This window comes from Bactrocera oleae, chromosome 5, assembly GCF_042242935.1.
Source record: "Bactrocera oleae isolate idBacOlea1 chromosome 5, idBacOlea1, whole genome shotgun sequence".
Classification (NCBI taxonomy): domain Eukaryota; kingdom Metazoa; phylum Arthropoda; class Insecta; order Diptera; family Tephritidae; genus Bactrocera; species Bactrocera oleae.
The window spans coordinates 10,296,531-10,584,888 of record NC_091539.1 but is presented as its reverse complement, the minus strand read 5'-3'; the positions used below and the strand labels follow the sequence as shown (position 1 = coordinate 10,584,888).

Here is a 288,358-nt window from a genome sequence, read left to right as displayed (position 1 = left end):
TAATGCAAATTGTAACTGTCGCAAGGTGTGTGGGTTAGGGGTGGATTCTGTTTCACTTATATACATATGTACATAAGTACAGGGCGGCTTACGAAACGTGCTACATATACAAACCGTAATAACTTTTTTCTGTGTTAGTAATCGACTTACTTTCTTTTATTTGGCAAGTTATTATTTATGGTATAATTTTTAAAAATGAATACGGGGATACCGAAAAGAGGGTTTGAATAGTGTACATTTGTATGCAACTTGTTAGGCTTCAAGTCAAGCCTTCAAGTGTGAAAAATAAGCCGCTTCACTTGCTCTCAATATCGCTTGTACATGCATACGTATGTACATATGTACGCATTAGCCCATCTCCTATTAACCTATTAAAAAGCAATTAGCACTTTACTAAAATTAGTTTATGGCAGTCAAGATTATCTTTGCATCAATTAGCTAAGTATGTACATACAAAGGAGCTGAAGTGTATTTTCTAGAAGTTGAACATGGATATCAGTCGCTCGGAAAAATTAAGTTGAACTGAATATCAGTCGCTCGGTAAAAGTTTTGATTAAAATAAGAAAAAATGCCAATTTCGGCTGCACCGAAGCTATAATATTCTCACAAATAGAAAAGATTCCATACAAGAATTTAATCCATCAGTTTTTAAGGCAGCTATAAGCTATAATTGTCCGATCTGAACAATTACTTTGGAAATTCTACCGTTGCTTTGGACAATAATGCGTGCCGAATTCCGTAAAGGTATATACATATGTATATAGTTAGGACGTGCCCACGTATAAAAATCGACAACGAACTATATTACAAATTTACATTACATACGATGTGTGTGTACTTAAATTAACGGGAAAGCTTTAGCTCAGAAGGCTTCTACAATTCTACCGCAAACAAACCACAGCAAATGTCCTGGTTGAGGTTAGTGTCCGACTTGATTAATATAGTGCCTACAAGCACTGCAAGATCCTGCTAATAAGTACGGGTAATGAATTTTAAGAAGAGTTCTGCTATATGTATGTAACAGGAATGCCTACATCTAGTGGTGTGCCTGGTGGCTATGATGGCATATGGTGACATCGCGTTCGCTGAAACTTTGTGTAATACTAGTTTACTAATTACTTTTTGTTTCAATTGTATGTACATACTATAAAAATGCAACGTTCACCAGCAACACCAAATCAGCTGTTATATCTGTTGCATACGTAAGTATGTATTTACATATAAGCATTTGTGGATATTCCAATTGGAACTATAAATGTGGCTCTTGGAATAATTCGCTACTCATTCTAATTGTAAAAACAAAATTTACAAAAAATATATTTGCTTTCTTAGTGGCGGTCTACTCGAATGGACGCAAAGCACAAAAATACCAGCCACCATCGCTGTGCGCCCATTGCGCTAGTGACTCATATGACGCGATTTCGTTTCAACCGCTAACCATCGCAGCAAATGACACCACAGCTGACAAAAAATTTAAACAGCCAGAGTTGGAAGACCTCTTCCAACGAACAGCTGTCAAAAGGAACACTGGGACAGTTCTAAACGGCTGCTGCCCTAATCACTCACATGACGACTTTCAGTTAGCGCTAACCGTTACTATACCGATAATCACAATGACGCGAACGCGTAGCAGAAGAGTGAAAGAAGAAGCAGTGGAAGCACGAGTGGCAATAATTGTTATGTAATTAGGAAATTTTTTTTATGAATAAAGGAGATGCATAAATTTTTCAAGAAAATTTTTCAAAGTAAATTTCAGTGAAAGCGGTCCATAAAGTCTTCATACTATGTACTTAATATTTCCAGTTTTCCGCATTTTCATTTTTAAGTCCATATATTAACGAAGTTTTATGGTGAATTACTACTACTCTGAACTAGTTTAATCAATCGGTAATTGCATCGGTTAGTACTAACCGAAACTTGCCATGTGAGTGATCAGCGTATCAGCCGCATAGTAAGCGTATACTGGCTTTTGTGCTGTTAACAACTGTTTATTGGAAGGAATCGCTACATACTCTCCCATATACATTTCATACGCGCCATGTACAGAAACTTTCACGTATACGTACATACTTACATATGCACAGATCTAAAGCCTGTGATAAATTTGCAAGAAATCAAGTTGCCACCAAGATATAATCTGGTATTAATTAATTGCAAACTAATATTTTTAGGGTATACATAATTGAAGATTTGTAAAATGTTACAACTAATGTAACTCGAAGAAATGACTAGTCTGTAAATGCTTGAAAATGTTCAGTCTCTTTTCACGTTCTAACAAAAATATAAAACATAAATATGTATGTATATGTATATAGTAAGTCTCTATCAAGAATGTTAGAAATTATTCTAGGTCTTTTCATAGAACATGCTTGAACAAAAGCAAACAATTCTTTCCATATCACATGAAAATCCCTTTAGTCACATATTCTTTCGTGCCTATTCACGGCCTTACCACATACTTGCCGCTTTTTTGCAATTTACATACTTACATATAAATCTATGTTTATAGCTGAGATCCGTCAGAGCATCCACAAATCATGGTTATTCACTATCAGTGAACGCACGCTAGCTGCGTATTGTTGCGGCCCTGTGACGCTAGTGACTCACATGACGCGATTTCTAGTCAACACTGACCGTTGAAGAAGAAGCATTGACGACGACGATACTGGAAAGAAATAACGCAACGCCAACGTGTACGACCGCCGTCAACGGCAGCAACGCGTGTTTACTTGGCTGGCAGCCGGAGCAACAAGCCTTAATCGCTTGCTTAGTTGATATTCACAAATAAAAATCCACATTTGCTTGCATCGGAGACTCTATGTTATGCTATAAACACAACGCTGCTATGTTGTGCACAACAGTTGACTCGTTGCTTGCACGCGCTATGGCGCAACGTAACGACGCTGGTGGCGGCCGCTCACGTTGTCGACGCCATCATGTACGAATGGGCACATTTAATAGTCAACCACTATTGTGCTCGCTCGCACTCAGGCGTCGACCGTTTAGAGTCGGTTTTTGTAAACGCCTCGTCGGCTAACTGTGCCAGTTTGTGCGCCTATTCATTTAGTGACTCACATGACGCGATGTTTTCGCGTTCGCCAGTCACGACGCGCCGCTCTTGTGATTAGCCAGCTCGCAGGCAGGCGTTTGGGCACGTCGGTCGACTGGCAGACCAACCAGGTGGTCTGCTGAAGTGCTGATATATAGCGTCACTGTCGCTAACATGCCGGCGGCGGATAAGCACGCTGTGTAGCGTGATACACACACGTAAACGTGTGTAAGGGCAACGTGCACTCACCAGATGCGCCCACCACGCGCGCTCATCGTAAAGGGGTGTGTTCGTTGAGCGCGACATACAAACGACAGCAACAGAACAACCACTATTGCTATGCTATGCTATTACGGTAGTTAACCAGCAGAAACTGTGTTGGGCCAATCATATGATTTGGCGCGCTTTTCACTACTACCATTTTGCTTGCTAGGCGCGCTGGTCGCCTGTCAGCTTCGGGTGGATTTTACGCGCGAAATTATGAAAAAGTAGCGGCCGGTGACGCTGCTTGTTGAGTCTGCTGGCGTCGCATACTACGGCTGCTATGCAACACTGCCGATTTCCCGTAGTCGGCAACAGCGACAAGCCGTTAGAGATTTTGAAGGAGGTGGTCGGTACAAGCGTGAACTATTGAATTGAAACGGGGTCGCAGATCAGAATCGGCGATTTTCTTATTGCTTTGGACTGATAAAATTGAACCTGTTGTCTAGACTCTAGAGAATTGAGAAAAGAGAGAGTTCGATATATTTTTGGTCCAGTTGGTCAGAAAAATTAATTATTTTAGGTCGTGGCCATTTACCATTACTATGGATGTTGGTGAAAAGTCAAATCGACCTTCTGATAGCTCCCAGCATCTACTGCTTCACCCAATGACCAAATGTCTAGTCTAGTCTAGTTCGTCACAGACACCTTATATTTCTTCATGACACAAAGTTCTGGCACCATGTACCAGCGTTGGTCGTCTCAAAAAAACTTGTATCTGCGGAAGAGGAGTGCTTTGCGAAAATATGTAAGTATATTATAAATTTTTCAGATTCTTTGTCTGTAGTCTCTTGTAGATTTTGATTAATACGATCGCCGAAAGCGGAGAAAAATTCAGTAATAAGAACGCTGAGAGCCAAACTAACCACTTCTGAATTATTCTTATAATACTCGGTCGACTCTATGCAGTATAATCAGATAATCGCAGTTGAAGCTTACAGCTTGCTATATAGCGATCTCTAACACTCTAATCTGGGAGAGGCTTCAGAGGTTTGTCATAAACTCATATTTCTAATATTTTACATATTAATTTTGCTAGATATTGTATCACTGACTATTTGGTTTTAGGACTTAGAATTGGGATTAGTTTCAACATTTTTCTATTTGACAAAGCTTCCAGGGGCATATACTCTAAATCTGAAACTAAATTCACTGCCTTGATATGGCCCTCGGATAAGCTAAAATACTTGATCAGGATCTTTAGAACCATATGCAATGACTTACAGCTTATTACCATCATCGTCCAATTGTTAGGAATTAGTATTATTTTTCCCTGATTGCATTTCTTTAAGAAGGTAGCTTTTTAACTATATTTGCCGATGTCATTGCTTAGTATAATATTATGTCTTTCCCAAAAAATATTTTTAATAAACAATATGTATAGTTGGATTTGTGTCTTCTTATTGAGAATTTAACCCAGCTTAACCGCGTCTTGAGCCCCAAAAAGTATAGTTTTGACAATTTATTCTGGGAGTAACTATAAATGAATTTTTTCTAAAAATGGTGGTCTTGTCAAAAATTGTTAAGTTTTTTTACCGAAGAAATGAATAGTAAATTGTTTCTAAAAGAAAGTTCAATAATGAGAAATACCGTACGTTATTTACTAAAAATTGTTAATCTGAAGTTACAGTTAAAATACCGGGTAACATCGTGGGCCGATTTGCAAAATGCAGATCCAAGAAAAAGGCGTTTAAAGTTGTACATGTTGAAGTTGACAGACCCAAACTCTTCCATTGAACAAAAAAACTTTTATTTTTACTATTCTACCAATTGAATAATGTTTTTGGTGTCAGAAATCAGAAAGTGTACTTTAGGACGATAAAATGTACTATATTTTTGGAAAATTATAAACTGACCTTTAATTGCTTAAATTTTTAATAATTTTAGTTTTTTAGATATTAATGCAGCTCTTGCAAAAACAATAGACTTCTCAAATTTCGTTTCCTATGTCATAAGCGAAAGAAGGGCATATATACATTAGTGTCAATTCTTCATTGTAATTGTAAGCAACTACTTTTACTTTATGACGTCACGAACTACTGTATTTTGCTGTCAAACTGACAGTAGAAGAAATGATAAGACTAAACTTTCTCTCGTTCTACGTATATAAATAAACGAACTAAAAACTCTAAAAAAAACTCATAAACTCCACTCGAGTTCAGTGGCAGCTGTGATAAGCCGAGGAATACACACACCCAGGAGTAACATATGAGGAAATAAACGAGCGAAACACGATTGAAACAAATACGCAACGAACAAACGAACCATTCTAGGAACTTGCCCTAGACGCCAAAGCAGGCTTTCAGAGTGGCAAAGCAAGCGTTTGACCTAAATTCGCCGCCAATCCAAAGTTGCATTGCACATTTTGCAGCCAAAGATAAAAGTAAGCAGCAGTAAAGCAGGCAAATGTGCAACGCAGCAATAACAATGACAAATAATACAGCTGATTTACTTACATATGGATATCTATGTACATATGTAGTATATGTGGACGCTTGTGGCTAAAAAACAGGTAATTTGTGGCAAAGTGATTTGAAGTCATGCTGCAGGTGGAAACGAGACAAATATAGTGTTCGCTACTTGCTGTGCGCCAGCAGAAACGGTAAATCGACTGCTTTTGCAAGAGTTTGGAATTGAGTTGTACAGTGGTGAGTTAAACTTTTTTATTTTTTGCGTTTAAAGGGGTTATATCCATTTGCAATCAGAATGCGTTTTTTGTACATTATTTTGAAGAGAAATTCTATTAATTTAACTAATCAATAAAAAAAATTTTATATTAACATATATTTTAAATGGCTATTCAATTTAAACAATTTTGGATTACTCTTATCCTGTAGCCAATCGCCAGAAAGACATCCTAAAGAAGGTGTCTGGCGATAAGGAAGTTTTTTCTGCTTAAAATTATCTCAAATCAAAACCAATATATATATATATATCCAAGTATATATATTATTACTATTGTACATATGCATACAGGTACTGATAGGCCCAAAAAAAAATTGCTTTTAATTCACAATAACCCCTTGTATGCGAAACTTTTTTATTTGACGTAATATCTTCCTGAAATTTGGTATGAGTTATTTTCTAAGTCAACAATGGAATCTCCAAAGAATTTGTTTAGATCGGATCACTATAGTATATAACTGCCATACAAACTAAATGATCGGAATCAAATATTTGTATGGAAAACTTTTCATTTAAGGAGATATCTGCACGAAATTTGGCATGAATTCTTATTTCAGGAAATAAAGCAATCTTCGAAGAAACTGTATAGATCGGATGATTATAGCATATAGCTGCCATATAACTGAACGATCGGAGTAAAGTGCTTGAATGGAAAACTTTTTCATTTGACGAGATATCTTCGCACGAACCTTTGTATTTGTGAAGGGTATTATAGTTTCATGTAAATTAAGATCACGGGTATATTATTTTTTCAGACAGCCCGATTCTCTGGAATTACCATTGACCTTAGAGACCCTCTTGAAAACGATCATTTTGAAGGTTAACTTAGTTATGATAATATAATATGACCTCAGGTTCTGGGTCAACTTCATTGGCGTTTATAGAGTAAGCCTCATAAAGAGGCATATGATATACATATTTATGGGCGTGTTTTTGTAAAACGGAGTCCAGACTGCTAAATTTAGGAAGAACTGGAGATGAAGAGGCACAATTTCCGGTTATACAAGCCGTTAATTTCACCCGTTGAAGGATCTGACACATTATTATGCCCACAAAGTTCATCATAATTCTCGAATCAAACTCACTATCGTAACTGTATTTCACGAAAGTATAACTAGCAGCAGTGTTTACAAAACAAATTAATTTGCATACGCATTTCCTAGGAAAAGTCTATATTATTCTTGTCAAACCAGAAAAGATGGAGTTGGTTTAGAGTATGTAACAAATTAAGATTAAAAAAGTTTTTATACAGTAAGGTTGTTATTTTTATATGATTTCCTAAAATTTTAATAAAATTATAGGTTAAAAGAACTTCTATCAAAGAAACCAAAATGCGTTCGATGGTCATGCACAGAGAGAAGAGTTAGAACGTAAAGAGGATAGAGAGGAAAAAGGTTATTAGATATGATCAGTTAGTAGTAGATCAATTATATAATCCCACGCAGAGAGAGTAAGCAACAGATCAAAACCTGTGATCATACAAAGAAAGAGCAGAAAGTTTCTATGTCCACATAAAGAAGAGCAGATCAAATCATATCAGTGCCGTTTCACACAGGGATTCAAAAGAGTCTGATGTTTTCAAATTTTCTTTTGGTGTCGCTCTGGGCATTCACACGGTCAAAAAGAGTCCAGCAACTCGAGTCTAGTTTTTCTGCATTCTTTTTCACAAAATTTTCGTAAATATTTGTGCGGTTCGACTGCGCAACACCGCGCAACACTGCGTGCTGCGTATTTCACTTGTATGTTGAGATGATGGTCACACATTTTGCTTGCAATGAATTACCATGAATATGGTAGAACAATATGCATAATACAAGTACCTACCCGCTAAATAGTTTCAAAGAAATACTAAAGACGGGAATTCCCTAATCCACAAGAATGTATTGAATATCCGCTACTAATCTTTTCAAGGCCAAATTTATAATAGGAATTTCCTAATCTTTAAGTATTAAAAACTCATAATTTCTTTACTCCGTATTAAAAATTCATAATTTCTTTACTCCATAATCTATATCTAAATTTTCTCCTTATTTACAATTTGTCATAATATTTCTATTATTCTATGCATACGTATTTGCATATTACATACAAAAATAGATAACAGAACTCAAATTTGCGATCGAATTCATTTGAAACCGAGCGCTCTTGCAACCATTCAAAGAATTTGAAAGTGGAAAGGAATGCTGAAAAGGGTAGCAGCGAGCTGTTACGAACAAGAACACAAAGCGTGCCACCCGAACACGAGTAGCACGGTCCCTTCGTCTTTCCTCGTCGTCCCCTCGCCCACAATAAACTGGTATGAGACTCTTTTGAGTCCCTGTGTGAAACGGCACTGATCACACACAAAGAGAGTTCGGGAGGCGAGTTAGAACGGAAAAAGAATAATCGAACAAAGATCATGAGATAACATCAGCTAATAGCAGATATGATCATATGATCCACGCAGAGAGTTAAGACCAGATTAATTTCTATAATTTAAAAAAGGTTAGAAGGTGTTATTTATTATAACTATTGTATATTAATAAAACAAAGTACATTAAATTTATAATATATTATATTTACATAAAAAATACAGCATTAGTGTAGTATCTACATATTCATAGAAATTTAAACTTGCCTTGCGACGCGCGCACGCCCACTCAACTCCTTCAATTCCATTGCGCTGTAAACAAAACGTGGCGCGTCCGCCTCATCATGCGCATAAGGACGCCTAAACGGCATAGCGTAACGCAATTTGCGCCAGAACCAGGGATCATTCCACTTCAAATAGGTATTCATTTTCAAATAAGCTTGCAGCTCTTTATCCAGCGTGTCCATATGCGTTACCTCACCATACATAATAATAATTATTCGTGTGCGACGTTCGTTCAAAGCGCTTTGATGTGCTGTGCGAAATTCCATGCGCGCCCATGGCGATTCAATAAAATGTTGTGATAATACAATTATGGTGCGACGCGATTGCTCAACCGATTCGATTATTTGCTCCGGTATGTAAGCGCCAGCAAGCCAATTGCGCTCATGTGTGCACACACGAAACGGTATGTCGCCCTGTTCTAAGCCTGGTAATAGCTCATGCACAACGAAATGCTCATCTTTGTGCGAATATGAGATGAATGCGTCAAATGGTTTGTCCTTATCCAATTCATGCTCTGTTACGCACCAAAGGCAAGCGTTATGCGCGTACAGCCACACTTTGAACTCAAGTTGATATCTGAAATAAAGCGCGCTGACAACAGCTAGCGTGAGAGCAGCCGCTAATAAACTTATGCTCACAAATAGCATACTCATATCTGTTGGGCAGATATCGTTGAAAGCAAGCTCGAGTATTTTGCCATAACGCGCATCCGCGCACCTGAGCTCATCCAGATCGCGTATGCGTTTATGATGTACCTTAGCCGTGATGAGCAGCTGCTCGGCGGCGCAATCGCATGACCAATTATTATGCGACAAATAAATCTCATTTAATATTGTGCTTGAATTGAGTAGCGTATAAAAACTGTTCCGAAGTTGTGTTAAGTTATTGTGGCGCACATCGAGGCTTATCAGCTGCGCGGGCAGTTGCGACGCTTCAATAACGCGCAGTCGATTGCCTGCAAGATATAAGCGCGTCACAAGTGCATAACCAACAGTTGAATTTATTGGCAGCGTGTTAATAATATTGTCTGTTAAATGCAGCTCGATCGCCGTAAGCGTTGTATTCAACACCGTGGACAGCGTGGGCACTGCTTGCAGGCGTGCTTGTGTACAGTTGACAATAAACGTTGCGTCATAAGTGCGTGCCCAGCAACTACAATTACTGGGACAATACTGCGCAGCTACTGGACACAAAAGTTCATCTGCCCGCAATGTATCAATTGGGCGCGTACGCAGTTGTGTTGGCGTTCCACAGTACAGGTTTGACGTATTTAGTTGCGTTAACGCGCTTAGAAAGCCTGCATGTTTGCTTAGCACAAAGTTTAACAAATTGCAGTCGCAGTGCAGCGCGTTGTGATTTAACGCTAGTGTGCTTTGACACTTAAGCGCCGCTAACGACTTGTTGCTATGAAGGCGTGTTGGTAATAAAATACTTTGCAGCGCGTTGTATGACAGATCTACACGCGCCCAGCTGCAGGCAAGCGCGACCATACCAGGCGCGCGCAAAATCTCAATTTGATTGTGTGACATATCAATGTGCCCCTTGTTCTTGCTGCTTGGCTGCTCGCAAATATGTGTCAGCAGGTTATTGCTTAAAAACAATTCAGCTAAATTTTTTAATGCCGCAAAGGTTGTACACATCGCCGGCTCGGATATTTCAAGTTGATTGTATTGCAAATGTAGTTTCTGTAGCTCTCCATTATGAGAGAAAGTATCTGGTTGTAAGTTTATTAGTTGATTATTATTCAAATACAGTGACTTTAGGTAGTTCAGCGGCGCGAACAATGCATTGGGTATGTGCTGCAGTTGATTATGCGACAGGCGTAGCTCTTGTAAGCGTTGCGTGCGCGCAAACAAATCCATTGGCAGCGTCTGCAATTGATTGTCACTCAAATCGATGGCAACAAGCTTCAGTTGTTGCGAAAATATTGTAGCGTTCAGCGTGCGGAAACGATTCTCACTCAAATTAATGCGCAGCAATTCGGTGAGCAGCGCGAATGCCTGCACGGGCACATAGCTGAGATTATTGCGTGGCAAATGTAGCGACTGCAATTGTGTTAAGTGGCTAAAATTTGCTGTCGCCAGACTCTGTATCGCGCCATCACTTAACACGGTATTTAATAAACGGTTTTGCGCGCGCAACAACTGCAGTGGCGCTGGCTGTGTGATGCGCGCTTTCAGCGTCAGCCCAATCAAATTTGGTAGCGATTGCAAAACAGTCAGCGGCAAATCCAGCAGTTGTGTTGTTTGTATTTCAAGAAATCGCAATTGCTTATAATCAGCGAATAGATCAGCTGCTAGTTGTGTGTAAGCAGTGAGCGTTAAACTATCCACCTGCAGCGCTTTGGGTATTTGCTGATCTGCTGCATCAAATCTGGTCCGATGGGCAGTGAGGGTAGCATCGCAAATAAGCGCTCACTTTCGGCGCTCCCATTCTCGTAGCCGCGACAGTATACGCGCACCTGTTCGCTTCTGTAGATATGTATTGTTAATGTAGTAGCGCTCTGGTTGTTGTTGTTGTTGTTTTTGTTTTTGTTATCAATGGTTGTATTTAGTGTGCATACAATTCGCATTGTCGCATCTAAGTCATGCTTACAAACACACAATGTCTTCGTATGCATATCAGCGCATTGTTGATATGTGACAACGGCATGTGCCAAATGACAGTGAAGTGCAAATAAAAGCAATGCTGTATATAATTGGACTCGCGTCATCTTTAAATTGTTTTCTGATTAATTTTTTATGTATGTTTTTTATTTATTTTTATTTTTTAATTTTTTTATATATGCATGTTTTTATTTATTTAATTTTTTATCTGAATTGAAATATATATATACATTTTTATATTTTTTTAATATATATAATATAATATTTTTAAATTAATTATATTTTTTATTACTGTAAATTTTGTTTTTTGAATTTTTTATATTATGTTAGTTTTACTTTTAATTAACTAAAATTAAACATATTTTTTATTTAATTTTGAATTTTAATTAAATATTGTATTTCTTCAACCACTCGCTTAACATTCGTACACAAAAACGTTTAATAAAACACTAATTTCATTTGAGCTCTAGTGGCGCACAATTCTCTGCGCTTTATTGCAACAAACAAGTGTATTTATTGTTATTTTACAAGCGCAAAATATTGTTTATCAATCGCTTTCATAGAATTGCTGTGAACTTTTCATTTAAATAAAAACTGCTTTTATTCAAAGAATTTGCTATTTTGTGTAGTGTGAAATAATTATTTCATGCCTAAATGCAATAATTCATATATTAAACAATTTATGTATATAATAATATATATAAAGGGTGTTTTTTAGAGGACTACAGCATTTTTTTTCCAAACAATGCAGAGTAAAATAAAAAGCTCAATATTTTGGCTTTAATAATGTGGCTTCCACCAAACCATGAAATATTTTTATTTTGGATGCCTGCATCCAAAGAGGTTCAAGTTTTTACTCATTAAAAGTACATAAATTTTGCTTTTCAACCTTTGCATGATAATTTCTCAAAGTATACATAATATAAACTTACTTTGACAGTCGGTATGACAGTTAGCCCTCTAGGGCTATTTCTATACTAAAACAAATTGGAAACTCTAATCTTCCCATTGATCTTCCGTTCCTGTGCTTGAAAGGTATTTTGAAGCCCGAAATTTCATATGTTTACTGAAGTACTTACCATAATTACCAACGGTTATAGCAGCTATCCCTCCAGAAGATTTTATACTTGACAGTTAACCCTCTAGTAATTTCTGTACTAAAATAAATTTAAAACTCTAATCTTCTCTCCTAAACTTATTATCTTGCCTTTAGAAGCTATTTTTAAGCGCGACAGAATCTATCGGATAATATCAATCAAATAAAAAGAAAAGCGGATTGGAGGCGCAATTGATATTTAACATCTGCTTTGTTTGTGCTGGGCCTTAATTATTGTTTGGTAAGAGTTTTGGAAGCTTAGATTGAACCGCAATTGAGATTAAGTTAGGCAAGTTATTAAGACACCACCACAAAAGATTTAAAACCTCTTTCGTTAGCATTAATTAAATTATTATATATATATATACCTATATATATATTTGTTAATTTTTGTAAAGCATTAAATAAAAAAAAATCGATACAGGTGGCAACACTGCTTACAAATATTTCCTAGTTATAAACAATTATGTATGTATACATTTAGATTATTATATTTTCAACGAAAACAAATAGCAAAATATGGTAACCCTGCTTACAAATATCACCTAATTACATAACTTATATTATTATATACATGTATAAATATGTATTTACTAGTTAAATGCACAACAATCGAAAGCCATTAAACACTTGAAACCCACTGTACATTTTGTAAGCAGCAATCGAGTGTTTTCCAGCAACAATGTCAGCGGTGCAATGCAGAAAGCGAGTCAGCACCATTAACTGTTGTGGTCGACAATGCTGTAGTCGGCACAAGCGCCACTTGTCCTTGTAAAATACCTAACAAAGGTATAGCTGCAACGGGTAAGTGAAAATGTAGGGAATTGAAATTCTTCTTCTTAATTTTTATGTTTAATGGTTGTTCCTTATAAAACTTTCAGACAACCCCTTAACGATGTTTGTTATGCACATTTTTCAACATTATAGGTTATGTTGCTGATCAACGAATCAGAGCCTCAAAGCGGGATGGCAACGACGTCGTATCTACTGAAATCGTTACTGGCTCGGAAAACTATTTTTGCTACGAATGCAATATTTAATAAGTGTCCAGGTCTAATTTGTAATTTTTGAAGTTCAAATAGCCAAATTATCACTCAGAGCGCGACATATTTAAAGACCCAGTTTTTATAACTTTTATATGTCAGCTTCCTCTCCAAAATCATTTTTTGAGCCTCAAATAACAAATTTTATAAATAAATACAAACCTTGTATATATGTATAGCCTCAAGTGCTCAATATTTCAGGTTACATACATGAAGTGTGTGAAAAGAGGCCAGTAGACCTTACTAGAATAGCACTCATATGCTTTTATATTTTTCTTTTATTATATTATTTGCAGTACTTAATTAATTTTTTGCCAATATTACGCTTGCTTTCTATATACTTATACTTGAGCACTTACATAACCTGAATATTGCAACCAAAATGTAATAATCCATATTTGAGTTTAACATACGTAACTGCTTCTGAAATTTAATAAGTTGAGGCAGCAAACTTTAGCTTTTACGACACATTTCTCGCATCTAATGTAGTAAAATAAATTTTTCACTTTTTATAGCTGCTTGTTAGACGTCACACCATTAGAAAGTCTAAAATTGTGTGTCACAGATTCACATATCACACTTTTATGCTAATATTTGCATATGGACATGTATGATTATATATAGCTGTTAGATATTTGCGAAGAGTGTAGAAACTACATACCATGTGTATTATATAAAACTGCTAGATTAATACATATGTATTTAATATATAATATGTTAGAGATCTCCTTTATTCAGCATCAACTTTATGGTATAATGCAATCCAGAGAACGAAAAGTAGTGACCAAGTTGTTTGATTGAAGAAATTGTACCAGCAAAATTTGTTTTTAAATAACAAACATCATAATTCTTATATAATCAACATTATAGAATTTATATTTGAAATAATTTTTTTTTGGCAGATGGTAACTCTGTCTCAAATATGTTTAAATAAAATATTTACCGGGAGATCGACTTATGTTTAACATATATTTCGCAATATTTGCGTTTTTTTTTGGATAGCCGGCAACTCTATGTCAAAATATGTCTAAATTTACGACTATACAGATGATCTCCAAAAGACTTTTTGAACGCCTTTTGTTTGACAGACATGTCGCAATAATTTTTAAATTTTTTATCAATAGTAGGCAACTCTATGTCAAAGTATGTATATCTTAAAGAATACTCGAGTAGTTTTCGAAATATTTTTCAAGCGCCTTACGTTTAAGACATATTTCGTAATATTCTACTTTTTTTAGGTATTTGACAACTCCATGTATAAATATGTTTAATTCAAAAAATACTTAAACGGTTTCCAGAAGGATCTTTTGAACAACTAATATTTAACGGACGTTTCGCAATATTTTTTCGTTTTATTTTTATCGAAACTTCCAACTTTCGATGGCAAAGTATGTTTAAATAAAGAGTAATCGACTGCTTTTCGAAAGACTTGGGAAACGCTTTATAATTAACAAATATTTTATAAATTTTTCATTTCATTTGTTCTAGACTGCCGGCAACTCTACGTCCATTTTTTTAAATTTTTTGGATCATTGATAACAGTATGCCATTTTTAAATTAGAGCGTAACCGGATGATTTCCGAAAGGTTTTCCTCTCCGCTTGATGTTTAACATACATATATTTCGTTAGATTTTCGGTTTTAAATTTTAGTTAGCTGGTAACTCCAAAAGAAAAAAAAAGTCTAAAAACCCTGACAATTTTACGCTAAGTAATCAAATATGTGTTCGAAAAACTTTCTTGTCCGAGGTTTAAACCAAGTTTTTTTAGAAGTTTCTGAGGCTTATTTTTATACTCGTATGCTACCTCTCCTTTGTCATTTGTCAACTGTCATCAATAATTTTTAATTTTTCACTTGTGACACCTTATAATATAATATATGATAATCATTTATATGTTACCTTTGATCCTTCAGATTCCGATTTGTGATAAGCATACATGGGAAAACTTGTCAGCTGTCAATTGTTAAGTGAATTGTTACGTGATATCTGTCAAAATTTCACTTGAATTTAATTTTTTGTAACGTGAGATAGTCGTTTGACATTCTCTGGCCTAACTTTAATATTTTCTAGTATCAGTATATACTTGTACACTGATATGACAGCTTTTCATTACTGTCAAGTGACATGTGTCATGTAATAAAACTAATTCGCTTGAGATTAGCTAACCCAAAATAATTTTACGATAGTTAGTGGTTTAATATGCATCTTTTTTCACGTATGAACTAGAACATGTAGTCTTTATTAGCTGTCAGCTGTCATCTGTCATGTCATAAAAACCATTTTGCTATTATATAATTCCGTAAAACTAGTGGTTTCATTTTCGGTAAATTTATATTAAATTAAGTTTTAACATTTAAAGCTGGAATATGTCATAATTCGTCTTTATTTTTTAACGCTTTAATTTGCTGTGTCTTTGAAAATGACAGATTGTTAAAAAAAATTGCAAAAATTGTATATATTTTTATGTAATTTTTTTTCGTTAAAAATTTTAAAACTACTTATAATTTTCTTCACTCTTCCGCTCATTTTCGCTGACAGCCAATTGAACTATTATGTATACATACATATGTATATATTTTCAATATGGGTTTGACAATTTTCCCTCATGTCGGATTTTTCTTTATTTTTTGGATTGTTTTTTGTTAATTTTTTATTTATTTTTTGTTTCTCGCTGCATCTAACGGTATGTTGTGCATGACAGTAAAGCTTGCATGACTGCCTCCGAATTTATATGGGTGTGTAAGACTACATTTTTACCAGTTATATATGAGGGTAATTGCAGCGCTGGGCAACACGCACACATTCATACACGCACATACTTATGTGCGAACGTGTGTGCTTGTACGCTGAGTTAAGACCGCAAACAAATAGAACATAGCAGGCAGCTCTGTACCTTCGCTTGTATGCCTTGGTTGTTGAGTTTACGTGACGACTAAATGCCGGCAACACATAGCAGTCAAGACAGTAGCAAATAGAGCCGCATCACATATAACAACAGCAACAATAATAGTAAAAAAAGGGGGAAATTGCAAAAAATTCACACACACTCAAGGAGGGTGAGAGCGAGTGGGAAAGCCAAACAAGGCAAGGCAAAAGGTAACTGAACGTACATGAACTGAATGTGGTCGTACTTACGAAGAGTCAGGATGTTCGCGTCGCTAAGTATATTCTAGTAAAATAATAATTTTGCCAATTTTAACAGAGCGGAATTGAATTGAATTGCAAGTGTGTGTGTGTGTGTGTGTGCGTCTGAGCGCTCATTAGAGGCTTGTGAATATTTATGCTCAAAGCATTTCAAGTTGTCAAGTTGAAATTGTCGACATCAATTTGTTAACGTAAATGAGCTGAAAATTTAAAGAGTTGGAATTTATGTTGTCTAAGCACCGACAGAATTCTACAGAAAGGGATGTCGGCAACTTAATTAGCTGGCGAATTTTTTTCATTATTTTTTAATTTTATGCGTTACTATAAAGCTTAAAACAGAAAACAAAAGCAAAAATATTACAAAAAAAAATTATAAAAACCTGGCAACTTTAAAATTTTTTGTTTAAAACACATGCAAAAAACGTAAATAAAAAATATGGTAGCAGCGCTAAAATGTAAGTGATTTCATAAATTATTTCAAAAGAAAGGTTGAAGTGGATAAAAAACCGGTGGCAGCGCTTGGATATAATCGGTTTCAAAACTCATATCAAAATTAAAGTTTAAAGTATTTATAAAAAAATGACCACATCCAAAATGAAAAGACTATGAAAAATATAGTGGCAACGCTCCATTCGCATCCATTAATTTTTCCACTGTTTTCTTTTTTTTAAATTTTTGACCATAAACGCACTTTATATTATATTATTGTAGCTTCAAAATTTTTGCACTGAAATAAAAAATTATTTATACTTTTTTACTTTTTGGCAACACAGCAATTTTTTTTTCATAAACATTTAATAAGATATATTTATCTTAAATTTTTCTTATTAATATTTTTTTCTATAATATTTTCCAAACAGTTGACGATCCTTATAAAAAACAACTGAAATATTATAATATTTTCATTTTTAAGAAAATAATAGTATACATACTTGTATGTATGTATGCTTGCTTTTAATTTACTTGATCAATTTCTTTTATTTTCTGTGCGAAGCAGTTGGCAGTTCTTCTGAAAAATAATTTTTTTTGGGATTATTTTAGTACAATGGCGCTATTGCAAAACTTTATTTAATTCAGCTGTTTATTATAACAAAAAAATTTAAAAAGATGGCAACACAAAACAGCTTTTTAAACAGTAATATTTCTAAACCTGTTTAGTTTTCTATTATATTGGCTTTTGTTTCTTAAATCATTTTGCTTAGTTCAAAACATTTTCTTAGACCCAAACATGTGGCAACCATATTTATAATTACTTATTTATTTATTTATGTTATATGTGTGTTCAAGAGAAATATATTTTTCGCAAATTTAATTTGGCCCAATATTTTATTTTATGAATTTTATTCAATAACAATTTTTTAATAAGTGGCAATCCTCTTAATAAATTTTAACCTTTTTAGTTTGGCTACCCCTATTATAATATTTAGAGTAACTTATTAATTTTACTCAATTACAATATTAAACAGGTTGCAACCCTATTGAAATTTTTAATTCTCTTAAAGCTCTGTAGTTTGACAGTAAGGTTATTACAGTTTGTGATCTTAACAATTTCATTGAATTTGAATTTTTTAACAGGTGGCAACCTTACTCTAAAACACTTTAAAAATTTCTGCATTTTTTTAAATTTCTGTATAAGTTTGTTAATTTCATTAATTTTTTGAAATACAAATTTTCAACACTGGCAACAAAATGTGCAAAAAGTCGCACATACGCCAAGGTGTTCAAGAGACAAAACAACCGCTACTCCATATTGCTAGCAAACCTCAGCCGCAAAATGCAGCTGCTACTCGTACAGCAACACAGAAATTGGAAATTAGCAAAAACAAAAAACAGTGCCTGCCAAACTTTCGACTGACTTCCAAAATGTGGCAGTTATAGGCAAGTAAATGCTCATGCATTGGAATATTGTTTGCCGAAAATGACTTCATCATGCTAGAAAATATTTCCACTCAGTGGAATGTAACGCTGGCACTTGTCCAAATTGTCAGTTGGCGTTATATTTGTGGAGTGGTTTTTTATATTTATTTATTAATTTTTGTTATTATTTCGGCAGACAAAATTGTAGACTTACAATTTATGTATGTATGTATGTAAAAGGGTTTGATTTCATAAGACGTATGGGGTAATGGACGAGGTAATATTGAGATCATAAAAATATAATAGCATGAAAAAATTAAAAAAAAATATCAAAATTAATTGAAAAACTAAAAAGTTACTATAAATTTCAAAGTAAATCGATACGCGGGTGTCTAAGGCCCTTTTTCAGCCAGCAGTTTTAAAACTATTTCTTTACCTTTTGCAGTTTACCAATTTATTTTTTGTTTATATTTTTGATACCTTTATGTTCAAAATTGAGCAGACTTTTCCTCCGCAAGCTTTAAAGCTATGTCTTTAACTTTTTCTATTTACTAAATTAACCAAAAATTAATCTCTTATTTTTAAGTACTTTGGTATACATAATCGCCCATAACCACGAAATATTATCTATTATGAAATTTTTGTTGTTTTTAGAGATGAACTTTCACTCGACAGTTTCAAAGTTATTTCTGCACTTTTTTATTACCAAATTAATTTTTGGTTTCTACTTTTTACTACCTTGGTTACAAAAGCGTCTGAAACCTCAAATTCATATTTATTATTTTTATACTTGTAGTATTTAATCACTTTTGATTCGAAAGCTATATATTTTACATTTACAATTTATCAAATTTTGTTTGTTTTTTCTTTTAAAGTTTTTGGATAAAAACTGATCACAAATTCAAAATCTAATTTAAGTTACTTCAGATAGAATCTTTCATCCGAAAAAAAAGCTTTTTTTTACTTTTTCACGTCTTCTATTTAAATAGTTTTTGGGTTCTCTTTATATTACCTACTTCGTATAGTCATCCATAACTTTAAAATTATATCTTTCTAATATGATACTAAGTGTTTTCGGTGGGAACTTTTCATTCAAAAGCTTTAAAGCTCTTTTTTCACTTATTAAGTTAGTGTGTGTTTCACTATTAAATTGCAAATAAAATACTATTACTACTACCCTAAAACCATAACTGTGGAACGAGAGCACGTGGTTTAATGCATAGACCATCTTTGCATGTAGCTCTCACTAATATGGCGTATTCGCAGCTTTCAAGAGTCATCAATTTAAATTTTGTTCGCTGACAATTTTATGCTAATGTCTTGAAACAACGTATGTCAGCAAAGAGTACACACTTCCATACTTAAGAGTTGCTCAGTGAGTGACAGTGATATTAACAATGGCTGATTTAGAGATGCCGACAGTTTCTCGGCGTAAAAATTGCTTGATAAACGCTGTCAGCACAGCTGTTGTTTCAAACTTAAAGTGGTATTTATATATATATGCCTTGAGAAAGCCTTTATTAAATTTGCAGTTAAATTCTTATTATTCTTGATTATTAGTAGTCTAGTAGTCCATTTAAGCTATCATTGGGCTGACTATACTTCCCAATTGAGCCCAACTGTTTATGTGGCGTCATAAAGAGTCTCCAAAAAATGTTGAGGAATTTGATAATTCTTGTGAGGTAATAATAATAATTCTATCCGGTTACGTAAAACCGATTGTCGCTGGAAAGGATCCTGTCTCATTACTTACTTGGAAAATTCAAAGTTCTTGGGTAGACTAAAACTCAGATCTGTTCCAATTACATAGACCCGACTGTCGCTGGAAAGGTTTCTGTCATCTTACGTTTTTCTGTAAATCATTTGTCAGGAAAATATATTGTATTAGTTCGTAATAATATGAACGAAACAAGGAGAAGAGTTTCTATTTTACCTATTTTCTTGAACAGCGATTTAAGGGGTGAATGCTCTGCTATTTAATAGTTTTCTCAATAACCAATAAATTTTTCAAAAAAAAAAACAAATAATATTCGTTTTTTAATAAAAGTCCTGAAACTTTTGAATTGCACCTTGTAGAGTTGTACCAAGATTTAAGTAGCGATCTTGAGTCTACGATGATCGGGTTTCTGGCTGTACCTTAGTGATTCAACTCCTTTAATGTTTCGTTATTTTCCATATCTTTATGATAAGGGATTCTAATGTTGCTCACTGAGTCTCTGACTAAAAGTACAATATATTGTTTGCTTTTTTGCATAATCTTACGAAAGGAGACTTCGTGTTGACACGACGGATTGCTTTAATTGCCGCTTGGCTCTCCACAATAACGTTAATGCACTGGTCATCTAAAGCAGACATCTACTTGGTGCCATCTGTTATATGCTAAGTTTTAAACTAAAAGCCAAAATTGTATCCGCTTTGAGAATTTGTATTTTTCATGTATGTAGAAGTTAATATTATCAATTTAGTGCGAGTTTTGGGACTATATTCAGTAAAATATCACGTTTCGTTCAGCGAAATCTGGAACAAGATTTGCAGATGCTTGGCCGATTAGTAAATATGAAAATCCGTAAAGTCTAACTCCACGAAGTCCTTTCTCAAACTCAGCAATCAATGAGAAAGAATTACGGAGCTAGGATGTTTTAAAGTTTCCGCATGAGATTACACTTGAAGCTCAATCAGTTGCTTCTTTCGTCATAAAAAGCTTTCGCACATGATCACATGTAATACCAACCTCTACAGAGTACCAAAGAACACAAGGTTTTTTAAAGAGGTTTTAACTTCTACTCAAGTTAAGTTAAGCTTGCGACAAAAAGATATTCGAAAATAAAATTTTCATTCTCTAGCTGAGTATTTAACCCCAACGCAGCCGAAAATAATGCGCCAAACCCATTAAAATTAAATACGTTTTGAAAAAAATAAAAAATTTAAATACAAGCATAACGGCAAAGCACAATACCTACACCCTGCTTCTATTCCTGTTTTCCATATATTCACGTCTATTTATACACACTAAGCTATGGCTATGAATAATATTTCGAGTGATTTCCCCGTTGCGCTAACAGTAAGTAGAAATTATGACATCGCCTGCAGTTATAAATTCAAATAGAAACCACAAAAAGGACAACGGCGAATTCATGGGGGCAATAGTAGTGGCAATAAAACAAGTGGTTCCGAAAAAAATTAAATAAATCTGCGCGTAGTTGGAGACGAAGTGCAAAGTAAACCATAATACTGCTGAGAATTGGACAAGTAGTGGTGGTGCGATAATTTCAGTGATATTTTGAGAATTAGCAACTAATACACATATAGTTAAAGTAGGTACCTAGAGTTAAAGGTAGGAGTAAGCAGAAAGTAAGCAGTTTGAAAAGAAAATCGTGATATAAAATCACCCATAACCACGAAATTCTAGCAGCCGAAAATTTGTTAAGCTTTTTTCACAGACATATGTAATTCATCAAATTTATTTTTGGTTTCTCTTTTTACCAGCTTGGTATACAAAACCGTCCACAACCTCAAAATTAAATCTATCTATTATGAAATTTAAGACCTTTCACACACTTTTTTTTGGTTTCTATTTGTAATACCTTTCTATAAAAAATCGTCAATAACCTCAATTCTATATCTATCTACCCACCCACTTTCCTGTTTCCTACTTTTAATAACTTTTTATACAAAATCGTCCATAACTACAAAATTATATCTATCTGTTATGAAATTTAAAACCTTCGACCCACTTTTCTATATTTTATTATTAAACTTTCTATATAAAATCGCGCATAACCTCGAAATTTTATCTAACTAATGCCATATTTAAATTCTTTCAGAATGAACCTTTCATTCGTAAGCTCGAAAGCCATTTTCCTTGAGTTATTGATTAAAAACTCTTTTTATAACCTTGATTTAAGTTTCTTCAGAAGGAATATTTCAGCCCAAAACCTTTTTTTCCTTTTGCCCTCGTTATTGTATTACCCACTAAACTTTGAAGTCTCCCCAGGAGCAGATACGCGGAGGGAATATCAACGCAAGTTCTTAGGATTTGAAGATTTCTATATTTACTATATTAAAGATAATGTTAAAGTCTCTCCGAAAATAAAAAATGTAAGTTTTGGGATTTATATTTCGAGATAATTTTTTAAAGAGATTTTCGAAGTGACTTCACGAGTAGATAGTTTTCCTATCCTAGTCTTTTATTGAGAGAATATTTGTTAAAGAGTATATATATATAATATAGTGGAGCGAATAAATATATTTTTTTTTTGCTTAGCCTGAGGGTAAAATTTGTAGATTATAAAAAAAGGAAGTTTTTGGCAAAAAAAAATAAGGTATTTTTTACCTTCTTTAATGCTTTAATTTCACACACACGCAGATTACCGTCACCGTAGCCGGGAAAATCTGTGTAAATGACATTTTCAAGGTTTCTTTGTATATGGATCATTCATGCCAATATTTTTTATACGTTTTTTGTTATACTACACAGAGTTTCTTTCAATCAATTGCGTTGCTTAGCCTAAGTGCCGCCTTGCTGCTTACTTGCCACATAATAGCAACATTTTTTTCCCTACTCATATTCATCTCTTATCAGCGATTATGCAAGATTGTGTGGTTTCTTTCATTTCATTCCCTTTCGCACATTTTTCTTTCACTTGAATCTAGAAATTCATTTTTTTCTGCTGACTCAGGTATATTCGTCACTGCGAACGCACCCAATCACATCATTCGCTCAAATTTCTTTTACACGGCATATCAACTTTATGCAAGGCTCTCAGTGGTGTGTGCGCTTATATGTCGTTATCGACCTTACTTATAGTCTTGCTTTTCATAAATACTTGTTATATTTTCTTATTTTCAGATAGCTGTGATATTGACGCTTATGCCGCCTGAAAGTATGCTTTAATATGAGTTTATTATTTGCAAAGTCAATCGTGCGTTTACACATTATTTTTGAAATATTTATTTCTTGCTACACTTGGTGAGTTTGTATACATAACTTTATTTACACACATTTTATAGGTTATGTGCGCATATATTGGTTATAATGTGTTAGGGTTATGTTTTATGGTGTTTGTATATCTTAATGCTTATCAGTTATATTCAAAGACGGTCTCAGCTTGGTAACAGGTATATTTTATGGCTAAATATGGTATTGACATATGAAGATATTCAGCTGTGTAACAAGACCAAAAAAATTATATTTATAAATAAGTTTCGAACTCCTATTGGAACTTCAAACGGTTAGTAACTCTCTCATAAATATACTTTTACTGACTTCTTATGAATATACAGTTTTTATATAACAAATTTACTTTATAAATCAGCACTCTGAGAGGCTTCAGAGTCTACGTAGTGTTTATTTTTTAGTATTTACCGGATCTACTTTTTGACATCGGTATGTCGAGAAGGTATTTTAAGAATTTGAACTAAGTACTTAATTCTTGCGAATAAGCTGTTATTATTCGACAACTGTTCTTCAAAAGTGAAAGAATTTATAGGTTTTGGTTATTCAAAATGGTTTAAAGCTCACAGATGCTACTATATTTACTTCTAATGAATATATAGTTATTATATGAAAAGCAAGCTTCAAAAGAGTGGGCTTACTCAAATTTCAAGAATCCCGTATTCCTAGTTTTTGGTTATTCAAATTGGTTTGGAACTCACAGAGATCATTCTCTCGCAGATATAATACTTTCGCAGATATAACATATGTGAATATAAATATATCTACAGATGAGCTACAAAAGAGGGAAAGTCCCGTAATTTTGACGTTATTCTGTTATTCAAAATGATTTGGAACTCTCTTAGGTGACTTTTTTTACGATTACCATCAAATTACGGCCTGTCATTTAAAGTGATATGCAGGATACGTGATTTTTCAACATCTTCGGTGTGAGTGTGAGAGGAGCAAGTTAAAGTGGGTGCGGCTTGCAAAAAGTGAGTAGAGTCATCAGAAGCCATTGCACTCAAAATATGTAGGTCGAGTCTGAATAACTAGGAGTTGAGTTGCTACTTAAGTGCTTTATCTACTATAGGTGGTGCTTCGACTTTCACGATGTCAATTATGAGAACGGAGTTTGAAAAGCTATCGTTGTTTATGCGCTGTGTGAGTTGTCTGAACGTCCTTTTAATCTTCTCAATAGGTGGCTCCCTGTACATTGTTTACTTTTTACATGGAGTACATTCAAAAATTGAAATGCTGAGATTGGGATGATAATCCTTCACACAAATGGGTTAAGTTAAATGGTCTCTGTCATATATTTTGAGGACCTGTGATCGTGCTGCAGTGGCAGTCAATGAAGAGTCTAGTTATTGGTGTTTTCATAGAAGGTGTGGGATGCTGAAATCGAGACTATACTCCATCTTAAAATTATTGGGGTTTCGTGGGGCTGGAGAACAGGTACAGGAAAGAATCCCATCCCATCTTTTTACAAGTCATGATTGATACATATGTAATCTAATCTTATTTACAATTATTTGGTTGCGACTCAAGTTTTTTTTTCCCCTGAACGACTCAGTATTTAAAAAAAAAAATTAATGAAAAAAAACCAACAGCAGCGGATTTTTCAATGCAATAAATAGCTATATAAGGTGAAATTAGCTTCACGTTGACGTTGACGTTGTGATGTAATAACGGTGTGACATGTAATCAAACGATCATGCCTCGGCTATGTCACGCTATGCCGGCAATGCTTTCAATGAAATAGCAAATAAAAAGCATACTAAAATGCACCAAAGTGTTGGTGATTTATGAAAAGGAGCGGTATAGCATAATATAGGGTATTTATTTGGAGTTGAGAAAATTTCATTTAAAAAAAATTACATGGAAGAGGAAAGTAGTTTTTGTTTGCAATTTCATGGCACATTCATTCACATAAAAGTCCAATGCATGTGTTTTGCTTTGAAAGATGGGTTGATAGTCAACCCTCTACTAAATTCTATACTTCTAAAGAGACACCCAATATTAAAAGCGCAAATGCAACGGCTCAAATGTTTAACTGAGCAGTAGCGCATTGCCAAAATTTTGTCAATTTATCTATAGTATGCTTAATACTAGTCATTTGCACCTGAGCCTATTCGGTTATCAATGCTTACTTTACTTGCTAGGAACTGTAGGAAATTAAAATGTATCCCAAAAATTATATTTGAATACCGACTAGTTTATTATAAACTAGCTAGTAACTATACTCAAACTTCGGGTATATGCTCGACAATACCTAAAATTGACTAAAAGAGCCTTTGGGCAACGTAAAGTACTTCGTGTGAGTGGCAGAGTTACATTGAAATCTAGAAAAAGTGGTGAAGAAGACTGCAAATGAAGAATTCTACAAGCTTTTAAGAAAATAATTCTAAAATATAATTCTTAAATAGGTCCAAAGCTCAGTCAGTATCTGAAGAAATCACTTCTCTTTTGAGAAAAAAGGTCTAGGAGCAGAATTATTTCACCCTCTCTCTCGGTTTCTGTAGATTAATTAAAAAATTTGTTAGAATGGGTCTTAAAGTGAACAAAGACAGGATGGAATTTTAGCTCTCTTGTATTTTTGCAGTAACAAAATGCGGCATCCATTACAGCACCATTGGTAGAGTTGAAGGTAAAGGCAATATAGACACCTACGTGGAACGAAGCTTACTTTTTGGCGGTTGAAATTTTTTTCTCTTAATAGCCAATAACCGATCGCTCGCTCGGGACTAGAAGCCAATTTTTGCTCACTTTTAAATATATATGTTTTTGTTTTACTTTCGTGCTCAAAGTTCAAACGCACGATTTGTTATATGTTCGTGCATATTTACATGTGTTTGAATTATTTTCCCCTCTTGTTGTATTGTTGTTGTTGCATTTCGATAGCGACTTTCAATGCAATGCATTGCAGTTGGCAACAAGCTGTTAGTAATAAAAACTCTTTCACGTACGTTATGGGTTAAATTTTCGAAAGTACTCGTGTTTAATGCAGTGCATATGTTTGTTGTTGTCATTATTATTATTTTTATCGTCGTTTACTCGCCATAAAGAGCTTGACGTTTGTTGGTCGTTTTATTCTTATTGCAATTGATTGCTGCCGCAGTACAAAATGTTGTTGAGTTTTTAATGTTTTGCTTTTTTGTCTTTTCGTTGTGTTTCGACTCCCAAAAGTAGGCTATAATGTGATGTAGAGGTTTTGGAATCGATAAAAGAATATTTCAAGTAGTTGTGTTAAATAATGGCGTCACTGGCGAACTAGCGGCTGTTTTGCTATTGCTATTGGTTTAAGTATTTGTATTAGTATTTTGCTGATACTGGTTTTAATACTGATATTGGTATTAATATTGTTATTTATATTTCTAGTGATATTTATTAGTATTTTGATATCGGTGTTTATATTAGTATTATTATAGGTATTGGTATTGCTATTGATATTGTTATTTTTTATTAGTATTGGAATTAGTATTGGTATTGGTATTTGTATTTTGGTACTGGCATGGGTATTACACTATTGGTAATGGTATTTGGTACAGGTTTTGGCATTGGTATTTGGTATTGGTTTTGGTTTTAATATTGATATTTGTCCTGATATTTGTATTGGTGTTGGTATTGGTATTGGTATTGGTATTAATATTGATATTGGTATAAGTATTTGTATTGGTATTGGTACTGGTATGGGTATGGGTATGAATATTTGTTTTGGTATTAATATTGGTATTGGTACTGGTATCCGCTATAAACCAAGTTTTTAGCATATTATGTTTTTATTTAGCTTTATTAAGATTCAATTCAAATAATATTACTTCTTTTCTTTATAATATACTTGGCTTTCTCGTCATATGTAATGCCGATAAAATCTACAAGAAAAGTATGCACATTAAGCAGCTATAAAACCACTATGGCATAATTTTAGGCGCAGCTTGTATTACTTTACATTTAATGAGTTTTTAATAACCAAATGCAAACCTCCAAACCACAAAATTAATTTATACAATAGCTTTTTGAAGTGAAAGCTTGAAACAGGCACACAAACACAGATATATCTTATTACCTTTCAAATAAACAGCGCATTAAATGCTGCTATTTAATAAAAATGTAATGAAAGAAAAACTAAGTAAGTGCTTCCAGTTGAACATTTACAGCAGTATTCTCTTTAAAATATTTTTAAATAACTTTTTTTTGCTCTGCGCTCCCGTTGCCGCCAATTTCAGTCAATGTATATATGTACATGTGCTACAACCACAATAGCACCTTTCTTGCGTGCAACAAAGCCTGTTTAAAGCCATTGAATCAACACTACTGCATACTTGCAGCCATTTGTGGCACAAACAAATGCTGCAATTTTGTTGAGCTTTTCAACGAAATCACTTGGCGAATTGATGTCGTTTTTTCTGCTGCCATACTGCTCGCCACTCCTAAGCATTTCATTTGTTTGCTCGCAATTGGCTATGGAAAAGCAAAGGAGCGCAGTCTGGGAATGGTGTGAAGTGCTATAGTGGGGTGTGGGTAGGGGTACTTAGCGAAAAATGTTGGCTCGCCGTACTAAACGATAGTTCATGGCGGCTTATGTAAGCGACAAAAGTTTTTACTGCAACACAATTCGTTATTTGTGTGGCAAGTTGTTGAATTCTTCTAAAGTTTTTGAGCGTCTACACACAGAAGCACACATACATGCGTCAATTTATACGTACACCAGTATACAGTCATTTATAGATTTAGAAAACGTTTCATACAACGTTTATGGCAACGAAATTGCTTTAGCAATTACATAAGTGTTATCAAAGTGTACTTAAGAATCCATGCCATACATGGCGTATGAGTAATGCGTGTGTGAAACTAGCGAAATTTCTGGGTGATTATTGGAAAGTTTTTATTTTTGTTTTGACGTAAAGTAAAATTTCAAATTTAAGCATAAAAAAAATATTAATGTCTTAATAATACTTCGGTGTTGGATGGGTGCTTAAAATGATAGAAATAATTTGTTTGAGGAAACTGAATCTCAACGCAAACTTCGAAGAAACCAAAAAGACAAAAGGAGAAGAAAGCTTTACACTGCATATTTTTGAGATTTGGGAAAAAGCTTCATAAAACTACTTCCAATAGAATGAAAAAGTAAAAAAAAAACTGAGCTTTGAGCTTTCTCAGAGAGCTCTTGATTTATATATAAATATTCAATTAGAAAAAAAGCTTTTCTACCAATAGAACGAGCAAGTAAATATAAACCAAGCTTTCGAAATCCCTACTCTAGATATAACAATTCAAACTGGTTTTAAATTAGGTTTCCAAAAGCTTGAAAGCCTACGTTTAGTTAGTGTTAGAAGAAGCTCACGGAATTTCCACAGGATTTCCACACAAATACATTTTTACTGTCTCCAATACTTTTTTAATTAAAGTTTTACCGAAATAACAAAACCTTGCCGTTAATAAGATATACAATAATATAAAGTACAAGGACCACGGAAATTAGAAATTTGTCGCTAGCTTCCATATATCGGTTATTGTAAAATAATAAATCTAGCCTTGGTATATCGTTTTTACATCCTGCTAAAATTGTTATCCTAAATAATATAATTGCTGTAAAGCTTACATAATCTAATACCAAGCTTTGAGCTTTCGAGTACTGACACTTTGGTATTAAGTGGCATTCGTAATGTTAACAATGAACTTGGTATTTGGGTGGTAGTTACAATTGCCACATGCTTTATTTTGGTTTAAAAAAATCTTTCTTTGAAAGCGCTTTCAAAGAGCTTTCACCTTCAAACTTTCAAAACTCCCAAATTTTAGATAAACTGTCAACTGAATACTTTATTACAATTTTAAAATGCTTCACTGAGTATAGCTCAACTGAATATCTTATTTTCGTTTTTAAAAGCTTTAATTGCGGTTTGAAAAAATAATTATGCATATAAGAATAATTAAAATTTAGACAGTACAAAATAATTATGACATCCTGATTCAGTTCGGGATTAAAAAGTTGTTTGTATTGTATGTATTTTAGTAGTAATTTAGACAGTGTAAACATAAAATAATAATAAAATCCCGATTCATATTGGGACACCGTTTTCATATAATTACATTTCGGGATTAAAATAAATAAAAGTTAATAATATATAATGTACAATATCGCCTGATAATAAAATTGATAATAAAATTAAAGTTACTAAAAAACCTTAATACTGCTGAAAGCTTACTAAAAGCTTTTAGAACGCTTGTTTTATTCATTTACTAGCTTTGTGTGCAATTAAATTGCTTCAAACCATTTAATATCATTTTAATTTAAATCCTGATTTAGTTCGGAATCTTCTTGTTTTTGTATACCGACATACCGATAACGACGGAATTAAAAAGTTATTGTTTGTGTTCTAAGAGCAATTAAGATAGTGTAAACATTAAATAAAAAATAATTCCCGATTAATTTCGAGATCCCGAAATTTCACATAATATAATTAAATGATATTTTATTAAATATGATTAAATATAATAAAAATATTATAACTTTTATTTAATTTCGAATTTTCGGTATATGAAAACAAACATAACGAATTAAAAAGGTATTTTAATATTATTTTATGAAAACGAGATTCCGAAATGAATTAATATTTAATGTTGAAAAAATATTTAATATACGTAGACGAAAGCTTACTAAAAGCTTTTTCAATATAATGTTTTTTTTCAATTAAACGATTAGTGTGCATTTAAATTGCATTAAATTTACGTAATTTTAAATGTCTCCACCCAATTAAATACTTAAATTTTAATTTTTTTGTATGAGCTTTCGCCTATTAGCTAGCTTTGCGATTACCTAATGCCAACAAATATTGTCATTTCCGTTTAGCATTACCATTGCCAATGCTGTTTTGGGACCTCATACCGCCTAGTTCACCTCTAGCAATGCCATTTCATCTATATAATTTTACTGTTCTATGAAATCCCTTGCCGCTACTTCATTTTAATAAACGAGCCACACTGAAATTGTCATACGCCTGACTACTTGGACGACCCACTTGGCACACAAAGCGACGCGGTTGATTTGCTTTAATGCACAGTGCATTTAAATGTGCGGGCATGTGTGTATATGTATGATACTATGTATGGGGATGTGTGTTCACCATATTCGCCTTTTTGCGCCCATTAGTTATTAGTTATTGCTGTCATATCAACACAGCGCATCTGCAGCCATTCAAATTGATCACTGCACACACGTATACACACACAAAAGGCATGCATATGTATATAATATAATATGTATGCTGCCAAGTTGTCTGCTGGGCGAACATTGCCCGGCTTCATCATCAGCTCGCTGCGCTTATCATTCCTATTGGCATGAACGCTAGTTAAATTCAAATTCGTATTCAATGAAGTCAACTGAGTTACGTGCTGCAATACACAGCGGTATACATAATTACAGCTTTATTGGTTGCATATGCAGTATAGCCTCCACCATCCATTACTTATACGCAGCAACGTCTTACGTGGCTCACCTTCGGAGGTGCAAAGGACTAGGCTGTAGTGTGTGCTCAGCTGCAGTGAAATTGCACTTTATATGATTGAGTAACTAATAATGTGCATGTGAGGATTACATTTTGACAGAAGCACAGTTATAAGTTCACATATGTTGTATATCTGAGCAGAATTGTAAGCCGAAAGCATTGATATGAAGGCTGAATACTACTTGAAAACAAAAATATTTATTTTATTTTTGGAGGCCTAGAACTATTATATTAAATTTTTATTTATTCTAATATTCCAATAAGCTAATTTTTAACTTATTTTGTCAAATTTATTGTTAACATTTTTTTAATTAGGTGGCAACTTTCTTGAAAAAATAAAGTAAATTGCAAACTTTCTAAAACTACGATTTCACATTGTAGTATTTATTTATATTTTTAACTTTTTGTACTTAAAATTTTCCGATGGGTGGTAGCTTTCTGACTTTTTTGTCTTAAAATGTTAGAGAATTAACAAGAATAATTTGAAATAACTTTAATACTCTAATCTTTTATTTATTTGGTCTATTTTATTGATAAAATTTTTTTAATTAAGTGGCAACCCTCTTGAAAAAATATTACCAAACCCAAACTTTCGCAACTACATCAGCTTGTAGCGTTTTTTTCATTATCAAATTTTCGGAATGGAATTTTTCAGACAGATGGCAACTTTTCTGGCTTTGGTTTTGAATTATTAGAGTATTACACCAAATCAACAAGAAAATTGTGATTTTTATATATTTTAATGTTCTAATTTTTTTTTATTTAATCAAATTTAATGATATTAGGTGGCAACAAAAAAAAACTTCCTAGAAAAAATATTGTCAATTAGAAACTTTCTCAACTACTTGAGTGTTTCTTTATTTTATTATCTTTTTTGACTTAAATTTCTAGATCGATGACAACCTACTGAATTTTGTATCTTGAATTATTAGTGCAATATACTAAACTATAAGAAAGTACTGAAAAACTCTAGTTTTTATTTATTTTAATATTATAATAATCTAAAATTTCACTTATTTTGATGCAAAATTTCTAACTAGGTGGCTGCCCTTTTGAAAAAATATTTTAAATTGCAAATAGTGGTGTAGGTGGCAACCCAATGATATTTTTGTATTGAAATTTTGAGCATTACACCAAATAACACATACTTGTAGAAAAAATTGTAATTGTTATTTTTTTAATCAAGTTGATTGATTTAAAATTTTAAACCAGGTGGCAACCCTTTCCTATCTAACTAATTTAAATTAATTAACTAATTTCCTAAACCCACTTCAGTGTTTTTTATATTATCAACTGATTTGATTTTAAATATATAGACAGGTGGCAACTTTCTGACTTAATAAATTCACTTTAAAAATGAAAAGCTTCATAGCATTTTATTAGAAACCCACTATCCCTTTGTCTTATGAATATCCCCCTTGAGGCCCAGTTTTGCGCCACTTTTGTAGCTATCTATATAACGGTTTCGAAAGTGTCGAATCTACAATAGTTCGCAGTTATACTATATTAGTAGCATTATGAGGCCAAGGTATCTTTTTTTCCGACAGCAGACCTCCTCGTAGGCAAAACTAAAGCTTTAATATAGTTTCTTATAGTACTGAAGTGACAGCTAAAACTTGGAAAAGACTTAGTTAACAAAATAGCAACAAGTTAATGATAACATTAAAAGAGGAAGCTTAGAAATAAATTAATCAATTATTTGCAATAGTTCTGTCACCTTATTAAATATTTAGATCTATAATTTAATTTGCTTCACCATGTTTAAGAATCTTCTATCGTTTGAATTTTTTCCCTTTCACCTCTCCTTCCGTCACTTATCCACACTCTCTTTAAATATGCTCATCCGCTGCTAATCTCTATAAACCACATTTAATCTTTGACCCAACGTCAAACACATCCAACTATTTGACTCATAATCTCGCCCATTCAAGCACTGCATCATGTCATCCTCTCAGCCATGCAACCATTGCATCACCGAGGTGTCCTTCGATTTCAATTCACGTAGCTTTGTTGCCTGTAATGTTGTTGTAAGTCGTCTTATTGGCGTTTAGATTGACTGTAGCCGCCAGGAAAATATTAGTTGCAACGCTGGAAAATCATAGCATAACAACAGGCGTTGAGGCTTTACAACTGCTGATTTGCAATGGCTTCTCGAGGCTTGTAGTCGGCTTGTGATCTCACTTTTGTATTTGTACCACAGCGTGTTTGCTGTTGTTGCGATTGACTTCGACATCCTTGTAACTGTAATGATAGGTATCGACATGTAGTTAAGCCACAAACACGGACACAGTTGTCTTCACACATACATAGCATTAGAAATTGGCTTTTAGGCTGTTGTTAATGCGCTGCGGTTGTGGTTGAAAAGCAATAAGTCACAGTTAATTTACACACTGATTAAGATTAGTAATGGCAGAGGAGGGAAACTTTTAAAAAATTTAAAAATGGTTTTCGCAAAAAATTGGATGACGGGCGAGAGTCCATATCTCATAAACTACTCTACCAATTCCAACCAAATTTGGTGCGTGACATTATTCTCACATAAAGATTTGCGCACGACAGGTTGACGTTATAATGTATTTATCGATCAATACGTAAGATATCTTCGCAAAATGAAGTGAATGTATGGTATTGGATATGGTTACTATAGACTTATGTGGAAAGTGTGTGAACACGGTCTTATACGGAAATAGGTGAAATTTTGAGTAATCTCAATAAAATCACATGGAAATATATACTCTTTTATACCTACCAAAGTTTAAGACAAACCTTTTTCTATCCTAAACATACCCGATATAGAGATTTTCGACTTTCCGTTTATGTTGGTCAATATGTGGGATATTTAAATTAAATTAAGTGGCTGCAGCTGAACCAAATTATCGAGCTGAATGTAAATCGTATGAAAGAAGTCTGAAACTTTACGGCAAACATTAGTTATCCTTAGCGAAGTCAACAACTGTAAGGCTTAATTATCCCGCTAAGGTCCAATTTCTTCAGGAATGGTTGTTGGCTTTGCTAAATGTTAATAAAGGGATATGCTATAGATTCTAAAAGTAAACAAAAGCCGCATTGATCTCAGAAAGGGTTGATGACTTCGCTTAAGGTAAGCAAATATGTCCTTGAATGTAAGAGAGTTGTCCTTGTTAGGGGTCAAAGAGACGGGTTAATGATGTGTCCACAGAAAGGATTTATGTTATCACTAAAGGCGAACGATTCTTAGTTGGTTTTAAAGTAAAACTAAGACCAACGAAGCCGTTAAGTATTCAGCAGCAAGCTTTTGGATATTTAACTTCCGCTTTGACCTATGAAAACCCGAAATCGTGTGAAGGAGTGTTTATCATGTTATATTTCAAACTTTACAAAAGCTTTACAATAAGTATAAGCTGATTGTACTTAATGGAGGAAAATGAAGTCCTTTCAGTTGACTAGTGAAGAAGGTTTCTGATTCACTAAATCTGACCAAAAGGGTGAGATAAGAGACTTATTAGGGGAAATAGACTTGTACTTACGAAAAAATCGAGATTCTCTTTGAATCTTTAATTTTAAAATTTTTAATACTACATCTGCGATACTAATACAAGTGTCTTAAATTATAATATGTATTTTTGTCTACGATAGTATGCATCAAAACTGCTGTGACCTACGAGAAACCTTCAGGCACAGAACAGTTGTCTGCCCTGCGTAAAGACATTACATAACTATGTTGTATACCCAACTTAACTGCTGACGCCTACACTGCGTATGAGCATTATTTGGTGTGGCTAGATATATACTACATACAGCCTGTGTGTTGCCATTTAAATAACAAAAAACGACAGCTGCTACAGTGCCTTTACCATAACTTTTTATTGTACACATTCAAATGTTTAATTTTAAAAGGAACTCTTTTCTGGAGTCACACAGATGTATATTTTTAGGCGCTGAACCTTAAATGCTATTTAATTTAAAATTTTATGTTTGTAATGAATAAATAGAACAATATAACTTCTAAAAAGAACGGCAGAAGCTTGCTTAAAGCTTGTACCTTGCGGGGTGGTGCTGTTGTGGTCGCAGTTATTGTGAGTGGTATAAGTAAATATAACTTGCTTGCCACAGCATTCGTTAATTCATTAAGAAATTTTGCCATCAACGCTATACTATACATTTGTTAACAAAAAGGCGCGTCATTTGTTATATTTGGCTATAAGTTTACATACATAATTTTAGGCGCAGCAGCTTTTGTAGTTATTACTGTTACATTACAAGCAAAATTTAAGGTTAACGATGATTGAGTGCCTTTCAGGCGTTTCGTCTTACGTAGCATGTTTGTGGCTGACAGATTTATTTCGGTTAGTTTGAGCGATTTATAGGTACAGCATTTCTGGGTGGACTGAATAAAGAATGAAAAAATGGGATGTGAGAGGCATAAAGGGCAGGTAAGGGCCCTAAAAGTCAACACAATCACTTTTCCAGTTTTATATTTTTATTAAAAATAAACTACTTCATATTGTCTTCTTCAAAGGCATTTGCATACTTTGAGGCACTCGAATCTGAAAGGAATAAAGGGAAGATAAAGACAACTAAATGTTAAAGCATTTTCTGAATTATCAAACTTAAAATTTAATATATTCCCTGTCCAATGGGCACTCATGCGGTTCGGCTTGGTGTACTACCCGATGCCAGTTGCCAAAGTTGTATGGAGGAGGGCGAGGTGGAATCATCCCAGCACTTTTTCCTCCAATGTCCGGCATTCGCTAGGCTGCGATTGAAATATCTCGGCAATCACACGTTTGGCGGTCCTGAATACTTATCCGTAATGGATATTGGCCGTCTTAACAAGTTTGTAGTCAGCACAAGACGTCTTGTCGACTTGTAAGGGTCTTTTGATCCGGACTATAGGAGTCGTAGGTATCACAACGGACTGGCGTCTTAAGCTGTCCAAGTGGGATCCCCTCTGGGATCGACCTCCTAACCTAACCTAACCTAACCCTTTAAAATATATGACGAGATTTCTACCAAATTAACTGCTTATTAAAAGCTTATTTCTACAGAAGACAGATGAAAAAAAGCTCTTCAAAAGGGAAGACGTTCATGTTGAGGATTGATAGCGTTTGGTGTAAGTATTAAAGAAATGTACTAGAGAAGTCTTTCTCATTAATAATGTGTCAACTAAAGTGTCAATAGACATAGGCCTAGGACTAAATCTTTTGCTTTTTAAAGATTTGGCAGTAGAAGAGAGTCGAAATTTGTTCGACAAAACAGGGTACGTACCCATCATAATTTTAAGATTTCAGATAATGTTGAGATTAGATGCTAAGCTAGTGGACCGTGTGTACCATATTGATTATATTTCTATAATATTTCTCTGTATTCACCGTTAATTATATAACGGACATATACGCTAACTATTGTATTCTGGAGGACGTCTCGCTTTATTAGGCGTGAATTGAGTTGCGCCAATATAAAAAGTTTGGAAGTGGGAGGCTTTTAAGCCGCATATGGTTAATGATAATTTCTTACATATAGTAGTTTCTAAGCTTATATATAAACATATACCCATTTCTCAAACGAGCCTTTGGTTTCGATTGTCAACTAACGAAAGAATTTTATATCGGTACTTTTTTCAATCTTCGTACTTTATTCTTTCTTGAGCTGAGCCGATTCAGCTATGTCCTGCCTGTTAATACGTGAACTAATCCCTATTTATTATTTTTTAAGACAACGTAAAAATTTCCAAATATATTGTTCACATCTGAACACTATAGCATATAGCTGCTATACAAACTGGCCAATAAAAAGTCCAGTTCTTGTTTAGAAAACTTTTCTATTTGAGAAGATAGCTTCTCGAAATTCGGTATAGTTTATTTTCCAAGGTAAGGCTACAATTTCACAACAAATTCTGCAGTTTGACCACTATAGCATATAACTACCATACAAACTGATCGATCAAAATCAAGTCTTTGTATGGAACAGTTTTTGATTTGATATTTTCACAATATTTGGCATGAATCAATCTTCGAATTAATTGTTTAGATCGGACCACTAAAGCATGCAGCTTCCCTAAAAACTGACTGACCAAAATCAAGATATAGATCTTTTAATATACTTTTAGTAAGGCATCTGGGAAGTGTATTATAGCTTCGGTGCAGAAAAAGTTAACTTTTTTTCTTGAGTTTTTATTTGTATTTTATACTTTTTTCTACTATTTCTTCCATTTGCCGGCTGTTTCCTTTAACCGTTTCTTAATCCATTCTTAAGAGATGAACTGATTCGTCAATATTTGTTTTTGCTCTTTTGTACTTTATAATAAGTATAACGGCTTTAATTGTCACTCATACAAGTATATCTTTCTTTGAATTTTTAAGATTTATTTTTAAATACAAATACAACACTGAAGCACTTTCCTCACCTTAATTACCATAATAAAGACTATAATTACTATTTTAATTAAAATGCTGTCATGGAATAGCAAAAGCTACAAAAAAAAAGTCATTTTAATTTCCACTTCAATGTACATAAGTGTGGCCACCTGATTGATTTTTTTACTCTAAGCATTAATTACATGCGAGCGGTTTTTTTTTCAAACTTCAATCCATTACCTTTTTTCCGGTTTTACAAGGAAATTAACTACCTTTTTGTAACGGCAATTTGGCAATGGGAGCGCAATTCAGCGGCGGCAGTAGCGTCAGCGCACAGCGTAAACAACCGGTCAATCGGTCGCGAGACCAAACGGCCAAAAAGCCGCCAGCAAGCCGGCCGGCTGTCATGGGAAATGCAACAAATCACTTTGAAACTCTGATTTGACTTTTTATACCCTTCTTTGTTTGCATTACTCTTCCTGCCATGCATGAGTGTGTGTGCGTGTTGGTGCTCTGCCTAGGGCACTCTCGCAAACTTCCACAAGCGTAATGGGTTCATCGTATATGTTTGTGTGTGTGCGTCTACTTTTCATCTAAATTGCTGCAAAATAATTCTGCTTTTATGGATTCTGCTTCCATTCTCGTTTTTGCTTCCATCTCGTGTGCATTTAATGCTGTTTGTATGTGTGCATACTAATTTTGGAACATTTCACTCGTTGCTTTGCGATTTCTTTGGCGAAAGCTTTGAGCCGAAAACACAAGCAAATCGAGGTACACTGATGACGTCAGCAATGACAAAGGGTAAACGCGTAAGAAAGATCAAAGCACAAAGAAAGGCTAGAGAAGTAGTTGAGTTTAAAATGAAAGTGCAAAAAAACATTAAGAAAAAATAAAAACAAATATAAAAATTTAAGCAAAAAAAACAAACTCCTAACTTCAAAGGCATAACAAAAACCTCAGCAAAGTGACGAATTGCGCCTAAGTAAAAGGAAACTACAGCCAAATAGGATATAAGGATATCTCTCCGCCACAAACACTTAACTCACCGTTCCTTTTTTTTTTTACTGTCGTTTCAATATTGTGGGTAAAATTGTCATTGTTCTTGTGACCGTTGTCGTCATTTTCGCTTGAAGCTTAATTCCCTTTGCTGAATATTTGTTGATTTTTTGATTATCTCGTAGATTTTCGCAAATTTGCACTTGATCGCTTAACTTGTGTGCCCTTAAGTTTTGCTTTGGTCGCTTAGTTGAGAATTTTATTTCATTAAAACTTTTAATTGAGCGTGTTTGTGTGCAGGTTTACAGTACAAGAAAAAAATCGCAGGTGCACTTTTTGACAAAAAAACAGCATGAAAATCTTCATAAAAGCAATTGGAAAATTTCCAAAAATTTCTCGAAAAATTGTTCGTTAAAAAAATTCTTAGACAGCAAACAAGTCTGCAATTGATTATTAATTCACGATTTGAAACTGAATAAAAATTCATAAAAAATTTGAATTAAAAAAGATTTCAAAACAAAATTTGAATTCACAAAATTTTTTTGAAATGGTTTTTTTATAGAGAAAATTTGCTACAAACATTTTAAATTGCAAAAAAGATTTGAAATTAAAAAAAAAATTATTATACATTTTAAAAAGAGTTTCGAGAACGATATGAAATTCATATTGAAAAAATGTGAAAAAGAAGTTAAATTAAAAAAAGGATTTCAAGACGAATTTTGAGTTGCAAATTAAATTGAAATTTGACATAAAAAGAGCTTTAAAAAAGTTCATTATAAAAGTTTCATAAAATGTTTACATTAAAAAATTTTAAGCAAGAGATTTTGCATGCAAAAATAATTATTTTTCCCGTTACCGTTTAAAAATATATAAAATTTCAAAAATAACTATTTTTTTTGATAAAAAGTTTTCATTACAATAATTTTCAGAACATTCATATATATAAAAAATTTAATTTTCAAAGAAATTTTTAATATAAAAAAAATCCAAAAAAGTTTTTCAAGGAATAAAATAAAACTTTTTTTGTTTCGAAAAAAATTTAATTAGCAAAAATAATTCAACTGCTTGTGTGTTTTTTTTAATTTTTCAAGGAGTTTTCATTATTGTTGACTTTTTTTTAATAAAAATATATTTTTATGAATTTATATACATTTTATTCATAAAATTTTATAAAACTTATATTGTCTTCTCTTGTTACTGAATTATTGAACAATTTTATTTTTTGTATAATTTGTTTTTCCTTTTCACTTTCGATTTAAAAATTGCGGTCCTCATTAGTGTTGCCAACATTTCACGGAAAGCACTCAAAATGTGAGCTTATGGTTGCTGTTCACAACAGAGAGCCGAGCGACATTATACTTGTTCGACTTTGCTTTCCGTAACCAAACTTATAATAATATGCAAATAGTTATGAGGGAAAATTTTAATTAAAAGTTGCCATCATAGCTTAATTTCATTCTTTAATTAATTTTATTTTCATAAGGAGATAAATCATGTTGATGCAATTACGATTATAGCTGACTGACTAATAGACAACTGCTTCGGTGCATATCTACATGAAATTATATAGGTAGATATAATAAAATTATGTCCGTATAACGGTACCTGCATTTACATATAAAATTCTACATATCTACATATAGACAGATGACATTAATTTATGACTGCGTGGAATTTTGTACTACTTCAGTTGAAAGATGTTATTTTGCTGTGTAGTGGCCTAATTTGGTCACCGTTTTCGTTAAAAAAGAAAATAATATAATAAAATATAGTTTATTTTATTATTTAATACAAATTGTAATAGTGTCCGAAAAATACTCTAGTCTAGCATATATTTTAATTTAATTTTATAATTATCAACATTATATTTGGCATTATCATACTAAAAATATACCTGTAAGAAACTCAAACTTCTTCAAGATTATTTGCTGAGTAAGGCACTAGCTATTCTCTTCTTTTTACTTCAATTACAAGCAATTTTATAGGAGTGAGCTTCTTGTTGTAGCTAAATCTGTTGCTACTTACGGCTTTACAAAGATTATAAATTCTTTCGGTTAAGTCTCTTACCTCAGCGCCGAGAAATGGCCTAATATTTTTTCTTATAGCACAGATATCCTAAAAATAGATCTAAGAAAAACACTAATGATCAAGTAGCAGCCACATTTTTACTAATCTTATCGACGTCAACATACATCTACCATAAGGAGGCTTAAGACTAAGTCTTAATCTCTGTAGATAGTTTCCGTAAACATTTTCGAGCAAACCCAAGAACTGGTACAATATGGGTACCAATTTGGAAAATATTTTTCAAATCTTCAATTTGGAATGCATTTTGATACGAAGTCGCCACCTATCGAAAAAAATAAGACGAAAATTGTTGAATGCCAAAGAATTTTCGATATATTTAATTTGGATGTATTTTTGCATGGAGTTGCCACCTATAAAAAAATAACACGAAAATTAAAAAAAATGTGTAAAAAGCATAAGTTATTTCGGTAAAAATTTCGAAAAGTATAAAATGTAGACCTAGTTTGTTATGGAGTTGCCATCTACCCAAAATAGCAAAAGTGAACATATTCCAAATTGTGCTACAACGTACCTACCGTAGTTGAGAAAGTCTTTCAAAAAGTGTTCGGCTACGCTATAATTTTGAAGTATTTTATAACAGAGTTGCCACTTGTTGAATGACATAAAAAACTATTACTATAAGGACGTATTGGATAGTTTCTTGAAGCATTCCGCATGCTTAAATGTTAGGCATATTTTGTAATAGAGTTGCCACGCATTAAAACATATTATATTTTCCAAAATATGTTCAAAACGTAAGACATTATTTTATATTTTAGTTCTTAAATTTAAGCATATTTTGGATATAATCTTAAATTTGCATGCATGCGTTTGAAATAGCGTTGCCATCTATGGAAAATAGTATAACTGAACATTTTCGAAATTTTGCTAAGTGCAAGGTGTTTATGGAAATTCCTGAGTAAAAAATGTTTGAGAACAGAGTTGCCACATGTCGGGAAAAGCGAATATTTTCAAAAATATTTATAAAATGTTAAGCATTTTAGGATACTTTCCAAATTAAAATATGTGTAAAATGTCAAGCATTTAAGGAGACTTTCCGAGTTCTGAATGTCTCAATTAGGTAATATTTTGGAACAGGATTGCTAAATTTAACAAAAATGACAAATGTTAAAAATTTCCGGAAAATTTGCGACAAGAGAAGTGAAATTTTAGTAAAACACTAATATTTGGTCATAGTTTGTAATAGAGTTGCTTAATTTAAAAGAAACTAATCATTATAAACAATTTTAGAAATGCTATAATTCCTGAAAAATTGATAAATAAATTCGTTTTAAACCGTCGAAACTCTTCAGCTTTATTTTCAACAAAGATATCATCGCCACGTTTGAAAGTCCTTCGAAATTAATTGCACAAAGAAAGTTTGAAGAATGAGCGAAAAGAGTACCATGAAATTCATAGCCAACGTCAGCGCGTTCGTGTAAATTATAAATGCGCCGATTTTTCGCCTAAATTGATGCGCTTGCTACTTTAACTTTAAACTGGTGGCGCTGCGTCAGTCAGCACTGCTTCTCTTGACACTTATAACTACGAGCGCCGTTCAATAAGCAACTTGACACCTCGTGTCTCCACTGCGGCAGCAGTCATTACCCAATACCCGGAAAGTTTCTTTTAAATAACTTTTCAGTTTTGGTTGCTACTTTTATTTCACTGCTTTTATTGTTGTTGTTGCTATTGGTTGTGTTCGCTAAATGAATTTTTTGTTGTTTACTGCTCGTTACACCGGAAGTTTGCTAAGGATATCGCGGAAATTATGATATAAAATACATTTTCCTGCTTGGCTTTGATGAATTTTCCGTAGTTGTTGTTACTTTTTGGTTTATACTAGCGTACTGTATTGTAGTTGTTGCAACATTTTCTGACGCAAAGTGAAAATCTTGCCAAAAAATAGATGGCAATAATGGCAAGCAATGTAAAAATACAGTGCAAAAAAAGGTTTTTGTTTAACAACAATGTAGATCTGCGCCTTCAAGTGGCCAAATAGACAAGGCGAGTGTGGGCCGAGTTAGTTGAGTTTAAGAAACTGTTCAAGGATATTGCAGATTTAATGTGGTTACTCTGCGTTAATGACATATTGATTAAGTAAAAGTCAGGGTTTTTATGTGGGCAGACCATAGGGAAGACTATTTGAGAGATAAGCAGTAGGTAATGGACTTCTACGTAAGTATCAATTTACCAAAATTTATGCAAAAGTCTAATTCTCCGAAGTATAGTACTGATACATTTTCTAAAGTTTGCTCAGTTTTGAGAATTTCAGAAACTTTTCATAGTGTGCAATAAATTCTTATACTTCACCTAGTTTGTAGTGGAGACCTTCTTATAGTCTAAGGCAGAGATTCCGTATATGTTAAAGCCGAGACTGCACACATGTACTAGTTGAAGCGTGTCCACTTTTACGACAGTGGAGTCTAGATAATTGGCATGGGCTGGAATTTACATTCCCGAAACTATTTACGGGATGTCTCTCTAAAACTTGTCTATCAGATACTTGAAACTCTCAGGTAGTGTTCCCAGTGTCTCGATATTTCTATTGTTATGAAAAAGAAACGTCCAAAGTCTAAAGCTTGAACCTTGTGTACAGTTTTCGAGAAGGAAACTGTTTCTTGGATGGAAACATTTGCCTATCTCACTCATTTTCTTTTGATATTTTAATGGGTATATCGAGCCAGGTATTTTAAGTTCCTTTGTCATCGAGACTAATTCTCGCGAAAGGTCATATAGATCGTCATCATAAAATAAAATCTTGAGGCGACCAGTTTTCTCCTGTTGGGGTAGTGATTTTTATTTACTGAAGTGGAGTTAGGTCGTGAATAGTGTTCAAGGTCTGTAATTGAAGTCTGAAATATAAAAATTCGGCTAGATATTTTATACCATATTTATACCCATATAATCTCCGCGAAACGAAAGCTACAAGTATACATAAGAAAATAATGACAATATTTTTCCCGGGGATGCATTTTTTGGCATAGAGTTGCCAACTATGTAAAATATTGTAAAAAAGTAAGTTTATACTAATATCTATTAAAATTATCGGTAAGCGTGTAGAACAAAATTAAAAATAAATTTAAAAAACTGATTTAATGGAAATATTCTAGAGTTGCCAACTATGAAAATATTACAAGATTTAAAATATTACATTACTACATATTTTTTATGTGAGCATTTTAGAATAAAATACATTTATTGAACATATTTTTGACTAGGTTTTATTTTTTGAAACGGACTTGCCAACTTTTAAAATTTATACAATACACTAATTTTTAAATTTATATTTTGCTGGCTAATACTTGTTTAAACAAATATTCTAAGTACAAATAGTTGCAAGTTTTTTTTTAAGAATATGTAAATGTATTTTTCTCTAGAGTTGCCAACTTCAGACATTATTACAATATACAAAGCTTTACATTTATAGCTACGAAATTTTTATGTGAGCAAAGTAGAATATAATAATTTTAAGTGATCATATTTTTGACAGGAATGCATTTTATGCCATAGAGTTGCCGACTTTAAAAAATATTACAATACACGAAATTTTACATTTACATGTATTAAATTTTTATGCAACACCCGCTGATAGAATAAACACATCTTTAATGACAATATTTTAGGCAGGGTTGTATGTTTTTGGAGAGATTTGCCAATTTTTAATAATATCACACATTCAAAAATTTTTAATTTTCTTTTTACACATTTTTGTATGAGCGTTCTAGAAACATATTTTAAATGATAATATTTAGGGCTGAGATGCCACCTTAAAAATAAACATATAACATATGTTACATATATATTAGTAAAAATTTGAAGAAAAACAATTAAAAGTTTTAGGCATCATATTATTGTTAATGTTATAAGCTATCTCAAGATAAGCGCCTAATCGACTAAATAATCGGCGGGTAGGTCTCTCTGAATATATCTCCTAGGGAAAAATAAATATTTCGAACTAAAAATCACTGCATACTTTTAGTTGCATTTAAAGCACCTATTAAAGTATCGTAAACGGTTATTTAACGCTCACAAAAATACTTAGCAAACAAAAAAAAACCAACAAAAATGTGAAAAGAAAAGCACATTACTTATAGCCCATAATTTCAAGACAAACTTAAACACGCACACCTGACACACTTAGGCGAACAAACATGCGGCCATCAATAGACACGCATACATACCCAATTGCCCATACATTGCATGCATTGAGGTATACCATAAGGCGCTGTGCCATTGTATAACTTTTTATGAGCTCACAATGGCCATTCGTTCCAGTTCACAACTCGTATACACACGAGAACAATCGCACGAATAACAATAACATTACTTGCGGTCGAACACGAGCTTCACACACAGGCACCCATACACTGATATGCAGTGGCATTGTGCCGGCCGGAAAATCGACTTTATGCGTGTACCAGTGCGCCAGTAAGTTGGAACACCTATAAGTATGCAATAAAAAACGCTAAAGTACACACAATAGTACGTGTGTGTGTATATTGATTGCTAGTCGTTTATTCTATATAATTTATTCATTATGCCATCATAATAATAATTAAGTTAGTAATGCTGGCCAAAGGTGCTGAAGGCAAACACACACACGCACTCATATACTCATTCGCTAATAATAAAATGCAATTTCTTAAGCAGCTTGTAAGTTGTATTCCTAAATATAAAGAGTTCTTTATACGCACACACACACACGCATGTACATATGTATATGCGCTAATATACTGCAGGCAGCTCGAACGAGCTCTAAAAGTGTAAATAAATTGTTGATTTTAGTATTTTCCCAAGCACTTGTCACGTTTTACTCCAAACACGTGTGCGTCTTGTTGTTGTAGATTAACTGCAATGCGAGTTATATAAGAACAACTATTTGAACGTTAAGTGTCATGGATATAGGTGGCCGTATACTGACATGCATTTCTATTATTAAATATATCGAGCGAATGGAATTTTCGTTCAAAAGTCGAAATGCAAATCACTTTGAATGTCTTTTCATTTGACCTTCAGGTGTAAACTAACTACAAGCTCATATACGTTTATTAGAGGGTATATAAATATTATATAATATATACAAGTATAGGGAGCTAAAGGATTTAAAAAAACTAATTTAATTTTTTGTTTTTGAATTAATTTGAAGTTTTTATTCTTTTTATAATTTTATAAATTTCATTTAATTTTACTTGGATATGCATTAATTATAAAAATTTATTTTATTGGTTTTTAATTTTATTTTTTTTAAATAATAGTTATATATTTAATTTTTTATTGTTTTTTTTTTAATTTAATTTAATTTTATTCGCACTAATTTAAAATTAAATTTCAATTTTAATTTTTGTTACAATTTTAATTCATTTTAATTAAATTTTTTTTTAATTATAATAAATTTAAGATTTAAACTTTTATTCTAATATAAATATTATTTTATTTTTATTTTCATTTTTATTTCACTAAGCAAAATTCAAGTTTTAATTTTAACTACGATTGATTTAATTTTAAATTTAGAAATAATTTTCATATTAGTTTATTATTGTATTCTATTTAATCAGTAGTTATATAATTTTTGTAATTTTTACTTAATTTAGTTAATTTATTATGCAATAATTTAATGTTATTTTATTTAAATTTTTTCTATTTTGTATTTTATTTTGGTTCTAATTTATAATTAAGTTGCAATTTTAAATTTTGTTTCAATTCGTTAACTTAAATTTTAATTTTTATGTTAGTTTTAATAAGAGTAAAGATATAAACTTTTTTTCTAATATAAATATTATTTTATTCTAATTTAAATTTTTATTTTAATTAGCAAAATTTAATGAAGATTGAGTTAATTCTAAATTTGGTACTAATTGTCATATTTTTACATTATTCCATTCTATTTTTTATTAGTTTTAATTTATTGACATCAATTCTGAAACTAATTTTAGTATTATTTAATTTTTTATATAATTTAAATTCTAATTTTAATTTTAGTTTTAATCTAAATTTGCTCTTAATTTTTTTTACCTATTAACTTGGATATTAGTTTTAATTTTAATTGATATTTAAATTTAAATTTAAATTTTAGTATTAATTTTTAATTTAATTTCAATTATAATTTTAATTTCTAATATTAATTTTATGTTAATTTTATTTTTAACGTTAATTTTAATTTTATTTATTTTTCAGTTCATATTTTCTTTACTGATATAAATATATATATATAGTCTAGTGATATACGCAGGATCGTAGAGAGGAATCCCTGGCCCGGCGAGGATTTAGCATGTGGGGTCCTAATTCATCAATTGTTGGAGAAAAAATTTATAAAAAATTGTTACAGAGATTGTTGCGCTCCTCTCTCAGTCACTGGATACACTTGAAAATCGCCATTCTTTATAACAATACCTAACATATAAAATAGTAAAAATGTCTGTCGTGGTTGCCACATATTTAAAAAACTTCATATAACTTAAGCACTCATATTCATTTAAAAATTCAAATAATTCGTGGTCACCACATCTCTAAAATAAATAATTTATTTATATAAGAATTAATTTGTAAAATATTAAAATAATATTTAGAAAAGAATGGCTACCGCTGAAGTATAAGAAGTTTCTTTCAAGAGGACTAATGAAACCCATGCCGATACATATGTAGCTCAAAAATTTTTAATTGGTTTTTTCTTGGCATGACAGAAGAATTCTAATACTCATGGAGGTCACTAATCATACGCATCTACCTTCAAAAAAACTGCACCAGTTACTTCTATCTCATTCAAGGATATTGAAATCAAGGCTCCGTTTTGAACAAGCCCTCACATATGCACACCAATGCGGAGAGCCGCAACGTGGTTGTCACGCCCACATTTGCCATAGCCTTGCAAATAAACAGCTGATCGTCGTATTTCGAATGTGTGTTACGAAATTCGAAATAAATTTTTGCAAAAAAGTGATTACAGTTACATATAACGGTGCATCGCACATGAAGTGAGAGTAACCAGGGACGTAACGAAAGGATGAGAGTGTAGTCAGATGAGCGGGTCACAAAATGCCTGCTTTCAAATTATGTTTAAAAGAGTATAGTGGATAGCGAGTAACTGTAAAATGACGTAAATACATACAAGTATATGGAGTAACGGTATGCCAACTAAAAGGAAGTGAGTGAGCGACAGCGTTAGAGCGCGCGCTTGCATTTGTATTGCTAACACTGTAACGTTATCGCATTGCGCGTTCTCTTGCTTTTATGCTCTGTGCTTCGACGCACGCTTTATCGTTTACTGTTATTGCCACATTGTTGAACAGCTGATTTGACAACTGTCAAAAGACATGACTGTCAACTTTCAAATGACAAATTGCCGTTTGCCATATAAACAGGCTGCGGGCGAAAAAAGTACGCAATAAAATGGCGCATGCGTCATAACAACACCAATACTAACCTATATTTACAAACAAGACTAGGTTGTTGTTATTATTTTTGTACAGCTGTATGCATGCATGTATGTGTGTGTATGCACACCAATTGAACTTAAAAGCATCACATGTTATTTGCTGCTTGGCCTACAAAAACAAATTTTCGCGAGTATGCTCTCGCCTTGATTTGACAGCACAACCGTTATGTATAGTTGTTGTTTTACCAGCCAGCTGTAAATATGGATATAAGAAGACTGCGGCCGATTTCCTGCCTAAATCAGTATTAAGCGAACTGTGAGCTCACATGGAAGTCAGTTAAGTGTCTTGACGATACGTTGACCGAAAGTCTTTTGAAGTCCAAAACCAAAACAAAAAAAAAAAAATTTAAAAACAACAAAAAAAGTTAAGGTAAAGGTAATTTTTTGTGTGTTGCAAAGTAAAACCACAACAACAACCGGTTAGCGACCAACAACTAAGCTGTCAGTCAGCAGCGGTGCGAACAAAAGCAACAGCAACAACAACAAAGAGCTTCAATGCAAACTAACGCCAGCTTAAGGATTGTACGCCTAAAAGTGTGTTGCGTTTGTGCAAAAATCTAAGCAAACAGCTATTAAATGCAACAAAGTTGTAAAACAGTTAAAACCGCAAAGTAAATAAGTACGTGCAGTTGCAGTTTTAAAGGTTTTTGTCAAGAAAAAACAAAATTTTCGTTGTGAAAAAAATTTTCATGCAGCGAAAGTGAAGTGTGTTGAAGTGGAGTAGCCGCCAGCAGCGACGAGCAAGAAAAATCAATATCCGTCTAAAGTTTATAACGGTTTCAACGTAAGAAAACCAACAACAACAACAGCAACTATTACTACGAAAAAAATTCACCAGGAAAAAAACCTCAAGTAAATACACACAAACGTACTCCACACATACCAGACATTAATCAAAGACTTTAAACACGCCAAATAGAAAAAAAATACAAATAAATATAAACTAATAAATAGTTTCACGCAAAACTTAAGCTAAATATACACTAATTTGCTTACATAAATACCCACTTAACCAGCAAAACCAATATAAAATACAAGTAAAATTAATTAAAAAGACTGTGTATCGTGTATATATATGTATGTATATGTGTTTCGTGTAAGGTTATGTGCAATCAATGCTTAGTCGCTTGAAAAGACAACAAACGAAAAGGCAGTAAAAGCAGCTAATTTGCATAAGACAAAAAAACAACAACAACTATAATCGCAAAAAAACAAATATTAAAATAATTCGAGAAAAATTCAAAACTAATTTTGAAAAAAAGTTTCAAAAAAATTTAAAAATAGAATTGGAAAAATTTTGAAACATATTTAAAAGAAAGAATAAAAAAAGTCCGAAAACAATTTTGAAAAAATATCGAAAAACCTTCGAAAATCATTTCGAAACAATTTTGCATTAATCCAGCGTCAAACGCTAAAGTCCATTTTTCGATATTAGCGCAGTAAATACAAATTTAAATACTTAACTAAAAACATAAAACAAAAATAGCCAAAAGTTGTTTAATTCGCAGCGTCGTAGGAAAATTTTGAAATATAAAATTTTGGTGCATTATTTGCGTAATTATATAAGCATAATTGTCAAAAAATAATACTTGAAAAGCATAATTAACTGCGTGCTTCTTCTTCTCCATCCATCTTATTTAAAAGCTTAAGTAAAGAGTTCAAGCTGAGGCGTAATATAAATAAAGGTAGATATCAAATTTTTAAAACTTTTATATTAAGTTGTATAAATTTGCCATAATTTATAATATATATGTAATTTATAAGGTACTTAAAAATTTTTTTTAAATAGGGCAGTGTGTTTACAAAAAGTTGTTTTTATTTTAATATATGGTAAGTATCTAAAACAATTCATAGTGTCAAAAAATTAATAAATATTAAAAACGTACTTAATTTTTTTTAATTTAGCATTAATAATTTACTTTTACAATAATAAAATTTGTTTTTTTGTCTCTTTATTATTAATTTTAATAATAATTGTATTAAAAACTGTTTTTATTTTACTGAAAAAAAGAAAATTAATTAATTTTTAATATTTTTTTAATAAAATTGAGATTTATTTTCATGAAAGTGTAAAAAATTAAGGTTTAAGGCTCACATATTCATATTATATACTCGTATATTCATTTGTTTTATGTAATAATGATTTTGTTTGATTATATTTGAGATATAATATAAAACTACTTTTGGTTCTGCTTCTGAGACAAGCCTAATTTAAGCATGGACTCTTTAATATTTTCCAATATATTTTCGATCGATAGTTAAAGTCTATTTAGGTATTTTTTTTCTAAGTTAGTTTTCAAAAAAAAAATTTTGGCGTTTGTGGACATCCCAATTCTTTATAAACATAGAACGTGATACATGTACTTTTCAGAGCATCTTTTTGTACTAAGAATTAGGAATAATAAATATCTCCGATAGACAAAATGGTAAAAAAATGGTGTTTATTTCAAGTGGTCTCTGGTACAAAAGATAAGAAAGAAAACAAGCGATTTGAAATTCAGAAACACCGTTGAAAAAATATTTGGCTACATATCTATAACTTCCATAGAAATCTTCTGTCATAAGGCTTTAATGCTCTACTTATGGAATAGTTTAGTACTAATATTTTTAATTCTCAGTATTTTCTCTCTGAATTTTTCTCTCACAGATTTATACGCTCTAAACTTTTCATCATACATTTTGCAAAACACACACCTATGTATAATCACATTTTTCCAAGTTTTATTTTTAGTACTTAGTCTACTAAAATGCTTTTCTGTACTAAAATATATGCAAAATTTTTAGTAAAAATGTTAAAGACTTGTTGCTCTATAAACTATAAGCGATATCTTGCCTTAGCATTTACTTCCAGATTTTTATTTTAGTAATTTTGTAACAAAATTCACTTTGTAAAGAGTAGCGGTACAAAAGAGTTAATTTCTTTTGGAGGAAATAATGTTAAATGAGTCATTGTATAAGTGGGCATATTTTTCTAGTATGTATTTTTATTAATTTTTACCACGTATAACGTTTTTAGTACACTTGACTTGTGTGCTAAAATTGTGAAAAATGATTTGCTTTAAGAAGTTTTTTGCTTGGTAACTTAAGCTAATCTATTCCGTAAGTTTTTAGTACACATTGGTTTTGGTTGTAAGTTTTAATTCTAAACTAAAAAGATGTATACTTGTATATAGCTTGGTGAAAATATTAGGAAATGAATCTTATCTAGCTATTTTTCAAAGATATCTTTTAATAAGTTTTACCACATAAAAAGTTTTTAGTACATATTATATTTGTACTAAAATTTCGAAAAAGGTTATATTGGGTGACTTAAGCTTATTTTAATCCATAACATTTGAGTACACATTATTTTTAGTACTAAAAAGTTTACTAAATGTAATCCGCCTTTTAGTACTCAATTTCTTTTACACTCATTTTTTTCTTGTATATTCATTGAAGTTTATGCATAAACAGTTTCATGCATATGACTTTAATAAATTAATATATTTTAGTGCCAGCAGATTTTAGTACTGTTAGTACAATTAAATGATTTCTGCTCCATATAATATGATTTGCGCTGTCTTTGTTGTGACATGCTGGATTTGTACCCAGAAAATTAATCTGGGGTCGAGTATTACGCCTAGATAGTTCATCGCTTTTTGTGTTCTTAGAATATCCGTAGTCGTTTGCATACTTATTTCAAGAGGTATGTGCTTATTTGTTAGCAGTAGTAGCTCTGTTTTTTCCGCAGCTAACTGGAAGTTGTGTAGATCATCATGAGTATCATAATTTGGTTTAGCTTTCTATGCGCTTCTTCTGTGTCTAAGGCTGTAATTACTGCTGCAATGTCGTTCACGTAGCCAATTCGATATCGGGACCTAAAAAGGATCCTTGTGCTGCTCCTGCCGTAACCGCTATTTGTCGTGATCCCTCTCTAGTTTGGTACAGCAGTTTTCTATTGCTAAGGTAGCTCCGCAAAACAGCTCTGAGGTAGTTGAGGATTCTGATTTTTTTTTTCGCATAGCGTCGATCACGTCCGCCCATCTAGCGCTGTTGAAGGCATAATGAACGTATAGAGCTTCTATATTGTCGAGATTTTCTTGAAATTTTTGTATGCTGTCGCTTGGCGTCAAGTAGTAGCTAATTACTGTGAAAGGGTCGCATTTGGCCTATACGAAACCGTTGCTGTTCTCTTTACCTATAGTGTCGACGTTAGTTCCTAATGGTAGCCATTTAGCGGTCGTGGTGCTACTAGCTTCTAGCCAGGTTCATGTGTATTTAACATTTTTGGTGAGTTATTTGAAACATATTTTTTGTCCTGTTAAATTTTGTGTGGATGCGTTTCTATACAAATAGTTTTTTATACAAAATATTTGACCGTTTCCTATCACCAACTTCGTCGGTGATTTCGTGTGCTCCAGCAAATACAGCCAAATTATCGAATTTTCCGAAATTTCACTGGCCTACTAACAACTTCTTCCAAGTCCGTTCATTTGCTGCTGCTTCGTTCGTCTACTACTAATCACCACTTCGTTAGCGCTCTTTGATGCGCTCGCTCTCCTTATGCCTGCATATGTATGTTTGTATGTGCCCATGTCGCTATGATTACCTACCGTTGGCATTTACTGGAAAAATCGAAGATTTGCCAACCCACTTTTTCGAGCCGTCCGCTATATATTTTTGCAGGAACCATATTTCATGTTGATTTGAGCACATTAAATTGTTGCTGTTATTGTAGCATAATGCTTTAGCTCTTGTCATCTGTGTCGCCGCTTAACCTAATGCGGCTTTTGCCATAACCTTCCTCATCATCAGTCGCCGCATTCAACGTACACACACACACATGCAAGGCCGCATAATGCCTACGGTCAAGTATGAGTTCGTGCTCTTCTGGTTATTACGCTATCTCTTTCGTGCACCTTCTTTCACTTCATATGCTTTTGCATATTATCTTATGTCCTATTATACTTTCACATTTGTTCGTTCGTTCATTCTACGGGTCAAAAGTGTATTTTTTTCCACTTACCGTTATCTCTTTTGCCAGTTCACATACACACCTACCACAATTTTCGGCGCATACATGCTCATACGCTCAGCTGTTGGTTAGTGTGCGTGCTCCATGCGCCCTCCATCGGCAATCAGCTGTTTAGTGACCGGTTGGAATGCCTCCCTTTTACAACATAGCTTACTTTTTTGTTGCTTTTAGATGAAAAATCGATAACGTGCAATCCCTTTCGTGTCTTCTCTGACATATGTTTTTGTGATGGCTCTCCGTCACGGCTCGCTCTCACAGTTATTTCAATCAGATGTTCACTCAGCTACAGCGCTGCTCAAACTGTTATGCAATCTCGCAAAGGGAAACAGCTGATTTGCAGCCAGCAGGTGTGTGCGAGAGCAAGTGAAGCTGAAATTAAGTGGAGAACATAATATGCTAAAACTGTGTGTGAGATAAATTTATTCGAGTATTCGAGTGTAATTGCGGTACTCTCAATGGCTTTAAATGGAGAGTATGAGGGCGCGTTTTGACTGGTTGGAGGTTATGCCAACTTTTTACTGGTAAATAAAAAGTAAATAATTCAAGTAATTGCGCAGCCGGCTTTTTGACACTTTCAAGGAAGAGTGAGCCTAAATATGGTAATTACAAAAAAAAAATTGAAACGAGAACGAAGTGTATCGGAATTCAAATTTTTTTCAATCTGTAAAAATTTTTGGACATTTTGTATGTGTTATACAGATACTTCGAACAAAGTTCTTGAAAAAGTGCTCCTTAATACCTTTTACTATCATTTAAAGCTGAGACTTTGTTGATTTAGGAAGTTACTTTGAGTTGTGGTTTTCGGCTCACGGAGAGCGTCATCGAATCCTTTGCTTTGTATGTTAATAAATTGAGTAACTTTAAAACGGTTCCATTTTCCTTCTCTTCGGCTTTCCTATCAGCTGGTATTAATTTTATGATAGTAATATAGTGATTTTATCGAAATGTATGACAGTCACCCGTTAATCATGACAGTTCAGTATAAGTCGAATCTGACCAAGTTTTCTAACTACAGAAGTATTTTCCAAAAATATTTTGGTAATGTACTCTTCCGTTACAACAGAAGATTCAGACGTTTCTTTCGTTTTCCGCAGTTTGATCATTACCTCGTCGTCTGGTTACGCTATGGAACATACTCTAATTGTCTACTATCTTAAACTGTTATCGGCGAGTTTTGTTTTAACCTCCAAAAAAAAAACTGCGAAACATGTGATACTTTATTTACTTATCCAGACTTCTAGTTATAAAACCCGTTTAATAAAGTAAAGTATCTGGATTTTAGAACCTGAACTGGAAGGACCTTCAAGAAGTAGGTAAAGTAATTGAAACCATCCAAATATGCCGGTAGAATCACCTAGGAAGAGAAAGGAACTGAAAACATGACTCAATAAGAGTAGGATGACTAAAAATGAGGTAAAGAAAATTAAACTAAGACTCTGCGCTTAAGGACTTTTACGACAAAAAAACTGAAACCAAGTTGGTAGGATCTCGAAGAAGAGGTAAAGAAGAAACTAAGACCCTATACTTATGAATTTGGGCAAGTGGATTTTCCAAGAAACATTATTCAGTGTGTTCCGTTCTTCGCTAGAGTATATTCATACTTCGTCGAGAGATACGAAGTTCCAACTTCACACTAATACTCTTTATAGTGTAAAGTTTACACTCTTCTCCGCCCGGCTTCTTATACATAAATATACATATATTCATTCACACTTATTCAAGCTTAGCTTGTGAACTTTTTAGGACTAAATTGAGCCACAAAAATTGAGTCATTCACCTAATCAATTGTAATTTGAGCCTGATATGCTTCGGGGTTGTTTGCATGTGCAACTATATACTAATACATAATCATGCTTGTGTGGACGAATGGACGTGTATCGCTTTGGAAATAGAAAACAGAAAATATATTCTACTCTTGTTTGCCTGCCTGCCCAAATTAAACAACCCTGTCAGAATATCAAGGATTATTAACAAATTTAGTAAAATGCTTGAAGGGGATGGGTCACTTGAGATTGACCCTTTTACATTCTGCCAAACTGCTTTATACTCATATGGGTGTGTATGGGTAAATAGTATGTAACACCATGGGTAAATAAGCGTCTATGTAAACATAGATAGTAAGTGAGTAAGCGATTAAATGAAAATTTACATTTACAGCTTTATTTATGTAAATAAAAAAAATATAGATAATATGATATTCCTCAAGTGAGAGCTTTTTTAAGTGATAGCTAAAATTTTCATCGTCGCACCTGAATTGCAGAGTCAAGTAGACAAAGCAATTATTTTCTTCAAATAAAATTCAATATTAACTCTTCATTTAGTTAATTTGGTTAAGGACAAGTCAACTAAAATAGTTTTTCTGATATATACGGTTTATAAACAATGTATACTTAGCAATAATATGCGTCATTCAGTACAACGCTCTCTAATCTCTAGCAATAAAAAATACTAGTTATAGTTTTTGTAATTTCATGCTTCTAACAATATATAAATAGTAAGTGTATTTTTAATTAATTATTACCACAGCGCAATTTGAAATCTTAAAATTCGTAGATGGAAGAAACGTTGCCTTATTTCACACACAAAAATGTAATTTTGGTTGCTTCGCACAACTTTTCAGTAATAAAAAGCTATAGTTCTTTTGTATTGAAAGCGATGTTGCCAAATTTCATGTATACAAAGTTTTATGAGTGATTTTTTGTAGTTTCACTTAGAAATGTGTCTTTGACAAAGTGAAAAAGCTCATATCTAATCATTATATGAGCTTTGTCATTATATATTTTTGCTGAATCTTTTACTAAACACCAAATAACAATTTATACCATAATATTTTCTTATAAAGTTTATTGTGTGAATTTTTAATAATACTATTAGTAGTTTTTTCTAAAGCGCAAGTAAATTGTTAAAAATAATTATAGTAGTTGTTTCTATTTAGACCTACGTTGCTTTCTGAAGTTTCATTCGCGGAAAGTTTATTAACTGTTATATCGAACTTATTCTCAGAAAACGATGTTGTTTTATTTGTTCTTATAAGCAAAATTCTCGAATGTTGTCGAATTTAGATATCGAAGCACTAAAATATTTAGCAATGGAGATCTTAAGCGTTGGAAATTTCCACAAATTTATGTTAGATTTCGATAACATTTATAAAAATGCTAGTATATATGAGCGTTTAAAATAGTTAACGGTTTAATGACAACCGTGTCACATTTCGTCGAAATGTTACTTATGGCATTCACAAAGATTGAGTAAAATTACAGAAAAAGAAACGCATAGGTTTAGCAATGTAAGCAATAAGTTCCAAATCGAGTTTCAATTGCAACATTTCAAATCTGAAACGAGTTTCTAGGCAGACAACGTTGCCAAATTTCATACCGGTACTATTTTCTAAGTTTGTGTTCAAAAGTAAACGTTTATACAAACCGAACGCATTTAAGCTTTATTCTTAATTGCGACAACTATGTATTTAAAACAACTACAGCATTGCCATGTTGCCAATTTGTCAACTATCAACATTTCAAATCATAAAGCACTCACTCAATTATTTACTTGCACATATTATGTAATGTATCACGCTGCCAACCCGAATTTATGCAGGCGACTTACTGTCGCCTACTGCCACTGCACTTCAATGAACTCCAGCAAAATACAATATTTACAGTTGTTTGAGCATTTTCTACCACCGCCTTACAACAACTGTTGTCTGCACCGTCATGCCAATCAGCTGAATTGCCCGCCAGTCTGGCTGCGCGGCTTCCAATCGAGCAGTTCCAACACACACATGCACATTCCTAGCAAATGCCAGCGCTGTTTGGAGCTACTTAAGTGTCGTTTGCACATGTTGTTGTCGGGAAGTTTGCCGGAAAACTTCCAAAAGCGTTCTGTCGCACTGGAAATTGCGTAATTTTTCGCCAATTTTCCAATAGCGGCAACGGCTATGCGCCACTGCCGCCGAACACACAGCTGTAGGTGCCGAATTTGAGCGAAAGCAAATATTTGCTAACACCAAACACACACGCTCGTGCAAATATTGTCACATTCAGGCGCTTCCAGTCGGCGACACGAGTAATATGCCGAGCGGCGTACCGGAGTGCTGCTCGGCCTGCGCACAGTTGTAGTCCTTTCGTGCGCCACTCCAATCAGTCAGTCGTTGTGCAGTACTCGTCATTGGTGAACGCGGAAAAAAATCTCAGCTTTAAGCTAAATCCACAATAAATATCAAGTGGGTCGTGTACTGCTAGTGAAAAACAAAAACTATAAGCTATTGAACTTTCATAGTTCTTGCTGCATACTTAAAGGCTTAGTAAAGCAAAGGACTTTAAAGGTGGCGCATTGTGAACGGGATTAAGTCGGATGTACTCATGTTTTTGAGGTGCGCTAACATACTGCAATGTCATTACACACATACAGCCGTACAACTTATAACTGTAAGCCGGTGTGTGTGTGTATAACTGAGTTTGATTGCTGATATTTCTGCAGTGTTTTCATTCATATTCGATTCTCAAGTGTGTACTCAAGTGTGGAAGTTGAAGCGATTTGTATTTGCACAATACATATACACACTTGCTTAGTCTGCAATCTGAAAAATTTTCGACACATACTCAGCACCTCTTAGGCGTTCGAATATTTAGCGGTGCACATACTTGAAGTTAAGGTGTTCAGAATGCAGTGAACTAGCAGTTTGTGGTTGAAAATTTTCAAATGTGAAATCGGTAGCAGTGTTGTGGTGTGCAATTTTCTAAAAAAGAGAAGAAAATTTGTATTTTCACAATAATAAGTAATATTTCGGATCGGAAAAAAACTGCATTATATAGAAAAAATTATAAACTACAATGAATAGTGTTTAAAATAAAAAGTAAAAATTGGAAAAATATATAAATCATATTTAAAGCATAGCCGTATAACACCTTTTGCTCCACTCAAGCCAGAAAAAAATTTATAAGTACTGAAATTTGGCAATATTGCATAACAAATAGTCTGTTTTATAAACGCAATAAGAATTAAGGTTAATAATTTCTTTAAGGTATTTTTTAAACATACATATATCACATAATTTAATGCTTAAAGGCAGAAGAATTAAAATAAAAAAAAAATATTTATTAGAAGTAAAATAGAAATTTGGCAACAAAGCATATCGCAAATTGAAGTTTTAATTCTATAAATACCAATTTTGATGAAAAATTTATTTAACTAATTAATTTTTGTACCTTAATAATAAATAGTATAAAATTGAACCTTTGGAAAGAAGTATTTAAATTGTTTTTTATAAAACAGAACAAATTTCTAAGAAAAATTTACCAAGAACTCAAGAATTTTCTTAATAGAAGAATATTTATCATTTAAATTTATTCTCTTAAAAGCAAATATTAGAAGATAGGAAAAATAAAGGAAGACGCAGTGTTTTTCAAGAATATTCAAATTTATAATCTAACGCACTAATTTCAAAACAACAAAACGTTAACCTCGGATGCACCGAAGCTATAATACCCTTCACAAATACAAAAGTTTCCTTAGAAGAACTTGATTCCGATCGTTCAGTTTGTATGACAGCTGTACAAGTATGCAATACTGATCTGTTCAAAACAATTTCATCAAGATATCTCGTGAAATAAAAAAAGTTGCAAGCATTTGATTCCTATATTTTAGTATGTATGGCAGTTATATGCTTTAGTGGTCCGATATCGGCCGTTCCGACAAATGTGCGGCATCTTGGTGAGAAACGGTCATGTGCTGAATTTAAAATCATTATCTGAAAAACTGAAAGACTAGATCGTATATATGCAGACAACCGGACATGACGAAATCGACTCAGCACATCATGCTGATCATTTATATATATTATAAGGTCTCTAATGTTTCCTTCTTTTTGGAGAAAAAAAATTCTGGCAACTCTCAAAATGCTTCAAATTTAATTTTGTAGATTTTAAAATTTATTTAATGTTTCGGGATTAAGTTTTTTTTGGTGAAAAAGATTTCTGGCAACCCTTAAAATACTTTTTCCATAGAACACATTTCAAATGTATAATAAAGAAGAAATGAGTAATATGTATATAATTTTTATCGATTTATCTAATTTTGTGTGACTTCAACCATTATAAAATCTTTAACGGTGCTTCGCCGTCGCTAAATTTGCCTTGGCAGCCCGGCGATGAATCTACGCTCGCTTAAAACTGCCGCATAGCCAAAGAAACTGAGTTATGACGAGCTGAAAGAAATGTATATGTTGTTGTTTGTTGTTTTGCCAACGATTTCATGCGGTTGGTTGTTATGTTATACGACTTTTTATTACCACGCTTGTTGTTGTTGGTGCTTAAGTAGTTACACCGTCATGCGACGATTCGCTGCCAAAGCAGCTGTTTTTCATGTTTAGTTTTGCGGCTAAATGTATTGTTGTTGCGTGCAACACAAGAGCATGTATGCATTTGTTTTGTTTTTGGCATGCGGCCAACAAATAGGAGCAACAACAAAAACATGGCAAAGTTGGCTAGCTGACTGGTGGCGCTGTTGGAAACTCGCTTTGGAAAACTTCCAACTAAAACAGAAACCAAATAGTAATAATAACAATAACAATGCTGTGCAATAACTTAGCACCGACGAGTGTGGCACGACGATTCCAATCCAATGTCCTGTCGTGCTTTCAGCTTTAGTTGTGCTCAAACGCCGCGTTTGTTGTTGGCGCAGCGCGCGCATCGGCCGAGCGACCAAACCAACCAAGCAGCTAAGCAACCAGCCAACCAACCAACCAAGCAAGCAAAGTGTCTTCGAGCCACACAGCTTGGATTTAGTCTTCGTCGAGCTTTCCAAACGGTTGCAACCGAAGAGTTAATTAAGCATTTAATGCGCTTACAAACGTGTCTCCTCCACTCAAGTAATGTGTTGAGCAAATTGTGAATACCCGGCAATGTGTAAAAAAAGTTTAATTTAATTTAAAAAAAATATGTTTTAAAGTTTATCTCAAGTGAAAAGAAAACGTTGCGAATCGAAATAATTTTTCTGTGCTTTTTGGCGAGTTTCCAAGAAGTGCAGGCAATCTTAAAAAACGGAAAAGGTTAATAAAAATTTGTTTAAAAATGTTTAAAAAGTAAAGAAAGTATTGAACATTGTTGAGTGAATTCAGAAATGAGTTTCTAACAAAAAAAATTAAAATCCAATATTTTTTTTTCAATATATACTTAAAAATATCGGCTTTTGCTTCTCATTTTTTAATAACAGTAACTTACGAAGTTTTTTTTTGTTGCAAGGAAATTTAATTTCCAATGAAAAAAAATTCAGATAAAAAAAATGCTTTAAGTTATAAATATTTATGCTTCATAAAAAAGTTATATTCATCTGAGAAACTAAAAATTTACTTTGAGAAAAAGAATTCCAGTCAATAATAGTGTTGATTTTTCAGTTCAGTATAAAGTTTTTTTTTTCTGAGTTTTTTGTAAAAACTTGCCTTGAATTGTTTAGGTTCTTATTATACATAATTCTTTTGAATTCTCGTGTAAAAGAAAAATTCAAACTTTAAGCTTTTCAAAAAAAAAAAAACGTTGACTTCGGTTGTAACGAAGCTACATACCTATATCACCCTTTCGCAAATATAAAAGGTTCTTTATAGAACTTGATTTTGACCGGCCAGTTTGTATGCCAGCTATATGCCATAGTGACTCGATCTGAACAATTTCTTGGAAGATTGCATTATTGCCATAGATAATGATCCGTTCCAAATTTCGTGAAGATATCTCGTCAAATGAAAAAGTACATGATTCCGATCATTCAGTTTGTATGGCAACTATATGCTATAGTAGTCCAATTTTGGCCGTTCCGACAAATGAGCAGCTTCTTGGAGAGGAAAGGACGTTTTCGAAATTTCAGATCGATATCACAAAAACTGAGAGACTAGTTCGCATATATACAGGCAGACAGACGAACATGGCTAAATCGACTTAGCTCGTCATATTCATCATTTATGTATATATTTTATAGGGTCTCCGACCTTTGTTTCTGAGTGTTACAAACATCTTGTGCACTCCCTGCACTCTTAAAGGTTGAATAAACTTGTTCAACTATAATTTGGGCGTTGTTAAAAAAGAAAATCGAAAATTCTTTCGAAAATAGCACACGAGAAATTACTGATTGGAAATCTTATATTATTAATTTTATTCCTTATTAATTTTTCTGCTTAATTGTAGACTTTTCGTTATATAAAATTAATTGAAATTTAAAATGCTTAATTTTATTTAAAATGAATTTTCCTTTGATTTTTAAAATTTATTATATATTAACTAAGAATTAAAATAAATTTTCCTTTGATTTTTGATTTTAATTTTTAATTAATTTAAAACTTTATTGAACTTTATTTTAATTTTAGAGAATTTGCTAAATGTAACGTCCTCTGTTAAATACAATAAAATTACTCAAAATTTTGTATTTGATTTCAAAAGGAATAAAATATGCTTGGAAAAATAGAAATCTACATAAAAGAACTATAAGATATATTTCTAAACCAATAAGATTAAAATTATTATAACTATCTTACCGCTGATAAAAAAATGTTTCGTAATATTTGCTTTATTCGAAAAGATACATTATTGCTAATTTGTATTTTTCTAATAATAATTAAAAACTAATAACTTTTATATTTTAGTATTCGTGCTATCCGTCATCGATTTTCCCAAAATTGTATTGCATATTTCCCGTTACCTGCCGCATTTTCTCTATATTGCATATATTTTCTACAAGTATGTTATTGTTATTTTCCGACTTGAAGTTTAATAATTTTATTGAAGAGACCAATTAATAACTGTATATACGAAATACAAAATATTTTTGCCTCATATCCACACAAAATTCCGTAGCTTAGAGTTACTAAATTTTTATAAAATATTTTAAAATTCTTAAAAAATGGTTGTTTTGTGCGAATTTTCGAAATTCATTACTCTTAAATGTATGCAACATTTTGCTAACAAAAATCTTTGTATTACTAAACTGTGGCCTATAATTAGGGAACTAAGGTAATTATTACTAATTATTGGTGGAAAATTAAATTTTTGGTTACTATATAACGAAAGCTTGTGACTATTTTAACTATGTTTTTAATAAAAATATAATTTTATTAGTAACCATCGTAAATTTAATGGAGTCATAAGAGACAAATTTTTTATACCCTGAACATATACCCTGTTTACCACGCAGTTTGTAAATAATGTATACTCGCATAAAACCGATCAGCAAAATGAGCTGAGTTCATTTAGCCATGTTCGTATATCTGTCCGTCGGTCTGTTTTTCTGCCTGTATATACGCAAATTAGTCCTTTAGTTTTTGAGATATTGCTCTGAAATTGCACACGTCTTTTTCTCTCCAAGAAGCTATATATTTGTCGGAATCACCAATGTCGGACCTTTTTAGCAATAGAAAACTGCCATTGATCAAAATCAAGTCCTTGTATGGCAAACTTTATTATTTGACGAGATATATTAACAAAATTTGGCATAGTTTATTGTCCACAACAAGTATCGGAGTATATTATTTGCATCAGACTACTATACCATATAGGTGCCATACAAACTGACCGCTCAAAAGTCAAGTGCTTTTTAAATCCTTTTATGCTATACGAAATAAAGGGTTTTATAGCTTCCTTGTTGCTAATTTTAATTTCCTTATTTTTTTTTATATTTTATTTCATTTTATTATGTTAGAAGTTTTTTTTATTTTATGAAATTTCAGTCTATTTAATTTATTATTTATTAATTCTGATTTCATTTAAATTAAATACATTTTTTATTTTACTTAATCTTGTTTATTTTTATTAACTTTTTTATGGAAATTTCATTAATTTTTTTTTTTTATTTCTTTTTATGCAATATATAATTTTTTAATTTTTGCTAAATTTTATTTTACTATATTTTTTATTTTATTTAGTTTTGTTACATTTGTTGTCTTTTTATCAATTGTTTTTTATGGAAATTGAATTATTTTGATTTTAGTTTGGTTTATTTAATTTAATTTAATTCAATTATTTGTTAGTTTTTCATTTATTTATTTATTTCAAGATTTAATATTATAACTACTTTGTTAGCGAAACTAAAAATCGCCTCCCTTGTCAAAAAAAAAAAACTCCAAATCAATACCACTCCAAAACGACCGTGCGCTTTACAACAATACCCACTAACGGCATTAACAAGCAGTAACTCCCTGTTAGCACATCGCCACTTCCACTTGAGCGCATATAGTACCGTTGCCCACCAACACACACACGCTCTCTCTCACTGTTAGCCACTTCGACTTCATTTGAGTTACCTTGCGGTTGCCACGTGCCCTTGCGCCGGAAGTGAAATGAAGTGCTTACGTTGCACTAAAAATGTAGTTCTTTTGTGTAGTTTTTGTTGCTGTAGTTGCTGTTATTGTGTGGTTGTAATTGCAGTTTTTGTAACGCTCACCAGCTGTTGTACATTATATATAGCGCACTACTTCATTTACACTTCACTTCCGCTCGCTCCTTTCAGCCCTTACACTCGCTTTGATTTTGGCTGACAATCAGCCGGTAAAGTTTATGAGTCAGCGCCAATTGACACAACACAAAGAAAGCGCAATAAAATTGAGTAATAGAGAGTGAGAACAGAGCAGAGTGCGCAAGTGAGGGAAGTAAAGTGGAAGTGGAGAGTCATACTCCCTTTATCACTGCCTTTTTGTCGTCACTTTTTACTCCCTTTAGTGTTACACTTGTCCGCTCACTCTCCCTCGCATGACGTAGTTTGCCGTCGGTATGTGCGGCTTCAGTCATTTTCACTTCATTCTTATATTTATATCGCTTTGGTTTATTGATTCCGGCCTCATTTCGCATTGTTTCATTTACACTTTTTATCCATTTCTCCATTCTGCCACAATTTTCCACTTTGTTGTTGCCGCTCATGTATCCTTTATAACGTCTTTGTGTGTCAGTCTGAAGTCAGAGTTCATTGTTGGCCAACCCATACAAATGTGGAGTTGCTAGTGCTATACAACTCTGTGTTGTCACGACAGCGCTGTAGTCGCGTTTTTCTATTCAACGGGTGCGGTCCTACTTAGTATATAATCTTATGTAGTGACGTGGTTATATTGCATATAGTTTGTATTGAATTTTCAAGAATCGATGCGGAAAGCCAATAGATTCGTTTAAAATTTAGTGAACTGTGCAAAGTTTACAATTTGTGGCTCTCCGCTGTTTAGCGAAGGTGTGTAATAAATAATAAGTGTTCCAAAAGTTCAGTTATAAATCATTATATTTTAATATGACTTACTTTTAATGAGAAATTAATTTTTTGTAGCACAATACTATACATATATTTAAAGGAATCTCTGAGCTATAGCTAAAAGGTTATTTTTACTTCAACTTTCGTCTTTTGCATGCTTTATATGAGGCTTTCTACAAACAAAGGTCATATTCCAGATGAAAGGTAATCTTACTACTTTGTTCTCTAAGGTACTCTATGTTTTAGTTCAGGAACCCATCCTGCTTTATTGTACTTTCTCAATGTGTTAAATAAAGAGTAGTAGAATGTTCGTGTCAAACTGACCGCTTTTACCAGATACAACAGAGAAATGTGTGCATCAAACAATAAGTGTTCCACAAGCTCAGTCTGAAATTTTAATAGTTCTATATAACTAGCAACGTAAAACTTAATAAAAATAGAGCTACTGTTTTGCTGCACAAGAGCTTATAGTTAAAGAAATATCTGAGCTCAATCTTATTATTATGCCATGATTTCCTGGTGAAAGCTTAGTTAACAATTGATTTACCTAATTACGGAATTACGCGAGTTTGTGAAAATTCGACGGAATATCTTGAAAACTTTTTGTGTTTTCAGTTTGGAAACTTATGGGGTTTCCTCTACGTTATCGATATAGTAAAGAAAATTAGTTGAATGATCATACTGACTTCTACTTACCAATTTTTTACTTCGAAATGTCAAGTTTAGATTGCTATTCGTCATGATTTCTTTAACCTGCATTCACATTTCTCTTCAAGACCTTTCTATGCGTTCAGCTTAATAGTCCGTTATAGTATACCTTATCGATTTGATAAAAATGATTGGTTGTGTACTGAGTTTCTGTCTCCATTTTAATCCAATTTTTTATCAAACAATTATTTGTTCAAAACTTTAAGAGCTTTGCTTAGCTTTTCTTTTAACAGGCTTTTTCGAAATCAAGTCAACGTGTGTTACACCTTATAAAGCTCCTACAAATATCATACAAATATCTACAAACCAAATTAATATTTTTCTAGCAAAGTGTTTTGGTAATTTGTACTCAAAAAGTTTAATTTATTATCTCGATCATAGCAGCGAAAAGGTTGATTACCAAGCGCTCAAAGCTGGAGAATTTTTTCTGTAGGAAAGACTCCATCTTCCTTGGAAAAAGATAATGAGGAATTTCTTTTTCTAAAAAGCAGAAGGTATAGTCTGAATACACTGTGAACAAAATTATAGATTAAACACATTGACAAAGGGCAGGTAGGTTTTTTAAGCACCCAGTTTATACTTGTATATTTGTAAGTGGCCAATTAAGATGGAACATGTGATAAATTCAAGTTGGGTCTATTCAACTGACATATTTCCACATTTCTAACTCAAATCGGAATACAGAAAAGAACAGTAGTGAAAAATGATTTATTCACAAAAACTTTGTTCGATTCGTATTTTAGAAGTCTTTTCACAGTTCTTCATAATTTTTACATTTACTATAATTATACAATACATTTATAGAAAAGCTGATACACTTTCTCACTCTTCTAAAACCTTGAAGCGTTGAAGGAAAATATTTTTTATTAGGGAGAGGGAGAGAAACAGAGTATTCGATAACTTATATTTCCTTCGAATTCCGGGGATTTACATAGAACAGTAAACGAAGTGGGAGGAATTGCGTAAATGCACTGATAAAGTAAAGATTTAGTAACAAATTAAGAACTCTTATCAGAGAGAGTGAAAGGGATTGACAGAGAGCATGTTTCCCGAAAATTAGAATCCGATATGGGCTGCTAGTGGTAATACAAAGATCGAAGCTGGTACAAAGCTATACTCTTTAGAAATTCGATTGAGAAAATGAAAAGAAATGAGGAATATTATTTTATTTTCACTTTTACACACATTCAACTCAAGGAGATTTATTTAAAGTCGGAAATTGGCGGTTTAGGATAATGCTGATATACTATGTCTTCTATAAAAGCACATTTATGTAAGTTAAGAGAGAAACACAGGAAAAAACATTTTGTTAAGTATAATAAGAGCTAAAAATAGCCAGAGAAGTGGTCCATTTTTTCGCTATGTTTTGGCTCTTTTTATTTTATAACATAAGTCTAAATTTTAAAGAATTCTTTGATTATACCGTTAGTGCTCATTTTGGCGAAATTGAAAGTAAATAAAAAGTAGTTTCAGAGCTGCTTTCAAAAATATAAGTACCAGTCTTAGCCATTACCGCTCTTGGGAAATTCAAATATACATAAGTATATATATACTTATATATTTGGCCGAGTGGCACTGAAAGACAGCGTGTCTGTGAACTGGCAGGACATTTTAAGTTACCAAAAGAGATTGAAGAAAGATACACTACATGAAATATATATATACTACTGAAATATATATATACATATATATATATAAATTATATATATCTATAATATACAGTTATGTATGTAATGTACACTAGCAACAACAACAAAGAACATAAATAATCACAACCATACTGACAACAACACCAACAAAGCGCAGCTAAAGAGTAAAAGTAACAGTAAATTGACAAAGTAGCCAAGTAATTGTTGTATGTGTATTGGTAATGCATGCATGTATTGCTTGTAATGTAACGCATTGCATGTCAACGTTTTCCAATAAAGAGTTTTTTATAGCATTTCCTGTCGCTGTCGCAGCGAGTGGACTGCGAAAGAGGCGTTGTAGGGGAGAGAAGGAGCATGTGTCTTGTTTGGTTGGCGTGTGGCCAAAGTGAAATTTGCGCCCCTCAAATAAGATTGCGTAGCGCTGGAAGACTCCAAATAATGGATAGCGTCTGCTTGCGTGTGAATATGTGTGTGTGTGGTGAACGCGGGTGCCGCTGCAGGGTGAGGTTATGTGCTGAAGCAAATAAACAATTTAAACTGTAATGTTAAAATAAATTTTTCACGTACTTCTAGCAATGCTGCACTTGTGTGCGTGACAAATTTGGTGCGTGTATGTGGGTTCGCGATGTATTGCTGACTTTTAGTTACTTAGCGCATGGCTTTCTGCCTCATTAAACTGGCGCTGTGGCAAAAAGCAAAACGGTATTCGAAAAAATTCAAAGAAAAAACCGTGCGCGATGAGTCATGCGGCATGCCACAAACACATACACACACGAAAATAGTTGCACATACAAATTGATGTGTGTATGTGCTAGAGTTGCAAAGCAGCGAATAGGCCATAAAAGTCGCCGAAAAACTCGAAAAATGGCAAATATCTGTCTAGTTGATGGTGTGAAGGCGTCCACCAGCGTGCGAGTTGCAACTAAGCGCAGCAGTGGTGCCACATAAAGCATGTGCGCTACTTATTTTTTCCGTTACAGCAAAAGTTTTACGACTACTTCTCGTGACTTCAACTATTGACAGACGGTTTTTTATTACTTTTTTCGCTGCACTCTCATATTGGCAAGTACACAGATAATGCAGGGCCCTGCCGACTTTAAATGCTACAATTCAAAGATGAAGACGGAAGTTGCTTAAGCAGAAGATTTTTGATAAGGATGGATTAATTAAGTCTTATTAACAAAAGGCTTGATTAGATAGCTTAAATCAATACTTCTACTGTCAAGAGGTGTTTCCAATGAACCTCAGCTGGTTATTAGAATAATTTAGGCCTAAGAAAGCTTATATAAAATAAAAACCGGCTACCAATAAGAGTCTCTAAACAAGCTTAGTGGGTTGTTCCGACCAATTTGGACTAAATATTTCTTTTCTATTTAGGTTAGAGTACTATCTTTGATACCAAGCGGTGTAAAAAGGTTACAGTACTACTTCGGGTACCAAGAGGTGTCTCCAATCAATCGAGTAAGATATTTTGAACAACTTGGACTAAAGAAATAACTAAAATAGAGAATTCCATCAATAAAAGGCCTGGTTAGACTAATACTTCTGGTACCAAAAAAATGTCTCCAAATAAGCTTAGCGATGAATACGGAGTAAATAAATACTTTTCTAGAAGTTGATGTAGCATTTCTATTACCAAGTAGTCCCGACAATCAAACTAGTAACATATTTTGAATAAATCAGACTACAGAAAAAAGAAATAAGCTATTAAGTTTAATCATAAAAGGTTTGGTTAGACTACTACTTACTAAGAGGTGTCTCCACTCAAGATTAGAGGGTTATTTTGAGCAATTTGGACGAAAGCTATATTTTTTAAGTATCTGCTAATTTTTTCTCTATTTTTTACATACACAGTTTAACTTCCGTTATAGTTACAGCCATTTTTTAGTCATAAAAACGAGTTAAAAAATCAAAAGAGAACAGAATTGTTTGTGAGAAAGTGAGCGGTTTCTCTCTATATCCCTCGGACAGAGCAAGGACATCAGATACTACACTTTTAAAGTTTACCTTGTAGAACTCGGATTGGGTTATCTACGACTTATCGTGGTGAATAATGATTCACACTTGCAACACTCAACACTTTGTCGGATTGGCTAGGGCTATTCTAAACTTTACCAAAAATGCTTTCAAACCATTTGAAAACTGGTTGTTTTGTCAGTATCAGTTGCATCCCTTGTCTTCATCTCAAAAGAAAGTTACTATTCTTCGATTTCGTTGAGTCTAGGTTAGGTTAAGTTACGGGACTGATTAGCGCGACAAAGGTCGGGAGGATACCGTGCTTGAACTCCCATTTCTAATGCCAAAATATCGTATATCAAATCAGATTAGATCAAAAAACCCTTATGTACGTCATGACGAAGCTCTTTGAGACCATCTGTTAATTGTTATGATGGCTAATATTGATTATAATCAATTCTCTTAATTTGCTGAAAGTAGAAATGCCGAGATGGTACATGTACAACTTCACTACCAAGCCATATTATGGTTTAGATCATACAGGTACTACGGCTCGTACTCGAACTTTTGATCGAACGAATACCGCATATATTTTCCACTTGAAACCACTCCTTGCCATAACCGAGCTTTATCGATGATATTAGATAATTTTTCAATCAATATGCAGGCTTCTGTTTCTTTCCGCGTGACTCTGTCGTAATTTGTTTTGTAGTATGAGTAATAGTGACTTTTCAGAATATTTTTTGTCTACTAGTCACTTAATCTGATTCCAAACCCCAGAACTTAATGGCCAATTCGTTAATTTCCAGCCCTCCGAATTAATTCTTTGCTTTTTTTCCTTGCATACCCAACCTTCCCCTATGTGTAATACAACGGTAGAAATCTCCAAAGATTCATTGCCCATTTGTCTGTATGAATTTCTCTTTCAACGTTGTCTTCCTTTCATTTTTCCACTTGCAAAATTGTCGTGGGCCATTTGTTAGCATGCTGCCACAGACATCGTCTTCCAGCAACGACGCCATCGTTGATCTTTGTCTGCTACGTTGAAAGGCATTTAATCGCATAGAGTCAGTCGATGAGTCGGTCAGTAAGTGGGTCTGGCAGTGAGTCGGTGAGTTAGTCTGTTGGCCTGTTAGCTAGTCAAGCAGCGCTGTCAGGCAAACAGCCCTGCTAGTCAGCGCAACAGTGCGTCGAACCAGTCGACAACAAGTCAAATCGTAAGTGAGACCATAACTCGTCTTCGTTTAGCACTTTGTCGTGCTCACTAGGTGTGTATGTATATAAAACCTAACCATATTGACTCAAGTTTTCCAGCCATACTTTGTTGTCAACGCGCGCCCCTGCACGTCAATCCGCACGGGATCTCGGACAGCTGCCGTACAACAGTTCGCTGCCACTGGGATTTTCATTAAGCTCTGCGGGCGCGCCTCTCTCCGTTGGTAGCCGCAGTAGCGCTTCCACGATGTCAGCTGCTGAAATGAGTAGCAACTCTAGTAATAAATAATTCTGCACACATAAAATATGCAAGCATTAATGTATCGGCTATATAGCTCTTAGAAATCTAAATTTAATGCAAAGCTTGTGTCTTATTCCTCTCAGTATCTAGCTGCGTGTGCGCCACTGCTGGTGTAGAAATCTATATTGGTTCATCCTCCAGTAGACTTATGTAATCCTCTGCTTATGCCTTTTGTGCTTTTTTCTGTCATTTTTGCCTGCCATTCAGTCTGTTGTTTGTTTTGCTTTTGATTGATGACTTCAGCTATTTTTATGCGCCCCCATAGCACCATTGGCCATGCCTCAACTCGCATGGTCGCAAAATTTCCACCAGAAAAATCAGCCAGAAAAGGCACATAGCAAAACCACTGCAATTGCCAGCAGATATAGGCGAGCTGTGGCATTGCAAAAATAAATTATGGAAAGCCCAATATGCAGTTGGCGTTGAGGGAGTTGTGTCGATACTAAAATTAGCTGGAATAGATAGTTTTTTAACTCGTTGTATACGAGGACGAGCATATTGGACGATACAGAATAACAAAATTAATGTAAAAGCTCCAAATGCACAATGGAATAACTGTGGACCTATATAGGGAGGGTATAAAATTTAACCACAAATGCTATATTTGAGGAGTTATTACCGAACTGCGCGAACATTGAAATTTATTTTTTGAAAAGAAAAAGTTTGACCGAAAGCTATATGATCAAATAAATCCACAACAAAAAGAAGAAATAAGCTTCGGACTGTCCTAAAATTGTAACTTATTTAAATCATTTTTGAAAAATATTTTTAAGCTATAAAAAAGGTGAAAGCTCTTAACTTAGGAAAGGCAGAAAGCAGTGAATGAACTTAAAGTTCTCAACGCTAAAACGATATTTTGATTGAAAACCGAATTTTAAATTTGAATTTAAGTTTTGTAAAGATAAAATGCTTTAGGATGTTTTTAAAAATGGTACCTAATACAGAAAGAATTTTCGTACATTTAAGGAATGTACGGACCTCATTTTAGATAATGTCTATAAATAGGTATATGCAAACAAATTTAGAACAGAATATCAGCTTGTGTTTTATAGAAAGCTCACAAAAAGCTTAAAGCTCTTAATGCTAATTGATTCTGATAGTACATTTTCGAAATAGTTGACGAGCTCAAGACTGCTTCAAAATTAGCCAAATTCATTCCAGAGTATTTCAAGTCTTTAGTGATTTGAAGCTAATGAATAGCGTTTAATCAGTTTAAAGCTCTTATTAAACACATATATATATACATAAAGTCTTGAAATATACCACCGGTTTGGTAACCCTATCAATATATATGTGCTGTGGTGTAGAAGTTGTGAAGAACACTGCGATTATGTAGGTTTGTTGTAAGTTTTTTTAAACAGTCGAAGCTTAGTGAGCAAAGGTCTTTCTTGATAAATTTTCTTGTGTCTTTCTGATATTAAAAAGTTTCTCATGATATCCGGCAGCTCATTGGAGGTTTCATAAAGCTCGTTAAAATGTATTTTAATGCAGAGTGTTCTGCATGGAATTTTTCTTAAATATTTTGTTGATAAAAATTTTAAACAGAAATCTACAACCAAAGCCCAATTAAGCTCAAACATTTATTTTAAAAAGGAAAATCAAAGCAATTAATTCTCTACTTTCGCTCCAATAATTCAATTCACCGCAAGACATTCATAATAAATCTTGCTCGTTATTCTTCCTTTGCCACACACAAAAGTTGAGTGCATGACAAAATACACGAGCAGAAGACGAAGCCATAGAATTAATTTAAAAAAAATACACGAAATAAATAGAAGCTGCCAGCCGTTACCAACTGCGCCTCATTAACAATATTCAACAGCGAACATTTTCTTTGGCACCAAAGTAAAGCAAAAGCCGAAAGAGAGACCACGAGGCCGAGGCAGCGCATAGAATTCGGCAAGTGCGGGCGGCGTTATGTTGGAGGATTCTTCCGCTATCTACCACTGCCACGGTCAAAAAAAAAAGTAGAAGAGGAAAAGTAAAAAAAGAAAGGACTTGAAGAACTCGGAACGCTTGGCACTCGCCGCAAATGTGAATTGTTCACATGTCATTTCGCAACACCAAGAACGGCGGCAGCCGTGACAGTGCCAACAAGCACACAAACTACAGTCAAAAACAAAAAAAGAAGCAAGCTACAACAAGAGCAATGTTGACAAAACTGCCAACAACCATGAGTCGGCAGCCGACGGCGTTGGGGGCAGATCAAAGCCAGCGTTAGCTCGTACATGTGCGAGCCGAGCATAGTCGGAGCCGCCACAGTGTCGTCATCATTGTCATTAACAGCAACAATAACATCATGACGACCATGAAAGTTCTTCGTACACATACTCATCAGCAACGTTCTCAGTGTTGCCCATCATCTACCTCATCATCACTAACCATGCCGCATATGCCGTGTGCGCCGTCATTCGTCTTAAGTGCTGTTGCCACTCCCTTTTTTGTCGGCGTGGCGTTCGCGTGTTTGTTGTGCGGCGGAAATGCTTTCGAGTATAAATATAAATTTGCCTAAATATGTACATATGTATGTATATTTGCGTGGAAATTTTAAAGGCTTCGTCTAGGTGCACGAAATTCGCCTTGACTTCTGGCTCACGTTTGCTAGTGCTGGCAGTCTCTCCCATATGCATTTACACCGTGAACTTTTATGAGCATTTGTAATTTTCGCAATTTCGCAAATGCAAGCAAATTGTGTAATTAGTTTGATTAAAAAAAACTTACTACCAAAAGCGCATCATTTATTCTAAATTGATTGGAGAGTGGAGTAAAGCGCTTTCTGATACTGTCAAAAATGTTGACAGCTTTCAAAGCTTTCTAAAAATTTTAATGGAAGAGCAAAAAGTTAGCGGGAGTTGCGTTTTGTGAATTTTTCTACATATTTTACCTAGCTTAGCTTTCGAACAGATATACCGTTAAAAAATGGACAGCTTTCAAAATTTGAAAAAAAGTTTGAAAGGGGAACAAATCTGTAAAGAGATCTTATTCACATATAAATAGCTAATGATGTTTATGAAAAGCGTTTTAAGTCGAAAATACACATTGAGTTTGGAATCCGAGCTTTCAGTTTTTGAAGCGAGTTTTCAGTAAAAACGTAGAAATCTTTCAGATTTTAAAAAAGCTTCAAGGATAAGTAAATCGCTACAAGGATATATATTTGCGCTTAAAAAAAAACCTTCCTAGAGCTTCTAAAAATTTACGATCGACTGATGAACATTATGAGAAACTTTCCATAAATAAATAAAGACATAATTTTAACTTCAAGACATAATTAAATAATTAAAGACATAATTTTAACTCCGAGCAGTTGCGCTATAGTCAAGAGGAGGGGGTAAAGTGATTTATGAAATCTTTAAAATGTATAAAGCTTTGAAAATGTGAAAAATCTTAAAATGACAGCGAGTTCTTAGCGAGATGGTTGTTTCTGAATTTCGCTGGATATTTTACCAAGCTTAGCTTCACTTTAATGGCTTAACTCAAAAGCACTCAAAGGTTCCAAAAAAGCTCGAAATAGTTTTGAGTGTCTCATTAAAATTGTCCTGTGAAAGGTAGCTTTAAAGAAACTTTAGAATAATTAAGTCAAAAAAGTCGCTGTCAATCCTTCTTCAAAAGTAAAGCTTCGTAAAGCTTATTTAAAAAAAAGTGCTGCGAAAATGCAAAAAATGATCTTGGATGTCACAGCAAAATAAAAATATATGAGTTCGTCATTTAAACTGAAATGATCCCAGAATAATTGAAAAATTAACTTCTCGAGCAACGGGTAGGTTAAACTATTAGTAGTGTTCAGATTTAGAATTATTAACATATTTTTGTCGATAACATCCTTCACGAGCTAATCAAGCTATGTTTGAATTACAACTTCGAAGTTGTGAGTATAATCTAACGTGAGATCATTAGAGAATAGTTTCATTCTTATATTCGTCTCATGCCAATGACAATAAAAATATTAATAAATGGTTTTAGCTCCTAAGCGGCTAGGCACTTATTGGAGGTATTTTGCGATACAAATAAGTCGGGACCGTTTGAGGAAAAAAATAAATATATTTAAGACTTCAAAATGTGCTGAAGATGAAAGTTATTCAGAAAGATTTGTTAGCAGATAAATCTATTCACGGGAGCTAACGACTCAACATGAAAAGAAAGCATACGAATACTTTTTTGAAGTACTGTACCCGATTTCATACACAACTACACGTTTTTTGGCATTGTTTTCTTAAAGCACATACATCTTTTGTTAGTCATGTAAGTCATATGTAACTTCTCAGCAGATTATTTATTCACTCGCCCGCTTTTGTCTGCATCCAGCAGCGTCTTTATTCCCACTTCTTGTTACATTTACATGTCGTTGTTTGCTGATAGTGCTATTTATAACTTTTACTTCAATTTAATTGCGAAATTTTATGGAAACATACATAATTCTAGTTTTTTCGTTTAGCACGAAGCCGCGCCATAAATACGACGACGTTCCAGCTATTTTTAGTAATGTCTACGCAGCATTAGCACTGAGGGAAGTAAAGTTTTTGACAGGTCATACAGAGAGGAGTGGTAGTTGGTGGAGGAGGGTAGCGGACAATTTTGTGTTATAAAATAAATTTGTTTACGGAAAAATTAAGTGTTTCAAAATCTTTAGTGGAAAAAGAGTTTATTGAGTGCATTTTAAAGAAACTTCTATTAAAAAGATACTTTTAGACTTAGTGTAAGTCGAAATATGTCTTCATTCTGAATATTATATGAGAACAAATTCTGAACTTCGGATGATGAGATTCGATAGCTTTAGCTCTTTTTCGTTAGATGCAATACTCATATTAATATACTTATTCCCTTTGACTTATAAGTATACTTGGAGCTAGATATAAAGTTTTATCTTCACTTGTTCCAACTAATTAGGATTCTTAACCTTAGAGTCGTCTCAATCAATACTGAAAGAGTATGCAGACTATGAAACTCTACAGTTAATGTATATAACAGGTAGAAATAAAGACAGTTCTTTTGTTTTAGACACTTGGGCTTTAGAATACAAAATTGAATTAATCACCTACCACAACATTTTTTTCTGCCAAGCACCCTGTCTGAAAATATTATTTCCATATTCATAAAAAGCGTTGATATCATTTCAATATTTGGGAATTTTCTACGCACTATTAATATTGTGCTTAACGACTACTTTTCCTGCAAATCATTTAATCTTATCGTCCTATTACACTACGTTGTGGCATTATGACTATGCATATAAAACGCATAAAATTTGCTGACAAATTTTATGATGCTGTATTTTCATTTAAATGACACTTTTTCCGTCATTTGCTAAATATTTCGTATGCATACAATGACAAAGGTTATTAAAAACGCAGTGAGCGTAAACGGGGTAAAACAATAAAAACAACGAGCTTGTTTACCCGGCGACCAAACCAAGGAAATTCTCAGCATAATATCACTGCGCTATGTTTCTACAAGTATGATTTTTTGTTGTTATTTTTTGTGTTTTTGGCACTACGGTTTCCGCTCATTATTGTTAACTGCTTTGCTGCTGGTCATAATGTTAACTTAGTTAACTTACACTTGCCGCTAAAAGTTTCCCTCCAAACGCTTTGTTGTCGACAGCTACACACCCTTTGTGTGTATTTTCCCATTTGGCTTCTATGCTTTCGGTTATTTGCTTAGTTGATGAGTGATCGTTTGTACTAAGTCGACAAATAGTGTAGATACGGAGGTAAATACGCGTATGTTGCCTTTTGTTAACTTTAAATAATGGTGGTTATTGTAAACATTGTTGTTATTGTAGTTTTTCCAAAAGTGGTGAAGGCGAGAGTCGAGCTTGAATAAACAAAACAAAAATTCATTTTAATAATTTCTCTGAATATTCTAGTTGGAGTAGTTAGAGCAGAGTTTTAGTCAGAACATAAAAATGGGTTCCTTCCAGAGATTTTCAGTAGGGGTTTTAAGACTTTAAATTCTATATTCTTCGATTCTTACTCACTAAATCAATTAATTTTTGTTCTGAAAAACGAACAGAAATCGCACTCAGAGGCTCCTCTCTTACGATATTTTCTTTACATAAGTATTTACAAATATTGAAAAACTATACCCAGATTTTCTATTCTATTTAACCTAAACGTTAACGCTAAGGAAATTGTCGCTCTAAATTGTCTTGAGGGCTGTTCAGAGGGTACCTTAATTGAGTCAATTAGTAAGTTTCCTAGACTACTGCCTATAGAAAAAATTAGTTAATTGAGTCAATTATAGGGATGAATTTCAACTTATTCAGAAGTCACACAATTGCTTACGCAAACATATTGAGTCAACACACTACACTGATACTAACGAGGATAATTAATTATCTACACTAATACTAAAAGTTGAAATTTTTTAAGTATTTCAATTAATCAGGTGTCAATATTGAAACAATTGAAACAAGTAGCTGTTAATTAACAATTAAAAATTAATTTACACTTAATGTAAATGTAGTAGTAAATTGCAAATTGTTTACATAAATATTAATAATTGAAACATTGTTAATTGAGTCAATTAGGCCAGTTAGATCTAGTCAGATATCACCTTATTTAAGACAATTAATAAATTATTTACAAAACATTAATATTTGAAAAACTGTTAATTGAAATATTTAAGAGAATGTCTCCAACGCCCATAACGCTAAAGTGCGAATGGGTTTTAACTCTTTGGTAATCTGAAACTAAAAATATAGTGTAAAAAAGGCATGTAGGGATAGTGAAGGAAAAGATGACACGTTATCTATATTTATTTTTGATCTATACAACTTAGGTATATTACATAATTTTTTATGTAATCTATTAAGAAATGGGAAAAATAAAACCTAAGCAATCTTCTATAAAATATTTAGAACTTAAAAGTTGTTAAATTTTTTGTTGGTATGGTTATGGTAACGGTATTAAATAATAGTTAGTACTAAAATATTGTTATATACTTGTTATTTCCATAATCTACTATTTTAACAAGAAAATCACATAACTCAAAATTTTACATTTTGGATTCGCGTACATTTTTTTCACGAAAAGTAGTTTTTAAAAAATAAAAACAATTTTAATCTCCAAAAAATGTAAAATCAAAATACAGAAGGTGTCCCATAAATTATTTTTTTTTTCAATGGACAGAAACTGAAAGTTTCTAAAAAATGACCTTAAAAACAGGGTGTGTCAATTTTTGTTTTTAATTTCTAGATCTTAATGAAATGATTAAAAGATAATATAAAATACTTTTTTTTAAATTCCAAACTTGGATGAAGTCATTAAAAGCTAATAAAATATATAGCTACACCCTGTATTATATTAAATTTATATTTCTGCAGTAACCCGAATATTTTTATTTACTTTAATTATTTTATTAATCATACATACTCTTATTAATATATTTTATTTTATTTTTTTCCAGATTTTACGACTCTTGGTGAACTACAGAAGCCAGCAGCTGGTTAATAAAACAAAAAAGGTTTAATTTAAAAATCATAAACCCTTCGGTCAAACTGCACGCTAAATATTAAAAAAAAGGAATTTAAATACAGTTATTAATGAAATATATCAACAAAAATCATTAAAGTATTTACAAGTCCGCAGCAAAGCAAAGCAAAACTAGAAAAAATAAAGAAATATAAAATAAATTAAAGAAAATAAAAAATACTATACAGCGCCAACTACAACAACGCTAGCCACAAAAAAAAATACGAAAAAAATTTATTGAAGGAAAAAAAAAAGAATTTTGAAAAGTTATTATTGCATTATTAAAGTTTTAAAGCTTGTGAAACACCTTGTATAACAGTCAAAATAAATATTAGTTACAAAAACAGCTAATATATAATATAATTTACTTGTAAAGTTGCATTTGCAACTGTGTGCAACGAAAACCAAACAACAACAAAAAACTTCACTTTCAAAAACTCTTTTCAATATAAAAAACACCAACACAAACGAACACATAAGCAACAAAAGTGCTAAATAGAATTTGCAACTCACGCGCTTTTCCAATTTCCATTTATAAACGTTAAGCAGTATTGCTGCACATAAATAATAACAACAAACAGCGCGAGCAACAACTGCATAGACAAAGTGGAGTCGCGCGCCTCAACTCGCAGGCGACTACATAACAAACTGTAAATAAAACAACAAGAATTAAAAAATTTAGTGCAGAAAATTTTGCGCGCACTGCTAGAATTTCTAGACGAAACGTTGCGGTTGTGCACGAACATCAGTTGGTCAACGACGGCGCTTGCCACAAGTGACTCGCAGTAGACGCCGCAAGGCCGCAAGAACTGTTTGTGAAGAGAAGCAGTGAAGAAGCGAGAAGTAAATAATTGAGAAAATATTTGAAAACTGTTTACGAATGGATTTTTTTTATAAAATTTTTAAGCATTTCTGTGAATGTGATATAGTGCGTTCATGAACCCGCAAACTAGCCAAGACACATACCAGTTAAAGTAAAACGCCCCCTATAAAACCAAAAGCTAAGAAAGAAAAGACTGATTTTGAATTGAAACTTCCAAGAAGTACTCAAATCAAAGAAAACTTGTATAAGTTGAGTGTTGAGCATAGTGTCGAGATAAAGCTGTAAAATCGTAGAATTGTGTGGTTTTCAAAACGACAACAATTCACGTTGTGTGTATTTCGAGCAGATTCCTGTTAAACAGTATCATAAAAAAGTGACGAAATTGAAAGGAAAAAAGAAGAAACTCTAAACTAAATTCTGAAAAGCTAAAACAGACTAAAGCAAAAACTACAGGGATACAAACCAAACCGGCAAAACCAAAATTTTGAAATTGAACTCAGTGATTTGCAAACACCTTTGAAATCACCGCTGCGCTGCTGCTGTAGTGTCACAACTGTAAAACCGTAACGCCAACGAATACCAAAAAAAATCCAACGAAAACCCGAAAACCGATTCTAGCGCGCCACCCACGAGACGCCACAAACCATGGCCAACGGCAACGGCAACAATGCCAGCGTCGCCGCAACTAATGGCGAAGGCAACGGCTTGGCAACTAATGGCGGCACAACTACAACTACGACTAATGGTACTGGCGCAACGGTGGCCGAGCACTTGAATGGCAGTGGCACTGAGAGCGTCGTAAATACCAACACCGCCGCAGCAGCGGATGCTTTGGCAGCTGTTGGCGCAGCAGCTGGAACTGGCGATGCAACAGATGATGGTGTGGCTGGTGATGGTGGCGGTGTTGGTGGTGGCGTTGTTGGTTTGGGCGGCGCCGCTTCCACCTCATCTATGGGCGGCGATGATGCTGGCACCGATGCGGGCGCCAGCTCATTGCCACCGTCCGAAGAGGCGGGCGGTCGTCCACCACTCGATACCGCTTGCTCTGATGGCGGTGGCGGTCCATCGAGTTTGGGCGGTGGTATGGTTGGGCCACCAAGTCCACTAACCGGTTGTTATTTGCTGATCGTGCTGGGTGAGCCACATTCGGAGGATCATAAGGATAATATATTGCAGCATTTGTTAAAGGGTAAGTACGTTGCTTATCTAAACCTATATATAATATTCGATATGATTTCTTCTATCGAAGTGGGCTCAAGTCAGCGAAGAAAGTGTCTCAAGCTGACAAAACTTTCTGTCTTGCTGATATAGTAATCGGTTATTCTGGTGAAAGAGATCCGAGCTAATTGTAGTTTAAACTCTTCTCTTTCCGAGATTCTTAGATATAAAGGTTTTAAGATGAATGAATAAATCTCCATAATGAAAATTTGTATTATTTTGAGATTAGCTGACTCGAAACCTTAAAACCTTTGTACTAGATCCCCGTATTTCCTAAATAGTTGCAAACGTAACTGGCCGAGTTATATACTGAAAGGGAATTAATTTACTGTACTTAAAGTCGTCAAATCAGTAGACCTTGGGAGGTAATGTTCTACTAGAAGACTATGCCGTAACTAATTATTAAGACACCTCCAGTTAATCTGTTTCTTTCGTGTTTGCCGAAACATTAAAATGGACCTCTGGAATTAACAAAATATACCGCTGTATATATTATATTCCTCTGACATTAAGAATTCTAAAAAATCACATTTTCAAACCACAACTCAATAAACTCACAGTGATGCTTCATCGCATTTCGATTAGCAAGTCACTTTTTTTTATATGATTGCAAAAAGTCTGTAAAGCATGCAATCATGTCAGTTTTTATGACTAAGCCAATATAATGGTAAGACGCGCATAATTTTCTTTACGCTATTTTCTAATTGCATTTTTATTGTTATTGCTTCTATTTTTTCTGCAATTAATGTATGTATGAAAAAAAATGAAAAGGAGTAAGATTAGAGACAGGAAATTGGAGCAATAGCAAAAGATTTTTTGTATAATTTAGTTCAAGTAGGCAGTAGCATAAGCTGGAGAAAATTAAGCGATTTTTGGAAAATACGTATAAGATATTTGAGTTGCTGTATACTCAGCTATACTAACAAAATGTTTAAAATTTAGTACTTATACTTGAATTCTCATAAACAGTTGTTTTAAAAAATTTGTTGAATGTTTAGTTAAGCAGTTGAATATGGAAAATATATTTTATTTGAGGATTTGACTGCAAATATTAAATAAAGATCTACTTTTTGGGTGAAAAATTATGTCAAATTCATGATATTTTTAAGTATACAGCAGCTGAATGCGTTGCTGAATTGTTGATTGCAGTTACTTTAGTTAATTTTTATAATATTTTTTAATCAGTGATTGAATTTTTGGTAAATCACTTCATAAGTGTGTAAAGGTAGTTCAGTAAAGACTAATTAGTAAATGTTTAATGCCAAGAGCCTTCCTGTATTGCTGACTTGCTATTTATATGCTTGTTTCTATTATGAATAATAAGATAATAACTGAAATAAACGAAACTAAATACGTTTTCTTCTTACAACGACATTTATTGACAATATAACTTAGCACAACTTAGCTGAACCGTTATTTCGATCGCGATGTCATTGAGATTACTTTTTTAAAAACCATTCGAAATTACAAGTTTTTGCTTGCTGAAAGCGTAATTATTTAAATTTATGTCTGACAGTATATAATTTTAGGCTTAATAACCTGCTGAATAATGTTTTTATTAGATGTTATGAGCAATTTTAAAATAATTCTTTAATAATAAAACATATTAATTTAAATAGGCAGCTCAATACGTCTCTAGTGTGATTAAGTGAAGTTAAATAGGAATTTTGAATTAGCTAACGAAAAAGTAGGCTTCAGAATTTGCTGAATAGCTGAATTCCAACATACCAAGTCTGTTATATTAAACTTTTCTGTGCTTAATAAATGTTTTACTCTTTGTATGAGCTCATTTTCTATCAGCGCAAATTTACAAAATTACCTTACATAGAGATGTATGTATTTATAAAGTTTGAAATAGGCAGCTGAATCTGTTCGTGTTATTAGCTGAATAGATGATAAATAACTGACATGGAGAGATTTTTAATTATAATATGATAAACTGTAGAAAAATAAGGTATTCAAATTTGCTGAATGGCTGAATTACTGTCTACAACATTTAAAAATCTTCCAGTTAGATTACTTGAATATGTAAATGTTCTATTATATGTGTGTTCTTAACAGGAAAACTAAAAAAAATTAAAAATTTAACTGGTAGCGCAATGAGCGTGTGCTTTGTCAGCTGAATAGCTATTATGAGAAAAATTTTAATTATAGCTAGCTACAAAGTCAAATCATTTTGTCTACTTTAATATTGACTTTTAGCAATACGATTTCGGCTTAACAAATATTTTACTTTTTTTATAAAATTTGTTTTCTGATATATCAAGAATTCAATCTAGCCGAATGTGCTAATTTTGTGAGCTGAATAGCTGGCCGAAGACAGTACTTAATTATAAATGTGGTTAGTTACTCAAAAATTAGTTATCATCCTTTTAATGAATAGCTGAATTATTACAAACTTTTTAACATCTCTTTATGGTGCATACTGCTGACTCACTGACTTATCCATATACAAGTACTACTAGTAGCTTCTACATGCATCTTCCTTATTATTATTAGTCTGGCAAGCCGTTATCTGTTTGCGCTACATTTTATCTTGTCGATACATATGTCAGTGGCACTTCTTCTTTTCAAAATAACACCTCATCTTCCGGCTTCACTAGCCTAATTCTGCAGCGCTAATCTACCTGTCCATACAATAACAGAGTTTTTTTAATCAATTCTTGCTACCTACACACAAACACACAAACTCATCTTCTCTTATGTTCTGCTCTTGCTCTTCACGTTGCGCGCACGCGATGCCAATTATTCAAGCGTTAAAAGTTTCTAGTAAAGTCAATGCATTGCAGTCAGCCAGTTGGTCAGCGCGGCCGTTAGCCAATTAGACACTTCAGTTAGTCAGCCAGCTGTTCAGCGCGCTTACAGACCGAGGTACATACATACCTACGGCTGAGTTGTGGATTCTTTTGATTGCTTTTTTATATAATTTTATGCTTTCAATTTATATTTATTTTTCTTCTTATTTACTTATTTTCTGCTCTTCTTCTTACTACATACTTAGACTCATGTCTGACTTGCAATTGGTTTAACAAGTTGTAATGGATTCTTTTGTTGGATAATTGTGCAGCTGCTTACGAGTTAATAACACTTTTGTTTATTTCTTTTGGCAAACTTTTATGTGTGTTTGTAATTTGTCGGTAAATTGATGTTGTAAATTTTTGGCTTGAAAGCATTAAGCATAAAATGTGTGGTTTCTAGTGTTAATTGCAAAATGAGACGTCGTAAAAGGAATTTGAACAATATTGCTCTTGACCAGTGGCAAAGTAAAGAAAAGTAGTGTTAAAAAGTTAGAGATGCGAAAACACATATATGTAGTTTTACACTGCTTTACAAAGATAGTTAAATATTTCTATATGTATATAATGTATATAATAAATAGTAGGATTTTAAATTGAAATTTTTGTATAACTAAAAAAATGTTAATAATTTAAAATTATATAATTTGTGTAAGTTTTTTGATTCACTTTATTAAATTTAATTTATTTTTTATTAAGTTTTTATTTCATTCTTTTTATTTGAATTGAATTTAATTTAACTTGATTTAGTTTAATTTAATTTTGTTTTACTTTCTTATATAAGATTTTAGTTAATTAAATTTAATTTTATTATTTATTATATTTTATTTTATTTTGTTTTACTTTATTTTATTTTATTTTAATTTATTTAATTTAATTGTATTTTTTATCACATTTTATTTAATTAAATTTTTTTTTCATTTTCTATTTGTTAAAATATTTTTGGTTCTTTTTGTAAAAGCTTAGCTAAACATGCAAACTCGCAATTAAATTTTACGATTTTATTTGTTTCACAAAACCGATTTTGTAAAATTTCAAAAACTTTTTTAACTACTAGATTTAAGTAAATTTTTGCGAAATGTGTGCATATTTTACTAGAATTGCAAAATAAATATTTCGTGATTTCAAAATTTTTGGAAAGTAAATGTTAGCATTAAATAAGTAAGGAAAGTCTAAGTTCGGGTGTAATCGAACGTTTTATACTCTCGCAATGTAAAGTGGTATACATGATTAAAAGTAGGAAGTATTGCATCCATAATTTAAAATCACAGACAAAAAGATACGCTATTATTAGAAAGAGATTCTTTCGAAATTTCATTTGTTTTTAGATTTTAATATCACTAGACTCAATTGAGAAAAATTGAGAAAAACTTAATATTGTAGTATATATTTGAATTACATGTTTTGTATGTAAGTCCCAAAAAGTCGTGATCCTGAAAAATATTCAAGTTTTAATTAAAAAATTGAACGGTTTAATATCTAATAAAATAATTAGGAAAACTATGTTAGTAAAAACTCGTTACTAAGTGTTATTTGATTTATTTTAAATTAATGTCACGAATATTAATATTTTAAATAAAAATTGTTTATTAAATTTAATGATGTGTAGTTTGATATATATTAGGATTTTCTAACTTTACTTAATCAATAATAAATCATTTATTTTGCTATTACATAATCGTTTGCACTAAAGAGTAAATTTTCTGGTTCCGAACCGATTCAAAATTTCAGGATTCCGAAACTAGTTTCAATTGAGAAAAAGATAAAAGTGTATGCTTTTTCTTAAAAGAAAAGCGCCGGGATCCTGAAAAAATTTAAGTTTTCTGTAAAAAATTGCACTTTTTATATTTACTAATAATAGTAAATAAATTGTTACTAGTCCCAAAATGTCGGGATCCCGACATAAGTTCGAGTTCTAAGCGAATAATTGCACGTTTTGATATTTAATAAAATAGGCGGAAATGAAAATTATTTATAAGAGGAAATTCGTTAATAAGCGATTTAATATATTTTTTAAATTATATAATTTTTTTTTTTTAATTACAATAATAACAATTTATTTATTTAGTTGCTCTTAGTTAATCGTTTATACTAAAAAGTAATAAATGTAATTTTTTATGTTGAATATTTCATCTGATATTTACCAAAACTAATTTTTCACCTACCACCCTTCCATCCCACCAGCTGCGAAATTGAATTCTTACTTTCAGCAGAAATTTGAATACAAATTGAGTTTTGTGAATTTAAATTTCACGCAAGTCAGCACTGCAGTTGCACCGGTGCCGCTGGTGATAAAGTTTTCAGTCACCCTATACAGAGATACATATGTAATTATGTATGTATGTATTTATGCATGTGTGAGTGCGAGAGTCCCACCAATGTACTCGATATTGCACATTCATAACCGCGAACCCGTTGAAAACCAAAACCGGCATCCATATTATTAACGATTGACCCACACGATTGCTTTTGGTTTTCCCTTTTCTCTTCTACCTACTTCTTTTTTGGGCCACTGCGTGCTTACTTACGCATCGAACTTAAACATTGGCGCAAAAGTTCAACAATGAAATTGAATTTTCCAACATAATTTTCATGCACACATGCACAAACATATATATATATAGTCTATTTGGCTAGTGTGTGAAGGCACTGTGTGGCACAAAGTGACATTAAAAATTCATGTGGCAACCGGAGGCACATTGGCATAAATTTCACTCGGTCGCTTATCAGTGGCAGCGCTGTTTGCTGTTGTTGTATGCCGCATGTTGCGTGCTTTGGCTCCTGTGTGCTGCCCTCCTGCGTTATTGGGCAATTTGTGTGTGTGTGCGTAAATTTATGCAGAGGCGGTTGTCTGCGAATTTGTGACTTCATTGTGCTTTTATTTGCCGCATATCTACGGAGCTTTTAAAAAATTCACGTAAAATTGTCAGTGCAGATTGGCAGCGTCGTGGGGAGATGTGTGCGGCCTATCAGTGCAGAGCCATGAAAATTATTAGCTTGAAGTCTCTATGGGAAAAAGTTTTCAACTTTTTTGGGGAGTTTACGTAACAAGTCTATAAGAAAAGATAAAATACGAGAATATAACCTTAAAAAGAAAATAATAAAAAATAATTTAAATAAGAAAAAAATAGACACAGAAGACGAACATAACCTCAAAAGAAAAAATGAGAAAGCCATAACCTCACACAAAACGAACCTAAAAACTTCATATCCTCAAAAGTACCTAAACCAAGAACCGACAAAAGCCAGCAGAAATTACCTAAAATTACCGATGTGTCCTGCCAGAAATAAGTACAACAACAAAAAGTTTGCAAGCGTAAAAAATTGCCAATTTTCAGGCACTTATCCGTACCAGTCGTTATAAGTTTTGCAAACGAAACAAAAGAGCTTCTGCCAACGATTTACATGCCATGCTTTTGGCAGGCACATTCTTCGTTTTCATTTAAATTTCTTTCATTTCGCTGCTGATTAGTTGGATTTTTACGCGCGAATTGCATGTTGCGGCGGCACAATGCGCACGGAGCATGCTCTTTTATGTTTCGGTTGCACGAGAGCTTTTCGGTCGGTAATCTGTAGGCATGGCACCAGCACATATATTCGGATAATCGACTAAATATTATATGAAGAAAGAACTTATTTGTTGGGTTGAATATTGAATTCCTTCAGGCTGAGAGGCCTTAAATTACACAAAAGAAGGCAACATATAACAAATTAGTGCCACTTAAGTAATGCTAGTATATAGTATATCTACCCAAATGATTTAATCGAATTTCAAGACTTCCTACATAATCCCGTTTAATCGAAGCACTATTATCCTTTTTCTTCTCTTGTCACTCTTTCAATTATTAGTATTAAAAAAAAATCATTTTTACGCAAATTAACTAATGTCTTCAATTCTTTATGGTGCCATCTTCCACCATAACCAACTAGAAGAATAGCCTCGAAGCTTTTAAGCGCAGCCTCAAGCTTTTTAGATCGTCCTCAAGGACTTGTACTACCTTATGCCACCTATTTATGCTTTCACCTCGACAATTCTGCAAACCTTCGTCAAAAGCTTTAAACTCTTTTACTGATTTTAACCTTTAGTTAGTTCTAGAATAAGCTTTATTTGAGAGCATTTATATGTGGGATTTCCGTATGTGTCATTAAATTGAAATAAATAACAGAAAATTTCTCTTTTTATACTCTCGTAACCTGTTGCTACAGAGTATAATAGTTTTGTTCACCTAACGGTTGTTTGTATCATCTAAAACTAATCGAGTTAGATATAGGGTTATATATATATAAATGATCAGGATGAAGAGACGAGTTGAAATCCGGGTGACTGTCTGTCCGTCCGTCCGTCCGTGCAAGCTCTAACTTGAGTAAAAATTGAGATATCTTTATGAAACTTGGTAGACATGTTTCTTGGTACCGTGAGACGGTTGGTATTGCAGATGAGCGTAATCGGACCACTGCCACGCCCACAAAACGCCATTAATCAAAAACAAATAACTTGCCATAACTAAGCTCCGCAATAAGATACAAGACTGTTATTTGGTACACAGGATCACATTAGGGAGGGGCATCTGCAGTTAAAACTTTTTTTTTAAAAGTGGGCGTGGTCCCGCCTCTTATAGGTTTAGTGTGCATATCTCCTAAGCCGCTAATGCTATAATAACAAACTTCACTAGAAGCAAATGTTTTTAGCACTTCTATTGACGGTGTGAAAATAGTTGAAATCGGGTGGCAACTCCACCCACTCCCCATATAACGGTACTGTTAAAAACTACTAAAAGCGCGATAAATCAAGCACTAAACACGCCAAAAACATTAAATTTTATCTCTGAGATGGTATAAGATGACTTTATAGGAACCGCGTTCAAAATTAGTCAGTGGGCGTGGCACAGCCCACTTTTAAGTGAAAACCCATATCTTGAGATCTGCTCAACCGATTTCAACCAAATTCGGTGCATAAAGTTCTTTTCATGTTTCTATGTCATAGTACGAAATGGGCGAAATCGGACTACAACCACGCTTACTTCCCATGTAACACCATTTTCAATTCCATCTGATTCTTTCACTTTCCACTATGCAAATCAGGTAACAATGATTATATCGGGGTAAAACTTTGCGTGAATAATGCAATTAAAGTATGCCACCTTGCGGCCAAAAATTGTCTAAGTCGAACCAAAACTGTTCAAACCCCTAAGTACTAAATATGTGGACCCCAGTGCCTATAGTTGACCTTCTACCGAAAATATCAGTCAATCCTCAAAGAAATCTCAAACGAGTATACCATTTGACTTTGCGAGAGTATAAAATGTTCGTTTACATCCGAACTTAGCCCTTCTTTACTTGTTATATATGCTTTTTAATATAGATATATAGCTTTATTAAACTCCCACATAGCTTTAACTTTTAGTGTTACTTAGACCTAGAAAACTCTACTATTGGACATAAATTTGCTAAAGTTCCTTAAAAGTTAAAGTTCTTTATTCTTGAGTTTGTAGAGCTCTAGTATTATATACAAGCTCTAAAAACCTTCCACAGAGCTTTTAATACTCTATTAATCCTGTTTTTATCGTCCCTGATGTAAAAAACTTTGTACATTTCCACACAGCTTTTATTATGCTATGCTTCGATTGTTCCTAATGTGCAAAGCTCTATAAATCTTCCATAAACCTATTGATATTTCTACTTCAAGTAGCGTCTAATGCGACAGCTCGAGATCCCAAATAATTTAATGCAGATTTCAGATTTGGCAGTTTTATATCTACGAACAGTTACCGAACTGTAGAGAACAGGACAACATAGAAGCTCATGAACAGAATGAAAAGCTTTAGTCAACAAATTTTAAAGGGCCAAGATTTGAATCCTGAAAAACAACTGCTTGTGACTTTTGAAGGGCTTGATTACTATACTAACAAATGATATTCAAATTAGTGAGTGCTTTTCAAGTAATATGCTCGGCTAAAGAAAGATATTTCTCTTGCTTTCAAAGCAATTGTACAGTTATTTTTCTTCAGTAACGTAGCCGTTATTTATATAACGTTTACTTTCATGATTAATATTATATAATCACTTACATATTTCCTCAATGTTCGGGAAAGCTTGTTAAGATTGGCCAATGAAGCTTTTTCAATTACTAAAATCACATGCAAGTGTTTATATCATAATTGCTCACAAAAGAGAAAGTAGTAGAATAATTAGAACTAAGGAGTTTAGTGAGTAGACTATAATTCAAATAAAAACTCTTAAAAGCTTTATAGGGCGAAATATGATACAAAGAAAGTAAACAAAGGAGCTTTGGTGAACCATATATTATATATATCAACGAGTTTATCTAAACTCTGGGCAGACAAAAGCTTTGTGTAATTCAAAAAGTTTCAATTTGAACTATAAGTGGTGCAGATATTGCGCTAACTCTACTTCAGATAAAAATTTCATTCAACAAAAATTTATTAACTGAAATTGAACCTAATAAAATTTGATTATTGGAATATGTAATCTATTTTTGAGTCTTAATTGTTACTTGAACAATATAATACAATTCAATTAGTTTAGATTGCCAACCTTAAATCAACTTCCATTTAATAAAATATTAAAATTGACTTAACTACCACAAATTTCCATTAATTCAATTGGATTTCGATGCAAGAGTTGTTGGCAATAATATTTTCAATGCAAATAACCACAACTCAACGCCGCTGCCTGCGTAAATCATTACTGAATTTTGTATAAAATAATAAAAGAAAAAAACTGTAATTATGCCTTACATGAACGCAAACATTTGAGCTTGTATGTCAACAAATTTAATTAAAAGCCAACTATGAAAATTGCAACATCAGCCAGTAAGTATGCTACAGTTTGATACTAGCCTAACCGCACGCTTGTTAAAGCAATCACTGCACTTAACCGAAAACGTTGTCGGTGCGGCGACCAGCAACAACCACAACAAACAATTCAGCGTAAGCAAAAACCAAAATAAGCAAAATGTGGCAGCAGCAGCCTAAATTGCTGCAACCAAAATGGCAAACTTTCCACGGACGTCTACCGCATGAGCACGTAAATTAATTTCATTGCTGCTCTCTGCTGCAGCTACAAATTCAAACATATTTATGCGCATCAAATGCATGCTGCCAGACGCGCCTTATATATGCGCCTAAAAGTAGGCTATTCGGCGCATAATTCATGCGGCTATACTTGCTGTTGCTGCTGTTTTTGCTGTGGTTGTTGTCATAGCTCAAAGTGGCTGTCGCTTAAATGACGAGTGCAATGTTCGGCTGCGTTGAGCATGTGATGAATGGCATGTGGCACCTAAAAGTATGCAAACTTTTTCAACATTTATGCGTTCTTTTTTTTCGTTGGTAATAGACTGGCAAATGATTGAGTTGCTGTTGAGTTTACAGGCCAGACCGCAAAAAGGGGAGCACAAAATTAAAACAGCAGCAAAAAATTAGCGCTCATGTGCACCTAAATGTATGCAATGTTTGCTTCTTGATTGATCAACTGACGTCTCGCTCCACTTTGTTGATTGACTGCTGACGTGCGTTTGCCGCTGCTGCTCACTTTTAAATTTTTTCACCTTTCTGTTTCCTACTTCAGTTTTTTGTTTGTTGCCAATTCGTTTTTGTTTGTGTTTGTCTAACACAATTCCGTGCTTGCTCGCACACATGCATTGAAAAATTCAACAGCCAATTTTACAAATATAAGGATACATTTGTATGTTTGTAGTTTCGTGCGCAATTGAAGTTTTTACTGTATTTGCCATTAAAATTGTTTAGAAAAAATGAAAAATTTTTTTCTGAGCTCAATTCGGTTTAATAAAGTTTGTGGTAAAGTGTTGGTTAAAGCTCGAAAATATATAACTGTGTGTGAGAGTTTCTAAATTTAAAATTTATAATCTATTAAAAATTACTATTTTACAGGCAAGCTATAGTTTCAAGGAAAACATTTTTTATTCTTGTAACATTTAGTTAAATATAGTAATTTAGTACAGATGTGGCAACTGTAGATCTTGTAAAATTTATTTGAGATCAATATATTTACACTAACTTGTTTTTAGTACAAGGTATAGAAAATAAAGCTTAATTTAATATAGTTATTTAGTAAAATATGGCAACTCGAATTCAAATTAAGTTTATTTTTTAACATTTTGGTAACAATAAGCATATACATGTTTGCTTCCTTCAACGTATATTAATAATTTATTAGGTTTTGTGAAAATATGGCATTTTTATTTTGCATTTTATGAAAAATTATTTATACATATATCAATGTTATAATAATAGTAATATGATTACTAATAAAAAATAAAAAAATATGTATGTATACTTTACATTAAATATTTATTACGAAATATGTGGCAACTCAAATTTTTTATACATAATTTTACATAAAATATATTGACATTTATTTATTTTCAACGTTTAATTTTAATTATATATTATTTTTGTGTGGGAAAAGGTGGCAACTCCGCTCTGAGTTTTCAGCGCCAAAAGGTATTTTGAAACAGTTTGTAAGAATATAATTAAAATAGATTACCTAATGAAATATTATCACCTTTAAAATGTTTTATAAGCATACTTGCAGGCGCTTTGCCATGTTTTTGTTATTACTAGCCCTTTAATAATTTATCACTATTGATAAATATGACAAAAAGGCACCACATTCCTTTTCAACTACATTTCTATTTATATTAATGAGACAACAGCTTTTGCGGTATCTAAAATTCCCAGACAATTGCGTGACAATTGACCGCGGCCCAAGCGTTTTTAGCAAACAAACCGACGAGACTAACAGGTAGACAAAACTGAAGAGCGAGGTTGAGGATGGATATAATTATAAGAAAGGTTTGTGAAGTGAAATCTAGCTGGTAAAGGGGGGGATGTAATAATAATGGACTAACAAAATATTTGATATATTATATACAAATGTAGGAATTCATATGTGTTTGCATATATATTTCAAAAATTTGTCTTTCCTTGAGCTTATAACACAATTAATAATTGCCAAGCGTCGGTTTTCGACTGACCATTTGAATTTCGAACGACGCAATTAGTGTTCGTATATTACACACACTCACACAACAATATATACACATCTATATCTGTATCACATGTTTGTATTGCATTTTGGGCATACGTGTGTTGCGGCTGATTCTTTGGGCTTTGGCGCAGCGAAGCATGAAAAATGTCTACTCAGCCTGGCTGGCGGCCAGCAATTGTTATGGATTTTTGCTGTTGTTATTTTCAAACGTGGCTTTGCTTGGGAAAGCATCAAACGTGACTAACATTGGCAATCGCATTGTGCGTTGCGTGCGTGAGTGGCGTTGCAAGTGGCTTATATGATTAATGATAGCATACTTTGGGGCGCGTGAATTATTGTTTGCTTATGGCGCACCTTTTTCGAAAGGGGTCAATACTTAAAGTGAAATTATATAGCAGTACTCCGTAAAAAATATATAGTTTAATTTATTTATATTTTGAAAGGGGTTTGTGCTAATATTGACAAAAGAAATGGTAGAAAAGCTTTTTTTAAATAGTAAAGCATAGTTTTAGGCGAAGTTTATTTACTACTGATTTTAATGGAGATGCTCTTTGCAGAAAAAAACACTGGACGTTGACAGAGCCATGCAATAGAGTTTTATACTTTTTAAGCTAATTATTTCAATGTCGCGGTATGGCGATTTTGAGAGAAAATCCAAAAGAATTAGCTCGATGCTCACAAGTGGATATGGAGAACAAATGCATTTTTCTAAGCTTCTGTTCGTCTTTAGATAATTAGGTATTAAGCTTTAATGCATTGTCAGGTGTATGGAGAGATTTCGGTATTTTGTCATCGAAATCACTATTATAGGTACCCGAATGGATATCACTGCTAACCATTAGGAAGTAGAGAGAGAGGGAGAAAATAAGGAAGAAAGAGAAAAATGAAAAAGGTAAAGGAAATGGGAAGAGTTAGAAAGATAGCGAAAGAATGTGAGTGAGAGAAAGAAAGAGGTCGAAAAAATGAGATAGAGATAGAGAGAGCGAGATAGAGATAGAGAAAAAGGAAGAAAGAAAAAAAGATAAGGACGAAAAAAACAGCGAAAGAGTGTGAGAAAGAGAAAAAAGAGGTAGAATAAAGGAGATAGAAAGATACCATATAAATGACTTGCATAGCTGATCTGGTATTATACCTAAGGTTTTTTATGGATCTTGCCTGAAACCCAAATTGAAGCAAAATCCAACTTCCATTATTTAGTGCAAAATAAATTGATTCGACGCAGAATATTTAGTTTGGCCATCGTTTGAGGTTCAGAATAACTATATTTTTGGTTAAACTCAAGCCTTAATATATATAAACTGCTAAACTTTTTGAATAGGAATAACAAGGCACAGGATAAAGTTAGTCATAGGTTAAACATCCATCTCAAAAAACAACTTTTTGAACTGGATCCATTTTACCCAAAGCTGCTGTTATTAGAGCTAACTAAAACTATAAGTAAATCGACAGAGAGTACTTTAAAGGAGATGGGAAAATTGGAAGCAATTAATGTAGATGTTGGTTAGTATAACTCATCGATTTATAAAAGTTCATAAGCTGTCGTTTCATGTAATAGAAAGGAGCGATATTTGTGGAAAGTTCCCTGTCGGTACTATACCACCGGGTCACAGAAAAAGGCTTTCCATTGATTGACCTCGCTTCATTTGCTCTCACCTTATATCAAATATTTCAAAAGTTGTGAAGAGGATATTCAGGATACCCTCAGACACAGCTCCTAATGGTATGCTTTTGTCATGCAAATGTCTCTCTTCTTGAGGTGAATTGTTTGGCAGTGTTCGGTACGATTATTCAATCTTAATATATATAATATAGAATAATTTCCTGCTTGATTCGTATTAATTCACAAGCGCTTTTCAACCTTGATGTGATTAATAATGCATAGCTGGCGTTACATGAATTCACTGCTGCTAAATGTATGCTTTCAAATTAAGTGCTAAACACAGCGCGTGCATGTAAAAGCAGCAAACAAAAAAAAGTAAAGAAAAGAACATAAAAAGCCAATCACCACTGGGAAATGAGTGAAAATGTGCAATGAAATCGAATTAAAAACTAATAATCCAATTGCGCTATACACAGGGGTACTTATAACCAATACATACTCACAAGCAAATATATTAGCATATACAGTTACAGCCACGCAGACTTGAAAGACCCACCATATACCAGCGACGACCAGTGATGCTGTTGTGTAATGCCAGCAAGTGGCGCTGCGACAAATCGAAAAGCGCTCAAGGTGTGCGAGTCAAAAACGGAATAGCGAAAAATAAAATGCTAAAAATTGTTTTTTATTACACACACACCGACTGCTGCTTAGAGAGCGTGTATTATAAAGGAAGAATGCTTTTATTGAAAATTAATTGCATTTGCTGCGATGATTGCCAGCCAAATGGGCAGGCAGGCGTACAACGAAATATACAGGCAAACATATATACAAATCTATATATGAACATCTAAAGTTAGTATGAAGCTATATTGGCATTACTCTCGGAGTTCGTCTAACAAACAATTCGCAGCACTGAGCTTTTTGTTCACCAAAGCATACAATTAGGAGCTACATATTTGAGAAAAGCTAAATATTCTATATGTCGAATGTCATCTCTCCAATTTTGGGTATACTAGATATGAGGTGACGGGAAGCAGCGAGTTTATATCGAAGGTAGCAGCTCTTTACTATATATACTCTTCAAAAAATCAGTTTTTGCTTACCGAGGTATACACTTATGCGCTATTTATGTAAGAAAATATTAGTATTACGTCCTCTTTTTTCAAAGAAGCTGCTCATTTGTCGAAACCGCCGATATCGGACCACTATAGCATATAGCTGCCATACAAACTGAACAATCGGAAGCAAGTCTTTGCATGGGAAACTTTTTGATTTAATGTAATTCTTCACGAAATTTGGCATGAGTTATTTTTTAAGGCAATAATCCAATCTCCCAAGAGGGTATTTAAATCAAACCACTGTAGCATACAGATGCCAATCCTGGTGGAACGAACGGAAATTTATTTTTTATATAAATAAATTTGCAATAAATGCAGTTATTTCGTAAAACTTTATGTGGGAGCACTGAATTTAGCATAAATCACCCATAGTGCAGATCCGAAAAACATTTTGATTGCTTATTTTAACACCTCGGAGGCAAGAGTCTGCGCAATTTCCAGGTCAGCGGCGGATAAGAGTCGCTTACAGTTAACTTAATTGCACAATATAGTGTAAATAATCAATATACAAAGCCATTTACGAGCATTTATTTCAATTTCGCAAACGAAAAGCAAAAAAAAAAAACACGATAAATAAGGGCAAACACCTAAAAGTATGCAATGCATAAATTTGCATGCTAAATATGGGCGTCATTGAGTGTTTTAATTTGAAGCAATGGACTGCGTAAATTAATGCGGAGCGCCAGCAAATATGGCAAGTAAAATGAAAATATGCTGTTACACACACAAATAAATGCATATATTTGTAAGTGTTTGTGTGTGCGATAGCAATCGTATAAATTAAAGGCGTAATCGTTTTAAAATGGGTTAAATGCATAACAACGACAACAGCAACAACGGCGATAAATGCTTCGCATATTTGCTCGCAAATGTACACGCCCACCGAAGTGCGCACATAAACTAACTAACACCAATACATACACAGACATTTGTGAGCACTTGTAGTTAATGCATTCATATGCAAATTATGGCCGTTCTATGTAGCCGAACGGCAGCAGTAAGTGTCCAAGCATATTTATGTGGCTCGATGAAGTTGGTGTATGTGTGTGTATGCACGAAAAATAACGTACTTGCAGGCGCAGGAAATAAAGTTTGCTGCCACACTGTTGCAATGCACAAAACAAGTGCTGTGGCTACCGACAACAACAATAAAACCAACAACAAACTACATGCATTACACCAGCGCCTTGTGTTTGTTGATTTTGCCGCAACACTTATTTTCTGTTGTAATTACATATTGTGGTTGTTGTTGTTGTTGCTATTGCCACTTGCTTCCATTGTGTTCGAAATGTGGCATTTCCGGCAACACGCCTATTAAGCAGCGCTACAAACTGACAGCGCTTGCATTTTAACAAAGTACATGCATACTTTTAGGCGCTCACACATAGTTAACGCCCCAAATGGTCAATGCGGCTATTGCTGCTTGGCATTTGGTGCAAAAGGTCAATGCTTGTAGCTAAACATGTTGGTTGGCACATGTGCATTCATGTAAAGTGCTGAAATACGTAGGTCGTTTAGTAACCAACACATATATACATTTTCGAAAATAGTTTTCATGCATACTAATTAATGTGTATTTATGTGTATGCAAGTTAAAAGCATTACTAAATGTTGTATGTTGTGTACTCCCTTGCGTAGATATTACATTTCATTCCCAGTTAGCATGTTATTGTCATCATAGCATACTTTCGGGAGCGTACACTTTACGTGATGAAACAAAAATTCATTAAAGAGCCCAAAATAATGTTTTATGAAACATATACTGTATGATTTTGTATTATGTTATGAAACATTTGCAAGTAATTTCATTTATAAAAATCGTCTACATTAAAAAATAGCTTACAATTAAGAGCGCTATATATTGCATATACTATTATATGTATATAACATTCTACTCACATATTGTGTAGAGTAGTCTTATTTACTTAGTTCTGCATTGAAATTGTAAGCTAGCTCGAAGAAATATTTTAGTGTTGAATACCTGTAAACAACATTATTTTTATTTTTCTCTAAGCTGGCCGCATTTGTCTGACAGAAGCAATCTGTGTTTGAGTTGTTTAATTAAAAATAAAAGATTTCTACCTACAATGTAGGTAGAGAGAGTTTCTCAGGCATAAAAATTAAAACACTGAGTATAATGCCTTTAGAGATGTAATTTGAGATCTCTTCTTATTTTTTCTTATGGATTAAGGTGATGCTTCACTTACCAAATGATATAAAAGCTTATATAGGTAGAGAGTTAGGATCGCATAATTATTTTAACCTTCCATATAGCAGATTTTAAAGAGAAATTTCTTTAAAAACAAATTATTGAATATTTATATGATTACATAAAATTGTATTGAATATTGCAAAGTTCACTGCTAAAAATCTCTTTCAAATATTGTTTACATGGCCTTGACTTTTAGGCGCTTGCCTCTTATTTTAATAGAAGTATGAATAATATGCATAATATAATTGCAACTTTTACAAGACATACTTTTGGGATGTAAATTTAATTTTCATAACATAGTTTCAGGGTAGCAGCTTTAACTTTAACCTGAGTATTTAAAAGAAAATACGACTTTTAGATGATTCAAGTGCTTGTTAGACATACTTTTGGAAAGCCCCTTTACTTTTAAATCAGAAATGGTATCTAATATATTTTTAGTCCTAAAATATACTAATAAAATTGTTGCATACTTTTAGGGTAGCTACTTAAAATCTCACTTAAATATTCGCCTACAAAAGAGAAGCCACCGACTTTTCACTTGTTTGTTAGCTCTTTACACACACTTTTCGAATTAAGCTGCCGCCATTTTGCCGCTACTCCAATTTTAGCAATTTATCCAGTTTATCCCACACACATCGTTACAAACATAAATGTGCTTTTAACACGTCAAGTCATTAGCTGCCGCAAAAACTTGCGAACGAATAAGCCAAACACACAAAACAATGAAACTCAATTTGTGACTGTCAAATCTGTTGCCAAATTAAGTTTTCGATTATTTTTGATGCAGTTTCGACTAGCAATAACGGCACTTTTTGCAGGGCGTATGCGTCGGTCAAACATTAGCGTGTGTATATGAGTGAGTGTGTACATAAGTGCCGTTGTGTTGATAAATCGAAAATTAATTGAACTATTTCGTTTGCGAATGAAAATGAGTAAACAAACAACAATAACAAATGAAATTTAAACATAAAAATTTAGAGCTATTTTTTAACAGAACTTTCTAAATGTATGTATGTGTGTATGTGTGAATTTATTGTACTTCTATTTTGTGCAAAAAAATATTTATGGTTTCAGCCAGCGATTTCAACGTTCTAATTAAAGAATAATTAAACCGTGTTAATTAATTGAAATGCCGAATTGATCGCTTGAATGCAATAAATGTAGAAATTGTTCAATAAAAATTGTTTTTGGTTGGTGTAAATGTGATTTTTTTAATGAATAATTTGGAATTTTAACTGCGTTTTTCCGAAAATTAATTTAATTAAATTAACTGGGGCACCAATAGAGTTCCTAAAAAAAAATTCAGTTTTACAAAAGGGTTCGCAAAAAAAGATATTCCAAAATTTCAAAAGTGGGCGCTTATATACTATACCATATGTATCATAAATTAAAGCTTACCGACTAAGCTTTTTGTGAACATTGTCATATGCTATTTTTGCTTTTGGCGTCAAAATCACTATTTGATCAATTTCAACCAAATTCCGTATATCACTTTACTATGCGAGAGTATAAAATGTTCGGTTACACCCGAACTTGTTGGCAATAAGTTGAGAATTTGAAATTTTTTTCGTTGATGTTTTACTGTTAGTTATTTATTTTGTGATTATGTTATGACTTTGAAGTTTTTGAATTACTTTATTAAATAGTTAATTTTTTAAATTTTTTATAATATTTTTGCGAATTGAAATAATATATTTTATCATTATTTTAAAATTTTTTCTTTTACTTAGTTCTAATTTCAAAATATTTTCAAATACTTTTTAATTCATCAATATTTTTGTGGTTTTAAATATTAAGGGTTTTGAGCTAAATTTTTATTTGTATATTTGTTAAACATTTTTTAATTTAAGTTCTTTAAAGTATTTTTTAGAATTTAAATATATATTTTATTTTATATAGTTGTTAAAATTTATATATTTTTCTAATTTTAAATAATTAATTACTTTATTTAATTTTTGTTATATTTTAGTCATAAGAGTTTGTAATTTTTAATTATAATTTATATATTATATATATTTTCTTAGTTTCAAAAGTTGTTTTTTTAAATTATTAGGGCTGTGAATTAAATTTTTAAATACATATTTTTTTGTTTAATTTTTTAATATTTTTGAAATTTAAATACATTTTCTCTATCTATTATATACTTATATAAGTAATTAAACAATTATTTATTAAAATTATTATATGTGGTAAATAAATAAATAATTAAATATTTGTTTATATTTTATATAATTTATTTGTAAAAATATATATTTTTTAATATTTTTTCAACAATATTTAGACATTTTAATTGTACTGAAGCAAAAAAGTCCCAGACTAACATTTGTTTTCTAGTATCTACTTTGTTAACATTTTATTTATTGTCAGGTATTTTTACCCCACAATTTGGTAATAAATTTAAAACAACAATTGTTAGCGGCACTATATGTAAGAATATACATGCACAAATCTTATATATATGTATTTAATATAGACAATTTTATTTTTAATTTTCTTTGGAACGCGCCGAAAGGCGCAGACATTGCACGGAATAGCGTGGAAATACCAACATTTTGTGTGTGTGCGTGTCCAAAATATTATTGCATGCCAGCGTGAGCGTAGTTAAAACGGCAAACACTTTTATTTCAACGATACAGATACATATATATGTGTACATTTGTTGTTTGAGCTGGGAACTATATACTTTTGTTACATCTTCACATGCCTGTAATTCACTGAATTTTTGTTCCTTTTTGGTTCACATTCCTTAAATGAGAAAGGGCCACTTAGTTTCAGCTTTCATGTGCGGCCTGTAGCCGCTTTACAAAATCTGACACATGAAAGTCGGCTGCATGGCAAATGATTGACGCAGTCACTTAATGGCGTAAATCGCATGCGATTAAAAATGTTAAAAATATTTATTAGTAATGATTTATATATTTACTTACATATCGCATAAAAGTGTTTAGAAATTCGTATATATATGTGTATGTGTACAAGCGCTTTCTGCACGTGATGATCGTGTTTGAAGTGTGGCGCTTTGAAAAATTTATTGCAGCCACAAAAGTGCAAATGCTTAGTCGAAAGAGTAGCACAAATGTACTTAAAAGCGCATTAATTCATTGGCTGTCGCATGATTTGTGAATTCCATGTGAAATTTTCAAAGCAACTTTCACTTTTGATGAAATTCATATAAAAATGCATACAAGTGAGAGTGTTGTGATTGCCTGCTTATGAACTTTCGGTAAAAATGCGGAAGAGTTGAGAACTATGATTTTAATTATTTTTTATTTTTAAATTTTGTAGCAAAACTTCATAGAAATAGAAAAATTATAAAAATTAAATTTGCTGTTTTGAAAATGTTAAACTTTAAATTAGAAAAAAGTATTAATAAAGAAAAATAATTAAAATTTGTTTTCAAATCATCCGTGAATCTCATCTAATGAAATTTTGCTAAAATTATAAATATTTGTGATAATATTATAATGTATTTCATATTTGGAGTCGACAGCAAATAAAAAAAAATATAATTCCAAAGGATACATAGGAGTTTAAAATTTGCACCGAAAATTACTTTTAAACTTAACTGGTGGAATTTATAATGAAATTGTGGTGAAAGTATGAAAATTGCGATGATATTATATGCATTACTGTTTGACGTCTACAAAGTACTAAATTTTAGAATGAATGAGAGAAACAAGGAAATTGTTTTACGAAATTTTTGTTTTCAGCGAAAATAAAAAATAAAAATTTTTTCGGAGGAAACTTTTCTAAAACAATAAAAAATGCCAACATTTTAGATAAAAAGAGAAATTAAGGCACTTTTCTTCATAAAAAGCCGAAAATTTTAAATCGACTTCTAAAAGGTGTTGCCACAGGTACACAGCAATATAGCGTTGCCAGCTATACAAAAATAAAATTTTTTTTTTAATTTTCGCTTTTAATGTGGAAAATAATATGTCTCAATTTTAAGCACAGTTTTCACTGAATTAATCACAGTTTTCTTCATTTAAATGTCAGCCTCTCAAACTGTCGTCAATGCACTTGTACGAAATATTAGTATAATCCGGTATTATTTGTTAATCGAAATTCATTAAGATTACTCTACTAGCCCTATTTTTACAGAATTTTTATAAATAAGAGTATGTATGTATATTGGCGTCAGCGACATCTATATTTTGTTTTTAATCTTCGAGAATATTGCTAACTTTATTCAAGTATGTCCAAGTTAAATATCTAGATACTAGCGACATCTTATGTTTTCTTGTTTTTGTGAAAGCAAGATTGGCTGCCAAATTACATGTGTAGACTCGAAGTAAAAAATTTTAACTGATAGAAAACAGTATCTTTAACATATTTAGTCAACCGCGTCAACTATAGAGCTACTCTTTAGTTAGAACGTTATAATTTAAAAGCCGGAAGGAAATGCTACCAATTCTAAAAATATAATAAAAATAATTATACATTTCATTGTTATTATCACACAAAAATCAAATTTTTTTGATGTTTTTATACACAAAATTATACAACGAAGGTGTGTCAAGCTCATGTAGATATTTATTATATCTCTGACTTGGCGTGTTTACTACGTGTTCTTATTACGCTTTACTATTATCTCCCACCACTTAAGAATACATTTGTGGACAGAAGTTAAAATTGAGACGCATTTTCATTCGAATTTTTGTATATATCGTGTATAAATATACATAAAGCTATAAATATTTATTAACCATTAGCTGGTGTGAATTAATATTTACTTATTATTTCATGAGTGGGAAGTCTGAAAACGCGCACGAAGTTGGTTATCATCAATGAAGGTAAAAAAAAAACATGTGTCTGTATGCATGTACAAATAAAGAATATGTAAACGTACACATATGTACATATATTGAGCACAGGCATTTAGTTATGTCTTCTTGCAATTCCCTTTATCCATTTATTTATGAGCATGTAAAGATATGTAGGTACGTTAGTACAGAACTTTTTCTGGAAAACTAGATTTTTTACTAACGAAAGTTTTCAAAATCCCGAAATGTATATTTTTACAGAGCCCGAACTTCCGGTATTTAAAATGATGTCTCGAATGCATTTTTATACTAAGTAGGGCCAAGTTCATGCAAACTAGATTATTTTCTGTCTAATACTGAAATTTGTCGAGTTGCCGAAATGTGTATTTCACAGTCCTGGAATTTCGGTTCCATGTTCATGAAAAATCCTGAAAGTTTTTCGGATATCGAAAAATATATTTTTAAAAATCCCGAAATTGCGGTATTTAAAATAATGTCTAGAATGTACTTTTATAGGTAGAACCAAGTGCATGCAACCTATATTATTTTCTGCCTAATCTTGAAATTTTCGAGATGCCGAAATGTATATTTTACAGTCCCGAAATTTTGGTATTCAAAATATGTAAAAATTTATTTATAATATAAATTTGTTTATTCCAAGTAGTAGCTTCTGCTCTCACTATGTATTCATAGCCACAAACCCGCCGGTCAAAATATTATAATAATCATAGTCAAGTTTAAGTAGTGATACCGGTACATACCTACATATTTTAGCTTTTTGATACACATTTCTCCGCATTAAAATTATTATTAATGCTAGCAAGCGGTGGTTTTAAAACGAGTTTTGTAATTAACTAATATGACTTTCAAAGCGTACATTTGGTCGCTTAAGATCTATAAATTTGTCGGTTTAAAACTGCATTGTACGTAGCTTTTTAAGACGCAATATCTCATGCAGAGGCATACATTTAGACGCCTTACGGTTATTCATATGTAAATAATAGTCGAATAGTTTGAAATTGTTAAATATGCTATTTTGCTGAGAAAGTTTGTTTATATTTTAGAAATGCATTTTCATAATATTTGCGCGTACTAGGAGCGTTTGTTTTATAAAGAAAGGTGTTTCGATTCGTTTAGTATGAACATATTTTTTGTTTGCATTGTTTCAGTATAAATTCTGAACGCTTTCAAAATCACGTAATTATGTTCCGCATACCAGAAATTTTAGAACTTAAATATATATATAATTTTAATAGCATATTAAATAAAGAAGCATGCACTTAGACGCACTTGAGTAATAAATTTGCCTTTTGCATTGTAAAATATCTTCATTAGCAACAATAAGGTTATTTTTTGAAAAATACCGAAAAATTCCGGCATTTCGAAATGGTAAATACTTACAAATAATACATATATTTTTATTTGGTGTATTCCAACATTTATATAAGCATATTAAGCGAATATTTTCAGAATATCGAAATCCCGATTTTTTAATCCCGAAAATTAAAATGCTACAAAAGATTTAAAATTATTTTATTTGGTTGATTATAACATATATACCATATACGTATGTATTTTATATGAAAAATATATGTATAAAGTGCTAAAATTGCATCATAAAATCATGATGAGTTTAGCTAGACTTAGTATAAATTGTTTTTTATAGCCAAATACTTCCGCTCTTTTCCAATTCAATTCCCACACACAAAGCCGCACTTAGTAAGTAGTGCCGAAAATTCTTCACGACTATTTAGCAGCAACAAAAACAACTTCATAGCTAAGCTCACTCCTTAAACTACGCTTTGTATGAGTTTTTCTATTTACTACCGGCAGTAATCCCAACAATTGTCAACGTTTACCGAAAAACTCGCTTATGCCAGCCAGAAATGTGCGAATACACAGCTAGCTGTTGTCATTGAAAGCTCGGGGATATGCGGCAACAAACGTGTAAGCTTACTTGTGTGCGGCAGTGTAATACATTGCAGCTACTTTTCGCAAAATTTACACAAGGTAGCTTATGAGCACGAAGAATGTAAGCCTGAAGTGAATTTATTTATTTATTTATTTTCTACTCTTGCAAACACATACACAGATAGATACTCGTATATATTTATGTGTACCATTAAAGACGCACAGCCATTATAAAGTTTTCTGTTTGCCCTTTGGCCTTTTTGGCATTTCTTTTCCACATTCTCTATGCGAGGGTGTGTATGTGTTGCTCGTGCTTTCTATTTTTTTCTGCTGAAAAACATTTCACACTACCATTTAATGACGTTGTCAGTGCGGCAGGTTGACGCCTCTGTTCTAACATACCACAAGCACACGCACATATACACACAAACACGTTCTAGCGAGCATTATAAAGCGTGACAGCTGATGCGTTGCGTTATTGAGGCTGTTGGATGCAGATGGCAGGTGTGAGTGATCTCCAAAAATAAAAAAAAATTAAAGAATTCAAAAAAGTAAGCGTGTAAATTGCCCAGAGGTTACACACTTGAAGTTTTAAAATTTTATATTCTTAGAAGATGGCACTGAGCAGAGAAAAGTTGAAAAAACGCAGCACATGTGTACAGTTTAAACAAAAATTCCGTATTTCTTTTATAACAAGAAAAAACGTTAACTTCGGTTGCACCGAAGATATAATACCTTTCACAAATTCATAATATTCCTTACAAGAACTTGATTTTGATCGTTAAGTTCGTATAACAGCTATAGGGAACTGAACTGTACAATTTCTACGGGAATTGTATCATTGCCTTGGGCAACAGCCCATGACAAATTTTGTGAAGATATCTCGTAAAATGGACAAGCTTTCGTTCAGTTTGTATGTCACCTATAAGCGAGCAGCTTCATTGAGAGAAAATGATGTGTGCAAAGTTTCAAATCGATATTTCAAAAACTGAGGGACTAGTTTGCGTATATACAGACGAAATGATATACGAACATGGTTAAATCGACTCAGTTCGTCATGCTGTTCATGTATATACATTTTTTATAGCGTCTCCGATATTTCTTTCTACATGTTACAAACTTCGTGACAAACTTAATATACCCTGTTCAAGGTCTGAAAATACAGTTTGAGTACAAGTACAATTATAAGGTATTAGCAACACTCAAGATGGTTTAGCTAGTGATTTTAGAAGCTTGTAATATACAGGATCTTCCGAAGTCCAACTAGATATTACTTATCGTGTGTTCATGGTCCATCAAAGATATACTTAGTTATCTTCTAACTTCTTCTCTGGTCAATAAAAAGTTTGTCTTCAGGTCAAAATTTTATATTCTAATGAGTTTATAAATTCTTTATATTACTTAAAGGAAAGGTCGCGTTAGCTCCTTGCTGTTTGCAGAAACCTAGTGACTCATACATAGATCAATTTTGGTACTCTAAAAAGTTGTTTTTCGAAAAATCAAGCATAATACACATTCTTTGTGCTAACTTGGAATCCCTCTAATTCAGTCAGTTGTTTGTAATATCTTATTTATTTGTAGATCAGTTTCCGTACTTTCCGTGGGATTCTATAAAAAGTCAGTTCTCTCTAACAACTTAAAATATCTATTTGAAATAAAGTTTTTTTTTAGAAATATGTTTTTTTTACTTCGATGATCCTTACAAACTATTACTTAAAATATTTGTTTGGTAAGCAAAATATGACTTGATAATATTACAAAATACGGTGTAATGTTTCAAGACAAGAGTATCACTTTCAGACTGATTTTTGACTATTCCCAAATCGAATTTGTCTAATATTTTGAGTTTCACTGCATTCGAAAACACCAAAGTATCCATTTTTATAGCAGATTGCGGAAACGACGCAGTCGAAGAAAACCATTTGTTAAATTTTAACTATTACTTTTCGTATCCAGCCTTATTCAAATGGTTCCAAACGGTGCAATGTTTAGGTCTTGGACAATCGTAATCAACTTGGACTTGTTTGGACTCGGCGATTTCCATTATTTGATCGATTTTTTCGATAATTGGTCTTCCATAGCGTGTCATCTTTGTCAACGAAATTACCGGAAAGGAATCGACGAAACCAAAATTTCGCATGATTGGCTGTTACAGTATCAGAAAAACCTTTTTAGTACGAAATGTCATCTTTTTAGTTTTTGAATAATAAACAGTGCATTTTCGGTTACATGATTAAAGTTAGATCCTTTAACTACTTAAAAGTGTACTTAAACAAATTTTCCATTTACGTATTTTAAGGGAAACATTAAGTTTTTTAAAAAGTTGCCCAAGATAATTTTTTTTTTATATGGAGAAGTCGCATATGCATTTTTACCGTTGTTTTTTCACGCATTACACTACTAAACGTCCATTATTTTCAAGTATATTGGTTTGACGTAGTGAGCATTCACAGCAATTAAATTTTTAAAGCATACCTTTTAGCGCGCACAAGTAAAATAAATATTTTCTAGTTCTTATTTTAGAGCTGTTATTGATAGAATGGTAGTCATAGTAGCGAGTGACGAATTATATAAAAATACTTACATAAATGTAGACAATCATTACATAAATAAGTTTACCTTTATATTAGTACATCTGCAGGTGTTAAAGAAATAATACAGTCTGTTCATAAAGCAATATTTTTAATAATAGAAAATTAATGTACGGTAATTTATCACACACAAGAATCGCTCATGCAAACTTGTCTCTAACTAGTTTCCATTTACACAAAGAAAAATAACGTATGGTCCAAAATAAATTCCGCTGTCAGTTGCCGGTTATTGATGTGTATATACTTGGCTTCTTCTCATATATACTTAAAAGCCACCTAAACAGGTAAAACATTTTATTGCATACTTTTGTTTGCTGGAACGAAAATAAATACCTTCCCATCGACTCGCTGACTTTGTGCTCATTTATTACCTTTTATTATTACTAGCTAAGCATATTTTTGGCAGCTCAAATAAATTTGAAATATTAGGTGGCTGCAGTGTTTGGCATGTAAATGTTTATATTGGCGCATAGCCAAAAGGTATGCAATGTGCATGTTGTTGTTCAAATATTGTAATTGAAAATTGTAATGTTACACAAATATTACCTTAGATATATTTCAATACTACAGTGTTTTTGAAAATTTTATATTATTTAAGTTTTTGAGTTAGTAGTTTGGGGGAAAGCTTTGGCATTTTAAGTGAATATGTTGGTGCCAAAAAGTTGGCTAAAACTATTATGTGTTACTTACGTAAGCTTCTTCACCTATCCGTTAAAGTCTTGAATGTTTTATGTATTTAAATATTAAACGTTTTTAGATTTTCTAGCGGTTTTTTGGCTATAGGCTGGAAATGTGTTCGAAAAGCTAGCTAGAAATATTATTTACTTGTAGTTTAATATAGCAGATGTGTTACGAAGCATTTCTGTTTACTTGAAAATATTTTTATGCTAAATATAACTAGATATGAAACACTTTTAGAATTTATAGAATTTGTTTTGCTATAGATTACTATTTTGTTTTCTAAACATGGTCGAAATTGGTCTATATGTTAAACATATATTTTACGAAAACCTTATTTGTAGCACCATCTATCGAGTACTTTAGTAGCTTGTAACATTACCAGTTTCCTCAGCAATATTTAGAAAGTTCTTTATCTTTGAGCTAAGTGCTTAAAGTTCTCTACGATAAAACCTTTTTAGATTTTATAGAGATTGCATTGTTATTGTTTACAATTTTGTCTTTTAAATATGGTTGAAATTTGACTATAAATCATATATACCAAGAACCTTATTTATAGCGCCATCTAACGAATGCTTTAGAGGTTTGTAATCATACTAGTTTCCCTTGTAATAATGTTCTTTCTTTTCATTTACTTATTTTCAAATCAAACTTATAGAGTTCTTTTATTATGTATATAATCATATGACCTAAAATAGGGAGTAAATTTTCAACTTTAATATATTAATATATAATGCATTTTAATGCCTCGAAATAACTTTCGATTACTCGCTCGTTTACTCACCTTTGCTCTACGAAGAACACAAAAATTGGCTTCCAACTTTTTTCTGCAATGTGAGCAGTTAACTTTTTCACACATCAACAACATCATTAAGTATTATCGAAGCCATTATTAACGTCAGCAAGTAATCGGCAAACTTATTTGGCTTTAGTGAGTGGTTTTATTAATGGAAAACTGGTGAAAGAGTAGTTGAAGAGTATGAAAATAAATATATATATATGATACATATATATGTATGTTTACTAAATATATAATCATATGCTGTTGACCAGGTGTTGACGATTGAGGTGGCAAACGACTTGATATATATGTATATATTTGTATACAGATGAATATCAAAAAGTACTGGGAGGAGTGTCTTATATGTCTATATTGTCGAATTGTTTGTACTTTGTGCAGTAAATTACTTAATTACAAAGTCACTAAGCACAAGTAATTACCAGAAATATTTTATGTGTTGTTTGCTGGAAAAACGATTTATAAGATATTGATGGACAAGAGAACGTAGTGATAATTGTAATGATAAAGATCAATTAATGGTGGCTAATAAAAAAGTAACCTGTGTTTTTTAGCACCATGCTAGAAAATATGGACAACCACTAAGACATTTTTTAGAACATTCTCAGACTAAATTTAAGAGTTTATGAGGATTCTAAGTAAATTGATTGATCATTTCTCCAGCCCAGCTGTTTCTACTTAAATTGCCAAAAATTTTAAAAACAGGAAAAGAACGTTTATTTCGGTTATACCCTTCACAAATACAAAAGATTCCTTACAAAAACTAGATTTTGATCGGTAAGTTTGTATAGTAGCTATGTGCTACAGTGACTCGATCTGAACAATTTCTTCGGAGATTGCACCGGACAATAACTCATGCCAAATTTGGTGAAGATATCTCGTCAAATGAAAAAGTTTTCCATGCAAGCACTTGATTTCGTTCATTCAGTTTGTATGGCAGCTATATGCTATAGTAGTCCAATATCGGCGACTCCCACAATAAGCCGCTTCTCGGGCTTGGAATTTATGTGTCAAAGTATGTCATAATTCTGTCAAATTTTAATATTTTAAGAACCATTTAAAATTATGCCCTGCCATTATTTGTTGCTTTATTATGTGTGCTTTCCATTATGTCAAAATTAATGACAGTCTCTGTTAAGCCCTGTAAGCAATTATTATTTTTTTTTCATATCTTTTTGAGATTATTAATGCTAAACTTTAAAAAAAATTAGTTTGTACTTGTCAGTTAAGATGTCATCAAAATCGTAGTATTGTCAAACTTAGCGGCATTGAATTTGACATTTACTCTGTAAACAAATCTATCACTCTCATATGATAAATGTTCCTAATATAAATGAATATATGTAAAATTTCATCAACCCGGCTCAAGTAGATTTTACGTAGTTTCGTTGCCATTTTTATAGCCTAACCTCAATTTCCATCTGAGCAGTTCATTATTTACCTTAAAATAAATTATTTTCCTTATTAAACCGAGCATCCACTACTAAGGTGACATTCGCATGAAAATAAATTTAATTTAGCGTTAAGTAAACGGAAAAAGACAAATGAATGAATGTTCAAGAGTAAAAAAAAATACAAAAAAGGCCAAAGAATTGCATTAACCACAATTACTTTAGCTATTGCAGCCACAAAGAGATTACGAAGATAAAGCCACAAGCAGAGTGATACATTCTGGTAGACCGAAATACCAAAAGAATACCGACGTTTCTACTTACTCACATATTTTTAAGTGTGTACGTTGTGGTTCAGATGTATATGTGTAGATAAAGTATTCCTGAAACCACACTGCTTCGGTGTTTAAGTACACAATAGGAAATTAATGCTGTGTTGCAATGTTAATACCATATACAAGTATGTATAAGTCTAAGAAAATTTTCGCCGATCTGGAAAAAAGGCCCCAACTTGAATGAATCTCCACGTAAATATTCGGTACAGTCCTCCCTGGAAGTGAACCACAGTTGAAAATTGAGGAAACTATTGACTATATTTTGAGGACATGTTATGTGGATTTCTAAATTGACATGTCTTTACTCATAGTATTATTGTTGCAATAGCTAATCTTACCATGTAGAAAGTTAAACTCTTCATAACATTTTAAAATTGTAACTATGAGCCGGAAGGTTAATGTTAAAATTTTAAAAATAATTTTCATCTTTGTATTAATTTTGTCCGAGAAATGATCGTAAAAAGTTTAAGTTCTTTAATATAAAAAAATAACCTATTAAATTTCATACTAGAACTATTAAGATCTTTTTTATGTGCTTCTAAACATAAGGTTCTGTGTTGGTTCTGGGCTGAGTGAGCTGGAGAGTGAGAGCAATAGCATATTCCTGAGTGCACATTGTGTAGAGAGAGTGACTCTCATTTCCAGTTTATCGCCAAGTCAGTACCCTAGTACCCATTTTGATAATAAAAACATAAAATTTGTAGAGAAAGAAGTTTAAATTCAAAATGAGAGTGCTCTTAATATTAACATTACTATATAAGAGGCATCCACAAGTTTGGATAGCTTACACGAAGGACGTTAGAAAAGTAGGGAAAAAATGATAAACTGGCTAAAAGAAAGCTTTTCTTTAAAGACCCTGCTTCACACATTATCAGCTCGCGTCGCAACTCCAGACTCTTAGTAAAAGTTTTTTGAAATGAAAAATGCATCGCATGCGAGTGGAGAAGAGAGTATACGTTTATTTAGGCATTTGAAACCTACACTTTTACGAAACTTCGCACTGTTTGTAGTAAACCCCCCCGTAAAAGTATATGGTTTCGGAAGGGTCTTAACTAAATTGAAGTGTTATATTTGTTATATATTGAACATATGCCTCTGAAATTAAACCGCCAAATAATTTACATTTTTTTTTCAATTTTGTTGTGTTAAAATTATTGCAGTTAAATTTTTCCAACAGGGCACTAACCACGTGCAACATTTTTCTTACTTTTTTCAAGTGTATAAAACATTTGGTAGCATTTTGAACACTTTTTCACTTTTAAAGGAGTTTCGCTTTGGCTTAGAGTAGACAATCGCAATGAAGTGTACAGTATATAGCTTAAGAAAGGTTGATTTTAATTTACATTTTTTGTTACATTGTATGCATAAGGGACTGAAATTAGGACGAGAGAAAAATTGTGTATTCTTTTTTCAACTGTTGTGTTTAAATCGTTATAGTTATATTTTTTTTACAGGGCACAAATCACATGCGACACTTTTCACTTTGTGGATATTTAAATAAAATTTTTAGAACTTTGATTATATTTTTCTATTTGTAAAGAACTTCGTGTAGATTTAGAGTGAATTCCCATATAGGAGTTTATAGTAGATGGCTTCACAAACGAGTTTAACGGGCTTTGTGTATAAATATTTTGATGAGATATTGTTCTCAAGTTATGGACATCAATACTATACCTGTCTTCGATTCGCAAAGAGTTACTTTCCAGCTAATCGAACAAACTGTAGCATGTGCTCAAGCAAACCCGCAAGCCTGCGCTATCATGTCTTTTGACGCATGGGCAATAGTGTTATAATTCTTTCTTAGTGGAGAACATTTTTTTTCGAAGTAAAAAACTTTGCTGTAATACTTTATTTTGGTTTTCTATAAATTACTATAATTGATTATATATGCTATGTTTTAAAAATATAAGAAAAAAAGGATATTTGTATTTTAATTTGCCATTTGTTCCATTCACAATAGTTAAACTGGTCTAAAATATGCAGAATAAAACTTGGTAGCATTGAATATAGCGGCTATACCACTTTAACGGGGTATCCGCATACTCTCTTGTACGAATTCAACTCGATAACTTTGTTGCTGATTTTACATGTAATTTTTTTGACAAGGAAGCAGAAGCGAGCATGTATATTGGGATTTTTTAAGATTTAACATTTCAAAATCAATTTTATTTTTTAAATAGCGATAAAATCGCAAATAACATTTTTCTCAGTGTTGTTCGAGTGCCGAGGATGACATACTCTTTATATTTTTCACCTTTGAATTTTTCTAATGCACACAAAAGCACATCTTACAGCTTCAAATAACACCAACCCTTTTTGGCAGCTTTCTTTCAGCTTCTTTGAATACTTTCTTCTTCAGCTTTTATTTTTCACACTGTCACTCTTATCTTTTTCGCTCACTCTGTTTCTGGCGTTTTTACGTTTTAGTAGTGTTTCGCTTTAGCCCTAATATGCTTTCAGCGTAATTTACTCTCAATCCCTCCTTTTTTAGAGATATATCATTATAATCTTGTATAATCTCGCAGCGTGGCCAAATAAATGCTTAAATTCACTGCTACAAATCTTCATTTTTACAAATTTTGCAAGCTCTACACATATTGGCAATTAGTGTAAAATATCATCTATGCAGGTGTGTGTGTAGATATATAACGAGACTCTTGCCTCTTCAGCCACAACAAATACTCTAAGCATGAAATTTAGCCATTCTTGCAAGCGCAGCCACGTAATATATTAATTTTTACACATTTGTCTCACGCATACACACACACGCATCTTACTCAAAGCAACATCTAGCTCCTCAAAGTATGTAACGTCGACATTGCATGCTATGGCACAGCAATTGCCACAAATTTGCTGAATTGTCGCCGCGTCGCTTACATTACCCGCATTCTAATCACCAACAACAGCTGTATAATCCTTCTGCCAATTCTCATTAGCCGCAACGCAGGCGCAAGGCTGTCTTCAACAGCAACTTGACGCGGCTGCCTTTGCCTGCAAGCGTGAAAATATAATCCAATTAATTACAAATAAGCGTTTATCTCACGTTTCCGTCAGCCGTTTCAATATGCAATGGTTTCTGCCTCAACGCTGAGGCAGCATTTTTGCAATTTTTCACATCTTCTTTATAAGCACCTCTTCGGCGTTTTTGTGGTGTGTTGATGTTGTTGCTTTGTTGTTGGTTTGCAATTTTTCCCAACGCTTATACAAATCCGCTTTTCATGCCATGATTTTTCCTCCTCACACCGTTTTAAGTACCTGCTTTCTGTTACCTTCCAACGCTCTCTCTCTCTCTTTTTCTCCCTCTTACATTTCTTTCGTCTTTAGACACATATTTTAGTCGATTTTATTTGCAATGTCACTGTGTGAACCTCTTTAATTAGAATTTATATTTATTACCACATTCGGCCTTCTAGCCCATGACTAAAATACAACAGCACCCACACCAACACGCTCACACACATATGCCTTTTGTATTGGTATTTAGTAGCACCTGTCCTTTTTCCCGTTCTGTTTAAGTAATTAAATACTCTTGTGTTCAACAAATTTCATTTACTCAAAGTACACGCGCACTTGATTGGGGTCACAAGAGATACGGTCTATGTGTGTGTGTAAGATTATGTGTATGTGTGCCTACAACTGTGCTGCGGCATGTTAAATTAGTATAATTTGTGAAATGCTCTTTTTCCGCTAAATTTAAGCTATTTAATAGCGTGTTTCCTTTGCAGAGCGCAGATAAGTATGCGATGCATTTACAATACGTAACGTAGACTTTATGGCTGTGAAAAATTATTTATTATGTTAAAGTTAATTAAGTGGGTATCGATTACGCTGGGCGGATAACAAAATGAGCTGAAAAGCTTTAGAAGTCATTATTTGCTGAAAGAAAACTAGACTTACAATAAAAATAAAGATTATACTTGTAGATCAGCTTTACAATGAAAACTCTAAAGCTCACGAGTAGCACAGTGAATCCCATTATGTATCTGATAAAATTTAAAGCCTTTTGGATTCAAGTTTCGCTTGATAAAGTTTGTTCTTTGCTGTAATATTCGCTATAAAGTTTAAAAAATTTAACTAGAATGCAGAATTTTGTACAGGTCATGTAATCACCGAATACAGTAGACCCAGTGAATGTCCAAAAGTTAGAGACTGTTCTCGAAGAAAACATTAAAAAGTTCACAAAACGACTTTTAAAGACCGCGAAATGATGTTGATCTCGATAGCTTGCACTGCAGACAAATCATACATGGAAATTTGCACATAGGTGTAAAGTGAAAGCTTGTTGTGATTTAAAAGCTTTATTAGGGATGAAAGCTCGGCGCTATGTGAAAGTTTTGTGCAGTATGCAAGCACTGTATAAAGCGAAAGCTCTATGCAATATAAAATCCGAAATTGTTTTTGAAGTGCGAGAGCTGTGCATTGCGAAAACTTTATTCAGTGCGATTGTACCACAACAATAATAACAACAAGTTAGAATATCGCTATATGTAATCGCTCGATGGCACCTATTTAATCATAAAAGAAAATTGGAGAGCCAGAGCTGATTTTCGTTATCGTTAGTCACAACTCGTTTCATGAGAAGGTAGACCAAATACTGACAGAGTTAGTAATAATAAGTGTAAAGTTTCAGAGTGTTAATAAGGCGTTAGAAGACATATTCGTTAAGTCCTTCTGTAAGACTAATTTTGGAACAGGATTGCACTTAAACTAAACAAATTGCAAAATATTATAAAATTGTAAATAAATTATAAAATTAGTAAAATAAAATAAAAACATAATTTTTTAAGAGCTGTTTTAATTGAACTATTTGTCAGTACAATTATATCAAAACATTTATTACTATCAAATTTTAATAAAAAAATTTTTTTTTTTGATTACTAACGACTGTTTATATTAGGATTATTAAAAACCTAAAATCATTGAATTTAAACTAAACATTTAAACGTATTAATATTGGTAAAATAAATAAAAATATTTTTTTATATATACCTATGTATAATTTAATATATTTAAATTTTTTTTTATTTTGTAAATTAATTTTTTTTTTTTTTATTAAGTATATTAATGAATTTTTTTTTTATATAATAAATGGGTTCCCAAAATTGTTATATACATATATGTATTACCGAAAATTTAATTTTCTAAAACAAAAACAACCAGGGCGCTAAAAATCTTTTTGCAAATACGAAAATATTTATAAGAAACCCAACATATGTTCACCAGGCAAGTGTTGCCAACATGACACAAAAAAAGCAGAAAGCGGATAAAACCACTGCAATTCTCCACAAGAAACGCGCACATGCCAGTCTACTATTGCATAACATATTTGTCTGTCGCTGCTTGCTTGCATGTTGGTTCGTCTTCTACGGCAGTTTTCAGACTTGAAAATCACTTCCAAAAATACACAATTCGTCAGCTTGTAAATGCATATTTTTCGGAATACTGACAGTCCAATCGCCTGCAGACGGTTTCGCCAGCTTGTGGGTGTGTTGAGATGAGGGGTGTAAATATGGAGGCGCTTTGGCGCAGAGTCTCATTTAGCTGCAGACCCTTGCTTTGGTATTGCCGTTGCTCGCTGCACTCATTTTTTTATATTTATTTATATTATTGCATTGCTGCTTGTTATTGTAGTTTTTTATTTTTTCAGTTGATGCACTGTACTGCAGATATGCATTGTAGTTTATGCGAATGGCGCTGGCGAAAGGCACTGCAGTTCCCTATTTTCGTACAACGCTGTGCTGGTGTGTTTTTGTGTGCATATGTATGTGTGTTGTATGCGTGAGTGGTGTGGTAAATCCGCAAATCGGTTGCTTTGCATTTTATTTGATGAGTTTTCTGCAGCACTACAACGCGAAACGTTATTTTATACAAGTTGGTGTATTTCCTGCCGCAACGCATACACACAAACATACAAACAAATATATATATATATATATATATATATATATGGTATATATATATAAATATAAATATGCGAGTGTTGCGCGGAAACAAGGTTGCAGCTCAAATATTGTTAAGCACTCTTGTTCTCGACGGCGCGAGTGTTTTTCAGCCAGGATTTATATAATCAAATATTTATGTAAATGCGCTTTCAGGTGTGTATGTGTGTGTGAGAATTTTTATACACATACATACATGCACACTTGACAACTTGCATTTTATGGCATAACTTTAAATACATTGCACTGCAACAATAACAACAACAGCGTCAACATTTACAGTTATAAGTCTGCACTTGCGCACATACATATTGACATGTGTGAAATAGTATATACACACGTGTGCAATCACTTTGCGAAATGATTTGCGCTGCCAGTTGTTTGCCGACTCTCTGACAGCTGGCTAAATCACTTTGGAAACTCGTTTTTTGATTTATTTTCAATTCTTTTTTACAATAATATCGCAAGACATATTTATTCCCGGTAGGAAATTTTACTCGAAGTGATACTAGCAATTTAGTACTAATTTTTTTGGAGTTTTGGTATGCATTTTTATTATATAGACATTATTGCTACAAATGTGTTTTGGAACAATTTTCAAGTGGTTTAAAATAGTACTAAATTACAAATGGTGAAAATTAGTACTAAATTTTTGTTTGTGTTTTAGAACGATAATCGAACGAAAACTATTTGTAAGTCCTTCGTTTCTAAAATAGTACTAAATTACTAAAAACTTAAATTTGTACAATTTTTTCATAATGTCAATATTCAAGCTTTCTAAAATATAATAAATCAGAAGATATTTAAATTAGTACTAGAATTTTAGTTTATGGGTTAGAACTTCTGCCAAACCATTTAAGCATTTGCAAAAGTTTTTTGCGTCCTTCGCTTGATTCCAAATGTTCTAAAATAGTACTAATTATTAAAAATTAATTATTACTAATTTGTTTTAGTACCTTTTCCACAGCACCAAAAATATCCAAAATATATTATTATATATAACCAGAGATAATCAGATATTCAGGTTTTGTAAAATAGTACTCAATGCTTAAGGGTTGAAATTAGTTTTAAATTTGGATTTAAAACCAACAATACTGATATCATGCGCTGATGACTTTGGGTGTTCTAAAATAGTGTTTTAAATAAGTTGAAGTTAGTACTAAATTAGATTTTATCATCAAGTACAACTTCCATAAACTTCCTCTAAGTGTGTTCTTCGCACAATATACGACTGTTTTAAAGCAGTATTAATTAGTACTAAATTACTAAAAACTAAAAATAGTATTAAATTTTTTTTCAGTACACCTTCAATAACACAAATAATATTGCAAAATATCGATAATACACAAATGTATAGTCAGTTTACGCTTTAATACTAAGTAATGATATTTGAAGAGTACTAAGTTCCGAATAAAAAACTTTGTATTAGAAAAATATCATCCTAATGCCTGTAGTTTTGATGAAATAATAAATATTCGTCAATTTTTCGATAGTTTTTTAGTAAAAAATTCTAATTATAGTTTATAATAAATGGTTATATTTATTACTATAAATGTTCGTAGTACTAAACTAGTACTAAAGTGAACAGTTACGCTCTCACATTATCCAAACTCACTTTTAAATACTTTGAATTAAGTACAGAAACCGTAAATATATATAAGGCTTCGAGAAACTGACTCTAAAGTACGAAAAATTTATATTAGTACACAATCAAGTAAACAGATTATTACACTGCCTTGAAATATTGTTAGAAGTGGCGTTATAAAGTTTATAGCATGCTTATTACAATACATTTTTATATTAGTGGTTTAAAACTTAAAAATGTTTAGTCGAAAAGTTTTTAGTACTAAATATTAAATGTAAATAATGTGTTCACTCAGGTTGTTTTTCTTGTGATTTAGTAACTAAATATTACATTACTATAATAATTTTTACCTACACTTAAAAATAAATTTTATTAATTCAGAAGGAAACTAAGGTTTAGTACTCATTATATAATTGAATTTTAGTACTAGATTGGAGCTAAGCGATATAATCAATCGTTTGTTTTTAATTCGGAAGTTCTATAGGAGCAAAAATTCCTCTAGTATTACACTTATATTGACTTTGGAGTACTACTAAATTACGTCAACATTTCAGCGAAATATATATAATTATTTTTAAAACAATTTAAAATTTGAACAAGTTTCATAAGATTTATCTTATTAGTTTTTGAAACATAAATTCCCCAAAATAGTGCTAAGTTTTCCGAAAACTATAGCCTTAATACTAAAAATTATACTTTAACTACTTCATAATTAACTTTATTTGAATTTTAGAGGATTTTGATCAGTTTTGAAATTTCATATTCATGAATTACGAGGGATTCCGAATCAGTACACTTATGTTCAGTGAAAATTTAGTACATTCTTCAATAAGTTTTAGAAAGCTTTAAAGAAGTGGAAACCTAGCTTAAGGAAAAAGTAAAATTTTAAATTTATAGCGACTTTAGAGGAGACTTTTGTGTAGAATTAAGACTAAATTTGGCTATTAGTACTAAATTAACGTTTTTTCACTGGAATATGGTTTTACAGCTTTATTTAAATAGTTTTGAGTGAGCATTATTTGATATAATTAAAAATATAATTATAATTTTCTATTTGTTCTTAAAAGTAATGTTTTAATAATTTTGTCTATATTTGATGCCTGCGGTGTTAATAACTTAATCTTTTTTATAATAATTTTTTTTTGAGTGTTTAAGAGACATTAATTTGATGTTTTATTTGTGTTTTTCTTGGATTTTTAAAATAATTTATTTTTTTATATTTCCTACAGTGTTTTTGGCATATTTGTAGTATGCATACCATATATGAGCAAAAAATATTTCTACATGTATTGCTGTTGCATCATGACATTTGATACTTTTGCATACTGCTTACTCGCTGCCTTACGTCAAACGTTGGCATAAGCCTGAATCTGCTGAATGTAATATGTGATTTAAATGCTTTTCAATGTCACTCAAGTGTCACAAATCTGGTTGTGCAATATTTGCACAATCTCGACATTATTACATCAAATATTATAATGTGTTTTTATATATTTATTTCATTCTTGATTTCATTATATAATATGTTGTTTTTATTAAATGATTATGCAAGCAGCAAAAAGCCTTTGGCAATAACCCTTTGCGAGTGATTAAATGTATGAAAATATTTTCAAGTAAAATGCGAGCCTTTGAGGCAAGCAAAATAACGAAGCATATAACAAAAGAAAGAAAACAGGAAAAAATATAAAAACAGAAATAGAAATCAAATTAATGTCTATACATGTAAAAGATGTACAGTTTGAGAGCTTTCATATAAAAAAAGTTTTAGAATATGTGGTAAAACTTTTTTGATAGCAGAAGAGTATGCAGAGTATGAAATTATTATTTAAATTGTGGGAAGATTTGGTTGAATAATTCCTTAAAATGAGTTATACATATCAGATTATTGTTGTCACACTTTTTTTATACTGAAAATAACACTATCAAGGTCCTCGAGTCTTTTAATGTGAAATCTGTGGCACCCAAAGTATTTCTTCATCTGTAATCAACAATACACTCTGGAACGAGACATTAATTAATTATTTAAAATTCATGACCTTATATTCTTCACTTAAAGCTTTTCTGGTTGAGTATTTCAGATTTAATGTCTCTTTTGATTATTTGATAGTCCTGTTTTGCCAAGAACAGATCTTTAACTTACGCTAGGAACCATTGTACTACAACTTTCAACTTTGAAAAGTAATATATTTCATCTGCTTTTTTTGGCCTAAGGAATACATTTTTTAAGGCTTCTTTGACAATATAAAGATTATCCAAACAAGTATTTGTTATATTTGTTATGAAAACTTTTACTTAAAGCTTACGTTAGGTGGCGCTATGGTACAGCATACTCTGTTTAATAATATTTTATTGAAAAGTCAGATATTTCATCTTATTTTTTCGGATTAAGGATTTATTTTTTGATGGCTTCTTTGACAATATAAATATTATCTTTTTCCGATCAATTATTACTTATGTTTATTATAACAACTTTTACTCAAAGCTTGCGTTAGGTGGCACTATAGTGCAGCTTTAACGTATTTTTAATTATTTGTAATTTTTTAATGGAAAAATAATAATTTTACTCTTTTGAGGAGAGAATAGAGAATTTGGGGACACTGAATATCGCATAATTTAAGCATTAATGAATTTCGGCTTAGAAACATCACGTTTTTATTGCTGCTTTTCCAATTGAAAGCATTTATTTCGTCAAAAAAATACGATTTAGTGTTTCTACTTTTGCCAAAAGTTTACGTTAGGAAGCGAAAAAATAGCAAAAATAATTCAACCAAAAAAAAATCTATGATCATAAAAATAAGACTACAAGCGGCACGTAAACAGACACCACTTAAGCGAAAAATTTATACGAAATTTCATAGCATTTCGGCCATAAAAAGCGGGCGAATACCGGTAAATATGCAAATTTTGTGCTATTCGGTGCTTTTCTGCTATCTGCGCGAAATTTATTTGCACATTTGCTGTTTTTTTGTTTTTGGAAAATGATTTAATGGTATTTTGTGTTGAAAACTAAATTTTTGGAAATTCATACAAATTTAGACAGTTTAATTGGTTGGACTCGTTAACTTCTAAGCGTATTTACTATATAATTTTGTTGTATCTACCAAAGATATCGTGCTTTTGTTAGTACTGATAATAATTTTTCTCTTAATTTATTAGCAGATCTGCTAACATAACTTTTTTTACTGGGCGTGTTTGGTTAGTTGGTTGGTTGGTTGCAATGGAGACGCATCTTTTTACATTTCAAATGCAAAATAAGTAAATTAGTAAGGACTTCGTCAAAAAATTAATTTGGAATGCTTCGATATATATATTATATCAGTCTTGGGCTTCTGTTATAGATTATTTTGTTTTAGGTTCTTACTACAAGTTTCAGTCCCTGTAACACCCAAATCAAATTTACATTTTCCTGTTCTTATACTCATTTACTAAATCTAAGCGAGCATTTATTTCGCATGCAATCTGCGCAAATCACTAGCGTGCTTGCTATATGTCGCCTAAAGTGCTGCCTGTGAATTTGCCGCAAAGTATGCATTACATTTCCGAGTTTACGAAAATTTCGTTAGTGAGACTTTCCACGAAATTGCATTCATTACAATTTCAATTTCATGGCTGACTAGTCGAGAAATATTGCGGCGGTTCAAGGGCGGGTCAACGTTGTGATTGCGTCGACAGGCGCCTGTAAGTATGTATGCATAAATTGTAGATATTTTATTTGGCTTGTCAGCGGCAGTGACAACAAAAAGTTGCGAAAAAAGTAGACATTGCCACAGTTTGACAATTTTATAGCTGCACAAAGTTAAATTTATTAAATTAGAAATTAAATTACCTCATTGCAACACTGGCGCTAAGGTGCCTACAGCCTGCCACTTGCAGGCGCTATTTTCATTTTTCACATCATATGCCAGGCATTCAGCGTTACCAGAGGTGTGAGCATTAGTTGGCAAACATCACAGCTGCTATAAATCGCTATGACACGGCCTGACATGACAGTCAGCTGTGACAGGTGTGAACTAAATTGAAGCGGTGGGGTAGAGGAAAAGAGAGAGCAGCGGTGTACTAGGCTGTGTAGGAAGCATTACAAGTAGCACGCAAGCTAAGCTAAAAGCGCTGCCAAATTGAAAATTTCGGCACAAATTTGCCAACAAAATGCTCGTCGCCTATATGCATGCTATATTTTACAAATATATGTGTGTGCGTGTGACGAAAATTGAATCACCGTCAACGCCAAACAAGCACTGAGAAATTTAGTGGCCACTCTAATACCCACTCCACCGATATAGATATTGCATACTTTTTGGCGATTGTTCTTAGTTGATTTGATTCTTTGAATTGCGCGCAGTTTCAGTTTTCATTTGTAAGGAAGTCATAGTAGAATCAATGATATGGTGACGGTAAAATACCTTAAGTTTCACTTTAATTTTATTGCCAAAGTTTTTGGCGTGTAATTTGAGTGATCGCCTAAAAACATGCAATATTTTTTATAGAAGGTATGGAGGGCAATGAAATTAATAGCAGAAAAGCCTGTGTCGGCCATTAACTGCTTTAATTGGCCTATTTCCAAATGCATATATACGTTACGTATGAACTTTGTTTGCATACATTTAGGCTTTTAATTAAACTGCAACTTGGAATTTAAACAAATATTGTCACATAATTTGGTGTTTTTTGGATCAAGGATATCTTTAAATATTTTTTATACATTGCCTTCATGCAATCTAGTGTTTTTTTTTTAAATTTGGCACTCCGAGTTTTAATAAATATATTGTAATATTTAATTATGAAATGTATAAAGATTGGTTTTCACTTATATAGCATACATTTAAGCGAAATATAATTTGCTGACGCAAAGTTGAAATTATCCGAATTTTAGTATTTATAGTATTATGGAGTGTATAAGTAAAATTTTTCATATATACAGCATACATTTTGGCGGATATGTGTAGAAATATAATTCGTGAGCTATTTCAAATTTTTGCTATTGTAAAGATAATTTTTTTTCATTTCTAAACAAAAAAATTTAGGCGCTTATGTACAAAATATGATGTTTTCATGCTCTACCTTACTGTTTATAAATATCTAAATGGTTTTATTGAAGACACCTGAATGCTAATTAATCTAATCTTGAAATGACTTTATGTTTTTTAGTTTCAGAACTCCCTTTAACACATGGTAAAATATATTTGTTAAATTTTTTATTCATTTAAGTTCTTATTAAATAAAGGTTATAGATTATCCATGTAAAGTGCCAATTTTTGATTACAGAATGTAGTTATTTTGTGCCATAATTTTTAAATATATTTGTTTTTAAAGTTTGCCCATCAGTTATCAAGCTTTTGCCAAAACTTCGAAATCTAGAACTTAAATTTCTTCCTTCAATTTACTTTATGCTCTCCTAAGCCCATCTTTCATCAAAAACCGTGAATTAACTGTCTGCCGTCAGGAATATGCAATGAAAAACGGCTAAACCTTGCTACTTAATAGCCAACAATTCATTTTACTCCCATAAGTAAGCTATACTGCTTCAGTTTTCTACTCACACGCACCAAATTACAGTAATTTCTGCTGCATTTCACCTGCCAACATGATTTATCTATGCTTGCTGCAGCTGAAAGTGCATATTAGACTGAACACTGAAGCGCGCTTAAAAGTTGGCAACAGTTAATTCGCTAAAGCTGCACTTACGCCGCTGCATTTCACTCAACACTTTTCACTCATCGCTTCTGTGCAGTATAGGCAAGCATACGCTCTAACATGTCTATATGTACGTGTTTGTGTGCTTTAAACTGACACAAACCATTCATCTTCATTTATGCCCGCAAAAAAAATCATAAAAGCTAAAGCACCAACAGCTTTTACTTAGAAAATAGGAAGTGGCAAGAAATCTCACAACACTTCAGTCATTATACGGTCTGCTGCCGCCGTTTGCCTGCAAGTGGCCACTCTGGTGTTCACACGCAGTTTTGCTGCTTTGCGAATTTCTTCTCGCTGGCGCAGGCACAGACAGTTGCTATTACAGTTTTCATTTTATGCGCTTTAAAATTTCATAAAAATCTATATTACCAGTTGTTAGTTGCTGTTGCTGACTCCAAAATGCCGTACAGCTGACTGGTTTAACGGCATGTATTGTACATTTCTCTTAACTCTGTGCTGTAGTGCATTGGCGGTGTCCATGGCGTATGAGTAACTTATTGATTTGTTCAGTAATATAATATTATATATATGATTTCTATATTGCTTTGAAATGATTGCGTGTTTATAAAATTAGAATTATTATTGATATAAATTTGTGGAAACTGAAGCATTGAACTGAAAAGCATATCGAGATACTGTTAGCGCATAGCGCATTGAGTTTTTATTGTTGAGTGGTGCTGCAATTTGCAGCTAAAATTTTGAAATACTCCATATAAATTATTTAGATGTTATTGAATTTGATTGGAAATGTTTTAATTTAGTTCATAAAAAATGTGAAGCATATATTACGTGACCTTTGGGTTAAAAAATGGCTGTTAAGCTCAAACTTTGCAGACTTTTGTATACACTTAGCTTATTTAAAAATACAAACGACAATCAGCAGTTGATAGGAAAAAATAATTTAAAAAAAAAAATGAATAAAATAAAAAAATATAATAAAATAATATAAAAAGACATAAATAAAATAAATTAAAATAAAATAAAACAAAAAATAAAATACAAAAAAATGATATAAAATATAATAAAATTAAATGAAATAAAATAAAGTAACGAACAAAAAATTTAAATAAAATAAAATAAAAAAACACAAAATTGAGTAAAAAAAAATGTATATGAAATGAAATGAAATTACTTGTTAATAGAGCTGGAAATATCCGCTTTATACCTCAGCAGCTCAAACAGTAATTATACGTCATATGCATGATATAATCGAGTCGCTTTCTCTTATAAGATTTTGCGATGCATTTCGTGAACTGTTACTGCTCTTTGTATTACATAATTGAGGCTGAGAAAATAAAGTATTTAAAAATATTAGGTATTCTGGTCATTAGTAGCATTCAAATAAATATATTCTCTTATAAAACAGCTCATAAAAATATATATTGCCTTACTATCATACAATATTTTAAAGACAATTTTAATAAAACCTTTGAGTATTTTATTATTAGTTAGAAGATCCTCTACTTTACTACTACCAGCTTCATAGGAATTCCATTATTATTTATTATTTTATTGTTAATAAATTAATGCTTCATAAAAATCTTCTTCTATAATATTTACTCATATTTATTGTTTGTTGATTTCTTGCATTTAAATAATAGTTCTGTACTGAGCAGAGCAGGTTTCGAGGTAAAAAAGTTTCAAAAACAAAAAAAAAAACCGTAAACTGCTTTTGGATACATTATATTAAGAGCCAAAATTCTGAACGAGAATATTTTTCAATTTATTTCTGTCACTTGCAAGTCAGAAAAATGTTTGTGAAATTTGACGAATCAACTTTAAAATTTCGGAAAATATTTTAAAATATATGCATATTAAAATAATTTTGTATATCTATATTAAAAAATAAGTTTTTTAAATTCACAAGTGGATAGGGGTATGTCAAACGATTATTATCTTAAGAACAAGCGGTTATATAATATTTATACGTTGCACTGTTGCTTTACCAATAGCAATATTTGCACATATATTAATCTCAATCTGTTTTTTTTCATTTTAGGTAAGTCGTTGCTTTTTCATGCGCTGAGTTTCTTGGGTTATCGAATACTTAATGAGTGAGTACTTATATATTTAAAGTATATGTATTATAAAAATATATTTAAAAAAATGTGTTTTAATAAATATTTTCATTTACGTTCATCATATACGTAATACGTTTTAAAGCAGTCGATTTTAAGTGTTTATAAATTAAAGTTGAAACTTAAATTCATTAGAAATCATAAAATATCATAAATTTACTTGTAAATAAAGAAATGAATCACACACCGAATAAAAATGAGTTACCAAAAGTTGTTATTTTACATGTATATAGTTTCCAAAGTAACTTAAGTAGCGTTGGGAATATATGCACAGTAAATTTTTGCCACTTATATAAGCAACACTGGAGCTACATATATTCAGCTTTTTACTGTCATTTGTTAACTATTTTCAGTTGTTACGCAACACTAACAGGCGAAAACTGTGATTTTTCACATGACTACACATAAATATGTAACTGACTAAATACACATAAAGTTAAAAAAGCACGTAAATTTGTATAAAAACCGATATTTCAGCTGATCTCCACTTTCAATATGCAGTTTTATTTTCATTTTCAACAATTTCCGTTTGCAATAAAATGAAAGCAATTCAATATGCATACATATATACATATGTGTACATGTGTATGTGTTACTTCATATATTCCACTTATAGTCAGTCTAACGGTATTCGTATGCATGAACTTCCGGCTCTTTAAATTGCACTTTATCGCCAAGCAACACTCGTTTGTGCAATGAAAACGTTACGTATACGCCCGGGTGGTACACTATAGAAATCTAATAAATCAGCTTATCGTTGTACGGAAAAGTTGAAATGCTCGTCGTTTTATTGCAATGCATGTTGCTAAGCATTTAAAAGTTAAAGGTAGTCGTTTGTAGGGATTTAGGGAATATTCATCAAATGCTAAAATCAAGTTGTTTTGGAGAGTTACACTGAGAAAATATTTGTTAATGCTCAATTTGATATTTTAATATACATATATGTACACATATATATATATATATGCAAAATAAATATTTTAACCATACATTCAAGTAAAATTATAGTTTAATAATTAATAGATATTTAGGGAAAATTTAAGGTGTTTATTGGGTGGACTTTGGGAAAAAGCAACACAGAATCTTTCAAATTGTTTGTAATTAATTCAAATTTAAAAATTATTTTATAAATTCAAAAGAAAACTATATCTTATTTTGTTTACATCTAAAATTATTGAAAGAGCAATAAAAAAGAGAAAATAACCAAAATCCATATTCACTCCTAATCCTTGCTTGAATATTCTAGTAAATTTTCAAAAAATATGAAAAATTAAAATATGTGGCAATACCACTGAAAATAATTCTATTTAACACTGAATATTTCTCTAGTACTTTAGTATTATTATTATTGTTATGCTATATTTACTTTCTCAATTCGTTTTTTTAAATTTTTAACAGATGGTAACTCTTAGGACTTTAGGAACAAGTATTACAAAAATATTCCTGAAACTTCTTCATATTATTGCCCGTATTGCAATAGTCGATTTTCCAATTTTAAAGAGTTAAAAGTTTTAAGCCTGTGGCAACCCTTCTAAAAAACTGTAATTTTAAACTTTAATCTTCTTTTAAATTTGGCAAACTAGTTAGTAAGTTAAACTAGTTCAAAATTTTTTTCAGTAGTATGCTCTTTTAAATCTGCGAAGTTAGTTAAGCCTATTGCATTTTTTAATTTGTTTGAGCAATATTATTGAAATAAACTTTGTAATTAGGTGGTAACATTTCTCAGAAAAATTTAATGTTTTAGCAAAAAATAATATTTAAAATATATTTTACCAAAAATTTTGCATATTTTAAATGACGAATATTGTCCACAATAGATTCAATAATATTGTGGACAATTTATGTCCTAATCCCATTTTAGTTTTCAGTGTAAATCGTTTTAAATAGTTTTTTATTTGATATTTATTACACTAATTATAATAGCAAATATTATATATTTATTTTATCTACAAATTGTTTCGAATTACAATTTTTAAACAGGTGGCAATATTGCTCAATATTTCTTTCCTACTGAGAAACCCTACAGTGTGGCACTGAAATTGTATCTTCTGTTTCCTATTTATGATTTCGAAGTAAAATTTACAAACAGGTAGCAACTCTTCTTTTTTTCTGTAGTTTTGCCACTATTATATTTATTTAATTTAATAAATATATGTAATAAATATGTAACAATTTTAAAACAGTTGGCAAACTATTCACAGTATTTGTAATTTTCGCGTGAATTTAAAATTTAATTAAATTTTTAACAATGCACCAGTTTCACATTTAGTGAAATTAAGCATCTAACTTCCAAACAACCATTGAATAGCCATATAATACCTGATACAAAGGCGCACAATTTCATTAGACATGCCTGGCGTTCCGCTTGCCACCTCCCTGCATTCGCGCATGCAAAATGTATTAAATCCAGCACTTTTACGTTTTCACCTTTCGCTTTAGGTGAAATTACTAATGTTACACAACAACAAGAACAATTGTTTGTTGTAGCAGATTTGGCTAAGGCGCCGCGAAGTATGCTATGATAAGTTGGAACATTACATGAGCAAATGATTTTACGAAAATCAGTAGAAAACGCAAGAAGAAATACATTAAAAATAGCGAGCGAGTAAGAAGTAAAAAAAGTAAATTAAGTAAGCTCAAGTTATTGGATAGGAAATAAGATTGCGCATTGCCGGCTAATGTTTTAATATTAAAGCTAACGCGTGGATGGTATGAATCGCTTTTGTAGTCAATTTAATAGATTAGAGCATAGATTAGTAAAATATACAGTTAATCAATTTTAAATAATTCTTAATTTGGTTTGTGGAGACAGTGTGTTGTAAATCTGTTCTTAAGGAGAAGAGAAAAGAAAAAAGTTTAAGTTTGAGAAAATTTTACAAAAAAATAATTTTAAGGGCATTATAAAACTAGAACTATAATTTCTAAAAAATAGTTTTCATTTACTTCGTAGAGTTAAAAGAAAAGACCTTTTTCTAAACAATAGTTACCAATTAAAAGATTCTAACGTAAAAATATATATATATAAAAATATATTAAAAAAATATATTAAAAAAAATATAATTATTATTTGCGAAAATTGGCAACATAGCGTTTTCCGTTTGCGTAGGTTAGGTTCAATAATACTTTAAATTTTATAATGGAGAGCTAAGAGTTTTTATTTTTACAACCTAGTAGTAAAAGTAGACAACAAATTATATCTCTATCTATAGTACTCTTGTGATACTAAAAAAATGCGCATCAGTGCTTCTGTTATAAGGTGTCTTGGATTCTGTGCGAGTATATAATCCCTGAAATAATGTACAGCTTAGTAAATATATGTATCTCTTTAATTAAACTACGACATATTAAATATAAGATACTCAATATTGCTGGAAATTGGTAAGAGCGCTTCTATAGTTATTTATTTATACTTCGTGGCGAGTCAGCAACGTTGAAAATTTTATACAGTTCTGAAAATAAACGTATCTTTTCAATACTTCTGCGGGCGTAAAAATAATTTTTATTTTTACAGAATTTAAAAAATAACACCCCTTAAATACATATACAAAACCCTAAATATAACAAAACATTTTAAATTTTTAATACTCCAGCATTAGCCACTTTGCTTCCACAGTATTTTATATATGTTTCTCTAGAAATTAAGATGCATATAATGATCTGGAGCTAACAACTTTGTATATAATACCTTTAATTACACGTAAAAAATTCATTATTTTGTTATAAGATATTAATTTTTGCATATTCAATATTTCTGAAAATTGGCAAGTTTACATATTCATTTCGCTTGCCTCTTCGAAAGCAAATACTATTAAAATATTGAAAAACATAAAAATTATATGTTTTTCTTATTAGAAACTCAATATCAAACCACAACATATAAAGTTTATGATATTCAATACTAATGAAAGTTGGCAACATAGCAGCCGTAGTAATTTATTTATGTTATGTTTAAACGACAGTTCAAGTAGGGTTTAAGCCTTTTTAAGTTTTGCTATATCTATTCTTTTGCTTATCACCTAACTATAGTCAATTTGCTTGCAATTGAATTGATTTGCTATCTCATTTTGCACCCTCATATTCAACCACCATACTCACGTTATGTCCTTTCAGTTGCAATGAGGCATGACTTATGGAATATTTCCGGTTTTTGATTGTGTTCGGTAATATCTAAATCACGAAATCAATGACAGAAATTCAATTGCCATTCAATCTTTTAGTGAAAGCTCATGCCACATACTCTTGCACATGTGCACATATAGACATGGGCACAAAGAGAAAGTCGGTTATTGTGCGGCGTATATCCAACCTTTTATGTATGTCCACTTTACCTGGTATGAGCTTTGGTGCACTCAAAGTTATCTAGACAACTGCTTTTGTAGAAATGCAATCAGGTGCGAAATTGCTATTATTGCCGAATTTCGAGCATAACTTTCGGTGCTTTGGCAATAATTCAGAATTTCATGCTAAACGGTATTATTCCCTTTTGTGGTTGCACGTTTCAATAGTTGCTCCAACATTTAAATAGCGATTTGTTGGAAATGGAGGTTTATGAAATTCGTAAGCAATGAGTGGAAATATTTTGCCATGCAATTATATGCATATTTTGAGGCGTTATAAATAGTTATTGAATACTATATTTTGAATAGTGTACATTTTATGTATATAGCTGTCAAATAGTAAGCAAATTTGCATATTATTATTTATTTACCTTGTCTGCATAGCAATCGTACACACTTTGATGTAACTAAATTAATATTTGATTGAAATTTAAAAGAACTGTAAATAAACCAAATCTTTTGAATGACATTTATTTCGTAATTTTAGATATTGATTCTAAGAAGTGTTCAATTATGTTGCTCAGTGATTTTAATTATGTGTTTTTTCTACTGCAAGTTAAAGACAAAATTTAATTGCATACTTTTGGGCACCTCAACTGCAATATATAATTTCATAACTTAAAGTACATTTTAAAATATTAATTGCCTGTTTGTGGTGCTTAAGTTGTAAAAGCAATTAGATAAAAGCGCAAGCTGGTGTATAAAATGAGTTTTACACATAATTTAATTGCATACTTTTGGGTACTTGATGTGTGAATTAAATAAGTAGTTTAACATGAAATACACTTCAGAAGATAATTAGCTTATCATGTGGTTGTAGAAAGCTGGTTTTGTTTGAATTCTAGCTAGCACGACTTAGCTAGTTTAATTATGTATTTCAGAGCATAGTATTGCAAACTTTTAGGCAAATTTTGATAAAAACTAAATGTTTTGAAGGCATATTTAAATAAGTTTAAACCAATACACATATTTGGCGCTTAAAAATCTGCAGAACGAAAAGGGCATATATTATTATACATATATATATATTTTAAGGTATTCTGAAACGTAAAATTGACAACACAGAAATTTCGTATAGAGTAGGTTAGATTTTGTACTGATGGTTACAACTACAATAGGTTAAGAAATGCTCCACGCAATTAATAATTTGCGTTGACTTTTTCAATAAACTAGTAAATTAAAGCAGTCTTAATATCAATGTTGCTGTCACATTTTATTCTATTTTTGCAAATATTAGGTAATAAATTGATTAAGGTGGCACCGCTATGCTAATTTATAATTAAACTGAATTTCGTTGAAAATATTTGAGGTTGTATAACTTCAAGCGGTTGCTAAAAATCTGTGTATATGTAATATATTAACAATATACAAAATTTATGTAGAAATATAAATTTAAATGGCAACTCTATAATTAGTAATAATAATAAAAATAATAATTTTCTCTATGATTTCAATCAGATGGTATCTTCTTAATACGTTGTTACATAAATTTAGGTATATTTTTAAAATAATTAGATAATTGCATATTAAATAATAAGCCTACATAATTTTTTAGGTGGCAACATTTTTAAGCCCTATTAGAGCTTTATTAGTTTTAGCTTACATTAATTTCATATCCATATCATTAGGTTTTAAGCACTTATTATTTTAATTATTTCCTTTAATATAGGTATATAAATTGAATAAAGATGGCAACTCTGATTAAACTTTTGCTTAAACAGTCGAATTGGAAAACATATACATTTGTATGGACATACAAGTTTGAATATTTCAACTTATGCTTTTTATTCTAGCTTATTATAATTTGAATTAAGTGGCAACACCATAAAATAAAATAAATAATAAGATGTGAAAAAGCCTATTGCAATATTTTTCTTTGAATTACTTTGTTAAAAAAGTTAAATTAATTTATATCAATTTGTTTTCAAATTAGCGTGAAGTGGCTACGCCATGAAATAATATCAGTGCAAGAATGCTTTAAATAGATTTCTCTAAAATGCATAAAAAATGTTATTAAACTTTAATTAATAGACTTTAATTTTATTTTTAACTTTTAAGACAAGTGGCAACGCCTTGAAATAATCACAGCGTAAGCTTGTTTAAGTTCTTTTCTGTATATATATGTTATATTGCCAAAGGTTATTCATTTGTACATTCTTTGTTTAACAAATTTCATATGTGTTAAAAATAGCAGTAATATGTGAAGTTGGCTGCAGACTCGAAGATTAAATAAAATTTCATTTATATATATTCAAATTCAAGGTTTTCTTATATTATATCTGCTAAAAATGTATCGTTATTTTACTTTCGTTTCCATCTTTGTTATATATTTTTTTTTAAATTCTTATAAGCTTATGTTTGATTTCCAAATTTTGTATGGCATGCTTTTAGGCGTACATACATAAAATTTGACTTTTGCGATGTTTTCCTGTAAAAGAAGGCATTTTTAAAAAAATTGAATTTTTTTGGCAAAAAAGTGATATATCATCTGGTTCAGCCTAATTTCGAAATGCTAAAATATTTACCCAAAAATATAAAAAAAATTTAAAAGGAAGATACGCTTTATGCCATTTTTACTCTTGTGCAGTTCATTGAATATGTTTAACTTAACCGAGTGTGTGCTAAGCGCTTGTCTGATTACTAAATGCAAATTTCGGTTGTGATGACTTAGCAGCAATCTCAAAATAAAGTGACTAAGCGCCTTCCCAACCAGCAGCTGCTCAGCAGCTTACCCACACTTCTCTTCTCTAAATACTTGAGGCTTATGATTTTTTTGCTACTGCGTGTTTTTACTCATTTTGTTGGCAGTTAAAGAACTAAGCAGAGATTAAGCGATATTTAAGCGCGCAGTTTCCTCGGCTGACCGCCAGTGCTGCCACCCTGTGTCGTATTTACATTGCCCAAAGTGTGCACACGCATCACTCGTCTTTCAGGCGTATTTTAATGAAATCTGTGTGACGAGGCGAAATAACAGTCGTCATTGTTGTTGCTGTTGTTCTGTTTTATTTGCTTTGCTTCAAACAAACAGCACGAAACGGCTCCGCTCTAGAGCGCACTGGTTGTAATGGTTGGCGGGATAAATGAAATCTCGCCTTTTAAAATACTTTTGTTTGCTCAAGTACGAGTAAGCAATGGAAATTGCTGTAAGCGCCAATGAAAACAAATCACACAAAAAAAAGGCGAAAAAGAAACGAGTAAAAATACTATTTAATTGGATTGTTGAAAGTTCCGAACTGGGAGCGTGTGCACGACGACGGCGCTAGCAGCAAAAAGTGTTGAAGTGCTGGAGGTGGGTGGGGTCTTGAGTTATTGTTGCATTTCAAGTGTTGCGAGAGTGAGCAATGCTTAAAAGCACGACTGCAATAAGTAAATATTATCGGATATAGTGCTTGGCAGTTGTTGGTGGTATCGCTGTGCTTTAGTTTTTTTAATTACTCGTTTTTGCCAGGCTTAAAACTAAAGCGTAACAGAAACAGATCGAATATTGCCACCTTCAAGTTCAAAGTTGTTGTCAGGTGGCTCAGATAGAAAGCGGCGCACAGTAAATTTCTGAAGGCGGCTCAATTCGTACTAGTGGGGAAAGAAAAAATGCTCTGAGAGTATCATCTGACCATATCACACTTTCTATACTAAATATAGTTAAAGATCCTTACTTTATTTAAGTAGGTATAGTAAGATTCTGAGAGATCGTACTACTGGTAACCTGTGATATTTATGGTTAAAGGAATTGGTCCAAGAGTCAGCATAAAGGTTGTAAATGCTGCACAGTGCTCTTTGTATTTGTATTCACATAACATAAAAATCCTCTTAAGATCAGTGGGTATAACCTACAAAACCATATATACCATATATGTAGACTATATATTGAGCTATTGTAGACAATCGCGTGAGGTATTTGAAGAAATCGTGATCTCTTGTAGACATTAGTACTCAAAATTTGCTCCCAGTGATATTTAGGTAATTAAATTTTCATATCATAGAAAGTTTTTGAATCTACTAATATAATATTTAGTAGCAAACTTCATGAGAGCTCCGTCTCCAAGCAAATTTGTATTAAGCTCTTACTTGGTCTAAATACCGATCACTGCACAGTTTCCATAATAATCTGAAGATCTACAATACAATTAAATATACTTTATACTAAAAATTTCAGGAAAACCGAGAATCTTCAAAGCCGGTTTACAATGAAATTATGGCTATAAAATTATGTTTTTATCAGCATAATTCTTCTGTTTAAACAAAATTTAGTACCAGAACAATATTCCATAACTCATCCGACATATTTAAAAGTACTGCGCCAGCGGGTAGAGTTCGAATGCCTAAAGTCTTTAGCTTCTTTGCAACTAGAAACCGTTTAGTTGAAACACAATACTGTCAGTGTCAAATGAACAAAACTCAGAGCTTAATTAGAGGTTTGTACTAGTAAATTATACCTTAGCATTCGGTAGAGCTCTTTTTTGCTGGCAGTTTAATATCCGTTTGAGTAGATTTAGATGTTTCCACTAGAAACGCAGTTCGCTGCTAGAAAAAAAACTAGCTAATAAAACACTTCCAGTGGTCCGTACAAGCTTCCAGAGTTCGATAACAGTTCACTCCCTGATTAAAAACTCACTTCAAGCCGAGACAGAAACCAATTTCTTAGAATAAGAGGTTTCCAGTGTTCAATGAATACTCTAATAGCTTAATAACAATACTTAGTGCCTTTAGTTAGATTTTGCATTATGAGAGGTCTAAATTTCAATGCATGATCCAAGCTCTACAGTTGACTCAGCTCCATGGAACCTTAATCAAGTAAGCCAGTATAGAATTTATGGAAGATCTTATCGATCCTTAAAAACCGAAACCGAGTAGTTTAGCTAAACAGCTTTCTCTGATGAATCAGAACGCGGAATCCAATCGTATAAGACCACGTCTGCGAAGTAAACTCACCGTTTTTAGTTCGTATTTACATTTCATCTGATTAAAATAACGATCCAGTTAATTAAACTCTCAGAATCACTCAAAGCTTCTACCAATATAGCGAGAAAACAGATCTATGCGTTTCATGCAGTTCAAAAACGTACGGGTTTGCCAAGTAGTTTTCTACGTTGGAGCAAACAATCACGAGCTCGAGAAAAACTCCGCCATTGTGGCTTGAATTCGTATGCCATCAGGTTGAAATAAGTTTTTCGTGTAAAAATATGAAGCCCGGTGTAAGTCCAGCATGAATGCCGATATTAAAATTAACGACTCTCAGGAAACCGAATTCATAAACGATTTACCAAGTTCTCAGCACTGAGTTGAAACCGCGAAATCAGGAACAGTAGATTATTCTACATTCTATTGTAATTAATTCCCAAGCGCACACCCTAATCCGTTGCTCCGTTGCAAGTTGGGCCAGACAAGTAAGACAATATTAATGTTCGCGCTGTCCACGTTACGTTGAGGGTGTTGAAAATTGTGTAGTGGCAGCGAGGTCAACGGTGTGTTTTCAGTCGCCTGCAGGAACTGCAATTTCGAGTGGCAATGTTGGCGCGGCAACAATGAAAAATCGCCAAAGCGGAAATTCGCATAAAAAGCGACGACTAGTTGGACTTGCTGGCAGACAGGTTAAAGCACCTAATGCAGCAACAAAAACTTTAACAATAACAAATGCGGCAAGTGGCGGAGATTTTGGGATAAAACTACTTGTACTGTGGCACAATGAATAGCGTGGAGTGGAAAACAGAGGATGGAGGCAGAAAATAATAGTTGCAGTGCAAACAGATAGGCAATTGGAAAAGCGGACGCGAACAAGCGAAATCAAATATTTGTGCGCCGTGCGGGTTAAGGGTAAGGCTAGTAGTAAATTGTCAGGGGATGTAAAAGAAGCAAAAGCAATTTAGTAGGTGTAAAAAGAATTGCTTACGAATGTACAATATATATGTAAGCCTATACATGGATAAAGACTTTTGGTGGAATATGGTATTTTTTTTGAAGAGCTATTCGAAATGTGCATATTAATAGACCTTATGAGAGAAGGAGAAGGAGAAGGAGTTAGAGGAGATGCTGATCCTGAATCTAAAGTGTATATTTTAAATGGGTGCAGACTTAGCACAGTTACAACTGTAGAAATGAGTACAGAATTATGAAAGGGAGAATATCTGAGATTTAACAGCGCTATCTACCAGAGATATACCGATTTAGTATAAGCAAGTTCTCTAATTGCTATGAGTGCTTCGTTAAATCTTTGATAATAACACCAGCTTCGCATTAGGTATGGTTGTTTATAGAACCTTAGGTCCTAAGGTTAGGCTCTAAACAAGTTAAAAGGCTTATATATTTTTATGTAATTTTTCGCTGAATCACCTTGACGATCAATTAATCAATTTTAGAGATCATCCGGCCTTCGGATTTAGAGAGATAAAAATTGGTAATGAGAAAATTTTTAAGTTCTGCCCTTGTTCGCAGTGGTAGGTTCTTAATAAAGAGTCGACCTCCCAGTTTAAGGCAACTCTTGTTAACCATGATAGTCTAATTAGCCTCTAAGACTAATATTGTCTACAACTTCAAATTATGTATAACTGTATCTAAAAGAATGATCTTAGTAACGGCAGAGTTATTGTAGAAGAAATCCACTCAGATATATGTAGTTTTAAATAGGATTCTGCTGATTAAATACATTAAAAGCCAATCGGATAAAATTTAAGTTTTATTTTGCTCAGACATTTCCTATTTTTATGTACTAGATTGAACAGATATAGCATATGTTATGCATTAAGGATCTCATGTATTTATAGAAACAAGCAAAAAAAACACCTGAAATACTCGAAAATTTTTATACTGAAATACAAAAGTAACTTAAAATTGTAGAAAAACATATTTCTATAGCATTTTTATTGCTAAGATTGCTTCGAAGATTACCACTAATTTTAGCCAACTGCGCCACAATGGTAATCCCGGCACGAAAACTAGCGTGTAACCTACTTCTATGCAAGAGTTTTAAATGTAAGTATGTATGTGTGTGTACGAAACCGCTATTTTGGAGGAAACTATACTCATTAGAGTGGTCCAAGGTGATGTTTGGGTATATATATATTAAGGTCACCGTTATTTCCAAAGTTGATTTCTGTTATTTTTTTTTTTTTTGCAAACGCGTACTGAAGCTTTACTTTTTATTCTAAAAAAGGAACAAATGTTAATAAGCACTTTATTTTCCATTTAAACTGTGTCTAAATTATCTTACTCTCCCATATATTTTACATGGGATTCTTTGACCTTGGCAATAAATTTTTTATCTCCAAAGTATATAAATCTACGCTTATAAAACAATGATATTCTAGCTCAAAACATTTCCCTCTGCCAAAAAGATCCAAATTATTTTTTTTCATAAAATCACTTCTTTAAATGACACGGTTAAAGTTATGCATAAAATATAGTGTATTCGTAAAGTACACCATATCGTATGAGCAACACAGAATGTAAAAATAACTTGCATGAATGATCAGTACATTTGGTATATGTATATTTAACTGCGTATGACTTTTAAAGGAATGTTTTTATAGAAAAAATAACCAAGAACTTTTTTGTATTTTTTTTATTAGAATATCACAATTTTAAATGTATATTAATTTGCTTAATACAAAGTTTTAATGCATCCAATCTTATATACATGCGAATAGAAATATAATTTATATTTAAATTGAATGAAAAGAGGTTTTTTATGTTGAATGCTTATTTTTAGAGCAAAGTCTTAAATTTTAGGAGGAGTTTAAAAAAAAAATCAACTTGGGAAATAGCGGACACCCTAATATAGATCTGTGTGTAGGTACAACTACCTAAAATTGATGTATATATTTATTATATATACATATGTGCTTGTATGTTACTGTGAATGTATACATTTTTTCAAACTACCTTTGGTGCATATTTTTATCTGCTTTGGCAACGGAAATGCTTTAATATATTAAAGTGTAAGCCATATGTGCGCATTGAGCAGTTAGTAAGCCGCTTTCGGTGGTCACTTTTATTTTTAATACTTACTCAATGGTTGAAAATGTACACCGACAAGTTTACACATATATACAAACTCCACGCAAGTGCTTAAACTTATATGGCCAACTCTCAACAATAAACTTATATACACGATTCCATATATCAAACATTTACTCTAATCCTATTCGCTGGCTATTATATCCTGCTAGCTACACTTTTAACTGTATATCTATATATATATATATATATATATATATATATGTCTGAACTTGCAGAATATATTTCACAATTTTTATTACCATTATGCCTGTGCGCGTTGTATGGCTTAGGCCTCCCTCAATTACCGACCGGCCATTTTGCTATCGAAAATATGCTCATAAAAAGGTTTGTGGTTGTAAAGTTGGCTTATTAGTTGATTGCTTACATAAAATGATTGGATGTGGATTTGTAATTTCATGGCTAGTGCATATGGAATATTAATTTCTCGAGATTTTAGAGTAATCATTGACTTATTGAAATATATAAGCCAATTTTGAAGCGCGAGTAGTGTACTCTGTATATTATATTTGAGTACCGCTCGCTTCAAACAAATCACTTGCGAAAGATATTGAGAGCTTATAGAAGTTTTAGAAGCACTTACTAATCCATCTCCTTTTCTTATACTAGTGTAAAATATTTCAGTTATGATCATTGCTTGCTCTATTCGCCATGCTTCACACTTTGGTAAAAATTAAATTTAAAAAAAAATGCCTTAAATTATGCCAAAAATCTATAAATTTTCGCATTTGAGTCTTAATATATACAAATATCATTGGAGTATTCAATACTATTGAGGGATGTATTGGCCAATAAAAATCTATTGCCTTTAGAATACAAAGACATAAACCTTTTATCCTCCAAATTTTTAATTGAAGGAAAAATATTGAAATTTTCGGCCTTAAATATTGTCAAGAAATAAAAATTATAAACATAATAGTATTGTCAAAAATAGAAATTACTTTTTGCAGACTTAGTATGTTAATTCAATAATATTGAAGTGTGTATTATATATTGCACTCAAATATTATGCTTTCGATTGAGTTTGAAGTGATAAATCTTGAATGCTTTAGCCTTAAGCCTCATTGTAAACTTATTATAAGTATTTAATATTATTGAACAGTATATTGGATTAACCTTTTACCTTACGACATTTAATTTTAAATCTTGAATATATTAGTATGCCCGAAACTTAAATGTCTCATTAGGGACACATTATGGTAATTCAATATTATTGAGATTGTTTTGGATATTTTGTCTGTCGAAATTTTATTTTAATTATATCAGGAGCATAAGTTATTCACCTAATATTTGAGTTAAATAATATTTAACTGTTCAATAATATTGAATAGTATGTGAATTCAATAATATTGATACATGCATTGGAGTTCCAACAAAAATCGATTTATTGCTACTGACCTTATGGTAAATGCCTTCAATATCATTGACGATTTAGAATGAAATCGTAAGATTTTTTAGAACCCTGGTGTTTTTCAGACAAGTCTAAATAGTTTTAACGCCTCATCTACAAGAGCAGTTTAATTATGGTCATTATAATTCAATATTTAACCTTAATCCTGTGGTTTTGCAACTTTAACATTGAATGACACAAAATATTGCATTAAACTGTTTAATGTACTCTATGTATTTATATACCATAAATCGCCATTTAATTTCCTATGGCCACCTGTATGAGATTCAGCAGCTTTGCGACATTTTTGCTCTGCTCTCTTTCCATCCTTCACTTTACTTCATCAAAAAATAAACTTCTGTTCAATTTTAAATTTCGCAATATTTCATGCCGTTCACAATATTTTGTCTCGCTCACAAATCTCAGCTGCATTACGTTGTCATTTTGTTAGTCCGTCTATTTGTCAGCCTGTCAACGCTATCATTACTGACATGTGTCCATGTACGCGGGCAAATACACACGTATACAACCGAGTTGCACGGTGAACGCTTCAGTTTTATACACGAGTTTATGTATATATGTGTATGTGCGCGGTTTTGATTGCAATCATCACCGTTTTCAGGATTTTTCAACAACTGGCATGTCTATTATACATGAGTTACACACACATACATAAACAAAAGTATGCGTGTGCATGTGAAAAGTTGGCAAGTATATAAATGCATGCATATATACCGCTATATAGCCCCTTAAAACCTAATCCATTCAATGCTGAAGCCAGCTTTTACCCTCTCGCTCTCCCACCCTTTCCACACACACACACACTCTCTGTCGCTCACTATAAGCGATTTTATTTGTAAATTTGTATGGATTTATGGGTTTACGTATGTGTGTGTGATATATTATTTATTTACATATTTCAAATGTGCTTTTCACTTAAACAAATACAAAAAAATAAAATAAAAGCAGCGAAACAGTAATTGTGAATCGCTCTATTGTGCTCTGTAAGCGTGCTTGCATATATATGATTTCTATATTCATAGGTCTGCACATACATATGTATGTACAAAATAATTGGTTTTGCGTGCCGACAATGTGTAAATATTTGCATTTTATAAAAATTGCTTTAAAGTGTTATAGCAAAAAAATAATTAAATGGAATAATGAAAATTGATTTACATAACATGTGTACATACGAGTACATGTGTATTCGACCTTTAGAGAGGCTTTGAATTAAATTATTATTAACATATCAATAAATTTTATAATTTTTAGAGTCTAGTTTCACATTTTTTCCAAAAATATCATTAATTATTCCTCAGGGTTTGTTTTACGACTAAATGTATACTATACCAGAGAAACAGATGGGAAAAAAACACAAAGGATTAATTTTAAAACAGAACTCAGTTCGATTATAGGGAGACAGAGAAAAAATTAAAAAAAGAGAGTAATTAGCTCGGAGAGAGACATAGGAGTAAGAGTCGGAGTTGAAAAAACGAGTAGTAAGCTCCAAAAAAACAAAAACGACAGGGAGGGAGATCGAAGCACTAAAGAACAGAAGAAGAAGATCTATAGCTATAAAGAGACACATATAATTATATAAGGATCAAATTCTCACTTCACTCATCAGATTAAAATCGTAATTAACATGAATGTGACGGAGTAATCATTTGAACTCTCTTGGATTAACTGTTTATGTAACTTAATAATAAAGAGGAGTAAATTGTATCTTAGATAGACTATAAAGCAAATTGTCTAAAAAAGAGAATAGAGCATTTATACAAAATATGAGAAAAGCTATCACTAACTTGTAGAGGGAAGTTAAGTTATGAGCATAGAGAAAGGAAGCGCTCTCAAAAATTATCCTATGATATACTTATCTAATTTAATTTTCCTCTTAGATTTTTTTTGTTCTGATATAAGTCCTCTTTTATATTACAGTGTGAATAAAGTATGCCTAGAGGATGACTAGATTGATACTTTAGGATCATATTCACTTTTAAATAATATATATATGTAACTATGTTTATCTCCATCTCCTTAAATGGATTCTCATTAGAGGAGAGAATCTGCTTCAATAATATGTTGAAATTATACGCCTCTAGCATGCATAAAGTATTTCTAGAGGTTGACTTGATTGATTTTTTGAAATATATAAAAATTTAGGTTTAAAACTTTGTACTTATTTTTAACTGTCTTTTTTTATATGTTTTCTCTTGTATCTAGCAACTCTTCTTATATCGCACTGCTCTCCGCTTTAAAATAACCATCATAAATTTAATTAGTCAGTGCTCCTTTCCGTTGAAAACAATTAGCTGTCACATACACTGTCATTGTCGCCATTTTAATTAAACACGCCTTTTAGATAGACAGCGCGCCGGGTCTAACACACACCAACACATATACATATAATAAAATGAATTTAGATATGTCTTAGCACTGAGTGCACACATAGCAGCGCGCTAAGCCCACTGACAAGTGATTAGCTGCATGTGTTTGACATTAATGTAGCACTCTCCCCACATGTTCTCAGCGCCACAAGCAGCTGTCCTGGGATGTTGGACATCTTTCGGGCAATAATTATTTTTCGCTCAGAATTAATTGAAAATGGAAAATAAAATCTAAAAAAAAATTAAAAGAGTATATACCTATATTTAAACGGCCAGGCTATAAGCGCCGTTTGACAACTTGGTTTGCAGCCAAAAAGCAATGCGCCAGCAATATTGCACTCAGCATCAGCTGGACACAGTCACATGGCAGTCAAGCTCACAAGCAGCGCAGAGGAAGGTCGTCGCTGCTAGTTGGAGGACAACAGTTGATACATACACATATATATATACATACGTATATACCATATACCATCTATATTATATGCATGTAGGTATGTTGGTTTAGTGCAGAGTTTCCATTGATTAGAAAGCACTCACCAGTTGGAGCTCCGTGCGCTTGAGGACGGTTGGTGTGAGTTGAAGTTGGTAGCAATCGCAGTGAATCGCAGTGACTACTGAATCTTCATACAAGTATATACTTACATATTTATAAGCACGAGCTGTGGTATGCGTAATGGAAAACTGTTTGCGACATAATATTGCTGAAGGACGAATGAGACATATGTAAATATGTGTATTTGTACATGTTTCACAATCAATTACGCGATAGTTAAATTATAAATATTTTTTCAAATTTATGGCATAATATATAAATTATTATGCTATAATATATTACGTTATTTTATATTACATATACCATACGAGTATATAATAGTTATCGTTATTCTAGTATACTCGAGAGTATCGACGAGTAGTACCTAAAGTTGACAGATTGGTCGGCGTACATAAATAACGTGAGATATTTAGGGGGGAGAGAAGGTCCAGTCAAATCTCATCTATTCTAACGTTGGAGAGAGCGGGGGTCTCGACAAATATAACGCAATTTTTTTTCTGATCGAAACAAAAAAAATTATACTATTTTGATCCATTTAATCCAGATTGTACATGCGAATATTTAATCGTAAGTGTAATCGTAATACGATTAAGAACATGCACTAATTCGTTCGAAAAAAAAAATTTCATTCATACTTCGACGTTATACATTTAATAACTGTCAAGCCACCATATTAGTTTTATATCAAATAGGTCAATTTTATCTGAATTAACGGTAGTGTAGCCCGTTCTTTGTTTTCTGGCCACTGTCAGCCGAACGCGCGACTCAATGAACGAGAGCGTAGGTTCCAACCTGCTTTGTTTATTCTTGTAATTGTTTTACTCGACTCAGTGCGTGTTCTTACTAATTTAAAATGAGTTATCAAGACTTTTAAAACGCATATCTCCAAACAGAAGTCTATAAAACGAAGAAGTTCTGCCAGGACCCTTTTTTTCGCAATAACAATTCAACGCGTTTACGTAAGAAACCCACATTATAAAAATTTCATGTAAGATTAGGGGATGGGAGAGGAATTGAAGAGGGGAAGGGAGGTACAGAAAATTTAAATTAAATATGAACTAGGAGTTCCCCTTGCTCTCCTCATATATTGATTAACTACTCTTTAGTTTCCATCAGGCGGTCCATGCCTTTCAGGTGTCCTCTTATAGCCAATTCAGTGCTTTAAGTAGCCTGGTACAACTATATACCGCTTAAGTCGGGCAATCAGCAAAGATATTTTAATGAAATTAAGTGGATATGACTATTTGAATACAATATGGTTTGGTGTCGAAAATCGTTGAAATTAGTTTGTACTTTATTCTCGGTTTCATATACGAGTACCCATGATGATTTCTTTCCTTCTGGCTTATAATAAGATTTTAGGGGAACTACGATGTAATTTAATTTTAAAATAATTAATATTTATTTTGACGAGCTGGGCACGACCTTGATTCATCACCAATTCTATTATATCAATATTTATTTCTGTAACTTTTTGTATTCGAATTTTTATCTTTTTTTCAATGTAGACTTTTTCGGACAAAGCTTATTGCTGCAACATAAATATTCGTGCCAGTCAAATAATTTCTTACTTTCGCAATTCACGCATTATATACTTAAATTAATTGCGTAGTTAAGACGCCAAAATGATGACATAATCAGCAAATATGAGGCGAATATAATACAGAAATACATAAAGCGCATAATAAGGCCACAAAAACAGACGAGATAAAAATTTGTAAATGCATACAAGTTGCTAAATAAATATGTGCACAGCAATCGATTAAAAGTTTGTGGTCGTAATTGAGTGATTTATGTAAGCCAGGCAAGCGAAAGCACACAAACTTCAAGGAAGGAAGAAGAAAATGAGAGAAGTAGCAGCAGAAGCAAAAGAAAAGGCGGCGAGAATTGTGCCAAAATTTTCTATGTATTGTATAATCTGCAATGCCACACACAGACACCGGCGAATAGTAAGGTATGCGATGCCGCTACTTACAACAAAAATGTTGCAGCGGCTGTGAAAGCCAAATGCTAAGAAAGTTTACGAAGTGAATTTTCACAATGCACATCTATACATATGTATGTAATTGGAAGCGTATTTTTACGCTGACACTACCACAAACAACAACAAGTCTCTTTTTTGTCATTTTTACTTTTCTTGCTTGTTGTTGTTGTGGCGCTGCTGCCTTAACTCGCACGCGTGTTACACATAAATTATAAGCAAATAGTGTCTGCAGTGGTCTGGCCAAACAAGCTAACGGCTGAACAGCTAAGAAAACATACTTGCGCCTTAGTTAGTCAGTTAGCCCTCTTTGCTGCTCTTCACAGAATTTTTTGTTTTTGTAGTTCTTGTGTTTTAAGTCAAGAATGCGATGCCAGCGCCAGCTGAGGCTTTGTTGTCTGCATTAATGCATAAATTAAGTTTGTGCAAACTAATTCTGGAAAGTTGCGTTGTAAGCTATATTTTGCGTACAACGAGCGTTGGCCGCATATATTGGTTGCACAAATGTTGCGTATACGCCGAGGTGTGTCGCGAAAATAAAACAAGTGTTTGTGTGAGATTTTGTTGTAAACTTTATAGAGACGGTGTGAGAATTTTGTTTAGAAATTTATTAGCAGATAATTTACATATACACATACAAATACATACACATACATACTTAGATATGTACATATAAACACATAAAGATAATAAAGCTGTTATGTGAAAGCAACCAAGTATGTAGTAAAAATAATTATATCATATATGTAAATATAAGGATAAATAAAAAAAATTTATAAAATAGAGTTCTGTTTACAAAACGAAAAAATATGTTATAGATTTGCCAGCTGACTCTAAGTGTAAACGTAAAATACTATTCATCTGCTGTTAGCGATTGAAAAATATATTGCAATATTTACCTCCCAAAATTGAGCAGAGTTGCCGGCTTTCTTTTTTCATAATTTGTCATAAATGCGTTTTGGTATTGTGCATTTAAGTGCATTAAATGGTAAAAAGAACCATAAATATACAAGTAGTATTACAATAATCACTATTTTTCTCTAAATAAATTATTTTTTAAGAGTTGCCATCTGACTTTAAATATCAACATAAAATAATTTGTTTGAAAATTGTGTGAAATTATACTAAACAAGTAAGGAAGGCTAACTTCGGATGTAACCGAACATTTTATACACTCGCAAAGTCAAATGGTATACTCGTTTGAGATTTCTTTGTGGATTGACTGATATTTTCGGTAGAAGGTCAACTATAGGCACTGGGGTCCACATATTTAGTACTTAGGGGTTTGAACAGTTTTGGTTCGATTTAGACAATTTTTGGCCGCAAGGTGGCATACTTTAATTGCATTATTCACGCAAAGTTTTACCCCGATATAATCATTTTTACCTGATTTGCATAGTGGAAAGTGAAAGAATCAGATGGAATTTAAAATGGTGTTATATGGGAAGTAGGCGTGGTTGTAGTCCGATTTCGCCCATTTTCGCACTATGACACAGAAACATGAAAAGAACGTCACGCACCGAATTTCGCTGAAATCGCTTAAGCAGATCTCAAGATATGGGTTTTCACCTAAAAGTGGGCTGTGCCACGCCCACTGTCTAATTTTGAACGCGGTTCCTATAAAGTCATCTTATACCATCTCAGAGATAAAATTTAATGTCTCTGGCGTGTTTAGTGCTTGATTTATCGCGCTTTTAGTAGTTTTTAACAGTACCGTTATATGGGGAGTGGGCGGAGTTGCCACCCGATTTCAACTATTTTCACACCGTCAATAGAAGTGCTAAAAACATTTGCTTCTAGAGAATTTTGTTATTATAGCATTAGCGGTTTAGGAGATATGCACATTAAACCTATTAGAGGCGGGACCACGCCCACTTTTTACAAAAAGTTTTATGCCCCTCCCTAATGTGATCCTGTGTACCAAATAACAGTCTTGTATCTTATTGCGGAACTTAGTTATGGCAAGTTATTTGTTTTTGATTAATGGCGTTTTGTGGGCGTGGCAGTGGTCCGATTACGCCCATCTGCAATACCAACCGTCTCACGGTACCAAGAAATATGTCTACCAAGTTTCATAAAGATATCTCGATTTTTACTCAAGTTAGAGCTTGCACGGACGGACGGACGGACGGACAGACAGTCACCCGGATTTCAACTCGTCTCTTCATCCTGATCAATTATATATATATAACCCTATATCTAACTTGATTAGTTTTAGGTGATACAAACAACCGTTAGGTGAACAAAACTATTATACTCTGTAGCAACAGGTTGCGAGAGTATAAAAATTGAGTTGTTTACAGACTTTGCTTCAAAATAAATCTCGTAATATGAAGCAGAGTTGCCAGCTTTTGCATTTCATTTTTGTCAAAAAATGCATTGAAATTATGCATGTAATTGCAGCCCTTATAAAAAGTATTAGAAATTAATATATTATTTTAATAATGAATATTTTTTCTTGTAGAGTTGCCAGTTGCCTCAACAAATAATAAAATAACATGAAAAAAATTCCTAAAATATTATTAACAAACAAAAAAAAAATACTCGCGGCTGTGCTTACAATTTTTACTCATAATCCCTAAAAGGGTTGCCACTTGACAAAAAATGAATCCACTACTAGATAATGTTCAAATAAATTGTGTAAAAATTATTTAAGAAATACTACTTACTTAACAATCTATTTGCACTTAAAAAATAACATTCCTAAAATTTAAACTCTTTGAAATATAGTAGGGTTCCAGAGTATATTAAATTTAATGTAATATTACTGAGTTGAGTAAATAAAATATGGGTGGCAACCCTGCTGTGGAAATATTTTCGATTTTCTTAATTCTGTTTTGAATCGTGGACTTCTTTCAAAGAAGGGATTATTTTATGGTGATCTTTCGTAGGCAATATAATTGCATTGGGTACTAGTCAACCTAAATAATTTTTAATTTTCAATGCTCTTAAGTATTACGTACCGCATATTTTGCTTATAAAAGACAGTCTAGGGACGCGTGTGGATTTTTGAAATATGTTTAGAATTTTCATGGAAGGTCATTTAACACAATTTTTTAAAGTAAACGAGATATGAACATTGGCATTAAAAAATATATTAGCACTTTCTAAAGGCTAAATTTAAGTGAAATATAATATAAAAGGTTGCCAATTAGTTAATATATTATTAACTATGTGCCCTAACTATTTTAGGTGAGGTATGTTTGAGACGAATTCATGTGAGTCCCTCAGATATATGATTGTAGCTATGTATATCGAATCACAAGAAATGTTTTTTCTCAATCTCTAGCTCCAAATCTCATATCTTTTCAACAATCCCTTCCTTACAAACGGCAGTCACCCTGTGCTTACTTAGTATGCATCACAAAATTACATTGGGACGCTTTTTTACGCAGAAGCGTGTAAAATAAATGCAAAAACATTTTCAGTGTCACTTGAGACGCAATTTGCTGCTGACCAGCGCAAACCAACGGTACTTATGTAATATGGCAAATGACATATGTGCCAACTGTAGTACAAGCAGAGGTGAACGCCAAAGTTGTTGCGTAACTGCAACCACGCATTCCTACGCACTCAAGTCATTTTGTGTACAGTCAGCGCTGCAAATGATAGCATACACTCGTATATATGGAACTCGTATATACTTCTATGTGTGTATGTGCATGTGTGTGCTTGCTTTCAACTTTTGTGCTTTATTTGCACATTTAGCTGCGTCTTGTTATGTGTCTTTGGCAAACATGTTGTCTTATTTCGCTTATGTTATTCAGCGAAAGTAACTGTAGTTATAACAAGACATTTTTTGTATCCATATGTGTATGCGCTCTGGACACGTTTGTGTTGGCGCTTGTTTAGTAGCTTGTTAGCTTGGAGCATATAAATAACACGCATGCATAACAAATTTGCGCGTGTGTTATTTATTTATTTTTTCATTATTTTTTCGTTGCAAACGCATTTTTCTTTATATTTACGTCATGATTATGCGTATGGAATACTTTTGGCAGTGACACAAAAGATTCTTTTATGCGTGAATTGTGCTAGTGTCATAATTGTGCTTTGGTATTGTGCATATAAATGTAAAAATTAGATTAAGAATATAATATTAAAAAATATATTTTTGGTTGTACAAAATACGTATTTAAAGAGTTGCCAGCTGACTACAAATATACAAATATACTCATATAATAATAATATACATTAAATTTTAAAAATTTCAAAATATTTGCAACCTTTAGTAAAATTTTTTTTAGGCAGAGTTGCCACGTTTATTACGTTATTAAGTGACATTATCTTAAATAATACACAAATAAATATGACATTTTGTAGTTCATAATGCTAAAAATTTTACACAATATTTGCAAACTTAACTCAAATTTATATCTCATTATTTAAAGCAGGGTTGCCAGCTTAAATAATTTTTTTATTTCATAATCTAAACAATTCAATTAAATTATATTAAAAATTATGCCTATTTAAATATGGCTTTGGATTTGCACTGAAAAATATACTTTTGACCTTGCCACCTTATACTATTTTAAAACTAATATTATCTCAAAATTCAGTATGAAATATGGAATATGCAAGAAAGTACGTTAACGTCGGCTGCACTATAGGTATAATACCCTACACAGGTTCAAGGTTTTCTTGTTAGAACTTGATTTTAATCGGTCCATTTCGGCAGCTAAATTCTATAATGGTCCGATTTTAACAGTTTCTTCGGGGATTGTATTTTTTCTTGGCAAATAAGCCACGCCAAATTTCGTGAAGATACTTTGTTAAATAAAAAAGTTTTTCTTACATAAACTTGTTTTTGATTATTCAGGAAATAGAGTTGCCAACTGACTTTAAAAATACTCGTATAATAATAATATACCAAAATGTGTCGTTTTTTGATGATGATTTGAAAATTTAAAAATGTTAGCAAGCTTCAGTCATACTTTTGTTGCATAATTTAAACAGATTTTCCACCCTTATATTATTTATTAACTGATATTATCTAAAATAGTAATTATATATTAATAACAAATTATAGCTTGTTAATATTAAAAATTTAAAAATATTTTCAAGCATTCAAAACTTCATCACATTATTTGAGTTAGGATTGCCGCCTTTAATAATTTATTATTTGATATCGTTTAAAATTCCAATAAATTATATTAGAAATTATACCTATTTAACAACGCATTTTTACTTAAAAATTAAAGCATAGCCTTGCCACCTTATTATATGTTAAAACTGATCTAATACAAAAATTGAAGGTAATTCACAATAAAATATGGCATAAATACTTAACAAGGTGTACTACTGAAAATTTATGACATTTAAAAATATTGAAGCGTTGCCACTTTATTTGAGGTTTATTTAAAAAATGTATAATATGTGTAAATTTACAATAAAAGTTGTCAGCAAAAGAAAATCTCCTTTAATTATATGAATATGAAATGCTTAGTTTTGTACGCTTAAAAGCTGAATAGCATATGGTATATAGTAAAATAAAATATAGCTGAAACTAGAAATAATAAGTAGCTTAGTCAAGATTTTTAGCATACATTTTGGTCCAAGGTAATTAGTTTAAAACAAAAAAATTGATGAAAATAATTAGCTATAAAATAAATACATCATAATAAAAGTACTAATTAACAAGTAAGGAAGGGCTAAGTTCGGATGTAACCGAACATTTTATACTCTCGCAAAGTCAAATGGTATACTCGTTTGAGATTTCTTTGTGGATTGACTGATATTTTCGGTAGAAGGTCAACTATAGGCACTGGGGTCCACATATTTAGTACTTAGGCGTGGTTGTAATCCGATTTCGCCCATCTTCGCACTATGACATAGAAACATGAAAAGAACGTTACGTACCGAATTTGGTTGAAATCGCTTAAGCAGATCTCAAGATATGGGTTTTCACCTAAAAGTGGGCTGTGCCACGCCCACTGGTTAATTTTGAACGCGGTTCCTATAAAGTCATCTTATACCATCTCAGAGATAAAATTTAATGTCTCTGGCGTGTTTAGTGCTTGATTTATCGCGCTTTTGGTAGTTTTTAACAGTACCGTTATATGGGGAGTGGGCGGAGTTGCCACCCGATTTCAACTATTTTCACACCGTCAATAGAAGTGCTAAAAACATTTGCTTCTAGAGAATTTTGTTATTATAGCATTAGCGGTTTAGGAGATATGCACATTAAACCTATTAGAGGCGGGACCACGCCCACTTTTAAAAAAAAGTTTTATGCCCCTCCCTAATGTGATCCTGTGTACCAAATAACAGTCTTGTATCTTATTGCGGAGCTTAGTTATGGCAAGTTATTTGTTTTTGATTAATGGCGTTTTGTGGGCGTGGCAGTGGTCCGATTACGCCCATCTGCAATACCAACCGTCTCACGGTACCAAGAAACATGTCTACCAAGTTTCATAAAGATATCTCGATTTTTACTCAAGTTAGAGCTTGCACGGACGGACGGACGGACGGACAGACAGTCACCCGGATTTCAACTCGTCTCTTCATCCTGATCATTTATATATATATAACCATATATCTAACTCGATTAGTTTTAGGTGATACAAACAACCGTTAGGTGAACAAAACTATTATACTCTGTAGCAACAGGTTGCGAGAGTATAAAAAAAAAATATATGTATATAGTTGCCACCTTACTTCAAATGTCAACACTTAATACCGTAAGCTAAAATACTAAAGATACTAAAAATTTAAGAACTAGTAGTAAGCTTGAATATCTCTAAATATTTTTTTGGTTTTTCGAACCAGCATTACCACCTTTAATAAAAGTCCAAGTAAATTGCAACAATGATTTGATTAAATTTTAGTACAAAATATATAGTTAGATAAATTTTTAAATGAATAGCCACTAAAAATAAAGTCATGGCGTTGCCAGCATAAACTAAATATAAAAAAATATGTATCTAAATTGCGCTTCAAGTGCAAGATTTCTGTCAAAAAATGTTTATAATATTATTGCATTACTTTGGATAATTACTTTTTGAAACTTCTACTAATTTGTTTCCATTTAACTCATTAAAAACAGTTTTAAATAATTTTTGGCATAAAGAAGCAACTTTTGTACTCAATATTTAGCTGCAAATCTCTCATATTTAAATTGTTCCATATTCTACATATATAAAAATGATCTTTATAATTCTCTTTCAGTACATAATTTTTAGTCGAAATATTTATAAAATTTTTTTTTTGATTTTTTTGCAAAAAAATCAATTTTGCGTCAAATTAATATTTGCAATTTAAAACCATATGTATACACTTTTGAGCCACCACTGCGTATACGCAACCTTATATGTAAGGGCAATTACACAAAGTCACGTATACGCCATGTGTCACGCACATTCGTGTCTCATAATAACAACAGCTGCTAATTGCATTGAAATGTGCGCAACAAATGATTGACAATTAAATTTTAATTATGATATTGCTGTAATTGTTGCTACTGTAGCCTTGTTGTGTGCTGTACGCAATAATCCACTTGTCAAAACATCAAATCGACGCTTAATTAACAAGTGTTTGCATTTCAATTCATTACCGATGGATTAAATGGCGTGGCTATTGGTGTTGTATGTCATGTTGCCACTGCAGTTACGGAGTGCAGAATTGCTTGTTGGTAAAAAATGCTCGGGGAATGTTGCAATTTATTCATATACAATAATAACTTTGTTCAAAAAAAATATATATAACGAAAACAATCATTCAAAAAAAAAATAATTTTGTGATTTTTTTTGATAAAGTTTTTATTTTATATTTTTGTTGATGAAAAAAATGTTAATTTGTTTTCTATCTTCTATCTGTATATATGCGAACTAGTTCCTTAGTTTGTGCGATATTGAACTGACACACACACATCTTTCCCTCTACAATAGTATGCTTAAAACTTTTTTATTTGACAAGATTTACTCACGAAATTAGACATGAATTTTCCCCATAGGCAACGGTAAAATATTCGAAGAAATTGTTCAGATTGGATAAAGCATATACCTGCCATATAAACTGACCGAAAAAATAAATTATTGTATAGAATCTTTTGTATTTGTGAAAAAAAAGAATATCTATTATTTTTATTTCTGAAAAGCAATATTTTTAACATATGTTTAACACTCGTACAAATGAGTGCTTAGTCTTTTACAACTCTCCACTCGTATGTGTTTTGTAACCTATTAATATATTTCATTTCTATAGTACCTTTATAAGGGTTACATTACCAAATAGCTCTCGAAATTTCCCCGAATATTTATAAAATTTATTGTTTCAAGTCTTCGCATGTCGATTTCTCGTAATCTCAGCCAACCACTAGCCGTTCCATTAACTTTTTACTTCAACTTGGCCATTACTTTGTACTCATTTGCCACACAGCACTTCATTATACTTAATTTTCCGACTAATTTATATTTATTTGCAACCTCAAACTCTGCACACTGCTTTACTACGCCTTACCATTTTTTCCACTCTCATTTGCCTGCAATTTTTTGCCTTCGCTGCAGCTATGGCTATTCACACACACGCACATAAAGAACTATGTGTCGGTTGACTCCTACCTGACTTACTTGCAGCCATTCATTACCAAACACACACACACACATACATAGCATTATCTGCGCGTTCAATTCATTTACTTGCCAAGAGCCGTGCGCTTGGCTCAATAAAAGTTTATATGTATTTGTATGTATGTGGCGATTACATGCTCTAGGATAATCAAACACACTGCCGGAATTTAATTAACTTGCACATATTCTTGTTGACTTTATGCTCGCTTAATTACAAGCTCTGCCGCAAAAATCCAAAAATCTAAATCATAGCGGTGCTTGTGGCAGCTGTTGTTGTAGAGCAAATGCGTTAAAATATATTTATATGTGTGTATATATGATGTAACCACACTTTAATAGCACTAACCTTTGCATTACATTCTCAGCGCCATTCAAACTAGTCAACGCATTACAATTTACGGTACTTTACCTTGCTCTGTGTAAACTGTGCTGCAAGTTTGCTTTAATTTGTGCTGCTTTTAAAAACTTTTCTCATGCTTTTCTAAGCACTGCAGTTTTATTAAAGTAGTCACTTGCTTTTTATAAAAGTATGCACTGCCTAGCATGAGTTTAGCGGCATTACTTGTGTGGTTGTATTATTTTCTAGAATTGCTCTGCTGGAAAATTCAACTAACAAAGCACAAATACTATGACAAGTGGCTTATTTTTCGCAAAAAAAAAATGATAAAAAAATCTAAAAAGGAGTACTCATTAACCAAAAAACTGGTAATATATGAGTAACATTCAAAAACCGCAGGTTTTTGAATATTGTACGAAGAAGATTTACCAATAAATTACAGATTAAACGGCGCTAATGATCTTCATAAAAAAATGCTTGATAAATTATTGATTTTTATTACTAAGAATGTTCAGTTGACATATATCGGCAGTAAATGATCGGCTAGATTGTTTTCGTTAAAAAGAACCAGCAATAAATCATCAATTAATCAGTACTAAGAGCATCTAGGTAAGAAATATTGCAAACAAATTATCGATTATTCGGTGCTCATGCGATAAATTGTAAAAAATTATCGATTGCAGCTCTACAAATAGTTGGCAGAGAATAATTAACAATAAATAATCGATTAGTCGGTGCTATAAGTGCTTAGGATAGAATAATTTACGGTCAATAATCATTAATTGATTAAAGGAGTATTTAGTTGTGAAAAATTATTACCAATCAATTATAAGTCGATACTAGTAGTGCTAAACAAATGAGAATTTACATTAAATCGATTAATCTGTATTCGAAGTAGTTAGCAGTGAAAAATGGGAATAAATTATTGATGATTCAGTGCTATTTTTGATTAGAAAAATTAATATTTTGTTGTGAGGAATTATTACCAAATAATTATTAGTCGATACCTTGAGTGCTAAACAGAGAGAGAGAACTGCCACTAAAATGTCAGTCACAGAAAATGTCTTCTAAAATAAATTTTTTCAAACATCATGTTACCGTATACAACTCAGTTTTGCACAATCAAAAGATGCGACAACTTTATGTTGCATTCACCTTATTGCACTTGACGTTTTATACGACAAGCGCTGAAGAGGCCGTAAAAAATAAGTATATGTTTGAAAATATTTTTTTTTAACTTTAAGTATTTCAAATGATTAACAGCGACTTATAAAAGCAAAGAGCACTTAAAATTATGCTGTCACCAAGCAGGTGGTACTTGAGGCAGTCATATACATACATATAAAAATGTAAATTCTCCTACAAACACACACTCAAAGATTTATTTCTATTTTCACACAGACAAGTGAAGTAGCAACACCTGTCGATGCATAAACTTCACACACTTTACGCGCTCATTAAAAATAACAGTTATGTGCGCAAGTGTGTATTAAGTGCCTAATGCTTGTCTGCACGAGTGTGCTGCTCACATAACTTCTGAGTTATCGGCAAGGAAAATAAAAGAAATAAAATCAGTACAACAGCTGCTCTTTGCTTTATCAATATATGCTATATTTAAGCACAGCTTTCGACAGCAAATCAGTGAAATAACGACAGCGTCGTAATGTCCTCAGCATTGTCACTTCGGCATCATTTTATGAGATTACCGCGTAAATTTGCTATTTTATTAAATGTTACAATAAAAAATATACAAAATGCTTTTCATGCTTTAAATATTGGTATGGTTATATATATTTTGCACGACTTAAGTGGATTACTTGCGATGTGTTTGGTATTTTTACGGCATTTTTATCGTGGAGTTCACTGCGTATACGTAACCAAGCAATAATGAGGTGTTATATTTGAAACGCATAATTTGAGGCGTTTCAAAAAATAATTGGCATACTATTTGAACGTGTAAAAATTATTTATGAAAGTATATATAAGTAAGAAGTAATTAATATTTAAAATTTTTAATTTTTTTTTAATTTCAACTGCTTTAGATTTTAATTAAGCCGCAAAAAATATGTTGTAAAATATGTATACTAAGATTTACTCAGTAGATTAACAAAGGTGTGTCGTAAGCACTAACTTCAATAAGCTGAAGCATAATTATTATAAAAATTTTTGAAGTAAATTGTTCAAACAATAAAACTGGGTTTTGTACATTTCTTCGTTTGTCATATGTCAGATGTGATGTAAGCGATTTGTGAAAACAATTTACAAAGTATTTATTTTATATAAAATATTTCTTATAAAAATATTAAAATTTTCCCCAACTCCTTTAATTTCATACCAATTTGCTAAAATTCTATACATTTTATCAACTTTCTAAAATATTAATGAAATATTTTTTTTAATAGGTGCTAGTCGTAAAAATAATGCTAGCCTATATATATGCTACCAATTTGTTTAAAAAAAAAACATATAAAAAGTTATTGTTAACCCTGCTAAAAATATACATATATAAATTCAATAAAATATATAATGCATATAATAATGTATTCGATGCATATATAGAACCAAAATGTAAAAAAAAATTTAAAAAATATTTGTTAGCATTTGGTAACTTTGTTAAGCATATCTATGAATTCAATATAGTTCATACCAATGTACTAATAGTCTGCTTATTTGGGTGGTAACCATAATAATAAAGCAATTAAAAAACATTTTACAATTTTTTTTTCAAATGAAATAAAATACATTTTTTTACAAGTGGTAACCTTGCTACTATTGTCCACCTTTTTTAAACCTGTTCTATTTAATGTCCTTTTAATGATATTCAGACAAATGGCAACCCTGTGCAAACTAACTGTGATTTAAATGGTTCTTAAGTGATTATCGTTGTTTGTCAATGCAGTAATATTTCATATACTTCACATACTTATTTTAAAAAAGTTTCAAACATATGGCAGCACTCCTCACAAATAATAATAATCTCAATAAAAATCTTCCAGAAACTGCCACAGTAGTCTTCAGTTATAAGCAAGTTTTCTAACTCCATATAATATTATATTTATAAACCACTTGTTTCATAACAATTTTGTTAACTTTAAAATGTAAAAGAGTTGCGAACCAGTTTTAGAAAATCAGAAAACTCTGAAAATAGCTTTAACTGTAAATTTGCTAAATGCACTTCATTTGCTTATAATTGTTGGGAATTTAAAATTTTTGAACAGGTGGCAACGCTTTGAAAAAATATTAGCTTCAAATCTTAGGCTTTTTTTAAATTTCTGCACCCAAATTACACACAATAAATTTTTGATTTAGAATTGTCAACTTGTTGGCACTCTTCCTCAAAAATAGATTTGCTAATATTAGCTCTGTTTTCTGTATTTTTCTACACCTCTGACTTCTTTAGTTTTTTATTTATTTTTATTTCTTGATAATGATTGGGCTAATTCGTTTACTTGATCATATTGATTGATTTTCAATTACTAAAAAAGTGGTATTCTTTTATTAAAATTGTTGTATTTTACATTCTAATATTTATAATATTTTTGCAATTCTATATTTATCCCAATCAATCGTGACTTTGTTAACAAAATGGTTCGTTCAACTATTTATGATAATTTTTAAATTCTTCCTATCTAAAGTTGTAGAAAAGATGGCAACTCTGAAGTTTTTTTTTGCGCTATGTTTTTTAAGCGTGATTTAAAATTTTATAAGATTTTTTGATTTAAAATTTTGGAATAGGTGGCAACTCTTTCCAATTTTTTTCTAATTATTGTTTTTAAACATACATGACTGATTTTTTTTTAATATATAGTTTTTTCTTTATGAACGTTTTGGTTAAAAAATTTCAAACCGGTGGCAACCTTTTTCTTTTTTTTACTTCTAACCACACCGTTAATGAAATAAAAATAAAAAAATTCAAAGCATTTCAGAATACTTATTGGTGGCACGCTCTAAGTAAGCTTGATGGAATTTCGTTAAGCTACACAATTTCGTTGCATTCGTTCCGTTTTACGTAATGTGGCTTTCCTTCAAATAAAATATTTAAAAGATTATTTTTAGTAATTTTTCCTGCAAATTCCATCACAATTTTTCGCTATTCCACTTTAAGCTCTCATGCTTCTACTCTTCACAGTATCCACATTATAACCACATCTATCTATATTTATCAGTTTTTTTATTGCAATACTTTGAAATTACTTTAGTTCGAGCTGAGGGTTGAAGGCTGATCGCAGCGGTACAAGCAAAACAATTAATCTTCTGCGGCTTATCGTTGCTGTCAGAATGGCTGAAAGAAATAATTTGCGAGCACGCACAGACACACATATACATACATACATATAGTAAAAAAAAGAGGTGAAACAAAGGCTGAAACTGCAAATGTAGTGGTATTGCTAGGCATATACATACATATACATATTATATATTATATATATGTGTATATATGTACATATATAAGCTAAGTCAAGTACACTTTACGCACGCACACAACCATACACAGATGCTAATAACACTTCATGTATAACTATAAATATCTATTAATGTACAATAGTTGTTGGCAAATTATTATTTTTGCTTTTGTTTCCACCGCATGCGCCACAATAGCTTGCAAACAGAGACAATGTAAACTTATACATAAGCAATTTTTTTATGAGTTGTGCCAATAAGCTGTTATGTAACGGCAGACTTTCAAGTTGTTATGTATTATATGTATAGACTTCGAGCACTGCTTTGGCATCATTGCGGCTATTGTCTAACTTTTTATCTATTTATTCTTGTTTTTATTATTATTAATTTTTTTGTATTCCTTTGTCTTGGCTCACATAAAAAAATATATATTTTACATATATATACAAATATATATCGCTGCTATTATTTTTAATTTTTTTCTAATAGCCGTAATCAGTGCAGAATTTGTCTTTTATGTTATATGTATGTATAAAATATACTCCAATAACAATTTTCTCACTCTCACTCCTTCATAGCATTTATGCTGTTTCATAACTAAAATATCGCATGCGATATTCCATATAGAAGGTTCGCACTGTTCTATAAGAGCGTATGTCCAAAATTGAGCCCAAATGATTTAAAGATAATCTAATCTTTAAAATATATAATTACATAAATTTCACAGCCTTCGGTTTACTAATTCGTGAGATACAGTAATTTGCCCGATGCGAATTTTTGCATTGCATAAAACGGCTATTTCGTGGTTTACGAAGTACTATTTTCGGTAAGAAAATGAATATGAATGAAAACAAAAAGTGATCTGGTCATTAATATTCTAGCTCCGTGCTTGGAGTGAGGGCAACAGCTCAATTATTCGTAAGTTATTTACTAAATTTTGCACAGGTCATATGAGCAACGAGTAAGGGGAAAGAAGTAATTACGCTCTAGAACAACGAGAAATTCACAAAATGAATTTAAATGATCGTAAAAGGCGGTTAATTAAGTTAGTGGAAAACGTTTTAGAGATATCATGCACTAAAATTTTGGTATGCGAAAGCTCTATGCAGTATGAAAGCTGGTTGCAATACAAACACATCGTAAAGTGCAACAGCTCTATGCAATGTGCAAGCTCTATGCTCAATGAGTGATCTATGCAGTCAAAAAGTTATTTCCACTGTGAAAGCTTTGCGAAAAGTGCAGGCTACGGGAGCATTAACTTGACCGATTCATGGTGCCACAAGTCATTTTAAACATTGACGAAATCTGAAATTTTGTACACGTCCCTTTCTCATCAATAAGTTGCACATTCGTCAAAACCATCGATATCGAACCACTATAGGATATACGTGCCATACAAACTGAACGATCAATATCAACTCCTCATATGGAAAACTTTTTTATTTGACATAGATATATACGAAAATTGGTACAGATTATTTTCAAAATGAGCGCTGTAGTCCCCGAACTAATTCTTCAAATCGGAAAACTATGGCATGTAGCTGCCATACAAACTGGCCGATCAAAATCAAAATAAAGACCTTTTAATAATGTTTTATGCTATAATCAAAGCACCTGTGTAGGGTATTTTACCTTCTGAGCAGCCGAACTTAACTTTTTTTCATTGTTTAAATTAATTTTAGTTTCAATCCCGGCTAAGTCACAGTATCTAGAAGACTTCAAAAGCTTTTAAGCTTGGCTTTAGGAATTTTTTCTAATTTAAATCGAACAAAAAGGGCTTTCACGTGTGGAAACTTACATAATCTTTAAAAATTTTAAATTTTTTCATTAATTTTAAGTATAAGCATGGCTGCTTTGCTCTTCAGTCGAATGTTCAAAAAGAAGCGGATAAAGACAACATAGTAAGTTTTTCAGCTGGTCAGTTAAGCTTGGCTTTAAGTAATGTTCTATCATTTAATATGAAATTATACCGAATTTCTTAAAAAGCTCACATTTTTCGATACACCGTACTTTAAAGCGCGTCTTTTAAACTATCGCTTAAAGTCCGCTAAGCCTAGATTTGTGAGATATTTTACAATTTTATATAAGCTGAAGAGATCTCATAGAGCAAATATTACAAAAATTATTAAAAGCGTTCAAAGTATCCGTTAATTTCAGTTTGAATTGCCGCTTCTCCGCTTCTAAAGTTGAAGGCGAAATTCATTCTTACGTCAAATGAATATGAAAAATATGCGAATTGAGTACCACGGTTTTCTTCTCGAAACTTGAATTTTGTAAAACTATGCTTAGGCAGAACTGTTAATATCGGCTTTGGCTTTTGATTTATAATTCAATTTATATTTAAAAAAAAATACTTTATGTGAAAACATATAGAATCTGTTAAAAAAAATTAAATTTTGCGTCGATTTTTGCGAAGTTTGGCTTCTAAACACTTTCTAAAAAAAAGTGTATTGTAAGCTCGGATTTGGGAAGAGTTTTAAAATTTAACTCGAGCTAGCGGGTCCTCTTAAATGTTTCCATTAATCTTAGTTTATGACATGGCTCTTACCAGCATCTCAAGCGATTTAAATTTAAACCCGGCTTAAAGAAACATTTTGTTATTAAATTCAACCGGTATGTGAAATAATACGCAATCCTTAAACACTCTTAGGTTTTTATATTAGCCAGGCTCTAGGGCTTCTAAGCGTTTTCTTAAGAAATGTGTGTATTTCAAGCTCGGTTTTGAAAAGTGTTTTAGGATAAAATTCAAGTAATTTATGAAATAATGCAGAAATCCGTAAGATTCTTACATTTTTGAATTAAATTGCTTGCCTTCAAAGCAATATTTGAAGTTGATTTCAACTTCCTTTGGCAACAAAGTATTGTAAATGAAGTGATTAAATTCAAAACCGTACGTTTTTTAACCGAACTCTGTACATTCAAAATACTGCAATACTTTTGGTGGGCACCATAGTGATGGCCTCTAGTGCAAATCAACTCTCAGAAGCGTGCAAAAACGTATAAAACAACAATAAACACATGTAGACAGTTGCAAATTTTTGAGCAGACTCATTTACACAGCCACAAATAAACGAGCTTGCTCAACAAAAATCCGTTAAAACGTTGCAGTTAAAATAAATATTTATGCAAACAACAACAACACACACGCCTGCATTTTTGTTAACAACAACTAAAAGCACAAAGCGAAAGCATTTAAATAAATATTTACAAAGTCGAAATGCAAACAAACGCACACATACACATGTTTGAATAATATGTGTATATTTTTTTAGTTGATTGTATATGTGTGTGTGACAATGCGCGTTGCATTGTGAAATAAGTGAATAAATGAGTGAATAAGCCCACTTGTCTTGCTGGTATTTTATCTCGCAAACGCAGGCAATGCAACAAAATCCACTGAGAGTACATTTATATTGTAGCAAATATGTTGCTGCATGTATATGTAAGTGTGTATGTGGCTGCGTGCCACAAAAGCATAAATGTTAATAACAAATACAATAACAATACACAAACACCATTGGCTGCGTTTTGCATGAATACGTGTGTGCATACTCCTATTAAAATACACATGCAAACATATATAACACACACATACACACATTATTGCGCATATCAGCAATTAACAATGCTTTTCCATTGTATTGCAATCAAAACCACGCGAATTAATTTCAATAATCCTTTTGAAGTGAACAATTGAAGTGGAAATTCAGGCGCATGTGAAGGTGTAGCCACACAAGTGCTTGCAACACGACTTTGTAAATATGTATTTGGAACATGTTTACACAGATATATTTGTTGTTATGCCATTATTATTGAAAAGCATGCGCGCTTTTCGTCAAGCTAATATTATGCCCCATATCGCCGCAGTCAAGTGTGCTGCATGCTGTTGCATAGGCAAGATTAAGCGTATAGTCTCAAGAGGGGTCTTAAAGCTGCCGTAAGATTTTTGAAAATTTTGAAAATTTCAAATAAAGCATGTACATAAATATATTGCATTAAAATTATTGAAATAAAGACCACACACAACAATATATACACTAAAAAGTTAAGCGGAAGTTCAGTAATCACTATATCGTGTATATATTGGCTAGGGAAAGTAGTGAATCAATTTGTTTAATTTTAGGACCAGATCATATAGTTGTCAGAAAAATATGCTTACTTAATCGCATTTAGATATGTTGGAAATTGACCGATATATAGGGTTTAGAATCAAGCAGAATTAGGATAATAACTATATTGGGTATACGGGAGCTAGGCGAAGTACTTTACCTATTTCGTTAATTCTTAGTAGCAGACCACATTATTAGCACATTATTATGTATACTTATTTTTATTAAGATACATTGAAAATTGACCGATATATGCAATATAAAGTCCACGGGAAATGCATTCAATCACTATATTAAGCATGCAGAGGCTAAAGGAAGGTGTGAACCGATGATAACACTACGCTATTGTCATAAAAATATACACACTTCTTTTTAATAAGATATTACGCAAATTGACCGATATATGCGACATAAATTCAACCGGAAGTTCAGTAATCACCATATTAGGTATATGATACCTGGAAAAGTACTCAACCGATTTTGTTAATTTTTAATACAACGCTATATTGTTATAATATATAAAATACACACACTTAATTATAATAAGATATGTTGTAAATTAACCAATATATGCGGTATAAAATCAGCCTAAATTTGGAAAACCACCATATTGGGTATATGGTGGCTCACTGAAACACCTAAAAGATTTTATTAATTTTCAGTACCAGAACTCATTATTCTATAAAGTCAACCGGCAGTTCAATAATGATATATTGTGGCTCGAGGAAGCACTGAACCGATATGATTAATTTTTAGCACCAGGTCACATAGTAGTCAGAAAAATATGCCCAATGAATTTCATTAAGATATGTTAAAAATTGACCGATATATACAGTACAAAGCCCACTGAATGTTCAAAAACCCTTTTATGAAGTATATATTATATTTAATCGAAGATCTGATCCCATTTCATTCAGCTTTTTTATTAAACTAAAGCATTAACTTACGCTTTCAGCGATATATACGCTATATAATCAACTAGTAGATTTCCGTCAATTTTGGCACGAAATTACATAATACCCAAGATAATATAATCTACGCGTTTTATTAAGACATCAGTTTTATTAAGATAAAAAGTCACTCGGAAGCTAAAAATTAATTAAATTTAATATATGAGAGCTAAGGCAAGTGATGAGCTGACTTTACTCATTTTTCTTACCAGATCAAATTATTAGCAGAAAAAGCTGTCCGCTTAATTTCTTTACGATGTCTCACAAACTCATTGATATATTCTGTGTAAAAATATACATAGTTACTTATATGCCGTGTCCAGGGGCTTGAGAAGGTATAGTGCGATTCTTACTATTTTAAGATGACAGTTGTCACACATTAAGCTCACAATTTACGCAAAGTTGTAGTCCGAACTCTACGCTGAATCTTGATTCAAATATTGTAAAGCGAAAAAGTAATCTGGGGTTTAAAATTATGCTATACGAAAAGTAGGAGTGGTTATAAATCGATTTCATACATTTCGAAGCGGTGACATAGTATCGTCGCGAGAATGTAAAGCATCAAATTTAGTAGTTGCTGAGTTATGTGATCACACCTAGTGCGCGGTGACACGCCCATTTACAAAATTTTATGCAGATTTACTTGCAAACCTGCTCCGTACGGTTAAATATAATGCTTCTAACGATTTACTTTAAAGGATTATAGCACTTTTAGTAGCTTTGAAAATAATCGTTACCTCCCCATGGCGTGGTTTGCAGCCAATTAGAGCCATTTTCACGCCGTATAATGGAGTGAAGAGAAATGTTGTTGGCAAGTTTGGTTTATACCGTGTATATATATTACATATTATACATGTTACTCTCATTTTCGACTATATACAATTTTTTTTATACTCTCGCAACCTGTTGCTACAGAGTATAATAGTTTTGTTCACCTAACGGTTGTTTGTATCACCTAAAACTAATCGAGTTAGATATAGGGTTATGTACCTATATATAAATGATCAGGATGAAGAGACGAGTTGAAATCCGGGTGACTGTCTGTCCGTCTGTCCGTCCGTGCAAGCGGTAACTTAAGTAAAAATTGAGATATCTTTATGAAACTTGGTAGACATGTTTCTTGGTACCGTGGGACGGTTGGTATTGCAGATGGGCGTAATCGGACCACTGCCACGCCCACAAAACGCCATTAATCAAAAACAAATAAATTGCTATAACTAAGCTCCGCAATAAGATAGAAGACTGTTATTTGGTACACAGGATAACATTAGGGAGGGGCATCTGCAGTTAAAAATTTTTTTTAAAGTGGGCGTGGTCCCGCCTCTAATAGGTTTCATGTGCATATTTCCTAAACCGCTAATGCTATAATAACAAAATTCAAGCAAATTTTTTTGGAACCTCTACCTACAGTGTGAAAATAGTTGAAATCGGGTGGCAACTCCGCCCACTCCCCATATAACGGTACTGTTAAAAACTACTAAAAGCGCGAAAAATCAAGCACTAAACACGCCAGAGACATTAAATTTTATCTTTGGGATGGTATGAGATGACTGTATAGGAACCGCGTTCAAAATTAGACAGTGGGCGTGGCACAGCCCACTTTTAGGTGAAAACCCATATCTTGGGATCTGCTTAACCGATTTCAACCAAATTCGGTGCATAACATTCTTCTCATATTTCTATGTTATAGTGCGCAAATGGGCGAAATCGGACTACAACCACGCCTACTTCCCATATAACACCATTTTAAATTCCATCTGATTCTTACACTTTCCACTATGCATATCAAGCAACAATGATTATATCGGGGTAAAACTTTGCGTGAATAATACCTTTAAAGTATGCCACCTTGTGGCCAAAAATTGTCTAAATCGAACCAAAACTGTTCAAACCCCTAAGTACTAAATATGTGGACCCCAGTGCCTATAGTTGACCTTCTACCGAAAATATCAGCCAATCCACAAAGAAATCTCAAACGAGTATACCATTTGACTTTGCGAGAGTATAAAATGTTCGGTTACATCCGAACTTAGCCCTTCCTTACTTGTTTAATTTGGTATTTTAAAAGCAATTTATATTTTTTCGATTAGTGGCATTTTGTGGGCGTGGCAATGTTCCGATTTCACCAAACTGCAAGACCTGCATTCTCAGTGCATTACTGGTGCAATATTTCATTATTCAAGACGTACAGTCATACGAAAATTAATTAATTCCTTCACGCTTTTAAATTTTCAAAATTTTCGTTTTTCAATTTATTCGCGTATTTTTCTTACAGGTACGCTTTTTCCATTCCAAGAAATGTTTACCTATCTAGGTTCTATGAAATATTTGAAATTCACACTCCTATTGTAGTTCCCTGTAAAGGGGTTGTTGCGCATGTAACAATAATCAGCTCAGAATGAGGATTAAATGTTGCTCGTGTTTGCACATACTACACATGTGTGTGTATGCGTCTGTTGTTTACATGAGTTTCATTATGTGTTTGCATATGCAACGATTTAACTTAATTGAAAAGTTTTACGGTTGTCACAAGCAGGCAGCGCTTTTCTTAAGTATGTATGTGTGTGAATGCATAGTTTTTGTTGTTGTATACATATCACTGATTTTACAAATTAACTGCTAATGAGGTTATTTGCAATTCGTAGGAATTGTTGTTTATAGATGTCAAACAAAACTTTATTAACGTATATAAAATTGTGAGGTTATAAGTAAGCTTGTGTGAATACACACACACATACATACATACATATAAGCAAAATATATTTACAAACCGGCTACATAGAGTAAAAATGAGAGCATGAAGTTAAATAATGTTGTAAAAAATGTATATTTATAGTTATAAAAAATTAACAGTAATTTGAAACTGAGCATATAAGCTATTGCTCGAAAAATAGAAATCGCTTTTCACTTTTTTATTTAACATAACTTTTTTAGTCACGGCAGTAGGTTTCTTTCAAAAGATTTAAAACTTTTTATATTGGAAATCAGCTGGCAACGCCATAAAATATATTTTCTTCTTATTCTATTTTCAAATAAATTTTAAATAATAATCTAAATTCGCATTCGTATTACATGTTTTCGTAGTTTTAGATTAATGCGTAATTAAAAATTTCAAAAGTGTGGCAGCCCTTACAATTTATTTTCAAACTCGTATAACGAAAGCATCCAAAACCTTATGTATTCACCATATTATGAATTCACAATTTATTACTTACATTCAAACAAGTTTCGTATAAAATTAGATGGAAACATCTTACAGTAATTTTTTTTTTTTTTATAAATGTGGCAATATAATATTTAACACATATTTTCTATACTTTTATATTTTCGTTAATGTTAACTGCATTTGTACTTTACATTTAAAATATAGTGGCAACTCTTAACATATTATAAGCAAACTTGTTTTTTTTTCATATACAAGTTCAATATAAGTGGCAACATCTAAAATTGTATTTTTAAAACTAAAAATGAAGAAAAAAGTTAAATTATTTTTTTAATCGAAATATTTTGGTTATATGTATTTCTATGTCATAAACAAGTTTTTAATTAAATACATGTGGCAACCTTTGAAAATTTGTTTAATGTAAATGATCGAAAATTATATGAAAATGTTTTTATTTTTATTTTTTTGCATTCGTACTTTACATTTAAAAGATAGTGGCAACGCTTAACATATTATATGCAAACTTGTATTCTTCATTTCATATAAAATGTGCCAACTTTTGACTATTTGTTTAATGCCAATGATCAAAAATTATATGAAAATTTTCAAGTTTTTTTTTAATTTTTATATAAAAAAGTTATAAGCAATCTTTAACTAAATACATGTGGCAAGTATTGGTAATTTGTTAAATGCTCTTAAATTAAAATTAAATAAACATTTTGTAATTCTTTCTTTTATTGAAATCCTTCTATATTGAATATATATGATATTATTAACCCTTTCTTTATTAAATTCTAGTGACAACCTTTCTATTTTTTTTTTCATTTCCCCAAATAAAATTTTTGTTATTTTTTAATATACATGCATACATTTCTTTACATCTTTATATCAAGTATATGTGGCAACCATTTTTAATAATTTTTTTATTTCTCTATAAATATGATTATATTATCTATCAATATTATTATTTTTATTATTGATTTATACTAAGTTAATTATATATTTCTTAAGCAAGAATTTAAATAATAATTAATAATCAGTTAAATACATCTGGCAAAATTTTTTTTTTAATTTTTTAGCACACTAATTTCTTTTTTCTTATATTTTCAGTATTCAATTAACTATGTACAAGTTATGTCTATAATCTCACCGAATTGTATAAGTTTCATCGAGATTTTCTTTAGAAATTCTTATTATATCTGGCAGTATTCCTGTGATTTTTTTTTCACATATTAGTAATTTGTTTTTTGTTTTAATTTTTGCTTAAATCTATGTCTCTAGATTATACATATTATAGATTTTTTCTGTATGTTAGTGACAATTTCTTAACATGTGGGAACATTCTTTGTTTTTGTTTTATTTTTTAGTTTTTTTATCCTCAAAAACGCTTTTTACAGTTTGAAATTTTGTGCTAGAAACTTTTTTTTTGCAAATATCATAATGTTACTTTTTGCCTTGTGTTGTGCCTAAGACTTTACGTGCTTCTAAAGATAAGAAAAGCAGAAACGAAATAAATTCGACAGCATCGCATATAACCACTCGCCATAACTTTATACTAGTGTGTCTGTGTGTATATTCACTTTTCTCTCAAATATATTAAATTTTAAAATGCTTTTAAGCAACACTCGGAAATTGGCTGGCGAAAAAAATTGGAAAAAATAGAAAATTGTTAAGAAACTTAAAAACAAAAAAATGAAAAACCAATTACAAAATGAAAAAAAAAATTATTTAAATATAATAATTTCTTTTATTTTTGAGAGCAATTTAAAAGAAAATTCAAAAAAAAAATTTCCCAAAATTTTGAAAAAGAATAGATATAAAAGATAAATTTCCAAAAAATATTAAAAGGAAAACTTTGGTAAACGCATAAAAAAATCAAAAAGAAAAAAATATATAAAAAACAGCTTGCAAGAATAAGAGCCGGAGAAATACTTCAGAGGTGGGCAAAACTTTATACTAAGAAATGTAGCGAAAAGGTTCAACTTAATTGCTCAACGAAATGGTGAATGGATTACAAATAAATTTAGTAGAATATTAACTTATTTTGCAGGTCATGGACTCACTCACTAAAGTCAGTCAAAGGTTTAAAAATCGTGAATATCAAATATATGGGGGCTAAGACAAGTTTTCGCCTGATTTTATCTATTTTAGGCACACTTAATTCGATTCAACACATTTTTGACACAAGGATATATTATTATCAAAAAGACATTTTCACCGAATTTTAATTATATATCATTTAGATTGGAGATATATACATGAAACTTATTAGGGGCGGGGCCACATTTTATTAAGATATCTCAATTTTTACTCAACGGATGGACAGACAGTCACTCGGAAGTCAACTCGTCTCGTCATCCTGATCGTTCTTTATATATAAATAACTTCATATCCATTTCGATTAGCTTTAAATGATACAAACAACCGTTAGGTGAACAAATCTATTATACTCTGTAGCAACATGTTGCAAGAGTTTAAAAAGACACATTAGTATTGGCAGAAGAACAATGCGCACCAAAAGTTGCAGCAACCTGTTTTCCTTATTTGATCTGTTATGGATGTAAGTTTGTATGTATTTACAATATATATGTACATGTGTTTCTTTGTATGTGCTTTGGGCGCCGGCTAGGCGCTTTTCAGGATACAAATGAAGCCACTCAGCCAAAAGCAGACAAGGCAAGTGTATACACTTCAAGCGCGCAAAGGAGAGGAGAGGGGTGTGTGGATTTACATAGAAAAGCATGTCAGTGCAGGCGTCTGTTATGAATAATGTATGCTTAACTGTATTGTTGCGCTGTTTGCTTATACGTAGACGACCTTATACATGTGTGTGTGCCAAAGGAGCTGAGCCAGCAAGCTGAAATAATACACAATAGTTACACATATACACACATATATACATAATATATTGTATTTTTATAACAAAATACATAAAAATAAACGAAAAAAATTTGCGCTTGAGTCAAGTCCAGTAGAGTTACAAATAGCATACAACAAAAACTTCTAGAAGACAACAAATCATGCTGACGGCGTTCTAACAAATAATGCAACAACAAAATGGATGAGCATGCGTTGTCGTGCGCAGACTTTTTTCCACTACCACAATAAGCAGACAGCGGTATAGTTAGCCTAAATGTAGGCAACAAAAAGCAAGGCACAAGGGCGTGTAGTCTGCGCGCTGATAAAACATAGTTCGGATATTTGTTGGCGGCGCTGTTACTGGGTTGGTCTAAACTACATATGGCATGATACAGCTAAAAAATAGCAATTGAGTCTCGCAGTTGGAGACAAAGCTAGCGTGCATAAGAAATATTTTGGAAATATAGACACCAGCAACGCCTTACTTTTGAAAAAAAAAACATTCTGTTATGTAAAAAAATGATATATTTGTTGTAAGCCAATTATTTTAAACACACATTATGATCTAATTTTTTATTTTATGAGTTAGCTGGTAAGTTAATTTTGTAAGAATGCACAAGTAACGCAACTGGCAATCCAATTTGTACCGGAAGTGGATGTACATAGAAGTCTGATATGTTTACCGCCAAGAAATTAGTCAATATGAGTCCAATACTGATATTTACAGCTACTAACCACCAATACAGCTGACAGAAAGCTCGTAAACCAATACACAAAATTTGGCGATTTAAAAATAGCTATTTTTGAATAGATCAGTAATATGGATCAGAAAATAGTTTAGGGATCTCCAAATATTTTGTATAGAAACTATAAATGATTTTTTAAGCACTCAATGTCTAGATCAATTGACATTTGTTTAATATTTTACCAAGCAATGATACAACAGCCCTCCATACATTATATTGTATAATTGTATTTGATGAAATTCTCTAAATATCAATCAGTCAGTATTTACCACAAAATATATGGCGATTATATAAAAAATTTACTATAATATAATCACCTGAAAAGTTATATATTAATAGAAAGAAATAGAAACAACAACATTGCTGAAATTTGAAGAACTTGCTTGTTCTGCGGTGCGTATGAGTAACCTTCTACTTCGCTAATAATATGTATACTGTAGCTAATACAAATGAATCACTCATACGCAGTGTCGCACTGGAAATTGAACGCTGTTATACATAAAAATTTTAAAACAGAAAAACTATAAAATACTTTTTTGTGCTTCTCGAAAATATGTGTGGATTTACCATGTCCGTCTGTCCGTCCGTCTGCCAGTATATCTCTCATTTTTTGAGATATCGATCTGAAATTTCACACATGTCCTTTTCTATCCAATAAGCTGCTCATTTGTCAGAACCGGCGATATCTGACCACTATAGCTTATAGCCTTTTGCATAAAAAATACGGTTGTATACATTTGTACGCTGCGTAATAATGGTACTTACATAAAGACTTTCGCTAAACTTTTGATTTTTTTCACGATCGAAAAAATTTTGTATAATAATTATTTTTATTGCAAAAAGTAGAATTTTGAAGAAAATAATTTTCTATAATAATAATTTTTATTGAAATAAGTAGAATTTTAATAAAAACTACATTAAATAATAAAAATTATTAATGACAAAGTAGAGTTTAAAGAAATGATTTTATGCCAATAATTTTGAATGAATAAAATATAGTATTTAAAAAGAAAAATATTTTTAAAATAAGAAATTTTAATTAAAAAAGTAGAATTTTAAAGAAAAAAATGTTTAAAAATTATAATTTTCAATGAAAAAAATAGAATTTTAGAGGAAAAAATTTATATATTTTAATTATTATTATAAATTTATCAGTGAGTAGAATTTTAAAGAAAAAATACTAAAAGAATAATAATTTTTAAGGAAAAAAGTACAATTTTAAACAAAAATATTTCACTTTTTGTATAAAAATATATATTTATTTGTACAGCTGCTTTTTGTATTTTCTTCAAGAATTCAAATTCTGTAAAACAATTTTTTACTATTTTTTTAAATCAAACAATATTTTTTTCCGGAGAAAAATTAAATGAAAAGCCTGGCAGCGACCAACATAAACTATTTCAAACAATATTTAATTTTTATGCGTGTATGAAATGCTAACAAAAACACAAATTGTAACTTGTGCAGTTGTCTTTTTTTAGTTATTTGTTTATTTATTGCAATATAATTGCTCTGTGCGCTCATGCTGTCATTTAAATTCAATAAAAACTTTTTTAAATTCTGGGTGATTCTTTTTTAAAAAATAATGTTGCTAGGTATGTCTATAATATAATTTTTAATTTGTTCATGTGCGTATTTAATTGCGCACACGCAACTGGCAACACATTTCGCATTTTATTTTGTTGTGTGCCATTTGCCATTGTATGACTGCTTACAAAACTACACACACAAGTATGCACAGCAGTATTATTATAAAGTATTTCTTGATTGTTCGCATTGTTGCTGCAGTTGTGTGCGCACAATTTACCCTCTGCATCTGCGCATATTTGCGAATGCTATTACACTCATTGTAGCAACATTTATTGTTATTACTGCAAACGCACCCCCTGCCTACGCCACCTGCGCCGCATTCACGGCAGAGCAACGGCGAAAGTGCTCATCAGCGCCACACTTAGGTCTGCAGTTAGAATATTCACTGTTTTATTGTCTCCTTTTTTTTGTGTATGCGTGTATTTTGTTATTTATTTAGTCGCTTTTCTATTAATATTTTATAAATGGATGTTTTTGCATTTATATGCGCTTTGTTTGCCGTTTTGTGGCAGTAGTGTTTGTATATATTGCTTTTATGCTATAATTAGAATTTATGGTTGGTCTTTTTGTTGTGAAAGCGATGACGTAATTATACTTGTGTTAGAAAAGTTAAGTTTTTTAAGTTTAAATTGCGCTTCGGAAACTTTATACAATTTTCATTGGCCCTATGTCGATCTAGGCATTAATATCTGTGTGTGTTATTGCCCAAATAGTGAAAATAAAATAAAAAAATTAATGTAAATAATTATATTTTTTAGTCAAATTTATTAAAAATGTCTTTAATTTAATTATCCCACTTTAGTGGTATGTATTGAGAGCACAAGAAGTGATACGCTGCGTATGAGCAACATTTAATTCTATGCCTAGTTCTCATCAGAAAATTATAACTCATACGCAGTGACATTTTTTGGACATCAATTCTAAACATAGACACAGATGCGACCTAAATCTACTTGAGGACGGAATTATGGCCTCTATATTAAGAACGTTTATACGTCAAGAGCAAATATATGAGTTTTGAGTTCAGTTATAGAAAACTTACTTTTATCTTAAAGATAATGGTAAAAGTATATATTTTTTTTCGCATTTATTTTATAAACATTTTTTATGTAATGAAATGTAGATGAGTATTTTTGTGTACCGATAATTTATGAACAGGCCTCGATATATGGCAAACTAATGTGTTTGCAATCAATTTTTCGAAATAGGAGATTGAAACACTATTCCACAATTTTTTTCGTTTTCTGAAATATTTTATATGTGTTACAATATGTTTCATTGGAAAGAAATAAATTATATAATATTTAATTTTTTTAAATAGGTGGTTACTCTGTTTCACAAATTTTGTTTTATCAAAACCGTTTGATGAAACAAAAAATAATAATTATATTTAAATTTAAGAATTTTAATTTCTTGGAAATAGCTGGTAACCCTGTCCTACAACTTTTTATGAAATACCTTTTATTTAATAAACATATGGCATCATTTGATGGAAAAGAGATTTGAGCATGGTTAATTTTCTTTGATTGTGGTAACTCTATAATTATATATAACATATATTTATATATATTTTTTATATATCGCCCTTTTTGTATACATGCTATTTTATACATTAGAATGCTACAATCTTATGTGGAGCCAAATATTTTTTGCTACAATTACAATTTAGCTGACGACAAAGTTTTGTTTAAGCCTAGGCATTTTGCAATTAATTTTTTTTTAGTGTTCATATTGTAGTGCTCGATTTGAGGGAGATACGACATAGCTTATGAAAGTGTGGCAACTCTGTATAATATACCTATATTTTTAATTTATCAATTCTGAAATACATTTTTCAAATGGGAGTAGCTTTCCAATAGTAATTATTTTTATATTATAGTAATATTTTTACCACCAATTCTATGTATCATACAGGTGGCAGCTCTCAAAAATATATTCAAAATGCTTTAATGTAATTGAGCTATTTTTTAAAACGTAAATAAAAATGGTAACTTCTAAAACGAACTGGTTGTCTGAAAGACAGCACTCTTGTGAAGTACTGTGCGTATGCGTAACATTCTGATTAAGTGTAATACCTCCTACAGTTTTTGGTAGCTCATACGTTGTGTCGTACTTAGTAATTTCAGCAAACAAGACTAAATTATAAAATTCTTTCACTTTCAATCTTTCGACAGTATATTTTCTATGATTTTATTTTAAAAGTTGGCAATGGCTGTCAGGTATTTCGTCCTCATGCATATTAAGAAGCAGCGCTTTTGTACGTTTCTAATTTAAAAAAATTTTCAAAACGGTTACTGTAATGACACCTTCAACGTACCTCCAACCACATACTTGTTTATTTTGGATCTTTTCATTATATTCCTTTGAAATTTTCTTAGTATCCAAGCAGTAAATGTGTTTGGTAGCTAATTTCCGTTTGACGTTACCACGTATCTCGTGACACTTGACTGACGGCTGCCAAAAAATTTTAAAATTTCTTATAATAATATTACTCATAATTTATATTTATTTCAATTTAAATTTATTCACAGTTCCGACTAACAACGTAAGCCATCAACTATACCACATGCAACATAAACTACCTAACTAATAAATAACAGTTTCGACATGCAAAAGGAGGGTTATTAGTTGCAGCATGTCTGCATACAAAATACCAAAATAACAAAAATCAAAAAGAAAGCAGAGCGACTTTACTTTTGCCTTTTTCCGCACACAAATTTCGTCAAACAAAAATATGCATTATTTCACTTTGCTTTGTTTCAGCCGTTGCTATTCTGTGCGCCAACAGCAAAGTTTTTTCATTAAAAGATACTTGCCTGTCTTGACAGTCATCTATACGAAAACTTGTGCTGCCAAATTGCAAGCAGTAAAATTTTACGTATTTCCTATCCCTCCAATTTGTTGTACAAATGTCTAACAATTTTTTTCTTTTTTGTGGCAGCTAGGTTTTAATAAAAGTTTTTACATATTTCTACAACTAATTTATCCTTTTTTTTCCATAGTTGCTACCCTAACAGTTTTCACTTTGGGAAAAAAATTTACTTTCAATTCAGTAATATTGCAACTACAAATAACTGCTTCGAAACATAGTAGACATGTTTTTTTATATATAATATTTTTACCGTTATCTACTTCTACTATTGCATGTGTTTTTGTTGTTTAAAGCTGTATTTTTTTGAGACATTCAAATAAGGATTGTTTTTTTCCTTTTTCATTTCAGGTTTCCTCTCATGGGACGTCGGTGATTGTCACGTCGATTTGGAGGAGGAATTGAATACGATCACGCAACACGCACCCGAGGGAGAGGAAGCTCGTCACGGTAAGTCTGATTTACTTAGGTAGCCTACACATGAAAAAATTTTGAAGAAAGGCAATTTAATTTTAAAAAAATAGTACTAGAACAATTATTTTTTTTTTATTTTGTATTAAGTATTTATTATTATAAATTTCTTGATTTCAAAAAACCAGTTTAGCAAAACAGTTTCGGAACATCAATTAAAGAATTAAACACTTATACCATAACAATTGCGTATGAACTCAGGTTCACCAGAGCGTATGAGATATCAATGCGAAGAAAAACACTGAAAATGTTGCTCATACGCATTGTATTATATTAGATACTTAGTACTATATAATATTGAAATACTACCTGTTGGTATCCAGTATTGAATGATTTTTTTTTTTTCTTCGTGCAGAAATTAATATCAAAATGGTCATTTTAGGCTAGTACAGTGGTTAAGAAGACAATGTTGCTTTTTTCGGTTTAATATTGCTTCAAAATGTGTTTAGATTTTAAACTAAACTTATTAGAGCTAAAAGTTTTCATAACAAAAAAATTATTTTCATATTGAAAATTCCCTAAAAGTGAAATTTTCAAACGGAATTGAAATTTTAAGGTGCTTGCACACTAAATATGTTATAAAAATTGTTCTTAGCAAATTAATAACAATAAAAAAAAGCAAAAATGTTAAAAAAAAAATTTAAATAAATATTGAAAATATTTATTTATTAATGCAGCTAATTAGCATATATAAAATATAGTTCAACAAAATATTGAACTATAATGCCAAATTTGCGAAATTCTATAATGTTCTACATGTTGTTTTAATCTAAAATTTATTTTTTCGTTTCCCAGGAGACTTTAGTAATAGTTGTTTTAAATTAAAAGATATGAACAAATAAAAAATATATAATAAATACCTAAAACTTTATATATACAAAAAGATATAAAAGTAAAAAATTCGCTTATGAGACACTCAGTTGTGCCGAATATATTATCTACTTATACCCACATGAGTATATAATTTGAGCTAAAGTGCACACTCTTCAGCTGAAATTACATCATAAGAGTTATATTCATCACTAACACTCACTTGCCTCCACCAACACGCGGTTTTATGTACACTCTTCACCAGCAATGCTTACATATCGGTGCTTCATAGCCTAAACTGCCTGCATACGTCGACACATTTTAACATTTTAATTTGTTTAATTTTTTTATATTTTATTATAATTTATTCTCTTATATTTTGAACATTTTTTAATGTTGTCATATATTTTTTAAAATTTTTATTTTATATTTTTTAAGACTTTTCGTCTTATTCGTTGATATTTTTGAGCTTTTTTAATGTTGTCATATATATTTTTTTAATTTTTATTTTTAAAATTTTTATTTTCTATTTTATTTTATATATTTCTTTAATTTTTATATCGTTTTAATTTTTTCGTAAAAGTTTTCTTTTAGGTTTTAATTTTATTGCGCTTTTAATACATGCCATAAAAATGTTTTTGAACTCTGTTGACACTTTTAATCCGAGCGTAACGCGAGAATTTCCACCAAATGCGCGCATTTGACGCTGTGCAAATGTAGATGTAAATATATACTATAGTATTCCACAAGCATACAGCTTGCTCTACACCTGCTGACTGCTCGTGCAGTTATATGCGAGTGGCCCCCTGAACCCATACTACAGTTTTGTACATTGAACGTGCTTGACCAAGGGCTTAAATAGTAATCGCATACTTTTTCATGCATACATTTATGTTTGCATGCATGTGTTTGTGTGCGCATTATGCCATTTCATTTCTCATATATTCATGCTTTTCCATTTTCTGAAATTTTTTTCACATTTACCTACATGTTTCCGCACCTTTTCCATTACTACAACGTGCCTTTATTACAATTTACTATCAACCCTTGTTCCTCACAATGCCGTTTTCTCATTTTCTCCACTTCCTATTTGTAATATATATTTCGCTGAAACACACTTTTTATGCTTCTAGGAAATTTCATTCAATTTTTTTTTTTTGTTAATCTTTTTTCTTGTTTTTCACTTCACATTACTTGGCTCATAATAAAATTAAAATTACCACAGCGTAAATAGTTGGCAAGCCAATATGCCTGAGTGACCAGGTGGAAGGCATTAAAAAGCATGTCCGTGCGCATGTATGTGCGTCTGAGTGCATATTTTCATATATTTAGTTTTCGAATGTGTATGCTTTTATGGTTATATGGTATAAGTAAAGCATAAGCACAGGTACCAGCGCACTTGAAAAGTATACACACATATTTAGACCATTACAAACCCACACATGGCACTTGAATGACTCTTGATGGCTGACGTGACTCAGCCAGAAATAACTTTTCTTTTACTGCAGTTTTTTGGGCCAAACTAATAAAAATCGCGTAAATTTTTCATATAACCCAGATTTATAGAGATATAAGGATAGTGGAATTCTCTCGAGCATATAGAAATTATTAAAGAAGTAACATCAAAAAATTATCATTTATTTGTCATATATTCAGGCCAGATCAAGTCTTGCGACTTTTGTGAATTTCTTGGAACCTTTTTCTATCATAATTTATATAAGGTCTCTAATAATTCGTAATTATATCTTTATATATATATACATGTAAATATGTCATATACATGTATATGGCAGATACTTAACTAAGAAATTTCAATATTATAATTCGATTCCGAGGTTAAATAACTTGCCTCCAAAATTGTGATTATTTCCGAACAGCAACATTTCCACATTGAAATTACAACACGAACCCTGAAACTATCTTCCGAGTGAAGAATAATCTGTTTATAGTTTTGATGATGAACTGTTTCGAAATCACAAGCCACTTAGTGGTTACCGCCCTTCCAATATGTAACGGAAAGTATCTTTAGTCGTTAGAAATATTACAAACAATTTAAATATCAAATTTTAGTAAACTTAAGTATAATAGAATTGTAGACGAGAGAAAGAGAGAGAGTAGAATAATTCTGAAACCAGAGTAACTACGATAGATGTCGCCATGGTTCAACCAGTTCAATTATGCACAAAAGGTATAATAACCAAAAAAAATACTAGTCTTTCTAATATTTAAACTTCTTACATAGACCAATTTTTAAACTGCAGCTCAAGTATTGAATACTTCATACAAGAACTGTTTCCGGCTGGAAAGACACCAGGAATCGTTCTAAAAAGCTTTAAATAATTCCAAAGTTGAACCTGAATGTTTTAAAATAAAATACGAAACTACTTCCGAGCATCTTTTTCCCTTTAATAGAAACCATTTCACTTAAATGCAGCGATATTACTATTTTTAAATAAAAAAAATTTATTTTTACTTTAAAAACAATTTAAAAAAAATTAAATCTTAAAAATTATTTTAAAAATATAAAAAAATTTCAAACGACGGCTGAAAACGAGCTATCTGATATGTTGCGAAAATACTTTTCACACTAATATTTGTTAAAAAAATGTATTACAAAAAAACATGAATTCAAATAAAAGTTAAGAAAACTTATGTTATAACAACAACATACTATTCACAACTAATTTATATAAAAAAAATTATTAAAAAAAACTATTCAAATAGAAAACTATTCTTATAGATTAAACAAAATAAAATTTAAAAAAAATTGGAATAAAAATTTAGAAAATATTTATAGTGTACTAAAAACATGTATTAATTAAAACGAAAATGCCATCTACAACTAGAATTCGGTAAAAAAAAAACTATTTTGTAAAATATATATAAACGTTTTTGAAAAACTTTATCAAAGTTAAAAAGAAAATTTATTTACTTTAAAATTTCAATATAATTAATTTTCCTAAAACTATTAATAATTAAAATTTTAAAAATTAAAAGACACCATGAACTAATTTTATATAAAGAAAATGCTTTGAAAACTATATTTAATTTAGAAAAACATAGTTTTCAAAAAAATTATAAATTTGAAAAATATTTTTAAAACCAAAAATCAGCATACAATTTTTCTATACAACGTTAATTAAAGAAATTAATTCAAGTTTTCAATAGCATTTTCTTGAAATTTATATAGTAAAGTTTTATGCTGTTTTTGGATTTTTAAAATGTTTTGTAATTTAAAATTTTTCCAAAATTAAGTTTTTAATTAATTAGAAAAATGTTTTGAAATTAAAATTTTTTTAATTAGTTTGAAGATTTTTATGTTGTTTTTAATTGTAAATTTTTCTCGAAATTTATAGTTTTTTGAAAACTAATTTTTTAAATTATATATAGATTTAAAATTTTGTATAACGTTTCTCAAATGTTGTATAGAAAAATTGTATGCTGATTTTTGGTTTTAAAAATATTTTTCAAATTTAGAATTTTTTTGAAAACTATGTTATATAAAATTATTAATAGTTTTGGGAAAATTAATTATATGAATTTCAAAAATTCTCTAAATCGAAAACGAGTATGAAATTCTTCTTTAAAATTTGCAAAGAAAATGCAATATGCAATTAGTTCAAAGCTTTAATTTTCAAAAAACTATAAATTTTAATAATAATTTAAAAATATAAAATAAAAAAAAAATTCAATTTCATACTTGACCTTCAAGCTGCTGCTGAAAAAATGTCGAGGCAATTAAATGCTTTTATGAAACCATTTGAACCACAAGCAATTTAGTATTTTCTTTATTTAATGAGCGCTTGCTGTGTGTATGTGACATATAATTTGAGCCACCTTGACTTAATGGCATTTGCACCTGCACTTAGAAACAAAATACGGCGTGCTTATGCAAGCTTTTGGCATTATGGCATTTAAATGAGTTTAGCCCAACAACCAAAAAAGGGAGCAACAACAATAAAAACAACAATAACGAACGCAGGATGTCAGCTAAACTACCGGCTGACTGGATAGTTGGTTGGAGAGCAGGTTTTTATTTTATTTTATTTTTTATTTATATTTCTTTTTCTGCTCCTACTCTTTCTCTTAATTATATTTTATTATATTTTTTTTTTAATTTTTATACTATTTTTGTCATGCAAAAAAATGCTTGGCATGTGTGTGACATGCTAATAAGGCCAGCACTTGTGCTACTCGTTAGCCCTTTCGCGTGCGTTAATGCAGTTGTATATTTGTACACAAGTATATATATATGTGTGCGTTTACATAATATGTCAAACTAGCGCTTACTCAGCCACACACACATACACATGTGCATCGAAAATTATGCGGCGCACGTGAAAAATTCGTGCAAATAGTGGCATGCCACACGCATACTAATACATTTTCGTTGCATTCTTCGCATGCCAAAAATTGCCGTGTGCGTTTACGGTCGCAAAATTATAATTACTTCATTTAACGCTTGGCATATGTTGAACTTTTTCGGAGAAATATATAAAAACTGCACACACACATATAAAAGGGTTTCCAATTTCACATTTTCCAACTATCCGCTGACATATAATTTCCTTTTTTCACATAATCGCTTTTGCTTGCCACACTCATTCAAATTTTTTTCCCGTGTTTAGCCAACACTAAAGCGCCACTTGCCTTCAGGTTGCGCACTCGTGCTTGAAAGGCGCAAATTTAATTTATTTTTATCGCCAAGTTATTCTTTTTCGGCTTACTCTTCACATGTAAATACATATTTTGGCAATCCCACCTAAACACACATCTTTTACATACATATGTACGAGTATTTTGTCTTCTCATCGCTCTATTTCTATCATAATATTTAAGCGACTTTTACTAGCATTTCCATTTGCCTAAGTGTGCTTCAGTTTAGCTACAGAAATGTTTGCTCACAGCACTTAAGCTTTGAAGTTCATATGCACTTGCACTTAAAAGCACAAGCGCTCGAGCTTAAAGCGCCGAAAATATGCATTTTTTGAAAGGAATAAGAAGCGGTATGTTTAAATGAGGTAGACGTAATGAAAGGCGTTCTTTCGAAGGCACAGTTAGAATTGGAAAACAAGAACCTTAGAAAACTAGCAGATACTTATTTTCGAAAGCTTTAAACTTCTCAAATTACGTTACAGAGCGACACACGTTCCATAAAAAAGGTAGTTCTCCCAAAGGGACACAAAAGAGAAATAAAAGTAAGACTGTAACACAACTAAGGAAAAACCTATAGCTCACTGACAAATAAAAATTATCCGAAAGCTTTGTAGATCAGCACATATAGAAATATGTATACCATAACGTTCTCATAAGCTCTTCATCCATATGTTGGCTTGTGATTTCGCTAATTTTGGTTTTCAGATTCCTAAGAAACCGGGAGACACTCATTTAGCAGGTAAAATGATTTTTTGCCTACGTTAGAATACTAATTACCAAGGCGAGATTGTACTAACCAATTTTCTAACCAAAACTGATCAATTTATCTCCTAACCTAACTTACCTTATACCTGCAACCTTTATAAGTGCCGTTAGTTTCTTAATCATGCTGTAAACATTAGTTTATCTTAACAATCTTACTGAGTTTACTTTTTTTAAGAGGTGGCAACTCTATTGCAAAATACACATTTTTAACCGCATACTTTCATACGGTTTTTCGTATTGTCTAAGTAACAAATAATATTACATAACATCTTTTAGTTACAATTTTAATTAGGTGGCAACCTTCTAACACTTTCAAATTAAATAAATATCAATAGAAAAATAAATAAAAATTTGCATAAATTCAAAACGGTACAATCTTCACTCTCTTAGTATACTAACAGACCAATTGTCACAAAATTGTGTTGCGCAACAAAATTCCGTCACAATTCATCTGTTATTAAAAAGAAAAATTCGCTTACAGCATTCAGTTATACTTAAAACTAGTCTATAAAAAAGTGACCTCACTATATTTTGAGTGACCTCAGTATATTTTTATAACTAAATATTCAAAAAATGATGCTTCTGTCAGCATTTTGAGAAGCCCTGTAAGAAAATTTAATTAAAATAAATCAATAAGCCTTCATGTAGTAGCTATTAAAGATTCAAAAGTGCGTAAATGAGAAAGTGCAAATTTCATTTAGTAATGTTGGAATCTGACAGTAAGTAAAGCATGCAAAAAATTTTTGAATTCGAAATGAACTTCACCGATACTATCTTCTTATACTACATATAAGATTTTGAGTACTAGTACTAGCAGTCTAAATCAACAATATTTAAATAAAAAAATTTTGTTTAATAACAAATTTAGTTGTATCAACTGTTTTGATATCTAACAAAAGCAAACTTGAACAGAAAAGTAATTTCTTTGAAATGTTTCCAGCTAAAAAAAATGTTTAAAGTATAGTAATTTAATAGGAAATATTTGCTAACGAATTTTAAATTGGACTCAATAAAAAATATGTAAGTATATTTCAATATAAAAGCCAACCCTGTCATCTAAACCAATATTTTTTAATTCTATTTATTTAACAAAGGTGGTGCCCAATAAAAAATATATGTTAAAAGTAATCATTGCACGAAGCGAAGTAAAGTGTGAGAAAAAAGTACTCTCCTCTGCACTCCTCTGCAAGCTACTACGCAATAACTTTTCACACATTCGTATGAAAAAATCTCTTCAATATCGCCACTTAATTCTACACTAACTGAATTTCCACGTAAACTCATTTACACAACTGGCATTGTCAAGCAGAGGCAATCATGCAAAATATTGTCTTGCAGTACTCGCAGGCAAGAAAATTTTAAACAACAACTAACTCGCTCAATAAGTTCAATTTGTATGCAATCAACGTAACGTTTGTCCTTGCGCCAAGCACACAACAACAACACTGAACAAACAGGCAAAGTCTGAGTACTGCGGAAGCATACCTACAGGCGCACATGCGTGTCCGGCTTGGTTGTTTGCACACATGTTTAGCAGCGCTGCTGAGGGTTTACATGTAAATGCTATTGACATTTAACGCATCAAAGAATGCCAATAATGGACACGCACAACAACAAGAACAGTGTGTGGGAAATGCATGTGGACCAGTGTACAAAGGCGAGTGTGTGCTTGCAGTGGGTCAGAGTGTATTTATAAAAATATATGCTTTCGAAAAGCAAGCAGAAATTCCATATAAAGTTGTTGGTATATTAAACAATTTTTTTTTTGTTCAACACTAGTGCCGCCGACTGTAGTAAAATTCTGAAATTGATTTACAATGCAAATTTATGGCAATGTAAAAATAAAAATAAATTTTATACACACAATATATGTATATAACTGTAAATATGTACATACAAGTATATACACTTGTATATATACATAGTAAGTTGTTCAGCTTTATACTTGTTGGCGTGCGTTAACAACTTAAATGTTTTACATGCATTATGCATACGCATTGACAACACTGCTGCTAACAAGCGTCTGCCTGTTGTTTATGTATGCAAACAGCTGTTGGCAAACAATTGTCAATAATAAGGACACTGTTGAGGAGCACAGTACTGCTTATGTGAGTATTATGCAAAATAAAAGCTGCTAAGGGCTAAGTGCTGACAGATTTAACAAATAGTCCACTTATGTAAATAAAATAATTTAAAAAAAATTGTTTTTAAGCGCATTTCAAATATAATACTGATGAGTTTTTAAAATTTTGTGCATATATATAAAAAAAAGAGTTGCCACAGCTTTCTAATAAAGAATAATATTTTTTATAAATTTGATAATACCATATTATTTCGTACCCAAAAAAATATAAATTTAATAGAAAAAAAAACTTTGATAGGGTTGCCACCTGAACAAAATTTAAAAAATTATAAATTTTGTTATAAAGTTAAGCGAGCAAGCAATTAAAAAAAAAAAATTCTACGAGGTTTTCAACTTTCAACAATGATAACGCAAAACCCAATAATTTTTACTTTAATTATAAGATATATCAAAATAAGCTATAAATTTTAAAATGTGCAACAAATAGCGCGTATAAAAACAAAATACTTAGTAAAATTAAGCGAGCGAGAATTTTGAACAAGGTCGCAAAAGCCAATTTGAAAATTTTTATCACAAATTGATAAAACACTAAACAGACGTCCAAAATATTTTACTTTAATGAAAGCAAAAATATTTTAATTGTTGCCACTTGAAAAAATTAGTTCAAAATATAATTATAAATGTCAAACTTCGCAATAAAATGGGCACACAAAACCGTAATTTTATTGCTAAATTAAGTCAGTGAGAATTTTAAACAGGGTTGCCATGTTTCAACAAAATAACGCAAACCAAACTTGCAATATTTGATAAAAAATTTTTGAAACACAAAACCGGCGTTATCACCTGAGTGTTATATGAGTTATAGATTTCAAATTTTGAAATAAAGGGTGTGCGCAGTACCATAATTATTGGAAAGCTTCTGTTATTTATGAAATACTAGATGTAACAGACGTAAAATATTTATTGTTTTCACACAAAAACTCTCAATATTATTAAAAAAGCAAACTCTTTGTCAAGCAGTGTGAGAAAAATGAAGAAACTAGCGCTGTATAATCACTAGCGTAATAACAACAAAAACCGTAATAATAAAAAATACCAAAACATGTATTAATAAACTCCACACAACCACAGCAAACCAATAAAATTGACGCGAAAAAAAGTTTGACAGGCACTGTTGCCCTCTGTCGACAGCTTTGAGCGGCGGGTCTGACCGCCTAGGCCACAAAACTATGTGAAATTTTGTATTTATTTATTTCTTTTTTGGCAGCAAAGGCTTTTATGTTGTGCTAGTGACAGGAGCGCACACAAAACAACGGCAACAAAAACAAACAAATTTAAAACTAACAAAGTGAGAATTCGCAAAAAGCTTCGTGGAAAAAAGTGTTTAAGCGCAAACGTCAGTTAAGTGCAGTGGCGCACACTTCTCTGACCTTTGATAGCGCTGAATTTGCGGAAAAAGCTTGACTTTTTGGCATATACAGTCATGGGAACAAGTTTTTATGAAGCACTGTTGTGTGGCGGATAAAGAGTACCACGAAGTTTTTCTCATGTTCTCGTTTGTACATATATACGAATAAGATATTGAAGGAATCATTTTTATAGTTTTTAAATTTCAATACAATACAACTTCAATACAAATTACACCTTAAAAAACTTGTATACCAGTTTGTATAGCAGCTATATGCTATAGTGATCTGAGCTGAACAACAGAGATTGCGTCACTGCTTTAGAAAATAACCCCTGCCCAATTTCTTGAAAATATCTCATCAAAAAATATAGCCTTTCATACAAGCGCTCGATTCCGATCGTTCAGTTTCTAAAATCTATAGTGGTGCGACATCTCCGATTCCGACAAATGAGCAGCCCCTTGGAGACAAAAGCAAGTGTGCAAAATTTCAAAATTATATCTCAAAAATTGGGGACTTAGTTCACATATGTACAGACGGGCATAGCTAAATCGACTCAGTTCATCAAAACACATTTTAAGATTTCCACATAAAGATTGTAGATTAACTGTTTTTATACTCTCGTTTTCGAAAAATAATCTAACTTAAAAGCGCCCGTTTAAGCTTTCTCGGAATATGTGTATACTTATTTGTAGAAAACTCCTTACTTCGCTAGTTTAAACATGTGTCGGACCCAAACTGGGTAAGGTTAAAACTTATTTAACTTTTGAAGTCTTATAATATAAATTTTTTTTTTTGATAAATAATTCAGACTCAAAACTATTGAGTGGTGTTCAATATCTGAACCAATTCAGTTTGAAATTGCAGCCAAATAACATAGAAAATTATTTTCGACAAACGAATTAGCGTGAGAGCTTAAGTGTTTGATAATACATTTTCTTCTTTTATTATTTTCAGGAAAAAATTTTTTTAATTTTAACTCGTCTCGGATTCAAACCGATGAAATCGATGTAATGTGATAATACCGAAAAACAATTCATTTTAGGAACTTAGATAACTGAATATATATTTTTACCAGCCGTATATTATTAAAAATTATTTTCGATAAGCAATTTATTAAGAAATACCAGTATGGTATTAAAGATTATTTTCGAGCAGTAATTTTTGTTAAAGATATGAACACCAGTCTCCACTTCGAATTGCTGTCGACAAGCTCTCACTTAAAGCTCATACATTTCATCACTTTTTCCATTATAACGATACAAACTAACGGTTATTTGTGTCGTTGTGCGCCGCGCTGAAGACACACTAATATGATTTCAATAAACTTGTCAATCAAAGCGATATAATGATACATCTGTAGGACATTGTTGCAGGCCGGCTTCTACAATGCCGCAACATTGTCGACAACAATGGCAACTATAGAAAAGCAGATACACACGAGTACTCGTATATATATGTTCCATTGTAGAATTATTGCCTTGCAAGCGCCACAATGTAGGAAATATTGTATGCCATAATCGAAATATCCTTGAGAATCGCAGTTGACATGTGTCAATTATTTGTTATTGCATACATAACAGGCGCAGTGGCAAGCAAACGTACGGTTGTTGGATAACTGGCAACAAAGAAATGTGATTACAATGCGTTAAATGCTTGCTTATGACACAATGTGACACACACACATCTGATTTTTGGCATACTTACACTCATATTCGCACACACACTTCATTTTACATATTTGCTTAGCATACATGCAGGCGCTCAACTAAGAAAAATAACCTCAAGCGCTGGTTTACGTTGTGATATCGCGGTACAACTATTGACACATGCACTTTAAATACCGTTAACAGTGTGCTGTCAAGCTCTGATATGTGTGCGAGGGAGAGAGAGAGATAATCAAAGTAATCGCATTGAAGTTATGTGAAAAATTATATTCGTAAAGTGATATTCAGTAGACTTGCCATTACGCGTTTTTAATCTTGGTATTGTTAGTGATTGTTTGAGATAGTAAGAGTGTACGTATATACAATATAAATAGGTATGTATGTAGGTTTGTACCTGATTTCTGTGTAGTCATTATAATAATCGGCAATATGTTGCGAAGCTTCATAGCAAATTGTAAATACGTTTTTGCTGTGGTACTAAAAGCTACAACGGCAAAGAATACATATGTATGGATATAAAATTGTATATGGATATATATGTATATCTCTATGTTCAATATATATATTATGATAAATATATATGTACACATAAAAGGATGATATCTGGAAGTAAGTGAAATTTTCCGAGAATTTTTGCAATATTAACTTCCATGCTTACATATTTCCAGCAAAAAAAATTAAACATAGCTTAGAGTAAAGGCAAAAAGTATGAGATAAAACAGAGTAAAACCAAATAGATACACGGAAATCAAATTAATCAATGCCTTACTGTAGGCCACTACATACAACTGAAGTGGAACGTTGAAACTATTCTAACTATACATTCTCCTGAACCAAAACACATTTATTTTTAAAATATCCTCTACAACTATAGTACTTTTCAAGTTAAACATATTAATAATGCCTCCTCAAACTACACTTCTCTTTTCTTAAAGTTTAAATATGCAAGTAAGTTTTGTGGAAAACAGATTTGGCCTTCAACATTTACATTAACACATATAAGAAATACATCCTAAAACTAGGCTTTAGTTGAAATATATCATATATGAAATATCTAGTGCCTATATTATATTTATACACATTTTTTTTTAAAGGGAAAATATGAAATATTTCCAAAATACTATTTCTTTGGAAATAAAACATATTTTATCTATAAGAAATGCATTTTAAAACTATACCTTATTTTGTTTTAGCTAGGGTATATGCGATCTACAATATCCATCTGAATTCTAATGTTGTGGAAGTGATATGTTGTAGCTCTACCTCCAAATATAGTTTAAAGCTTTTCTCTTTAAGAAGTGAAATATGTTAGACTTACCGTATAAAACTATATTTTCTGAGAGTAAAACATACCCTCCAACTCCTAAAACTACACCTCTCTCTTCTATAAACTAAAACATTTGGATGGCCAATACGAAGTATTTTAGAAGTACCTCCCAGAATTATACTTAACTTTTCTTGAATAAATTCCTACTAAAACTATACTTCTTCAAAATCAAACTGTTTGGAAAAGATCTCAAAAACTCTATTAATAGAATACCATTTAAAATTATATCTGTTGCTATGATATAAAGTATATGGGCAGGATACAGGGGATTCTTTTAAAATGAAACTAATAAAATATCTCCCAGAACTATACTTCTTTTCTCTCATTGAATTTAATCATCTGAGAGAACAGTAAAAATTATGTCGTATAGCAATAAAAATATTTCTATATTGAAATCGCTCCCCCTTATAGAAAAAAATGTGGAAAACGGTTGGACTCAAGGGCCATCCCTGCAACTTCCCTCTAATTTCATACGCTAACGTTCAAATTTCGCTTTTTTCACTGCTTTTGAGCTCTTCGAAATTTTTCGTTTTCGATATCTAGCAAGTAAATCAACCGATTTCGATCCGGTTTGCGGCACGATGTGTTTCTTCAAGGTTTAGAACTGATTAGTTTTTGGTGTCGATCGGTCAAGTCGTTTGGAATAAATTCGAAAAAAACGATTTTTCAAAATTTTTATTTTTGAGTTTTCTCAAAATCTACTGCTTTCTCGACCCTCAAAACGTCGAGATCTGTTGAGAATTCGATTTTTGCAAAATGGGGTGAAACCAATATCTTCCCGATTTTTAGAAAATTTTCCATTTTCTTAGCGGGAAGTTAAAAAAGCACAAAGCACTTTTATATTAAACTTACTCTCCTTGCTAAAAATGTATACCTATTAACTCCTAAAAATATAATATACTTCTATCTTCTGTGAACTGGATGGTATTGGATCTAATACTTTATTTCGAAGTGAAGTGTCTAGAAAATACCACTTAGAATTATATTTATCTTCTCCTAAAACATATTGCAAAACTTAAATTAAATTAAGTGAAAATAGTTCTAAAATCTCTGGTATCATAAATAAGATTTAAAAAATAAAAATTTTTTTTTCTGGTTAGTATACAAAACATCTTCACTATTTTATATGAAACTGGTGTGTATACATTAAACTCACATTCCCTTATAAAATGTAGACGAAAAATTAGTGAAATATGTTGAAATATTGATTATGGCTGATGTAAAACTCTTGCGAAGACCTAAAGGTATGCTTTTATTTTACTAAAAACAGTGTTTTATGAAGAAAGCTTGTGTTGAAAAAAATTTGGAGAATTTTGATAGCAGACTTAAGTGTAGGAAATTACTTAATGGGGATATTTGGAAAGTCATCAAAGCGTTTTGAAAAAAGCAACCAAAATAAATCTTATCTTTTATTATACCGATGCTTCGCAACAATAAAAAGTAAACGTAAATAAAAAAAAAAGCAATAAATCATTTAGGAAACTTTTCCCCATATCATTATAATAACTTCAAAAGTTCGCTTTTATTCGAATTCATTTTCCCAATTTTTTATTTATTCCACGAAATTAAAATGACATCAAATAATTATTATCTCTGCTCACAGTTGATTAAGTTGTAATATCATAATTTTAATTAGTTCAACTTTTTTTATTTATCGCGCTTTTTGCTTTTCTTACTTTTATCGACATATTAAGCTTCGTTCTCTGCTTAATGAACCGAATGAGTTGATAAGCGCTTACGTATTCATATATACTTGTAGCAAGACATTATCAATTTATATGGAAATTTTCTTCAATTGACATAAAATTGGTTTTGTTTGCTTGCCTCAATAAAGTATTTAAATTGAAATTTGATAAAATTCAAATTTAAAATTTAAAATTTAAAATAATAAAAGGGTAATACAGTACTATTTATTATTTGAAAGCAATGACATATAAGGAATATAGATCATCTTCTTTCATTAATGGGCTCGGCTTAGTGACGAAACATCTCCACCACACACATTATGTGAGAAATTTGCACAATTAGGAGCTTTTAAATTAGTCAATTAACATATTAATTGCCTTAGCTAATTGGGCAGTTCGATTTTGGATGAGGTCTGCCTGAAATTCAATGAACTTTCAAATACTACCTGTTTCAGCAACAATAAATACAATTTTTAGTTTTATTTTTTCATCCTGCGCGGTTTTCTAGCCATATCCATTTGTCTTTCCATTTATGTGCATTACGCCAACTAGTCCGTCCTCTACACAAAATTTTGCACGGATTATTATTCGAGGCAATGCTAGAATATCTGACGATTTTTTTCAGATCGAAAACAAACTGATCAATCAGTAGGAATCTTTTGTATTTGAGAATGGTATTATAGCTGCCATGCAGTCAAAGTGAACCTTTTTTCTTGTTAATATATATATATAATATAAGATTGCCATATGAGACAATCACAAGTTCACGCATAACCCCTAACTGCTTTTTACGCCCAATTTTATGCCACACTAAAACTCCTTAAATATTTTACTTACAACATTGGTATAACCATTAGAAAATTAAATCGATGGCAAGTGCATATTTACAATTCTGCAAGTGCAAGCAACACTTAGCAAATATAATCATAGATTGCAAGAATTTTAGCCAGTTTTATTTCTTGCTCGCGCTTCCCACCCCTGCCCCAAACAGTGCTTATCAACGCCTTGGCGAAAATTTTCTTCTTTGTTCAGTGTTTTTTCAAATTTATTTTCGTCTTTTCTAAAATTTTTTCTACTTTTTCTTTTACCTCTTCTTCTATTATTTTCGCTGTCAATTATTCTTCCTCGCACTATTTCCGAACTATTTGCACTCATCATAAATTTTCCATTTCCTTTCATTGGCATTCTTGCGGCAAGTTGCCCGGCATTGTACGCAGCACGTATGCTGATTGTGCGTTATTGTTTGCTGGCTCATTGCTTTTGTTGTTGTTGTTGTGCGCCTGCAAACCGGCTGATTAACTTGACCTCATTTGGTGGAAGTGAGAATTTAGTAGTTTGCACTCATGCATTTTGCATCAATAGCCATTTATTATCGGAAGTTTTTAGTTGTGCAAATTGCTGTGGAAAATTTCTTGCAAATACTTACACATGCAAAGTCATATTCATTGCCGAATTCATAGCATTGAACATTGTTCGGCTGTTTTTTGTGTTTTTATTGTTTTTGTGCATACTTTTGATACACAATAGCATTGCGAGCCAATTTAATCATTCGAATTCAATGAAATTTTGTTTGCGCTAACAAAGATAAAGCGAAAGAGTGCGGGCAAGAAAGTTTGAAAAGTTTCTGGTGGACAAAGAACAGAGAGTGTTCGGTTATAGCTATTAAATTAAACTCAAGCTAAGCGTAAGCAGTAAAAGCGAGTATGAGTAGTGAAAGCCCAAACTAGAAACATTTGAAGAAATTTGCGGCAGACACTTTCTTACGATTATTTAGGCATTATGTAGGTAATAAACTTTAAAGCTCTTCTCTTAGACAATTAAGATATAGCAGTTATTGCTAACACTAAGCAAATCTGATACAATCAGCTTATAATATGTTCAAACAGATCAATTAGTTGAGGCAATTAGGTTGCTAATTGACTCGTTGTCTGTGGTTTACAAAATTACGCAATTCAGTTGAGGCAATTAGTATTTGACAGCTCTCTAAAATAAGTTTTGAACACTTGGAGAATAGTATATTCTCTCCGAAACAGAGAAATTTGATATCATTCCGGTCGAAACAATCGATGTTTGACTTCAATTTAATTTTGTATAGGAAATAGGAAAACTCGTTAACTACGCCTGCACCGAAGCTAGAATACCCTACACAAATAAAAAAGTTTCCATACAAGAACTTGATTTTGATCGATCAGTTTGTATGGCAGCTATATGCTATAGTGGTCCGATCTGAAAAATTTCTTCCAATATCGTAGCGCCGTCTTGGATAATAATTCATGGTAAATTTCGTGAAGTTATCTCGTCCAATGAAAAAATTCAGTTTGTATGATAGCTACATACTATAGGGTCCGATAATAACGATTCCGACAAATAAGCAGCTTCTTGAATAGAAAAGGACATGTGCGAAATTTCACATCGATATCGCGAAGATCTGCTCATCACGATATATTATGTTTATAAATGATCAGAAAGAGATACATATAATATATAGGAGCTCTTTTTTTTTTTTTTTTTTTTTTTTTTTAATAACAGCCCTTGGCCGGATCCGGGTCAATTCCGGTATCGCAGAACCGGCTGTTGTGGGAATTGTATAGGAGCTCCGACGTGTATGGCTGGGTATTACAAACGTCGTGGTAAACTTGATATTCCTGTTGAGGGTAAAAATATTGAGAAATATATATATATATATATATATGTAAATGCTAAATATAAAGCTTTTCAGAAATCGTGGGAAGTTTTCATATACTATATATAAGATATGTACATTATATTATAATAATTGAAAAGCTATTCATACCACGAAATAGAATGTAAAACTGCTTTAAGACAACCTTTGGAAAAATATACTGAGAGCATTCAATTAAGCGCTCAAATCTGGCTTAGAATTTTCACGAAAGTTGAGTTAAATCATGTAAAAGACCTTCTTTGCTGTAATAATTTCTTGCTTTCATTAACATTTTGAAAATGGAAAACTGACCAAAATAATTTAAAAAAATAAGGCATCTTTTAAACATTTTCGGTCGTGGTTTGCGGTTATTTTTATCTCAACTATTTTTTTAATAACGTTGCAAGCTATTGAAAAAACAAGTGACTGTGAGAAATATGGTTAAAATTCCTGTCGCTCACAAAACATACCTTTCTGTATATAAATTTTTGCATAGAGGTACCATCTTTCAAAAGAAACTTAACTATGTAAATTTGTACAAAGAAAATAACGAGAAGTAGAAGTTCAAAAAAAATTTTACGCAAAGTGAAAAAAAAACTTGTTGCCAACTATCATAAAACTTTGACTGAACCTGAAAAATAGGAAAAATATATAATTCTACTAATAATTTAACAAAAACCTTACAGAAGAAATGCGCGCATTTAATTTTAAGAATATATTTTAACAGAGTTACCAGTCACCGAAAAATAAAACTATACAAATTTTGTTATTTGGTAACCAAAAATTTATGAAATCGGTTAATATAATATACCGAAGAATATTATTTTGAACCATAAATTTATATATATTTTTATATAACGGTCACTGTCAGAATTATTTTAACAAAATTAGTTGAACATTATGCGATTATTACAATATATATATTACAATCGCTTGACATTCTGCCAAAGCTGTCATATAATGTGTACTGACTGCATATACCATAAAAATTCGTACAAAATTTTTTCTATCAATTTCGAATACAGTGAATTACAAATTTTTGCCAATCAAACGCTGTGTTTATGTATATAGGCGCCAAATTCACATTTTTCATGCGCTCATGCAAACATTTTTGCCATAACATTGTCCACAACAAATTACAGTCATTCGGCATAACCTCGCTACTTCGGCTTTCTCTTTACTGGTCGACACAAAAAGGTAAAAATAAATAATAAAATTTATGTGGCTATGTATATATATATAAGTTATGTATATGAATATGAATATGAAACGAAAGAGTTGGCCGGACCGCATAGTATCAGCTAAGCTACTGAAGCGACACTTTGTATGTGTTGATATGCTAATATCATATATATAAGTATATATGCGTGTGTGTGAAAAATTTGCAAATTTGCACATGACAGTAACGCACACATTTTAGCACAAACACAAAGCGGAAAAAAAGTGTGAAAAGTGAGTCTGGCAATGCTAACATGACAAGCGAATTTATTGCATAGCATACTTTAAGACGATAGAATAAGCGCTGGGCGGCCAAAGCTATGCGCCGGCTTCAATATTACATGTAACTACATTTGTATGTTTGTGTGTGTATATGAAAAGACCTGCGCTGCTCACAACTTAAACCCAAAGTCACAGGCAGCTACAACCACAGTGCTGCTCATTTGTGGTGAAAATAATCTCAATAACTTACGCACACACACATAAATATATGTGTTACATTGTAAAATCCAATAAATATCTATTTCGCATTGCTACCGTCACAAAGTATGCCATGTGAAAATAATATCCTTTACTACTTTGCATAAATTTGCATAAATATAGGAGCACACATGCTCAACACCGGCTGCGTGTGTATGTGCATGTATAGTATTAACTCTTTGCCGTCACACCCTATTTTCCAACTGTGATACAGGCAAGCAACGGTTTACGTGTGTTTGCAGTTTAAATCTATTATGCGCCATGAAGTATACAATACATTTATGCTTTGCCATAATATAAGCTTACCTTACGGTGCCCTTATGCTGTTTTAGTTGTTGGCATATCAATTTACTAGCATGGTATGCAGACAATGCGCTCAAGCGAATCCTTTAAGACTCACACACACACACCTTTACAGTTATATTTACACACATATAAAAGCATATCTTGTCAGAGATACTTTTTTCAAAAATACACGAGCGCTTTGCTGACATGTTAGCTTGCGTAATAAATTGAAATTACATTTAAAGCTTGGCTTTTTTTGTTGTTGTGCAGCTTTGTTGTATCTTATCATTCAGTTACATGTCAGTATATCATTAATTTATATGTAAATTATTATAAATAGTCAACGTAGATAATTCCGGTTTACTTGTGAGGCAGCAATAATAGCGTGTGTATTAATTGAAGCCTGAATGTATGCTAGAGAGTGAGGTAATAAAATTAACTAAAGATATGATAAGCTGCAAGGTTATATCTTTTGAATAATTGAAGCATACCTTTAGGGTTGCAGGTTTTTATATTTACATCAATAGCATCGAAGCCAATATTTCATTACTTTTTATGAACGATTTTTGTCATTTGTAGACATAAATAAACAACATCTAGTCCAAATTGAAAAATGTACCTTTCAGATCTTTTTAGGTAGATTATTTGCTAGTTTTGCTATTAAAGCTTTCCCCACTACTAGAAAGCTTCTCCTTGGTAACTATATATATTTTATAATCAAGAATGCTTATTTAGTACATCATATCTCAAGAGAGTTTTTAAAATCATTCTTTGCTCTATGGTGTGCCCATATCTCTCTTTCTACTCCATAAAATGTAGTGAAATATACTCAAATCTCTTCCTTCGCTTTGAAGTGATCTCGAGCTTAAATTGTAGCCAATAGCTAGATCTCCCTAGTAGAGTACTTGATAAGTAAAAAATTATTCAAAATTCTCTATTCGCCCTGTCTAGATCAATAAACCTCTCCGAAATATTTCGCTTTCTTCAAATCTGAGTCGATTTGAAGCTTGTAGGAAAGGTTTTTTCCCAAGGTCAGCACAATGCTGTTGCTTTAGTTATTAGAGATCAGAGTTCGTTTTTCGAAATATGCGAATTAAAATGCATTTGAATTTAAATAACAGATAAAATTTAGATTTCTTTATTATTACTCTTTTCTTTATCTTCTACTTCAAGACAAAGTCGACTCGAAGCCTTTAGTGAGGCGAAGTATTTTCTTAATTTTCCGCTTCCCCGTTCGAGAAACTGGAAGTCGATATCAGAAAAGGCATGAAAAGAAGCTGGGAAATATATATATTGTATATTACCACATACTATATTTGTATAGTGAGAGAGAGTTAAAAGTCAGAGAACTTGATTTCAGCCATTCATCTTCGCTTTTAATCTCTGCATACAACTCCAAATACTAATCAAATTTATTCCGTTATACGCCCTCAAAGCTTTCGGTGATACGCCTTCGCATCTTTTTGTGACTTTAGCTCGCTTTATTGCTTTGAGTTCACATTTTCCAACAAAATCTCGTCCACATCACTTTAAATTGCACTCTTCTGCACACAACAGCTCAGTCCGGCAATTCTGTTATGCGCTATTCGCAAACAACAACGCTCGTCGGTAATAAAACTTCATTGCATGAACATTTTCTAAATTCGCAGCTCATTAGAATTAATGAACATTTCATGTTTTGCACTCAGCCTTTGCGCGCTCAGCGCTTAATCCTCAGCATTTGCGCGACTGTCATCCATATTTTTTGTTGTTTTTGCTTTTATACACTTGCGCACATTTGCGTATATGTTTTTGCATTACGGCTCAATTGCGGTCCATGTGGACTACTTCAGCACCGCGAAACCACAGCCCAACGCCATGGCAGGTGTTTTTCGGCAGAGAGTAGCACTGAGCGTCGTCCGCATAACCTTTACCTGCACGCCCATTTGTCCCTCTCTCAACAGACAGACAGTTCAAATCTCCATTGTGTCAGTAGTTTGTTTATTTTGCTCATTGCGTTGCTGTTGTTGCTTTTATTTGTTTTTCAGCTTCATTGCCTGCGTTTCTTTATTGCTGTTGCATACCTAACCATCACCTTGACAATTGTAATGACATTTGTCAAGTAAATAACCACAGGCTTAGGTGGGAGATAAGCAGTGACAAGATGTAAAATCTACTAAAGTGCGAAAGCGACTGCAACAAAGTAGTGGAACAAGGAAATAAAGTGGTTTAAATTCTTGAAAGGAATTAATTTAGAAATTATATCACTCTAGAGGCTTCAAAACTTATTAATGGTTACTGGTATACCTTTAAGGCGAAGTTAAGGCTTTAATGTCATTATCTAAAATGTGGAGTCTAAAACTTTTTGCACTAACCCGAGACCTTCTGAGAACCTCTTCGTTTCATTGAAATCTTTTGAGAACCCCTTCACTTCACTGATACCTTCTGAAAACTTCTTCATTTCACTAAGAACTTTTGAGAACATTTTCACTTCAATGATACCTACTGAGAATCGCTTCACTTTACGAAATCTGCTAAAGACTTCTTGACTTCTTTGATACATTCTGAGATCTTCTTCACTTCATTGATACTTTCGGAGAACCTCTTCACGGCACAGAAGAGTACCTCTTCATTTCACTGCGAGCTCCTGAGCGCCTTTTTATTTCAGTGATACTATCTGAGTTCCTCTTTACTAACAAAATTAATCTAGTGTATGCTTAAGATACAACAAGTGGCAAGCAATCGCTCAAAGTTTTCCAAGAAATAAATATAACTCACCTTTTATTTAAAATTTAATTAATAAAAGTATATAATCTCACTTTATGGTATATGGTCTTAGAACACTATCTAAAGATGTATTGCCAAAAGATTTTCTATTTTCGGCGTTAAAAGGTTAGGAGAAAACCCACTCAGTGATTTCATTGTATTATTTAAAAAAAGAACATTAAAATTTAGTAATTTTTTGTAGCTGAGTAAAAATAACAATATAATATGGGATTTCAAGCTAAGAAAAAGATTAAGTAGCTATCAAATAGTACTAAAAGTTATAAATACTTTCTGAGAAGAATGTCTCAATAGAGCCACTTACCCAAAAAAAATTATTAGCAACGCTGCTTTTTGAAATTTATAAAAAGCAGTACTTGAGTATTAAAGATGTTAAACTTGGCTAATTTTGAATAGCTACCTTCAATTCGACCACACTTGTAGAGTATAACAAACAACTGGCATAATAATATAGTGATATAGACTGTCTTCACTGTGGGATAACTTGAAATTGGGGAATATAACAAGAAACTGGTATAGCTGGCCTAAACTGGCATAATGAACTAGATATAGAAATTTAGCATGTCTTTAATTCAATAGAGATAGAGACTGTATTCAAATAACGGCATAATTCGTATTAACTGGCATAAACTGATCTTAATAAATAGAAACAGAAGCTACCTGCTATTTGACTGAAAGTTGGCGAATAGAACAAGTAGCTGATATAAATCATCTAAACTGCCATAAAAAAAAGAAAAGTACAGACTTAGATTAAGTATAACTTGGAGAGTGGTAGTAGAACCATCCATTAGTATAAGCAGTTAAAGTAAACTGCTAAAATTAATAAGATAGAAAACCAAGTGATTAAAGCAGTCTAATGGAGTATATAAAAAACAGATTTAATTAAATTTTAACTGGCTATACTTTTTGTGACAAGAGTTCAGAGCTGTAACAAAGAATTGGCTAATCGAACAAGCAAGTGGTTTAACTCACATAAACTGGTATAATTAAATACAGTTAGAACAAGTAGTTATACCAGTTTTATGAGATGTAAAACAGAGTTCTATTGAATTCAAGCTGATAATATTTATTGTGGCAAAAAGGGCAGATATATACCGAGCAGAGTAATGGCATACAAAAATAACATAACATATTCACTTTCAATTCATATTTGTTCGAAAAACAGATTTTTTTAATTACTTATATATATATGTACATTTTTTAAATTAATTTAGTTAGTAAACTCTAAAAGTTTTCATGTGTCGAATTCTAATAAATTGTAAAACATAATACTTCCTAACTCAAATTTTTCGTTCTGAGTAGTTTCAGCTTCATAATTTTCTTGCGCAAAGTCCGCTAATCCCTTTGCAAACTTTTCGCATAATTCTTCCGTTTTAACTTACTCACACATTCAAATTCATATCACGCACTAAAACCGTTGTCAAATTTAATGAGTTAATGTCATTTCCATTTCGCCTTAGTGAGCTTCTAAATAATGTCCATTTTCTTGATTTTTTTTTTCATAAAGTTCTGAATTCTTTTATAAATATTATGGCTATTGTCACTCTCAGTTAGCTGTAATCCGCAGCGTCAGTGATTTTTATTATTTTAGGATATTCAGGTTCATTTGTTATATAAAAAATAACGGTTGAGGGCGTCTAAACTTTCTATGTGTGTATTCAAAAGCTTTACGCGCAGGCTTCGCAAACTTGGCAAATGAAATGAACGAGGTAAAAGTTAAAGAATTAAAAATAAAATTAAATCAAATAAGTATAAGGCAAAAAGTATTATTAAAAACTGTAATTAATTTGAATTTCGTCAACTCGGCTTCCGCCATACCACACCATTCTCTGGTATTTCCGTATGAATGCGCACCTTTATAATTCACTTCCTTCTTTGGCCGCTTTTGAAAGTCATGCGCTGGTATAGAAATATTTGTTTGACGGCCTTTTTTCTCTGATTTGACTTTGCTTTGTTCGCCATTTTAATGAGCGCAGCATAATTAAGCTGCCTGTATATTTATTTATTTAATAGTGTATTAAAAGTCATGGAGTGAGACAGACGTCAAACAGTGTTCATATTTTTACAGAAAGGGCTAAGTTTTGACAAATGAAGGAAGCTGCTCGGATTTAAAGACAGCCGAAAAGCTTTTTGGCAAGTGTAAAAAATTGGTGAATAAGGTAGAGCGCTGATTAAATTAATGTTACAACGATTAAAATGGTTTCATGGCTTTAAAGGCTTTCCTTACTCTCTGCCTTACACACGAACTATAATAATGTCTTATTGAACATAAAGCTTGAATTTATTCCTGGAATAACGAATAAGTTCAATTTGTCATAATTCGACCTCACACACATTATTATTTTGATTACAAGACCCCAGTTAGTTAATTTTGGGATCAAACTAGGTACAAAAGAAATACCTCGGAGACTAAATATGATCCAACAGTAATATACGAGTAAATGTCCATGCAGTTTTATGGAAGCTTACTTTATAAACAGAGTGTAGACAGTTTTCTCCGAGATCTCTCTCAACTTTGTTATATCTATACTTTATAGAGTTTCCATATAGAAACAATTGTTAATAAGAAGTGGTAGCATTTCCTGAAAACACAATTATATTATTTATAGCACTGTTATAACCTAACCTAACTTAATATAATAATTTGGAACCCAATCCGAGAGGAATGTGGATATTGTGGCATAGGCACCTGACGGAGTTTTCTTCATGCTTCTTAATCGTAATTCAATGCAATATATGTAGATGAGGGAGTCCACTTTTTGACTCTTCATGGCTAAGCTAGAATCAAGAGAATTTGACCTAACTTTAGTTCACCATCAACCCTCTTTGTCTCCCGAAACTATCATTTGTATATTTATACAAAGATTTTTTAAAGTATTGTACATTGTACTGTCTGAGACCTCACGTTGACTACTTGTATACGCTTCTTCGACCATTTTCTGAATTGAATATGATGCCTACCTTATTTAGTTAGTCCAGTTTGAAACATTCATAAGTTTGGTACACTTAGATCACTCTTTTAATAATCGAACATTCACATAGTCCAGTAAGAGTATATACATTTCAGGGTCGTTTTAGGTTTCGCCTTCATTCGCTTCTGCGGTAATCTCCTTGCCAACTGCTATCAATAGTGCTAGGCGGTTTTCTCTTCAAAAGTGTTGCTCTGGTAGAGTGCTATCCAGATATTGCGTCCACGGAACAAATTTGAGCTAAAACTTGCTTTTGCTACCTGGATAGCCACTCAAAGCTTACCGCCTGACAATGTCTAACAATCTCATGTCTCATGTGCGAGAGTACACAGTACTCGTAATAACAAATTGTAAACTTTTTATTTTTCTATGCAACTTGGAGAAGTGGATACATACTTTTAATACAAGTTTCCTGTAAGTCTGTATATCCGGGACCTTTTTGAGTGTTGGTTGGTTTTTATCTTTTCCTACCAGTACTAAGCCTCGACTGTTTTCTATCACTTGCCCAACGTTTTGAAAGAATTTCTTGCCATTCCTCCTCTCTAAAATATTCACAATATAATTTCCTCTCTGAATGGCACGATTTTTCGATTGACAGCGTATAGGCATCAGTATCACCTTTGCTGACTTAACATCTTAATGCAGAATAGAAACGAACGGTTCATCCGTTCATACAAAACCTTTCAATTTCCCACGCAACAGCTTTCCTGCGCCTGTACTTTCTCGAACCTACTCAACTAGCTAGTGCGGTAACTTGAGGCAGAGAAATCACACACGCTTAACAATTGAAGTGTGCAGATAATGACAGTTGGTATTAATGACAGCTGCTATTGTAATGAATACTGCAAATGTGCAAATCGGTAGAATAATGTTGGAGATAGCGCGGGGCGGTTTGACGGCACGAAAGTAGAGACACTTGTACCAGCTTATGTGGCTATGTTTGTGCAAAAAGTTATCTTAATGCCATAAATACAACTGAGCCCAAGCCACAACCAACAAAAACAACAACTATTTATACAACAACAAAAACTACTCATACAATAGCAATTGGTACTCCCACAACAACCTCAACTAATCATATTCATAAGCGAAAACGGTAAATGGCAAGTCTAGTCAAATGCTGAATTTGACATTTCAAGCGACCCACTTCAATGCGCCTAGCACTTAAGCCAAAGTGGCAGCTAATCGACAGCGTCAAAATACACTGAAAAAAACGAAGTGAACAATCAACTAAGCTAAGCTTCTATTAGTACCATAGTTGGTATAACGGTAAAACTTCGACTCAACACAGCGACAATGAGCATTAACGTTTGACAGCGCTTTTGAGTGCGGCTGTATGCTGTCACACTCGCATATAAAATCCGTCGTAATGAAGAACAGAAGAACTAAATATTCCTGGCATTGCTGTCCACGCATCTCTTGCGCCAACTGCCGATTTCAATAACGCACAAGTGCCGTAATGAAGCAGTAAGCACACAAGAAGCGTTGTCAACTCGGCTGTGATGAGCGCCAACTAGAGACCATACGCTGGGCTGTTTAATCAACACATTAACGGAAACAATGGTCTAGCTTAAATTTTAAGCGCTAGTACTCATTCTTTTAAATATAACGGTACTTTGTCGCTGTAAAGATGCTTGAATATAACTGCAGGGATACGATAGTCAGCGTTGGAGAATAAATTTATTTAATAGCTTACTATTGTGGCACAAATGTCGACGCCTAGCGCTTCTACAACGTCTCTGGATGATACCTGGCCGGTTCCTAGCTTCTTTTTCTGTCAAAAATACGTTGGGTGAGAGTTCATTGTCTGCCGCGGGCAGAGTATAGTTCTAAATTTAGCATGTCAATTATTTCCACACCCAGTACCCATATTCCGTACCCTCTGCTGTTCAACACGCGCTCAACCCACACAACGAAAGTCCTCGCAAGCAACTGCCGCCATCCAGTAACCGTGACGCCACAAGTATTTGCGTACGCAAATGATTTGCAAAATTTGCGCGAAAACTTAACACAACTCAAATGAAATGTAAATTTACTTTAGAAATTGACGGAAATAGTTCAACTATGGACACTTTGGAGCTTCGTTGAGCGCAGTCGGGCTAAGGTGTGGCAGTGTAACACGCGCAAGTTTCGAGGTTGTTAAATGTTAAATAGGAGAGCGGAATAGTATAATTTAATTGATAAATAGAAATAACGAACCGTGGGAGCAAAGGCAATTTGACTGAAAATGGCTAAGGTTTTAGTTTAGAAAATATTGAATCGTTTTAATGTAGTTGAGCTCGGCGCTCTAACTCTTTGGATATGACTTTACTTCTATAAAAATTTCTCTCTCAGTATTTTCCATTCCCAATTAGATATAGAGATGAGATCCTATGCTCTAGGGTATATACAAAAATGAATGAATTCGACGTAAATGCATCTACTATAGATCGTCCGAAGCATATTTTTCGGAGGCTTCTTATCAAACATTCCAACAGATTGTTTCTCGGCACCGGATACCAAATACCAGTTCTACAAATTACTTCTACTCTAAGGAAACCCCCTAAGTACTATCAGTTTCTTTAACGGAATGGAACCCAAACCAATTGACTTCAATACCCGGTTCGAAACATAAGCTCGACACAAGAGCAAAGGTTAACTTTGGTGTTATATAATAATGAGTCTCTATGAAGCCTTTCCATTTCCTTAAGGTTAATGGCCATGCTGACAGAGAAAAATTTATTGTTGCTCCCTATCTCAGAACATGCTAACTGACTTCAACTCTAAATACGCTTAATCGAATGGTTTTAGCAAGCGAGTACACAAAATTTTTTTAAAATCTGTGTATTCTCGGTCGGAATTTTTCATGACAAAACTCTCACAAGCTCTACTGAAAACCAACTTTTTTTTTCGTTGACACTACAACTGTGGGTTGATCTGGGCCGAAAATACATAAATTTGCCAGTTACTTCTATTACTTGCGAGAACACGCCAGTTGCACATCCCAAGTGCAGACACGTCGTTATGCACATGGCCTTTGCATTACATGCGTGGGCGCCATTGCTTCCGCTGTCTTCTCACGGGTCTCGAGTCGAAAAAGCTCTTCGCGGAATCATCATCTTACATGCAATGCGCAATTGTTGGATTTTTATGCGCCTAACCATATCCATAGAGCTCATACATTTCGTGATTCTATTGTATCTTCTTCGATATCATCGATCACACAGACGGCAACAAAGTCCTTGCGGAGAACAGTTTTCTCGGTTAGTCATATTCCAGTCATAATAGGACGACAATGATGAGAAACTTATAAAGCGGAAATATTTTTTCGTGAAGAGAGGGGATATTTTTCTCACTTGCCACCTTTTTTAAGCATTATATTGACGAAGACGAGAGAGAATTGCCTTTTATAAAACCATGACATATCTTAGAATCCTTTCATAAAAAGATGATCTCAGAAGACATTTTCTATACTATGGATTTGGGACTGAGGAATGATAGGCTGTTTATAGTAGAAGCACCATAAAACTATCTGCAGATCCCTGTAGTCAAGAAAATATGCGACTTTGTCGATGTAAAATCAACAGTTAATTCGAAAACACACTCAAAGTCATTTATGGTAAATGCACAAGCGAACAGCTTAAACGGCTTTCAGCTGAACTGGAAACAGAGAGAACAAGCTCATAAATCTCCAAGTTAAATGGAAATACTTATCTACAAAACAGTGCTTTCTTGTCTTGCAATAATTGCTACAAAGCTGTGCTCAATAACGGCAAAGGAAAGAAAAATTCGCAAAGCAAAAAGAAGACTCTCTTATAGCCGCCTATTGTACACCAGCTGTGACATGTTGGCAATTAAGCGACATGACTCTTGATTAAAAATATATGAAAGACCAAAATATCTCTATATGGTATTTGCTTGTGTATTTTTGAGTACGAACTGTATAGTATTTGAGTGCCTACTTGCCTTTGATGTTACTAAAAGTAATTGGCAGTACGCAGCCAGTTCAGAAGACGGAGCATTTTCCAGTCGCTGCTTTGCGCTTAATTAGCCGACCAAAGAAAGAGCTTAACCGATGCAGACATTTAATATTAGTTGGATGCTATAATTGAAATGTGCAAATTGCCTTAATTTAGGGCTGATTCAGGGCAAAGAGGGTAAAATGCACAAAGCAGGATAATTGAAATTTCGAAATGAAGGAAGTAATTGATGTTTCTTTGGTGTTCTAAAGCTCGTAAAGATGAAAAATGTCAAAGAACTACATCTTTCGAAAACAAGTTATGCGAAAAAAGGTAATTTTTCTGCATGTTCGGTAAATGTTTCTAACATTTAAACTACAGAATAATTTTTAAAGCATCCAAATTGAGACTAATCTAAAGTCAATATAAGTAATCACAAAAACCCAGAGAGCTGTTGTTTAAAATATCAAAAGCTTCTTATGCAAGCAAAATAACTCAGTTTGTTGCAGGGTATATCAAAAATATCAAAAATGGAACTTCGGAGCTTTAACTGTTCTAAAATCAATATTACTATTATCAGTCCGTTTGGAGCTGCCTTTCAAACTAAACACCTCACCTTAAGCTTCAATTAAGCAAAACATTGATTAGTAGATTAACTTCAATCAAGCTATTCAATATGAAAAAAAAATTTAAAAACAAATTGCCGTTAATAGCTCGCATCGCTGTTGATTAATTTCTGCACATCCCTTTGGTATGTCAATTTATTATCGTGCGCTGACAGCAAAATACCAATAAGCGCACATGGAAATATGTAAATATGTATAAAACATGCAATCAAGCCTTACAGCCTTCAACATTACTACCCAATAATCTCACACTCGTCTTCCCCCGCATTCACACGCTCTCGCAGTTCGTTATCCACTCAAATTATGCTATTAAAGTTCATTTCCCTTTCTCGGCTTACTGACTTACTAACGACTCGTAAGTAATTATGATTATCCATAATATTTCATTTATTTATGTAATTACATATAATGCAGTGGCTGTGGCAGCGCAGTTGGCTGTGATTAGTCATTTACTTTGTGGGTATAATTAAGCGTCACTGACCCCTTGTTGATATTTATTAGAATAGTGTTCTTTGGGTTTAATTATAGTTTTCGTAATTTTCTCATTTTAATTTGTAGTAATGAGCTGTCAGCTTTAAATGATGTTTCTGCCTGCGTTAACACGCCTATTAACGGCATATTACTTAATTAATATTACTTAGCGCCAATCGTGCAGATATTTATTGAAAAAGGAATTATTGAGAGCATAAAAGGCGTTAAGTTTTTTTTAAATGGGACTTGGTATATATTGTTTTTTTAACTAACTCAAATCTAGCGATTTCTGAGTAAACGATATCATTTTATGAGAGAGTTTTTCTTCACTTCTTTCTAATTTATTGACTTTAAGTAAAAAGAGCAAACTTTCTCAGAGTTTATCCCCTCTCTCAATCAACACGTTTCCGATTTTTAAATAAACGAGGCATTCGCCTGTTAAAGGCACGCTCACCTAACCCTATCACTTCTTCTATAATCTTTGACTACTGAGACCTAATTATATCATACCAACAACTTAAAAACCCCGCCTCTTCGTATAAATTTGTCATAAAATCCCACTCTCTACTCCCACAACTTGTCTCTTCCATCTGGAGTTCAGTGAGAATAGAGATTTGTCGAGACATTTCACTCTCAATGCGCTATAGTAAGCTAACAATAAGTAAAATATTATTTATTATTTCTAAAATTATTACTAACGCTCTAAGTACTCACCTGAGAGTAGGTTTCTTAGAATAGAAGTCCGAACCAGGGCTTTATATTACCGAAATAGTTTTAATGTGGTTGGGATTCCAGAAAACACACTTGAAGCCCCTATTCCATTATCCAAAAAAAGAAAAACTTAGAACTTATTTGATTTACTTTCCATAAAGGCTATATGAAGTCTTTGATTTGCTATCGTTTCGGTGGTATGGTCAAAATATTAAAACATACTTAATAATAAAACTCATTTCTTTAGTTTCTTCCTTAGAGATTGTTGTCGAATAAAGTCACGGGGCTTAGAGAAATAAAAAGTTCCTCTTTTTAAAGCAGGGTTTGCTACAAGACTAAGTCATTACTGTACAAAACTACAACCGTTTCTTTGATTACATAGATTATACTATTTTTTTTATCTCGCTCATCCGCTATTCGCTCGTTATAGATTTTCCTCCTTTCAGCTATTTATTTCAATTTTTGCTCGACTATAACTATTTTTTTTTTCATTCTCCTCTTATGACCGCTAATGGTTCTCATATTACTGCACACTAATCAGCAAACTCATTGAACGCCCTCTTCAGTGTCCTCATTAGTGTTTAGTTATTTAAATAAAAATTGCGCTCCTCCCTTAAGGGACACTTTTCGCTCACTCAGCACAGTGCTTTTGGCAGTGTAGTGGAGACAGAGACTAGTGAACTTTGATTTATGCTTATTAAAATGTAAATAATATTTTGAACGGAAGAAAATAAGGTGAGGGTTACTCACTTTTTTTAAAAAGAGTTTGTTTTAAACCGAAGGGTGTTGAGAACGGATTCTCTCTTTAAAATAGTTAACATGTGGTGCAAACTTTTAGCAATAAATTTCAATATATTGTATATTATATTATGGAAGAAATAAGTCCTTCCGTCTCAAGAAATATGAATCGGTAGTATTTTCAGCTTGAAAACCCACAAGATGGTGAAGTTTTCTGATTGCAAGAGAACCCAAAGATTCTCTTAAGAATTATTCATTTAATATTGTTCATATGTTAGTTTTTACATCACAATATACTGCACTGAACTATATTAAAAACAAATGCCGTACACATGCTTTTACTTTTACACAGCTGTTTGACAATCTCTCATTTAAATTCTAAGTCACTAAAATATAATTTATTATTTCTTTCGTTCCAATCTAAACGTCCGTAGCTAATAAAGAATTTAGAGAAGCAACAACATGTAATACTTTTCTTGTTCATTTTGGAAATAATTGCTTAGTAAAGGGTGTGAGAACCGTGCTGAAATGTGTATATCTTCTCCGCTTCTCTAACATTCCCTCTCTCACCATATCAATAACAATCTATAAACCCTCATTACCTAAACTCTCATTAATTATTACTTGAAGCAAATACTTAAAATAGGTATATGAATATGCAAAATAATAAGTTTGTGTTTCTCATTTTTGCTCTATAGCTTGCCCGCTCTCTCTCTCTCTCCTCTCTTTTTGCTAAATATATAACAATTCATATTAACTGCGATTATTAGTAAAATATTTTATAACAGCTTTATAAATCGAATGTTAAAATGTGTATCTCTTATCTGCTTCTTCATCTTACTCTCTCTTTCAAATGATTTTCGAAGCTTTATTAGCGAATAATCGAACCAAATATTTCCAAGAGGGTGTGTGAAGAAGATATGGCCGTTCATCCTTTATCGCTTTCTGTCTCTCGCTCTCTTAAGGGTTATAACCATTTGCAAGCCAGAAATAAACATATTTTTTGTGATTCTTTTCTTCGAAGAGGCGTTTTGTTTAATAAATAAATAAAAATAAGCTCATTTAAAGAGTTTAATGTACTTTAATCATCAGGGACTCGTTTTATCCCACAGTCTATCTCCAGGAGGACTGCTTTAAATTATCTCAAGTCCAAAAACCAAAAAAAATATATATTATTACCATAGATGAATACAGGTAATGCTCGAAGGACCAGTGAAAATTTAAATTTTTAACAATGAGGCGGCATCCCCCACATAGAATTTTGCGAAATAATTTACACCTCAGGGTGGCTTCAAAAATCGAAATTATTGTCAAAAAAGCTGTAGCTTCGATAAATACACGATATACGAGAATAAGTACAAAAATCAAAGAAGGTCGTGTAAACACTTCTCAATTTTAAATGTCTCTCTCTCTAATGTCCCCTCTAAGAAGAGAGAAATCTTTAAAGAAATGCTCGTATTTGCCACGCCTTTGATTTTTTAGATTTAGTCTTTATATTCATCGAGAAGAATAGTGAATTTTTGCATACCTAACTCGACTTCTTAAATTGTCTTTCTCTTCTAAAAATTACAAAATAACCTAAAAATAGTAGCAGTTGTATGTTTCGAGCTTTCTTTAAATATATTTGCACACAAATGCGTTTCAAATTCCTTATCACCTTAAACCAGCTGCTCTTTAAGTAGCCAAAAATAACACAAAAAAATTAAGGTATGCAGCGAGTGTTATGAATAACTACCGCAGCTCTATTAGACCACCTTGACTTGCATAATGGGTCATCACAATCATCAATTAAGTGTGTAACGGGCTGGCATTATTAACACACCCCACCAAGCAAGGGGCATAGCTACGCGTGTTATGCGCCTAAAAGTAGGCTATATAAACAAAATGCCACGATACCATACAAACTCATAAACTAAAACAACCACAAAGTATGCTTACATAAAGTGTTCATGTAACGAAAAGCAAAAATTTAATAAAGAGTTACGTCGAAGAGCGTTTTAACGACGCGTAGTGGTACTTAGCGGCGACAGATATACACTATATACACATATATATCGATATATGTAGGCTCCTTAATGTTTCAAGAAGTTGTGCCTACAGACATGTTTTTCTTGTTATTTAATTACAGTTACAAATAATTTTACAGCATTTTGTTGTTGCCTTTTCACCCAGCGCTCACTAAGTTCACGCATTCTCTCAACACTGTATGTTTTAATGTGCAGACTCTGAGCACTTTAAGGTAGTTAAACATTAAATACCACAACTAACAGTTAAGCGCATACACACACATAATAGACAGTGTCATTTTCATGTGCATCAGCGTGCGCTGTCTTGACCAGTGTTACCATTTAACTAACTCTTGGCATGCGACAGTCAAACTATCGTGTCTCTTGGGCGCCCTTTTGGGGTAACAGCAGTTCCCACGCACACAAAATACTGCATACATATTCTTAGCTTCAAGCATACTCTCCAACCTATCCACTTCCTTTCTTGCGCGCAACTTTTGTTTAACACACTTCAGCTTCTTTCCTTGCACTGTCTGTCGAGTGTTGGTCGCTGAGTGTGAGTGCTTTTCAATTTCAATAGCTTTTTAAAATTTAATTTTCCAACAATTCAAGTGTTGCCAACTTGACTCGACTGTGGTGTAGTGAAATGTCCTTAGCGCTGAATGTTAACTCGGTTGGAGTGCGGTTGAGCCGGGCACTAGTGGCCAAGACATTTATTATCGCATGGTTAAAGTTTTTACTGCAGCTAAGGGTCATGCGCTCTTTTATATTGTCTTCTCCGGTGACCATTGTTACACTCTTCAAATTTTCAAAAAGTTTATGCATCCTGCTGGTATTAAATTTCCATGCAATATTCATTTGGGCTTAAGTGGTGTTATGGCAAAGTGCTCTCTTAACTGCTAGCTGCAAATAGATAATCATAATTTTCAAAATTGATCCATTAGTGAGCTCATCATTTAATCCAGATATTCACACACTAAAAAATTCCTCAGCGAACCCGCTCATCCATCTACACAGTGCTACAAAAATATTGAGGAAATATCCATCATCCCGCTCCATGGTAGAAGTATATTCATATATTAAACCGTATATTCGTTGTCCTATTCATCCGTCCATTCATTTATTGGGGAATCCACTTACACATCTTTCCATTTATAAGTCGAAATTGTAATTCGTACGATTCGTGTACGTTTCATTATATATTCAATCGTTTATCCTTTCTCCTGTCATTTCATCCTCTTTTGGTCTATCGATCTTCCATCTGCCCAACAATTTATAGTCATATATTTTCCGTCTACAAGTCTACGTATCCAAATGTTCATTCATCTTTACGCTTTATGTGTCCATATGCTGGTCTTTTCTTTCTTCTTTTTTTACTCCGGCCATCCTTTTTACCGTCCATTCCGCTATTTATTGATATTAGAACCATTCATTCATTGACTCCTTTGCGAAACCTACCAACCCCTCATAGAGGCAATAAAAAAAAATCAGATTTCTTCTATTTACTAATCTGACCCTTCAACCGTGCATCTTCCAATCATCATCAGAAAGAACGCCTGTTCTTTCATCCGTCAAAGCGGTATTACTGTAACCGTACTTCCATCTTTCTATCAGTTTATTATTATTTTCGTCCATCCGACGATCTCCGTACATTCGTCCATCCATCTTTTAACCTATTTATCGATGCATCTATCCATATGTTCGTCCGTACCGTGGTTTGTTATACCGTCAATATATACGATTTCTCCGTCCATCCGTTCCCACGTTCAACCCGCAATTTTTTTGTTTTTATATAGTTCATACGTCGGCATATCTACTAAAATTACGTCTATTAGTACCTTCATCCATCAAAGAGGCAAGTCTAAACTATACATGCATTGGTTACATCTGGTATTCCCTTTTGTTTACTATTTTGGGCCTACATCGCCCAACCAACTGTTCATCTGTCCGTCCAACTATCATTAATAAGATCTCCCGTTTCTTTCTCCGTCACAACGTCCGTCATAAATCATACTTTCATTTTTCTATCCATTTATTATTATGTCCGTTAATGCGGCGAACTTCGTATATTCGTCCATCTATCTTTAAATCTGTTTATCAATATATCCATCCGTGTGTTCGTCCGTGACGTCAACCGCTTTACCCTCAATCCGTCTACCTTTTCACTGTTATCTTCACGATTTACTCAATCATCCCTCCAGCTTTGAACCTTTCATATGGCTATTCGTCTATCGACTCATTTCGCTTCTGCTCACACGTCGTTATGATCATTGGTCCGTATATCCATCTATCTGTCAAGCTTAAGAAAGGGAATGAGAGTCTCGAACATCATTATATCAAATGATTAATATCGATCATTTTCACTGATTTACTTTACCTACGAACTGACTAGTCCCGTTTTTGACACTTTCTCTTACACTTCTTTCTGGCAAAACCTGCAGAAAGACAACAGATGAGCTGAAATTAGAAACTTGCATACCTATATAAATTTTAGGGCTTGCGACACCGTCCGTCTATTTGTGGTATAAGTTTTGATGGAAGGATGGCTTCATAATTTTTTGCAAAGCGCTCAAAAAGAGTTTACCGACGAGGATCAACCACTTTGAAAAAAACTCGTTTCATATTGTTTGGAGTCTGGAATAAAAGCCAGATTCTGTGGAGTGGTGATTCTCACTTCTACCCAAATTTAGTTAACCTATAAGAATATACACACCGCTGTTCACTGTTAAAAATCAAATAAAAATTTAGATTAAGCCAAAGCTTATGAGATTACTATTAATTATAAGAGAGGGTTACAAGAGTATAGTCCTAAACCTCAAAATAGAAATTATTGATGTTATATTAAGAGAAGTACTGCCTAAAATTATAGTAATTTCAGTGCCAAAAACAAACCATGCTGACTCGAGTACAACACACCAGTATTTGTTTTCGACTTGCAGAACAACAACAACTGCGTAACAGCATAGCGAATGGGGTTGCATACAACAATAACTGAAAATTAACCAATTTTCGAGTGAGATTATGTCAGGGATTACTCACACACACACAGGCTTACACCATGAACGACCGAACTCCACACAAAATAAAAGCAGAAATGATGAGGGAGGTGAACTAGACACCAATAAAAGAAATTAACATGCAAATTGGGGCATGTGAGTGTTTGTGAGTGGATATCTCAATCGTATGAAGGTGAATGTGTGAATTGTTCGCATGTGAAAATCAAATTAATTGCCATGGTAGCATACCACTAGGCGCTGAGAGAAAGCTTATAGGGAAATGTACGCAATTGATGTGGGATAAAAGCGCATCAACTAGTGTGCTCGTATACAGGCTAGAGTAACTAATTCCCAAACATAACAGCGGCACAGAAGCACAAGCACTCATAAGTGTATGCATATATATATATATGTGTGAGCGTGAGCAATACACCAATACACGTGAAATGAAATCCGATTTTGGTTTTGTGCGCCGTGTGAAACAACAACGCAGCAGAGCCGTTGTAATGCCGCAGGCATGATGTTCCACATATACAGTTATACGAACATATATGTATATGTCATACTATGCTCTTCTATACGTTTATGTGTTAGTGCACAGAACGTTTTGTCATTGATATCCACTTCAAATTATGTCATTTTCCGTACCGCAGGGATTTGCACAAAACGCTATGCATAACTGTCTAACGGTGTGCAAAACAACCGCACGACCACATAAACATGCTAATGGTTGTGTTAGTAGCTATATAACATATGTAGTCAATTTAAAGACGTATATACATACATATATGCGTGTGAGTAAAATATAACAAATGTGGTTTAATTTGGGGAAATTTTAAAGCCATTTAGACAAAATGAAATAAATGTGTCAATATTTCGTGTTAGAAATGCTGTTTAATGCGTTATATTTATATTTGAGGGTAAAGAGTCGTTTGATTAACACGAAATGAATATATTAATCATAACCTGAGTTTAAGTACATAGAGAACCTAACACCCTTACATTTTTCCATAAATAAGATAGAGTTCATCGAGAGATCACACTAAAGAGCTATTAGTTTCAACGTTTTTCTTTTTTAGTCTGTAAGAAGGCTATAAACTGCCTTCGCACCATATAAGCACCGTCATCCAATGACTAGGTTAGTGGCGTAAACACTCCCACACCTATTATGTATTTTTCCCCGCCCCGGGAACGCTTTCGCATTACTTCAGGGCAAGGTTTCTAAGATAGACCTGTTACAAATCAGTTTCTACTCTCTTTGGGTCCAAAGAACCTTTGTAGCTGCTTCAAGTTTTTTGGCCCATCTTCAACTGACTCGAATTCTCCGGTGCTGCGGAAAGCCTGCCTTCCTGACTCTTTTTTTAATATGTAGTACATATTTCACATACGAGGCAATTTGCTGCCAGCTTTTGCTATCTGTTATAATTTTTTTTCACTAAATTTTCCGCAGTGATTTGTCCAAGCTTGTTTTCTAAAGCTCTTCGTACTTCTTTCCATCGACGGTACCTAAAAAATTTATATTTTGCATCGCTAAGTGGTTAAAAATACAGAAATTTCTGTTTTATTCATGTTGTGCAAATATTTTCAAAAATATGCGTTACCAGAGATTACTTTTGTTTTATAATAGCTCACCTTTTGGTAACCTATTGAAGAAAATGCTACATACGCTTTATTACCTATATTAAGTGGAATACCAAAATTTCGAAACTGATTAGCAGTAAACGAGTAGCTTGACACTCTTGTAGCGAGCAAAACTACAATAAAGGTGGCAACCCTATCAAAAGTTAAACTTCTAGAAGTTAATCCAAAGTACAAATAGTTTCATAACAATATTTTCTAATTTGCATACGGTACGTAGATTTTCTGTAAAATCTTCACAAAAAAGTGGCAACCCTATTAAAAACAAATTTATTAATTACATCACCTTATATCAACGCTTATTATTAATTTTTATAAACATATTTCATTTATTCCCAAAATAAGAGTTAACGTTCTATTTTATTAGTCAATAAAACTAGGCAAGCAACTTTAATTGGTACTAGTGGTAGATGGCAACCCATTAAAACCATAATTTTAAAATATGTATATACAAAAATTAGTTTGAAAAATACTTATTTTGGTTTGGTTATAGCTGAAATAATAAAAACTATGATAGTTTTTTTCGAAGTTTCTTTTATTAATATGTGGCAACTTTGCTTGAAAAAATAATATTTTATTAAATATATATACATGTTATTCTACTGAAATTGGTAGATTTCGCTGAATTTCATATGTCTCACATACATATGTATGTATAAAAATTTGTAGATACATACATTTGTATATGAAGGTCGTCTTCACTGGCTTTTTACCAGCGATTGATATAAATTTCAAGGCCCTCACAGCACCAATCATCACGATTGTACCTCTGCGGAATTTATTGTCAACTATATTTATTTGCATACGCAAAAACAGCCCAGCATAAATAACGGTCACATACAATATTACACCCACATATGTACTATTTTTTCCGCTCACATGCACATACATGTCGGATGCACTCAACCGGAAGAAAGGACAATCATGGCGTGCGACCGTCCAAAAAAATATCGCCTGTTGTAAAATAATATCACCTAAGTGCTTAGTACTAGGCGGCAACGCTGGCCAGTGGCGCACAAATAAAAAATGAAGCTGCTATAAAACCCATTACCAATTTGCATATATGCAGCCATGCATGAGTGTGTGTGCGTGGTAAAAAAACTGTGAAAATAACTCAAATTGTGGGCGTTGCTGACCTTGTAATTTGCGCTTATTTATTTGTATGTTTTTTTTGTCTAGTAGCTTGGTGTGTATATGTATGTGTATGCTGATGCGTGCGGCGGAACTTTATTTTCAAAGCACACATTTAGGCGTTTCACACAGGCACTTGCGTTTTAAGGGCACAAATGCATCCCCTTTAAGCAAAATCAACAATTTACATATGAAATATGTATAGGGGAAGTATATACATATATATTAACATATTCAATAAATATAAATGTGTGTATATATAAATATATATGTATGTTTGTGAACATGAGCGTGCCGAAATTTCATATTATGGAGAACTCCATGACACTATTAGCTCACCTTGAACAGTTAAAATGAAATATAATACCCAAATATACGTGTTAATATATAAATACAGTTATGTACTATATAGTTGTTATTTTATTAAAAAAAAATGTTCGCTTATTCGTCTTATTCAATAAAACCAGCCCTTACGGCGAAGCATATGCTTCAAGAATTATAAAAGTATTATAAATTGTTTTTCTTTTTACCTCAAAATTTCATTTGTTATCCAAATGCCATCAATTTTGTGGGTCTGCAAATTTTAATATGGTTGAATGAATAGCCCAAAAGTATGCAATAAAAATTTCAAAAATTTTTCTTATAAATTTTACTGAAATATCTTATCTGATTGTCATATTTTTGCCTCGTGCAACATCTTTTCATGCAAACTTGTATTTCGCATAATTGAAAATTCTAATCAGCATTACAGTATGCAACATAAATTTATAATTTGTGTCTATAAATTTCACTGAAGTGCTGATAAGTTGCATCCTCAGCTAATGTAACTAATTTTCATAATTTTATATAAACATATTTATTTCACAAATGTAGATAGCCTCAAAGTATGCAACACAAAATTCTTTTTATTATACAATTATTTCACTGAAGTTATGTCTAACTGTTTAAGAACTTCTTGTGAAATGTAATATTCTTATTTATTTAAGTGAATTTTATTCAATTGAAAATTTTTCAATCAAATCCGCTTAAAAGCATGCAACACGACATTAAAATAGATATGTTTAAGAATTTGACAGCGATAGTAAACAGTTGTTTTTATAGCTTTTGTACATTCTTACCTTAAGATATTTTCTTTCGCGTAATTGTTTGTTTCAGAATTTTAGAAAATATCTGTTACCGTGTGCCCTGAGTATATGACCAAAGCACTACATGGGTCGTAAGTACAAATCCAAACTCGGATGAATGAAATTTCAATAAAGAAAAAGTTTTCCCACACTGATATCATACTTCAACCGTTATTTTATAGCCACTGAAAGTATATTTGACACGAAAATCTGCGCCCAAAAAACTCTGTTGCACGGTGACCTGTAATTTTCAAGACCCTGCCGTTGTAGGGTAAATGTTAGGTACTGAACGGATGCAACCATTCTTCATCGCATGCATATTCTCATTGCCAAATCAGTTTCTAAACCTTACCAGTGAGATTCTAAACAATGTATTGTACATATTTGATTCAGTACCAGAGCTTTTTGAATTTATATGTTACTTCCTCACTTAACATATGGTCTGTATTTCAACTTGAAATAAGCCGGAATTATTACTTGATTCTGTATAGTCTCTAATTAAATATTACTTCTCGCGTGTTATAGGGAGGATATCTGAAGCTCGCTCGGACGCCAAACCTTAAATCCGAGAGGCGATATATATATTAGAAAAAACTTTTAGAAAATTTAGATAAGAAAGTTATACTAATTAACCATTGCGGTGCACTCTCCGCTTCGGCACTGGCTCATAGCTTAAGCTTTAATGGCTTGATATAAAATATGTGCTTCGTTCTTCTAAAAATACTTTTATACCTGAAACTAGAAGAGCTTCCATTCACTTCTAAATCACCCAAGCGTACTGCTATTTTCGGTTTAAGAAAAGGAAATCCTTTAGGCTTTCCACCAAAAACACAGCTGTTAAGAAAACCGCTTGATTTCAAATTACAATTAGATAGTAAATCCTCAAGCATAACTCGCACAGAACTTCAATAACTCAGCTAATTTCTCAACTCTAATTTTTTTTTAAATCCCAACGGACTTTTACAACACACAGTCCTAGCACTGCAGCTGCGTTCCTCATAAATCTTGCAAAAGTGAAAGTAATGACAAGCTCATTAAATATTTTAATTACATCAGCACCTGATGGCGACCTCCAAGCAATGACATTGAAAGAGATTTCGTCCGTGACCAAATGCCACAACAGACGCACGCACACACCGGCGTTTTAAGTTAGCTCAAGTGCGTGTTGTTGCACGAAATCTACTCGTAAATGTTTTATTAGCGCCACCAAATTGACAATTTAAAAATTTAGCGTAAAGTAGAAGTTAATGTGGGCGTTATCATAATTGATGTACTCTCCCTACGAGTCTTTCGAGCTAAAAATATTTAATAAGAAAAACACTTAATAGTGGGCTATGATACGCCTAAAAGACATTTTTATGGCATTTTCAGCACGCACTTTCTAATAACTTGAATTAACTCGTACCTACAAAGATGCAAAAAATATTTAACTTTTTAAATTTTGAAAATAAATATTGAAATTATTAATTTTTTAAATGTTTCGATTCCTTGCAAGCTAAAAGTCATACTGGCTCTTAAATGTATACTACACAAAATGACAATAGTTTATGACATAGTTTATGAAACTTTCATTTAAGACTTGAGCTTTAAAAATATTTATTGATATTATGACTCTCTTTAATACTTTACTATTTACACTAAAATGATGTTGACTCTTAAATGTATACTCCATCAAAGTGGTATATAAGTGGCCGAATGTTGTGCTAGGCTTAGCTTACTAAATTTTTACTTAAGAGTTGAGCATTAAAAAATTTAATGAAATTATTACTTCCATAAATATTTTAATTGTTCACAAGCCAACATGTATTCTTAATCCTAAGTGTATGCATACATATTTGTTTATATGACTAAAGTTCAAAGTTCCGGTTAGCCTTAATATCCATAAAAAATATTTACTGGGGAAAAAAAAATTCAGTCAAAATGTGTAACTTGAAAGTTTCAATGAACTTCAAAGCTTCTAGATGTATACTTCAATGAAAGTATTGAAAAGTAATATGCTGAATTTAAGAGGTATTCTGACAGGAAAAAACCCATACAATGCATGTAACTTTCTAGTTCATTATATTCGTTGCTATTAACTGTTGTTTTAGAGCTCCGAATTCCGACCGAAGTGAAAGCCAATATTACACATAATAAATTTTCCTTTACAATCGGCGTATCTTAGATAATTTTTTTTGCTTTATGTCATGAAATAGCAGGCTGAGTTTATCTACTTACTTGAAATTGCTAGCAGGTTCAGAAAAAAACTGTGCAAAACTCTTGACAGTTATTTGAGATATTATGCAGATTAATATCAAAGTCAAATTTGACAATAAGCTTACAACTTGCCGTCTCTATATTCTACTGGCTCCAAATTTAGAAAACTCAAGCATAGATATCATAATCAAACAGTTATGTCATTATACCATAATAAAAGTTATGCGCTAAGCTTCCTTAGACAAAAGAGTGAAATCTTGTTCAAAATCATGAAAATTATGACCTTCCCACCGCATTTTATGAAGATTATGACCTTAAAGGCACAGTTCCGGTCTCGGTACAAAACCAACTTGGACTGAGGGTAAGAAGTTAAGTAATATTCCAGCTTCAAAGGTTATATAGCTCAGAGTTGGCAGGGTGGACTTTTCTTGATATGTTAAAACATTTTCATTATGAGAGCACTACTTTCATATGATTAAGGTCAACGTATAAAAGAATTGGTTAGCTGGAGTGAGAAAATCGATGTACGCCAAGCAAGTTTCTGACCGTTGCTTAGTTAGGTCGAAGCTGCGTACCGTACCGTCTTCCAATAATAGAATTTGCTTGCCAGAAATTAGTACTTCATTGCGAAGAACCAGTATAGATACCAAAATATGATACTAGTAGTTAGATTGGTGTTGTGTTCCGCTATTAACACTGTCAAATATTCTTCAACTCTTGCTGAGAAGTTAAGTTATAGATGAAGAAGAGAAAGTTTTTGTAAATGAATATAAGCAGAATTTTGTTATGGAGTCCTATAGACTGCTTTATCAGACAATATTTGAAGCGAAGTTATAAGTATTCGGAACAGTCTGAGATAATACTGGCTCTTTTCTTCTTATTTATGGTGTGCTACTGGATGTTACCTCACACGAAGGATCTAGTAAGCCTAAATCGGCCTACAACCCTCTAACAGTTTAGAGCAAAATGCGCGCTAAGTTGAAAAATATTAAAATATGTTGGATAGCAGCTCTTCGGACTCATCACAGATTTTCAAGTCCTTTTTCGCAACGAAATCCCGCACAACTTTATTATTAAAACACTTAACTTATATAAGTATATAAGCATTGCAATCCTCACACGTTCCACTTTAATCCAAAGAGAAAGCTCTGCTTGATTGCTGTAGTCTTCATAAAAAATCATCTCTCCGCACTGAGCGTGTCCAATGACTTTTCTAACTAATTTACGCGAACACTAAATAATAAATCACTCACCTGAGCTTTTGAAATATCATATAATATTTATTAGCTAAACATTAATGAGTATACAAAAATAGCAACAAAAGCAGTTATGATATTAAAGACATGTTATATACGCAGCTTATATTGATGGTACAACATTAAATTATAACAAATTATGTTCTATTCATTACAGGCGAACGACTCATTCAGTATGCTAGTGAGAATCTAGTCACTGAAGTGCTTATACACCCTCAGTACAATACACTCATACAATGTATGCGTAATCTACTGAGTAGTTTTACACGACATCGTCACATTATACACGCTGGCTATACGTTCTCTGGCAATGGTTCCTGGATCTTACAGGTGAGTGGGCATTTAGAAATGAAGCAAAACTCAGGTTAGGAGTATGAAAGATTCAAGGACCACAATCAAAAATAAGAGAAGATATCCGTAATTGAAGATCAATTTGAAGACCATTTTGATTTATAAAGTAAGAGTTCAGTTGTCATATTATACTTTTAGGACAACTAGGTATAGTAAGTGGGTAAGGTAACATCAAAGTAGGGATCTGAAAGAGTAACTTAAAGTTAGTAGAAGAAATATTTTTTAGTGCAAAATCAGACAAATAACTTTGGGGAATCTTAGCGGAATCAGCTGAAAATACTCTGGAATAATTGATAATTGTTCATAATAATCAAATACAGCTTCCAATTAATAAGGAATCAAATTCCTTTAAGGTATTCTTTGTATTGCACAAACTAACAACGTTATGAAATCGATCCAAGAAATTATTCTTACTCACGATTCAAAAAAAAATATTTCTCAAATATTAATCATTAGGAGCTAGGGGTTTATAAAAAAAATTCCAGAAACCAATTAACTGTCTACCGTTCAAAAGGTATATCTCAAATATACAGACCAAGATTCATAGATGGCCTACTAAATTCTATACTCAGTACCGCACTACAGTAATGTATTAAATTGCTAGCTTTCGAACTGAAGATCCTTGTACTACCTTAAAATCCAGTGAATAGTAGACCAATGATCGATATGCTGCAAATATATATCAAATTATTCCATACCGACCTTTTAGTCACCGCCGACATCTTATAGACCAACTTATATTTAGTTAGAGCGCCTGCCATTATACATATGCACATATTCAATATTTCCCTATAGGATGGAACCTTCTCCGTCTCCGACTTCTCGGAGGCGTTTCAGGAACACGATGTACAGCGTGTCATACGGGCCTACGCCGACACAATTACAATGAATATACACTGCGCCGATGCCGGTCACTGGTACAGCTTGCCACACAAAAGTTTTAAACGCCTCTGCAAAATACGTATCAATCCCGTTGATGTATTGGACACCAGCAGTGAGGGCATAAATTCCTTTATTGGTAAGACAACGCTAAAGTATACCACAGTTTAAACGTTTTAATATATCTTCGACCCCCCTCACAGACTATCTAGCACCAATGCTCGTGCCCACATCGCTGCGCGAGCTGCTTGAGACCTCGGATGTTGTGGGTAATATACGCTTCACACATCCAACACTGTATGTCTTCCCCGGTGGACAGGGCGATGCTGCTCTCTTCGGCATCAATGGTTTTAATATGTTGGGTAAGTAAGCTGTACATCTGTCAATATCTCTCATACTAAATAATTCTTCTTTGTAGTCGATGGCGGGTTTAATCGCAAATCTTGCTTCTGGGACTTCGTACGACACCTAGACCGCTTGGATGCCGTCCTTATGACACGCCTTAACAATAGCAACATGCAGGGTATCAGTTCTGTAGTGTCACGAAAGCGTGATGCTCACGTTTATCCACAAATCGGACACTTCTTCGGAAATGTGCCCGATCGTAAGGGTGGTTTGCCCAGTCCCGATGGCGATAAAGATCGTGATCCCTTGCTTGTTGATCTTTTCGAACATGGCCACAATTTGGTAAGCGATCTAAAATCCCTGGACTTGAAACCACAAAACTGTTATCGCAACCAAGAGCCAATCAATCTGTATCACAAAGTTGGACACGGCACACTGGATATGTATGTGATTAGTCCTGCGCGTGACTCTAAAGAAGTGAAAGAGTTCTTATCGAAGTGGCATTCTGGCGATCAGCGTCTCTTTGCCGCGCGCGATACACGCGAATTCAATTTCCCGTTACAAAACTTGGTTTCGATCTGCGCACTACTGGTATGGCAACCAGCCAATCCAGACGATACCATTACACGTATACTCTTCCCCGGAAGCACACCTGACTTTAAAATACAAGAGGGCTTGGAAAAACTTAAACATCTGGAATTCATGAAGCACTCTACCTGCACTGCCAAATCGATTGCACCAGCTATACAAACAGTGGTGACTACACGCAAAACATTTAAATCCGCCATCGGTGCGCCTATTGAGCCACTGAGCATATCGTCCAAACCTAAATTTGCACCAGTTGCTGCCGCCGCTATTGCTGTACAGCAAGACAACAAAACTAAAGAGGCCGCAGCTGCAGCCGCCGCCGCTGCACAGGTCATCGAAGAGACTAAAGTTGAGAAAGTAGAGACCGAGAAAATTGTATTGCCCAAGAAAGAAGACTCAGTGGACACTGATGAGCCTGCCGCCGAGACTGGCGATGAGGCAGTGCCAGAACCAGAACCAGTTGTGCAGGTAGAGAGCAAGGAGGACAAACCAGATGGCGAAACGGCAGATGAGGATAATAAAGAGAAAGAGGCCGAAACTGAGAAGAAGATTGAGGTGGTAATCGTTAAGCCGCAGCCACAAGCTTCACCACAGAAGGAAGAAACGCCTACACCCGAAGTAATTAAACCAAGCAGGGTTACCAAAAGCAAGGGAGACAAACCACGCGCTGAAGTCAAACCTGTGGTGCGTTCACGCATTGATACCAAACCACCCAAATCAATGGAGCGGAAGGGTGTTAGGAAGGACTTGGCTGCTGAGAAGAAGGGCTCACCAACTGCTACGCCACGTAAAGAGCCTGTAGCACCCAAACCGACAGCACCACGTGATGTAAAACCACGCGTTATTACACGTGCCACCAAATCCAGCCCCAGCAGCACGCCAGCCAAGAGCGCAAAAGACGCTAATAATCGCAAGGTGCTCGAATCGAAGCAGCAAGCGACACGACAAGTTACCAGCACTTCCACTACTACGACCACACGTCGTGAAATGACGCGCACTACTGCAGCGGAGCGCAAAGAATCACGCACACAACAACAGCAAACTCAACAGCGCAAACCGATTTCACGGCGTCCACGCGGCGCTTCGCCAACGAAACGTGCACCCGGCAGTCCAATCAAGTCAGCTAAACCCAAAGCGGATTTAAAGAAATCACGCCTGGATAAGGGTGGCACCACAGATTCCAGTCTGGTGTCTACACCATCGGCAGATGAGGCAGTTGCTGCTAAAAAACTACAAGATCTGACCGCGTCACAAGAGTTGGATGCTGAAAAGCAACGTGAACTCGACGACCTTAAAGAAGAACAAGAGGTTGTACGGGAGATAGAAGCAGTATTTAGCCGTGATGAAATGAAACGACAAAAGCAATTAGCAGCTGAAATGCGTGAAATGTCTAAACAGGATAGCACTACTGAGGCAGAAGAAGAGGAGGAGTATTTGATAATTGAAAAGGAAGAGATCGATCAGTATACCGAGGATTCAATTGTGGAGCAAGAAAGCAGCATGACGAAAGAAGAGGAAATTCAAAAACATCAACGCGATTCACAAGAGTCGGAAAAGAAACGAAAAAAGAGCGCCGAAGAAGAAATTGAAGCCGCTATTGCTAAAGCAGAAGCCGAAGAACGTAAAGCTCGGCTTGAGGATGCAGCTGCCGACGAAGCACCTGAAACGGTGGAAGCTGCAATAGAGGCAGGTGAGGAACAAGTTGAAGAACCCGCACCTAAAATAACTACGCCAGAGAAGTCGGAAATTAAAGCCGAGGTTCAAGAAATAATTACGACAGCCAAGGATATAGTCACAACGCGTACTGAAGAGCAAATAACTAAGGCCGAAGAAGAACTGTCCTCACCCACGCCTGAGGACAAAATAAGCAGTACCAAGAAAACTTCCGACACCAAAGATGAGCTTATCGAACAACCTGAAATTATGCCTGCCAATTTACAAGAAAGTCTACCAGAAGAGAAGTTCTCGGCTACAATCGAGTCTGGCGCTACTACAGCGCCAACGCTGCCCGAGGACGAACGCATACCTCTCGATGAAATCAAGGAAGATTTGATAATTGAAGAGAAATACGTTAAAGAAGAAACCAAAGAAACTGACCAGGCAGCTGGATATGAAGTAGCAGATGTTAAACCAACTGAACCTGCCGTAACTGCCGCTGGCATTGTCATTGAGAAGATAGCCGAGCCCGTGATTGCCGGTTTAGCTACCGCAGAACGTGTACTGCCAATGAAGATGACTTTCGAGGCACAACAAAATCTACTGCGCGATGTAGTTAAAACTCCAGATGAAGTAGCTGATCTGCCTGTGCATGAAGAAGCCGACTTGGGCGTCTACGAAAAGGATACACAAGAAAGCGGTAAAGTCATTTCGCATAAAGAAGAAATTACAAAGGAAGAAAAGGAAACTGAAGAAAAAGATATTTGCGAAGGAAAAGAAGCTGAAGTTGAAGAGGAAGCAGAGACAGCAGATGAGTTAGAAGATAAGGCTGATGATGAGAAGGTCAAAGAGAAGACTGTTTCCCCAGTTGCAGAAAAACCAGTGCCAGCAACAAATGAAAAAGCTGTGTCTCCAGCTGCAAAGATGCCATCATCACCTATAGAGAAGGCAATATCTCCTCTCGAAATAGCACCAACTCTCATCGAGAAAACCGCTTCTCCTGATAAGAAGCCAAGTTATCCTTTGGATAAATCTCCTACCGAAAAAGAAGAAATATTATCCGAAAAAGTATCCTCACCCGCTGAGAAGCAAGAATCCCCTGTCAAGCAGCAACCTTCAACTGCTTTAAGGCCAACATCTCCCATTGAAAAAGAGAAGAAAGCAAAAGAGGAGATTTCAACCGAAAAACTTCCTACTCCAACCGAAAAATCGGTTTCTCCAACAGAAAAAGAGGCTCCGCAGGATGAAAAAGTACCTTCCCCTGCTGAGAAGCCTGCATCTCCTGTTGATAAAGCAGCGATGAAAGCTGATGATATTTTGACCAAGGAGGCTCCTTCAGAACAGGAGGCCCCAGCAGTTGAGAAAGTTCCTTCGCCTGCAGATATTCCAACTGAAAAGGAGAAAGCGCCATCAGCTGCGGAGAACCTTGCATCACCTGCTGAAAAGCCTACATCACCTATTGAGAAGGAACCGATTAAAACAGATGATATTATAACTGAGAAGACACCTTCACCAGCTGAAAAATCTGCCTCTCCAATTGAAACTGCAGAAGTGGAGAAAGTACCGTCACCTATTGCAGCTTCTCCAACAAAAAAGGAGGCTTCACAAGTTTCGAAAGTATCTTCTGCCTCCGAGAAGCCTGCATCTCCTACTTCTCCAACAGAAAAGGAGGCTCCACAAGTTTCAAAAGTATCTTCCCCTGATGAGAAACCTACATCTCCTGTTGAGAAGGAAGCATTAAAAGCAGAGGACATTTTAACTGAAAAGGTTCGATCACCATCAGAAAAATCTGAGAAAATGACATCACCTGCCGAGAAGCCTGCATCTCCTGAAGAAAAGGAGATCCTAAATGCTGAGATTTTAACGGAGAAGGTAGAAAAATTCATCTCTCCAATAAAAATGGAAGTAGAGAAAGCACCTTCTTCAGCTGACAAACCTGCATCTTCTGCTGAAAAGAAAGAATTACCTGCAAAGAAAGAGGATATTTTAGCCTCAGAAGATCTTCCAGTTGCAGCGGAGATCACAACTGCTGAGAAAGTCTCCACATTGAAAAAAGCAGAAGGAGCTTTAACCGATAAGATGATCGAGAAACCAAAATCACCTATAGAATTCGAAGTACAAACGAAAGATATTTTGGCCGCTGATGCAGAAAAACCAGCAACGTCATTGGAAAAAGAAATAGCTGAATCTCTTAAAGCGACCTCACCTATAAGTATATTCGCTGAGAAATCAGTTTCTGATGAAAAGCCCTCGTCTCCTAAAGATAAAGTATCATCCCCTGTTGACAAAGCAACAACAGAAGAATCTAAGAAATCCACAAGTACACCTGAAGAAAAGGATGGTAGTGAAATTACATCGGAGGACGAGCTTCCTGCACTAGTACTTGCAGATATTGATACAACTAAGCCAAAAGATAAGGACGACACAGTTTCAATAGGAAGTCCAGCCACCATCGAAGAAGCTATCGAAGTTGAAATGCAGAAGTCCTTACAAGCCAGTAGAAAAACATCTCAGGAAATAAAAGAAAGTGATTTCAAGGTAGGATCTCGTAAAACATCCATAATGTTAGATGAAAAGGAAGAGAAGGAAGAAAAAGTCGAACTTTCTCCAAAAGAAAAGTCTGCTGCCGAGGGTATCAAAGACGAGATATCACCTCCCGTCTCCAAAGAAGCCTCACTGCTAGTGTCAACTGTCGATAGTATTAAAGATGACAAGTCTCCCTCTGCCTCTAAAGAAGAATCTCGCCCACCTTCTGTTGCAGAAAGTATTTACAGTGAAGCTGAAAAATTCGAAGCAGAAACTGTTTCTTCTCCGGTTGATAAGGCACCAAGAAAAATTGATACTACTGCACTTACTTTGGACTTAGACGTTTCAAAGCGTGATACAAAACTGCCAACATCTTCAAGTCCTGTTGATGTGGCGGAAGGCGAGTGCTCGGAAGTTAAGGGCGCATTTGAAACTCAGAAAGTACCTGCTGAAAGCACTACTGTTAGTGGTGCGGAGACCGTTTCCAGTCCTATAGATGAGGCAAAAGATCTAGTCACGGAGGCTGCTATTGCTTCGCGTCCAGAGAGTCCAGAAGATGAAAAATCACCAGTAATTTCAAAAGAACCATCCCGAAGAACATCAGAAAGTGAAGACAAATCACCAATCGCTTTCAAAGTAGATACTGCTGCGGGAGGCCACATAGACCAAAAGTCACATGAAGTTCCGACAGAAACTACGCAACCCACTTCCATAGCCGAAAGTGTCAAAGAAGAAAAATCGCCTCTTGATTCAAAAGAAGTATCACAGCCAGAATCAACTAAAGAAAGCATAAAAGATGAAAAATCCCCAACCACATCTAAAGAAGTATCTCGTACCGGGTCTGTTGCAGAGATCACACAGGAAGACAAGGATCAAGTTATTGAATCAGAAACCGTTTCATCACCAGTGGATAAGGCCTCCACGAACTTAGATCTAACTGAATTGGCACTTGATTTAGATAAAGTAAAATCTAGCACTAACCTTCCAACATCTTCAAGTCCTGTAGATGTTGCCTATGGTGACTTCCCAGAAGTAAAGGAAGCAACTATAGAACATAAAAAGGCTCCCGCAGAAGAAACCACTGTAGCAAGTGCGGAAACAATATCCACTCCAGTTGATGAAGCAAAGGAGTTAATTGTCATCTCTGCAGACGAGGTAGAACGCCCCGAAAGTCCTGAAGGTGCTTCTCCCAAAATTTCGAAGGAAAGCTCTAGACGACCCTCTGTAGGAGACAAAGTTGAAAAGTCGCCAGTAGCTTCGAAGCCGCCATCAGCCACAGAGAGTATGAGGGATGAAAAATCAGCTCCGGCTTCTGCAGAGGCCTCGCGACCAGAATCCGTTGCTGAAAGTATAAAGGAAGAAAAGTCTCCACTCGCATCAAAGCCTGCTTCGGCAGTAGAGAGTGTGAAGGATGAAAAATCCGCTGCTCCTTCTGAAGAGGCCTCACGACGAGAGTCCATGGCAGAAAGTATTAAAGATGAAAATACACCATCCGCATCAAAGCCTGCTTCGTTAATAGAGAGGGTAAAAGATGAAAAGTCCCCTGCTCCTTCCGCAGAGCCCTCACGACCAGAATCCGTTGCTGAAAGTATAAAGGAAGAAAAGTCTTCACTCGCATCAAAACCTGCATCGGCAGGAGAAAGTGTAAAGGATGTAAAATCCGCTGATCCTTCTGCAGAGCCCTCACGTCGAGAGTCCATGGCAGAAAGTATTAAAGATGAAAAGTCACCACTCGCTTCAAAGCCTACTTCAGCAGTAGAGAGTGTGAAAGATGAAAAATCTGCTGCTCCATCTGCAGAACCCTCACGCCCAGAGTCTGTGGCTGCAAGTATTAAAGATGATAAATCACCACTCGCTTCAAAGCCTGCATCAGCTGCCGAGAGTATAAGAGATGAAAAATCGCATGTTGCTTCCAAAGAAATTTCTCGATCAGAATCACCAACAGCTTCCATAGATATTGTTCGTGTGGAAGCCAAGGATGAAATTGATACTGCTTCATCTCCTGTGGATCGAGCGCCAATAAAAATGGAAGATCTGCAGTTGGCATTAAACTTGGAAAGTGCGAAGTTAGATGCCAAACTACCAACGAAGTCAAGCCCTGTAGATGTAGCAGACGGACATTTCCCCGATGCCGCAATTGAACCCAGCAAAATAGCTGATCTAAGAAGTGCACCAGCAGAAAGTGCTGTCCTAAGTGTTACAGACACAGTTTCAAGTCCCGTAGACGAAGCTAAAGATTTAATTGATATCAGTAATGTTAGACAGGCAGTTACAACAGTCTTTGATGATACACTCGATGTCCTCGGAAAAGAGTTAAAGGATGCAGCTGAAAAACTTGAAGACGACGCTAAAATTGAAAAAACTGACTCCGAAGCAAGCGCTATTGTCACCGATACAAAACAGGCAACTGAAAAATTAGTAAGAGCAACCGCAGAGGAAGCTATTAAGAAGATTGATAAAATAACCGAAGAAGTTGAAAGCAAGTTAAAGGTGGCAGTTGAAGAAACAATTGAGATCACTGAAGAAGTTACTAAAGTCGCAGACGAATATACTAAAATAACTGAAGTCCGAAAAGAGGCAATGGCTGATGAAGTTAAGACGGTAGCAGAGGAATTTGTTGAAAAAATTGAAGCTATAAGCGAGGTTGTTGAAGATAAAGCAGTGACTACAATCGAAGAAATTAGCAAGGCTACAAAAATCGCTAAAGAGACAGTTAAAGATGAAGCTAAATTAGTGGAAGAAAAGACTGAGGCTGTAATTAAGAAAACTTCAAAGGCTATCAGCGATGTAATAGAAGATGTAACAACATCAGTTACAGAAGATACAGTTAAGAAAGTTGAAGATATTGCACATATAGTTGAAGATAAAGGAAAGGTTATATTCGCTGAAGCTGCTAAAACTGCTGGCGAAATAACCGAAAAGGTAACAGCTAAAGCAGAAAGTGGTTTTGAAGACACCACCAAAGCAGTCGGAGAACTCAAGGATACAGTTGAAGATAAAACAGAAGCAGTATTAGATGAATACGTAAAGAAAGTTGAAGAAGTTGCTGAAAAATCTGATGATGATAAGATCAAGTTTGTAACCGAGACTTTAGATAAGGAACTTGTAGCAGAAAAGGTGGAAGTAACGGCACAAGAAGCCGTTAAAAAATTAGATGAAACAACAAAGTCGATTGGCGAAGCTCTCCTTAAAACAGGAAAAAAACTTGAAGATTTCACTAGCCTTACAGCAGAGAAACATAAAACTGTAGTCGAAGATATAACAAAGAAGTTTGGTGAAATGTCTCAAGTTGTCGAAGACAAGACGAAACCCGTAACAGAAGAAGTCACCAAAAAAGTCGAAGAGGTAGAAACAGCGGCTGAGGAGAAAACGAAAGCTATCGCTTCAGAGGCTGGAGAGACAGCTGAAGAAATATCCAAGCAGGCGACTGATGCTCAATACTTCGCTGTTGATAAGGCAAAACTAGCTCCCGAAGAAATCTCAGAAAAGGTAACTCCAGTAACCGAAATAATCGAAGATGCGCAAAAGACAACAGAAGAAACTGTGCAAGCTGCTTCTCAGGTTTTAGCAGACAAAATTTTTGTTGTATCAGAGGTAGCCGATGACAGAATTAAAGTTGTTATAGACGGTGTAGATAAACTGATTGACGACTCAAAGTCTACTACAGTCGAGGTTACCACAGCGGTTACTACCACGGTTGATAATATTAAAACCGATATTTCCACAGGCATAACTGGATTCATTAAAGATGTCAAGACCAGCATATTCGACACTGTAGAGAAAAAACATGAGGAGGTAAAGGAAATTTCGAAAGAATTAGCAAAAACTGAACAAATCGAACTGGAGTCTTTGCCAGTTACTACTAAACTACCCCTTGAGCTGACCACATACTCCACCGAATTAAGAGAAACACATATTACAACGGTAGAATCGCCAGAATTCAAAGTGATGATGACCGAACGCGATGAAACCATACTTCACGACATAAAGGAAGAGGAGGAAGAGCACAGAATATCGCCACCCACCACAAAACCGGCAATATGCAGTGAACAGCCCTTACGTCCAGTTTCACCCCGTGAGGAAGAGGTCGCCAAAATAGTAGCCGATGTTGCCAAGGTTTTGAAATCTGAAAAAGATATAACTGAAATCATTCCCGATTTCGATGAAGAAAAGTTGGTACAGCGTTTGAAAACGCCAGAAGAAGCAGAGCCAGAAACCACAACAGTACAAAGAATGTTGGTAACTGCCAGTAGTGAAGATGGTGGAGAAGAAATAGACATTTGTCCAAAAGGCAGTATTGTTTTTATGCCGACCATGGCTCCCGAAACTATACCAGAAAGAGTTTCTACAATTAAACCACTAGACATAGACTACCAGCACTACACTGAAGACTCTGCCGCGGATGAATCAGAAAAGTCTTCCCCTGAACTGCGGTCGGGTCCAATATCAATTGAAGAAAAAGACAAAATTGAAGAGTCCGAAAAAGAGCTGCGTAAGGAAGCAGCAACTAAGGCTGAAAAAGACGAACAAATTGAGGAAATTGCCGAATCTCGTCTAGAGTCAGTTTTATCGACTGCAGAAAGCCAGAAAGGCGATAAGTCACCAGTAACTTCCAAAGAACCGTCACGATCAGAATCTGTTTGTAGCACTAAGGACGAGAAGATTGAAGAAACTGGTGAATCTCGTCGTGAATCAGTTTTATCGACGGCTGAAAGCAAGAAGGAAGAAACGATTGAAACACGTCGAGAGTCAGTTTTGTCGACTACTAAAAGTACCAAGGAAGAAAGTGTTGAATCTCGACGTGAGTCAATTTTGTCGACTGCAGAAAGCAAGAAAGACGATAAGTCACCTGCAGCTTCTAAGGAACCGTCACGACCAGAATCCGTTTGTAGCACTAAAGACGAGAAGATTGAAGAAACTTTTGAGTCCCGTCGTGAGTCAGCTTTGTCGGCTGCTGAAATCAAGAAAGATGACAAGTCACCAGTAACTTCCAAGGAACCGTCGCGACCAGAATCTGTTTCTAGCACTAACGAAGAGCATATTAAAGACTCTGTTGAATCCTGTCGTGAATCAGTTTTGTCATCTGCCAAAAGTAAGAAAGAAGAAACGGTTGAATCCCGTCGTGAGTCAGTTTTGTCATCTGCCGAAATCAAGAAAGATGATAAGTCACCTGTATCTTCCAAGGAACCGTCGCGACCCGAATCGGTTTCTAGCACTAAAGCCGAAAAGATTGAAGAAACTGCCGAATCTCGTCGTGAGTCAGTTTTGTCGTCTGCCGAAAGTAAGATGGAAGAAGCGATAGAATCCCGTCGTGAGTCAGTTTTATCGACTGCAGAAAGCAAGAAAGACGATAAGTCACCTGCAGCTTCTAAGGAACCGTCCCGACCAGAATCTGTTTGTAGCACTAAGGACGAGAAGATTGAAGAAACTGTTGAATCCCGTCGTGAGTCAGTTTCGTCGACTGCAGAAAGCAAGAAAGATGATTCGTCATCTGTTGTTTCCAAGGAACCATCACCACCAGAATCTGTTCTCAGCACTAAGGACGAGAAAATTGAAAAAACTGCTGAATCTCGCCGTGAATCAGTTTTGTCGACAGCAGAAAGTAAGAAAGACGATAAGTCACCAGTAACTTCCAAGGAACCGTCCCGACCAGAATCTGTTTCTAGCACTAAAGAAGAAAAGATTGAAGAAACTGCCGAATCTCGTCGTGAGTCAGTTTTGTCGTCTGCCGAAAGTAAGAAGGAAGAAGCGATAGAATCCCGTCGAGAGTCAGTTTTGTCGACTGCAGAGAGCAAGAAAGACGATAAGTCACCTGCAGCTTCCAATGAACCGTCACGACCAGAATCTGTTTGTAGCACTAAGGACGAGAAGATTAAAGAAACCGCTGAGTCCCGTCGTGAGTCAGTTTTGTCGACTACTGAAATCAAGAAAGATGACAAGTCACCAGTAACTACCAAGGAACCGTCGCGACCAGAATCTGTTTCTAGCACTAAAGACGAAGAGATTGCAGAAACTGCCGAATCTCGTCGTGAGTCAGTTTTGTCGTATGCTGAAAGTAAAAAGGAAGAAGCGATAGAATCCCGTCGAGAGTCAGTTTTGTCGACTGCAGAGAGCAAGAAAGACGATAAGTCACCTGCAGCTTCCAATGAACCGTCACGACCAGAATCTGTTTGTAGCACTAAGGACGAGAAGATTAAAGAAACTGCTGAGTCCCGTCGTGAGTCAGTTTTGTCGACTGCTGAAATCAAGAAAAATGACAAGTCACCAGTAACTTCCAAGGAACCGTCGCGACCAGAATCTGTTTCTAGCACTAAAGAAGAGCATATTAAAGACACTGTTGAATCCCGTCGTGAGTCAGTTTTGTCATCTGCCGAAAATAAGAAGGAAGAAACGGTTGAATCCCGTCGTGAATCAATTTTGCCGACTGCGGAAAGCAAGAAAGACGGTGAGTCAACTGCAGCGTCCAAGAAACCCTCGCGACCAGAATCTGTCGTCAGCACCGAAGACGAGAAGATTGAAGAAACTGCTGAATGTCGCCATGAATTAGTTTTGTCGACAGTAGAAAATAAGAAGGAAGAAGCGGTTGAATCGCGTCGTCAATCAGTTTTGTCATCTACAGAAGTTAAAAAGGAAGAAGCGGTTGAATCCCGTCGTGAATCAGTTTTGTCATCCGCCGAAAGTAAGAAAGAAGAAACTGCTGAATCTCGTCGTGAGTCAGTTTTGTCGGCTGCAGAAAGCAAGAAAGATGATAAGTCACCTGTATCTTCCAAGGAACCATCACGACCAGAATCTGTCGTCAGCAGTAAAGACGAGAAAATTGGAGAATCTGCTGAATCCCGTCGTGAATCAGTTTTGTCATCTGCCGAAAGTAAGAAGGAAGAAGCCATAGAATCCCGTCGTGAGTCAGTTTTGTCGACTGCAGAAAGCAAGAAAGGCGATAAGTCACCTGCAGCTTCTAAGGAACCGTCACGACCAGAATCCGTTTGTAGCACTAAGGACGAAAAGATTGAAGAAACTGTTGAATCCCGTCGTGAGTCAGTTTTGTCGACTGCAGAAAGCAAGAAAGATGATTCGTCACCTGTTGTATCCAAGGAACCATCACCACCAGAATCTGTTCTCAGCACTAAGGATGATGATGCAGAAAGCAAGAAAGACGATAAGTCACCTGCAGCTTCTAAGGAACCGTCCCGACCAGAATCTGTTTGTAGCACTAAGGACGAGAAGATTGAAGAAACTGTTGAATCTCGTCGTGAGTCAGTTTTGTCGACTGCAGAAAGCAAGAAGGAAGAAGCGATAGAATCCCGTCGTGAATCAGTTTTGTCATCTGCCGAAAGTAAGAAGGCAGAAGCGATAGAATCCCGTCGTGAGTCAGTTTTGTCGACTGCAGAAAGCAAGAAAGGCGATAAGTCACCTGCAGCTTCTAAGGAACCGTCACGACCAGAATCCGTTTGTAGCACTAAAGACGAGAAGATTGAAGAAACTGTTGAATCCCGTCGTGAGTCAGTTTTGTCGACTGCTGAAATCAAGAAAGATGACAAGTCACCAGTAACTACCAAGGAACCGTCGCGACCAGAATCGGTTTCTAGCACTAAAGACGAAAAGATTGAAGAAACTGCTGAATCTCGTCGTGAGTCAGTTTTGTCGGCTGCAGAAAGCAAGAAAGGCGATAAGTCACCTGCAGCTTCTAAGGAACCGTCACGACCAGAATCCGTTTGTAGCACTAAGGACGAAAAGATTGAAGAAACTGTTGAATCCCGTCGTGAGTCAGTTTTGTCGACTGCAGAAAGCAAGAAAGATGATTCGTCACCTGTTGTATCCAAGGAACCATCACCACCAGAATCTGTTCTCAGCACTAAGGATGAGAAAATTGAAAAAACTGCTGAATCTCGCCGTGAATCAGTTTTGTCGACAGCAGAAAGTAAGAAAGACGATAAGTCCCCAGTAACTTCCAAGGAACCGTCGCGACCAGAATCTGTTTGTAGCACTAAGGACGAGAAGATTGAAGAAACTGTTGAATCCCGTCGTGAGTCAGTTTTGTCGACTGCAGAAAGCAAGAAGGAAGAAGCGATAGAATCCCGTCGTGAGTCAGTTTTGTCATCTGCCGAAAGTAAGAAGGAAGAAGCGATAGAATCCCATCGTGAGTCAGTTTTGTCGACTGCAGAAAGCAAGAAAGGCGATAAGTCACCTGCAGCTTCTAAGGAACCGTCACGACCAGAATCCGTTTGTAGCACTAAGGACGAAAAAATTGAAGAAACTGTTGAATCCCGTCGTGAGTCAGTTTTGTCGACTGCAGAAAGCAAGAAAGGCGATAAGTCACCTGCAGCTTCTAAGGAACCGTCACGACCAGAATCCGTTTGTAGCACTAAGGACGAAAAGATTGAAGAAACTGTTGAATCCCGTCGTGAGTCAGTTTTGTCGACTGCAGAAAGCAAGAAAGATGATTCGTCACCTGTTGTATCCAAGGAACCATCACCACCAGAATCTGTTCTCAGCACTAAGGATGAGAAAATTGAAAAAACTGCTGAATCTCGCCGTGAATCAGTTTTGTCGACAGCAGAAAGTAAGAAAGACGATAAGTCCCCAATAACTTCCAAGGAACCGTCGCGACCAGAATCTGTTTCTGGCACTAAAGACGAGAAGATTGAAGAAACTGCTGAATCCCGTCGTGAATCAGTTCTGTCGGCTGCAGAAAGCAAGAAAGACGATAAGTCACCAATAACTTCCAAAGAACCATCACGACCAGAATCTGTCGTCAGCAGTAAAGAAGAGCATATTGAAGAAACTGCCGAATCTCGTCGTGAGTCAGTTTTGTCGACTGCAGAAAGCAAGAAAGACGATAAGTCACCTGCAGCTTCTAAGGAACCGTCACGAGCAGAATCTGTCGCCAGCACTGAAGACGAGAAGATTGAAGAAACTTTTGAGTCCCGTCGTGAGTCAGTTTTGTCGACTGCAGAAAGCAAGAAAGATGATTCGTCACCTGTTGTATCCAAGGAACCATCACCACCAGAATCTGTTCTCAGCACTAAGGATGAGAAAATTGAAAAAACTGCTGAATCTCGCCGTGAATCAGTTTTGTCGACAGCAGAAAGTAAGAAAGACGATAAGTCACCAGTAACTTCCAAGGAACCGTCGCGACCAGAATCTGTTTCTGGCACTAAAGAAGAGCATATTGAAGAAACTGTTGAACTCCGTCGTGAGTCAGTTTTGTCGATTGCAGAAAGCAAGAAAGATGATTCGTCACCTGCTGTTTCCAAGGAACCATCACGACCAGAATCTGTCGTCAGCAGTAAAGACGAGAAAATTGAAGAAACTGCCGAATCTCGTCGTGAGTCAGTTTTGTCGACTGCAGAAAGCAAGAAAGACGATAAGTCACCTGCAGCTTCTAAGGAACCGTCACGAGCAGAATCTGTCGCCAGCACTGAAGACGAGAAGATTGAAGAAACTTTTGAGTCCCGTCGTGAGTCAGTTTTGTCGACAGTAGAAAGTAAGAAGAAAGAAGCGGTTGAATCCCGTCATGAATCAGTTTTGTCATCTGCCGAAAGTAAGAAAGAAGAAACTGCTGAATCTCGTCGTGAGTCAGTTTGGTCGGCTGCAGAAAGCAAGAAAGATGATAAGTCACTTGCAGCTTCAAAGGAACCATCACGAGCAGAATCTGTCGTCAGCACTGAAGACGAGAAGATTGAAGAGACTGGTGAAAGTCGCCGTGAGTCAGTTTTGTCGGCTGCAGAAAGCAAGAAAGATGATAAGTCGCTTGCAGCTTCAAAGGAACCGTCACGAGCAGAATCTGTCGGCAGCACTGAAGGCGAGAAGATTGAAGAAACTGCTGAATCCCGTCGTGAATCAGTTTTTTCATCTGCCGAAAGTAAGATGGAAGAACCTGTTGAATCTCGTCGTGAGTCAGTTTTGTCGACTACAGAAAGTAAGAAAGACGATAAGTCACCAATAACTTCCAAAGAACCATCACGACCAGAATCTGTCGTCAGCAGTAAAGAAGAGCATATTGAAGAAACTGTTGAATTCCGTCGTGAGTCAGTTTTGTCGATTGCAGAAAGCAAGAAAGATGATTCGTCACCTGTTGTTTCCAAGGAACCATCACGACCAGAATCTGTCGTCAGCAGTAAAGACGAGAAAATTGGAGAAGCTGCTGAATCCCGTCGTGAATCAGTTTTGTCATCTGCCGAAAGTAAGAAGGAAGAAGCGATAGAATCCCGTCGTGAGTCAGTTTTATCGACTGCAGAAAGCAAGAAAGACGATAAGTCACCTGCAGCTTCTAAGGAACCGTCCCGACCTGAATCTCTCGTTAGCACTGAAGACGAGAAGATTGAAGAAACTGCTGAATGTCGCCATGAATCAGTTTTGTCAACAGTAGAAAGTAAGAAGGAAGAAGCGGTTGAATCCCGTCGTGAATCAGTTTTGTCATCTTCAAAAATTAAGAAGGAAGAAACGGTTGAATCCCGTCATGAGTCAGTTTTGTCGGCTCCAGAAAGCAAGAAAGATGACAAATCGCCAGTAACTTCCAAGGAACCATCACGACCAGAATCTGTCGTCGGCAGTAAAGATGAGAAAATTGGAGAAGCTGCTGAATCCCGTCGTGAATCAGTTTTGTCATCTGCCGAATGCAATAAGGAAGAAACTGCGGAGTCTCGTCGCGAATCAGTTTTGTCGGCTGCAGAAAGCAAGAAAGACGATAAGTCACCAATAACTTCCAAAGAACCATCACGACCAGAATCTGTCGTCAGCAGTAAAGAAGAGCATATTGAAGAAACTGTTGAATTCCGTCGTGAGTCAGTTTTGTCGGTTGCAGAAAGCAAGAAAGATGATTCGTCGCCTGTTGTTTCCAAGGAACCATCACGACCAGAATCTGTCGTCAGCAGTAAAGACGAGAAAATTGGAGAAGCTGCTGAATCCCGCCGTGAATCAGTTTTGTCATTTGCCGAAAGTAAGAAAGAAGAAGCGATAGAATCCCGTCGTGAGTCAGTTTTATCGACTGCAGAAAGCAAGAAAGACGATAAGTCACCTGCAGCTTCTAAGGAACCGTCCCGACCAGAATCTGTTTCTAGCACTAAAGACGAGCATATTAAAGACACTGTTGTATCCTGTCGTGAATCAGTTTTGTCGACAGTAGAAAGTAAGAAGGAAGAAGCGGTTGAATCCCGTCATGAATCAGTTTTGTCATCTACAGAAATTAAGAGGGAAGAAACTGTTGAATCTCGTCGTGAGTCAGTTTTGTCGGCAGCAGAAAGCAAGAAAGATGATAAGTCACCTGTTACTTCCAAGGAACCTTTACGACCTGAATCTGTTGCTAGCACCAAGGGCGAGAAGATTGGAAATACTGGGGAAATTGGAGGTGCTTCAGATTTGTCGTCAATTGAAGTAAAAGAAGTGAAAGCTGCCAAAGAAGAAAAAGTTTTAGAATCCGCAAATATTCATATAATTACGATGGGAGGAAGGACTTCAGCAGTAACAAGATCAGTGGATAGTGAAATCTTTACTCAAAAGGAAGAACTAAAAAACGCTTTCCTAGCGGACTCTGAATCTAGGTTCGCTCAAACAGCATTAGATGAAAAGGGTGCTGACTCGTTCACAACTTCTGAATCCATATCCTCTTCAACGGAAATATCAACCACTGTTAGTAAGTCAATAGATTCATCCATTCGAACACATCTGCCTGAGGAGTCTCATAGTGAATACATGAATAGTGTTAAAGTGGAAGATGGTTCCTCCAGAGAGTGCCTTTCCAGTTTTGTTGCAAGCAAATATGATCGTAAAATAAGCGATGATAAAAAGCTTGAGGAGTCCTTCGTGAAGACTATGAAAACTGAAGTGCTCACCCAAGCGGAGGAGTCCATGACACATTCAGAGGAATGTTCTTCAGAGTCGATAATTAGTGAAATTCAAACCAGCGATATGACAACACAAAAGGTAGATGCTCGCACTACGCTCAAAACTGCCACCCAAAGTGAAACTGTGGTCTTAGACAGTAAAGAAATACTCAAAGACACCGTGGCTGAGTTCTTGGCTGTAGAGAAAATTGTTTCAGCGAAGGATAGCTTTGTAAGCGATACAAAAACTACAAAATCTTCAGGTGAAAGCTTAGATAAGACTATAAAAACAACAACAACACAATCGACTACAGGATCTCGAAGAACATCTGATTTAGTGGCAAGCATGAAAGATAGTTCGCGAAGAGAATCCGAATTCAGCCAAACAAGCGAAGGACGGCACACACACAGTGATCACGAAGACGAAGAGGAAGATGAGGGTCTAATTAGCATGAAGGAGGGACGTTCTAAATCTATAGCGACAATTATGATGACCAGCATTTATAAACCCTCCGAGGACATAGACACCTTTGAGAAACTAGAAGAAGAGGAAAGTGAAGAGCATGCTGAGTATATTGAATCAGCCAAATCGACTGTCACCAAAACAACAACTACTGCGCACAAGCCAAGTGAACAAGTTAGTGGCGTGGGTTCCGAGATCAAATCGAAAATATCAACACAATTGGAAACCATAATCTTAACGCAACCACTCGAGAGTGATCCAAAGACACCACCCACTGCACCAGTGAGCCCTGGCATAAGACACACCACAACTGGCGCAAGTACTGTAGTCACCACTACAACAACATTAAGTGAAACTTGCGGCAGCAGTGCAGCTTCAGTTAGTGGACCACTCTCACCAAGGGATATTAGCGGTAAGTCGAGTCCCGGTGCACTCACGTCTGAAAGTCAATCATTACCAACACCTTTTGGTCGCGGTTCTCTTACAGATGCGTCCGAATCGTCGCCAAAGCCCACTTCGCCATTCCCACGTGTAAGCAAAGAAGAGTTGAAATCAGCCAGCTCCGCTGTCAGCGAGGCCGTTAGCTCTAGTACCTTTGCGACACAAGAGTACAGCGAGAGCGTGCTCCCAGATTTACATGAGCTACGCGGAATTGAAAAGACAACTGCGCTTAGTGGTAGCACTGAAAAAATAATCACAACAACTATTACAACCGTAACCAAAGTGATATCTAGCGATGGCAAGGAAATCGTTATGGAAGAGAAGACAGTTACCACCACAGATACCACAGAGCCAGATGGCGAGAAGGTGACTGTAACCACCACACGCACTACCAGCGAAAGTGACAAGGGCGATCATATATTACCCAAGGAGGTGGCGTTGCTGCGCGGCGCATACCGTTCTTCCACACCCGGCAGTGATGACGAACGCATGACTGGTGCTTACATGAGTGATGAAGAGCTACCCGCATCGCCACGCAGCCTTGCCTCATCACATGGTGCAAGCTATGAATTACAACGATCCAGCTCGGGCGTGAGTAAACGCTCCGACTTTGATGTGGACGACAGCCAAGATGATATACCGCCACAATATGGCAGCGAAGAACACTCTGCCGCCCGCGCTGTATCCTCAACCATCAGCTGTCTGCAAAAGATCGCCGATCCAATGAGCACTTCATTCTATGGCGCATTGCCCGATAGTTTCGACACCAAACCAACCGCACCCATACCTATATGCGGTACCACCACGCGTACCGTCACCACGCGCACATATGTAGCCGACTCACCTGCAAGTCAATCCACGGAGAGCATCGAAAGCACTAGCCAAACCTCAGCCAGCCGTCAAGTAATCAGCGGCGGAACACGCGCCAGCGTTGACAGTGATGATCACAAATTCCTCGAAGAAGCTGACATGGATTTCGAAAAGGCGCTCGAAGAGCATGTTCAAGTACGTGGCGCAGATGTTATGTCTTCAGTTACCGCCAAATATTCTTATTCGCCCTCCAAAGCGGAAGAGGTAGAGCATAGTGTGGCCAGCGTTGAGAAACCAAAATTCCCGTTAGTCGATGTACAGAAAACACGCTTCACCGAAACCGGCACCACTGTAACTAGCAGCAGCACTCACACCAGCAGCACGGTCGAAAGCGCAACTGAAAGCAAAGATGGCAAGACAACAACTACTACAACCACAACAACCACTAGTAGTGCTGAAGGCGCAGGCGCAACTGCTTTCGGCACAGCTGCAAGTGAGACCGCAACAACCACCATCACAACGTCATCAAGCGCTACCGGAGCACTGCCTAAAGACCCACTAAAGGAATGGGGCAAACCATTGGGTCTGCCATCACCCGCACCGCTACCCATTGAGGGTGATGTGCGCACCACACCGAAAAAGGAGCGTCGTTTAGTGGCCACTAAGACACGTTTAAACAACGAAAAGAATCTGCGCAAACGTTCAGAGTCACCCAATAAGGCCAAGAAGCCGGCGCCCGTTTATGTGGATCTCACCTACGTACCACACAATGGCAATTCCTACTACTCGCACGTCGAATTCTTCAAGCGTGTACGCGCGCGTTACTATGTCTTCTCCGGCACCGAACCCAGCCGTCAAGTGTACGATGCGCTGTTGGAGGCTAAACAAACATGGGAGGACAAGGACTTGGGTAAGTCTAATTTGCTTGTTGTAAATGTCAATTGCTGGTCTAAATAATATTTTCCGGGCTTTCAGAGGTCACCATAATACCCACATACGATACGGATGTACTAGGCTATTGGGTTGCTGAGAATGAGGAGCTTTTGGCCAAATATCGTATCGATTTATCGCCTTCAGCATCGCGTTGCACAATCAACTTGCAGGATCACGAAACATCATGCGCCGCCTATCGCTTGGAGTTCTAGGCCACGGGGATGTTTATCTCATTCGCCGATGCCGAAAATCTGATACAACTCTATAACTGAAAGCTTAACTCTACTAAATACTTTAAGTACTAAAACATAAGAACTAAATACAAAAATAAAAATAAAAAATCAAACAAACTAAAATGGCAATGAAGCTTTTGACCGAACATCAATCGTGAAGCTTTTTATGAAAAAAAGGTAAAGCTTGTAACAAACGAACAAGCAAATAATAGCAACACATGAAAGCTTTAATGGCTGAAATTCGCATGTAGGCGCGGTAAGTGTGCGCATTTAAACAGCCGCTGCAAAGTGCAACAGCCAGTGAGAGCTTTCACGCTTCAAAGGTCCACAACTCAGCGTCGCAACACAAGAGCATATACAAAAGGTTGACATACCTGTTGAAGAAACCAAAACACAAATGCATACATAATATAAAACGGAAAATCTATAACTGCGAAAATGGAATGAGTGAAGGTTTTACAGAGCTTTGCGCTTATATAAATAAGTACGCAGCTTTTGCTTACTTTTTATGAAACGAGAGTTATTAGCATAGCAGACATAAGCATAATTATGGCGGAGTTTTTGGTGTACTACACGAGATTTTGCAATTGGAAAAAATTTAGTGTAGCGCCATTTTGTTTATTGATGCCGCTTTTTATGCGAAGTCTCGGAAGGCAATAAAACATAAAAAGAAACTGTCAACGTAAAACAGTGCAAATGAATTGTAATTTTATGGAAAATGGTAATTACAGTAATTAAATGCATATTTGTTGAAGATATTTAATTACATAAAAGAGAAATATATGCACGTACACATTGCCCGATTCATATAAAGATGTAAATGACTCTATAAGAAAACCAAAATCTTAAAAAAATACAAGAAACGAGCGGTAAAAGAGAAGAAAAAAGAATAAAATTGAGAAGAGCAAATATTAAGAGCGTTGAAGAGACAAGATTGCTAAAAAAAAAGTCAAAGGAGAAATAAAAAGTTTTAAATAATTAAAAAGAAACTTCAAAATATGGTTAATGGTTATTTTAATAATTATTTGAATAATAATAACAAATAATAAAAGTAATTAGAACTATATTTATTAAATATATCCAGAACTGAAACAAAAAAAGTTGTCAATGAAACTGAAAAAATATAAAATGTTTTTTTAACCAAATCAAAAAAAAAAATAATGAAATGACCTTAAAAATAATTTAAAAATGGGTGGAAAAAAGGAAATCAATAGAGAAATCATAATTAAAAAAATAACAGAAGAAAAGAAGTATAATTTCAATTAAAAAATAATTGAATATGAATTAAAATTAAAATTAAAGTATAATTAAATAAAGTAAGTCAAAATATTTTTAAAATAATTCAAGTAATTCTCTCATTATAAAAAACAAAACTAAATAATAACAAATAAAAAAATTTAATTCAATATATTAAAATAAAATAAAATGAAATGAAAAAACTAATAAATAAAATAAAATGAGATCAAAAACTATGACATGAAAAAAAATTAAATAAAATACAATGAAATGAAAAGAAAAAAAATATAAACAAAAATTTAAAAAAATAAAAAATATATATAAAATAAAATAAAATGAAACTATGGCAAAAAATAAAATTAAATTAAATATAAAATAAATAAAATTCAATAAAATAAAATTATATAAAATAAAATAAAACGAAATGAAAATAAAATAAAATGAAATATGATCAAAAAAAAAATTTAAATTAAAATAATCTAAAAGGCAAATTAAATAAGAAATAAAATAACATAACATAAAAAACATTAAATAAAAACTAAAAAAGTTAAATTAGTAAGAATTAAAATAAAAACATACAATATAAAGCGAAAAGAAATAAATTGAAACGAGATAAAGTAAATGCAAAGGAATAAAATAATAGCTATGCCCAACAAAAAATTTTATTCAAGAAACAACAAATAAATTTGAATAAATAAACAAATTATAATAAAAGTAACGTAAAAAATGTGGCTTAAAAGACTTACAGAATTAAAGAAAAGGAAGAAAACAGTAAATTTTAGTTCACAAATATACAAAGAAGAATGAACTCTTCTCGAATAATTTTCTTTTAATTTTATGTTTTGATTTTTTTTTTTTTTGATGATGATTGAAAATGACGAGTTCATAACGTTTAATTTTTTTCTTTTAATTTAAATTTAATATTTTATTTTATTTTTTTTTTAATAAAACATTATATTAAATAAAAATAAAATTATTGATAAAAACATACCAAAAAATAATAAATGGAAAAAAAACTGTACAATTTATGTAAATAAGCATATTCAAGTACAGTCAAGCAAGTGACAAAATAGCAAAGAAATAATTTATTTGAAACTTGAGCCCAAGCGCTTGAAAGCAATCAAAGCTGTTATGGTTTTTAAAGTTATAAGGGATCTGCAACTCAAAAGCTTCGTGGGATGCATGCAACAAAAACTGAACCCAAGTTTTTCGAAAACTCTTAAGGCTAAAAAAGCCAATATTTGCAATATTTTTTGTTTTATTAAAATTTATTTGATTTACATTATAATTTAAAAATATTTACCAAATACTAATACTTTAAAATATATATTTATGATAAAAATGTAATTATATATTTATTTATAATAAAAATTTTAAAAATTTTAATAAATATATAATAATAAAAAATCGTTATAATAAAAACAAAAACTAATAAATTAACAAAAAATAAATAGTAAAACAAAAACATTTAATAAAGAAATTATACTTCCAAAAAAACTTACAAATAAATACAAAAATGAAAGATATAAGCGAAAACAAGTCACAAATTATAAAAAAAATCAAAACAAAGCAACAACAAGGTAAAAAATTACAAGAAAATTAATTGTGCCTCCTATGAAGCAGAGAAATATGAAATTATATATATCACATATATTCACTTACACAGACATACATACGTATTTAAAAAAGAAACAAAAACCGAAAACTAAACCAAAAACAACAAGAAAAATAAAGTAAATAAAAGCAAACAAAGAAATGTACTTAATTTATTACATATATAGTATACATATATATAGTGGCATATTGTTGTAAATGAAATGTTAAAACAACACTAAAATCAGCATAAAGCTAAATGTGTAATTATTTATGTATGTATGTATTAAACGCGAAAAAATCGCCGAAAAACAACTAAATAATAATAAGTAAGAAAAGCTAAATCCAGCTGAAGTATTTATGAAATTAAGCAGCAAAAGCGCTAAGCATTTAAATTATTTTGCGGAATTATATGCAAATTAAAAAGGAAGCATTATATAAATAAAATATACACACAATTATTATATGCTAAATATACAAAAACAAAAACAAATTAAAACAAAACTTGGTTTATTCATACTAAAGCGAAGCTATTGACAGTTATATAATTACACAAGCAGTTTAAATTATAACAAAAACTTATTTCAATATCGAATTCTGAGATTTATAAATGAGCTTTTATGAAAGCACGTACATGAAAAATACTCAAATAGGTGGCGCTTTCAAATTTCCGTAGATGTGAAAGCTTTGTAAAATCTTGAAAGTCATTTTAGTATAAGACTAAGGCGTTTGTGCTGAGAGGAAGGTAAATCTGATTTGTATTCTGCGGGAAAGTTCTGTGAACACTTAAGCTTTTAAATTAAAGGGTTCTTTAAGTATGAAGATACGAGCAAATCTAATTAAAGTAAGAACAGAGGAACGAAAAAAAGAAATGGCGAAAGGTAGAAAGAAAAAAAACGTAAATCTGAAGCGAAAGCTCTTGTTAGTTGTAAATTGAAGAGGAATGTGCAACTTAAAAGCTTCGGATAATGAGTGAAAATAGAAAACGGAACTAAACCGAAGTTAAATGAAATCTTTTGCGAAAACTTCATATTGCTAAAAAGTCTGAAGGATCTACAATACAATATAAAATATTCGTTGGGTCAGTGCACATAAAAAATGAAACTAAATGAAGGTACATGAAAGCTTTTACGAAAGCTTCATAAGGCTAAAAGTTCTAAAGGTGGCAAGGAAGTCCAACAAATAAGCTTCGTAGGATGAGTACAGATAAGAAATGAAACTAAACTGAAGTTACAAAAAACTTCATAAGAATATAAAAACTCCGATGAAAGTTCGAAAGGTATTGGAAAATTATTTTAAAAAGGCAAAAATTCTTTCCAGAAATAATCCGGGAAATTTTAATTTATTATCAAAACTTTCTGAATAAAAGAGTCGCTCTGAAGAGCAATCAGTTAGTGAAAGCTCACACAAAATTACGAAAGTGAGATTTCCAAAAATTTATAAGTTGTAAAAACTGAGCTGGAGAATTGAAAGAATTTGAAAACAAGATTTTTTGTGGACGGAATTTAAAGAATATAAACGGGGACAATTGAATCTAAAGCTCGGTGGGAACATTTTGATTCACATAAAGCTGTGGAGAAATCTTTAAAGCGAGTTGGGCAAGTAAAAACAATTGTAAAATTATAAATGAATTAGAAATCAAAATAGGTTTGATTAGTTATTAATTAACTTATTTAATTGACAAAGCTAGAGAGCTTTTGAAATACCAATACCATACACCCGACGGAAAAAGTCGAAATAGCTTTCACTTCGACCGAAATGAATTAAAGTAAAGGCTGCGTAAACCGATAAGTCGGCCGAAGGGCTTTTATAATGATATTTTGTAGTGCTAGAGCTTTTGTGGCAGCTTTTTATAATGACTTTTGGTTAGAATACTTTTCTTATTTTCAAGGGTATGTCAAGTATTAAACTAAGTATGGCAGTGCAATGTTAATGAGTGACTTGTTGTTGTTGTTGAGTTGTAGGGCAGCTAAATGTATACAAATACATACAAACAATTAGGTTATAGAAAGCGATAGAGTAAACAATAAGGGGTAGGTATGCAAAAATAAATATAATAAAATTTTAATTAATAATATAAAGTGCGATAGCAGGGAAATGAGGGGAGTGAGAGCGGTGAATACATAAATTTTAAAGGATTTGAGAGCGGAAAAGAGTAAATCAGATACCTGAAAAGAGGTTAGGTGACAGACTGTGTTGAATAACGGTTAAATGTAATGGATTGGGTAAAGGAACTGAGCAGAGTAGCGGGGCTTGAGTTGATGAATGAAAATATTTTATTTTTTTAAACAATATAAAGATGAAAACTTTTTTAATTTTTCATAATAGTACTAGAATAACAAATTGCAGAGAAATAGTGAAAGAACATCAATAAAATACACACCACTAATTAGCGTTAAGACAGTAAACATAAGCATATGAAGCCGTAAAAGTTAAATATGCAAGCAAATCTACAAAACTTACGTACATACGCAGATAGCGCTGCTAAACGATAACAGTAAAAATATAAATTACAACCATGGTAAAAGAATAATATTCAAATGAAACAATTTTAATAAAATAAAAACGAAATTATAAAATGCGCAGCATACTTTTAGGAGAACACGCAGAGCTTTTGAGCCTCGCAGCTTTAAAGCTTGCACTTTTTTGCTTTTTTAAATAAAATTTTGTTGCAGTCAATATGGTGACAGCATGAAAAACTACAAACAACTTAAAAATAATGAGGCACTTACAACAACAACAAAAAACATAAAACAAATAAATTTGCAAATCATGCTACTAAGTACGAAAAGTAAAGTTGACAACAAATTAATAGTTAACGGTAAAAGCTGGCCGTGAGACCGTCCAGGATTTTTTTTTGTGCATACACACATACTTACAAATATTCGTAGCATACTTTTTGGCTAATTAGCGTACAGCTAATATATTAAGTTGGCAAATGCGGCGTTTAAGCAGAAAAATAAGCAAATATGTGATAAAATTAATTTTTCACACACACAGACACAGGCAAATACACATGCATTTATATATGCAAGTATTAGTAAGGATTTACATAAACAAGTATTTTTTGCAAAATTTTTTAATAAGCGAGCGTAAAAAAATGTTAATGGCAGTGATGCGTGCATACGGGTATTAATAAAGCAATGGAATTTGCAAGCGTCGAATAATTAAAAGTTAATTTTTCCAAAAATTGCAGTTCTATTTGCAAGTTTAAAGTTTAAGTTCAAATTTAAATTTCTAAATTAAATTTGTTTTGCAAATTAAAAATTATTGAAAAAATTTTTTTTTTTTGAAAATTTAAAAATGATTGAATACAAAGGTATTGGATTAACTTTGAAAATTTGTAAGAGAAATATAAAATTTTATTTAAGAAAGATGTTAAATTTAAAATTTGCAATTAAAATATAAAAATCGAAAAATTATAATTTCTTAATTTAAATTTATTTTAATCAAATATTTTTAAAACATAATTGTTTTTTAGCAAATTCTAAAGGAAATAAAATTACTTTCAATAAAGATTAATTTTAATTAAATAAATATTTTTTTTGGAAAAATTAAAAATTATTGAAAAAAAATTTTCTTGAAAATTGCAAACGAAATTAATTTTATTTAATACAAATAAATTTGTACACCATTTGTTTTATATTAAGTATGTTTATTTTGCAAAATATAATTTTACAAATTATTTGCCGATTTTAATTTAAAAAAATTTCTTTCATCTCAAAATAAATGTTTGTCCATTAAGCACCGCTGTGTGTAAATCGTGCTTAATGCTAACTTTAAATTAGTAAGCGCAAAATTATTAGCGTAGCAAAAAATTTTGCAAGAAAAAGTAAAAAAATACATGCGAGAATTAAGCTTTTTACAGTTAATTATATGCATCTTTAAATGTTATCAAAAAAGCGAACTAAAATTAATAGCAGCAGAGACAAATGGTAGCATTAGCAATAATATATATGCATCTATTTTTTTCAAATTATAGCAATTTTTAGCGACACATGTGTGGTTAAAGAAATATAAAATTATAAAATACATTTATTGCTGTTACTTAATATAAAAGCAGTTTATTAAAAAAGTAATAATGTTTATAATAATAGGATAGCGTAAATTTAAAGAAATACTAAAAGCAAAAAATTAAATATAAAATAAATTAACCTAACTACACAAAAAAGTGTGAGCAAGTTCTATATTTCAAGTTATTTGTCACAGCTTTCAATATTACTATTATTTTAAATAGTGAGTTTTCATGCCAAATATAGCTTTCACAAAAAATATGAAAACTTTCCTTATGGTATGTCTATCTAACAATGCTTTTATTATAAACAAATAATACGATAAAAACTTTAAATGCTTCAAGAACTTTGAAAACATTCCAATTATTAAGCTTTCATTCAAAACATAACATTCAAAATTATTTTAAGATATTAAAAATATATATCAAAATCTTAACAAAAATTTACCGAGATCTGATGAAAATCAAACATTTTCTCTAAAGAAATGTTTTAAGGTTAAAATTTGGAGCGTTCAATCCTGAAATGATATAAACTGGATAATGAAATGACGATTAATATCAAGCATTAACGAAAAATATAATAAATGACCAGCTCAGTTTTATGTGAAAGCTCAATAAAAATGTATTTGCGCACAAAACAGTTTCAAATATGCAGCTTTCACTTATTAAAAGCTTAAACTAAAGACTTTCAAGTCATACAATATAATCATATATTAAAAGAAATTTCCCTACATCAACAGTCACTGAGTGCTGTATTACTGAAAAATCAAAGAGTTAGTGAAACCTTTCACAATTTCGAATATTCAATACTGTATTTAAAATCAAAATTAAAAAGTTCTGCTTGCACTTTCATTTGGAAAAATAAAATCCTAGACAAACAACACAACCAATTATTAAAGAAATTGCTTAAATAAGCGCAGTCACTTACACAATTGACAAAAAATAACGAAATACGTGAAAGTGAATTTAACGTAAAATCAAAATATTTAATGAATTTAAATGACACTCTATGTCAGGTACGTAAATGAATTTAAATAAAAGTAATTTATTGAGATTTGTTTTGATTTTAAATTTTTTCAGATATTATTTTACAAGCGCTTTTATTTAATTCAGTCTTTAGTATTTTGATTTAGTCGAAATTTGCTAGTGAAAGCTTTCATACAAATCAGGAATCTTACGTGGCACAAATATAATATTTGGTGAAGCGTGTTAAAAATTACACAAAAAAAAACAATTATAAACGGCTTTTCATTACTAGAATTTTCACAGATATTATATATCTTTCATTTTTTCAAGGATATGTATCGTATTGCTTTTTTGAGAATGTTTTTGGTGAAAGCTAACAATTTTTAAAGCTTTTGCACATATTTTAAAGTTTTTAGATTTATATTTTTTATATTGTTGGTGAAAACTTTCAAAAATATTCCAAAAGCTCTGAATATTATTGCATTATAATTTTAAACTAGTAAACAAATTATGCTTTCACTTATAACACTTGAAAACGTTTCTTCGAATTGGTTTTACATAACATTTGTGAAAACACATTCATAAGTATATTTTTTATAGTTTCAGTTTAAGCATAAAATTGTAAAAGCTTTCATAAAATTCTTACAATTTTAATTAACCTTCTTTTCAGATTTTTGGTGAAAGCTTTCATAGATATTTTTGAATTTTATATTTTCTAAGCATTATTTATAAAAAATTATATCAAGGTGACAAAGTTGTCTTTCCGTTTCAAATAATCAATTTTTTATTATTATTTTTGTTTTGTTGAAAAGTGAAAATAATAGTTTAAAATAATATCTTACATTCTACAACCAAATCCTAATTATTTGATATATATTTTTGCAAATAAAAATAATTTTGTGTATATATGCATAAATGTGTAGCGAGCTTTCAGCTTCACTTATCTGTCGAGTGAATTTTCAATTGCCTTAAGACAGCTATGTTTGTTAAAGAAATATGTTATTGTTTCTTCAATTATAAAAAATACAAAAAACAAAAAACAAAAAACGAAAACCAAAGAAAAAATTTAAAGAAATAAATAAAATTTTGCGCATATTCAAATTTGTGAAACTAAAAATAAAAAGTAATATAATAAAAAATCATTATAAAAATATATACGAATAAAAGCAAATGAAATTTAAGTCAAATCAAATATAATAATAATTAGAAAGTAAAACTTCTCGGCACACATGCTTCAAAAGTATTGGCAAATGAACAAAAATATATATACAAAAATCGCTTACTCACATAATTTCCAAGAAAGAAATTAAATTAAATAAAAACTGCAAAATTCTTGCAGTAAAATGTCAGCATAATGTCTCAATGAAAAACTAAAAAAAAATAATAATTAGTCCGAAGCTACAGCAAAGCGAAAATTCCGATTGATGGTCAAGTAAATAATAAAAACAAGAATATGCTATATCCATGAAATTAATTATATTTCAAATTATTTAAAGCAAAACCAAACAAATAAAAAATATAAAAACTAAATAAAAATTATTAAAAAATCTAAAAATTGTGAAAAACCAAACAAATGTCATCAAGCTTATCTCAAAATGAAATTAATAAAACCCAAATATGTGAAACACAAAAACAACCATCTATGTGAAAAGTCTTCTTCTTATTTTGAGTTGGTGGAAGTTAAGCAAAAAGCTAATATAAAGGGTAAATTTGCTTATAAGAAAAGTTAAAGCTTTCATAAACTAACGTTCTCTCATATATAAAAGCTTTTGCTCACATTTCTCGAGTACTCACGACATTTACGTTTATTAAGGGAAAACTTTCGCACTTAGAAGAGCTTCTTGTTAATATTTACGATGTGCAAACGGTATTCACAACCGCGACGCTCAATTTTATAAGCGAAAAAGCTGTATTCAGTGCGCTTTTCGAGAATAAATATTAAGTTGCGAAACTTTCTCTAGCCAAAAGCTTAAACAATCAATAATATATGTCTAAAAAAACAGATTTCTCTCGGATCACAAAATATGTTACTTTATAACCCACAATTAGAATAAAGAAGTTGTAGCGACAGCTTACTCTAACAGAGGAATCAAGCTCTTCTAAAGCTTTCATGAACATTTTAAAAAATGTAGGGGATATTTTTATTATTTTGGATGAAAATTGCTCTAATTTTTCTTCATTCAATTTTATTTTGAGCTAGGTAATACGGCTATCACATATCGTATCTGATGCTTGTTACTTTTTTATTTTTATAAGCATTTTCATGGTGAAATATCTTTAAATTTGTGTAGGTATTTTTATAGTTATGGATTTTACAAAAATATTCAATTTGTGTGGTGAAATATTTTTTCAATTTTTAGAGAAAACTTTTATAAAATACGTATTGCTTCTTGAAGCTGAAACTTTCTTCTGGCTAGTTATGATGACAGCCAAATTTGGTAAAAGCTTTTCAAGGCCAAAACTTATTTGTTCATATTTTTTTTTTAAATTTCGGTGAAAGCTTTCATATAAAAATCCAAAGCATTTTTGATTTAGGCTCCAGAGATCTCTGATTTCTCCGCTTTTAAAAATTGTATAAGTATCACAAGATTCGTTGCAATCGCTGTGGAAATCTGTGAAAAGATTCGTTATATTTTGCAAAGCAATATAGCATACCCATAGGCTTACCGACATAATTAAGCGCAAGTCCAATACAAAGAAATGCTGAGCGGTCACCTCGATACGTTGCAGCTGTAATTGTGTGGAGAACTGGTACACTACACCGCTGTAGCGTTTCAGCGCCGGCGTTGATCTCATAGTAGCCAGTTTGCTTACCAAATCTGTTATGACGACACCCTAAATGAATGTTACTTTTTAAACATATTTTATTAAAAGCTATGCAATGAACTTACCAACTGTTTGCAATTGCCACAAACATAGCACAGATGACAAACTATCACGCTAAATGGCAAAACCGCCGGCATGCCTACTATATAAGTGTAAGGCGAACCATAACCATCCAAGCCCAGCAACGACCAATAGACGTGACATGTGAAATCTAGCATGTAACCCGAAATGATGCCAAAGAGTGACCAGCCGGCAAAGTCGTTCAAAAGCTGCACAGCTTTGAAGATCAGCGCATAATTATCTTTAATGGCCAGCAGAAACTCCAAAGACTCGAGCTTTTCATAGTTAATATCCAACAGCTGGCTGGCGGGCGATGTGCGGCAAGCGACTACCTGTCGCAGCTTGACGCACACACATTCCAAATAGTGGCGCAAGATGCGCGCGTAAATCAACAGTTGTAGTATGCGTACGCGTAACGTAACAATGGTCCAAGCGGCATGCCAGTAATAACCAATATCGTTAAGCCACACCGAGACAGTGGTGAATACGCAAAGTCCCACCACCGACAATAGTACCAAAGACAAGAGCAACAGACGTAAACTGTGCCGCAGCGCCCTCTGTCGTGTATTGCATTTCAAACGCAACTTCAGCGACACTTCGATTTGCTGCAACAACTGTAGAAATGACTCATGCTGATCGCGCTTCCACAGCGCCGCCATGAAGATGGATAGATGTGTTAACACCTGGGATGTGTAGACCAAAGTCGCGGCCAACCAAGTGAGCACGAACCCGTGCTCAATCTCACGCGCGTACAAGCCATGTAAGTAGAGCACACAAACGATTACAGCGAGCGCCGCCAAATACAGACGCTGCAGCAAATAAATCGGGCTCGTAGCCTTCTCTTCAGCCCAAGCCAATTGCCTACTATTCTTCATTCGTGACAGTCGTTGCCAGTCCGGCGCTGTATTGTATTCCTTTAGGGGAATCACGTAGATGCCAAACACAGCGCATCCGCGTAGCCAAAGACGCAAACGCTCTTCCATTTTGTTAATATCTGGCGTTGTGGCGTGCGAAAGCTTATAAATGTTTCACAGGCAGGAGAAGTGGTCGCGCAGGTGAGGAGTCTAAGTAATTTTTCTTAGACATTTTATGCAATTAGTTGTTTGAGTTTGCCGACAATTAACGCTGCAATGCACTTAAACAAATGATGGTACTAAATTACTTGAACTAATTTGCTTCTCAAGAACAGTTATTGCAGGGTACAGTGGAAATTTTTTATAATAAAAGCAAGTAGGAAAAATTGCAAAGCAACTCTTCATTAGCTCTTACAAATTATTGTTTTATCAGTTAGTTGGTGTGGTCATTGACAGGAACCATACATTCTTACACTTTTATGAACTAGGATCAAAACTCAAACACAGATTCGATAAAGCTTTCAAATTTAAGGTAATTACTTGACTGTGTAGATAGATTCATGGAGTTTAGCTTGATTCATCCTGTACTCAATAAGCCTAAAGTCTCCATCCGAGGTAATGATGAACTGAATGCTTTCCAGAATTAACACAACATCTTCTTCCTTTACTGTTGACCAAGCCCGAGAATTATATTAAAAGACAAGGGTAAAGAATATATAAAAACACATTTAACTGTATACGACCTCCAATTAAAAAATCCGTGTTGAATTTTAATTAATCCCCAGGATGACCAAATTCGGACAATAGGTGTGTCCTATCAGAGATCCAAATTCTGTTACAGAATACGACAGCGACAGAATACGTTCATCAAATAACTTTGAGGTTTGCCGCCGAGTTGACAGTCTTTGGACGGAAAAACTTAGTTTGCATTCCGATTATATAGACCCAATTATTGTGGGAACGATAACGCAGTTTCCATATACCTTGCTCTCAATTTGAAGCTCTGGTGGTACCAACTCAGCCGATATACAAGTATAAACACCAGAAGGAGGATTCCGGCAAAACTTGCTCCCAAAACTTAAAGTTGATCTCCAAAGATGACCTGCTGTTAATGCACATTGTTAGCCATCACCAGATGATAAAATCTGGACAATATGGTTGTCCCAGGTCTCAATTCTGTAGGTACACTCCTCAATTGCGTTGCATTAATGGCAATATTCTCCAAATAACTTTGGGGAATGCCGCCGAATTGACAGTCGTTGGAAAGTCCCTATTTAGTCCGAGTCTACCTACAGATTGTTGTGGGAACGGATTCGCAGTGCCTCATTCCTCGCTTTCAAGAAGAATTTAGGAGCTTTGGAGGTACCAATTCAGCCATTATACAAGTCCACTTACACTCACGACAAGGTTCCTGCAAGCTTACTCTTAAAATTTGAGCCTTATCTTCGGTACGATGTCAGTCATCTGCAATTTCTTACTCCAAATTCCCGATTTTCACTATAAATGCACTTATTAATGTCATTTTTAATCAGAGTTGTGTTTGCATCCCCGGAAGGCAGCAAGTACTTACTTCAAGTAGTGTCGTGTGGAGCTTTGGTACCTTTGCTTTAACAATTCACTAAGAAGCTTCTGTCTTTCTGTCAGCTCGAACTCCTAATTTACCGGATGTCTTTTTCTAGACCATGTTTCTTTCGTTTCTATTCCTCGTTTGTTGATTAAAATCTCAATGGGGGTTTCTTGATTTATACGTCAACCAAGTTTCAAGCTAATTTAAAATAACAGGTTAGCTTTTAAGAAAAACTTTACGCTATAGTCAGATAATTATTATATAAGATTTAACGAAACCAAAGAGCAACGACTGCGGATATCAAGACTAAACTTCTAATTCAAAGTCTTTATACAGGGTTCATAAGCTTCTGAAAGACTATTATTATAATTGTGACTGTAAAATTTCTCTTTAAGCTCATCTCATATACTATCACCTGCAGACGGAATCTACCACTGAAGAAACTACAGCTGTGAAAGCATACTCAACTGCCTACCGAAAAGAAAAATTTAGAATTATGAAAGGTTGTTTTCAAATAAGAAGTCACCAATCATGGGTTGTGTATGCGAAGTGGGGTGCAAAACCGTGAAAGTGCGCAAGAAAACTGATGTTGCCTGAATAGACTCTGATTTTAATCGGAACAAAACCTATCAACCCGCCAGGATTCTACATACACATTTGTGGAACTCTTTATGTCGCTGCAAAAAAAGCACCAACCCAGAAAGTTAAGGCTGTCCTCCACCACATTACATTTCTTACCACATAAATATACCATAATTTTATGGAGCCAGTATTGCTATGCATTTTTTAACTATATCAAGTCCTTACTGTACTTACAAATGCCTTGAAAACTCCCCACAGTGTACAGCTTACCTTTTCGATGATAACCATCGCATGTTTAATTACACTACATATTGACCACGCCACAACTGCAGTGTTATATTTTCCACTAGAAACTCTATAAACGCGCAATGGAAAGACAGCTGCGCGGTTGGTTACGCTACTGCACATACTTCGGCATCTATGTAGGCGTTTATATGGATACTAGTATACTATCGACCGCGCTACAACACACACCGTCAACAACATCAGCAGCAATTTTGAGATTGACACAAGGAGACGCCACACCAAGCGCGCACAATGGTGCCAACGCGCGACAATACGCAGCACATAGCTACGCCAACGCCTTTACATATGTCTGCTAACACTTGTGCTGTGCTTAGTCTACACGCTTGGTCTTACAATGCGCTCCACAATGCCGGGCATATCCTGGGTAGCCGCAATCTTACTCTACAGCCTATATGTGATGACAGTGTTGCTTATAATGCTTGAAGCTTGGCGCAAGCAGGCGCAATATGACCACTTTCTGCAACTGCTGGAGCAAATTGAAGTGGCGCTGCGCTTACGGTTGAAGCATAATGTGCAGCGTACGGCAGCTTATCGCTTATTTATCGTCGGTTTCGTTCGGCGACGTCATTACGAAATTGCGGACCTTTTTATGCTGCTGCCGCTGGCGGTATTATCTGGTATCTGAAGTACATGTGCGATAAATGTCAGCAGTTGGTTCGTATATATTTTTTCGTAGTCTCCAGTTAACAATACAAATTTACATATACTTCTAGGCGCGCTCTTTGCCCCAATTGTTGTCTAAATTAATGATCATTAACTCAGCAAATCGCACTTTACAAATACAACGTATTGAAGTGTCGCCCACAGTTTCCTCATACTGGAAACGCGTTTTCTCATAGCGGTGAGCCGACAAGAACTGTACATTTGCCTAACTATAGTTAATCTATTATACTCTCATTAACAGATCTGCACAGTAGTGGTGAAGACTGGTGATTCTACTGCAGGTTTTGAAATCCTAAAATAATATTGAGTAAGCAAATGCAGAGTTTTATTAGGGTGATCCAAAACGAAGAATACTTTTTCTAACCCAGATTTTTATTAAGGTGGTCCAAAATTAAGTCTACTATTTCGAAACAGTGTCTGTGCTTTCATATAAAAAAAATTACATCAAATTAAAAACCCCTTCTAAATCAATATGTAATGGTACCAAAGAAAATATTTAAAAGTTGTTTACAAAACAATTATTGTAAAAAAAAAATTTTTGCTCACCATATTGAAATACATTCTTTGTATATATTTATAATGACTTTCCTTCGCACACATTGCGTAATATTTCGCACAGAGGCACACAGTTTTACTTTTCCCTAGAGATGGCAACCCTGTTCTAAAACCCATATACATATATAACAACCTACAGGTAAATGTATTCATCCGAAATACTCTCTTAAACACTTATGTTTGGATATAATATTTTAATTAATTGGTAAGTTTTTCTTTTGTGAAAGGTGACATTTCTTTTTGAAAATATGTTTAAATTAAAATATATCATAATACTTTCTCGAAAGCCTTGTTTATCATCTGATGCATGACAATTATTTTGCAATATTTTGATAATTTTTAAATTATTTGTTAGGTACCCCACATTCTTTTTCAAAACTCCAGAATATTATTATAATATAGACTTCTCATTCCTAGTATAATCTTCTTTCTAGCACACCGTACGTATAGTTTTTAATATTTTTTTTCATTATTACAACTTTTTTGGATGCCAACTCTATTGCAAAATTTGTTAAAATTTAAATTTAAAGTGTTGGGTGGCAACTCTATTCCCAATTGGGCTTAAATTCTTTCTGAATTTCTTTCTTCCGCATCGTGCGTACAGTTTTTAATTTTTAAATTTGTTTTGAATGGCAACTCTATTTCAAATATATTTAAATATCTTTCATTCCCAGTACGATTTTTCTTCTTCCACACCGTGTTTGTAATATTTTTTTAGTTTTAAATTAAGACCTCTTATTCCCTCGATGACTTTTTTTTCCACACAGTACATATATGTAGTTTGTAATTTTTTTTTATTTAAATTTTTTTGTTGGTTGGCAACTCTATTCCAAAATATATTTAATTTAAAAACCTCTATATAACTTTACAACATATTTCCTTGGGCCCACTACAATGCAACATATTTTGTAACATTTTTATTTAAGCTACAATCAATTCGTGGCAACTCTTGCTCAAAGTACATATTTTTACGTTAAAGCAAATATGTTTACATCAAATTTACTTTCGCAGAGGGCTTTAAGAGACTGCTTAAGGTTAGGTGGCAACTCTATCACAAAATATATTTAAATTAAACTCTACTAAGTTTTAGATTTATCGATAGGTGGTAACGCTATTCCAAAATATTTTGCAATTAAGTACGTTCCGAAGTTTCTCCATAAACGGAGCTGCTTTAACCTTGATACACTTCAATCGATATCTTTACTATCGCACGGCAATCAATGAGGCAATAGGTCATCAATTTGACTGTCGCACAGATAGTTAATTGCTCCGCCTTTCGCTCATTACTCCTAGCACGCCATTCGCTCGAAGCAACCGCGATAAGCGACGCAGCGACAGCGCAATGGAGCAACAATTGCAAGCTTGGTTGCGCATTTGTACATTCTTCGGCGGATACGTGAGCGCCAGGAAGTACACGGACGGCGACAAGTCCATAGATGGGCGCGGCTCAGCCAACTCACGCGCTTACTGGCTGCAACGCGCCTACAATTGCCTGCTATTTCTTAGCATTTGCGTTGTATTCGCGTGCAGTCTTTGCTGGCTTACGATTCCGCCAGGCCTTGAGCTCAATTGGGTAGCAGTAAGCATACTTTTCGCTACACGTTTCATAACGAACGCGTTCATATTAATGGAAGCGGTGTGTAAGCAGCAACAACATGCGAACTTTCTCAAAGCATTGCAGGCGATTGAGGCATCACTGCGGCTGCGGCTTAAATGGCGCGTTGAAAGCACGACGCTGCTCTCGCAAATAAAACGCATGCTCAAATATCACCTTATCCGTGCTCGGTATGGTGCCATTCATGGTGGCCACCTGGGTATTTGTAGATTATGGCGGCTACTTTTGGCAGGGACTGTGGTATATATGCAGCATACGTGTACGCACACTGCAACTGCTCGTTTATTTGCGCATATTGCGGCACTACTTGCGTGACTTGTGTTTGCAGTTGCAACAGCTGGTGGCGTACCACCGGACACCGCAACGCTGCTTGCTGGACTTTAATTATGGGCGGCTTGGCACGTTGCGTCATCTGCTGGCGATCAAAGAGACTTATATGCTGTTCTATGAAGCCTCCGAGTTGCTGAATGCTTTTGCCGGTTGGTCGCTCTTCGGTATTGTCATTACGTCTGTATTAGATTTGAGCTCGAACTTCTACTGGCTGCTGCAAAGCTTCGATAATTTTCATGGCCGTCGTTATTACTTTTTAGCTGATCTCTGGTGGTTTCTTCCCGTCATTGCATTGATTTGCGAGTTGTGTTATCTGTGCGATAGTTGTAGGCAGCTGGTATATGTTTGTATTTTACATGCAAGAAAAAATAAAATATCATATACTTACAGGGCTGTATTGTGGCGCATTTACTAAGTCAGCTGATTCGCTTGAGCTCAGCAAGCGCGAGACGGCAATATCAATTGGTTTTGCAGCAATTCGCCATGCAGTTGCAGTTGCAGCGCATTGAGATTACAGCGCGCACATTCTTCACTCTGGACTTTCGCTTCATTATGTCGGTGAGCCTGCAAATATGCTACAAATTTTTCAATTATTCTAAGAATGAGTTATATCCCTTAGATTTGCGTCGCCATGGCTATGCATTTGGTAATACTCAATCAGTTTTAAAGAAATTATTAGAAAATAAGAAGAAATTATTTCTTAAAAAAAAAAATAATAATAAAAGTTACATACAAGTATAAAGGATTTATATCTCGGCAAGCTTTTAAAAAATAATGCTCATAGCACATAGTTATTGAAGTGAGCACCACTTAACGGGCTACACAGCTGAAATGATCTACCACCTCTGCTTGGAACACACCCTAACAATCAGCTGATCGGACACCTCCACGCTTTCCGTCCTTCTTAGATCCGACCTGTTGAGAGCCATCACATACTAAATATTAATAAAGAAGTGATTTTATACAAACAAAAAATTACGTTATGGTCCTTAATATCAGTTCCGTGATCTGTTTATGCGTACCTAAATGTTTAGGGATAGGGGAAATACATTCAGCTGTTTCTGCCTATCATACTTGAGATAGTTGAAAGCTGTTGCTGTTTACAGTAATATCAGCTTGCTATCTTGGCATAGGTTAACACAGCCTGACCCAAAACGTTTCTAACATATGTAGACCCTAATGTTATAATATAGAAATTAGAATATTCTTTTTCACGTTTTTAATAAACCTTCCAACACCTGACTGCTTCAGCCAAATGCTAATACCAAACAAGAATTTCAAGTTGATACTAGTCTTCGATGTCCAATAACTCCAGCACTTTAAAAGAAGTAGTAAAGCCTGTTTAAACTAAAGTCTTTCACCAATCTATATCTAAGCTCTTCAATTTAAGCATACCAGTTATTTTAGCTTAAGTCCCGAAGAACAAAACATATTACTAGCATTAAAATATTTTGAAATTGGAAATTTCTCGCAACTTTTCCGATTCATTGTGTAGGCTTTATATTGAAGAGATTTTTTAAAGCAGATTGAACTTGCATTAAAGTAACTTGTTAGCTGGTTACAGCTGAGTCGAATTAACCATGTCCGTCTGTCAGTCCGTCTCTTTTTATTTGCCAAGGTATTTTCATAAAATTGATGTAGATTATTACCTTAAGCACTGCTTCGAAGAAATTGTACAGATCGGACCACTATAGCTTATATAAACTGACCGATCAAAACCAACATAAAGGTCTTCTTATACCCTTTTGTGGGAGAGATTTGGGTTGGGAGTGAGTTAGGTTTAGCGGATTAAAGTTCCGCACTTCGGCTTTCGATGCTTCACCCCACTATAAAAAAAAATACCCTTTTGTGCTATAAAAAATGTACCTGTGAAGGGTTTTATAGCTTCGATGGAGCGGAAGCTAACGTTTTTACTTGTTAAATCTCTTTCTGTAATACGTTTTTTAATTTTTCCCATTCTTTTTATACATTAATATTTATTTTTTGCTATCTAACCCTCACTATGTAACAATCGCTAATGGAAAAATTAATCAATTAGCGTTGACATGCCCGCATATCAATGCATCTGCCTACAATCGATAGTACAACAATTAGCTCGGTCGCCAACTAATTCAAACGTGTAATGGAGCAACAGCTACATGTTTGGTTTCGCTACGCTTCAGCTCTAGGCATTCAAACGGGAAGTGCGCACTCGCCGCAAAACCAACAAACCACTGAACTCTACAGTGCGCGCACGAAGCGGAGAAGCGCATTTTCTCAGACTACTAAAGCGCTCTTCGCTCGTCTTCAACGCGGCTACGGTTATGCCTTGCTGCTTTGGGTGTTTGCCGTTTATATAAATGGCTTGTATTGCCGACGACGCATACCCAGCGCTATGCTGACCTGGTTGGTAGCGACCATACTCTTCACCGTACAAGCCATCACAAATGTGCTCATCATCGCTGAGACGCTGTGGAAGCAGCAAGAACACGAGGCCTTTCTGCTGTTACTTCAGCGCATTGCGTTCGCCTTCAAGCTCCGGCTGCGACAGCCTATCGAACAACAGCAATTTGTGTTGAATTTGCGGCGCCATCTATGCTATTTGCTGACAATATCGTTGATGGGTCTCTGGCTCTTTTTGTTAACCACATTCTGGCTGCAATACATCGGCTATTTCTGGTATGGCTTGTGGTTCATAATCACTATGCGTGTACGCATCATACAACTGCTGATTTATCTACGCGTGCTGCGGCATTATATGCGCTGTCTCTGCAAGCAACTGTGTCAAATTGTAGCATACCACACGGCGCCGAACAGTCAAATGCTGGATTACAATTGTGCGAAATTGTTAACGCTCGAATATTTGCTGGCTGTCAAGGATATCTATGCGCTGCTCTATGAAGCGTTTCACTTACTAAATGAGTTCGCCGGCTGGTCGCTATGCAGCATTATAACGTGCTGTATGTTGGACATTTCTTGCAATATATACTGGTCTCAATTGAGTTTGGACGGCAATGCTAGCCGGCGTTATTACTATATAGCGAGCGTATGGTGGCTTTGTCCCATGATTGCGATAGTTTGGCATATCTGTCAGTTGAGTGATGCCTGCAAGCAGTTGGTGAGTGCAATTTTCACTAAAATCTTCTGCCTTTATGTGCCTTCATTTAGGATAGGTAATTGCCGAAGTTTTTCTATCTAATTTATTTTAAATATTAAAAACATTGTGTTTTATACTTTTGATTGCATTTATTGAAAACTTATTCAATTTATAAATTTTTTTATATTATTTATAATTTTTTTACTTCATGAACTAATGTTTTAAGTCACATTCTTTTAACTCATATATTTCAAAATATTGTTTTAATAAAAAAATTTACATGTACTGCCTACCTTCATGGACTCTTATCCAAAGTTTTAAGCACTAAGATAATTGTCTTACCTTATTTCTCTAGCCTAGTTTATACTAACAATTATTATGTAAATTCGTATATTGACATATATATTGCCTACTTCAAGCAGCTTACGAAGGTTATTAAATCAATATAATTTAAAAATTATCCGATCCAATAAATAATGTATATTGTCTACATATAGCGTCACTTAATAAGTCACATTTTACAATAATGTTATAGTCCGATCCATTTAGACATTTGAAGTTATGTAAATTCACAACAAGCTGAAAATTGGTGAGATCGTTTAAAATATAATTACAATATAAATAAAATTTCAAAGTTCCCATCTTTCCCCTGTATGGAAAAAGTTCTACTTTTCAAAATTTTTGAATCGTTATATCTCCGATACAGTGACACGTAGGAAAAAAGTATAAATACATTTTTGTAGATAATTTTATAATCTAGAATTATGGTCAGAGATATTTTTATGATAAAACTTACCGTTTTGCTGAAAATCGCAAAAAAATCATATTCAATTATGTTTTAAAACACAGTTATTTTACTTAAATATATAATATGGTCTACTTTTAGGATCAGCTAGTATTCCATTATTTGCGTAAAGTAAGATTAAAATATTATTACACTTGCTTTGTTTTATCATAAAATTTTATTTTTATTTTTTTTAATTCACGTGAATACTTTATATTCCCTACTTTTAGGATCGCTTAATAGCAAATTTTTTAAGCAAAATAATTATAAACAGTTCTTTGCGATCATTGCGCAGTTATCGCCTATGCTTGCAACAGTTTACCATGCAACTGCAACTGCTACCTATAAAGGTGTCCGCGAAGGGGTTTTTCATTTTAGATATGCCGTTACTCATGTCGGTAAGCCTAGTTGTATACTTTAAAGCTGAAATGAACTTTAATTTCTTAAACTTATTGTTTAATTTGTTCCAGATTTTCATTGCGATATCTGCCTATCTGGTGATATTAAGACAATTTGTGAACTTCTGAATATTGCAAAATTTTATTTTCGAAGGACTAAATGTAATATAATAAAGTAGCGAATCAAAAAAGTTGTTTATTTTCTTTTTTATATTTTTTAGAAAATAAAAGTAAAATGTATTTTTTCTTAATCAATTTAATTTTAAGTTAACTAATTTTCCAAAAAAAAAAAAAAAATAACATGTTTTTTACATTTAACTTGGCTGTTATATGTATGTATTAAATTTTTGTTATAAAAAATCGTCAAATTGCAAACAACTTAAACCGCTTAATAAAAGAGTATTCGCAAAAATAATATCTTTTATTTCAATTAACATGCAAAATGGTTCTAGCGCAAGAATAAACAGCTTTCAACTCACCAATGACATACAACAGTGCGCAAAAGTAACTCTGAAGTACCAAAAATAAATAATATAATAAAATGTCTTTATAAATACATAATTTTATTGAAAACAAGAAAAAACGTTAAGTTCGGCTGCACCTAAGTTATAATACGCCCAAATAAAAAGATTTCCTTACAAGAAATTGGTTTTGATCGACCAGTTTGTATGGCAAATATATGCTATAATGGTTCGATCTTAAAAATTTTGTTGAACATTTTAGTGTTTTCTTGGACAATGATCTGTGCCAAGTTTCGTTAAGCTATCTCGTTAAATAAAAAGGTTTTCCATACAAGGACTTGACTTTGATCGATTAGTATGTATGGCGGCTATATGCTAAAATTTTTGAGGTCTTAAATCTTTATTGGCTAGTCGCTGATTTGTCATAAAATAAAGTATATACGTTGTATGTTAAGATTACTCACATTGCCGTAAAGGATACTAGAAAATAAAGATCATTTTATTAAGTATATGGTCGTCGAACGATTTCACTACTTTTTAATGGAAAACTGTATTATATCCAATATTAGAAATAAACTTACATAAACTTGCTAAGATATCTTACATATTAACCGATATATACGGTATGAAAACAAACCGGAAGTTTGAAAATCCTTCCATTAGGTATATGTGAGCTGAGGTAACAACTAAATCGATTTAACTAATTTTTGGCTGAAGGTATCTTACTGGAAAAGTCCCCTCGAAATTTCAATACATAATCTCACAGATTTATCCATATTTTTGGTATAAACTCAGACATAGACACTGAGGTATTCATATTCGGTAACTAGTGGCTTATAAACTTGAGATCCATTTTCGCCTTTTTTTAGACTCGAAATGGTATAAATTAATGGCACTATTTTTACTAAATTTTATTCCGATAACTTAACTGGTCCTTGATTTATGCACTAGACATATAGAGTGTCAGAATCAGATGAAATATAAAATTTTATATCGGAAGTAGCAGTCGCATGACATAAGATCCGATCAAGAAAATTAGAGCTATGGTTACAACCTAACATATATCTTCATACTTAGCACAATATGATGAGTATAGTCATTTTTGTTCCTTATATTGATTTGAGTGTAGATGAGCGTAGAAATATCTCGATCATACTTTACAAAGGACTCTATAATCCTGAGCTCAGCGAAAGCATGTAATATAGTCCTTTGGTTGTTGCTCGTAGTATATATGTAAGCACCTTATTTACTTTTATTATTCTTTGTAATGTTACAGTGTTTTCTTTTAAAAATATATATCTAGTAAATTTATTATGTGCACGCTGCATCTAAAATAGTATTCCTTATTTGCATATTTAGAAATTTTCTTTAAACATAGAGAAATTGTATTAACATCACCATATACGTGGTCATAGATGCTAAAATCTGTAGAAAAAGTAATAGTTATTATAGAAATATCTTCCGACCCATACAATAGAGCTCACCGACATTACTAAACCTAAGTCTACTATAAAGAAATTTCTTCCGGTCACTACAATGCACTGCAGCTCTAGCTGTGTGGAGAATTGCTGTAATAAAATGCGATAAGAGCGCACGGATTGCGAAGAATTTATTATTATTAAGCGACGTAACCTAGCGGCTAATAAACGATCCTGAAAGTATGCTTACAAATGAGTTGAATAAAGAGATTATGACGATTTTTTGTGCTTACCAGTTGCGTACATTTATAGCACAGATAACAAATATGCCAGATCATAGCGGTCATGGGTACTAGCCACCAAAAACCGGCCACATAGTAGGTGGAACTCTCCAGAAAGCCCTTATAGCTTAGTAGTACCCAGTAAGACATACAACCAAAGTCCAAAATATAACACGTTATTATAGCACAGAGTGACCAGCCAGCGAATTCATTGAGCAACTCAAATGCCTTATAGAGTAAGTCGTAGATATCCTTAATGGCCAACAGATATGCCAACGTTTGCATTTTTTCGTAGTTAATATCCAACAGCTGTAGGCTTGGCGCCGTACGGTATGCAACAAGCTGTTGCAATTTCAAACAAAGACACTCCATATAATTTCGCAATACACACACATAAACACATAACTGTATGATACGTAAACGAATGATAATGTTATACCAAAGACCGTGCCAATAGTAGGCCAAATGTTGTAGTTGCTTAAAATGATACAAAGCAACTACGAAGCAGATGAGCGATAGCCAAAGCAGATATTTCAAATGCCAACGCGCACGCGACGCCCAACAATCCAATTTAATGTCCTCACGCAGCCGTAACTTCAGTGAGAATTCAATCTCGTGCAGCAGTCTCAAGAATTCTTCATGCTGCTGTTGACGCCATAAGCCCTCTGCTACAATGACTATACTCGTTGACGCTTGTAAGCCGAAGAGCAGAGTACTCACTGCTTCACTGGCCATGCCCGGTATAGGTTTTAGTGCTACAAGCCCTTTCACGAAGACTGCACAAATTCCGCCTAGTTGTACGTACAGACAAATTGCCTTCATACGTTGGATTTGTAAGATTTGCTTGCGTCCAAGCCATGCCAGACGCCTGCTGGCCGCGGCAGGTCTGTTGCTTGCGTAAAATGTTTTCACATTTGGACTCATGTAGAGCCCGAAAACAAGTGAATAGCGTAACCAAGCGCGCAATTGCTGCTCCATTTCGCGTGGACTTTCTTTAGTGTACTAACGAAGCTTTTTGGGTCAATTAAGTTCATAAATAGCATTCACTTAGCGCATTAATTGTTTAGCATGTAATTACGAGTAGATATATCTGATAATAAATAGATAAAATTTCATTAGTAACTCAAAGCGCCACGAAAGAACTATGGAGGGTGCGCTTGCTTGTGGCCCAACGGTTGACGATTCGTGTGTTCATTAGCCATGGGCAGGTAAGCGAACAAATGAGTGGATTGTGAGCGATTAATGATGTTTGTTGCACTCCAGTAAAGCTTTAAAATTCAAATCATATTTCTCAGACCATTCGGCTTTTCATTTGCTGAGAGAGAGAGAAAAACTGACACAAAAATACTGTATTAGGTATAAATACATAGAGCCTAAACTAGCGCTATTGACGTTTTAACTACATGAGGAACTCATATTTAATAGGAATAAGTGGATATGACGCTAACTCGTAAAAGCTCTCAGCTCTAATTTTGCTATATTAAACTAATAATTTAAGCCGCGACTACGCCTTTAGTAAGTTTTAAGCGAGCAGCGCATTAGACTTTATACTTGAGTTCATAGCTTTCACAATAAGAATAACAACCTAAATGAGCTTTTATGATAGCAGGCATGAAAAATATACAAATAGATTGAGCTTTCAAAGTTTGATAAATGTGGAATCTTCCTAAAATCTTTTAAGTAAGTAGCGGCATTTGTGCAGAGCGAAAGTTAAATACAATCTGTATTCTCTGGAAAAGTTAGTTTAACCCCACACATCTTTTATAAAAAGCACTTGCTTCTTTCTCAAACATTAAGGTAACATTAAAGGTGTCCGTAAATTTTTAGATGATGAGCCTTCGGTTATTTGTAGTTTCTGCCACTCGTGTTGATTTAAGTGTAAATCCGCATTCAAAAATTTTAAGCTTTTAGCTGGATGTCACAGTACCCAGCTACATGTATGAAATATAGAAAGTCAAGTTTGGCCACTTTGGCGATATACATAATTCAACTTCAACTTACCTTAAGAATATATTTGGACCTCTAAAAATATTTATGATTTTTAATTAATACCACTTCAAGCTAATATCCGATCGATGATGTTACATTTTAACTTGATCCTTTGACAAACACTTTATCAACATTATTATTCGAACTTCTAAAAGGACTCAAGTCTTTCAACTACCCTTTTCTGCAGTCTGGTAGGAACCAATATTTTTTTTTTTAAATAGGGATTGTTCAGTCCATCTAAAGGAAGAAATAGAATTCGGTCGAGTTCGGTGACAACATACAATTAAATCACTGAGATATCAATTTATTTAGTACTTTCATTTCATAAATATGACTTTATGTCATTAATCCGATTTTTAATTATCGTTTAACTTTAGGAATTTAAAAATTGTATCAGTATCACCAAATTCATTGCTACTGCCGTAGAGATCTGAAATTAAAATCAGTTTTAGTGACCACTTCTAAAGCAAAAATCAAAATAAAAGGTCTGAACATAGACATTTTGTGGATTCTTAAATGCTGAGAAAAGAAAATAATTTATGGGGGATAAACGGCTTAAGTCCAATCCAAAAGCAATCTGAAGTAAACTGTAACAATCTTAGGACCTAGTTATGAACATAGTGAGGTTATATTATAGGCCTAACTTTTTGAGCTCCCGTTTCGTGTTTCAGTAGCTGTTGAACTCTGAAAGCGTAGTTGTAAACTGCTTTCCTCTAAAAATCCGTTATACTAAAAACAGAGAACCTCTCAGTGTATTGAAAATACTTAATATAGCTTTTGATGATGATATAATTTGATTCGAATCAAGTTACCACTCGAACCCTTTAACACACTTATATTTAAAAATTAATTTAATAATTTGAAAGAAAGTTTCGACTGTTTTATCTAGCCGAAAGCTGTTTGGATTCAAGTTAGTTTAACAAACCTGAGATTCAATACATTTCAACACCGGAATAAGTCAGAAATTGAGTTTGTTTTCAACTCTCATGTGTTAATAGTTTTCGAGACAGAAAATTATTTCTACAACTGTTTCTAACAGTCTCATATCAATCATCGTCCAAGGGACAGAAGTTGTTGAAATCCCACCACAATTCTCTCATAATTATCCTAAAACTATGTGTTGCAGACTGACTGAAATTTGAGATATTTCAAACTGAGACAGGATTTTAGTCTTACCACATTTAAAACTCAACTATAATAGGGCTCTGAAGCTTCCTTTTGATGCCTTGTTAGACCTTTCTGTATTCACCTATCTTCTTAGCAAAATCATACATCCAGGCTCACCGTCATTAAAAAGCGTATTTCCAAAACAAATAAATGCTTCGCTGTCACCTCAATGCGTTGTAGATGTAATTGCGCGGAAAGTTGATATAACAAGAGTCGATATGAGCTGTGTGTGCTTTTGGGACTCATTATAATTATCTTGCTCAGTAAATGCGCCACCGTGCGACCCTAAAAGTATGCAATTTTTAATAAATTACAAAAAGCGAGTTTCTTAAGTTAAAACTTACTAATTTCGTGCAATTATCACATAAATAACACAAGTGACTAATGAGCGCGATTAGCGGCAACATGGCTGCCGGCCCAGCTATGTAGTAATAACGACGCCTGACGAAACCATCCAAGCTCAGTAGAGTCCAGTATAGATTGCAAGTGAAGTCAAATATATAGCAGGCGATGATGCTAAAAAGCGACCAGCCGGCAAAGCTGTTTAGCAGCTGAAATGCCTTATGCAGCAGCATGTAGATCTCCTTGATGGCCAGCAGGTACTCGAGCGAAGCCAGCTTCTCGTAGTTGATATCCAGCAGTTGCTGCGTCGGCGCCGTACGGTAGGCTTCTATTTGACGCAATTTCGTGCATAGACACTCGAGATAGTGCCGCAAGATGCGCATGTAGATGACCAGCTGTATTATGCGTAAGCGCATGGTTATTATGGACCAAAGTCCATGCCAAAAGTAACCAACGTAATTCAACCAAAGTGAGGTAACAATGAAGAGCGTTATGGATACCAGCGACAATGCGAGCAGAAAAATTAAATTTGTACGCACAATTTTACACAATAACAATGGTTGCACATCCTGTCGCAAGCGCAATTTCAAAGACACCTCAATCTCATCCAAGAGCAGAAGGAAAGCCTCGTGCTCTGGCTGCTTCCACAGCGCCTCCATTACGATGAGGCAATTCGTACATATTTGCGTGGTGAAGATTACCGTAGCCGATACCCAGGTGAGCATCAGCCCCGGCACATAGCCGAGCCAATTTAGGCCGTGTATGTAGAGCGCGCTGAGAGCGCAGAGCAAAAAACACATATGCACGCGCTGTAACAGCGCCTTTCGGGTGAGCTTTTTCGGTGCACTAATCCATACTTGGTGCTTGCTTGCCATTCGTTGTGTTTGTACCGTTGTTCCGCTTTCTATTTCACTCAAATAAATGCCCTGCAGTATGCCGTAACGCAGCCACATACGTAGTTGCTGTTCCATGTTGCTTTTGTAGACTAATGAGCGCTTACCAAACTCAACTTTCCAATGGAAAATTATGTTGATGTTTCTTTAGACCCCTGATAAGCAAGAGTGACAGGCGAATTGATAGTCGTTTAAATGGCAGATTGCTGACGTTACGAGTATGTGATATCAAGTGCAAGTATTTAATCTTGATACTTAAAAGGCGTTAAATGTAGGACGCACCAATGTATTTGCAGGACATAACTTTATTTGTTTGAGATGAAATGTATGTAAGTGAAACAGTTACATATAAATTGGTAGAATTGGAACGAAAAAGTAGTGACAAATTATGTACTTTTATGGGTTTTAAGGGATTTCAAGTCGAATAAAAAACTATAGAGTGCTAAATTTAGAACAAATAAGAGAAAATAAGTGATCAGTAGCAATATAGCTAAATTGAATGTTAAGGGACGAAATGGAATCGGAACACTAAGATGGAACAACTTATTAATAGAAAATATTGCTGCGAGCATGTTGGAAATTGAATCATACCAAAATCTTAAAATTGTTGGAACTACATGGAATGGAACGACATGTAATAAAAATGCAAGTTAAAAAACGAGAATGTTAATACCGAAATAAGTTAATTTTGTTCAAAACAAAGATCGAAGTGGAAGTGGAACAACCTAGTATAGAGTGATAAATATAAATAAACGTATGCTTCATGCAAGAATTTTTAAAACTATCGATAATAATATAAAAAATTCTAGGTGAATTGAAAAAAAAAAACAAAATGGAATTAAAAAAAAATATGCTTAAAGAGCTTAGTTCAATTTAGAATAACGATATGGAATGGAAAAAAGAAAAAAATGTAAAAATGAGCAGATTAGAATGGAACTGTATAGAATGTAAATGCAAATTAAAGATAAGCAAAACAGAAACAACTTTATTTAACGATTTGGAATTGGAACAAAAATGGCACAATATTCATATTGGAAATGCAATTTAAAAAACAATGTTAAATGTAGGGGAACGATTTGGAACTGAAACACTAAGTTGAAACAATAAATATGACAATATTCATAGAAGCTTATTAAGAAAAGTATAAAGAGTGCTGTACCATGTTATCGGCACAATTTGGAATGAAATAAAGTATAATGTGACGGTATGGACTGGCACATAAAAGAAGTCTGAAGTACGCAAAACAGCAAGAATACGACGATTTAGATATGTTCGTATATCTGCCTGTATATAATACATTATAACAAAGAGCTGCCATACAAACTGAACTATCAAAATCAACTTCTTATATGGAAAACTGTTTTATTCGACTAGAAAACTTCTTCACAAATTTTGGCATGACAAAATCAAGCTTTTGGTGAAATTTTTTTTATTTGTGAAGGGTATTGTACCTTCGGTGCAACGCTTTTTTCTTGTTTTATTTTATTTATTTTTAATAATTTGTTAAATTGCAAATTAAATATTTTAAATATTCAAAAATTGAATCACAATCACCAAATAAGTCGCTATGGACGTACAAATCTGTAAAGAAAAGCTATTAATACTCACACACACATCCTAATGAAGTATACCTTTAGGCTTACCGACATAATCAAGCGTATATTCAGTGTAAAAAAATTTCTTGCGGTCACCTCGATACTCTGCAGTTGCAGTTGTGTAGAGAATTGTTGGAGTAATATGCGATAAGGGCACATGCACTGCGAGGAACTCGCAACAATTATGCGGCACAGCATGCTTGCTATCAAGCGATCCTGAAAGTATGCCGAGAAAGGGGTTGCAGAATTATTTCTTGTAAATAATTAGCGTACGCACCAATTGCTTGCAATTATAGCACAAATAACACAGATTCCAGATGATAATGGTCATTGGCAGCAGCCACCAAAAGCACGCGACATAATAGTTGCGACGTTCAAGATAGCCCTCCCAGCTGAGCAGCGCCCAGTAGAGCGGACAACCATAGTCCAGCATATAACAGAAAATAATGCTAAATAGCGACCAGCCAGCGAACTCATTGAGCAGCTCAAATGCCTTGTAGAGTAAGTCGTAGATATCCTTAATGGCTAATAGGTATGCCAACGTTTGCAGTTTTTCGTAGTTAACATCCAACAGCTGTTGGCTTGGCGCCGTACGGTAGGCAACAAGCTGTTGCAATTTTAAGCAAAGACACCGCATATAATGGCGCAGAACGCATACATAGATCAGCAGCTGTATCAAGCGTAAGCGCATAACGATCGCAAACCAAAAGGAATACCAAAAGTAGCCGATATATTGTAATTTAATAAAATTATACACGAATATTAGCACACAAATAGCAGAAAACCAAAGCTGAAATCTTAACAGCTGACGCACACGTGGCAGAAATAGCTCTAATTTAATGTCCTGTCTGAGCCGCAGCCGCAGTGAGAACTCGATTTCGTGTAGCAACCGCAAGAATGTCTCATGCTGCTGTTGACGCCAGATACCTTCGGCCGCGATGAGTATAGTCGAGAGCGCTTGTGAACTAAAGAACACCGTCGCCACCGTCCAGCTGAGCATGGTGCCCGGTACGGGTTTGCGCGAAGCCAGTCCATTCAAGTAGAGCACACAGAGCCACGGTAGCAGCACGTAGAGGTAGAGCTTTTTTAAACGTTGCAATGAACATGTAAATCCGTGGTTTGACAGCGTTGGTGAGAGGCTTGCTGCCTGCGCTGATTTATTGCTAATGAATGCCGTTGGGCTAATATATAAGCCGAAGACGATTGAGTAACGCAGCCAAGCGCGGAATTGCTGCTCCATTTTGCGTGAATTTGTGGTAAGATACTAAATAAAAGTGTAGTAAGGGCTAATTAAAGTTATTAGATTATTTGCAGTGAACGCAGCGTTGCATAAACAGCTTATTGATAAGATCGACAGCTTTAGGGCTGACAAGCCGATTGGAAGTTCATACTAAACACATTAAATCAATCAATTATTTTTACGCGATAGCTTAAGGCAGCCAGCAATAGCAGTAAATGTGTTTGTATATGGTCTAATGACTATTAGATTCTGGGTTGTGACCTGATTTTAATTAAAAACAAATTTAATCAAAAAAATATGTATGTTGAAAATTTAAACACGAATTGCAATTTTCCTTGATATTCTGAAATATTTGTATTAGAAATATATTGTCTTTAAATTCCACAAGTAAGAAGATTAAAGTGTCTCTTCAGACTTTTAAAAAGGCTTTCGACAATGCGTTTTTAAAAAATCAATAATCGATATCGTTAGAACCATTAAACGAAACTTACAATATTATTACCAATAATGAGATGGCTATTAGTACAGTTATACTATTGAATTATAGAATGGCGCAATCGTTTGTCTACCAGCCTGGAGAAAAAGTTCTAGCCTGAACCTACGAGCCTATTTTTGATATGAAAAAGCTTCTCGAAAAATCTGTCTCCTCCTCCGAAGAAGTTTGAAACTTTTTTGTTGTTCAATATCAAGAGATACACTACAAATATGGCAAAAAACCCCGATCAAAGCACTTTCAAGCGCTAAAGAATGCTTTTGGATCGCTGAATTTCATTATGACTACTCGTCGTAAACTCATTGCCGTAAAAAAATGTGAGACAATGTCAAAATAATATTTCTTCGGATTTTCTAATAAATTTTCGAACAAAAACGTTCTTAGTGCAATCTTTATTAGTTTGTACCGCATAATTGCAATCATTACCAATCCTTAGTATTTTTATTTACTTGATCGCTCTTTTTCTCTATATTGCTTAATAGTTTTTAGGGTAAGCCCAGCAATTCCAACTCCAGGTAAAGAAATTGCACCAGTATTACCAAATGTGTTGAAGTCACAGAGAAAATCTACGAAGAGAATTATATAAAATTTCATTATATTTTTTAGTTTAGTTCAGACTTAGCTGAGGGGAAAAGACTTATATGGCCACAAGAAGCAACAGCAAAGTTCGACTTGATACAAAACCGACCTATAGCTAAACACAAACTTGAAGGTCTTCAGAGGTAAAGTCACAAAGGTATAAAATTGAAGAAGAAAATGTGATGTGAGATTTGAATGGTAAAAAATGTTATTTAAGACAATTAAAGTTGCTTTTTCAAATTTTCTCCAAATCGTATTTAGCTGTTTAACCTTGTGACTACAAGCTAATTTCACTTACGGTCATCAATAGGCGCAGTTCCAAGACAAAGAAGTGTTGTGCCGTTACTTCGATTTGTTGTAGTTTTATTTGTACGGAAAGTTGTTGCAAGACCAGTCGATATGGCACCAGCGACTGCGTGTTACACACAATTTTCAGCTTGTTCAGTAGGAAAGCAATGCGTCGCGCCTAGAAGTATGCAATAGTTTTTGTTAAAATGTAAATAAACAACCGACCCAACGCTTTTTTACTAATTCCTGGCATCTATCACATAAAAAGCACAAATAACACACGATTCCAAGCAACGGCACCAACACCAGAGGTCCCGCCACATAATAGTTACGCCTATTCTGATAGCCACTCAAACTTAGCAGCGTCCAATATACATTGCAGCTTACATCAAACATATAACAGTTGACAATGCCAAAGAGCGACCAGCCGGCAAAGTAGTTGAGCAAATGAAACGCACCGTAAATGAGCGTGTAAATCTCTTTGATGGCCAGTAGCGATTCCAACGACGCCAGTCTGACATAGTTGATATCGAGCAGTTGCTGCTGTGGCGCCAAACGGTAGGCTACAATTTGACGCAACTTCGCGTAGAGACACTCGAGATAGTGTTGCAAGATACGCACGTACAACAATAATTGAATGATACGTACACGCATTGTCAGTATGGACCAGAGTCCATGCCAGAAGAAGCCAATGTAGTTCAACCAATGTGTGCTGATTATGAAAAACAGCAGACCCACGAGTGAGCACACCGCACAGCAGCTGATCAGACAGCGCATTTCGTGCAACAACGCCGGCTTATGCACATTCACATGCAAACGTAGCTTGAGCGCATCTTCAATCGCCGTGAGCGTTTGCAGAAAGGCGGCATGTTGCGCGCGTCGGCGAATGGTTTCCACAAGTATCAGCAGATTGGTGAACACTTGCATGCTGAAGAGTACGACGCTGGCCACCCATGTAAGTATCAGCGTTGGCAGACCGCCACAGTGGTGTAGGCCGTGCACGTAGAGCGCGCAGAGCGTCAGAGCTATCAGGCAGAGGTAGCAATGCGAAGGCGTGAGCAAACGCCGCTTGTCGCTGTTGGAGCTGCGTCGGCAGCTGTAAGATTCTGTTCGCAGAGTAAGCATGCTTCTCGCCACAGCAAACTTTGGTGTAGATTGTCGCAGATAAATACCGAAGAACATGCACAAGCGCAGCCAGTGTCGCAGTTCGTGTTCCATTTTACGCTGGAGTTTGACAAATGCTTTGCGGGTTTGCTCTGAAGTTGAAGGCAAGTTGAGTGTGAAATTTCCCGTGTGTGCAAATATTTGTTAATAGATGATATCTTTTTGGATAAAAAATTAATTGAAAGTAGTAGAAAATGGTGAGGGTATGGCTTTATTAGTGTGTTTCTTAAGATTTTACTTTTTTATTTAATTTTTTTTTTTGTTATTTTAAAAGTGCTTATTTTTATAGAAGAAGTAAATAATAGTGAATTAATATGACAAGAAGAAAAAACGTTAACTTCGGTTACACCGAAGCTCTAATACCCTTCACAAATGCAAAGGCTCCTTACAAGAACTTAAATCCGATCGTTCAATTTGTATGGCAGCTATTTAATATAGTGATCTGGTCTAGACAATTTCTGCGGAGAATACATTGTTTCCTTATATAATATCTTATGCCTAATTTCGGAAAGATACCTCGTCAAATGAAAAAGTCTTCCATACAAGCATTTGATTCCGATCGTTCAGTTTGTATGACAGCTATATGCTATAGTAGTGCGATATCGGCCGTTCCGAAAAATGAGCAGCTTCTTAGTGAGAAAAAGATAGCAGCAAACTTTTAGAAGGATATCTCAAAAAATGGGGGACTAGTTTGCATATAAACAAACGCAGATCATTAAAATATAATATAATATATACTTTATAGGATCTCCGATGTTTTCTTTTGGGTGTTACATGCATCGTGGCAAACTTAGTATACTCCGTTCAAGGTATAAAAATTAATATAAAAAAAATCAAAGACACTGCAAAACAAGAAAAAACGTTAACTTCGGTTGCACCGAATCTACAATACTCTTTACAAATACAAAAGATAACTCACAAACTGAGGGACGAGCTCGTCATGCTGATCATTTATACTATATACATATATACTTTATAGGGTCTCTGACGTTTCCTTTTGGATGTTAAAAACATCGTGGCAAGCTTAATTTACCCTGTTTAGGGTATAAATAAATCAATAATAGGTATATGTAAGCCGGGGTAATTCATGAAGATATTTTACTTATTTTCACAACCTAACTAAATTATATCCAAGATACTTAATCACTTTATTTCACTAAAATAGCAGACATTTTAAACGATATATACGGTACCAAGCCAACCGGAAGTTTGAAAATTCTTATAATAGGTATATGGGGTCTAAGCAAAGTATTGAACAGATTTTCCGTATCAGGATATATTATTAAGAAACACATATTAAGATATCTCTTAGATTGACCGATATTTACTGTAAAAAGACTGACATAGACACTATGGTTCTCATATTCGGTATCTGGTCACAAGTTATGATTCGGTTCCGACTATTTTTAGATGGTAGGTGATATACTTTGAAGGCAATACTTGCGCACAGTTAGATTCCATTACCTTCATTAATGTTTGATTTTTTTATTGTAGAACGAAAAGAAGCTGATGATATTTAAAATTCGGTTATATGGGAAGTTGGCGTGGTTGTAGTCCGATTTTGACTTTTTTCAAACTCTAAAATAGGGATGTCAAAATAATAAAATTTCGCCTAAAAGTAGCCGGTTCCGTGCCCCTTGTTGAATTTTTCCATCGATTCACAAGTGACCTTTTAGTGGCTACGTATTACTTTTGAATTTTTATTTTGTTATTATCATATACTAAATCTATTTATATAATATGTCAATCAAATAACACGCTAAAAGATTATTTGGAAACTAAATTATCTTGTAAAGTTTAGTTAGTACACTGAAGAAAGTCCACGCGAAATGGAGCAGCAATTGCGCGCCTGGCTACGCTGTTCGCTCGTCTTCGGGCTCTATATGAGTCCAGCATCGAGTACGCAGTACACAAACAACAAATCAGCCGCGCTCAGCAAGCGTCTGACATGGCTTGAGCGCAAACAAATCTTACAGCAACAACGTTTGAAAGAAATTTACCTACACCTGCTATTTGTTGGACTCTGCGTAACCTATGTGAAAGCACTCGCTACCCGTAAGCCCATACCGGGTGTGGCCAGTCTGGCAGCGTGCACTTTGATCTTTAGCCTACAAGCGCTGTCGAGTATAGTCATTGTAGCAGAGGGTCTATGGCGTCAACAGCAGCATGAAGCATTCTTGAGACTGCTGCACGAAATCGAGTTCTCACTAAAGCTACGGCTGCGAGGGGACATTACATTGGATTGTTGGGCGTCGCGTGTGCGTTGGCACTTGAAATATCTGCTTTGGCTATCGCTCATCTGCTTCGTAGTTGCGGTGTATCATTTTATGCAATTACAACATTTGGGGTACTATTGGCACGCCATTTGGTATAACATTATCATTCGTTTACGTATCATACAGTTATGTATTTATGTGTGTGTATTGCGAAATTATTTGGAGTGCCTTTGCATGAAATTGCAACAGCTTGTTGCATACCGTACAGCGCCAAGCCAACAACTGTTGGATATTAACTACGAAAAAATGCAAACGTTGGCATATCTGTTGGCCATTAAGGATATCTACGACTTACTCTACAAGACATTTGAGTTGCTCAATGAATTTGCCGGCTGGTCACTCTTCGTCATAATAACCTGTTATATCTTGGACTATGGTTGTGCGCTCTATTTTTCGCTGCTAAGCTATGAAGGGTTTCTGGAAAGTTCCGCCTACTATGTGCCAGCTTTTTGGTGGCTGGTGCCAATGACCGCTACCATCTGGCATATTTGTTATCTATGCCATGATTGCACGCAACTGGTAAGCACAAAACAAACGTCATAAACTTCTCACACAACTAATTTCTAAGCATACTTTTAGGATCGCTTGTTAGCCGCTAGGTTGCGTCGTCTAATAATTATGAGTTCTTCGCGGTCCGTGCGCTCTTATCGCACTTTATTGCAGCGATTCTCCACCCAGCTAGAGCTGCAGTACATTGTAGTGACCGGTAGGAATTTCTTTATATTAGACTTGCGTTTAATAATGGCGGTGAGCCCCTAATCAATGTTTCAGCAAAATATTCGTGAAATAATTTTTGTTCTTTCGTACAGATATTAGCAACTGTGGCCTCATATCTGGTGGTGTTAATACAATTTTTATATATTTAGAGAAAATCTGCACATAATCAAAGGATTGAAGGAATTACCATAAGTGAAGCCTGTACCAAACTTTTTATATTTGTACCACATATATATCCCGCTAATTAATTAATAATAATAGTAATAATCATGGTGCCAGTATTCCATCCACAAAACTCTCTTACTATTCTATATAAAATGGAGACCGCTAAATAAATTAAGCTGCTTGATTAAGATTGATGTTTTTATGAAAAATTAGTATTGAGGCTGAGAAATCAACCTTACATTCATATTCAGTTTTCCGATGCACTTTGAGTTCCGCCGCACTTAGACCATCATTAGGCCGATTGGGCTCCCTGGTTGTAACCAAATTAAGCCTTATCCAGCAACTCAGTGGATTTGGTAAAAAAACAGATTTTTTTCGACCCCAGCTGCCCAATGTCTCTTAAGTGGGAGAATTGGGAGCCATGGAAAATGTCCCGTATCATCCGGCTGAAGGCTGCGCATTCGCATAGATAATATTCCAACGTCTGATCATCCTCCGCGCATGCTCTGCATTCCGCCGAATTCACTTTTCCCATTTTCTTAAGGTGGGATCTTAAAGGTAGGTGCTGACCTCTACAATGTTACTAAGCTACCTTTTGCCTAGTAGTAGGAGCTTTTTGATCTATCCACCATCAACACCTCCCCAAAGTAACTTTATGGTATGCCCTATGTTGCTTGTATTCCAAGACTTGAGGTCTTCCTCTAGGGTCCATTGCTTCAAGCAACCCTTGAAGGAGCCAAGTGGCCTTGCCTCAGGGGAATTGTATTTTCAGCTGCCCCTGTGCGGGACATTTCGTCTGCCTTTTCATTTCCTTCTATTTCTATATGACAGGGTATCCAAATGATATTAACCGAGTTACCTATTAAAAGTCTAGTTATTGCCTGCTTGCATAACCTAAAGCAATAAGGTTAGTATTGGCGCTGTGTATAGCATAAATTGCCGCTTGGCTATCCACTAGAATGTTTATGGACTTGCTGGTTAGTCCTACTAATAACTGCTGGGTATTTAGACACGCTTTCATGCACATTACACTTTAAGAGCTAACATTATTTTCCAAGAGTTGTGCAGCTACAATAAATGGCACGGCCGTTTCTTTTAGACTCTTATTTATTACAATATTCACTCTTCAAGCAGTCGTCGTTTTGTTTTTCTGCCCTATTGGCTTATGAGAGTGCAGCGTGAGGTAGCAGTACTAAAATGCTTGCATCCAGCAAATCGATTAAAAATGATGGATGAGCTTAATATTTATCGCCATAAGTTTTCATACATACCACTTGGTCAATCAGATGCAACAAGCTATTCATAAAGCTATCAAAACCCAGCGGTTAAGAAAGCTTTACGAAATAAATTTAAGTATTTTAGTCACTTGAATAGATAAAAAAATTTAAGTGACTATATATTATATTATATAAAACAAAATAGAGAGTTCATATATATCATCATTCAAATTTTCTTCCCTTGTAGTAATTGTTATAAAAAATAACGCCAGCATTCATGATATCATACTTCTGACAAGATTTTTACACTACAAGTTCACATGTTTACCTTTTTTGGGGTAGCGAGTTTCATGGCTCTCTAAAATTATGGTGTCAAAAAGGATCGAATTAATTTTCGATACCGTCTTCTTTACAGATGGTAATTTCAAGCCTCACCCAAACATATATATTTATAGATAGATATAAAAAAATACTTTCATAAATTCGGATTAGTCGAAAAAAATAAGCTTTGTTACAATGTACGTACCACAATTGAAAGAAGAAGAAGCTCCACAAGGCCGGGGTGCTTGAAACTTACAAAATATTTTGATATTATTGTCTTTTTTTATCCTTTTGCCGCCTTGTGATTATTTTATTTATTTTCTACCGCTGGAGCAGAGCCTTATTGGTACTAGTAGTTAATCCACTCATTGACTACTCCGATTTCTTACTATGTGTACTCACTTAATGCAACTTTGCATTATTGACTTGCTAAATATTAACTAAATTGGATTCACATTAACTGAAAGTGAACATTCATGTGTGTCTAATTTTATATAATGGTTTAGACCTGAAGGTAAAAGCCCTTTCATTTAATATAATGTGTTTCGAAGACTCTTGAAGACAAATTGCCGACGGTTGATTGGTAAAAAATTGAGAAAAACTGCAAAATTGAAGAGGTCTTTTAAGAGTAGAAGTATTCAAAACTGAGTACTTTAATCTTTCTATTTTATATTTTGAATAGCTTAAGACCTCTTCAGACCAGTATTCTATATAAATCTTGATACAATTTATATGGATACCCTTGGTTATCTTATCCGATTAACCTCGAATTAAAGAGTATTAATATTTTTCATATTTTAAGCCGAAACTCTGGTCTCCCAGAGATTGATTAATTTATTTCATAAGGAAGCTCTTTGAAGTTCGCATTCATTTTCAGTTTACACCCGTAGTGTCGAGATTTAAAAACGCTTTAATCTATTGAAAGTTTTCTGTATCTACCAGCCACATTTTTGATTTGGAAACCTTCAGAAGCAGAACCTTGTCATTTATTAGTAACAGATGTGTTTGTCAGAGTTGACACCTTCATGAGGCAAAACTCTTTCTTATAATGTCTTGCTCAAATAATCCAAAAAATATCTTCCGGATATATTAAATTAGGTACCTTTTACAGCCGACTTGATATTTAAAAATTTTGCTGATGGAACCTTCAGAAGCAGAGCTTTCTGTTCAATTCAGACAAGACAACCTTGATGCCTTGTTAATAACTCTCTTATAATCTTTATAGGAATCTTTACTTTATAAGCCGCTCATCTCTTTTATCCTCCATACACCATTCTTGGTTAGGCGTTGGTAGTTAATAATTCTAGTTCCCAAGTATTGAAATATGTTTGAAACTTCTTAACCATAACTATTAACAACAGAGCTTTCGTTCTAAAGTTATTTACTGCTGGCCATCGTGTTCTCTCTGATCTGATCTAATCTGACTCTTGACCGAACTTAGCCGCTCACAGAGATTCCTCCTGGTTCCCATCTGGATAATTTTAAATATTTCTCCAGCTATAATGCATGGTTATATAATATAACATGTGTCTTTCTGTCGGGTTATGTCAGTGAGAGAGAAGCAGCCTGCGTCTTTTAGCATTTAATTCATTCTTTTTTATCTAGTCATGTCGATAAGCCTCTTAGTACAATCAATGCATTTTATCACAATTTCGGCAGAGTAATTATATAGGCCGCCATTAAAAGCGGTAAAAAACAAATTATAATTATATTGTCATATTTTCTAGACAAGCTTCTAATTCTCTTGTTACATGATTACTTACGGCAGTAACTCGCCAGCTCGACAAAGTGAGAGTTGTTGCTACGACATTTAAATAATAATTTGTATTAAAGTTTCGTGAACTATACAGTAGAACACAGCCAATGGACTTCGTAAAGTCACTGGGTGCTCTGCATAAGTGCATGCAACTCAGCGCCCTCTCACAATGGATGTCGGAGCGTAAAACCGGCAAACTTTATCTCTCGCGACTGCTCGAAAGTTATGCCATTTGTACTCTACTCATCGCGTTCGCCGTTGTACTTTTTGACATCTTTAGTGACGGTAATTACTTTCGCATTTCGGAAAATGATGTCGGCCAAACGCTGGACTATATAAAATTGATGGGCATACGTGTGGCGCATTTTGTTTCTATTTTGGAGGCATTTCTACGGCGACACGATCACAATTCATTCATAAAGCAAGTAAGCGAAATGGATCGTATTTTCGAATGTTCACTAAATGTGGACGTGAATGATAGGTGAGTGAGAAACATGTGGAAGCAGGAGAAGTTTTCTATTTGGTTCTTATTGATTTTGAGTATCGGGGGCTTCACGTTTTAGAACAGACCAAAGAGTTGTAAAAAGTCCCGCTCACTCTATATAGGATAGGTTCTGCAGCGCTTTTCAGCTGAGGTCGTGACGATATCCAGACTTTAGATTACAATTACATAAAACAAACTCAATGTAAAAGCATTTTACGCTTCGGGAGCTTTTATAGATTCACAAACGCCGATTTTAATCCCTTTATCTCTCTCTATACTTGTGACTTTTCCTTCCGTTGCTTCTTTTTGATATCGACTAAATTAAGTATTCTCTGGATATTATGAGATGCCAAAAGAAACTGAAAAGAACTAATTATTTTTGAAACAGAATACTGCTTCCACAAGAAATCCGAAACCTCTATTGAATCATTACAAATTTTGATATAATACCGATTTTCTACCAGAGAACGTCGTAGCAATACAGTCGGTTTTCGTCCAGCGGTCTTCGTACCAAGCTTGCAGGCTTTCTGCTATTTGTTGTTTTCGTATTTCCCTGGGAGCCACTTCTGTGCTATAAAGGTCATAACCAGCTCGTTCACGCAATATATCCCATTGCGTTCCATATGTGTGATCTCCTTTTATCATTTTGGGCTCTCAAGTAATGCAGTCCATCTTTCACATATCTTTATCAATATTTCTATCCCACTTCTGCACTTTTTAAAACATCGCTTTCACTTCCTTGCTTTCAGTTTCCTACGCCAAAAAATTTTGCGTCGCGGCGTCCTTATGATCTTCGTATATTTCGGCACTGAGGCGCTGAAATTGTGGCTACATTTTCTCGCTAATGATCAGAACTACTCTATAAATTTGATATTCTATCTGCTGCCATTTTATATTTGTGGCGTGCGTTATTTTCAAATATTTACCGCTATTATGATAGTGCGCCATCGCTTAGATAAACTAGTAACAGCCATGAATGAACTGAACCTGTTGAATAGCAAGCCGAAGCAGAATACGGGTGGCAGTTCGAATACAAATATAAAATTCATATCACAAGCATCACCAGTCTACGAAATAACCGATTACCTGAAACATCAGTATGATATGGAGAATCCAGATATGAAGCGTTTGCTTATCATACGTGATCTTTACAATCGTTTGTGGGAGCTGACGGTCACGCTCAACTACGATTTTGGTATTTCAATATTGACAAATGTGGGCAATGACTTTATATCCATCACCGCAAATTGTTACTGGATCTTTTTGAATTTAAAAACATATTCAACAACACTGCAAAATTTTTTGGAGATCGCTAGGAGCCTCACCTGGTCCACACCGCATCTCTTCAACGTACTAATGTTGGCATTACTCTGTGAGCGTACGGTTCAGCGGGTGAGTACAGAGCATGAGTGATTTTATATATCTCACTTACTCATTTTAGTCTCAAAATTTAAGACTACGGCAATTGCTTTGGGTCTTCATCGTATCGAAACCAATATTTGGAACGACAATCATAATACCGTGGTGAGTAAGAAATTTAAGAATATCTTTTTTGAAACAACTGCGCGTTTAATTTTTGAAGTACTGTGAGAATTGTATTTCATATAAAACAAACTATCTTAGAGATGAAACTTATACTACCGCTAAAGACTACCAAATAAGCTCGTGTTCAAATAAGCTTAAACATATTTATCTAATCCTACTCTCTCTCTCTCTCTCTCTCTCATTCTCCCTCACCTTTTCTCCCCTTTCTCTCACTCTCTCTCATATTTTCTCTCGCTCTCCTCTCTAGCTCTCACTCTTTCCCTCTTTCTCTTATATTTTCTCACTCTCTCAAATAGCCTCACCGACGTCATCGATTTCATGGTAATATTGGTCATATTATGTAGTAGTTCTTCTTATTTCCTTTCAATTTAGCTATGATATCGAATGCTTTAAAGACTGGAGCATGAGAATTTTTTAGAACGGTCTGAATCCGTATCAACGTCAAACTAAGTTAATATTCTCCTCAAGGTCGTATATTTCTTCATTGTCGTTTGATAACTTTAAAATAATCTCTTCCTTTTGATCCGACAAGAGTTCGGCCGTGTTGAGAAAATCCTTACCTTCACCTCCTTACTGCAAGCTAAATATACCGAAAAACCTCATTTTAGGCTTGCTATTCGTTGTTTGGCACTTTATCCGATAAATGAATAGCTTCTATTTTTTTTTGCAGATCGAGCAATTCTCTTTACAACTTTTACATCAAAAGTTGGCCTTTTCAGCCGCTGGATTCTTTGACATCAATTGTTCATTAGTCTATACAGTGAGAGCACATACATAAATGTACTTATCTAATGCATAACTTGGGTTTACTTTTTTTATAGATCGCTGGCGCTACAACAACATATCTAATAATACTTATACAGTTCCACATGGGCGAGGATAAGTTGACGACAAATTGAAACTGTCAGTTTTATAATTAATTAATCACAAGTACTTTGAATGTAAAAATAGAAATAAAATAGATTTAAATTAAATATAATTTGTTTTTAATATTCTCCATTTGGTTACATTATATTAGGTTAAAAAGTGATCTTTACAGGGATCTCACTTTGACAGCTAAGAACTGTTGTGGTAACTAATAAGCCGACAAAGCGTTTTGAGCATAGCACAACTTCGTTGAGGCAGCCAATATTAGTTTCGACTCTCAGACCGCCGATGGTATGACTGCTAAAATGTTTCAACCTCAGTCTTACAAAAGTTGGATAATGGAGGAGAAAATGCTTGGATGTTTCGACCTCACCTTCTTCTATACAACTTTAACAATTTGCGTCCGATAAGATTTTTTTCCTTAATAAGAGCTACTCTCCAGCTTCTTGCATACACCACGCATACTTCTTAGTATTGCCAAGAGCTAGTAATAAACCCCGTGTTTAATCGCTTTTTTTTAAATTTCAACTACTTTCTAGTTGACCCAGGGGTTGATATTATATTTTAGGTCCTCTACTCTCTCAAGCTCAGTTCCATACACTGTTTCTGTACTACTTGACGGCAGGCTCGTATTTAGATCATTATGGAAAGATCGCTCGATGGAGAGAAATTCCAAAACTTAACAATAGTTTATGATAGGACAAGTTCAGTTCTTATAATATATAGATTGATAATATGAACAGACTTGATAACGATACCGAGTATGTTCATCAAATTGAGCCACAGGGCTTACAAAACCAAAGCTGCAAGGGATGCCCAGACTGTCAATTACCGCTAATCTAATAACATATCTCCCCTTACTCTATTACTCTACCGAACCCAAAAACCTCTTAGATATAATCTCTACGCAGTCGTTGGTATATTTATCGCTTAAATAGGCTGACTTTTAAATTACGCAAAGTGTTTGGTGATCTAATTGTGCGGCCGAAATTTAATTATTATTCCATTTATTTGTCACTAAATATGGCGATTATAATCTTCAATTCAGCAGACGATTAAAATAATGATTTCATGATTTCTGTTCGTACTCCTGATTGTTTATGCAAAATCATTCAAGCTTCCCAAAGCAACCAACATAAAGAACTTGGCCACAAGGACTAGTTATTGACACATGGTCGAGACAGAATGTACTATCGTAATATTTTCGCAAACTTGGCACGTTACTACTATTTAGTAATGATGTATTTACTACTTTTACAACCCGTGCCCCGTCTAGCATGGCTCACGTCCATCTGTCGGCTGGTCTGGATTGTTTGGCTCACAAAACCCGGCTACGCTGTTATATATGAACTACTCACGGAAAATTTTGAAAAGCTCGGGCACATAGTCGGCAGTGTCTTGTTTGTCTTTAAGATACTAACGAACATAGTGACCTACGTCGAATCCATGTGTAAGATAAAACACTACCAGCAGCTGCGACGCCTGGAAATCGAAATGGATGCATTGCTACGAAACCATATCGACAATACGGCGACATCAGAGCGAAAAATGTGGCTCAAAGTATTCTACTGTACGTTCATACAATTCGTATACGATATCCTTCAGCTTGTGCTTGCCTTCAGATACTACATGTCGCCGGTATTTTACTACGCAGCGCCAATGATGTCAATCGAACGAGCACGTTATGCACAAATCTCGCTTACGATTGAGCGTCAAAATGAGCGCGCACGCAGTTTAACTAGTTTGCTGCGGGTTCTGGTAAAAGCTAATCGTCCAAAACATAAATACACAAGTGATGTGTGGCAACCCTATGCTTTGTGGGAATATGAAAACCTGAACTCTTTACGTCTGCTACAAGGACGGCTCTGCGAGCTGTATCAATGTGTTGGCGATTGCTATGGTTGGTCCATCACTGTTTTGCTATTTAAGACATTCTTCACTGTAGTAGCCAACATTTTTTGGTGCATTGAAATCTTAAGTCGTGATTTTCGGGTCGGACAGTTCATGTATGATGCGCTGACCATATTGAGGTTAAGTACTTTAGCGGTGATATTGTTGATCACTGCTGACAAAGCGAGGCAACACGTAAGTGCTTAAAGCTTTAAGAATAACATAATTTAAACTATTTTTTCTAGAATATGCAAATAAGCGGCCTCATCTTCAAGTTGGCGAAACCGCTGGGCAATAAAGCTTACAACGATCTCCTCTCCGCTTTCTCACTACAATGTCTACATCAACCATTTATGATAAATGTAAAAGGCTTTTTCAGATTGAATTTACCCTTACTAGGTGATGTAAGTATTGAGATTTAAAAATAACTCGAAAACTTATTTGAAGATAGATGCTTAAAAATTTTTGTTCAATTTACCTATCAAAATTATGAAAGAAAATTTAGTACTTGTTTCTTATCAGAGTGGGTTTTCGAACGTTTTCCACATAGTCTAGTCCACTTCAGATTACACTTTCGAGCTTTTACTCAGTACTCACTTTTCTCAAGACCTGCTCTCAAATGTTTGCCACATTGCTTTTTGCCAAAACTATACAAAACTGCAATCCATTTTGACAAAACCTTAAAATAAACAACCAGCGCTATTGAAATTATTCATCGCGTTTCATGGGTCTGTTGTACAAGTATTTACCATCAGATCATTAACGAAACCATGACACTTATTAGCATTTTTTAATCATTCGTCTCAGCTTACTTATGTTAAACTAAGATGGCGGTGGTTGATCGGTGGTTCATATGTTTTACGAATTTATTGGTAATAAAAGAGATCCAACAAAAGTAATGACATCGGATGTGGAGTTTTTCTCTGTTAACACTCGAACTCTCCGAACTTTTATTGAAACATTCAGCATCGTAACATACAAACGACTGAGGCAGTTTTGTAAGATATTTTTACATGATCTAAATACATTTTAGCATTACCTAATGCGGGTTAAATGCTATTAGCTTCAACTCTAGATATGCTGTAATCGGAACTCAAACCATCAACCATACTGGAAGTTAGTAACTCCTAACCCCAAAATGCTGAGGCTTATTTGGCTATATTCGGGATATTGACTTGTATTTTATTGATACTTCCTTTCGATAATAAAAAGTATTTGAATATGATTAACCCGATATCTTCATTTATTTTCAGCTTTTCGCTCTATCCAATACATATCTGGTAATATTAATGCAGTTCTTGATGTATGAAGAAATAAATAGCAAAATGACGGTCAAGTCTAAACTAACAAGCAATGCAACAGGAACTTAAAGGACGACCTCCGCAAGAAGTCAAAATTTCTAAACTTTGGGCGAGGCATATACTTGTACAAATTGTAATAAGAGCACCAGATAATTGGCGAAGACGTGGATTGTCTGTAAATGTATTGCAATGAAATATTTATTTAAAAATAGATTATAAACATATCTGTATAAATTACCGTTGCTAAATTTTTCAAATCAATTATATGAAGATCATTCCAATATTGAATTCAGAACTTAAAACCAAACACCACAGATTAAGCAGCTGCTAAATACTTTTAATGTTATATATTGTAATATAATCCAGTAGAAGAGGTTCTGGCAGAGAATGTTAACAAATAGAGAAAGCACAAATGTTAGCTGTGCTAAAATGTAAACTATTAAAAGGGAACATCGAAAATGCGCAAATTCGAAAGTTCAATTACACCACATCAAAAAGATATCTTCCCCTCATGATAATCGAACTCAACAAACTACACCACTCTAAGCAGGAACCAAGAAAATTGTCACCACCTTATAAAGGAACGACTAATATATGTACGTATGCGCAGATGTTCTTTGGCATGCGTGTTAGGGAAAATTAGAATAACAAAAAGAAATAATAGATTTTGAAGAACATTTATATAATGAGAAAAAAATTAAATTTAAAGTAAATTCAAATGATGTGCTATACAAGCAGCACCACAAACAATATCTGAACATATTACTCTAATGTGTGAAAATTATAATTTTTTACTTGTTTCAAATGTGAATATTCTCGAAATTGCCTTTCCTTCATTCGCATATCCAAATATATTTGCATATATGTACACATATCTACATATGTAGGTCTCTCAATATGCTTTCGCAAAAAATCAAACATTCGCGCAAGTGACAAAAAAAACGTAGACGCACCATCATTGACCAATAAGATTCGAGCAAGCTTGCGCTATATTTTCTACATAATGCATATTACAACGCCAAAAAATTCATCATGCTACAAAACCAAGCGCGATCGTGTATAAATCTGCACTGCGCTCTTTTTTCTGTGTTTTTAAATTTCATTCAGTAAAATTGAAGTATCAGCAAAATTAGAATTTTGCAATTTGTATCACTGAAAATCCTACCATTCCCCTCGCATTTGTATGTACCCCACAAGCTGCTTCCTCACAACATTTGCTAAAAATCAGAAATTGAAGAATTTGTCTGATGTTCCGTTCAGAAAGGAGAATTGGCAACATGGCCTATTAGCGAGTTATTATATTATTTGAAATGTATATATATATTGTATATAATCTATATATTCTAAGCACACTCCATATAATACTTTTATATGTTTACTTATTATCATTATTTCATAGTTTTTCGATTTAGCCCATTTTACCTAATAAGAACGCTATTAAAATCCAGTCCAATCATCGGTAGTCGTAGTATTTCAAAAGAGCATAAGTCAACTTACAATAGCAAACCGAGGAAGGACAAACGAGACAACATAGCCGACCGACATTGTCGAAAATCGCGCAAAATTCGGCGTCAATATGTATGCGAGCTCGTATGTATGTATGTCTGTCGGCAAAGTTGTCATTTGGTTTTCTTCAACGTTTTGTCAGAACTCGATTTTTTGATCCACCCCGTCTCTGCGCGAACTCGCCGTTACTTCAATGGCATGCCAACATGGACAGAGGCGTTTCAACGGAGGATTTTTATCATATTATTATATTGCTTAATTTGTATTGAGAAATACTGATATCTTAGGGCTTAGTTACGCAATATTATAATATTTGCGTGAAAATACAAATACACATAAATTTATACTGATTTAAAAGTTTTTAAAATAAACTCGATTAATAAAAATAGATCTGAAATAATTACGTGGTATCCCTCCTTGCCTGCGACCGTTCAACTTGCTTTACGCAAAGTATTAACATTCTCTGGCTAAAGTCTTCAGTAGACCTTATGACATTTCTCCACACTCAGTTCCATAATTGTTGCTATAATTTGTATTAAGCGCATAACATATACCTACATACTTGTATGTGCTTAAGGCAATCAGCATCAAGCAGTGTCCAACCGGTGTGGGGTGATTGATAAAAATAATGGTCAATTTAACAATAATTAGGAATAATTATGCACTTAAGGAGAAAGCCAGGTAAAATGACAAACCATTTTGTAATTTCCATTTACATTTAGTTAAAATTCACAGATGTTTGGAACAAATAATAGACTTAAAAGCTTTCTGTCGCCGCAGAAAATTATTTTAATGTGACTATTTATCTTTGAATGACTATAACTATCTTAAGTCTCGACAAAGTCTGTCAAAACTTAGATATACTTTCTCACACAATATTATCTTAACCTCACACCATATTCTAACCACTTACCGAATAACATTAAAAGCATCGGGGTCGGCACTTTCTCTCGACCCTTGAGAACTACACTGAGTATAGCTTTTGAAGCTAGCTTTATTAATAGAACCTCTTGAAAACATATAGGTAGACCTGATCATATGTACGTACAATTTAATATTTTCACGAAATCGTTTCAGTTGCGCACATTCGCTGTGGGGTTAATCATGCTACGCAGTATCGCATTCCGATTGCCTCTATTCTTCTCGGCGAACATAAATTGTATAAGTATGACAAGATAGGTGACGATGGACGCAACCATCTAAAAATTTTAGAAAGATAATAAAGAGAAAACATTATAACAGAAATCGAACTCTAGGAATTGCAAGAAAATTCGCTACCACAAAGGCTACTCTCTACGTCTATAAATAGCTTTAGTTTAATGAATAAAATACAACTTACACAGCCCAAAAGATTTAAATTTAAATCGAAGAATTCATTTGCAGTAATTATATACTGTTGATGTAAAGTTTGCAACGAAAAATCCGTAACCAAATCGTTATAGCTTTTACTGCCCAGTGGTTTGACGAGTTTAAACATAATGCAGCCTATCTGGCGACTCTGAAATTGTAACATATATAAGAGAGAACACCAGAAAATGTCTTCTTTCACACCTAAAATTAATCTGCCGATCTCTTCTCGTATCAGCTGACTCCCATCACCGCACTCACCTGTTCCTGACTATTTTGACTTTGCCAGCACAAAATATAGAGCAGTGCCACCACAACCACCAAAACTCCGAGATTTCTAATAAGCGTAACATGCTCGCTCAATCGTGCAATTGCCGCAAAAATTATCCAATAGGAATTTATAATGAAATATACGAAGTACATTATCATAAACGCTAACATGGACCAGCCATAACTCTCGTTGATTGTCTTAAACATATTATAAATATCGCCATAAAGCTTTTTATACACGCGCAGCTTCTGCTCATCAGCTTCCTCGCTGGGCTGCAACGTCTGCGGCATGACGCGTATAATACACCCCTTGGATACCGGCAAACCGCGTAGATAGTGGCTGAAGACACGACGTATATTTCGTTCACCCATTTCATTGAGTTTGCGACACAATATAGTGGCGTACTCATTCAATACCGTTATGGATAATATAAGTTCTAAAATGCGAAATTGTACCGCCAAAGCGTTCAGCAATGTATGCCAAATTAGTAAGGTCCTCTTCAGAGTCATCTGATATATACTCATATACAATGAGTATGTTTTCAACGAAGCACTAACTATAACGACGACAACACTGAGCATTGATGAAATGCAACTCTGACAACTGAAATCGCTATAGGCGTGCTTACGACCAAATTTTTTACTGAAACGCTTTTCGAACTGCCTGAAAATCTTTGTTGTTTGCTCACGTTTGGACTCCATAAAGAACGATTCGAGTAGGATTGTAAGATGTGAAAGCATTTGAGTTATGTAAAGTAGGTTGTACATGAGTCCACCCATGTCGATGTCGTAGAGGTGTATCTCATAAAGCAGTGAGTAAAGTAAGACAAATGTAATATGAAAGATCCAAAAGCCGGTGTAAAGCTTGTAAATGAGTTGAGATTTCGTGAAGCTACGACATGCGAAGAATATGCAGCCAAAATTCACGAAAGCTCTTATGAATTCGAAAAGATATATAGTAAAAGTTTTCTTCTTAGCGCGCTTGTCGATAGCCATTTGGACGTACAACTGACTATTTGTAACTTCAAAGGATAACTGTTGGAAATGTTTTATATTACAGCAACTACCAAAGTAAATGCAATCAATTCACTTAATTAGTCAATCAATCAAGTAAAATTTTAACGCATTGACAGTTACAAAGAAATTAAACTATTGTACTATTTGTTGAAAGTCATGACTTTTCTCTGTAAATTTAGTCCTATTTTTGTTATTAATCGCCTCCAATATATAAGTAGTAATAGTATAACACTAAGTCAGTTACACAATTTATAGACTAATTCGACACTTTTGAAGTCATTGTCAGCTTTCAATAAGTATTCAGCAGGTCTTAAATTGTGCGTTGTGATACAATCAAATCAATGAGATAAATTATGAACTAATTCAGCTCTTCAGCTGTCAAGTCAGCTCGTAATAAATTGCAAACATTTACGCAACTTTTGATATACCATAGTAAGAATAATACTTTATTTTAATATTAATTAGTATTATTAGTATTAATATCCGTATTTAATTTACGTTCGGCTTATCTACTATTTACTCAGCATAACTGAAGTCAATATTGCTTTGCTTTTAAGGGGCTGATTAAAAAGAATTTATTTAAGATTTTATGAATTTTATTTAGTTTGTCTGTCAATCAATCTTAATATGATTTTAACAAACCACAAATTATTTAATCTGATTACTAAACAATTAGTTATATAATTCTTTTGTTTACTTAATCAGCAGAACCAAAAATTATTCAGCTCCTTTGAGTTTTAATCCTGCAGATATTTGGCTCAGTCTTTAAATTATTAATCTTTATTTTAAATAGATGTTAGATCATAATACATGTTTTTTTAATTGATCATTTATAATATTTTGTATACAGCACTTTACAACTTTATAATTTCTATAATCAATTTGGAACAATTTTATATTATTCAGCCAACATAAAACTTTTTATAACATTTTAGCTAAAAATTAAATAAATTTTGCTTATAAAACACTTTATCTGGTTATTGAAATCAATTGGGTTTATTGTATATATTTGCATAAAATTTGTTGAAATTTTTGATATACACTTAAGAGAAAGGAGCATAACTTATTACCAGCTTTATTCAGCGCATTTTACGAACGAATATTTATACTAGCTCGTCTATTCCGAATTTTAGTCGGTAATTCAGCTTCTTTGTTGCTTCTTATTTGCAACTAAATTAACGCCTCTTTCACCCCACCACTTACCTTCTACGCACTCAACTCCGCACTCAA

General features: G+C 33.5%; 12 protein-coding genes and 1 pseudogene across 13 annotated transcripts; 6 read left to right on the top strand and 7 right to left on the bottom strand.

Annotated features, from left to right (window-relative positions):
- Positions 1 to 8,549: 8,549 nt before the first annotated feature.
- LOC106616825 (protein toll-like) lies at positions 8,550 to 11,202 on the bottom strand. Its single transcript, XM_070109685.1, has 2 exons — positions 11,049 to 11,202; positions 8,550 to 10,989 (listed from the first exon to the last, which is right to left on the bottom strand). The coding sequence occupies exons 1-2, from the start codon at positions 11,200 to 11,202 to the stop codon at positions 8,603 to 8,605; spliced, it is 2,541 nt and encodes an 846-aa protein (XP_069965786.1). The 3' UTR covers positions 8,550 to 8,602.
- A 65,915-nt stretch (positions 11,203 to 77,117) lies between these two features.
- futsch lies at positions 77,118 to 243,356 on the top strand. Of its 2 annotated transcripts, XM_070110671.1 has the most exons (8): positions 77,118 to 79,188; positions 172,343 to 172,441; positions 216,227 to 216,399; positions 217,216 to 217,438; positions 217,503 to 217,661; positions 217,718 to 235,111; positions 235,187 to 236,860; positions 236,926 to 243,356. In XM_070110671.1, the coding sequence occupies exons 1-8, from the start codon at positions 78,645 to 78,647 to the stop codon at positions 237,093 to 237,095; spliced, it is 20,436 nt and encodes a 6,811-aa protein (XP_069966772.1). In that variant the 5' UTR covers positions 77,118 to 78,644; the 3' UTR covers positions 237,096 to 243,356. The 2 variants fall into 2 exon arrangements, with proteins under 2 accessions (XP_069966772.1, XP_069966771.1); XM_070110670.1 differs by having other exon boundaries at positions 217,718 to 236,860.
- Positions 243,357 to 247,454: 4,098 nt separating this feature from the next.
- On the bottom strand, positions 247,455 to 248,792 carry LOC106620561 (putative gustatory receptor 39b). The gene is made up of 3 exons (XM_014239088.2): positions 247,815 to 248,792; positions 247,591 to 247,758; positions 247,455 to 247,535 (listed from the first exon to the last, which is right to left on the bottom strand). Exons 1-3 carry the CDS (start codon positions 248,790 to 248,792, stop codon positions 247,455 to 247,457), a joined length of 1,227 nt encoding a protein of 408 aa, XP_014094563.2.
- Positions 248,793 to 253,678: 4,886 nt separating this feature from the next.
- Positions 253,679 to 254,948, top strand: LOC106620560 (putative gustatory receptor 39b; annotated as a pseudogene).
- Positions 254,949 to 256,403: 1,455 nt separating this feature from the next.
- Positions 256,404 to 258,668, top strand: LOC106620559 (putative gustatory receptor 39b). The gene is made up of 3 exons (XM_014239086.2): positions 256,404 to 257,378; positions 258,372 to 258,539; positions 258,612 to 258,668. Exons 1-3 carry the CDS (start codon positions 256,404 to 256,406, stop codon positions 258,666 to 258,668), a joined length of 1,200 nt encoding a protein of 399 aa, XP_014094561.1.
- A 1,881-nt stretch (positions 258,669 to 260,549) lies between these two features.
- Positions 260,550 to 261,671, bottom strand: LOC138857599 (putative gustatory receptor 39b). Its single transcript, XM_070110678.1, has one exon. The coding sequence runs from the start codon at positions 261,621 to 261,623 to the stop codon at positions 260,640 to 260,642; it is 984 nt and encodes a 327-aa protein (XP_069966779.1). The 5' UTR covers positions 261,624 to 261,671; the 3' UTR covers positions 260,550 to 260,639.
- Positions 261,672 to 263,061: 1,390 nt separating this feature from the next.
- On the bottom strand, positions 263,062 to 265,543 carry LOC138857569 (putative gustatory receptor 39b). The gene is made up of 3 exons (XM_070110460.1): positions 264,200 to 265,543; positions 263,973 to 264,140; positions 263,062 to 263,118 (listed from the first exon to the last, which is right to left on the bottom strand). Exons 1-3 carry the CDS (start codon positions 265,166 to 265,168, stop codon positions 263,062 to 263,064), a joined length of 1,194 nt encoding a protein of 397 aa, XP_069966561.1. The 5' UTR covers positions 265,169 to 265,543.
- A 1,071-nt stretch (positions 265,544 to 266,614) lies between these two features.
- LOC118679952 (putative gustatory receptor 39b) lies at positions 266,615 to 267,925 on the bottom strand. The gene is made up of 3 exons (XM_036357720.2): positions 266,963 to 267,925; positions 266,734 to 266,901; positions 266,615 to 266,671 (listed from the first exon to the last, which is right to left on the bottom strand). Exons 1-3 carry the CDS (start codon positions 267,923 to 267,925, stop codon positions 266,615 to 266,617), a joined length of 1,188 nt encoding a protein of 395 aa, XP_036213613.2.
- A 978-nt stretch (positions 267,926 to 268,903) lies between these two features.
- LOC106620558 (putative gustatory receptor 39b) lies at positions 268,904 to 270,503 on the bottom strand. Its single transcript, XM_070109682.1, has 3 exons — positions 269,568 to 270,503; positions 269,296 to 269,463; positions 268,904 to 268,984 (listed from the first exon to the last, which is right to left on the bottom strand). Exons 1-3 carry the CDS (start codon positions 270,501 to 270,503, stop codon positions 268,904 to 268,906), a joined length of 1,185 nt encoding a protein of 394 aa, XP_069965783.1.
- Positions 270,504 to 271,900: 1,397 nt separating this feature from the next.
- Positions 271,901 to 273,727, top strand: LOC106620557 (putative gustatory receptor 39b). The gene is made up of 3 exons (XM_036357719.2): positions 271,901 to 273,244; positions 273,305 to 273,472; positions 273,535 to 273,727. Exons 1-3 carry the CDS (start codon positions 272,279 to 272,281, stop codon positions 273,589 to 273,591), a joined length of 1,191 nt encoding a protein of 396 aa, XP_036213612.2. The 5' UTR covers positions 271,901 to 272,278; the 3' UTR covers positions 273,592 to 273,727.
- Positions 273,728 to 277,008: 3,281 nt separating this feature from the next.
- Gr2a (Gustatory receptor 2a) lies at positions 277,009 to 279,871 on the top strand. The gene is made up of 5 exons (XM_070110043.1): positions 277,009 to 277,382; positions 278,135 to 278,777; positions 278,841 to 278,909; positions 279,601 to 279,690; positions 279,752 to 279,871. The coding sequence occupies exons 1-5, from the start codon at positions 277,009 to 277,011 to the stop codon at positions 279,827 to 279,829; spliced, it is 1,254 nt and encodes a 417-aa protein (XP_069966144.1). The 3' UTR covers positions 279,830 to 279,871.
- A 1,111-nt stretch (positions 279,872 to 280,982) lies between these two features.
- LOC106620555 (gustatory receptor 23a-like) lies at positions 280,983 to 282,146 on the top strand. The gene is made up of 3 exons (XM_014239081.2): positions 280,983 to 281,882; positions 281,933 to 282,091; positions 282,135 to 282,146. Exons 1-3 carry the CDS (start codon positions 280,983 to 280,985, stop codon positions 282,144 to 282,146), a joined length of 1,071 nt encoding a protein of 356 aa, XP_014094556.2.
- A 3,421-nt stretch (positions 282,147 to 285,567) lies between these two features.
- On the bottom strand, positions 285,568 to 286,891 carry LOC106620553 (gustatory receptor 23a-like). The gene is made up of 3 exons (XM_014239080.2): positions 286,103 to 286,891; positions 285,834 to 285,992; positions 285,568 to 285,693 (listed from the first exon to the last, which is right to left on the bottom strand). Exons 1-3 carry the CDS (start codon positions 286,889 to 286,891, stop codon positions 285,568 to 285,570), a joined length of 1,074 nt encoding a protein of 357 aa, XP_014094555.2.
- Positions 286,892 to 288,358: the final 1,467 nt, after the last annotated feature.

Bases quoted from the DNA above. Each gene is read 5' to 3' on its own strand.
- LOC106616825 (XM_070109685.1), bottom strand. From the start codon at position 11,202: ATGCGAATTGTATGCACACTAAATACAACCATTGATAACAAAAACAAA. The intron at 10,990-11,048 runs GTGAGCGCTTAT...TTGATGCAGCAG, and splicing joins CGAGAATGGGAGCGCCGAAA to ATCAGCAAATACCCAAAGCG.
- futsch (XM_070110670.1), top strand. From the start codon at position 78,645: ATGGCCAACGGCAACGGCAACAATGCCAGCGTCGCCGCAACTAATGGC. The intron at 172,442-216,226 runs GTAAGTCTGATT...TATTCATTACAG, and splicing joins GGGAGAGGAAGCTCGTCACG to GCGAACGACTCATTCAGTAT. The intron at 217,439-217,502 runs GTAAGACAACGC...CCCCCCTCACAG, and splicing joins GGGCATAAATTCCTTTATTG to ACTATCTAGCACCAATGCTC.
- LOC106620561 (XM_014239088.2), bottom strand. From the start codon at position 248,792: ATGGAAGAGCGTTTGCGTCTTTGGCTACGCGGATGCGCTGTGTTTGGC. The intron at 247,759-247,814 runs GTAAGTTCATTG...ACATTCATTTAG, and splicing joins GTGGCAATTGCAAACAGTTG to GGTGTCGTCATAACAGATTT. The intron at 247,536-247,590 runs GTAAGCCTATGG...ATCTTTTCACAG, and splicing joins ACTTGCGCTTAATTATGTCG to ATTTCCACAGCGATTGCAAC.
- LOC106620559 (XM_014239086.2), top strand. From the start codon at position 256,404: ATGGAGCAACAGCTACATGTTTGGTTTCGCTACGCTTCAGCTCTAGGC. The intron at 257,379-258,371 runs GTGAGTGCAATT...CCCTACTTTTAG, and splicing joins GTGATGCCTGCAAGCAGTTG to GATCGCTTAATAGCAAATTT. The intron at 258,540-258,611 runs GTAAGCCTAGTT...AATTTGTTCCAG, and splicing joins ATATGCCGTTACTCATGTCG to ATTTTCATTGCGATATCTGC.
- LOC138857599 (XM_070110678.1), bottom strand. From the start codon at position 261,623: ATGAGTCCAAATGTGAAAACATTTTACGCAAGCAACAGACCTGCCGCG.
- LOC138857569 (XM_070110460.1), bottom strand. From the start codon at position 265,168: ATGGAACAGCAACTACGTATGTGGCTGCGTTACGGCATACTGCAGGGC. The intron at 264,141-264,199 runs GTAAGTTTTAAC...GCATACTTTTAG, and splicing joins GTGATAATTGCACGAAATTA to GGTCGCACGGTGGCGCATTT. The intron at 263,119-263,972 runs GTGAGCCTGGAT...TTTTAATTTCAG, and splicing joins AAATACGCTTTTTAATGACG to ATCTCTACGGCAGTAGCAAT.
- LOC118679952 (XM_036357720.2), bottom strand. From the start codon at position 267,925: ATGGAGCAGCAATTCCGCGCTTGGCTGCGTTACTCAATCGTCTTCGGC. The intron at 266,902-266,962 runs GTGCGTACGCTA...GCATACTTTCAG, and splicing joins GCTATAATTGCAAGCAATTG to GATCGCTTGATAGCAAGCAT. The intron at 266,672-266,733 runs GTAAGCCTAAAG...TTTTCTTTACAG, and splicing joins ATATACGCTTGATTATGTCG to ATTTGTACGTCCATAGCGAC.
- LOC106620558 (XM_070109682.1), bottom strand. From the start codon at position 270,503: ATGGAACACGAACTGCGACACTGGCTGCGCTTGTGCATGTTCTTCGGT. The intron at 269,464-269,567 runs GTGTGTTATTTG...GCATACTTCTAG, and splicing joins TGGTGCCGTTGCTTGGAATC to GCGCGACGCATTGCTTTCCT. The intron at 268,985-269,295 runs GTAAGTGAAATT...TTCTCTTCGTAG, and splicing joins AACTGCGCCTATTGATGACC to ATTTTCTCTGTGACTTCAAC.
- LOC106620557 (XM_036357719.2), top strand. From the start codon at position 272,279: ATGGAGCAGCAATTGCGCGCCTGGCTACGCTGTTCGCTCGTCTTCGGG. The intron at 273,245-273,304 runs GTAAGCACAAAA...GCATACTTTTAG, and splicing joins GCCATGATTGCACGCAACTG to GATCGCTTGTTAGCCGCTAG. The intron at 273,473-273,534 runs GTGAGCCCCTAA...TCTTTCGTACAG, and splicing joins ACTTGCGTTTAATAATGGCG to ATATTAGCAACTGTGGCCTC.
- Gr2a (XM_070110043.1), top strand. From the start codon at position 277,009: ATGGACTTCGTAAAGTCACTGGGTGCTCTGCATAAGTGCATGCAACTC. The intron at 278,778-278,840 runs GTGAGTACAGAG...TCAAAATTTAAG, and splicing joins GTGAGCGTACGGTTCAGCGG to ACTACGGCAATTGCTTTGGG. The intron at 278,910-279,600 runs GTGAGTAAGAAA...TTTTTTTTGCAG, and splicing joins ACGACAATCATAATACCGTG to ATCGAGCAATTCTCTTTACA.
- LOC106620555 (XM_014239081.2), top strand. From the start codon at position 280,983: ATGTACTATCGTAATATTTTCGCAAACTTGGCACGTTACTACTATTTA. The intron at 281,883-281,932 runs GTAAGTGCTTAA...TATTTTTTCTAG, and splicing joins CTGACAAAGCGAGGCAACAC to AATATGCAAATAAGCGGCCT.
- LOC106620553 (XM_014239080.2), bottom strand. From the start codon at position 286,891: ATGGGTGGACTCATGTACAACCTACTTTACATAACTCAAATGCTTTCA. The intron at 285,993-286,102 runs GTGAGTGCGGTG...TTACAATTTCAG, and splicing joins GTCAAAATAGTCAGGAACAG to AGTCGCCAGATAGGCTGCAT. The intron at 285,694-285,833 runs GTAAGTTGTATT...TAAAATTTTTAG, and splicing joins ATTTAAATCTTTTGGGCTGT to ATGGTTGCGTCCATCGTCAC.